Genomic DNA, 288,358 nt, shown 5'->3' with positions numbered 1-288,358 from the left:
CAAACATCCCTCAGGGCAACAGTCCAGCAACATCACTCAATAAAAAACTTGTGGGTAGATCCTTCATTAACCCAGGTAGCAGTCACAGTGCAACTCATAGCAACCATCCACTAGCCTCCAGCAGATCATTTTTGGCTCCTCCCATTTCCACCAAGAATCTCCTAGAGCCTTCTAGTACGTCTTTTTTTAACTTGTTACAGTGTCTAACTGTCTCTGCATGCTTCTAGTGCAGTGTGAGGCTCTAGTGTGCAGCCTGGGGGCTGTGGTTTGCAGTTTGTCCACCCTAAAATGGCTAATGCAATTTCCAATGAACTTTCCAGAGGCACTCTGGGTGATGTAGTTTTCTGAATGAGTGCATGCAGTAATTTACCTGTGATTTGCAGGGTATTATATACGTGAATTTTTTCTTTGTTTATATAAATTTGCACATATAATTGTCTCGCATAGCACAGCGTAAGTACACATTTATGTATGTTTTTAAAAGTTATAATGAAATTGTTTGCTAAGGTTTATGTGAAAATGTATACTCGCTTTGCAGACACTGGCAATTTATAAAATACAGTGTACAATATAGATTATGCTAAAAACATATTAATGTTTTTCACAGATCCTGATCAAATTGAGGACCAAGTACAAACATAGCATGAAATATAACTAATAATTAAAATCATAAACCCTTTTATGAGGTTGAGTATTGGACTCACTATAGATATATTAATACATTTGGATGTTATGGTATCTATGTAATGTTTATATTATGCTATTTCTAATAGACTACAAAATTACCTTTATAAACTAATCCTAACTCACTATATAACGTCACTATGACTAATAGCTATATTTCTTTATAATGGACTGAAAGTAATACTAAATTACTTAGAATAAATATTAACTAATTAATATTATAACACACTTAACACATTTAAAACTTCACTTCAGTATTGATTCTTGCAACATCTCTCATTTCCAGGCCATGCTATCGTTGGTGCACTTATAATACAGTTCGTAGCTACTTCTCACTCAGTTATATGTACATTTTATTTTTTCCAGTTATCTATTTGAATTCCATATTACTAATGATGCAGATGATATAATAAATTGTTCTATAATTCAATTTCTGCAATAAGTATTTTGAATGAATCATATACTGACTGGAGGTATATCATAGTCTCTGAAATAAACATTCATACTGATGCAGATGATATCTTGAACATATCTGTATCACAGTCTTTGAAATAAATATTTATACTGATCCATGTGTTAAATCTATATCTCCCTTTCACTTCAGGTTTATGTAATATAAGGATATGATAGTTTCTCAGGTTTACTCACAAGAACCAAGGTTTGATTATACCAATACCGCCTTTCTCACTGCTTCTTTTCCCAGAGGGTTGTTATTTTTTAAAATTATGTCTCTTCTCACAGGTGCTTTGGTTTCATAGATTATTCTCTTTACATATATTGATATCTTTACATATCAAAGATTTCTTCTGCCATAACACACTTAACGTTTCTTAACGATGAAGTTGAGCAATTTGTCAAGCTTTGAAAAGCTCTGCTTTTCAAAGCGAGGTAGCACCATGATGACATTACCTGTCATTTGCTATGGGATCCAGCTGAAGCCGCTCCGGCTATGCATAGGACTTCCTCCATTCACCAGAGCAAGCCCAGCATGTTAAATTACATCGGTGCTTCATTATGCATGGCTGTGATTTGCAGCCATGCATAACAATTGTCACCTCACTGTTTTTGTTTGTTTTTTTTGTGCTTGAGCAACATTTTAATTACACGCATATCACAAATAAGTCCTTTACAACATTTATAATACTTACTTTAATTCAAAGTAAGTTAGTACAAACAGTAACTCTGGCACTTTTTAATGTTAAGTGAATAATAAAAAAAAAGTCAGCATGTCCCAGTGTGTCACTTGACTTTGTCCATTAATTAAACCAAAAGGTAAACAGAATGTGTTATAAACCATTATAGTCTAATGCAGGCTTAGGCAACCGGTGGTGCTCCAGGTGCTGTGGGACCACAAGTCCCCGCATGTCCCTCCAAACAGAGACTGATAAGGAATGCTGGGGCTTTTATTTCCACAGCAGCCAAAACGCCACATGACGCCGACTCTGGAATAATGAACAGTCCCTTAGATTTATGGTTCCCACGGTTGCTCCAATTGACGCTGTAGTTTTCCTTAGGAAAATGTGGACAGACGGCATTAGATAATTCTATCTGCAATTAACAGAGGTTCAGTTAGTGAATGCGATGAGAGCTTCCACTACATTTCCCATGTGTTCCCGCAAACTTCGTTCTGCTACTGACCGCTGGATTTCCATTTCATTCATAATAAGCTCCACGTCTTCCCTCTTGATTGTAACTTTTGCCAGCTCCTTTTCTCTTTCTTGTTTTGCTTTTTGTTCTCTTGACCATTTGTCTCCAATAACTGACATGGCCGTCTCCAGGTTGGAGCTCTGGATCTGCTTCTCCTCTGCATAGTCCGTCACCCTCTCCAGATCTGCCGCCCCGCTGTCATGCTTGCGGGGCTTATCCGCCGGTCGCTCGCTGCAGTTCTCCTCCGTATCCAGCTCCAGTTCCACATCCCCTTCCGCAGCCATGTTTCCTATCAACACCGTACAACCATCACCTCACTGTTTTAATAAATAAACCCCATTGTGGGTGAAGTTTTATTATCATATAGGCAATGACATCTTCGCCTCCAACACCGGCAACTATAACAATATCACTGGCCCTGGGACCGTGTCTATAGGTCGCTTGTTTGCCAATTTGGGATGTCATCCGGAAGAAATTATGTCTTAGGAATAGAAAACATTTCTATTCCATCAATGTTCAGGCTGTATGCGATGTATAACTCCAAACCTGAAGCCTGGTAGCAAAATTTCCAGGGAGTGTCAAAGACTTCTTTGTCAAGGGGAAATTGGGCTTATGGAATAAAAAAACAAAAAACATATGTTTTTGCAATAACTATAATGTTCGCTATAATGTTAGAAATAAACAAACATAAGGCATTTTTTTGATAGAAGAAGAAAAAGTTATACAGTTTAAAGTAAATTTGAGTTATATTTCTCCAAAACATTTTTAGTTGACATGAATCATTTTGTTTTTCTCAATCGTTTTCCACAAGACCCAAATATCTTATTGTCTGTCCGCAACTGTCTCCCAGTCATCCGTACACTGGGTGCTGGTGTACCAGAGGCAGGTGTTAAGTCCTCAGGCTCCCAGAGGAAGTCACAATGTCATTTAATTTGTTTTTAACATCTTTGCTAGACTGCTTAAACCCTCCAGGATTTGCCGTGTTGGTGATCAGACTAGCATGAGGAGAGAAAGATGTCCCTCCTCTAGGTTGTCATGGTGCCTCTTTGCCCCTGTGAGTGACTGGTCTGCATCTAATAAGGGAAATAGTAACACATGCAATCAATGCCAGGACAATTAGCAATTTTATTTACATGTTTTTCTTACAGGACCTAATTAAGAGTTCTAGCCACCCTAGGCTAATACACCAGTTGGCTGACTTCTGAAACCTTGGAGCCCTGTATTGAAAATGGGCAAAAATTGTTAGCAAACCCTGAATGATTCAAATACAAGCACAACACTCCATTATGACCATATTAAACAACCCCCTAGTACAGACATATATAAACAATATAATATGAAAATTATTTATAATAATATACTAACATCTATCAGCCCCCATCTGTCTAATATTTAGCATTCTAGTGACCGCTGACACCATCCACGTCACTGCCACACAATAAAGAGATTGTGCCTCAAACAAGTTATTTAATCTCCTTCCCCTGCCAGCCAATTCATCCCCCCCCAGACATTTTATATCAACCCCCACCAGAAGGTATATGATCCCCTCTTCCATTTCATCACCCATCCAACAACTCATTTGCTCACCCCCCTTAGCCATTTTATCAACTGCCAGCAAGCCCATTTATTACCCCACCAGCTATTTCATTATCCTTTCCCCCAGCCAATTCATCAGTCCCCCACGGACAATTCATTAACCATTCCCCCAGCCAATTCATCACCTCCCTACCAATTCATTACCCATTTCCCCCAGCCAATTCATTATCCACCCCTTAGCCCAACCATCACCCTTGCAGCCAATTAATCACTCCCCCAGCCAATGCATTAATCATTCCCCCAGCCAATTAATCACAACCCTCCCCAGCCAACCCTCCCTAGTCAGTAACCCCCTCTTGCCAATTTATTAAGCCCCCTGCCAATTCATCAATCCCTGCAGTCAATTCATCACCCCCTCCTCCAACCATTAAGCAGTTGCCATTTAATCACTCTCCCTCTCCCCCCAGTCACACCCCCCCTCCACAGCCAATGTATCACCTCCTTACCAGAACATACCTTGCTCCCTGAGTAGAGTAATGTACTGAAACATTGTAATGGATTAAATACACCTTTTTGATACATCTACAGACTGTCTTAAATCCTTGAGTGCTGCCTCATCTGGAATCTATTTATAGTACTACCATATAAGTGAAGAGGATGATGTGCATATGTTATTTAGGAGTGCCAAGCACCTGAACACTATATATATATATATATATATATATATATATATATATATATATATATATATATTGTAACAAAAGGAGGCATTTAGCTGGCAATATGCAGAGAAAGCAGGGAAGTAGAGTAAAACATTGGCACAGTTATGTACCTAGGTGGAGATTAAACCAGGTAAAAACATATGTGTAGTTTAATATTGGTTTACTTACATGATTTAAAAGCTGCTTCCTCTCAGCAAACAGACAGGGTGGGTCTGATGGTCTAAACAGAGCCAGGGATGGGCGTTTCCTTTTTTTCGAGAAGGTGGGTGCGTCACCTGTCCATCAAGCTAGGCCTGTGGGAGGAGTGTCAGGTATAAAACCCTGCTTGATTCATTGTTCAGAGAGATCAATGCTGGGCTAGCTGGCTGATCTGGACAGAGAGCTGTACTATGTATAGTAAGCGTTGAGGGTCTCCATAATTGCTGTGCAAGTATACGGTGTCAAAACATTATTACCATCCTGACAATAAAAAAAACATAAAAAGGAAGAAGTTGTACGCGTGTGCTTCTGCAGTAGCGGGCTCTTGCCACAATATATATATATATATATATATATATATATACATATATATATATAGATGTTGTTAAAGTGTGCTAGCACTGCAAGCCCCAGGACCTAGCACCCCAGGCTGCAGCCTGATCAGCCTAATGGATGATCAGACTGTGTTTTCTTACAATGAAAATGGGTGAAAGTTACCGTAAACAGTTTGTTACACAACATACTTATGGAACATGGTGATATTGTGAAAGAATATTGTCACATTACAGTTATATAAGTAATACTTATCAATGCTGTTCCTTCTTATTATGTCAATATCTGACATAAATTGGTAATTAGCTAGGAATGCCTGTTGGTGCTCTGTTGGAGGATCTGTAAGTCCTACCCACTGGACTTCCTCTGTGTCTGTGCATGGCAAAGCTATCCTGCCGAGATGGAGCAGATCCAAAGAGGCCGTGGGTCTACCAACAGTCCACATTGAAATCCTGCCACATGTTGGAAAAAATACCATTATTTTACAGACCATGATAATCTGGTTTTAAATAAGCAATGGTGAAAGACATAGACATAGAAAGATACTATAGTTATCCTTGCATACATACTGTATTTACAGGATTGTTATTGTATGTACACAATATATATAAGTATTTACAGACATATGACTTAATCATATATGCATGTAAACATGTAAAAGAACTGCATATTTAATACGTAGTAGATTATGTATGTATAAAATAATAGATTTCATTGGCCACAATTACAGAAGAACACATAAACCTGCTACAAAGGAGCAGTCTAGAAATACGAAATGATAATGCTGGCAAACGCATAATTTTTCTTTTACATTGAAGCACTGAGAGTGTTATTTTCCTCACCCTTTTTGATTTCCTTGACACTGTGATGAATGGTGGCCACAGCGTTGACCTGTGCAGTTATTTCCTCCCAGAAGCAGAGCTTGACCCCTGCCTTAACCTGCACCTCAACCTCTTTAAATGCAAAATTGGACTTTGTGGGGTCACGGCTGGGCCAAATGCCTCTTCCTCTGGCTAAGACATTTTGGGTGTTATTTGAGACTGCTAAAGGTTGCAATTAAGCACAATTAGGTATTTGCAAAACTATAGTGCAATATGTAGTGTATGAATAGTCATGTTTGTGGGTGTAGTAAGTGTATTTTTGCGCTAATCTTTGGCGCTATTTTACTTATGCTTACGCTCACAAGCACAGCTTATTTGCCTCACTCAGCCAATCAGTATTTAGATTGTTGAAAGGCTTAATTCAGTTGCAGACATGAGGACAGCCAGGGTGGTGCTGCTCACACTGGTTATGGATGACAATTGCCACACTATTGTAATAAAATAAAAAGGCCAGCATAAGTGGGTGCTGACTCTTGCATGAGCAGTCACCATTGGTGTGATCTTCGGCCGAGGCAGTCTGATCTCTTGGTGAAGTTCTGCAGAAAAATCCTACGCATTTTAGGTATATAGTACTACAGAAATATCCGACTGATGTGTTATCTACAACACCTTACCAATGACTGAAGTTCCGGTCAGTCAGCTGCCACATGAATACAGACTATAAACGTTTTAAACGATAATTGCACGATTTAGCGTCTGGGCTGCGATATTTGTCTGTCATAACAACGTCTCAAAAGTAACATTTGCTGCCCTATATCTATAAGGGAAGGTCATAATACACAATCAAAGTGAACATATTTATTTTAAGTATAAGTGATCTCCACTTGTAATGTTACAAGTTACATAATCTAATTGGCACCATGTGATAAGTGTACGAAAAGAGTTATATACACCTTTCTACTCAATAAATAAGCACATATATCTAATGAAATAAGAGTGAATAATAGATGTGTGCAGACCTTATCTTGTATGATAAAATATATTATAATTTGGGTTGTATTTTTCACAGGACAACAGTGCACAGAGGCCTCTGAACACAGCCCCAAAAGCAGGGGAGGGCTGGCAAATTTTAGCCCAGGGGGCAAGACTCGACTCAGCAGCCTATTAGGAACATTTTAAAAGGGAAAAAAATACAGGCGGCCCTGTGACCTAGACCAAGGTAGCCCACTATGGGAACATCCCAGCCTGCCACTGCCCAAAAGGAGGAGGAGAGTCCTGGGGAAGATCAAGACCATTTGGCTGGGCCATTAGAGGCAGAGATGGCAAGGGAGGGGCCAGTTGATTCTGGGCTCACCATTGTCAGTAAAGGAGGAGGAGGAGGGGCCGCTGGAGGCTGGGAGTGTGGTGTCTGAAGGTAATAATATGTTTATTATTCTCCTGTTTGCCAACTCAATTAGTTTTGCCATAACACTGTGGGACTTAGATAATTCCATGCCGACCAAGGCAACTGGTGTGATTGCATTTCTATAGCATTCTATATGAAAAAATAACAAATGGGCAAAAAAGTACAGTATAGAAGACCCAATTTGAAAAATGATTCATATAATGTGATATAAACATTGCTAAAATGGACATGCGAGGATAATATTTACCATTCGTTGCTTGTACAGATAGAGAAGCATCAGCAACATGATTACTTGAATGAGGCTGGAACTAGATTCTTTAAAAACTGCTATAAATAATCTCTCCCAATATTTAGACCACTATGAGGACTCTATTTAAAAAAAGAACAAACCAATTTTATTTATCTAATTATATATTATTTGCTTTACAACACGTTTTCAAGAGAGTGGTTTTCTAACAAGTCATTACTGATTAATAGCAGCAATTATAAGACTGTAGCTTTCCAATAAGACTTACACCTTAGTGCAAACTTAAGATTGATAAATATTTTGTGGACAAGTGTTTTATCTATATCTGCACTTTAATAAGCACCTTTGGAATTCTGTAAGTACACTATTATACTATTAGAGTCTACATGAATAAATTAATATTGTTTAATTGGAATTAACAAAAAATTTATAATTGTTGATGGGGCTAAATGAGGATACAGATGTATTTGTATTCAGGTTTGGCTGAAGAGTGAATATGCCTGCAGGAATAATAGTGCAATTACTACTGATGTGGATTTTTGTTGTACGTGTAAAAACTTGGCACCTTTGTGTACACTTTTTTGTACACTCATTTTGCGTCCAAATATGCATCAGCCCCATGTGTTTAGTGAAATTGGTTACAGATCTTGGCACTCAAACATACAATATGCATGTCTTCAATAAGAGGTTGGTACTAATTTTAAAAGACTTCTTTACTAACGCACATAACACATTAAGTGAAGGCGTAAAAGTTAGTTTGCTTTTTGGAGAACAAAACACACTCTGCTAGTACATCCAGAAAGACAAGTGTTATGTCTGTTAACAAAAAATACAATGTGCCAACTGATAATAAGAAAAGCAATAAAAATAATTTCTTATGTGTTAACACCTGAACCTAAAATAGAAAGATCATTACAATTGTTGGGAGAAATTGAACTGCAACTTATCTTTTAAAGATACAAGCCCAACTTCTTACATGCCTAATGACTTGCTCCACATAAAATGACAAGGGTCACAAAGGGCTCATATGGGTATTAAGATTACACATTACATATGCTTTAATGCTGATAGTCCAAAAGATGATGAAAGAAAGCACACTTTCTGGCAAGTGTTAGCTCCTCATTGCTTTTGTTTTTGAAATTGTGTCTGCATCATAATACCCATAAAACTATTGTGCAGTTGCTATTTATTAGAGATGGGCGGGTCCGGTTCCCTGAGAACCGAACCCATCCGAGTACTGAGCTGAGTAGCTCGGTACTCTCCCGCCCGCCTCTGAATCCAAATCGAGGCCGAACGTCATTGTGAAGTCGTCGGATCTCGGGGCTCGGTTCTCGCGATACTTCAAGATTATAAATACACGCCTCCGCATCAATCCATCGCCATTTGACAGAGGGAGAGAGCAGGGTGTAGTTACAGGCTGATTAGAGCAGGGACAGAGAATCCAATATTCTTATTCCAATTGTTGTAACAAAAATCGCTAGAGAAGAGAGGAGGATAGAGGTTTTTTTTCTTTTCAATATTTGGCACTCCCCAGTGCTTTTGAGGTGTCCCCCCTAATTGTGCATAAATATTTCTGGCTGTCAAAATTACTTTCTGTCAGCAGTATCTACCAATTAATTTTTAGCACTCCTCAGTGCTTTTGGGGTGTCCCCCCTAATTGTGCATAAATATTTCTGGCTGTCAAAATTACTATCTGTCAGTAGTATCTACCAATTAATTTTTAGCACTCCTCAGTGCTTTTGGGGTGTCCCCCCTAATTGTGCATAAATATTTCTGGCTGTCAAAATTACTATCTGTCAGCAGTATCTTACCAAATAATTTTTTGCACTACAAGTGCTTTGGGCTGAGAATGGATTCAAAGCAGTCCACATATGAGCAGAATGAGCAACCAAGTTCTGTCACCAGTCCTGATTTTAGTGTTCCCAGTACGTCATCTGGGCAAGGCAATGTCAAACTACAGAGTGTTTCGAAATCAGTCCAAAAAACAAAAACAAATTTTTTTTTTTACTGTGTTGAAGCGAAAAAGAAGTGTTACTGAGCAAAAATTAAGTGCAGATAAAAAAAAAATTGCCAACATGCCATTCTACACACGCAGTGGCAAAGAGAGAATGAGGCCTTCACCTTTGGCTAGTAGTGGCAGATCCCAAAAAGTTACCGAGCCTACAATTGGTGCACAACTACTGTTACACATCAAAGCCGAGCTGCAAGATAACAGTAAGGCATTAGAGGATAATGTTTCCTCTGATTCACAAATGACACCAATCCCTGTGGAGAGTCCATCCAACAGTGGGATGTCTAATTGTGAGCATTCTGCGGATGTGTGCCTTAATAGCCCAAGTGTAGCCGGTGATACACAAATTGAGTATGCCGCTTTGGAATTAGAAGAGGATGAGGGGGAGATTTGTGTAGGCGACGAGGGCGCTAATGAGGATGTTGATGAGGATGAGGTTGTTTGTGTAAGTCCTGCACCAGTGGCAGCAGTTCTGGCACATGACAAGAAAAAGACCATTGTCATGCCTGGGCATAAAACAAAAAAATCCACTTCTTATGTGTGGAATTATTTCTACCCAAATCCAGACAACAATTGTATAGCCATTTGTAGTGTATGTCAAGCCACAGTCAGTCGAGGAAGGGACCTTAACCATCTTGGAACCTCGTCTATGTTACGTCATTTAACGAGAGTTCATGGCAAAGTGTTGGGAAAAGCTGAAAGTTCTTCCCAAAAAAATACAAGCACTCCATCATCAGCTAAGACCCTCCGCTCACCGACATCCGGACGACTACAAAATACACCCACCACACCATCCTCATCAATATCCTCAGTAGCGCTCAGAGTTAGCCCGGCATCCCACTTAAGGCTAGATGACTCCTGCACTATTATTGATTCCTCTGAAGAAACCGTTAGTCCCACTGCTGCTGCTGGGGGTGAATCATCATCCCAGAGGCAGGTCAAGAAAATGAGCAGTCCTACATTTCAGCAATTAACTGTGAAACAATCATTTGCGAGGGGAAGCAAATATGACAGCAGTCACCCAGTCGCCAAGCGAATCACAGACACCATGGCTGCAATGTTAGTGTTAGATCTGCGTCCAATCTCCACAATAAACGCAGCTGGTTTTTCACAGTTAATTGAGGTTTTGTGTCCGCATTACAGAATTCCATCGCGGCACCATTTCTCCCATAAAGCAATTCCACAACTATACCAAAAAGTGTGTAAAAATGTAGAGATTGCGCTGAAAAATGTCATTCTGCCCACTGTCCACTTAACCACAGATATGTGGACAGGTGGAAGTGGCCAAACCAAAGACTATATGACTGTGACAGCCCACTGGGTTGGTCATTCGCCTTCACAAGCAGGAACAGCAGCAGCATGTACACCACTACGTAACATTTGTCACAGGCAGGCTACTCTTTGTATCACCGGCTTCAATAACAGGCATACAGCTGATAATTTTTTTTACGAAAACTAAGGGATATCATTGATACATGGCTTATACCACTTGGACTCTCCCCAGGATATGTTATTTCTAATAGCGCCAACAATATTGTGCGAGCATTACAGCTGGGTGAATTCCATCACATTCCCTGTTTTGTTCACACAATAAACTTGGTGGTGCAGAGCTTCCTGAGAAATAACCGTGAGGTGCAGGAGATGCTTTCGGTGGCCCGTAAAATTTCGGGACATTTCCATCATTCTGCCACAGCATGTAGGAGATTGCAGCAGCTCCAAAAAACAATTTAACTTGCCCTGCCACCAACTTAAGCAAGAGGTCTTAACAAGGTGGAATTCCACCCTGTACATGCTTCAGAGGGTGAAAGAACAGCGCAAAGCCATCCAAGCGTTTTGCACAAGCCATGACATTGGGAAAGGAGGGGGTTTCTATTTCACTCTTGCACAGTGGGGAATCCAATCAGTCCTGTGCAAGGTGCTGAAACCATTTGAAGTTGTGACGTGTGAGGTAAGTGCAGACTCTGCTAGTTCGAGTCAAGTCATTCTTTTAATTAGACTATTGGAAAAGCAGCTTGAGAAAATGAAGGAGGAGCTGAAAGCAAGCAATTCAGCAAAGTATGTTGGCCTTGTTGATCAAGTACTTCATTCGCTTCACAATGATCCTCGAGTTATTAAGATCTTGAACTCGGATCAGTATGTTTTGGCCACTGTGCTTGATCCAAGGTTTAAGACCTACATTGAGTCTTTACTTTTAAATGACCGAGATGTGAACTTTTGCAAGGAGCTATTGCTCAGCAAGTTGGCCACTGAACTGGGCCTCAGCTTGACAACGTGTCCTCCTTCACTTTCTCAAGCTGCTGCTGCTCGTAAAAAATTTAATTTCCCAAAAAGAAGCGGTGAAGATGCAGGGGGCAGACCAGAACAATTTAACATCTGGGCTGGTTTGAAGGATTTTTCTAAAAAATGTGTCACTTTGCCCATAACTCCATCCAATACGAGTATAAACATGCAAAGGATGGTGGAGGATTACTTTCAAGAGGTAGTTGATATGGAAATGTCAGACAGTCACTTTCCTTACTGGGAAGAAAAGCAGGCCATTTGTAAACCCATGTACAAACTTGCTTTGCAATACTTAAGCTGCCCACCCTCCAGTGTGTACTCTGAATGAGTGTTCAGCACAGCAGGGAACTTAGTCAGTGATCGCCGTAGAAGCTTACTTCCCAAAAATGTGGAGAAAATGATGTTTATAAAAATGAACTACATCTTCCACGAGGAAGGCCTTCACCATCCAAGACATCCAAGCACTGACTGTTCTCTAATGGCGGATTCAAGCGGCGATGAATTGATAGTCTGTGATGATGATGTACACACTGATGAGGGTGAGGATGAAGCTGAAGATGATGATGATAACATCTTTTTAAAACTTTCTATGTAAGTGTAGGGTGCAATCTACCCCCAAAGAGGAAAGGGACTTGTGGCATTTCCATATCACGTACCGTCTTGAAAGGCTGCTGTTTGGGCAATTTATCCTTAAGGGTAGGGTGTCATAGACAGAGTGACCCCAAACTGGCTTTGTCCATTTCTCTTAATATTGTACAGTCTATAACGGCTGAATTTTTTTTGTATTTTCGACAAGTGGAGGAGGGCCTAGAGAGCCAGAAACCAAACTGGCTTTGTCCATTTCAATTAATATTGTACAGTCTATAACGGCTGAATTTTTTTTGTATTTTCGACAAGTTGAGGGGGGCCTAGAGAGCCAGAAACCAAACTGGCTTTGTCCATTTCAATTAATATTGTACAGTCTGTAAAGGCTAAATTTTTTGGATTTTTAAGCAAGTGGAGGGGGGCCTATAGAGACAGAAAGCAAACTGCCTTTTTCCATTTCTTTACATATTTAACTATAAGTGTAGCGTGTAATATACATCCAAAGACGATGGCTGCATTGCCAATATATAAAGATGGAGAGGAAAACAATCTGTTTTGTGTGTAGAATAAATGAAGGCCTACCTACCAGGAATTTTTTGGATGATTTATTACCTCTACAATTAGATTACTTATCTATGAAACAGTTGGAGCACTAAATTGGGTTATTTTAGGCCCAAAAACATTGATTTTACAACAAAATAGCAAAACAAAACCAAACAAAACCAAAACCAAAACATGCAAACACGACGGTAATCCAGATCCAAAACCGAATCCAAAACCAAAACACGGGGGTCAGTGACCATCTCTACTATTTATACACAAGTACAAAACCACCACTGCGGGGCATATAGACCTCAATTTGGTGCACAAAACAGATGCAGAACACAAATGCAGGTGCAGTAACAAAAATGCACATGTGTGGTTTGCCATGTCAGTAATCACTATCAGAATGTTACAGCGCTGTGGTAGTAGTCACATAGGGAAAAATGGCATTTCCTCCAATAATGTAAATGGTACAAATATTCATAAGTGAATAAAAAAATATACTTAAATTTGAAGATGTGAAGATCTTTTCATTCAGAATTTTCTTCCAATATTGGATGGTATAATATAAAAAATACAAAAACATAACATAGCGTAATACAGTCACAAAAGCTGAGGTTGTGTAGTAAATGTGTGGAAAGACTTTAATCCTTTCTTCTTATGTGGATCCACTCACCAGATAGAAGATATAAGTGTGCTTTAATTAGAAGTAAAAATAGATAGCATGTGATGTCTTCACCCAATCTCTTGTGTAAGTGCACTTACAAGATAGAGGAAAATAACAAGCCTGGGTTCAAGTATGCTATATATGGGGAAAACTGTGTGATTTCCTTAGGTGTGTTTAGCTGCAGTGGGATTATAGCGCTATACATCTCTTCTTGAACTTTTTATATTTGTTTAGTAATCACTATCAGTCAGCACTTAAACATGCTCTATAGCTGGTGTAAATGATACTGCTGAAAACAAGTGTTCTTGTGAGAAACCCAGGACTTGAATCAGTTGCATTTGTGTCAGAACGCCCTCGGCACACCCTTACTGAACATTTCATAAATAGGTCCACCCCTTCCCTTCCCTGTTCCTCCCCTCAAATCGTAAGCTGCAATAAGTGTGAATTTCATGCAATTGTGTTCATTGGCGTAAGTTCCGTTTCTGAGTATTTGCGGAGCAATTTTACGTAAACTCGGCACTACACTGTACAAATGAATGTACATCCAAATATGAATCACGTCAATATATGCATAAATCATACATGCACTCACTTACATAAAAGTTAATATAATAATTCCTATTTATCTCTCCTCTGTTCTCCCCTGTGCTGCCAAATCAAGATGTCAGTCTCAGGGGCGCATGCAGGAGGGGTTTCCTAGTCTCTGGAAACACCTATTCTGCCTAGTGTGCCTGACTCTTTTTTTTCCCACCTGGCGCGGGTGGAGGAAGGGGGCTCGAGCGGGGGTTCCGTGAGGGGAGGGCAGGGGGTGCCGCGAGCGCACCGGGGGGGGTGACAATCAAATCATTGGTGGTCAGTGGCAGCAACAGGCAGCCAATCGTGAGGCTGCCTGTTGCTGATTGGCCTCAGACAGGGGTATGTGTGTATTGATGTCAATGTGTGTCTGTGTTGTGTGTTGACAAGGGGGCTTGTGGCAGTGTAATGTGTGTGATGGCACAGGGGGCTTGTGGAACTGTAGTGTGTGTGTGATGGCACAGGGCTTGTGGCAATGTAATGTGTCTGTGTGATGGCACGGGGCTTGTGGCAATGTAATGTGTTTGTGATGGCACAGGGGGCTTGAGGAAATATAGTGTGTTTGTGTGATGGAAGGGGCTTGTGCAAATGTAGTGTGTGATGGCACGGGGCTTGTGGCAATGTAGTGTGTGTGTGATGGCATGGGGCTTGTGGCAATGTAGTGTGTTTGTGATGGCACAGGGGGTTTGTGGCAATGTAGTGTGTGTGTAATGGCACAGGGGGCTTGTGGCAATGTAGTATGTGTGTGATGGCACAAGAGGTTTGTGGCAATGTAATGTGTGAGGTAGATGGTGTTTAATTAACGGGTCTTATTTTGTTTGTGTGGTTATGGTGGGGCAATTTAATTTAATAGTGGGGTTGGTGCAGACTTGTTAATGTAGTGTGGGATGATTCATTTAATGTTGGGGTGGTTTGGGCGCTATTAATTAAATGTGTGGCAGAGTTTTGGAAAAAGGATTGCTATTTCTTAAAAGTAAATGCAAGTTATTTAATGTATGGTAGGAAATAGGTTTATTTGATAAATGTGATTACAATTAATGTTGGGGTTGTTTGGGGGAAATAGGTCTTTTTATTAAAGGTGAATAAAATTATTTTACAGTCGGGCTGGTTACAAGAAAGGTGCACTAATAATAAAACATGAGTTGTTTTGATTTAATATCGGACTGCATAGAGGCAGGGAGACCTACTGTGTACACTCATTGCTGGTATTTCTATATCTTATGTACCTATTCTGTTTTCAAACAGGAACCCAACATTCCAGGATACAGAAAAGCACAACTGATCTTAGGACACGAGCAGCAGCAACAAGTATTGAAAGCAGGAAGAACAGGTAGGAGAGAGCAGGACAGTCTGCCAACTGTCCTGATTCTGTTGGGGGCAGTCTTGAGTTTGGGGACTGACCCACTCAGTCAGGACTTTGTCCTGACTACAGGGACAGTTGGAAGGTATGTCCCACTTCACACTGCTCTGTTCATGAAGGGGAGCTGCATGCACCTAACAGTAGTGCACGCATCATTGCTCGTGTATTTAAAGGGGGATTGGAAGAGATGGAGAGCTACCTAGCACTGTCTAAAATTATAGCCATGCCCCCATGCATGCTGGTCACGCCCACTGGTGGTGTGCCATGGAAACCCCCCTCCTCAAATCCTGCGTTTGCCCCTGAGTCTCCATAGGCAGTGTACTAATTCTCGTGAGAGTGACCCTGCCAATAAGAGCCAGCCAATGTCAAAAACTTTCCATAGGATCTAGTTGGTGGTGATTAATGACTAGGCCGCATAACTAGCACATAGGCAGGTGTGACAAATGCTGACCAACACACAAACTATTGAGGGGTGAGAGTCAGAGAGAAACACACATGTGGAGACAGATAAGGAGACAATAGTACACATACAACATTGGATATGCACACATGGCGAGGGACAGAGGCACACATGGGGAGGGGGGCAGAGGCCCACATGAGCAGGGGAACAGAAACTTACACAGAAAGGGGGAGAGAGACACATATGGGGAGAGGGTCAGAGGCAAACATGAGCAGGGGAACAGAGACACACAGGAAGGGGGAGAGAGGCACACATGAGCAGGGGGAACAGAGGCACACATGGGGAGGGGGGCAGATACACACATGGGGAGGGACAGAGGCACACATGGGGAGGGGGCAGAGGCATATATGGGGAGGGGAGAGAGGCACACATGAGCAGGGGGCAGAAGCACACAAGGGGAGGGGGACAGATACACACATGGGGAGGGGGCAGAGGCACACGTGTGGAGGGAAGAGAGGCACACACGGAAAGTGAGAGAGAGGTACACATGAGCAGGAGGGGCAGAGGCACACATGGGGAAGTGAAAGAGGCACACATGAGGAGGGGGGCAGAGGCACACATGAGCAAGGTAACAGAGACACACACAGGAAGTTGGAGAGAGGCACACATGAGGAGGGGGGCAGAGGCACACATGGGTAGGGAGACAGAGGCATACATGAGCAGGGGGCAGAGGCCCACATGAGCAAGGTAACAGAGACACACACAGGAAGTTGGAGAGAAGCACACATGAGCAAGGGGGGCAGAGGCACACATGGGGAGGGACAGAGGCACACATTGGGAGGGGGGCAGAGGCATACATGGGGAGGGGAGAGAGGCACACATGGTAGGGGGACAGAGGCATACATGATAAGGGAACAGACAGCAGGGGAACAGAGACATATACAAATGGGGCGAGAGGCACACATGGGGAGGGGACAAAGGCACACATGGGCAAGGGGACAGATGGACACATGGGGGGGCAGAGGGCCAGATGGAATAGGGGAACAGAGGCATACATGGGCAGGAGGACAGAGGTACACATGGGGAGAGACAGAGGCACACATAGGGTGAGGGACAGAGGCACAAATACAGATGGGACAGAGGCACACATGAGCAGGGGAACAGAGACATACACGGAAATAGGGCAAGAGGCAGACATGGGGAGAGGGGCAGAGGCAAAAATGAGCAGGGGAAGAGAGACACACACAGGAAGGGGGAGCGAGGCACACATGAGCAGGAGGGGGGGGGCAGAGGCACACATGGGCAGGTGAGAGAGGCACACATGAGTGGGGAGGCAGAGAAATACATGGACAGGGTGATACAGGCAAACATGGGCAAAGGGACAGAGGCACATATGGGGACGAAACAGATACACTGTTAGGATCTTACCTGTTCCCCGCTCCGCTGCGCTGTCGGGTCTGGCAGCTTGTCATCTTCAGCGGTGAGCGCTCTCCCTGATGGCGCCGCTGCACTTCCGGATTCTCGCAGCAGGGATCATGTGACTCTGGGCGGGGAATTCAAAAACTACTTATTCCTGCTCTGACACACTATCTGTGTCAGAGCAATGTGTTTCCTGTTCCTGGCTAACAGTTCCTGTGTTCCTGACTCCTGTGAACCTGCTCCCTGTGTACTCCTTTATTCCTCCTACTCCTGTGTACCAACCTGGCTGTGACCTGACTATTCTTTGGCTTACTCCTGGCACCACGTATTGGACTGTCTTCCCTGTGTACCGACCCGGCTGTGTTATCAACTACTCTCTGGATTTCCCTCTGGCACCGTATACCTAATATCTCCTGTGTACCGACCCGGCTGTGTTATCAACTACTCTCTGGATTTCCCTCTGGCACCATATACCTGAGATCTCCTGTGTACCGACCCGGCTGTGTTCCTGGACACATCTCCTGCTACGCACTCACTAACTCCGTGCATCTACCGCTTACCGCTCCAGACCTTCAAACCCTGGAATTCACGGTTAGTGCCTGTACTTACATCACTTGTCATATTGCCTGTCTGACTATCCATCACTTAGAACCTTCTCCCTTACGTCAGTAGGCTAACCTGGGGACCGCGACCTGCGGTTCTTCGGCAGCAAAGACCACACTACCTTGCGGTGGTTTTTGGTGAAGACCGGAAGGCCGTTAGACTCCGCGCCCTAGGTAAGCCTGTGCAAATACTGACTAAGGCATTTAAATCGTAACATACACAAACCAAGGGTAAAACAAACAAATATAGATGGGAAGAAGGAGGATTGAGGAGGAAAAAGGTCAACTCAAAAGGTACCACACCTTCTAGTACTGTGCACTGTGTGGTGCCAGGGCAATTCAAAGGAAGCCACTCATAATGACTTCTGATGGGACCATGCATTACAGTAATAGGCCTGGCCAATGGAGGAAGTCAGGAGGAGGATGAGGAGTGATGCATATTCCAAATCCATGGCCCATTACAAGGAAAGTAGAGGTGGGGACGAGGCCATGTAGTGTACAGCAAAAGACTGGTGCGTCTGTAAACTAAACAACCAAATGAGGCCTATATTGCAGCATATACCTTTGCTGGTGGGTGGCCCAAGGCACTAAATATGGCTCCAGCCTCGGGAGGAATCTCTCACTCTGACTCCCAGCCCCAGCCTGTCCTTGCAGCAACCCATAGTGACCAATCAGACATTTGCTTTCATTAGGGCCCATTTACTAACATTGCATTTAGGTGCCACTTTTAGACTAAGCCCTAGCAACCAATCAAACACTTACTTTCATTGTCTAAAACTAGGTACACACTACAAAAACTTTTAACAATTTGTTATCTCTAACAATTTTACAAGCAACTGAAGTTCTGATCAGTCTGCCGATTCATGTGTACACACTCTACACGATTTACCTTCTATCTGTGCTCTTCATCTGTCATAACTATTCGCTCCTCTGTCTGATGTGGTTCAGTGTGTCGCTGGTACCATAACTCTTTTGCCTGGTGCAAGAACTGGTTCTGTGTGTCGCAGCGCCTCCGGACCCCTAGAGGAGGGAAGGGATAATCAACATCGGAGAAAGCAGAGCAGGTCAAGGGTGAGCGACAGGGAAGGAAGCAGGTTTAAAATACAAGTTTGGTCATTGTCAAGCTCTCTAAATAGGCAAACACACAATACAACAAGCACAGGTGACTGCTGCTCCAGCTCTCCGGTGGATGTGGCTGATTACATCATCACAGCGCTTGGGTCAGGTGAGACAGAGGCTTATTGGCTGGTTGAGAGCGAGTGGAGAGGTCAGGACAGATGTAACAGCTTCACGTGCGTCTGAAGGAGGACACACGGAAATGACAGCAGAGCCCCGGACACCAGTGACAGGTGAGTGCTACTCCATACTTCTACCTAATTGTTGTTTGAATTCTGCAGAGTGCATACACATTGCAGAACTGGAATGACATTGTTCCATCGTTGACCGAGATTTCCAAGTCAGTTTGGAAATGTCGATCAACGATTTTATGTGTTTTGGAGCGACAAATGTTCATCGTTCCAGGCTACACACTACTGAGATATCGGGCCAATCAGTTTATTATCATCTGATTGGCACGATATTCTGCTGAAAACACTGTAGTGTGTACCTAGCCTAACTTGCATTAGACAGCTTACTAATTGCTGATTTGATTGTTGTTGTTCAATGCCAATTTTACACCTGTTAATAAATGAGCTCTATTGTCGAAAGTATGGTGAATTCATCAGAACCAGCTTATGACATAGGTCACTGCACATTTGCATTGTTACACTTTGTTAGTAACTTGCATAAGGAATTGTGGACAGAGGCATGAAAATTATTTTTATGTCCCTCAAAACCAATTAAGCTTACATATAGATGTTTCAATCTTATTAGATCTCATCAATTAAAGATATGTAATGATGTGTTAGTTTATAATCTCCAGTGATAGCTTTAAAATCAGAAAAAGTATAATGCATTCAGAATTTACAAGGCAGTGCCCAATGGATGCAGCTGCGCTGGTCAGTGTCACCCACTGTCAAATAATTCATTTTTGCTGGTATGAAGTATAATATGGTATTGGTAGCATAAACTTTGCCTATGTTTTAGATATGATCGGGTGGGTGACATAATTCTGTCCAGAACAGGGGTGTAATAACCATGGTGCAGAAAATAACAGGCCAGATACCTAGTTCCAATAGGTGGCATAAAAACCTCTGTAGCCTCCTCACACCATATATACTATTCTTCTCGGTAAGTGTGTGCTACTTTGGGAGACAATAAGCTCTCATGTGTACATATTCTTCTTTTACATGATACCAGGGGGTAAATGTATCAAAGTCCGATTTCTTCATCTCGCGGGAGATCGGCGTCTTTGCAACTAAAATTTAAAGGGGTGATGGCTTGCAAAGGCAAGTTTGCCTTTACAAGCCATCGCCCCTTTAAATTTCAGCTGCAAAGACGCCGATCTCCCGCTAGATAAAGAAACCGGACTTTGATACATTTACCCCCACATGTTGTGATGGCCTGTACCAAGGTTCATTACTCTGTGGTGCAAAACAATGCATTTGATTGTAGTCCAGTAGCAAATTTTACAGTTGGAGCCATGAGAATTATAATTATTCCAGTGCTACATATGTACAATAGTTTATTTCTTAAATATTGATTACCTGACATGACATGAGAGACTTTATCAGAACTCCTTTAAGGGTGTAATATACACTCCAACAGGCTCCAAATATATTGTCAAAATGAGTGTTACCAACTGGGAGCAGGGTGTAAAAGGCATGGATGGCATCAGGAGTGTAGCCTAATTTGTCCTAATTTTCAAATCACAAATGTTGTCCCATTTATCATAAGGAAAACTCATTCCCATGCAGCCCTATAAATACTCAAATAAGGTCCTACTGTCAATCATCTAAAGTGCAATGTTATACTACAACTTTTTAACATCTATATATGCTAAAACTGCACAATAGTATTTGGTCTCAATAATTCTTTCTGTATATCTAAATATTTTTATTTTTAGCAATTTTCTAAAAAAACAGCAGGGGTGCCAATATGTTTTCGACACAACTGTAAATAAATTGAAGCTGTCCTGATAAAATTGATAGGCTCTGTGCTTGGTCACTTTTCATCTGGTTTAAATGCATTTTGGATGCATAAAAAGCAGATGAAAGCCACATGAAAAATAGAACATATTGTTTCTATGACATCATTAACATTTATACATTAACACTACATTGCATTGCCATTTTTCCAACTCAGTAAAGGTTTTTTTGAGGAACAATACATTCATCTTTGTGCAAATGCACCAAATTATCCAACTCATATAAACCAAGCTGTATGCCCACATTTTGTTTTTTGTAACTGTCCCTGGATAAGTTTTCTTGGTGTCCATTTGTGGGGTCAGTGGGAAATCCAATTATCACTTTAGGATCATTATTTTCATTACTTATTATTATTATGTTCAACTTTTCAGTTTTCCTCCTAAAAACACGACTCAGTTTAGCCTCAGTTTCAGATTTAATAAAAGAATGAGTGGAAATTGAGCAATTTTGTGTGTTTGGATGTTTTTATTATATTGGTGTACATGCTCCTTGAAATGCGCTACTCCATATAAAGCACACCTTGAAGGTGCATTCAATATAGGATGCACCCCCTTCAAGGAAGTGTAAAAAGTAAGTCGTTTTCCAGGGATGTAAGCCATTTTGCATGGTGAAAAATGCTCTGCAGTCACTTGCTAAACGGGAAAAATCATTTGCCCACTTCTTATCAGCCACTATCTCTGTTGGAACAGCAGCCGCTTATTTGTGTAAGAATGAGGAGGAGGCTGAATTGTAGCTTCCACTGCTAATGGTGCTCACAGAGAAGTAGATCAGGCTGGAGCACCAGTTATTTTTTGCTGGCATCCCTAGCAACACCAGTGCTAGTGCGTCATCTCTGCTACAGTATCTGCAGCTGCTGTGACTATCCAGTTTTCACACGAATGTACAAAGTATTGGCAAATAATGCTTTCTAGACCTAGGCGGAAGTCACTGTTTGGAGGCTGATGGTTAAGCGCAGTGGCCACCCCTCAACTCTGGGACAGTGTGAAGACTTCGCCACTGCTCTTGCTATAGACACTAAATCAATCTAAATCACATTGCTAGCATTGTCTCTGAGAGGTAGATACATTAGGGGCCATAGATACGGAACTTGCTGGCGCTATATAAATAAATGTTGATCATGATAGATCATCCTACACAAATAATGAAGCAGTGAAGGAGGCAGCAATTTATCAGACAGATATATATTTTTCAAAGGCTAATATGAGCTGTTTTAGTAAATGACAGGCGGGTGTACATGGTACTGCCCACACAGTTGTATCTGACAGATACAGTGATAGTCTGATAGGAGTTGAGCCTGCAGAATTTCACACTGCCAAGAGGAGGCATTGTGAAGGATCTATGCAGTACCACTTAGCAGAGGTCGTATTCTGGGGCACGTGGACAATTCCACCCTCCACCAACACCTCCAGAGGGTACACAGGATGGATTTGGGCATGGTTGGTGCACGCTTAGTGACACCTGCAGAGGTTCTCGTCTGCACTAGAATCACTATCATGTTGCAGTAGAAGCGGAGCCTCTGGCTGTAAGGAGGGTGTTTATTATAGAGATGGTCACTGACCCCCGTGTTTTGGTTTTGGATCTGGATTACCTTCGTGTTTTGGTTTTGGTTTTGTTTGGTTTGGTTTTGCTATTTTTGAAAAAAATACAATTTTTTTGGTCTAAAATAACCTAATTTAGTGCTCCACCAGTTTCTTAGAAAAGTGAGGTAATTCTAAAGCTAATAAATTATGAAAAAAAACAGTTTAATCCCTGGTAGGCCGTCCTTAATTCGAACACTTGTCTGCAAATTATACAGACAAACCTGATTGTCTACCTCCTCCATCTTTGATTATTGGCAATGTAGCCATCGTCTTTGGGTGTATATTACACCCTCCACTTGTAGTTGAAAAAAGCAGCCTGCACAGACTGTGGAACTAGAAAGTAAAATTAAATGGACCACGGTAGTTTGGTGGCTATCTTTGCTCTCCCCCACGCCCTCCACTTGTAGTTGAATATAAAAAAAGCAGCCTGCACAGACTGTGGAACTAGAAAGTAAAATTAAATGGACCACGGTAGTTTGGTGGCTATCTATGCCCCCCCCCCGCCCTCCAATTGTAGTTGAATATAAAAAAAAGCAGCCTGCACAGACTGTGGAACTAGAAATTCGAATATACAAAGAAATGGACAAAGGCAGTTTGGTATCTGTCTGCATCAGATCCCCTCTCCACTAGGAGTAAAATAGAAAACTATTCAGCCGTTATATAATCTAGAATATAAATAGAAATTGAGAAAGGCAATTTGGTATCTGTTTGCATCATAATCATCAACATCCTCATTAGCGCCCTCGTCACCTCCACAAATCTCCCCCTCATTCTCTTCTATTTCCAAAGTGGCACCCTCAATTTGTGTATCACCGGCTACACTCGGGCTGTTCAGCTACACATCAGCAGAACTGCTGAAAGGTCCCTTCTTTATGGGTACACTAACAGAATGCTCACGATTAGACATCCCACTGTTGGATGGACTCTCCACAGGGATTGGTGTCATTTGTGAATCAGAGCAAACATTATCCTCTAATGCCTTACTGTTATCGTGCAGCTCGGCTTTGACGCGTAACAGTAGTTGTGCACCAATTGTAGGCTCGGTAACTTTTTGGGATCTGTCACTAATAGACAAAGGTGAAGGCATCATTCTCTCTTTGCCACTGCGTGTGCAGAATGGCATGTTGGCAATTTTTTTTTTATCGGCACTTATCTTTTGCTCAGTAACACTTCTTTTTCGCTTCAACACAGTAGATTTTTTTTTGTTTTTGTTTTTTGGACTGATTTCGAAACACTCTGTAGTTTGACATCGCCTTGCCCAGATGACGTACTGGGAACACTAACATCAGGACTGGTGACAGAACCTGGTTGCTCATTCTGCTCATATGTGGACTGCTTTGAATCCATTCTCAGCCCAAAGCACTTGTAGTGCTAAAAATTATTTGGTAGATACTGCAGACAGATAGTAATTTTGACAGCCAGAAATATTTATGCACAATTATGGGGGACACCCCAAAAGCACTGGGGAGTGCTAAAAATTATTTGGTAGATACTGCTGACAGATAGAAATTTTGACAGCCAGAAATATTTAGGCACAATTATGGGGGACACCCCAAAAGCACTGGGGAGTGCTAAAAATCATTTGGTAGATACTGCTGACAGATAGAAATTTTGACGGCCAGAAATATTTATGCACAATAATGGGGGACACCCAAAAAGCACTTTGAGTGCCAAATATTGAAAAAAAACAAACCCCTCTATCCTCCTCTCTTCTCTAGTGATTTTTATTAGCACAATTGGAATCAGAATATTGTATTCTCTGTCCCTGCTCTAATCAGCCTGTGACTACACCCTGCTCTGTCCCGCTGTCAAATGGCGATGGATTGTTGTGGAGGCGGGTATGTATGGGTTTCAATTATCGCGAGAACCGAGCCCCGAGATCCGACGACATCACGATAACGTTCGGCCTCGATTTGGATTCCGAGCTCGGCTCGGTACTCGGGTACCCAAAGTTCGGGTGGGTTCGGTTCTCGAGGAACCGAGCCCGCCCATCTCTAGTTTATTATGAGGTTGTCAGGGCCCAAAACAAGTTTACGTAGTTTACTGTGAGTTCAGTGGGATTACTGGCTTCTGTTTTATTGATGCAGCCCCAGAGAAACACCTGGGCAGCAGGATGCAGTTATGGTGTAGGGCAAATGAACAGAATATGTTCCAGTCCCTTTCTAGTTAGATGGAAGATCATCTCATGTACTTGTAACTCACTGTTTGCTGCTTCTGTAGCGAAGGCTGTTTATGGTGAACCAAATCTGAACATGTTACTCCATACATGCGCAACACTTTCCCTGACACATTCCATCCTATAGAATATGAGGCTGAGCAGCAATGTGTTCTGCATGAATCCATTTAGCAACATTTGTTTTTGGGTTCCCATACTGGAGACTTACCATTCTCTTCAGTACACCCAGGATGACGTTAGATGAGGGACCTGTTTGCAAATTTACAGCTGCTGCTTTGACCAATTTGATTTTCCCCTTATTAAGTCCCTAACTGTACTGGACTGTTGACTTGACTGCATCAGGAGCATTGATTGCATCAATATTTGAAATATGTCAGTTTTTGGTTACAATACTAAATGAACCAGTGTAGCATGTTGTATATCTGTGGAGGGATAAGTCATGCACTACATGTCGACTAGTCCCTTATAAGAATGTTTCCTCTTATCCTGTCCTCCTGCTTAAACTATCGGTCTCTGCCATCGCCTGAGTCTCTTCACTGCTGTATGTTTTAACGCACTGCTGCCTTTCCTTTTTGTGGCAGTCCCTTTTACACAGCAGGGACCAGACAGATGTTTCAGAGTGGCCCCTGTTTCACCTCTACTCATTCCTATTTTTTTTTGTGCGTGAATGTGTGTATTTCGTAGTTTCTACATATGTTTCTAAATAAATAATCTGGGTGTTGCTATTTCATAAACATTATTGGTATGGTTTCGGAGCTTAAAAAATATAATGGGTTACTGTCTTATGATGTTTATAGTTTGGCTTGTGATTTATTTATTATTGTTTTAAAAAAAATGAAAAAAGAAACAGACTATGGGTGGAATTCAATTCCCCCTGAAGTACCGCCACGTTATAGATATTACCGTTATTAGGGTAATATTAACCCGGCTTTCTGCTGGCAGCTCAGGGAGCTGCGAGCAAAAAGCCGGCATTAGAACTACCGTAATGACGGTAATTACGCACACTATTACCTTAATATCGGTAATAGTTTTAGCGCAGCGATACTTCGGGGGGAATTGAATCCTCCCCTATGGGGGGGGGGTATTCAATTGTTGCTTTTAACGCGCTAAAACAAAAAAAACCGAGCACTCGAAAAACATTACAGTTTATACGGTAATATGCGCGTAAATACCGTTAATATGGTAGTTTACTCGCTGAATTTCAAGCTGCGAGATGAAATTTAGCGAGTAATTACCGTATTAACGCTAATACTTTTAGAGCACTCGTTTGAGAGCGTTAACGGCAACAATTGAATACCCCCCTATGTGTTACTACTTCAAGTGTGTTGAAGAGCTTGGTATAATGGAGCAGTTTTTAAGAAAGGATTTCCCAAAACTCAAAGTTCACCTAAGATATAACCGTTAGCACTGGTTTAATATGGTAAGAAATAGTATAAATATACATATGCTTATAGGTCTTTATAGAAAAGTTGGTGAACATCAAAACAGAACCATATATACTAAAAAATACATTGTGAAAATACCTCCTCATTACTTATGTGGCAAATAGGGTTATTTGCCACACCTCTCCTGCATAGGGAGAGGTAAAATCCCAAATAGTTTGCAGGTACAGGCTGCAGACAGAGTTAAATTCCCACTAAGTCTTTCCCACAGCACACAGACACACAGCTGTATGACATGGGTGTGATTGTGGTGTGTTTGTGAATAAAAGGATTGTGGGATCTGGTGGCCGGGGCTTCTGAGAGTGACAAACAGCCAGACAATAACTAGGAATTATGGGTCAACTTAGTGTGTCAGGAAGCTGTGGTATCTATAATGTGTTTGTTATGCTTTTTTATGCTAAAATGAAACAGAAACTACTTAAAAAGCCTGAGTAAGGAGTATCTTATTTGGTCATTTGTACACTTAACTATTAGTCAGAAATGGTGGCATGCCTTGTAATGTTTGGTCATACTTGTCAACTCTCCCGGAATGTCCGGGAGACTCCCGCATTTCGCGTGAGTCTCATGGACTCCCTGGAGAGTGTAGCAATCTCCCAGTGAAGTGGGCAGAATTAGGTACAAAACACTGCAAATTGGGAATCGCAGCGTTTGGCCCCGCCCCTGCAGTAAAATGACGCGTTTTGCATCATTACCAAAGTGACGTAATTTTTGGAGCACGCCCACCTTCCCCGGCAGGCTCACGGAACATACTTGCCATAAGTTGGCAAGTATGTGTTTGGTACAAATGAGATCGGGGGTGCTTCCCCAGGAGAATAAAGCTTAGATATAAGGGGGGTAGAAAAAGTCTGTTATAATGGGGGCACTGTCAAATCACCCTAGTATTACTATTAACTCTTAAAATCAAATATTTTGTTTTGTTTATTAAAATACTTATTGATTCAACTTACACATGGTTTATACGGTAGACGGCAAAATATTAAAATATATTGAAAGATTAGGGAAAAGTAAAAGAAAATGAATAGTGTAATTAAATATTGGGATTTCCACAATATATTGAGACTCCATTGGTTGATTAGACACAGAGATATCTCTCCTATCCCTTGTTCTCTCTAAATGTTATTAAATTGAATCTTTATAATTTTATGTCAAAATATGGATTCCTCAAGATGCATTTAGTTCATATCCTTGGGAGTATTGTTTAGTCATTTTAGCTCTCTAATTAACATACTGGTCATAAGTTCCACTCTATCATTGTGGTTCTGACAATAAGCACAGGATTAATCAATACATTTATTTGTCTGCTGCCATCTTAACTAATAAATGTATCAAAATAATTTTGTTTCTCCTCATAATTTATATAAATATCAATACTATGTTTCCCTCAATATGAAATAAACAGAATACCCATGCTTCTTTTACACTTATTTCTCATGTATACTGTCTCAGATTGTGTTAGTGTTAAATTTACTAATCAGACAACTAGTCATCAGAGGCATAGTCTAGGGACACATGTACTATGAGGACTAGACTTTTATTAGTAAAGAGAATATTTGTTCAGGAGCAGAAGGTTGATGACACCGATATTCATGAACCTGCTATTATAGTTCTCTTTAATATTCACAGTAGAAAGATCGAGCAGTGATATAGCTCCTCTGAGTCTCCAACTGTTATGAGGGAGAGAGCCTAAAGCTGGGTACACACTACAGAAATTTCAACCAACTTTTTATGCCGAGCGACTTTACATGCGATCGATGGTCCGATCGCTCGGTCCATGGACTGCATACACACTAGCCTTGTTTAGGACGATAAACGGAAGAGTGGACGTCCCTTTAGCGACTTTTTACAGCCATGTTGTCGTAAGCAATGATTTTAATTTCGTACACACTGCAGCGACATTTGCAGGAAATGTAACAAGATCCCAAAGACATTAGCATAAAGGGGCAGAGCTTTCGCTATAGTTAACTCCCAAAACAGCATAAAAACAGAAGGCTACACTGTCTCTTCATTCATTCCTATTTGTAAACCTACAATGGCTACAGAAGTACAAGAACAAGCAACTGCACTTTTCCTGCTTGCTGTGGCAAGAAGACTGCTGGTACGGAACCAAAGAGAAAGAAGGAGAAAGAGTAGATCTTGTTGGAGCAAAGATTGGTTCAAGAGGAGAGACATGTTCTTTCATATGCCCCTGTTACAGGAGATACGGGACAACAACCCAGATGACTTTAAGAATTTTCTTTGTATGAATGATTCAACTTTTCAGGAACTGCTTCAACTAAAAACCCCTCTCATCCAGAGGGAGAACACCCAATTAAGGCGACCCATACAGCCAGAGCAAAGACTGGTGGCAACACTAAGGGGCATATTTAACAAATCACGGTAGTGCACTATTGTGCACTTACCGTGGAATTAAAGTCCCGATGTGCCCTCCGCAAATTTATTAAAGGTGCATCGCAGCAGATATCATGGATATCTGCTGCTTTGCACTCCTGATCGTTTTTGCGAGCAGTCACCATTCAACAGAATGGTGACTGCTCTGGCCGCAATCTAACAAGTCCCGATTTTTTTTTTTTCGGGAGCTTGTCTTGATAATGTACGCCAGCTGAAGCTGGCGTACATTATCAGAATTGAAGAAATCCACTGCTGTCAGCTCTGCTCCGAAGAGCAGAGTTGGACAGCGCATGTGTGGAGGGATCACATGATCCCACCCTGTCACTCAGCGCGCTCTCTCTGCAACGATAGTTGCAACGATAGTTGCAGAGACAGAGTGGGGACTTTGTGCGCATGTGCACTGCACATGCGCAATTGAAGAAAGAAGAGGAATGAAGAGGAGATCCCGAGACAGCGCGTCCGAAGAGGGGGGTAAGTGTGATTTTTTCTATCACAGAAACAGCAGTTTTTCGGAACTGCTGTTTCTGTGTTCCCTTTTTAATAAATGTGAGAAATAGTTCAATCCTTATCCTTGTGATAAGGATTGATAACTATTTCTCACTTTTGCCGATTAATGATAAATGTGCCCCTAAGATTTTTGGCAACAGGGAGAACACTTTCAGATCTTAAATACAGCACGGCTATTTCACCTCAAGCTCTTGGCATTATAATACCTGACACCTGTGATGCTATCATTGAAGTTCTCAGTGAGCAGTATATGAAGGTTGGTGAAAAGCAATAGTATTTATTGTAAAAATAGCAGTTTATTAACATACATATTACCATATATAACATTGTAAAAATACATTTAACTTGTAACTTGCAATGCATAAATTATTTGGACCAGAGCAACAGTTTATAATTGTTGGTAGTGCAAAATTTCGCTTGTGCCCATACCAGATGTGTCCCCTGCGTAATATGGCATCCTTACTGATGCTGTTGGTGTGGATGTCATACAAGGTTGAGACATTACGCTTTGTCCACCCATGGTACCATGCTGCAACTGTGCTGTGTGAAATGTGTATGATTGTTTGTGTCTGTGGTTAGATGGGGAAATAACTGTGTCCGGCCACAAATCTTCAGCGGTTGCCCTACACATGAGGTCGCACAGCAGCCGCTCCATTTCAGCTTGTATTCGCTTGCTGCTACTTCTCATTTTGCTAGCAATTGTTGCTCCCAGGAAATCAAATGTGTCCTGTTCCTTTGTTTTTGTTATCAACGTGTTAGCGCAATCAAGCATCTTTTCTGCTAGTGCATCAGTTTCTTGTATTTCCTTTATTCTGCGTCTCTTTCGCTTCTGATTGTTTTTTGCTAGTGTATCAGCTTGGGTCGCGTCCTGGCTGTCAGCAGTTAGCTGGCTTTCAGGTGCAGTGCTAATAATTGTTGTAGCATCCTGGTCTTCAACTTCCAGCAAGAGCCCATCAGACAGTAGTGCAGGCTGAAAATGAGCAAACGAATGAGGGAATGCAATTGCATGTTCAAATGTAAACTATTTACACATCTTTATGTTTCAGTTTCCATTGACAGAGGAAGACTGGAAAGTGATAGCGGAAGACTTTGAGAGACTATGGAATTTCCCAAATTGCGGTGGTGCCATTGATGGCAAACATGTCCGAATAATGCCACCATCAAACACTGGATCTTTCTACTATAATTACAAAGGGTTTTTTAGCATTATTTTAATGGCCATAGTGGATGCGAACAATGAATTCCTATTTGTGGACATTGGAAAAAATGGAAGAGTCTCAGATGGAGATGCCTTGGAGCAAACTACCTTCCATAACAAACTACAAAACAATGCCCTAAACCTTCCGTCGCGGAGTAGCACAAAATATGGACTAAACTTTGTGTTTGTAGCAGATGACGCCTTTGCATTGCACAACAATGTTTTAAAACCGTACCCTCAAAGAAATCTGAGCATTTAAAGGCGTATATTTAATTACAGACTGTCAAGTGCTCGGCGTTTAGTTGAAAATGCTTTTGGGATTCTAAGTAACAGGTTCCGAGTTTTTCATGCTGCAATAAACCTGCGTTTGGACAAAGTCGACAAAGTAGTGATGGCCTGTTGTGTTCTGCAAGACTTTCTGCGGTGTAAAAACAATAGTGGACGTACCACTCAGGCCAATGTGGAAAGTAATGCCGAGGACATGGAGGTAGTGGGCTTGACACCATTAGAGTGTAGTAGTACATTGGCAAAATTAAATCGGTAAGCGTACCTTATGTATTTCAACGGTGGTGGTGTCTTGCCATGGCAGAATGATTGCTTATGACAACTGTTTTTATACATGTTATGTATTGTTATTGTGTTGTTGATTCTTTGAACATCAATAAATCTGTTAAATGGCAACATCATAATGTACTGTACTTACTGTGCCGCTTGCAGGTATATCATATGCTTGCTCTACCTCTGTGGATGAACTGCTGTCTGTTGACATGCTGCTAGTGGACATACGTGGTATTTCTTGGACCCTCACAAAGTGTAACAGATCAAAGTACCATAGCTTTGGCACATACATTCAGCTGCAGCTCCTGATTTTTTGGCTGCTTCAACTTTATTTAAGTCTTTTTTATACACAGTCCTAAGGTTCTGGATCTTGCTTTTTGCCCATTCAACAGTTGCTCCAGGGTGATATAGCAGACATGCTTTTACAAGCTCTTGCATCGCCATGTTTCGCATCATTCTGTTAGAATACTCTTTGGATTTGGCTTTCCACAAACATGGGTGAGCCCTATAGGTCTCAATAAAATCCTTCATTAGGTCAGAATTTCTTTCGTAAGCCATTGCGTTCTGTTTGGGTATAATAAAATATATATAATCTGTGCTGTACAATAAACCAATGCAAGTACACATGTATGCACCAATCAGAAAGAACTTACCGTATATGTGAACGAATGATCAGGTCAGAAGAATCGTAAAATCCCTTTGTATGTAACGGTCATGAACGGGTTACAGTTATAGAAAAGAAATCCATACACAAGGTTATTATACACGAATACGCATCACCCACAATGCTCTATTCTCTGTGGGCATCATCGCTGATTGGTACACAGCAGAAACGAACGCCCATGTCTGAGTGTATAAAATTATAGAGGAGCCTGTCTGGCGCCGAGGAACGTGACAAGATGGCGAATGAAGAGAAGGTGTTAGTGGGGGTTGAGGCAATGGAGACGGAGATGCAGGTGCTGGAAGGGCCAACAAATGTTGTAAAAGTTAAGGTGGGGGATGGAGATACTCAAAATGCTCAAGAAGAATTTGCTGCAGTTAAAAGAGCAAAGTCAATGAGCCCAAGAGAGATGAAGGTGATGGTAAAAGTACTGGACCAGTACGACTACGACTGTCAAAAGTAGAGATGGGCGGGCTCGGTTCCCCGAGATCCAAATCCTACCGAATTTAGCCTATCCGAGTTCTGAGCCGAGCACGCTCGGTACTCTCCCGCCCGTTCGGAATCGAAATCGAGGCTAAACGTCATTGTGACGTATTCATATTTCTGAGCTCGGTTCTCGCGAGATTTGAAAAGCATAAATACCCGCCTCCACAGCAATCCATCACAATTTGACAGAGGGAGAAAGCAGGGTTAGGTCACACTGGCTATATCAGCGCAGGGACAGAGCAATAATTGGACACATTATTGTTTCTATTCAATACCATTCTAATCTTAATATCATTTGTTACAGCAGTAAGAGGAGAAGAGAAGAGGGTTTTTGTTCAGTTTCTGGCACTCCAAGTGCTTTGGGGGTGTCCCCCATTATTTTGCATACATTTTTCTGGCTTTCAAAAGTCCTATTTGGCAGCAGTGTCCAAAAAATATATGTAGCACTCCCAAGTGCTTTTGGGTGTCCCCCATTATTTTGCATAAAATGTTCTGGCTGTCAAAAGTCCTATTTGGCAGCAGTGTCCAAAAAATATATTTAGCACTCCCAAGTGCTTTTGGGTGTCCCCCATTATTTTGCATAAAATGTTCTGGCTTTCAAAAGTCCTATTTGGCAGCACTGTCCAAAAAATATATTTAGCACTCCCAAGTGCTTTTGGGGTGTTCCCCATTATTTTGCTTTAATTTTTCTGGCTGTCAAAAGTCCTGTTTGTCAGCAGTTTATAAAAATAATATTTAGCACTGCAAGTGCTTTTGGGGTGTCTCCCATTCTTTTGCATTAATTTTTCTGGCTGTCAAAAGTCCTGTTTGTCAGCAGTTTATAAAAATAATATTTAGCACTCCAATTGCTTTTGGGGTGTCTCCCATTCTTTTGCATTAATTTTTCTGGCTGTCAAAAGTCCTGTTTGTCAGCAGTATCTAAAACAATTTGTAGCACTACAAGTGCTTTGGGCTCAGAATGGATTCAAAGCAGTCCACATATGAGCAGAATGAGCAACCAGGTTCTGTCACCAGTCCTGATGGTAGTGTTCCCAGTACGTCATCTGGGAAAGGCGATGTCAAACTACACAGTCTTTTGAAATCAGTCAAAAAAACAAACACCCCAAAAAAATTTATTGTGTTGAAGCGCAAAAGAAGTGTAACTGAGGAAACGTTAAGTGCCGATAAAAAAAAAATTGCCAACATGCCATTCTACACACGCAGTGGCAAAGAGAGAATGAGGCCTTCACCTTTCTCTATTAGTGGCAGATCAAAAAATGTTACCCAGCCTACAAGTGGTGCACAACTACTGTTACGCGTCAAAGCCGAGCTGCAAGATAACAGTAAGGCATTAGAGGATAATGTTTGCTCTGAATCACAAATGACACCAATCCCTGTGGAGAGTCCATCCAACAGTGGCATGTCTAATTGTGAGCATTCTGTTAGTGTTCCCATAAAGAAGGGGCCTTTCAGCAGTTCTGCTGATGTGTGCCTGAACAGCCCGAGTGTAGCCGGTGATACAACAAGTGAGGATGACACTTTGGAATTAGAAGAGGATGAGGGGGAGATTTGGGTAGCCGATGAGGGCGCTGATGAGGATGCGGTTGATTGTGTAAGTCCTGCGCCAGGGGCAGCAGGGTGGCACCAGTGGCAGCAGTTCTGGTACGTTAGGTTCTGGCACCAATTTGCACTTTCCAAACACAAGCAGAGATGACGCAGGTGGCAGACCACAACAGTTTGACATCTGGGCTGGTTTGAAGGATTTGACAAAAAAATGTGTGACCTTGCCCATAACGGCAACCAATTCTACTATTAACATGCAAAGGATGGTGGAGGGCCTAGCAGGGATTAAACTGTATTTTTCCTAATTTGCACTAATACGGTTTGGGTGTAATATACACCCAAAGTCAAGTGCTCAATTGCTAAGAGTCATTGATGAAGAGGAAGACAAGCAGGCTTGTCTGTAGAATTTGCAGGCAAATTCTACTGCGTTATATAGGTAACACCCAAAGAGAAGAGCTCCATTGCTAATTGTAATTGCTGAAATAGAAATAATAGGGCTGACACTCAAATCTGCAGTTACATTTTATTGTACAATAGCTCACTCAGAAACAGGAGAGGTGGCAGGATTCTGTGCTAATCTTCCTCATACAATACTAATTCATCCCACCATCATAGAAGTCTGTGTACTATGATTTAATTGCCAATAATGTCCTTCAAAATGGAATTAGTAGTTCATTTTAGGGCAGAGCTGTCACGATTTGTGGCCAATTCTTTTACAGCAGAGCAAATATTTAAATGTTGTACGGAATCATCTGCATCACCACTGGGTGTCTTGAGAAAGCATTTTTTTGTACAACAAGCAGTTGCCTGAGAAACTGAAGGAGAAGACGTCTCAACAAGATGTCGATAGGTCTTGGATCCTTGCGAAGCAAATTAAGTATTTCGTCCACAATTAAAATATAGTTAGCACATTTACTTTGTTCTATGTCACATGTTACATTTATTTAGCTCCTTGTGAAAATGTATTATTAAGGCAATCACTTGACTCAAGCTAACTGTGTCTGCACTCTCTTCACAGGTGACTACTTCGCTGGACTAAAGTACATTCCCCTCAAATGCTAGTCTTCTTGCAGCTGCTGCATTCTCCTACATGCTTTTGCAGAAAACTGAAATTGCCCCTAAATTTTTACGGACACAAACAGCATCCCTTGCATGTCATTTTTTAAAAGTTCTGTAACACCAAGTTGATTGTGTGTGCAAAACAGGAAATGTGATGGAATTCAACCCCGCTGTAATGCTTGAACAATATTTGGGTCATCATCAGAAATGACATATCCTCAGGAGAGTCCAAGCAGGATTGCCCATCTTTCAATGACATCCCTTAGTTTGTGGAACAGTTTGTCAGCTGTATGCCTCTTAGTGAAGCTGCTGATACACAAAGTAGCCTACTTCTGAAAAATGTGACGTACTTGGGTACATGCTGCTGCTGTCCCTGCTGGTGAAGGCAAATGACCAACCCAGTGACCTGTCACCGTCATATAATCTATACTTTGCCTAGTTCCGCTTGCCCACATATCTGTGGTTAAGTGTACAGTGGGTAGAATATCATTTTGTAGCCCAATGATTACATTTTTAAGAACTTTCTGGTAGAGGTGAGGAATAGCTTTTCGAGTAAAATTGGGTCGTCATGGAATTTGGTAATAGGTACAAAACACCTCAAGTAACTGTCTAAAACCAGCTGCATTAATAATGGACATTGGACGCAGATCTAATACTAGCATAGTCTGTGATCCGCTTTGTGACTGGGTGACAGATTTCATACTTGCTTCCTCTTGCAAAGGATTGTTTAACTGTAAATGATTGGTTATTGGGATATTGATGATGAAGGTGTTGGGGGGGGGGTAGATTGCAGGTGCTGGGATGTAGATGAGAGAAGGGAGGCAGATGATACTGGACTGCTTGTTGTTATTTTTTTTTAACCTAAGTTTCTGATTTTCCAAACAGCTTTCCAAGAACTCGCTGAAAAATGATGTAACATGGATGAGGATCCCAGATGGTTAAGGTCCCTACCTCTACCGAGTGTGGCTTTAAAAATGCTACAAATGGCTAGACAACCGTTGTCAGGATTTCTGTAAAAATAATTCCACACTTAAGAGGTGGATTTTTGGTCTTATTCCCAGGCATGACAATGGCCTTTTTCTTATCACTGGCAAGAATTGCAGCAATTTTTCTTTGAAAGTGTATGAAAATCATATTGTGACCTAGGAGGTGGGCAAAATTGAATTGAAATGACTGGAAATTAGTGTTAGTGAGGTTAATAATGATGTAGGTACAAAATAATACCTAAATTATATTATTTTAGGCCAAAAAAAGGTATTTTTTTTAACAAATAGCAAAACAAAACCAAACAAAACTAAAACCAAAACCAAAACACGCAATGGTGGTTTGGCAAAACCAAAACCAAAACACGACGGTAATCCAGATCCAAAACCAAAACCAAAACACGGGGGTCAGTGAGCATCTCTTGTCAAAAGCGAAAGTACAGAAAAGTTAATAATAGAAAGGAATCGATAATGCAAAAACTACTGCGATTACTGAAGGAAAACTTGGAAAGAAAAGAAATAAATTCCAAGTCCAGAAGACCGGACCTTAAAAATAAAGAGGCTAGGAGACTGGAGCGAATCCGTAGAAACATTAAAAAAAGTGAGTAGCACGTGTAGTCGTGTAGTGTTCCTGTTTGAAGGACTTTATGTATTTCATTCTACTGTCACATGAACCGATGCAAACGCATGATTATTGTTTTGTCAGAAGCAAGAATTAACGTTGACAAGGCCAGTGTAGATACCACTGATGTAATAACACCTGTTATCAAACAAGAAAAAATAAATGTGCCAGAGGGACCACAACACAAACTGATCTCGTGTAGTGTGCAAGGTAAGCACATTTCAGGTGTTGGATTAAAACTTTTATTAACTTTATTAAAGAAAAAGAAGTGTAATGGTAAAAAAAATGTTCTTTTCTTGCTTCATAAATACCATCGTCATATCCGATGAAAGTTCGGAAGAAAAAAATGTTGCCAAGCTCAACGATTATTTTAAAGAAATGAAAGGAAATATTGCCAACATCAAGAAAAAAATTAAAAACCTTGATAATACTTTTGATGACATGTATATGCTGTTTGCAACTGTTGTGCCACAAACCAGTAGCACCCTTTCAATGTAATACTATTTTTTTGTTCACGTGTCATATTGTACTATACAAATTTGATATTGTATTTTTTTTTACCAGCAATAAAACTGTTGCATTAACACTGTGTGGTTTATTCAGAGTATTTTACAAATATTAGTTAATAAAGGTTAATATGACTTTATAACTTTAATAGTTTTTAAACTTTATAAAGGTTAAATGAGAAATGATTGCCAACATAGATGCAAAGGGTAATAACACACGTGCTTTAAACACGTGTAATGGTCTGCAGCCAGACAGGTGCAATATACATCTATACAAAACACACGCCTGAGATGTGCGGATACCGCTCCACGCGGGACTGGGACAGACATCAAAAATTAACATACACACATCCCCCAGGTCGAGGAAGTATCGGAGGATTGTCGTGGATCGGTCGGAAGTTTATACACACTACACAGCGAAAACGAGATTGGAACGAAAATGTTAAACTGTACGACCAACCAAATGAGGCGACAATCGTCCATTTGGGCAGACTTTCGACCATCATGTCACTACACATACTGACCCGGCTTTTGAACAAGCGGTCGTATGTCGGCTGTTTGAGACGATTATTAGATGAAAACAGTGTAGTGTGTACCCAGATTAAGCTGTAAAGACCATTGTCTGATATCTAGTATATAGAGAACTCACTGTTTGTTTATCTAACACTATCATGTTGTTAACTATATTACTCATTGGTCTGTGAGGAGAGAGGCCGTGATTACCAAGATGCTCCCGTGGTAATATTAACAACTGATTGATACATTTCTTTTGGGGCTAAATAGAGGTGTCTAATCATCCTTAACGATAATACTTATTTGTCATTGATATTAATTATAATTACAGATGCATGTATTGCATCACTTGCATCACTGCATTTTAACCAATAGAGTTTAAAAAAACAGTGTTTTAAGACACTGCCGCCAATGTGCATTTCACCAGGGCTTCTTCAGGGTATCAACCCATCTCCTTCTACGGTATCAACCCATCTCCTTCTACGGTAAGATTTTTAAATCCACTATGGGCAATCATCAAAAAATCAATTGATTGACATCTCATTGACAGTTTGATCCGCCTATCCTCCACCTCCCATTCATTCACCACAATGGAATACAGTTATTAGATAGTAATCATTTCACTTTCATCATCACCATTTATTTATATAGCGCCACTGATTCTGCAGCGGTGTACAGAGAACTCCTTCACATCAGTCCCTGCCCCATTGGAGCTTACAGGTTAAATTCCCTAACACACACACACACACACACACACACACACACACACACACACACACACACACACACACACAGAGAGAGACTAGGGTCAATTTTAATAATTAACCTACCAGTATGTTTTTTTGGGTTTTTTTTGGAGTGTGGGAGAAAACCGGAGCACCCCGGAGGAAACCCACGCAAACACGGGGAGAACATACAAACTCCACACAGGTAAGGCCATGGTCTGGAATTGAACTCATGACCTCGGCCCTGTGAGGCACCGTGCTTTAACAAGTATCTATTTTTAAAAGTGACCATATTTTTGTGAGAGATAATTTTGTTTGATTCATTAATTTTAATAATTTTTTGGTTTTTAGATCAGGGTTGTCCATGCGGCCCAGCACGCCTGTAAATGTGGCCCAGAAGGTGTTTTGGTTCTGCCAAGGGGGCAGCGCTGTTAATGGAAAAAAAAAATCCTGCAAAAAAAAGAAAAGAAAATACTTACCTTGCGGTCACGCGGTCCCTTGTCTCCTCCGTGCGGTGCTCGCAGTGAATGTCGGGCGTGATGTCATCACGCCCAACATCCATTGCGAAGTGCAGCACAGAGGAGTCACCCGCACAAGAAGAACAATCAGCAGCACAGAATTGGAGAAAAGAAGAGAAGAGGACAGGAGAACAAGCCGATTAAAAGGTAAGTTAAGGGGGATTTTTTTTTTATTATTTCAAGGGACGCTGACCAGTGAATAAAAGTCACCTGGTCCTGGAGCATCATGGACCTTATCTCCCTGCTACATACTTCTACTTGTAATACTAATGGGGCATTATATATTATTCTCTTTGGTCCAGTATAAGTTGTTATCCCTTAACTAACATAGTGGTGTAATTAGCAAAACAGGTCACAATTTGGGGTCACAGTGGTGTATATGTCAGGTACCGCAGGCCTGGTCAGGGCACCCTGATATACAATGCCTGGCTTAAATGCACTTTATTAATATTGCATCGAAAAAATACAAAAAGTGATTATAGTATAATAACTAGAGAGGATTTTTTGAACAGGGCGATTGAAAGGTAAGTATAGGGGGATTTGAAAAAAAAGTGATATAATATATATATATATATATATATATATATATATATATATATATATATATATCACTTTTTTTCTCATATATATATATATATATATATATATATATATATTTGTCAACTATGTTTTCTATGGTTTTTTGGATGATCAGCTATCGTTATTGTTAGTGTATCTTATGTGCGGCCCAAACCAACTCGTCGTCTTCCAATGTGGCCCAGGGAAGCTAAAAGGTTGGACACCCCTGTTTTAGATCCTCTATTAAATCTCTATTTTTTCACACTTTGTTCAATAAACAGCAATACAGAACATATCCGGTGAATAAAACAGTGTAGTGTAAAAGTTGTTCTTCAATATATCTTGTCGAGAGGATTAGACACAGCAAAGTGGGTTTTTCAATAAGATTGTAAAGAGCAAGGGGATAGGAGAAAGCCAAAGAAGAGGGAGAGGTGCAAGGGGGGAGAGAAAAGAAGAGCCTAGAATCCATAGATTCTTTTCAATATTAATTGGTTTAATTTATTAAAAATTTTACTATTCAAATTCATATATCTTATTACTTATCCTTTTTATATGTATTTAATTTTTTATATATTGTGCCTGTGTATCCAATACATATTTTTGAGTACTTCTATTTTAAAAGTGTGAATAAAGGTTATGTGTGCTACATAAATTAAATTAAGTAAAAAACGCAATGAATAAACTAATTGTAGTTACCAATGAACAGGGATGAAGTGTTTAATTAAAGTGACTGACTAGTGTGTAAATATGCAATATGATAATAATAAATACATTGGGCCTGATTCATTAGTGAACATATCAGCAGATTTTGTGTATATCGTGAGGAAAAACCACACTGCGCATGCCCAGAACCGGGCAGTGAGATATGTACACAGAAGCAAGCAAAGTACTTGTGAACACGAGTGTAAGGACCACTTATGACATCCTACGTTTTTGGGAGGAAAAAGGGCGTGCAATGGGCGGACCCCATTTGGTCCGCCCATCGCAGGAAAACACCTACTCAAAGTAGGCGTTTACCTCAGGGCACGTTTGATTAATACTCTGCAGCACGCAGAAATTTAAGTAATGACCCACGTAACACTTGCACCACCTTGGGGTCATATCAATATTGGCAGCGCTGAATAAACACAGCTCTGTGACTCTCGTCATTTGATAACACAGCTGACAATATACCTGCATACACTTCTCTCATTACAAACCATTATAACAGATTTACTGATGCACATTTACAATTCTTGGGAGTTTAAAGTGGTTGTTGTGAAAGATTATATATATAGTTAGCAAATTAATTTATTTACCTGCTTTTTTTCTCTTGAGAGGCATGTCTTATTCAGTTTTTAAAAAAATATCTAAACTGTATTGAATTTTTTTAGAGCCACATTAACAATGATTCTCTATTTTAAAATGGTGTTATGTGCCTGTTGAATAGTTTTCCACATGCTCACATGCTTCATTGCTTTGTTTTTCATTGTATTATTTTTATTTTTGTGGCTTGTCTTTGTATCTCTTATCTGTAAATATTTTTTTTATTAAACTTTTTGGGTAAGATGCTTGTATCTGTGTCTGTTGTAGCTCCCCCCCAAAAATATTTTTTTTATTCCCCCCCCCTCTTCAAACAGATCAGCCTAAATGATTTTCCTTTTTTCGGGAGAGAGATTTTTTTGTGTTCTCATTTTGGCTCCCCATCCATTGTTTTTTGCCAGGTATGTTTGCTCTGTGTTCCGATTTTTAAGGTAATTATTTGACTCAATCTCTTGCAAATGTCACTATTTTAAGTCAATTAGATAAAAAAAAACAGACACTTGGTTTTGTGAATAATTATAAGTGTATTATTTTTTTCATCAAGTACACATCAGATATATTAAAAAAAAAGACATGTTACATCACTTTCTTTTTCTGTTTGCTGGCGGTTGTGTTGTTTTTTTGCCTGGCTTCTGGTCAGCCCGAGGTTGTGTCGAAGGGGCCGGAAGGTGTGCCGAAGGTTGGGCAGAAGGGTAGGCTGGAGGGTAGGCTGTTGGGTAGGCTGGAGGTTGGGCAGGAGCGTAGGCTGGAGGGTGGGCAGGAATATGGGCAGGAGGGTATGCTGGAGGGTGGGCAGCACGGTGGGCCACAGGATAGGTAGGAGGCAAAGATGTGGCAGGAGGGGAAGTAGGAGGTGCAGGAGGCAGAGATGTGGCAGGGGGGCTGGAGGCAGAGATGTGGCAAGAGGGGCAGGAGGCAGAGATGATTTGGGGTCAGATTGTTGGTTTGGCAAGGATTGAGGGCACCAGGGACATTTGTGTATAAAGGTGTGAAGTGTGATGTTGGGTCTGCAGGCTTATGAAGCGTGAAAAGAGGTTGCGGATGTCTGTGAGCATTGAGCTAATGGTTGTAAGGTTGGTGCTCAAACTGTGTTCAAAACGGGTGAGGGTAGAGCTGATCTCCCAAGTTCTAATTTTGTCATTGGTTTGGTGCAGGTGCTCGCATAAGTAAGCGAGTGTCTGATGTCGAATGACCCCTGCTTCACTCACTCTGAGGCTTCTCCATATCACTGGCAGCCTCCACCACTGTCTTATTGATGTCTTCCTCCTCCTCCTCCTCCTCCTCCTGAGCTGTAAAAATAGGAAAAAGACAAATGTATAGTTATTCCCATTCAGACCAACATGTACCCAATAGAAAGCAATGGAAGTGGCAATTATTTGTTATGTATAGAAGAAATGTATACATAAGCCATATAATATTGGTGGTGCTAGAGCTTTCTAGGCAAAACAGACAAATATCTGATACAATGTGAAAATAGTTAACATGTACCTATGGAAGTAAGAGATTGTAATAGTGGTGGGCTGCAGCATGTGTCAATATGGCCCACTCCTTGCACGCTCTCAGCATCAATACAGGCCAACACCATGATCTCCAGGGAAGTCAACGCATATTGTGAGTAGGTGCCACCGCCAGTTCTTTGGGCATGTACCCTCTGGTCCCTCAACTTATCCTTCAGTGTCCGCTTAAAGTCATGTCAGCTGTGCAAAATGAGAAAAGATAATCATGTTTGACCAAAGGCAAATGGAGAATATTTGTTATAAATTGTAGTGTATATATATATATATATATATATATATATATATATATATATATATATATATATGTGTATATATTATGTGGCACTTATGCCTCTTTGCCACAGTTTCCCTATAAGGGATCTGATAAAAACACAGCCAGACAGGGTTAAAGGTTCCCTGGGATCCTCTTTTTCGCACACACTCACACAGGTGTTCCACATGGGTCTGATTGGTTTGCTGTGATTTGTTTGTAGTGCTTGGGGCGGAGGATAAAGACAGTGTCTGTATGTGTGGGTGGGACCACCGATGCCAGTAAGTGGCCAGCTTGCAGACAAGGAAGTAATGTCTAGCCAGATGAAGGTGGTGGGGATTTTTGTGTACTTTTACTGGATATGATTGCTGAACCAGCATTAAAACATCCTGACAACTGCTAATAAAAAGTTAAATGGTTCAGTATACCTGTGTTGGATTCCTGTGAATTCTGTACTTTCTCACATTTGGTGCGTTAAGCTTTTCTTAAATGAAGATTTTACTTAAAAATACCTAAACCATGCGGAAAAAGCAGATCCGCATGGGTTAAGGCTTCATAAATAGGCCCCTTGACCTACTATACCAATCCCTGCAAGTGACCACTGCAGTTGGGGCGGTTAATGTATTTCAACAACAAACCTGTTATTGATATGTAAGTCTCTATGGTCTGTTATTGCATTAAATATTTACTCTGTTTTTACATTGGAGTATCTAAGAAGCATAGCCCGAATTCAACAGAGGAGATCTGTGTATCACTATCTAACTGGATAGAGAACACCAAAGCCATCTAAGAAGCACAGCCCAATTTAGCAGATGAGATCAATGCATTACTACCAGGCTGGATAGAAAATAAAAATGTAAGTTACAGATGTTACGCAATTTAGTACACTATATGACAATTTATTACAATGCCCTTTCTATGTTTTTTATTTTTCCTTCTATGCAATACCTAAAAAAATTTTGGGAAGAAAAAGAGGAGCTTTCTCTCAGAAACTCTCAGTTTAATTACAATTTGATTGCATGTAAACTGAACTATTGGGATTTCAAAACTATTGTCTTTGATTGGGAGGTTGTTGCAGGTGCTCTGTTTTAATTGCAGACATACCTGTCAGTCTGCTGCTTGCTGTGGAAAAGATGTTTTTTAAAACCACTTCATAACATGTAAGTTAAATCAGACTCTTTAATGTTATTTTGTCACACATATGTCCTCCACCCATATCTCTTAAATTTAGGTGAACTACTTTACAAATGTCTAACTCTGTTTGCAGAGAAAGCTGCAGATTGCCAGCTAAATACCTGTCACCTCTTTTAGAAGCCTGTGGCAAACACATCCCTTTATTACATATCCTTCCCCTTAGTGTCACCAAGTAGGGGGCACAGACTTCTCAAGGAGCACAAATTTCCATGACAGCGCATCTGCATTTTTATGCAAAATCTCCAGTCTATGTTCCACTGTGTATCTGAAAGGTTGCAGTGCTAAGAACCAGTGGATTACCTTGGCATTTACCGCAATGGTGCAGGATCCGTTTTCAAGGAGAATTATTTGCCCAAAAGATAATAGTGCAGAGCTTCTGTGGTGCATTGTATGGCAAGGCGCTCCTTTTCCATGGTTGCAACTTCCAACTTATACAAAGGATAGGATTTTCTACTCCATCTCTTGCGATAAGACTGCATCTAAAGTGACACCGGAGGCATCGGTGTGAAGGAAGAACCTCCAGGTAAAGTGGAACTGGAGAGGAACACAAGACTAAGCGAAGATCTGACCATGCAACCTTTGTAGAGTCAGACCAGGCTAATCAATCTGGACAAATTCTTTTTAGCATATCCGTGAGTGGAGCAGTTCTAGTGGTGAAATGGCTCACAAATTGCCGGTAGTAACCTACTAAGCCTAGGAAGGTTCTTAACTGCGATTTCTTTTCCGGTCTTGGACAGTTTTTGACTGTTTCCACTTTGTCTAGTTGGGATTTACTTGCCCTCACCTGACAATGTACTCCAAGTATTTGGCTTCTCTCATAGCTATGGCACAATTTTCTGGAATACCTGTTAATCCTTCAGACCTCAATAAAGACCTCTTCGACTTTAGTCAGATGTGACTTCCAGTCTGGGGTATAAATCACTATGTCATCTAAATAAGCGGTTGTATGGGGTCCTAGTAATTTTTTCATAGTCCTTTGGAAGGTGGCAGGTGCTCCATGCAACCCAAAAAGTAGGACCTTATATTGGAAGAGACAATCGTGGGTGGAAAATGCGGTCTTCGGCTTGGCTGAGGAAGTAAGGGGAACTTGCCAATACCCCTTGGTCAATTCAAGAGTAGTCAGATACTACCAACTATATTTTCTACCAGTTCATCCACATGTTGCATTGGGTAGGCATCGAACTGGGATATGCTGTTTAACCTCCTAAAGTCATTGCAGAACCTAATACTCCCATTGGGTTTCGGGACAAGCACAATGGGCTTTTCCACTCACTAGCGGATTCCTCAATCACATCCAGCTAGATCATCTTCTCAATCTTCCTTCTCTCGTCAGCTCATCTGGCTTTGCAAATGTGGTACAGTTTCTGCTTTACGACAATTGCCACTCCGCCGGAGTGGCAATGTTGTGCTCAATTACAGTAGTATCCAGGAATGGAAGAGAAGACAACCCTGTTCCGGCATATCATTTCCCCAGTCTGTTGTTTTTGTCTATCAGATAGAGTGGGCACTGTGGGAACTTCAGATTTAACAGTGACAGTACTCACTACCCGAGGAAAGGTGTTCTCATCATAACAAGGTTTAAGGAGATTGACATGGTATATTTGTTCCTCTCTTCTCCCCCCAATTGACGGACCCCTGTAATTGACAGAACTAACAGCCTCTAGGATTTCATATGGACTTGAAATCCTCCCTTTACAAGGCAGTGCCGCTTTAAATTTAAGCGCTGAAGATGCTGAACTCGCCGGAGTTGAAGAATCCGGAGGTTCATACATTTACCCCATAGTGTGGATTGCTATACATTTCTTTTAAAGTCTGAAATAGAACTTCTTGAAAGGACAATGCTGTATTCAGGATTCCTCCTGGGGTATTAGAGTCGGACTAGCCTTAATTATGTGTATACATTGGCAATCTGTATTATAATCAGTATTGCAACAAATATAAAGTTAGAGGAGATTAATCATTCAGCTCGAAATCCTCCGTAATCGGCTGATCTGATCATTACTCCACTCATCCCCATGAAGTTCACTAGTTATTGTGCACACTATATACGATAATCAAATAAATATGAGAAAATTGTATTAATACTTATGAGAGCAAATGAGAGCAAATGAATATAGGCAGGTCATGTATGTAAGACCCAGGTATTACCCCTATATCAGGTATTTTGATCAAATACTAGTTCGCTCCGTACAAGAACTATTAAGTTTTGTTCTCAGAACTCTTTACACATAGTGCTTATAATATTATGACTATGTAACGAGGTACATTATTTGTAAGGTTCATCTCATTCAGGTTGATGGGACAGATTGTAAGCGCACACAATAATTATATAGTGGTTGTAATGTATGACATTATATATCTGTTACAAGGTGTACTCTCAGTGTGGTTTGTCTCATGCGATCTCGTAAATACGCATCATGATTGTTTGATTTTATGCTTATATAGACGGACAAGTCACACTGATCACTATTATCTGTCTCATTCAATTCCTGGGAGTCGATCGTAAGAACACATTACAAAATATACTCATTTAGCGGCACATATTTTCAGTATGATCACTAGATATATGAATCATTTTCAACATGTTGCTGTTCTAGTTGATATAAGAGTCTGACAGTTCTGACTATAGGGTTAAAGCTACTATCTAGTATAAACTGGACATTAGAGAGGGACAATCAGTGAAACCAACGCGCGTTTCGCCGATATAGCTTGCCGTAAGCTGGTCACATGCAAAGTCCTGCAAAGGAAATAAAATTGGTATTGCGATCCAGTCCGAATCTTCACTGACAGGTGGGGAGAGCTTATCCGCGACATCACCAGCCAATGCTGCTTCTCTTCCCTGTGACTTTTGTGGAAGTGTTACCATGACTCCCAGGAAAGCATTCTAGTTTGGCTGTTCCCAAAGATTGAGGTTCATGTTGAGGTTTCTTAGGCAGATATTTTAAGACCGAGCTTCTCACAGTTGTATTAGTTGCCGACATGTCCGGCCAGACTTGCGTACCGAGGACCTCTTTAAACAGTGGGAAGTGTCACCCCAGAATAAGTGGATATGGCAGTTTAGGTGCTATGGCAGTTTAGGTGCTATGGCAGCCACCAATATAACTGTTTGGTTTTTAAGTGTAACCTACAGAAGTGTTCTCTTATACTCAATTGTCCAATGTACGCACAGGGCCTTCACCTTGGGCAACTGAATAGTTATGGTTTCGGGCAAGGTAGAGCTAGAAACCAATGTAAACTCACCACCAAGTTAACCCAGGCTAAGACAAAATTTTGGTTGATTAGCATTGTCACCCGAAACAAGCAAGGACCGATAGTCTCATAGTATAACAGCTTGGATAAGCAGGCCCAACATGCGCAATAGAGCAGGCCATGGGTTCCAGTAATTTAGGACACTCAGCTCGGAAGTGGCCTGGCTCTCCACATTCAAAGCACTTCACTCTAGACAGCTGTTTAATCAGCCCTCTGTCAGTAGCATATGCTTTGGTCACTTGCTATAAAACCCCAAACCTCTCTACCTCTGTGGCAAGCTCTTCATAAGTCTGTGGGTTCGATTGCAGCACCATCTTTGCGGACCACGGTCCAGTTCCTGGATGCAGTGCTCTTTCGCCAAAACTTCAATAATCCAAGTGGCGAAATCTCCTCTGGCTGTAGCTATTTTTTTTAAAAATTGGAAAGCTCAGCCAATTGTGCTCTGATCAGTTTGTCTTCATCATAGCGCCACTCGTGATAGCACTGGGCTCGGCCTGGCTCTGAAACGTCGGCCAAGGAGAGTGAGTCACGGTGGCTTAAGGCACCTCCATGGCTCGTAACAGTACCCCACTTGAGAAGGGGTCAAGGAAGCCCAACATCCTGGATCCCAGGGAACTGTTTAAAAAAATCTTTGATGGGTTTGTCTCTGGACTTTCTTGGAGTCGAGAATTCTCTCCACAACAAAATTCTGGCGCCCATCCACATTAGTTCTCTGTGGTCTTCGTGATCTGTGAGTATTGAATTTGCTAGGAGAGCCAATCGGTTTTAGAAGAGAACAATGGAACGTATTGGGAATTTTTAAGGTTGAAGGAAGTTCAAGCCTAAAGGCCACGGAAATGACCTTCTTGTTTATAGTGAATGGTCCGATGAATCTGGGCCCCAATTTCCTACAGGGCTGACTCAGCTTGATGTTCTGGGTAGAAAGCCAAACTTTGTTACCGACTTTGCAAGAGCAGGCTCTACGATGGCCATCCGATAAGGACTTGAATCTGAAAGAGGCCTGTAGCAAAGTAGAATGGTGTTAAGAGCCGTGGCTCCCCGAAGGGCCGCCGCGACTCCCGTCCGGTGGTTTCAGGCGTCCCGGCCGCCTCCATGATGACCGAGATGTCACTTCCGCCTCCTATGTCCCGGTTGCCTGGGCAACAACCGGGACGCTATAACTCCACTGCCGCAGGGCACAGCCAGCGGTTCCGGCTGGAGAAGTTGCTAACAAATGGGCATTTTTACAAATAGCTCTGAACCGTGAGGTAGTAGAAGGAATACCAGAAGCACCAGGAGACATGATAGAGGAGAGAGAATTCGCCCTGGGATGGAAACCGAGGTTGCAGAAAAACTGAGATATGCAGGTTGACGAATGAAAAGAATTGTTATAGGCAAATTCAGCCCACGGGAGTAGAGATGACCAGTTATCATGAAATTTAGAGATATACAGGCGAAGGAACTGTTCCAAGAACTGATTAGTTCACTTCGTCTGACTGTTGGATTGCGGATGATAAGCTGATGTTAAGCTAACCTTTATTCCAAGCAGGCCACAGAAAGATCTCCATAAGTGAGCGTTAAACCACGGTCAGATTCAATGTCCTCAGTTAGACCATCTAACCGAAAAATATGTTGAATGAATAATGAGTCTAGTGTTTGTGCATCAGATAGTTTAGGTAACAGTACAAAGTGGGCCATCTTACTAAAGCGATCTACGACCACCCATATGGTATTGTGACTGGATGACCATGGTAGATCAACAATGAAATCCATCGAAAGATGTGTTCATGGTTTAGCTAGAGTAGACAATGGCATCAACTGATTCGAAGAGCGGCTTTAGGAGGATTTGCTTCTGGCGCATTCTTCACAGGAAAGGACATAACTCCTGACAACTGAAGTAATTAATAGATGGACTAGAAGTAATTAATCAATTCAGAAGGCTGTACAAGTAATTAAACATGTTGCGCACGTGCCCGGCTGCCCCTGATGCTAGGATGCGGCATTTTACCACCAAAAGTGTCCCGACTGTTGCCTTAGCAATGGCAGGGCCAAGAACCGGAAGTGACGTCCCAGTCATCATGGAGTCAACCAGGACGTATTGGCCAAAGACAGTGAGTCGCAGCGGCTTGAGCCATCGCCGCGGCTCGTAACACTGTCAAAATATAATACCACTGAAATAGGAGTATTATATCCTTCTTAGCAGCATTGTAGTATAGATGGTAATATGTTCCTGAGTTAAAATAACTCTGTTTGTACTGATTGCAATAAAAATTTGCTTATGTAGATATAACAGCAGACAGCAAACAATTAGTTCATAATCCAAAAAGTCCTTGTATTGCAAGTGCTTGCAATTTCAATTTGATGCTGCCAGAGAAACAATTGTATGTACTTTAAAGATCTTGCACAATAACCATCTTATTATTGTTATCTTTTATTTACATGGCGCCCCAAACGGTCCACAGTTCCGTACACAGTGTTTAGGAGAAAATAAAGCATGGCATATAGTACAAGAAAAACAATAGTGCATAAAAAAATGCTGGGAGCAAGAAGGAGGAAGGAAGAGAGATGGGGTGTGAACTAAAGCAGTATTGGTGCAACTAGCAGAACCAGAGCTGGTAATGGAGGGGAGGGAAGGGGAGAGGAGGAGACTGAATCAGAAACCCAGATTTAAAGTATAGAAATGAACCTGGGGTTTCCGGAGCAACAGGAGGGTGACATGAGGAGGAGGACAAAAGGAATAGCGGTTCCTGCTCGTGGTTGATTCCAATCTAGGGGAAGGGGCAGACTAACAGTAAGCACCCGAAGGATTCAGGTAAGGAGACTAAATGGAGAGCGGAAATGGAAAGGACTAGAGCAGTGAGAGGAATAGAAATCTGAAGGTAGTGTAAAATAAGGGCTGGTGAAATGAGGAGAGTAGGAAGACAGAGGGTGATGTGTAAGATAGTAAGTGAGGAAGGATACGAAAAGGAGTTGAGGAGGGGAGAGGAGATGTTATACAGAGTAACGGTAGGCGATCCTGCACAGGTAGGTTTCGAGGGATCTTTTAACGATTTGCAGACTAGGGGATAGCGTTATAGAACAAGGCAGGTCAGTCCAGGAGAGATCTTGAAAGCAGGATTCAGATGTGGTAGCCATATAAGAGGTGAGATGGCGGTCATTGACTGACCATAGAGGGCGAGAGGGAGTATGATTGGAGATGAGGTTGGAAGGAAAAGGGGCTGTGGAGCTAGAAAGGGCCTTGTAGGTGAGGGAGAGGAGCTTGCAGAGGATTCTTTTTCAGAGGGGGAGCCAGTTGAGTGATTGACTGGGAGGGGAGGCAGATGTAGAGCAGCAAGTGAGGAAGATTAGTCTTGCTGCAGCATTGAGTATTGTCACAGTATCAATGAGAGACAGCTAGATCCTGGTAGTTCAGCTAGAATGGCGTGACTTCAGCTAGAGGCGTGGAGTCTAACAAGTGAAAGGTCTTCGCCAGGGATTCCCGTAAGGAAATATGGACTTCACGGCTTCCACTTGCAGGTCGCGACCCCCTAGAGAAGTTCCCAAAGAACCACAAGAGAATGAGCGAAAGATTTGACAGGTAGTAAACCACAGGAGATGTAGAAGATGTAGAGCAACTGGAGATCTGTAGCCGTTACTATTGACAACTGGAGTTTGTTGATGATCTAGGGAGTGATTACTAGAGATGATCTGCAGCGTTTCCACTTAGAAAGTGCTTAATAGTGATGATCTGCAGCGTTGCCACTTAGAAAGTAGTTAGTAATGATCATCTGCAGCGTTGCCACTTAGAAAGTGGTTAATAGTGATGATCTGCAGCGGTGTCACTTAGGAAGTGGTTAGTAGTGATGATCTGCAGCGTTGCCTCTTAGGAAGTGGTTAGCAGTGATGATCTGCAGTGTTGAAGCCCGGAGGATCAGGAACACTAAGATACAGAATAGGGAACCCACAGGAACCAGGAATGTAATAGAACAGGAGCTGCTTCCAGCACAGTAGGTAGGAACTGACTGAAAGAACCAGCCCAGACTCAAGGGTAGAAAGGCTAGATATAGGGCTGGTTCATAGGGCAGCCAATAGGAGGCAGAACAAGGGGATAAAAGATTGGTGGTTCTGCGCATGCACAGGACCGCTGACAACGGAAGGACCAGCCGACAAAGACAACGCTGGAGCGAGGTGTCAGGACAGCCGCAGCGGTTACACAGGAAAAACAGGCAGACGGGGACCGAGCGGGAGAGCAATAAGTGCGCACGCCGGGTCCCGGGGAGACGCCACTGGAGATCAGCGACAAGTATGTACTGAAGAATAGTGAGATGGGAGCTGGTGATGCCAGTAAGGAGGAGGTTGCAGTAGTCGAGGCAGGACATTATCAAAGAATTGATGAGAGTTTTGGCGGCATCAATGGAGAGAAAGGGAGGGATATGAGCTATATTGCTGAGATGTAAGCGGCAGGATTGGGTGAGGAATGGGATATGGAGGGAGAGGGAGGAGTCACGGAGAGGGGCCTTATTAGAGAGGGAAGACAATGAGTTCAGATTTGGTCATGTTAAGTTTAAGGAACCATAGGGACATCCAGAAGGAGATGGCAGAGAGACAGCCAAATACTTTATTGAGGTTGACATGGGAGAGGTCAGAAGATGAGAGATAGATTTGTGTGTCAACAGCACAGAGATGGTATTGGAGGCCTAAGGAACTGATGAGTTCACCCAGTGACGAAGTAAGCAGAGAGAAGAGCAAAGGGCCAAGGACGGAGCGCTTGAGATGCCTATGGGAGGTGGGGAAGGTGGGAAGGAGGAGCGTGAGGTAGAGACAGAGAAAGAACTGTTAGAAAGATAGGAGATGATCCAAGAGAGGACACTGTCAGAAAGGTCGATGGTGCAAAATGTGTGCAGCAGGAGTGGGTGATTGACTATATTGAAGGCTGCAGAGAGGTCCAAAAGGCTAAGCAGGGAGTAGTGGACTTTGGATTTTGCATTGAGTGAATCATTGGTAACTTTGGTCAGGGTGGTTTCAGTGGAATGGAAAGGACGGAATCCAGATTGGAGGGGTTCGAGGATGGAGTTGTCAGAGAGGTGGGTAGTGAGATAGGTGTAGACCAGGTGTTCGAGCAATTTGGATGCGAAAGGGAGGAGAGAGATGGGGCTGTAGTTGGAGAGGGAGATGGATCTTATGAATTGGAAGTATAAAACTGGCTAGCTCTTCATCTAATTAAATATATCCACTCCCAATCAACAGTCTGGTATACAAATCTCTGCTTGTTAACTCAGCAAAAGTAATAGAATTTTACACACCTTTTAGCTGAAACAGACCATAGAAAGTGATTATCCTTCTTATTGCAGTTGTATTAACAAGATGTTGTATTTCTAGTTTTTGATAGCAGTGTTTTAGCTGGCTTTAGTTCCAGTCTGCTCAAGTGTTTGTGACAGCAGGCTGCAGGAAGTGGTTCACAGTCCAAAAAACTTGTACACTGCAAACTGCTGCATTTTCAGTTCAGTACTGACGAGGATCAATACAATTTGGTTCAGGTTGCCATATAATCACCATCATAGGACTGAAAAATATACAACAGGTAGATTTAGCATCCAAATAACTATAACCTAGGTACAATACAGATATAATAATTTACACCTAGAGCTACTCAAATTATGACAAAGGATCATCAAAGGTCATAGAAAAAAGATTTCTAGGACAGGAGTATTCACTAATCAAAAATAATATAAAGTCTTGATTAGTCCATCAAGGACTAATGTCTGCATTTTGAAAATCCACAATGTTTCTGCTTCACACAAACTTCAATATATGTCTCCTTCCCTATTAGTAATCTCTATCTATTCAACCCCCAAGAGTTTTAAACCTGATTCATTCTGATTATGAAACTAAAAAAAAATGTGTGGATAAACTGTGTGTCTGTAAACCTATTAATATTACGTTTGCATTCTCTACAGCGTGTCTTTTAGAGATCTAGTGGTCCTGCCTATGTACTGCGGTCCACACGGACACTGCAACATAAAGACCACATAAACGGACTCACAATTAATAAATTGTTTAATGGGAAAGAAATGTTTTTACACCATAGACATCATAAAGATACATGTCAAACAGTACTTTTTATCGGACTTAAAATGCCCCGAAGGTTTTTGTGGTAACCAAGTATGCCTATTTTGTGATTAGCATCAATCTGTGTAAAAAAAATATGGGGCAATATGTTTTTTTAGATTTCTATTTCTCCAAAACACTACTTTTAATTTTTCTCCTAAAACTGGTTCTAACAGCGAATTTATGTTTTCATAATTCGTAATTCTTGATAATTGTTCTTTTTAGCAACAATGGCTTGATGTTAAACTTGGGGGAATCTTATTAGGATTTCTATTTTTATTTTAATTCACCATAGTACAAGACAATATAGATATCTCTGATAAGCTAAATTTCAACAACATAATACAATCTTTCTGAAAAGCAAAATCTTTTGATTTTTGTAATAGATTATTAGGATAAACACGCTGTAGGAATTCTTGACACATTTCGTCTGCTTGTGTTATAAAATCTTCTTCTTGTAACGCCCCCTGCGGGGAAAGACAGGGACAGACGCAACACAAAAGAACTTACCTTGAAAACGATGGTCACCTCCAGTCCGCTTCCGATATCCCAGCTGCGATCCAATCCCAGCAGATCCGCAGCCGCAACCCCTGTCACCTCCAACCACGTCCCTCTAAGAAAGAGACAGAGATTACGGCCGTGCCTACCATGTAAGGGCTGTCCGAGAATACGGCAATGAACAAGGACACTCTCAGTCCAAGCCCACTTGCCGCCTCTTCGCTTTGCTCTTGCCAAGACGCGGGGGACTACAGGCACTTAAGACCAAGACTAGTCCGAGGACTAATCCCGCCTCAAGCACCTCACACACCTGCCGGTGAGGGCCTAACCGAAAGGGGGAATCGAGCATGATACTCACTGGGACACTCCCACTTCCGATCCGGTTCTCCTGCACCTTCCCGACTCCTGCGGATGACAAGAACACACAGCCTCCCTCTACGCTCTCAGTGAGACTAAGATGGCACCCACAAAACTGGACTGACTACAACTGCGGCCCGACCCTAACAACACTCTAATGGTCGGCAACGCAACTACGTCAAACCACTATGACTAACTAGGTGTGGTGCACTTACGGAACTGCTCACTTACACTCTACGGGGAACACCAGCCGGTGTTCACGGATTAAACCGGAGGGCGGTTCCTAACCCCCTCACCCAGGTCTAACCAAGGAGACTGTCTCCTTACGATGGGGTCACCCACGGACCCTAAGGACTGGCTGCTTCAAGCCCGGCTGAGGCTCAGTGGAACAGCACACTAACCCGTGGGCCGACTGTCGCACGGAACAGCCGATCGAACTGAACCGCCCGACTGCCTGTACTCGGGTATCTCACACGTGTCCTTACGTCCGGAACCACAGGTCCACCTGCACGGAACCGGCCTTGGGGACCCTCAACCAGAACCACGGCCGCCCCTGGAACTGCCTCAAGGTGTGCTGCACTGCCACCAACTTGCTCAGCCACCCCCTTTGGGAACCAGTGTGACCCCGGGGACCTAAGGGACAGGAAAACTACGTGTGTTCTCCCCTGACTATGTGTATGCTGGTAACTACACTTGTCCCCACAGCACGGGTTAGCACAGAACAACACAGGAACAAGAGCCTACCTTTAATGGGGGCCTGACGTCTTGCCCCTGGACACAATTACGTAGCATACCCAAAATACTGTAATTCAACAATACCCGCTGCACAGACAGAATACACGCCCCTTGCCTAACTAACAGGGGCTTGTCCCCTTTATCACAAGTATTACGGCCTTGTGCCCCTAATTTACTTCGTACCCACGGGACTTGTGCCCGACCGTGGCCCCCGGGCCTAGTGCCCAAATTTAACGTTGAGTATACTTACCTGCTCTGCGCAGGAATCTCAACTTGCCACGCCGTCTTCTTCCTTCTCCGGGTCTTTTCCAGACCCTCCAGCCGGCGGCGCCTCTTCTCCTCTTCGGCGCGGGTCTTCTGCCTTCTCTGGTGGCAGGGGCGCTCTCAGCCCTTACAAGGGCTCCCCGCCGACGATCTCCGCTGCTCCTGTTCTTCTTCCACTCCGGACGTCCCACGACGTCCTTCTCCCTCCGCCGCCGGACTCCTTCTGACAAAATGCCACCACCCGGCGACTTATATAGTCGCAGGCGTGACGTCATTAGCAGGCACGAGCGCTGATTGGCTCGCGTCGGCGCCAATCTTTTGAATGGCCGGGCGCGAGCCGCGATTGGCTCGCGCATACGGCCGCTGATTGGCCAGCGGGGAAAGATGAGCCCTGATTGGCTCATACTTCCTCCGCGCTTGGGACCTGCAAAGAAGAAGGATGTATACTCACCGCTGGATCGCCGGACCGGTAAGTAAGATTTCTCTTCTTTCTTCACCCTCTTGCTGGGCACCAGAGCTGGGCACCTCTTCTGTCCCTCCAGGGACGCGGCGACGGCAGGCATCTTCGCCCGCTTCTCGGGCACAGCGATGGCACTCTCTACATTCTCTAGTACAATTTTGTCTCAGAACCTTCATTTGGCTCTTAGGGATGTTGTTAACCCAGGGTGTATGATGCCTACTGGTGTAATAAAGAAAATTAGTAGCATTGACCAGTTTATTATAATTATTCAATACAATCTTGTTGCCCTGAACAGAAAGTGTTACATCGAGGTAATTTACCGCCATCAAATCAAAAGTGTTTGTAAAATTGGGCTAGTACGGAACTCCCCTTCCAAATAATAAATAGGTCACCTATATAATGGCCATAGAATGCCATCTAGACTACAACGCTGCTAAGAAGGATTCAATACTTCTACTATATTGCTATTATATTTCGACTGCTCCAAGATAGATATTTACGAGTCTCAGATTTGCATGTTACTTTTACAATTATTGAATATTTATTGTAGATGTGTGTTAAGTTTTGTATGTAGTTAGGATAAAGTAAATGTGTTTTTATAGAACTATTCCCATTGTTTTTAATCTGCCATAGTGATTTTGTTAGTTTATATTATACTCTCCTAGTTGTTAGTCAGCGCTGTTTTACACTTTTGTTTTTTACTTGCTCTGAAATACTGGTGCATAAAAAAGACCCTCTGTGATAGTCTGCTGGTTGCTAAGGGGGGGGGCATCTATTCTTCATGGCTCTATTGACTAGAATTCAAAGAGACAAATATAAATGCTATATAAATATTTAAATTTACCTAACTTTGAGGAATAAGATGTACACAACCCAATTGAGCCTATTAATAATAACTAAATAAGTAAATCGAGAAGAGCATATTCAACTAAGTGTTTGATAAGGACATCTTGCTGACACCTCCATTTTGTCCTATTTACTTTCCTCCTTTATATGTTTTTTGTTTCCCTCAACACTTACATTTACTATAGAGTTACCAGACTGATTGGATTATTTCTTTCTTATTTATACCTTGGTACAGAATATGAGTCACGCATTCAAATTAGAATCATATCCTTTGTTATTGTGTCCTGTTTAGTTACAAATAGGAAAAACAACAACAAGAATTTCTACATATGTCCTTATTACTGGATATGTTCTTTATTCTATGTTGGTATCAATAAATACAGATTCAGTACTACCTGTGGAACAGGGGTGCTCCAGAGATAGTACTGCATACTCAGACTATTACATCCGTAAGTAAGATAGAGCGTGTAGTCACCAAATTCCAGCATCATACCTTACACCAGTAACAAATATATAATAATCAAGTCCTGACTAATGCATTTTCTACCATCCCAATAGCATTAAATATTTTTTTAAATCAAAATAATTGTTGAAATGCTGCTGCTGCTGCTGCACTTGTAAAGTCCAGAGCCAGCCGGGGACTGATCTGGAACATTGAAATCAAGAAACAAGAGAGAGCAAAATAGTCTAATATATTGAACCTCATTAGATGGAAAACTAATAAAATACTGCATATATTTTAAAAGTAAAAATTAATGTTTTATGTGATGTTCTCTTTTAAGTCAGGGTAATAAACAAAGATATACAAGTAAAACAAAAGAATCAGTGTCAAATAGCTGTTTAATGTTTACAACAACAGCAAAATCAAGGCAATCAGTATCAAATAACCTTATGTAATAGCAGTTACATCATCTAGCACCCTGGACGCTCAGCAGTAATAGGTGGAGCAGATATTCAACAGTTGTAAAAATGGAATCCCATGGCTGGAAACTGTGGCGATGTAGATATGTAGTTGGATGGTCACTAAAGCAAAGTAGGCTGGAGAACAGATGGAGGACAGTCTCTAGGGCTGCAAATAAATCTAATCAGGTGAGAGCTGTAATTCCTCCAGGGTTGACCTGTTTACGGCATCAGCTTGTTACATAAGCACTACAGAAGCTCAAAGGATGTTGATATTGGAGCCGTTCTGTAGCAGGAGAGAGGCAGTCACCCTGGTGATTAGAATTGGGTCCCGCACAGCGCACCAAAAAAAAGGAGTTTAAGAGGACTGCCTCAGGGGAAGCCCACCGCAGGCTTTTATGTCATGGAGCAAAGGCCCAATGAGACCAGTGCAGTTCGATGGTGAATGCACTGCTGGAGAATTGTTACGGCTAGAAGCCTAGACTTGAACTCCTCAGGGAGGGGCGAGCTGAGTGGCCTGCAGGTAGGTCGCAGAGGATCCTCATGTTCGGGTTAAGCAGTACTGATGCTCCAAATAACTCTACATTGGGCTCTAGTGAAGCATCAAACAGCATAAGATGTAGACCAACTACTTTATGAGTGAGAAATAAAGTAGTTGGTCTACAAGATGGATATGAATTATCTGAGTCCCTAGCTGGAGCACTGCAGGAATATGTCTGCTCAGTATAACAGTCATGTCACTCTCATCTTGAAAGATTTTTAATGTGCTCTCAGCATATATCAAGTCTTTTGAGTTCCACTTGTTTTTTATCCACAAATTAAAAACTGTGTAAGACACAGAGGGGTCAAATTATCAAGTTGTGGGTTTGAAAAAGTGGAGATGTTGTCTATAGCAACCAATCACATTCTAACTGTCATTTGGTAGAATGTACTAAATAAATGCTCACTAGAATCTGATTGGTTACGTTAGGTAACATCTCTACTTTTTCAAACCCGCAGCTTGATAAATTGACCCCAGAGTCTCTCCACCTCCCCTGGATACTCACAATGGTGAAATAACATTTTGAGTGTTGTTCTTAATTTTTTTTTGCAGCCTTATATACAAGAATGAGCAATATAGAATGTCACCTAAAAATATCAAATATATTAGATGTAAATTCAAATTCTCCATGTAATAGTAATTTTTTAGTGAGCATATTTTAAACAAACATCAGTCTGCAGCATGATCTTACATTTTTTGACAGATCCACTCAATGAAACTAAACTTTCCTAAGTTACTAATGTGGTGTTTTGGAGGCCACATGAGGCGCCTTTCATATTAATTTATGACTCTGCCTCTGCATTCACATTTAGCTAAACAAGTCCACCACCCTTAAGCTGTTTTTATCACTTACATTAACAGCTCATACCTTATTTAGAAAATGGTTCTGATCACAGAAAACTCACAAGACTTTACAAAGCAGTAGTGAAGAAAGCCTTTCTGAGACATGGGGCTAGTATTGTTTTTATTGAGCAAGATGAGCTTTACAAAACATACATTACATAAAAGGTGTATGCTGCTGCTTAATATAAAACAATACTTCAGGGCCTAATGTTTGGAAAAGTACATGCACATTTCTTTCTAAGTACTTCTCCAAGTCTGAGAATCCCACCTGATACAAATCAGAATGGGGAACTTGGCTGCTTCAGCTGCCTTGGGAGTTTATAAAACCCTTTGATACCCTGACGCTCTATGTTATTAATCCATGAAATTGTGATCATATCCTTTTTGCTTTCACACCTCAAGAATGATCCAACATAAATATTGACCTGACCTTTTGCTGGAATCCTTTACTGTGTGAGTCCCCATGCAACTAATGGATAATTGTGGTCTTTGTATTCTCACTAGAAAAAGTGAAAACACATCACACAAAGCCGACATGTGTAAAAGCATTCTGCTAAAAATTAGTGAGGGGAATTAAACATCAGCAAAAATGTTTAAACTAGCTAAAATCTAAAAATCCTGTAGCTACCATGTTTTATGTGTTTTATCACATAACTAAGCATCACATATGTATTAAGTCTGGTCAAACAGGAATTTCTAACAAATGTACACAAACACATTGAACTGCTTAATATACATAATAATATCAATGATCTACAACTGCCCATAGTACTATTATATATATTTTGGGAGCATAGTTTTTTACTTATTATTTTTAAGTTTATGAAGGATGATTGAAAAACACGGTACAGTCAGTACATTCTGACATTCAGGTACATCAGTGAGGAGTAACAGGACCAACCTTCACCTGCAACCCCCAGCGCCTTCCTGCTGTATTGTCAGAATTGTTTGTTATAAGTTGTAGCACTTGTTAAAATGACTGCTGATATGTTATTGCAGATTGATGTCTCTTTCTTTCAAAATGTGTTGTTTTCACATACACTGAATGTAGGAGTGATTGAGAACGGCAGCATATATGACAGGTGCTGCAGTTTTGTATAGCGAATCTAACACTTAAATTAAGGCAGGGCCTGTATTATATGCCTAATCAACAGTAACCTTAAGGACTGTTATGCTGTATATCTTCAGCTTTTTTATTGCACAGCGATTGATACATAAATGCTCCAAACATGTCATAAGATTACTGACTGACCTGCTTAGTGGCAATGTAATAGATCTTTATACTTCATATCTTTAGATGCAACAGAGATTTGAACACCGTTTTTGGTCATGGAATAAGTGAGTCATTAGTGGCTACTTATTAGAATCGTTCTTCTCAATACATTGTATATTATGGTAGCAACATAATATTTTTTTATACAAATATATTAGTGTTAGAATACTAGCTATCTCATTGACCATCATTATATATTAATTGGCTGTTAATCCCTATAGGGGTGTGAAAGAGGATATTTTTACCTGTTATTTCTGGGAATATAAACTAATTGAACTCACACATCGATATTATTAAGAGCTAGAGTTCATCTATAACTGAGAAACAGATACAAGCGACTAATAATAACAAATAGTCTTATTATTATATATAATTGAAAAAAATATATACAAATACAGTTGACAGTAATATACTGCTATTTTAAATCACATTTGCACATTTAAAGCACACTTGTTTATGTTTTTAACATCTCACTATAACCAATGCAATTAGGAAGTTGATTTATTTTATTGATTTTAATTTTTTTTTTAAAGTTTTGAATATATTTGATCAAGCTCTACATCCCAGAGTGCCCATTCAGAAACATATCCTTTTCTTTTTGTCTTTGTATATACAAATCAATGTATGTATGGGTGTACCTACAGATATATTAATGTTAGATACTCTGGATGAATCTATATCTTTAAAATTCCAGGGGATGGTTAATACCTGGTGTGGTTAGAACGTTTTTTTTATTGTTTATGACACAAATCTCTTAGCTTATTATTTTGTCAAACTGTAGTGTGCAGCAAAAGATGTGTACATCAATCCAGCTTTTGACAGGGTGTCAGAGCATGAGAGAGTCGGTAGAGCATGGTTCAAAGGCTTGAGGGCTGGCGACAATAACATGTCTATGATCTTTGTAACACCTGCATCAGAACTTATCCCGGATGGGCCATTACAAGGCAGATAAAGCCTTTTCTTAAGGAAGGGGAATGTATATTTTTTAAGGTTCTGTGTGGTACAATTATTAGTGAAGTCTATAGTACATAAAGTGTCTGTGACATTGATATATTTTATATGCTATTTATATGACAAAGGGGGAGTGACAGGCTGCACTTGGGCTCCATATTACTTTTTATTTTAAAATTATTAGAGTCTAAAGGTTCAATAGCAATTGCAAAAAAGACCAAGGACAGAGGCCACCAATGCTTTGTGTCTCTATGTAGCTCAAGGGTGAAGGAGGGGAAGGCCCACAGGAACTTGCCCATTAGGCATTTTAAAGAATCCTGAGTTATTATTTTAATCATTCCCAAAACTTAAATTCACAAAAACTAACAAAGGCCTTGGCTGTCTCTAGAGACAGCTTTACTCTTGATTCCGCATTATCATGAGGGATTTAAATATTGGTCATGAGGCGTCTGATATTAATCACGGTTGACTTGGCCATCATGAAGCTTGTTTAATCTCTGTGTGTAATAGTTTGGATAAGATCTCATGAGCTGGGCACTTTCTACCCTTTGTCTCTTGTCTGCACCGTCTCTGTCAACCCTGTATGTCATTGTATTGTTTCCATGTATTTGTTTTTTGCATGATTTGTTGTACCGACTTTCCGGCGCTGCAGAGTATTTTGGTGCTTTATAAATAAACAATGATGACAATAAACTTATTTAAACACAGAGCTAAGACTTTAGCAAGCTTTTTCTGTCCATAATAAATAAAGACAAGGGTCCATATAATATGTATTCTGTATGTTTTTTATTAGGCTTGGGAAGGTCGCAATAAGGGCTTTCAACATAGGGAGTCCTAGGGTTTCAATTCCAACAGTCTTATGAAAGATACTTAGTAGCTGTGAATACTTTCTTTAGATTTCTATGGCTATGCCAACTGATCCCAACTTTCCCTGGTGGGAATTACTTTATTTTTTCCATTATCTCTTTATGTAGAGAGCGCCAGGATGAGGGCCTAAATGGAATATTAGATGTAAGGGTCCCAAATAAAATATTAAATTGATAAATAAAAATGTACATGCCTTCCCCTAAGATAAATGTTTTTATTTCTTTTTCTATAACACACTTGGTAAATTAGCCCAGTTGGAGACAATTAGGTTCAACAGACATTTTGTCAGGAAGCTAACTTAAGATATGCAGATCACAGCCATGAATTGTCATTTATCCTGTATTTCCTATTTAGAGGAGACGGTCTAATTAGGCAGGGTAAAACAGCGTAATCCCTAGGTGTAAAGTGTAAATTAGGGAAAGCTATAGGCTGGGTGAAAACCTTGTAGACAAATGCAAGACATGAAGGCTATCTATGCAGGTATATAGAGATATGGACTTCAAAGAACATGCCTTCATATTTCATATTTTGGGATATTAGTGTGCCACTCTATATTCTGGGCCAAAAGCCACACAAGTGTTGTGAAGCATAGATATCAACTATACAGGGAATAGCAGTAGTCATGTGTCTTTTGGGATGATATGTGATATTGTGGTAATTCCATCATTATGTTATGATGGAGTTATGTTTCTGGGATATGTCTGAAAAAAGTTAAGAAAGGTCAAAGCTCTTAGAATATTTTTGGGCAAACCATAGTTGACACCCAGGGGACATTTCCACCCCCACATTAGCATCTACACTGCCCCTCTGAATACTAACCCATTTCAGTTGCTTAAAATGCCTGCTGTGAAGGGGCAGATTTTCAGACTTTTGGGAAATCAATCAACGTTGCTAAACTGTCCATCTTCCAAGCCAATTTTTCCTTGGCTCAGATTATACAATTTGTATGTAAGATTATACTCTGAAACTTTCTCCTGTTTATTTTAGTTTACATATTAAGCTGTGAGTTATGTCATCTTTTATTAATTGTTTTTATTACCTGCAAACATTGTACTTTTTGTATATTAAATCTAAAAAAATAGTAGTAGCTGTCCTTATTGCTCTAAACTAATTCAGTGTCTGTTTAGAAGAGGTTGATTGCTTGGCTGTGTTAACCCTTTAAATACCAGTGTGGGAAGTGTTAACTGTTTTAGCTGAGTACAGAGTGTGTGCAATTGGGTAATTAAGTCATAGGTTTGCTAGGGGCCTTATATGCAGCTGGTGGCAGTTGTGGAGAGGTGTGGAAACATGTACTTGTGTTGGGAAAGGGACCAGTTAAATCTGTAGCCTAAGGGATATGTGAGAGTGAGGTTGAGGCTGGAATCCTTACAGTAATCTACCAAATCACAAGTGCGCAGAGTGCCGTTTGTGACAGGTAAAGGTGGTCAGGAGCGGTTTCCTGACGAAAAAAAGTGATATATTGTGTGACTGTTTGAATATATGATTAGGGAGTAACAGAGTCGGCTGTCCCTGACAGGGAGGAAGACTTCATTACTTCCATTGTACTGACTCTCTGGTGCTGTGGAATTTTGTGGTGCCGTATAAATAAATGATGATGATGATGATAATCTTATTAAAACATACAGTATAGCTAAGACTTTAGCCAACAGTTTTGTATACATACTAATTAAAGAAATGGGTCTATATGATCAGAATTCTGTATGGTCTTTATTAGGCCACCATAAGGTATTTGAACATAGAGGGAGTCAGGGTATCCTTTTCAAATGCTTTCTGGAAGCTACTTAGCTGGGGAAATAAGTTTAATTAATACTTTTTATAGATTGCCATGAGGATCCAATTAGACTCCCCTTTATCTGTGGGGAATTACTGTATTGCTTCCATTTTCTCTCCAGAAGTCCCAATTAGGCTGAGCAGCAACTCTACAATTTAAAGTAATATTTGAAGTGGTGTGGTCAGATATTCAACTAGGGAGAAAGACCACAGATTAGGTATATGACAGCATGTCACATGTCCAGAATGGTTGGTAAATTCTCAAGATGGCATAATGGTTATTGGAGTAGGATGTCTATCCCAGATGTCATCTTTGCCAAATATCTACATACTTCTAATTGCCTTCACTAATTTGTTACATACTGACCAACTGGTCACAGACTGACCAATGTTTTTGTTTTGATAGACTCTCTCACATATTCTCTAATTTTGGGTTACCCTTGGTTAGCAGTGCATAACCCTTATATTAACTGGTCCATTGGGGAGGTAGTCCTGTGGACTAAAACGTGTATGGGTCATTGTCTCTACTTATCTGTACGTATTTCAGTTTCTGATACTAGGTTGTTACCTAGCATTTAATAGGAAATTTGCATATGTTGAGTAAGAAACCAGTAAATACTTTACTTTGCCTGTACTGTGTCTGTAATAAGACCCCAAACAATCTTCTATGGGCCAATTCATGTCCTTACCAGTAGCCAAGATGTCTTGGTCCCAACTTTTTGTCAATTTACCCCAGCAAAATGGTCCAATAAAATGGTCCAATACAATGTGGCTCATTGTGGATTGATTTAGCAAGGTATCCCATTTGTGTACCTGAATACACTGCCTTCAGCTAAGGCCTTGTCCTGCATGTTACCAAGTTGCATGCTATTCCTGAAAGTAATGTCTTGGAAAATGATTCCCATTTTATTTCTAGGTTCTGAAAGGCTTTCTCTTCTAATTTGGGAATTAGCCTCAATGGTCAACCAGTTATTAGAACAGTACGTGAGGTACTCGGAGTTACACAATAACTGGTCGGCATTCTTACCTTGGGCAGAATTTGCATATAACAACTCTCCTCACACTTGCATGGGAAATTCCCTTTTTCATTGTATGCTTAACAGCCTTAGCAGCCTGAGTTGTAAAGGAGAACAAAGAAAAAAAAAAGGAGTAACTACACCTTGGCAAATTCATTTTGCATTGGAAGGGGAGGTGAATTTAAAATGTGGGGGCAGATTTATAGTTGGGGTAGGGCATGTCCTAGATCAACTTTTAATTTCAGTGTAAAAATAAAGCTATCAAGTATTTGTGTGTTACATGGAAAAATAGCCAGTATTTAACTTATGTGCAAAATAATAAACTCATTTCCACCCCTTGAATTCTAACATGGTTTGCCCAGGAGAAAATGTACTTATTTTTTGCCTTATTCTCCTTAAGGAATAAGGCCCTAAGTCCTGTTCTTTTTCAGGGCCTTAATTCTCTGAGGTCCGTGAACTTAGAAAAAGCCTCATTACGATTAAGGTCTACTTAGAGAAATGTACAAGCCGCATTGACCCATGCTGCCTCTAGCATTGAGTATTTTTTGGACCATTACCGGAGACCTAATACATTTAAAGTAGGTGATTGGGTCTGGTTTTCAACTAAAAATACTTTTTTAAAAAATGCCTTCAAAGCATCAGGAATCGGCGGTTCTATGGAGCCGCCACATAGTAAATATATGACATCAGAGAAGCTAAGCAACTGCACCATGCCGGAAAAAGGCTATGTGATTACTGAAACGCTTTGGAAAAGCATACACATACCCAGGGCCATCTCTTCCATAGGGCACGATGGGCAGGTGCCCGGGGGCCCTGCAGCCCAGGGAGCCCGTCAGAGGCAGCTTAAAAATAAAAGTTCCTGAAAAAAAGAAGTAAATACTTACCTTGCTCTCAGCTGGCGATCCGGCTCCCTCCCTGGTCTCCTCCTCCTTCCGGCGCTCGCAGTGCATGTCGGGCATGATGTCATCACGCCCGCCCGACATCCATTGCGGAGCGCAGCACGGAGGAGGAGACCAGGGAGGGAGCCGGATCGCCAGCTGAGAGCAAGGTAAGTATTTTCTTCTTCTTTTTTTCAGGAACTTTTTTTTTTAGCTGCCTCTGACGGGCTCCCTGGGCTGCAGGGCCCATATATATAATCATTTTTTATTTTTTTTATATATATAGGGGCCCCGGTGCACTGCTTTGCCCGGGGGCCCCAAATGTTGTCAAGAGGGCCCTGCACATACCCAGTGGTCAAAGGTGAAATGTAGAAAAGGCGGTATGGAAATTTAGAAGTGACGATATGAAACATGTAATGGGAATGTAGATGAATGGAATTTGATAGTTTTGCAATGAAGGCAGTAGGCAGCGCCGGTGCTAGGGTCCTTGGCGCCCTAGGCACAGTGTGAAAATCGCCGCCCCCCCTTTAAAAATCGCTGCCCCTCCCTTTAAAAATCACTGCTGCGCTTCCCTCCCCTCAGCTCCCCTCCCCACCCCTCCCCATGTCTTTCTTTAACTTACCTGCATGAAGCTGCTCCTCTCTGCTCTGTCTTCTCCCCTCAACTCACAGACACTGTCGGGCCGTGATGATGACATCATCACAGCCTGTCACTGTCAGTGAGCGGAGGGGAGAAGACAGAGCAGAGAGGAGCAGCTTCATGCAGGTAAGATTCAATATCCCCTTCCCTCCTCTCCTCCCCGTGGATTTCCGTTTTTTTTTAATTTCGAGGCGCCCTGCAGAGCCCGGCGCCCTAGACAATTGCCTAACCTTGCCTAACGGGAGCGCCGGGCCTGGCAGTAGGAGAAGTATAAGTATGGCATATCACCGTATACGCCCCCACTTCGACCACTGCACATATCAGCAAAATGGAAGAAACCCGAAAGTCAGTCCACTGTGAAAAGCAAGAGGAAGTTGAGTATCGGCAATGGTCCTAAGATGCAAATGACTACTGTGTTCTATGTGTATATGAGAACAGTCTGATGCTGACATTTTAAAGCTTGAAAGCTGAAGTGTGCAAAGCTTTTTGGTGTGGATGTGACAGATACAAGTTTGAACTGGAGAAGAAAATCTCCTTTTGGAAACACTGTAATACTGAACTGTGGAATCTAAAATAAAGCTTTAATTACAACAGTTCATACAGAGCTGTGTTTTTAGGCTTACAAAGGACATTTATTAAGTATCAATAATTACCAACTAACCATAGAAACTAACAGTGGAAAGCATAGACATTTACATTACAGCAGGGCAAATGCTTCTTCAACTATGATGGACTGGTGATTTAGCATACCGCCTGGGCTTGCATTACAGCATTGGGTGTCAAGTGAACTGTTGGAGAGTATATAAATAATCTATTATTTTATATATGAACATAATATACGACCAGATTCAGCCACAATTGAATTGGAAGGTGACTGTGCACATGGAAATCTTCCCCCATTGCAAGCATGGTTATAAATACTTGAACAGGTTTTGAACAGTTGGTCAAATTAACATATGAAAGACTGTAGCCATTTTCTAGTCTCCGCCCACAAAGAAGAGTTTTTACTGTACGCAGAGGAATAAGCTTTCTCTTCATGCTTAGTGCTCAGACTGAGAGGACATGCTGCTTTTGCTCCTAGGTGAGCATGCAGGGAAGTGAAAAACCTCATGGGCTACAAAGGCCCTGACTAGTATGGAGTTTGAATGGCATGAAAGGTGAGTGTAGTTTGAATGACATGAAAGGTGAGTGTGAGCGTGTGTAATGTGCTGTTGAATGGAAGACGCATATGTGTAGAATACATGAGAATGAATGATTATTTGTCGTAAGTGATATGAAAGTTTGAATACAGATGGTAAATGTGATTGGAAAGATTTTGGTTTGGTATGGACAGTGTTACATAAATGCATGCCTTGTTGGGATAGATTGTTGGTTTAAATGAAAGCATTTATGTTATACATTGTCCTGTGTGGTTTTGTATTGGTTAAGCTTTGGTCATGGAAGCATTGTTGTTATATGAGATGTGTGCATGATTGTCTGTATAGATATCTCCCACCTTCCCTGTTAGACAAGAAATACTAGTGGACATTGTGTGATAACTGCTGAATAGAGAGCTATTTGTGGTGGACTGGCTAATACTGCTTGTAATGAGTAATGGGTCTGTCCTGACTTTACATTGTTAGTAAGTGAGGCCTTGTGAGCCAACATGTGTTTGTAACAAAGCATGACAAGTCAGTCATTTTGGATGGTGACTTTACATTGTAAGAAGAAGTTTCATAATGGTCTGAGATACATACACACGGTCACATGCACAAACACACACACACACACAATTACATATATATGTATATTACAGGCAATAAGTATGATATATTGCACTAAAAACTATATTTTGTGTAAAATATTGTTACGCTGTTTATTGGTCTATAATGTGATACAACACACTTTAAATGAAGTTATATCTTGCTGTGGTTATTCTTGAAGTCTGTCGATTTAAGGGAATATAAGAATGATGTTTCTTGGGTTAATTTAGAAATACTGTTGCGAGGAGTTGGTTGACAGTAATAGTCATATATATAACGGTATCAAATGGACATACATACATTTGCCAGAATATTAAGGAAATTGAAACCCATAAGGAGGTGAAAAAAACCTTTAACATGAACAATATTCTGTTCCCTAACAAGATCTCCAAGCCCAACATTACACCACAGTGGAATTGCCAGAGTCCCAATTTGTGCAGGACTAGCATTATACCCTCTTTTGTTGGCACCTTGAACAGATCACTAATATGAGGCCAAGCTCCTCTTTCGGCCATCTCCATTGCCTCCTTGGCACAAGCAGCTGCTGCCACAATTTCTGCAAGCATGGACAATAAGTATCCTGGCTTTGTGCACAGCAGCGAGCACGATGCCAAAGATAAACACTGGACATTAGCTATTCCAAGCTAGTGGATAATAACAATCTTGTACGTGCAGAACAATGGTAAACGTCTTCTCCAGAAGAGGAAGGAGGTTTGGTTATGATATATGGTGAAGGATGGTCATAGTTGTCAGTAGCTGACTGTTTTAAGATTTCCACAATGAGTAGTTCATCTTTCATGTATGTACCTTCTACTATCTTTCCTCATTCCAACCATACCACACCACTGTTAGATGTGCAAAAATGACAGTCACCAATAGCTGCTTCAATATTAGTAGCTGATAATGCTTATGCCTTACAGTATACATACACACCTCAACCACCACTAGCTACAATTGTTCCTCACGCCGCTTAGATTGTAAGATCATTTGTGCAGAGTCTCTGATTCCTTTAATTGTATGAGCTTTCTTTATATCATGATCCCCTCAGTGTACAGCAAGGTGTAATATGTTGGTACTGAATATGAGATAATTATAATATAAAAAATAGTAATAAAAAAATCCCTGCTTGCTCACTAAGCATTTTAACAACCCACTAATTCAATGGTAATTGTTGGACATTATTAACCAATTTAACTTATGTACCACTTCTATAAACATATGTGATTCCTTTTAACACTTGTAGTTTTCAGCTATTCTAAATGTTTCCTTAGATGCTCAAGATCATCCCAGGCCACACACATGAACTTTTCTCTAGTTTGTTTTTTTTTTGTCTTAAGGATGAAGTGATTTTACCCAATAATGTATCTGAGCCACAAGTAACCCCAGCTCTTTTTGCAGAATTAAAACCATTTTGGGGACCACCAGCATCAACTAGTTGGAACACCTGATGAAGGGAAGCTTAGTATTATCCAAGAATGATTTGAACATAGGATGCTCCTCCAGCACTCAGATGATCCACCATCTTTCTTGAGATGAAACTAAGAAAATTCCCTCAGTATTTTCACTTTAGCCTTAATATGTGTAATTCATCCAAGAAGTATTAACACATTCTCTTTTGTGTAGTCGGTATATAGTGCCAATCCCTTCTGCAGACGCTTATTTCTGTTTTATTAAAAGAAATATATATAGTGATATTACTAATTTTCAGTGAACTTTGTAATTAGATGTATCATTTGCATGTGATTGGATGTCATAGATTAATTTATATGATCTCAAAATCCACTTACAACATTACATGACCACTGGATATGAACATACTACTAGACAATAATATCCTTTTTTTAATGTATATACTCAGATGCAGTAAATTCCAATATAAGGACAAGTAAGAAAACACTGTACACCCATATGTATTAAGGGATGCAGAAAAAATGTTAACTAATGTTTGACTTGGTAACAAACATTAAGGAAGTTGGTGGACTGGGTTATGCATGCATGTGCTCAGTATAAATCATGGCTTATTAATCTGCAATTGCCTCATAGATTGCAAACTCTAAATATGGTCCAGCTATAGTATAGTAAGTATGCTATAAGTAAGACTGAAAAAAATCGTGAGAACTAAACTTAGGATACAAACAAGAAAAGTGATACTGTAAAGCTGTGGGTATTCGCAGGATAAGCAAAGTACCTGGCAATTGTACCCAGCATGCAGAACGATTGGTATTCCACAATGATAATTAATGATAATTATTGAAAGCAAGGGAATTTTCCTCTGTGTAATTATAAGACTGAGCCGCTGACGTAAAGGGTGTCATGGACATTCTGTAGACACATTGCAGCTAATTGAATGCCCATCAATGTGACATAATGATGCTGCATAGCTGTTAAAAAAACGTGTGCAGCTTAGCATATTTTAGAGAGGAGTCACTGTCTGTGGCTTTGCAGAATAGACAGCATGGTAATATTAAAGCACATGGGCCAAGACATGGGCCCCCTACTGCTCTAGGCCCTGTGTGGTCATCATCATCATCACCATTTATTTCTATAGCGCCACTAATTCCGCAGCGCTGTACAGAAAACTCATTCACATCAGCCCCTGCCCCATTGAGGCTTACAGTCTAAATTCCTTAACACACACACACACACACACAGATAGAGAGACAGACTAGGGTCATTTTGTTAGCAGCCAATTAACCTACCAGTATGTTTTTGGAGTGTGGGAGGAAACCGGAGCACCCGGAAGTAACCCACGCAAACACAGGGAGAACATACAAACTCCACACAGATAAGGCCATGGTTGGGATTCAAACTCATGACCCCAGCGCTGTGAGGCAGAAATGCTAACCACTGAGCCACCGTGCTGCCACCGTGCTCACCCCATTCCATCCAGGGGCTGGCTACACTGGGGGGCAGGAAGGCATATTCTCCACTTTTGGGCCATTCCGACACTGGTAGCTTAGCGAAAACCTGAAAACTTATTGTTTCTTTACATTCCAGATTGGATAACTTCTGGTTATCCCTTACCAACAACAGGGTCTGGTTGGAGTGCTTTCCATTCCACTTCCAGTTCACCAAGTGCACTGTTTGACTCAACTATCTGTAGTTTCCCTGATTATCTGTTCTTACTTAGTTCCTCAGTAAGTCTCTTTAGATTATCTTCTATACAGCATTGCCATTCTGAAATCCACTTCTTAACCACAATTATAGCATATCATTTTTTCCAAGGTAACTGAAATCTGACAGGTGATAGCTCACTCAGTAGAATTGTTCGCTTCAGAAGATATGAACTTCAGTATATCTGAATGAGTTTTTATTAGCTGTCTAATAAACTCTGCAATAGATAAGATTAATAGTCAATTTATGAATTGCAAAAAGTGTGGACCTAAACCGTTTCTTAATGTGCACAAATTCGCCTATATTTCAAGGAACACACCCCCTTGAATGTCCTTGGAAAACCTAAATGCTTTTTTAGTAAATGAGCTTTATTGTCTGTGGTTTCATTTTTGCCTCTTTAGATATATTTAATGGCACGCTCAGGGGGGTATTTAATTACATCACAAATGTTCCCCAAATGGGGCTCAGTTGAGGCTGCTAATTAAACAGGTAGCTTCTGTGACACTCCCTAGTAACACCCTGAACAAACCCCAGCATTGTACAACATATTCTGCTAAAAGTATTTAACTGTTGCAATTTTATTGCATTGGAAATGCATTTGCTACACTTCTGCTAAATAGAAATTATCAGCACAATTCACCAACAAAGTATATGATAGTATTTTTTTGCACTAATAAGTATCCCCTCTGTATAAACAGACTGCCCATTTCTATGTCACAGGCAACTTTTATGAATACAATGAAATACAATAGTTCTTTCTTCTTAAATTCCCATCACTCATCCACAGGCAGTAACTGATGCTCCGATTACCTAAAGTTTGTACTGTTCTCCCAGTGTTTGCACTGGTTTCCTCACAGAGTCCAAAAATATACTGGTACGTTAATTGACTTCTGACAAAATGATTCCTAGTGTGTGTGTTTGTGTGGAAGGGAATCTGATTGTATGGTCAAATGGTACAGGGACTGAATGATTACATATTCTATGTACAGTGCTGTCTAATATGTCTGGCACTATATAAATAATAATAATAATTATTATTATTATTATTATTATTATTATTATTACTATTACTAAAGGTATATAAACACAAATGAAAATAAAGTATGAGAGTGTACTACTGCGCTTGGCTGGTGTTAGTGCTGTGGGTGTGCGCTACAGACATGGGTTACCTCCACCTAGCAGAAAGAACAAGAACTAGTTATACTTATCTGTACGTTGCCGTGGAGCGCAGCCTGTAGTGGGTTGCTCTTGTGTAGTGTCTTGGCTGTTGTTCATAGGGTGTAGTTGGTAGAACCAGTCGATCCTTGTGTGTTGAGCTAGGGGTAAGCTGGGTGAAAATGTGAGTATAAAATACGTTCATTGGCTGCATGAATGTGAAAATAAAGACCCACAAACAATAAAGAGAGAAATATTTAATACATGCCAACACTCGATCATAGTGGAACAAAATTAATTATTATTATAGCTTTATTTTAAAGAAATGTATTATTTAGAAAAAAAAAGAAATTAATTAGGATTAAGATAGGCACATTGCACTTTTTAAGGTACTGTAACTTATTACAGCTCATGAATGTCAGTGATTTTATTATTGTCTATTTAGCTTCCAGTTACAAGCTAAACGTATTCACAGATTGCAACAATAACATTGACATGAGCCTGTTATAGTTATTTACTGCATGCATAACCCTCTCCAGGGGCGAACGCAGGGTTTAGAAGGGGGGGTTTCCGTCCCCCCGGAAAAAAAAAAATATATTGCGAGAGAGAGCTGCTGCGCATGCAGAGTAGCTCCATTTCGGCGAGTCTGAATTCTACAGCAGCCGCGGCACTGTCAAGCAGCATCCGCGGCAGTGCTGTATTATACTACAATACAGCACTGCCGCGGACGCTTCTTTGACAGCGCCGCGGCTGCTGTACAGTTCCGTTGGTTCGCGAAGGGGAGGGGTTTCTGGAGAACCAGAAACCCCCCCTGCGTGCGCCACTGCTCTCACAATCATATAAATCAAATGAGATTGGCCCTACTGCCCTCTGTCTGGAATCACTACCACTACCTATAAAATGCTACAACTTCACATTTTACAAGTGTTACAGACCCTTATAGATTCCACTTATTAAAAATAGAAAGGGGTATGTTTTAGCATAATTGGTGTGCCAAGCACCCGAGGATACAATGCAATACTATGTTCAAACAACATTAAGGTGGTCAGGGTGTCTCAAGTTTTACACTACTGTAGATCAGCCAGATTAACACAGATACTGGATTTGGGTTGGATACGATATCCCTACTGACACCCACTTTACCTCCAAAACAATCACAAAGACTGAAATATTGACCAAATTAAAAAGTACACTTACCTGAACCCCGACGGCAGACATTAGTGAAAGCATGGGTTTTTCGACTGCTGGTAAATGCGAAGAAGCTGGATGCTTGCGCTGTATTGTGATATCAGGTAAGTTACCAACGTTCGGTGCCCCAACACCTGCATCTGCACCCTAACCTACCACTTTAAATGTAGATGTCGCTGTCTTCGGTGACGTCATAATGAAGCGGCGGCATCCTGCATCTTCACATTTCTGGTAATCTCCGCCATTGGGGTTAAGGTAAGTGTACTTTTTTAATTAGCTTGTTATTTCAGTCTTCGGGGTTTTTTTTGTAGGTATAGTTGGTGTCGCTATCCCAAGCATCGGGATATCAATTACCACGACTGGATTTTAAACTTATGGTACCTTGCACTCTATGGACTTATCTAGTGGCCAATTTATGCTACCTATTTCACCTAACCATTCTCCTTTGGACTCTCCAGCTATCAGTAAAAGCGAAATACAAAGTATGTTTATAATCCTTTAAATGAAACCTTAATTCTTTATCATGCAGTACATCTCTACAGAGCACCCAACATATGATGTCTTATACTGAGATATTTAAAAATATAATCCCTTAGTTAGAGACTCATAGTTCTGTGGAACAATGAATTATGAGAATATAATGGTCATGCCCTCTAACGCATCAGCAGCAGCTATTAATATATAGCGCCGCTAATTCCGCAGAGCTATAATATTTTGTCTGAATCTGTTGGATCTTCCTTCCTACAAGACTATCAGAAATGAGAATATTTCTTAATCAGGCATGGAACTAAGGGGTCTATGCATCAAAACTACGACGAGCCATTAAAACGAAAACAGCAGTTAAATGGCTGTAGCAGAATGCATCAAGGGCTTATTGCAGGAGAAATCTACCATAACCCACTTTACATTTGTCTTTGCAGTCCCCATAGATTATTATGGGGTCCTCATAGATTAATATTAAAAATTTTGCAATGCATGAAGCTTTAATAAGGTTTGCATTGCGCAGAAAGATAAAGCCATCTCAGGATGGCGTTACTTTTATTTTCCTATGGGATTCTGCTGAAGCCTCTCTGGCTTCGCAAAATCCGTTACAGAGGAAGTGCTGTGCGCATGTGCATAGCCCTTCCTCCTTTCACCGGCAGCGCTATGCTGCCAGTAAACAGGAAAAGTGCTTCGCAGAACACGGATCACTTCGCCAGGACTCTCCGAGTAGCCCCGGCATGGTGCATTTCAGGGGTGCATAAATATGCATCGCTGTGGTTTGCAACGATGCATAATTAGTTGTATCGCATCTTTTTGATACATAGACCCCAGTATGTTGAAGACTCTAGCAGTTTGACCACTGACATATAACAGGACAAATACATTATAAACATGATACATCACAGGTGTCTTACATTTGCCAGCTTAAATAATGATTCAAACTGTTTCCATGGATGTGGTCAACTTGATAATTTTCTACATGTATAGTCAGAGGTAGAACTAGAGAGACTGGTGGCCGCCGGGGGCTGGGAGGCAGAGAGGAGGGAAATCGGCCATGCAGCAGGCCCCATTATCTCCATGGGTCCTACTGCACCAATTGTAGTTCCGCCACTGTGTATGGTGCTCTTGAACCAAGGCCATCCAGTATTGTAAGGAATTGGGAAAAACTTACTTCTGACAATTAATCTGCCTCTGAAAGCTCTTTATTTCATATTTGTCCTGCAACTCCCGGAATTGTGTGCTAGTGAAAACCACCTGTTTCCATGCATAGCTGCTAGATTACATGTTTTTGCTAGATAACGGTCCCTAGACCTACCTTGGTCAGTTCCTTATAAGACATATTAATGAAATATACCTGATGGATTACTTAGTCACTCTTGGTCAAGGTTTGTTGAAATAAAATTTAATAAAATATAGTCACCTTGGTAACATTGTAATTTTGATGCACAGCCCCATAAAACTGTTATTGAGATTATTTTTGTTATACTTTAATACAGTTAAGATCTGTAATTTACAATTTGTCCCGTAGATTGTTATATTGTATAATGTATTATTGTGTTGTATAAAATTCTACTGTCAGTAACTGTATTTGTCTTAAGCTCAAATGCAATAAAAGAGTATATGGGGCATTGACAATAATAGACAGAATTGTAAAAAGGCGAGAATAAAGCAGAACTTATCTTTTGTGTAACTGCTTTTTCTTTAACCTTGGACTCATGTATCTTCTTTTCTTTTTCTGGGGGCATGAAACATATTTGCAAATAGATATCAAGGTTAGGGTGATCTGGCCAGGCTTCTACTGACATGTTGGCTATGTGAAACAACACAACAGGCTGCAAGTGCGCTCTTGCTCTAAAGTACTACTGGAATAACAATAAAGTTTAATCAATTAAAAAACACTTGGGTGACCTCTCTTGTTTAGATTGAGAACTGCAACACTGAATACACTATATCATCATCATTGCAATAAATGAAGAGTTTAGCTGGAGCGGGAAGGCTTTGGAAGATATATTTTTTCTGTTAATGACCTATTCACCCTAACCTACTTCTTCTCTCTATCTACTATTTCTAATTTCATAATCGCTGGACTGCAGCAGACATGACTGGATAGGGGGTGGCCAGTGGGTTGAGTATGAAATGCCGACAGTGAATATGTTGGTACTTATATTGTCCACACCAAAATGGTGACAGTGTAAATGTCGGCTGTATTACCAGCGGGTCAGTCGACTGCTGACACTGCCCTTTGAATGTCCACATTGTGATTGTCTACATTACTACTGTCGACATTCACAATGTCAACATTTTAAACATGTAGAGAGAAAGAATCTGTCGATATTTCTGTGTCAACAGTAGAACTGTACACAGATTCACCTTCGGAAATATGACTAAGTCCTGTGCCAGACTCCATTTAAGTAATATATGATGTAGTAATGTATACGGTAACTTATGGAATTTCACAATTTCAATTTTAGGTTGAGTTATACTCTAATACCCTAGGGTCCCGCTCTATGTTATAGTGAATTAACCCATTGGCTTCTATTGGCACCTTCTTGCAAAGAAAGCGGTACCATAGTTTTGAAACAAACTGAGGTTTAGTCCACAGGAATACCCCATAGTCATTTTGAAGTGCCAATGAAGATTATTGCAGAAACCTTTGCTTCACAAAATTTGACATGCATTAGTGATGATTTCCAATGGAAAAATTAACTTTGTCCTGGGAATACCGGTACACATAGGAACTGTATAAATACATGTATGTATCTGCAGGGTTTCAAAGTTTCATGTGCAAAAGAATAAATGGGGTAGAACTTGGACACATCTAGGAATTAATGCAGGTTACCAGTACCAGAACTTTCAGGCTGAGATACAATTCAATGCAGGATTGCTTTAGTCCACAGGCAAATGTTAATAGATTTCAACCAGCAGGTGACTAAGAAAATAAATAAGAATTCCATACCCAACTGTTGGAAGACAGCTTTAAACATGTACACCAAAATATACACTAGGGGCACAGGGGCGCACAGAGGATCTTTCAGGGGGGGTTTCCTCCACCCCCGAAAAAAACCCCAAAAACCTAGAGAGCGGGCGCGGCAGCTCCGTTTCAGCTGCACTGTACTATACAGCAGCCGTGGCGCTGTCAAAGAAGCGTCCGTGGCGGTGCTGTATACAATACAGCACCGCCGCGGACTCTTCTTAGACAGCGCCGCGGCTGCTGTATAGTACAGTGCCGATATGTAGGGCACTTTTTTAGCGGAGGGGGGGGGGTTTCTGCGTGCACCACTGGGGCAAGCAAGATGCTGAGTGTGTGTCTTAGCCCAGGTTTGTTCTGGTCTATTCTCTTTTCAATGGCAGGGAAGGGCTTAGCCTTCCTGATGATTATAGTGCTTTTGCCCTGCATTTAGTTGTGCATGACTAATAGAGGAGGAGATAGAATCAATTTGTTATGTAAGAGAGAAGCCTACTGGATTTTAAGATTAAACCCTTTATTCCCAGGGTCTGAACGATATATTAGAACGTAATAATATTTAATGAAGATGATATATTTTGATCCTGGTCCAATTTCTCCATCTTCTTCTAACACCCCCTCTCTCATTTACAATTTTCTGGTCCTTCTTTGATAGGAATATTGAAGATTTTTTTTAAGGATAAGATAGTGTTTCTAACTCTTGTATTCATAATTTTGATAGGTATATTATATTCTATGCTTAAAGTTGCATCATTTTTCATATATGTAACATTTACTACATTTAGAAAAACCTAGATGTGATGACTTGAGACACATTGGGCCATCTCTGAAACAATGCAGGGAAAAATCTGCCAGTTCTGTGTTATAAAAATACATGAATCCTTCTGCATTATCTGCAACTGGTTTATGCCTCTGTGCTCACAATTGGTTCGTTGTCTATTAGCACTTCCTTCCAATATTCCCTGTCTTATGCCTTCAGCATTTTTATATTTACATATGCATGTATTCTGTGTAAACTCCACCTAGTGGCCAGTCTGGTATTAGCTTAACACTCAACTCTCAGGGCCTCTGTAGTATAGTTTTCAGTGCATCATGGAAATTACAGGAGGTTTCCATTTTAGATATTACATGCTAAGAAGTAAGAGGTGCAGTATATCTCTCCCCTTAGCACAGCATCAATGGTAAGATTGCTCCCTAGTTATGCACTTTTGCTATGTTTTTCATGTTTACATTACATTGCATCTGGTCATGTTGTAAATGTATTCCATTATTTCTGTATTACAGTTTTACCACTTGAATTATCGCGTTCTTAACTACTTAAATAAACAACATTAAAGTAGGAGTGGTTATGCTGTCTGTCTGATTATATTCAGGCCAAAAGAAAGTTATAGTGAGGACAGAACACCCTTCATAGAAACATATCTGACTTTGTTTAAGTTTAACTATTACAAAACATGTTGGCACAATTGTATTTAATCAGTCTGCCAGTGAACATATGAAGTCAAAGCTCTCTCTTTAATATATAAAAATGTTTACAGTGTGGTTCAAAAAATTAGAATATAATGATATCCAGTGGGATCACCACAAAAGTGAAATGCTTCAAGCATCTGCAAGAAAACACTTTTTTTTATAACAATTCTGTATGAGCCTTAAATGTGCCCAGTGATTGGTGGTGGTTTGAATTAATAACAGTACAGGGATGGTTGGCAGACAATGGCAAAAGTGAAGGGGAGAGCAATTCCAAGGGTTTGCTGGTGATATACTAAGTGCAAAGGAGGCAGGATTAATTATATTGTTAGTGCAAAGGGGGCTGTCCATATGTTCAACAAATTGATCTGAGAATGTGACCAGTGCAAGGTACTACTCAGGCAATGGAATCAATGGAAGAACCACTAAAGTATCACCAGAGCTGGAATAAGGCTCTGGGTGGGCTGGGGCACTTAAAACAGAGGCGTTATCATTTTAGATACATTTTAGACAAATACACAGGCAAAACTGTGTGCACTACTGTTAGGTGCCCGCAGCTCTGCCGTCATGAGCAGTACAGTATGAAGCGGGACATACCTCCCAACTGTCCTTGCAGTCAGGCGAAATCCTGACTAAGCTAGACAGTCACCCAAATTCGGGACTGCCCTACCAGATTCAAGACAGTTGGCAGACTGTCCTGCTCTCTCCTACCTGTTCTTGTCACTTTTACTCCCTGTGGCTGCTTGTGTATTTAGATCAGTTGCTGCTTGTCTGGATCCTGGAATCTTTGAGGCCCTATTTGGAAAAAAAATGGATACTTGAAACTTAGAAAACTCCAACCATCCCTGGCATTAAATCAATAGCACCAACATTTAATAATTAGGCCTCCCTCCAGCCCAAAATTAAAATAATACCTACATTTGATAAATAGACCTATTTCCCTCAAACCAATCCCAACATTAAATTAATAGTATTCGCATTTAAAAAATAAACCCCCATACAGCCTCAGTAATAAAGTAATATCATTTTCGTTTAAAATAACCATTTCCCACAACCATCCCTAGCATTAAATAATTAATATTCACACTAAATAGAAAGCCCTCCTCCCCAAACTCAGCCCCACATTCAATTAATAGCCTCAAACCACCCCAGCATTAAATTAAAGGTTCCATTACCCCATCTTAATAGACCACAGTATTAAATAGCCCCACCAATAAACTAAAATGCACCATCATCACCCCACAAATAAAATAACACCCATTAAATAATTAGCCCCCACCTAAACTCCACCATTAGATTAATAGCCTACCTCCCACCCATGTACTAATAAGACAGCCCCCTTCCCTTCCCTCATGTCCCACAATATATTAAGACCCCCACCCCATGGCGAGACCATGTATCGATTATCGGGGGATAAACAAGATCACAATAAAAAACACTTATCCCCTTCTGCTCATCTCCATTCTCTTTGGCCAGTTAAAGTAGGCATGGTGTCACGGGCACTAGGAGTCTTTACCCAGGGATCACCAGATGGTAGGCTTACCAGAGCAATGTAGATGGTAATAGGGTACTCTGGTAGCTGGGTGATCACGGAACATGAAATGATGGCCGATGAGATGCTCAGGAAAGTCTATGACTAGCAACACTGGTAATAATGAGGTAATGATACACAAGGAACTGTATGGACAAGGACACGTGAAGGTAGTCAGTGGTCTGCGATAGCAAGTTGTACCACTGCTATAGTGAGGAGGAATGTCCAACAGAAACAAGGAGGTGATGAGAGTCAGCGGTCTGCGGGTAGCAAGTTGTACCGCTGTCTGAGTGAAGGAATGGAATCCAAGTGGAGGTATCCAGGTAGTCAGTGGTCTGCGGTAGCAAGTTGTACCACTGCTATGTGAGAGGATAATGGAACAGATGATACCGGAAACAGGGATCAGTGGTCTGACATCAGCAAGTTGTACCACTGAATATATATGTGAGGAGGTGCACGGGGGAAGACTGCAACACAGGATATACACAGGCACCTTATACACGATCCACAGTAATATGCACAATATAGATATATATATATATAAATGACTGATCAGGTCTGCAATCTAGAAAGTCTCTTGAAGTAGTCCAGCACAATGATAACACAGTCAATGATGGCAATAGACTCAGCGGATAGCAGACTCCAGAGAGAACCAAACACAGTCCAGCAAGATATGCAATACACAGCACAGTCAATGAGAAGTATGCATACCGTGGTTCAGCAGTAGCAGTCAGATGGGATTGCAGCGGTACCTGAGCGGCTGGAGGCCGACTGGATAGGAAGTCCCTGGATAGGTGAGACAGCGGTCTAGCAGGTGCAGCGCACAGGTGAGTGGACCAACAGGGACACGAATCCACAGGAGTCAGCAACACGTGGAACTGGACTCATAGGGAACCCAGGAGAATGGAGATGATCCAGCAGAGGGTAGTAGATGAGATACAAATCCAATGCAGACAAGAGGGTAGAGACCAGTGGAACACGTGGAGGCGTGGAGAGTGGATCAGCAGGAGATGGACGATAGCGTTGACCACCGCAGCAGGACTCAGCGGCACACGGAGGTAACCAGTAGCAACCACAGGAACCAACAGCGATGGGAAACAGGAGTGCAGCGCAGGGCAGGAGCTGTTGATCACGAAGTGTAGCAGATGGTAATGAAAGCGGCAGTCTCGAGGAAGTCACAGCAAAGATGAGATGAGACTATAGTGCACGGAGGCAGCGGATAGTAATCAGCTGGCAGTCACGATGTTGAACACAGGCGAGTTGCAAGCAGGAGACTGTAGTGCACGGAGGCAGCGGATAGGAATCAGCAAACAGACTTGATGAGAAGCAGGTGAGTGAGGTAAAAGCTGGAGTGCACGGAGGCAGCGGATAGCAATGAGCAAACAGTCACATTGATATAAAATAACGTTGAAGTGGTTTAGAAGACTGTAGTGCACGGAGGCAGCGGATAGGAATCAGCAACAGTCCCAAAGATATACAATAGCGATGAAGTGGTATAGAAGACTGTAGTGCACGGAGGCAGCGGATAGGAATCAGCAAACAGTCATGATGATACAGTTGATGGTAGAAGTGGTATGGAACCACAGTAGTAGAAGTGGTTTGGAAACCACAGGAATCAGCAGCGCTGAATACACGAGTAATACAGGAACACCTTCAGAGACTCATGAGGAATGAGACTCCAAGATCAGGCAACGTGGTGGTGACCACAGGTGCTTAATATAGGGAGGTTGCCTGATCTGCCAATTAAGTTAAAGGGGTATACACTGAAGTATAGAAAAGGACTGCGCATGCGCAGACCCTCAGGATGGTGGACGACCACGGTTCCTAAATGTCCGGGAAGAGGCACTCACGGTCCGGTGAGTGACAGTACCCCCCCTTTTAAAGGTGGGCACAGAACGCCTGGAACCGGGCTTGTCCGGATTTTTGGAGTAAAACTTCTTCAAAAGGGCAGGAGCATTAAGATCTTCAGCTTTGATCCAAGAGCGCTCCTCAGGACCAAAGCCATTCCAATGAACGAGGAAGTGGAGGACTCCTCGCGAAATTTTTGCATCTAGTACCTCGGTAATCTCAAAATCCTCCTCCTGATGAACTTGAACTGGCTGCGGAGCTGAGGGAGGAGTTGAGAAACGGTTGATAATAAGAGGTTTGAGCAAGGATACATGGAAGGCATTAGAAATCCGAAGACTCTTAGGAAGAAGGAGTTTCACACATACTGGATTGATAACTTGAATGATCCTATATGGACCAATAAAACGAGGGGCGAATTTCATGGATGGAACCTTCAAACGAATATTTTTTGTGGATAACCAGACACGATCTCCAATTTTTAGTGGTGGAATAGCCCGCCTCTTCTTATCAGCGAAAGATTTATATTTGACAGATGTCTTCTTTAAACAGGTTCTGACCTGAGACCAGATATTTTTAAAGGTCTGACAAACAGTTTCCACCGCAGGAACTTGGGTGGGCGGGAGGGCAGGAAATTCCGGAAAAGACGGATGGTGACCGTAGACCACAAAGAATGGAGTTTTGGATGATGACTCATGGTACATGTTGTTATGGGCGAACTCAGCCCAAGGGAGTAACTCTACCCAGTTGTCTTGATTGGCTGATGAAAATATCCTTATAAAAGTCTCAAGATCTTGATTGACACGTTCGGTTTGTCCATTGGATTGTGGATGGTAAGAAGATGAGAGTGCTAATCGTATGCCCAAGGTTTTACAAAGGGCTCGCCAGAATCTGGACACGAATTGTACTCCTCTATCAGACACAATCTCAGATGGACATCCATGGATACGGAAGATCTCTTTAATGAAATGTTCAGCCAGGATAGACGAGGAAGGCAAACCAGACAGAGGGATGAAATGAGCCATCTTCGAAAATCTGTCCACTACCACCCAAATAGTGTTATGGTTCTTACTAGGTGGTAAGTCAGTAACGAAATCCATACTAATATGGGTCCATGGTTTGGACGGAATGGGTAGTGGTCGCAGCAACCCTGCTGGGGTTCTGCGGGAGGATTTGAATTGCGAACATAATTCACAGGAAGCAATGAACTCTTTGACGTCTCTCCTCATTGAAGGCCACCAGTAACTTCGAGAGAGGATCTCAAAAGTCTTGTGTTCACCGGCGTGTCCAGAAAAACGAGAGGCATGGAACCACGAAAGGATTTTCCTCCTTAGAGTAGGAGGCACGAGGGTCTTCCCAAATGGTAGCGTTTTGGTGGATGAAGCAGCCAGTGAGATACATTTGGGGTCTAGAATGGTATGGTTGGAAACCTCTTCTATATCAGAGGACGTAACAAAGGCTCTAGATAAGGCATCAGCTTTTTTGTTCTTGGCAGCTGGTTTGAAGGTAATTATTAATTCAAAACGGGAAAAGAAAAGAGACCATCTTGCTTGACGAGGGTTCAAGCATTGGGCAGACTGGAGATATGATAAGTTCTTATGATCCGTGAAGATCGTCACCGGATGGCGAGCTCCCTCCAACAAGTATCTCCATTCCTCTAATGCGGCTTTGATAGCCAGTAATTCCTTGTCTCCGATGGTATAATTCCTCTCTGCGGGTAGGAGACCCCGAGAATAGAAGGCACAAGGGTGGAATTTTTGCTGTTCCGAGCGTTGGGAGAGAATAGCTCCTAAGCCCACATTAGAGGCATCTACTTCTAGAAAAAAGGGGAGTGTCACATCAGGCTGACGAAGGATTGGAGCCGAAGAGAAGGACTCTTTTAATGTTTGAAAGGCTTGAATAGCCTCAGTAGACCATTGCTTAGGATTAGCCCCTTTTCGAGTCAGGGCCACAATAGGAGATGCAATGGAAGAAAAGTCTTGAATGAAGCGTCTATAGTAATTGGCAAAACCTAAAAAACGCTGGATGGCACGAAGAGTAGTTGGCTGGGGCCAATGTAGTACAGCATTTACTTTGTCAGGATCCATCTTCAGACCAACTCCGGAAACAATATACCCCAAGAATGGAATCTGGGGTAATTCGAATGAACATTTTTCTAATTTACAGAACAATGAATTTTTCCGTAGCCTGGAGAGGACTTCTGCCACATGTTGGTGGTGAGAAGGCAGGTCCTGTGAAAAAATCAATATGTCGTCCAGGTAGACGACGACACATACATATAATAAATCCCGAAAAATCTCATTGATGAAGCCCTGAAAAACAGCGGGGGCATTACATAGCCCGAAAGGCATTACCAGATATTCGTAATGCCCGTCTCTGGTGTTAAACGCTGTCTTCCATTCGTCACCGGAACGGATTCTGATTAAATTGTAGGCACCACGAAGATCCAACTTAGTAAAAATACGGGCTCCCTTGATGCGGTCAAATAGCTCAGTGATCAACGGAATGGGATACCGATTCTTGATAGTAATGGCATTGAGTCCACGAAAATCTATACAAGGGCGTAATGATCCATCCTTCTTTTTGACAAAGAAGAACCCAGCTCCAGCGGGCGAGGTGGAAGGTCGAATGAACCCACGCTGGAGGTTCTCCCGTATATATTCAGATGTAGCTTGAGTTTCAGGTAACGAGAGTGGATAGACCCGGCCCCTGGGAGGAGTCTTGCCAGGAAGAAGATCAATCGGACAATCCCAAGAACGATGAGGAGGAAGACGTTCAGACTGAGCTTTATCAAAAACATCGGTAAATGAAGCATATTGAGGAGGGAGTCCCGGTGAAATAGCTGAGATGGAAGCTTGCTGTACCTTGAGAGGAATGACTTGGGAAAGGCAATGATGGTGACATTCAGGCCCCCAAGACGTGACTTGAGGGGTGCGCCAGTCAATCTGGGGAGAGTGACACTGAAGCCATGGAAGGCCTAGGACAATCGGACTTGTCGTAACAGGGAGAATTAAAAACGATATCTCTTCATGATGCAGAGCACCAATCTGAAGGGTTACTGGAGACGTACTCTGGGTGATGAGACCGTTGATGAGACGTGATCCATCGATAGCCGTCACAGTAATGGGAGTTTTTAAGGTAATCATTGGTAGAGACCATTGATTAACTAACGATTTGGAAATAAAATTTCCTGCTGCTCCGGAATCAATCAATGCCTGTGACTCAAAGGTTTTGGTAGCAAAGGAAATAGTCACATCAAAAGCGCAGACTTTAGATTTCATAGACGATGGAGAGGACTCCAGGGACCCTAACTTCACCTCTCCAGAACTAGTTAGGGCCTGGCATTTCCCGATCTCTTAGGGCAGGAGCTGAGGACATGAGTGGAATCAGCACAATAGATACAGAGTCTATTCTTGACTCTTCGTTTCCTCTCCTCAAAAGATAACTTGGAACGTCCTATCTCCATGGGAATCACAGCGGGTGACACTGGACGAAATTGAGGGTCAGAGCGAAAAGGTGCTTTAGCAGAAGTCGTTTTCTCAGCCTCTCTTTCACGAAATCTCATATCAACACGATGGCATAGAGAGATCAAATCTTCAAGTGACGAAGGAAGCTCTTGGGTAGTCAGTGCATCTTTAATTTTATCGGAAAGCCCCTGCCAGAAGGCGGCAACTAGGGCTTCAGTGTTCCACTGAAGTTCAGAGGCTAAGATCCTAAATTGAATGACGTACTGGCCTACAGTATGAGATCCTTGTCGCAGACGGAGGATGCTGGAAGCAGCGGAGGTCACACGACCTGGTTCATCGAACACACTTCGGAATGTAGAAATGAATTTGGCACTATCTTGTAATATTGGATCGTTCCTCTCCCACAGAGGGGAGGCCCAAGCCAGGGCTTGTCCTGAAAACAAAGAGATAAGATAGGCCACTCTGGAACGATGGGTAGAAAAATTTTGAGGTTGGAGCTCAAAATGGACTGAACATTGGTTAAGGAAACCCCTACAAGTTTTGGGGTCTCCATCGTACTTTGACGGAGTAGGCAGGTGAAGCGTGGAAGCTATAGACACCTGGGATGGCAATGGGGAAACGGAGGAAAGCACAGGAGCTTCAGTAGTAGCTGTCACAGTCTGTCCAGATGTTCCTTGGGAGGTTAATGACTGATAACACTGAAGTAACAGCTGTTGGCGGGCATCCTGTTGCTCCACACGGCTAACCAGATGTTGCAGCATCTCTTTGGCGGTAGGTTCCACATCTGGGTCTGTCATGGCCTGATCTTACTGTCACGGGCACTAGGAGTCTTTACCCAGGGATCACCAGATGGTAGGCTTACCAGAGCAATGTAGATGGTAATAGGGTACTCTGGTAGCTGGGTGATCACGGAACATGAAATGATGGCCGATGAGATGCTCAGGAAAGTCTATGACTAGCAACACTGGTAATAATGAGGTAATGATACACAAGGAACTGTATGGACAAGGACACGTGAAGGTAGTCAGTGGTCTGCGATAGCAAGTTGTACCACTGCTATAGTGAGGAGGAATGTCCAACAGAAACAAGGAGGTGATGAGAGTCAGCGGTCTGCGGGTAGCAAGTTGTACCGCTGTCTGAGTGAAGGAATGGAATCCAAGTGGAGGTATCCAGGTAGTCAGTGGTCTGCGGTAGCAAGTTGTACCACTGCTATGTGAGAGGATAATGGAACAGATGATACCGGAAACAGGGATCAGTGGTCTGACATCAGCAAGTTGTACCACTGAATATATATGTGAGGAGGTGCACGGGGGAAGACTGCAACACAGGATATACACAGGCACCTTATACACGATCCACAGTAATATGCACAATATAGATATATATATATATAAATGACTGATCAGGTCTGCAATCTAGAAAGTCTCTTGAAGTAGTCCAGCACAATGATAACACAGTCAATGATGGCAATAGACTCAGCGGATAGCAGACTCCAGAGAGAACCAAACACAGTCCAGCAAGATATGCAATACACAGCACAGTCAATGAGAAGTATGCATACCGTGGTTCAGCAGTAGCAGTCAGATGGGATTGCAGCGGTACCTGAGCGGCTGGAGGCCGACTGGATAGGAAGTCCCTGGATAGGTGAGACAGCGGTCTAGCAGGTGCAGCGCACAGGTGAGTGGACCAACAGGGACACGAATCCACAGGAGTCAGCAACACGTGGAACTGGACTCATAGGGAACCCAGGAGAATGGAGATGATCCAGCAGAGGGTAGTAGATGAGATACAAATCCAATGCAGACAAGAGGGTAGAGACCAGTGGAACACGTGGAGGCGTGGAGAGTGGATCAGCAGGAGATGGACGATAGCGTTGACCACCGCAGCAGGACTCAGCGGCACACGGAGGTAACCAGTAGCAACCACAGGAACCAACAGCGATGGGAAACAGGAGTGCAGCGCAGGGCAGGAGCTGTTGATCACGAAGTGTAGCAGATGGTAATGAAAGCGGCAGTCTCGAGGAAGTCACAGCAAAGATGAGATGAGACTATAGTGCACGGAGGCAGCGGATAGTAATCAGCTGGCAGTCACGATGTTGAACACAGGCGAGTTGCAAGCAGGAGACTGTAGTGCACGGAGGCAGCGGATAGGAATCAGCAAACAGACTTGATGAGAAGCAGGTGAGTGAGGTAAAAGCTGGAGTGCACGGAGGCAGCGGATAGCAATGAGCAAACAGTCACATTGATATAAAATAACGTTGAAGTGGTTTAGAAGACTGTAGTGCACGGAGGCAGCGGATAGGAATCAGCAACAGTCCCAAAGATATACAATAGCGATGAAGTGGTATAGAAGACTGTAGTGCACGGAGGCAGCGGATAGGAATCAGCAAACAGTCATGATGATACAGTTGATGGTAGAAGTGGTATGGAACCACAGTAGTAGAAGTGGTTTGGAAACCACAGGAATCAGCAGCGCTGAATACATGAGTAATACAGGAACACCTTCAGAGACTCATGAGGAATGAGACTCCAAGATCAGGCAACGTGGTGGTGACCACAGGTGCTTAATATAGGGAGGTTGCCTGATCTGCCAATTAAGTTAAAGGGGTATACACTGAAGTATAGAAAAGGACTGCGCATGCGCAGACCCTCAGGATGGTGGACGACCACGGTTCCTAAATGTCCGGGAAGAGGCACTCACGGTCCGGTGAGTGACACATGGATTTTCACTTTCTGGAGCCTACAACTTAATCCGCATCCGAGAGGGCGATGAGTGGAAGACAGCCTTCAATACCCAAACTGGTCATCATGAGTATCTAGTGATGCTATTTGGCCTCTGCATTGCACCTGCAGTATTCCAGGAGCTGATCAATGATGTCCTACATAAATTCCTTGGATTTTTCTTTGTCGTTTATCTTGATGAAATATTTATTAACTCTCAGTCACTGGTCCAGCACCGTCAGCATGACAGGAAGGTACTTCTTATGCTCCGTTAGCAAAATCTCTATGCTAAACTTGAGAAGTGTGACTTTGAGGTCAATTCGATGTCCTTCCTAGGGTATATCATCTCTCCTAGCGGGTATTCCATGGATCCTGGCAAAGTCAAGGTAATCCTAAATTGGGTACTTCTTTCGAACCTAAAAGCCATACAAAGATTTCTAGGATTTGCAAATTATTATAGAAGGTTCATTTGCTCTTTTTCTGTCATTGTGGCGACAATCACCGCTCTCACCGCAAGGGAGCAGATCCTGATTGGCCTCCCGCAGCGGTAACATCCTTTGAAACCTTGAAATGTCGCTTCAGCTCCGATTCTCAGGCATCTTAACCCTGAGTTGCCCTTCATAGTCAAGACTAATTCTTCTGATGTAGGCGTGGGTGCGGTGTTATTTCAAAATGATGTCCATGACCATCGTCTCCACCCATGTGCTTACTTGTTTCGCAAGTTCACTTCTGCAGAAAGTAATTATGACGTCAAATGGGCCTTCGAGGAGTGGCGTCACTGGCTGGAAGGTGCCCTTCATGTTATTTCGGTTTTAACCGATTAAAAGAATCTTGCCTATATTGAGCCAGCCACAAGATTAAATTCCAGGCAAGCCAGATGGGCTCTCTTCTTCACCCATTTTAGATTTGTAATCACCTTTTGACCAGGCTCCAGAAACCTTAAGGTGGACGCTCTATCTCACAGTTTTCTTCCCATCATTCCGTCCCCTCAACAATCCTTGGTGCTTTAGCCCAAGACTTGGGTAAGACCCTCCAGCAATTTCAGCATCTGGCACCTCCAGAAACTCCTGCTAACAGACTCTTTGTCCCGGATCATGTGAAGAAGACAGTATTTTCAGAGTCTCACGACAATAAGGCTTCTGGTCACCCTGTCATTTCTGAAACCATTGAAAACTTGTTCTGTGTGGTTTGGTGGTCATCCTTACCTGCTGATGTCAGGAAATATGTCCTCTCCTGTGCTCCAAGAACAAGTCTACTCAAAGATGTTCTTCCGGTCTATTGATGCCTTTACCAGTTATTATTATTATTATTATTATTATTATCATTTTGTCACTCACCGGACCGTGAGTGCCTCTTCCCGGACATTTAGGAACCGTGGCCGTCCACCATCCTGAGGGTCTGCGCATGCGCAGCCCTTTTCTATACTTCAGTGTATACCCCTTTAACTTAATTGGCAGATCAGGCAACCTCCCTATATTAAGCACCTGTGGTCACTACCACGTTGCCTGATCTTGGAGTCTCATTCCTCATGAGTCTCTGAAGGTGTTCCTGTATTACTCGTGTATTCAGCGCTGCTGATTCCTGTGGTTTCCAAACCACTTCTACTACTGTGGTTCCATACCACTTCTACCATCAACTTTATCATCATGACTGTTTGCTGATTCCTATCCGCTGCCTCCGTGCACTACAGTCTTCTACACCACTTCAACGTTATTTTATATCAATGTGACTGTTTGCTCATTGCTATCCGCTGCCTCCGTGCACTCCAGCTTTTACCTCACTCACCTGCTTCTCATCAAGTCTGTTTGCTGATTTCTATCCGCTGCCTCTGTGCACTACAGTCTCCTGCTTGCAACTCGCCTGTGTTCAACATCGTGACTGCCAGCTGACTACTATCCGCTGCCTCTGTGCACTACAGTCTCCTGCCTGCAACTCGCCTGTGTTCAACATCGTGACTGCCAGCTGATTACTATCCGCTGCCTCCGTGCACTACACTCTCATCTCATCTTTGCTGTGACTTCCTCGAGACTGCCGCTTTTCATACCATCTGCTACACTTCGTGATCTACAGCTCCGGCCCTGCGCTGCACTCCTGTTTCCCATCGCTGTTGGTTCCTGTGGTTGCTACTGGTTACCTCCGTGTGCCGCTGAGTCCTGCCGCTGTGGTCAGCGCTATCGTCCATCTCCTGCTGATCCACTCTCCACGCCTTCACGTGTTCCACTGGCCTCTACCCTCCTGTCAGCATTGGATTGGTATCTCTTCTACTACCCTCTGCTGGATCATCTCCATTCTTCTGGGTTTCCTATGAGTCCAGTTCCACGTGTTGCTGACTCCTGTGGATTCGTGTCCCTGTCGGTCTACTCACCTGTGCGCTGCACCTGCTAGACCGCTGCTTCTCCTATCCAGGGACTTCCTATCCAGTCGGTCTCCAGCCGCTCAGGTACCGCTGCAATCCCATCTGACTGCTACTGCTGAACCACGGTATGCATACTTCTCATTGACTGTGCTGTGTATTGCATATCTTGCTGGACTGTGTTTGGTTCTCTCTGGAGTCTGCTATCCGCTGAGTCTATTGCCATCATTGACTGTGTTATCATTGTGCTGGACTACTTCAAGAGACTTTCTAGATTGCAGACCTGATCAGTCATTTACATATATATATATCTATATTGTGCATATTACTGTGGATCGTGTATAAGGTGCCTGTGTATATCCTGTGTCGCAGTCTTTCCCCGTGCACCTCCTCACATATATATTCAGTGGTACAACTTGCTGATGTCAGACCACTGATCCCTGTTTCCGGTATCACCTGTTCCATTATCCTCTCACATAGCAGTGGTACAGCTTGCTACCGCAGACCACTGACTACCTGGATACCTCCACTTGGATTCCATTCCTTCACTCAGACAGCGGTACAACTTGCTACCCGCAGACCGCTGACTCTCATCACCTCCTTGTTTCTGTTGGACATTCCTCCTCACTATAGCAGTGGTGCAACTTGCTATCGCAGACCACTGACTACCTTCACGTGTCCTTGTCCATACAGTTCCTTGTGTATCATTACCTCATTATTACCAGTGTTGCTAGTCATAGACTTTCCTGAGCATCTCATCGGCCATCATTTCATGTTCCGTGATCACCCAGCTACCAGAGTACCCTATTACCATCTACATTGCTCTGGTAAGCCTACCATCTGGTGATCCCTGGGTAAAGACTCCTAGTGCCCGTGACAGTAAGATCAGGCCATGACAGACCCAGATTCGGAACCAACAGCTATAGAGATGCTGCGGTATCTGGTTACCCGTATGGAACAACAAGATGTTCGTCAACAACAGTTGCTGCAATGTTATCAGACTTTAGTCGCCCAAGTAACTTCTGTGCCAAAGGTAGCAGCCACTGTTGATCCTTCTGTGTCGTCATCTTCTTCCCCTGTGCCATCCCAGGTGTCTACTGCTTCCACGCTACACCTGCCTACTCCGTCAAAATATGATGGAGACCCCAAAACCTGTAGGGGTTTTCTTACTCAATGCTCAGTTCATTTTGAGCTCCAACCTCAAAATTTTTCTACCCATCGTTCCAGAGTGGCCTATCTTATTTCATTGTTTTCTGGACAAGCTCTCGCATGGGCTACCCCGCTGTGGGAAAGAAACGATCCATTGTTACAGGATAGTGCCGAATTTATTTCCACGTTCCGAAGTGTATTCGATGAACCAGGTCGTGTTATTTCCGCTGCATCCAGCATTCTCCGTCTTCGCCAAGGATCTCGCACTGTGGCTCAGTACGTCATTCGATTTCGGATATTAGCCTCTGAACTTCAGTGGAACGCTGAGGCACTGATCGCCGCCTTCTGGCAGGGGCTTTCCGATAAAATTAAAAACGCACTGACCTCACAAGAAGTACCCTCCTCTTTAGAAGATTTGATCTCTCTTTGCCATCGTGTAGACATGAGGTTTCGTGAAAGAGAATCTGAGAAAACAACTTCGGTTAAAACACCTCTTCTCTCAAATCCTCAATTTCACCCAGTTTCATCTCCGGTGATACCCATGGAGATAGGTCGCTCCAAATTAACTTTAGAGGAGAGGGACCGAAGAATAAAGAATAGACTTTGTATCTATTGTGCTGATTCTACGCATATGCTCAATTCTTGTCCCAGGAAATGCCGGGCTCTAACCAATACTGGGGAGATAAGGTTAGGGTTCCTGGAGTCCTCTCCACCTTCTACGAAATTAAAAGTCTGCGCTTTTGATGTGACGATTTCCTTTGCTACCAAATCCTTTGAGTCTCAAGCACTGATTGATTCTGGAGCAGCAGGAAATTTCATTTCTAAATCCCTAGTGAATCAATGGTCCCTACCAGTGATTACTTTGAAAACACCGATTACTGTGACTGCTATAGATGGATCACGTCTCATCAATGGTCTCATCACCCAGAGTACGTCTCCAGTAACGCTTCAGATTGGTGTGCTACACCATGAAGAGATTTCGTTTTTAATTCTTCCTGTTACGACAAGTCCGATTGTCTTAGGCCTTCCGTGGCTTCAATGTCATTCTCCCCAGATTGACTGGCGCACTTCTCAAGTTACGTCTTGGGGAGCTGAATGTCATCATCGTTGTCTCTCTCAAGTGGTTTCATTCAAAAGACAGCATTCGTCTATTCCACCAGGTCCTTCTCCACAGAATCCTTCATCTACAGATCTGTGCGATAAGGTTCAGTCTGAACGCCTTTCTCCTCATCGGGCGTCCGTGACGTCATCGGACGTTGAAGATGGATCTCAGGAGTCATCTTCAAAAAGTCAAGTACTGGTGGTTCACGGTCACCATCCGTCTTTTCCGGAATTTCCTGCCCTCCCGCCCACCCAAGTTCCTGCTGTGGAGACTGCTTGTCAGACCTTTAAAAATATCTGGTCTCAGGTTAGAACCTGTTTAAAGAAGACATCTGTCAAGTATAAATCTTTCGCTGATAAGAAGAGGCGGGCTATTCCACCACTAAAAATTGGAGATCGTGTCTGGTTATCCACAAAAAATATTCGTTTGAAAGTTCCATCCATGAAATTCGCCCCTCGTTTTATTGGTCCATATAGGATCATTCAAGTTATCAATCCAGTATGTGTGAAACTCCTTCTTCCTAAGAGTCTTCGGATTTCTAATGCCTTCCATGTATCTTTGCTCAAACCTCTTATTATCAACCGTTTTTCAACTCCTCCCTCAGCTCCGCAGCCAGTTCAAGTTCATCAGGAGGAGGATTTTGAGATTACCGAGGTACTAGATGCAAAAATTTCGCGAGGAGTCCTCCACTTCCTCGTTCATTGGAAGGGCTTTGGTCCTGAGGAGCGCTCTTGGATCAAAGCTGAAGATCTTAATGCTCCTGCCCTTTTGAAGAAGTTTTACTCCAAAAATCCGGACAAGCCCGGTTCCAGGCGTTCTGTGCCCACCTTTAAAAGGGGGGGTACTGTCACTCACCGGACCGTGAGTGCCTCTTCCCGGACATTTAGGAACCGTGGCCGTCCACCATCCTGAGGGTCTGCGCATGCGCAGCCCTTTTCTATACTTCAGTGTATACCCCTTTAACTTAATTGGCAGATCAGGCAACCTCCCTATATTAAGCACCTGTGGTCACTACCACGTTGCCTGATCTTGGAGTCTCATTCCTCATGAGTCTCTGAAGGTGTTCCTGTATTACTCGTGTATTCAGCGCTGCTGATTCCTGTGGTTTCCAAACCACTTCTACTACTGTGGTTCCATACCACTTCTACCATCAACTTTATCATCATGACTGTTTGCTGATTCCTATCCGCTGCCTCCGTGCACTACAGTCTTCTACACCACTTCAACGTTATTTTATATCAATGTGACTGTTTGCTCATTGCTATCCGCTGCCTCCGTGCACTCCAGCTTTTACCTCACTCACCTGCTTCTCATCAAGTCTGTTTGCTGATTTCTATCCGCTGCCTCTGTGCACTACAGTCTCCTGCTTGCAACTCGCCTGTGTTCAACATCGTGACTGCCAGCTGACTACTATCCGCTGCCTCTGTGCACTACAGTCTCCTGCCTGCAACTCGCCTGTGTTCAACATCGTGACTGCCAGCTGATTACTATCCGCTGCCTCCGTGCACTACACTCTCATCTCATCTTTGCTGTGACTTCCTCGAGACTGCCGCTTTTCATACCATCTGCTACACTTCGTGATCTACAGCTCCGGCCCTGCGCTGCACTCCTGTTTCCCATCGCTGTTGGTTCCTGTGGTTGCTACTGGTTACCTCCGTGTGCCGCTGAGTCCTGCCGCTGTGGTCAGCGCTATCGTCCATCTCCTGCTGATCCACTCTCCACGCCTTCACGTGTTCCACTGGCCTCTACCCTCCTGTCAGCATTGGATTGGTATCTCTTCTACTACCCTCTGCTGGATCATCTCCATTCTTCTGGGTTTCCTATGAGTCCAGTTCCACGTGTTGCTGACTCCTGTGGATTCGTGTCCCTGTCGGTCTACTCACCTGTGCGCTGCACCTGCTAGACCGCTGCTTCTCCTATCCAGGGACTTCCTATCCAGTCGGTCTCCAGCCGCTCAGGTACCGCTGCAATCCCATCTGACTGCTACTGCTGAACCACGGTATGCATACTTCTCATTGACTGTGCTGTGTATTGCATATCTTGCTGGACTGTGTTTGGTTCTCTCTGGAGTCTGCTATCCGCTGAGTCTATTGCCATCATTGACTGTGTTATCATTGTGCTGGACTACTTCAAGAGACTTTCTAGATTGCAGACCTGATCAGTCATTTACATATATATATATCTATATTGTGCATATTACTGTGGATCGTGTATAAGGTGCCTGTGTATATCCTGTGTCGCAGTCTTTCCCCGTGCACCTCCTCACATATATATTCAGTGGTACAACTTGCTGATGTCAGACCACTGATCCCTGTTTCCGGTATCACCTGTTCCATTATCCTCTCACATAGCAGTGGTACAGCTTGCTACCGCAGACCACTGACTACCTGGATACCTCCACTTGGATTCCATTCCTTCACTCAGACAGCGGTACAACTTGCTACCCGCAGACCGCTGACTCTCATCACCTCCTTGTTTCTGTTGGACATTCCTCCTCACTATAGCAGTGGTGCAACTTGCTATCGCAGACCACTGACTACCTTCACGTGTCCTTGTCCATACAGTTCCTTGTGTATCATTACCTCATTATTACCAGTGTTGCTAGTCATAGACTTTCCTGAGCATCTCATCGGCCATCATTTCATGTTCCGTGATCACCCAGCTACCAGAGTACCCTATTACCATCTACATTGCTCTGGTAAGCCTACCATCTGGTGATCCCTGGGTAAAGACTCCTAGTGCCCGTGACACATTTATTTGTTAGGTGCCACAAGGTATCCGCAGCGCCGCACACAGTACTAACAGTAGACTATACAGGGTGAAACCATACAGAACAATGAACAAAAAGTACCAATACTTCAGAAACTCCGGCTAGTCATATGCAGTAAAGACGGAGCGGAAGAACAGGTGTGGAGACAGGAGGGGAGGGGGCCCTGCTCATACGTGCTTACATCCTAAGGGAGGGTAAACAGACCAGGCACAAGAGGAGCCATTTGAGGCAAGAGGAGAGAAGGGAGGACGGGCAAAGGGAGAAGATGGGGGTTAAGTAGATGGTTGGTAGGCTTTGAGGAAGAGGTGAGTTTTGAGTGCACGTTTGAAGGAGCACAGAGTAGGAGAGAGACAGATGGAACTAGGGAGGTCGTTTCAGAGAAGGGGGGCTGCACGGGAGCCCTTGTTCTTGTTAGACCTTGGTCCCATCTATCAACGGACTTTATTGTCTATTTACCACATTCTTCTGGGTATAATACTGTCTGGGTAACAGGTGACTGGTTCAGAAAGATGGCGCACTTTGTCCCTTTGTCTAAGCTTTAATGTACCCGGTCACTAGCTTTGTTATTTGTTCAACACATCTTTCACCTGCATGGCCTTCTTGTTGATGTAGTGTCCGATCGAGGCTCCCAGTTTGTAGGGTCTTTAAGGAGGTCTTTCTGTGCATTACTTGGGATTAATCTTAGCTTATCATCTGGATTCTGTTTGTCCACCAGTTGCCTTGTTCCACCCCAGACTCTGTCCAGTCTCCAGGTATCCTCCTACCACCCACACTGTGCTCACCAAATATAAGCTCTATTACTTAGAGTGAAAGGCCTGGGGGCGTCTGAGTACCTGTGAGCAATACTCACTCTACTGGAAAGGTGGCTGCTATAGGCGAAGACCTCTACTGCCTGTTCTATGAGTTTATGTTTGGGAGCCTAACACTGGTATGTAACTTGATGGGGGTTGAAAGGAATTGATAGGAGTCTGTGCGTGATGGAAGAGTCATGAGGAGTAAGGGAAATACTCTAGAAAAATTCTCAGATGTATTGGTTGCCCATACTCACCAAGTAGCTGGGGCAGAAAGTACCAAGAGTAACTGCAGCTTTGGCCTCTAGGGGCACCCTTCACAGAAACAGTGGCTGCTATTGTTATTACGATAATAATAAATTGTGAACGTCATAGAATTAGGGGGAGGGGTACCCTGAGAAGATGGGCCATTGAGAAGCTTGAGTGAGGCTTTTATTTATAACATTTATGTAATTATCAAATACCTGGATCCAGAATCTAATGCTGTACCTGTAATCACCAACTGCCCAGAGCCATAAATTAGCACTGTACCTGTAATTATCAACTGTCCAGGGGCAGAAAATAGTGCTATACCTGTAATCATCAACTGCCCAGAGCCATAAACCAGCTCTGTACCTGTAATTATCAACTGTCTAGGGGCAGCAACTAGCGCTATATCAGTAAATATCAACTGCCGAGAGCCAGGAACTAGTTCTGTAGCAGTAATTTTCAGCTGTTGGGAGCCAGGAGCTGGGGTTGTACTTGTAATCACCAACCGCTCAGAGTCAGGAACTAGTGCTGCATCTGTAATTATTAACTGCCTGGGGCAGAAACTAGCACAGTGCCTGTATTCATGACCATCTACCCCCACAAACAGTTACAATTGTTATTCCACTGCATTAAGTATCAAGTGTACCCACACCTCTTAGATTGTAAGATCGTTTAGGTAGGGCACTGTGCTTGTATATCATTTGTTTATATCATGATCCCCTCAGTATACAGTGCCGGGTAATATCTTGGCATTTTAGGAATAAAATATTTTGCTTGTGCTTATCAGCTGGTGTGCCAACTTGCACACTTTCTCATGTAAAATTACATTTGCATCCAATGTGTTGTAAGTAACCAAATTAGAAGTGATGATCAAGTCCACAATGTTATGTCTAGCTCTAATATTAAACCACAACCCATAGTTGGAACAATTTCTGTACTTGCAGGATACAGCTGTGAGAGGTTAGAGAGGAAGGCAAACTCTGAACACTGGATGCTGTGTACAGTATTGCATCAGCAGACCATGGTCAATAAACAAGAGGAGGTCAGAATCCCAGAATTCAGCATGGTCTGTAAACAAGCCATTGTAAGCAGTAGGTATTCAAACATAGAATAGATTTAGGCAGGAACAAAGCAGTGGTGATTTGAGGAGATCAGTGATAGCTGTGGGTAAATTGAGCACTGAGTATGACCAAGGTGATAACTGTCAGAGATTTACTGGCTTAACAGGAAACTTATGTGCAGGCAGGGCCTGATTATCCACTAGGCTGACCAGGCTGCAGCCTGGGGCGCTGGGTCCCGGGGGGCGCGGCGATGCGGGTATTTATTTATTTTTTTCATTCTTTTTTTTTTTCAGGGTGAGGGGGGGGGGGGTCGCCGCGGGGGGGGTGGAGGGCTCGACGATCAAAAGCATTGGTGGTCAGTGGTTAGCAACACACAGCCAATCGCCAGGCTGCCTGTTGCTGTGCAGCAGACAGGAAGCAGGACGTCTTCACTTCCTATCTGCTGATCTGAGGAGAGGAGCGACACTGGCACAACTACAGGTAAGTGAAGTGGGGAACTGCCCTGCATATCTATAGGGAGGGGGGGAACTGCCCTGCATATCTATAGGGAGCGGGGGGAACTGCCCTGCATATCTATAGGGAGGGGGGGAACTGCCCTGCATATCTATAGGGAGGGGGGGGGGAACTGCCCTGCATATCTATAGGGAGGGTGGGGGGAACTGCCCTGCATATCTATAGGGAGGGGGGGAACTGCCCTGCATATCTATAGGGAGGGGGGGGAACTGCCCTGCATATCTATAGGGAGGGGGGGAAACTGCCCTGCATATTTATAGGGAGGGGGGGAACTGCCCTGCATATCTATAGGGAGGGGGGGAACTGCCCTGCATATCTTTAGGGAGGGGGGGAACTGCCCTGCATATCTATAGGGAGGGGGGAACTGCCCTGCATATCTATAGGGAGGGGGGAAACTGCCCTGCATATCTATAGGGAGGGGGGGGGGGGGGGAACTGCCCTGCATATCTATAGTAAGGGGGGGGGAACTGCCCTGCATATCTATAGGGAGGGGGAACTACCCTGCATATCTATAGGGAGGGGGGACTACCCTGCATATCTATAGGGAGGGAGAGGGGGGACTGTCATACATATGTATAGGGAGGGAGAGGTGGACTGTCATACAAATCTATAGGGTGGGAGAGGGGGCTGCCATGAAAATCTATAGGGAGGGAGAGAGGTTGATATGTATGAAGGAGGGCAGAGGAGGGGGGCTTATATATGTGACTGGGGGAGTTTTGATGTGACGGGGGGATAGCTACAGAGTGGAGGTAAGGGAAATAGCTGCAAGGGGGATGGATGCAGGGTGGGAGGTAAAGAAAATGGCTGCAGCAGGGGTTAAGGAAAATGGCTGTGGGGGGGGTTGTGGTTAAGGAAAATGGCTGCAGGGGGTATTTAAAAAATAGAGCAGCTTTGGGGGGCAGAATCTCATGATTGTGTGGTGGTCACATGGGTGGTCTCAGCAATCACTAGAATACTAAATATTAGTGAGATGGGGCTGGTAGAGGTTTGTATTTGATTGACAACAAATATTCAGATATTGCTTATATATGCCTGTCCAATGGGGTACTTTTAGCTGGCCATAATGGAGTGTTTTGTTTTAACTAAAGGGCCTAATCATTCAGGGTTTGCATTATAATACATTTTTGCATTTTCAAAACAGGACGCCAACTTTCCAGAAGCCAGCGAGAGGATAACAAAGTTGCAAGAGAGAAGAGCAAGAACAGGTAAGAGACAATGGCACAATCTGTCTAAATTTGAATGCTGGAGAATACACCTGAACATTCATATTCGGGAGTGCTCCTATACACCTATATATTCGGAGGAGGGGGGGGGGAGGCGCTGCGGCCGTATTAGCCTGGGGCGGCCAGAACCCTTAATCAGGCCCTGTGTGCAGGAGAGGATTTAAGTGGCTGGAACTCAGAATATTAGAATCAAATGGCAAACCAGAAGCATGGTCAGATTGCTGATACAAGCTGAGGCTAGTGTAAACGCCTGCGGGGAACAGGACAGACGCACACAGAAGAACTTACTTTGGAAACGATGGTCACCTCCAGTCCGCTTCCGCTGTCCCAGCCGCTGTCCGAACCCAGCACCTCAGCAACCGTAACACTCGTCACCTTCAACCACGTCCCCCTAAGAAAGAGACAGAGATTACGGCCGTGCCTACCAGGAAAGGGCTGTCCGAGAACACAGCAATGAACAAAGACACTCTCAGTCCAAGCTCACTTGCCGCCTCCTCACTTTGCTCTTGCCAAGGCGCGGGGGACTACAGGCACTTGAGACCAGGAACAGTCCCGCCTCAAGTACCTCCTGGTGAGGGCCTAACCGAAAGGGGGAATCGAGAGTGATACTCACCCGGGACACTCCCACTTCCGATCCTGTTCTCCTACACCTCCCCGACACCTGCGGATGACAAAGAACACAGAGCCTCCCTCTGCGCTATCAGTGAGACTAAGGAGTGCACCCACAACGCTAAACTTACTACAACAGGCTACCCGACCCTAACAACGCTCTAATGGTCAGCAACGCAACTAGGTTAAACAACTAAACACTAACCAGGTGTGGTGCACTAACGGGAACTACTCACTAACGGCTACGAGGAACATCAGCCGGTGTTCACGGATTACTCCGAAGGGCAGTTCGTAACCACCTCACCCAGGTCATACCAAGGAGACTGTCTCCTTACTATGGGGTCACCCACGGACCCTAAGGACCGGCTGCACAAGGCCCGGCTGAGGCTCACTGGAACAGCACACTAACCTGGGAGTCAACTGCCGCACGGAACAGCCGATCGAAACTGAACTGCCCGACTGCCTTCACCCGGATATCGAACACGTGTCCTTGCACCCGGAACTGCCAGAGAACCTGCACGGAACTCGGGCTTGGGGACCCTCAACCAGAACCATGGGCCTCCCCTGGAACTGAATCACACTGTGCTGCATTGCCACTGACTTACTCATTCACCCCCTCTGGAAACCAGCGTGACCCCAGGGACCTACGGGACGGGAAAACTATGTGTATTCTTTCCTGACTATGTGTAAGCTGGTAACTACACTTGTCCCCACAGTACGGGTAAGTACAGTACAACAGAGGAAACAAGTGCCTACCTTTAATGGGGGCCTGACGTCTTGCACCTGAAAACAATTATGTAGCACACCAAAAATACCGTACACAAGCAATACTCGCCGCACAGACAGAATAAATACAGTAATACAGTATTTTGCACGCTACTCACGAGAGTACCCAGCTGCTAGCCAACCAGCCGGTTGCTACAGCACCCACAGGAGCCTCCGCTCTACTGTACCTCCTACTCTCAGTGTACTCACCTCACACAGGACCGTGCCTTACACTCACAAGGCTCTCACGCCTCTGACAGACCAGGGCTTTATGCCCTACACACCATGGGTCTCTCTGCCCAACTGCCTACAGAGCCTTGTGCTCTGACTATGGGCCTCAGCCCCCTCTCCACTTGGGCTCTGAGCCCACTGACTAGGGCCTTGCACCCTCCTACTCAGGCCTCCAGGCCTCTAACTAGGGCCTTGTGCCCTGCCTCCAAGGGGACACTAGCCCCTGCCTAACTATGGGCTTATAGCCCACTGCCTAGGCCCTATGGCCTCTCCTAACTATGGCCGCTGGGCCACTATCTAACTATAAGGGCCTTGTGCCCTTTTACACCTGGGGCTTTCGGCCCCCTACCTAACTAACTTGGGCCTTGTGCCCATACAACATTGCTGGGCTATTTGCCCACTACCTAACAAGGGCCTATTGCCCTGTTTCCTGGGCCTTGTGCCCCTAATGCATGCCCCCGGGTCTTGTGCCCGACCGTGGCCACGGGCCTAGTGCCCGACCTAACGTTGAGTGTACTTACCTGCTCTGCGCAGGATACTCAACTTGCCACGCCGTCTTCTGCCTTCTTTTCCGGGTCTTCCAGACCCTCCAGCCGGCGGCGCCTCTTTTCCTGTTCGGCACGGACTCCTCAGCTGCTCCGGAGGCGGGGGCACTCTTAGCTCTGACAAGGGCTCCCCGCCGCCGTCTGCGTTGGTGATAATGAGTGGCAGGGTCGCTCCTAGCCCTTACAAGGGCTCCCTGCCTCTTCCGGCGCTCTGTTGATAGATGTTCTCTTCTTATCTTGATCCACCGCTCCAGACGTCCCACGACGTCCTTATCTCTCCTCCGCCGACGGACTTCTCAGGAAATGGCGCCGGCCGGCGATTTATATACTCGCCGGTGTGGCATCATCAATAGGCGCTGCCGCGAGCGCTGATTGGCTCGCCGAGGCACCAATCTTTCAAACGGCCGGGCGCGATTGACTCGCATATACGGTCGCTGATTGACCAGCGGAGAAAAGTGAGCCCTGATTGGCTCATCCTTCCTCCGCTGCCCAGACCTGCGGGAAAGAAGCCATATTCACCGCCGCTGGATCGTTGGATCGGTAAGTAACCTTCTTCTTTCTTCACCCGCTTGTAGGGCACAGGAACCAGGGACATCTTCTGTCCCTCCAGGGACACGGCAACAGCGGGCATCTTCGCCCTCTTCCCGGGCACCGGCTCCTGGGCTCCCGGGGCCACCTTTACATTAGTATCAAGAACAAATAGCAGAAATCTAAGGACAAACCAGAGGCAAGGTAGGGTAACTGACTGAGGTAAGTATATGAAGAAACAGGTCATAAACACAGAAAAGCTTGATTGTTAGCAACGTCATTATCCTGACTCTGATTGTTTGCCAGAAGCCATCTTAACTAACAGTGGAAATTAGTGGGATAAGACACAGCTAATAGTGAATGAGCAAGAACAGTAACGTTCAGCATGCTCAAGGTGTATGATACATGTATGATACATTTCCATTTGAAAGTAACACTGAGCATGAATGACATCATTTACTTCAATAGCAACAGAAACTGACAATTTATACATTATAGGTGAAGAGTTATCAGTAGGTCCTGAAATATGAGCATGGCAGGCTGTGTTTGAAGTAACGGCAAATATTAGTTAATTTTCGTTTGGGCATGCTCAGGGTGCTTCAAGAATTTATCAATGATCCTGAAATGATTCTTCCCTTTAGTGTGATGATTTTTAGGCACCAAATGACCAGGCTTGGAATGATGTGGTGCATAGAAATGGTAAAAAGCATGGAGGCTTAGACATTGAGAGCAGGTCCTAGGATTACTACTTAAGACTGTTCCATTTACAGTTTCAGAACACCATTAGTATATCAAATGTCTTCATGACATATTCCACAGGATTTTAATGGAGCTGGACTCTTCCCCAAGCTCTTGAGGGCATATTTCATGAAAGTCTGAATTAATTGAAATCTTGTAAAAAGGTAGGAATAATAGATACATTATATAACCCAATGAAAAAAAAAGTTGTTTTTATTCAGGCTAAGGTTTTCGTAGAATTACTGCATTTCTTGCCAGTTTGTGCCTTGTACCTTCCCTGCCTGAGACTGAATTAAAGTCCAATGTATTGTCTCTTGAGTGCAATTGATAGAGATCTGTGGTAGTAGGAATTGGACATCCAAAGACTGCAAGAGACATACATGCAAATGAGAGCCACAAAGGTCAAAGAAATGACTGAACCTTGTCAACTGATGAACTGAGTTGTAGGTAACTTCAGCTGTGTACAGGAGATGAGCCCAACTGAATTACTGAGAGTTCATGAGCATCCTGTGGGGAGGAGCCACTGGCCAGTCAGTAAACGCCATTTGGCTTAGTGCAGCATAGACTCTGCACAGCTCTTTTGCGCAGACAGCTCCATCCCTTTCTGGTCCACCAGGGTGCAAGACTTTGTGGTCTGATCCAGCACACAGGAAATGTATATCAAGTGCAATGGGGTTTGCAGACAACCAGAAAGTGGGGGCTAAGAGGGGGCCTGCCAATGGTATATTTTACATGTTGCCATCTTTGCTCCCTATCATGGACTGAAAAACTGAGAGAGAAAACGAAAGAAATAATGAGGTGCACTGAAGCTCGCTAAGATGTCACCAATTCAGAGAGTGGGTTCAGAAATAACTTAAAATATAACTTTTATTTAGTCCACTAAAACAGCGAGATATATAAAATATCAAAAAATAAAACCAATGTATAATTAAAACTAACTGGATGCATGCCTAGCTATATATAATAAAGGAGAACCATGGATGGATAACCGCTATAATAAGCCTCCTTCAATTGTATATAGAGTAGTGGAGAAAAATCCTGATACAAAACCAGACAGCCTTTCTATCTGGATAATCATAAACCACCAAACTAAATGATGAGTGGCTATTGTTAATCAAGTGGAGGAACAGCACCCGGCTCAATCAAATTATGGGGGGTGTATTACTGACTACCTCAACACTGCTCCACTAACTCTGGGCTTAATTGAGCAAATTCACAAGTCCATGGGAAAAACCTCCATTCAAAATTAAAGCAATAGGCAAAAAGCATCCAGTGAAACACCGACGCGCGTTTCGCTGGATATGCTTAGTCGTGGTATTTTAAGTTATTTCTGAACCCACTCTCTGAATTGGTGACATCTTAGCGAGCTTCAGTGCACCTCATTATTTATTTTGTTTTCTCTCTCAGTTTTTCAGTATATAATATAATGAGAGGTGCACCCCAATTAGTTGGATATCACAGGTTGTTTCCTATTTTTCATTTATATATTGGGTTGATGCTTGGCACTGGTGCGATTGAAATACTTTTTCTCCTCTCCTCTATCTAGCTCATCCTAATGAACTTAATTTAAGTGATTTAACTCCTTATCATGGAGACAGACATATATATGGCTTCCTTCTAAGCTGGATCCATCTGTAAGCCTGTCATGGTAGAAATATGCCTCAGGAATTCCATAGTCATAATTGAAAACTGCACTTCTCAAATAATGTGTATTGTCTGATATGACCTAGGTCAGTTGGAACATATCACTGATGGTTTTAAATATTTTGTAAATAGATCAAAATGTCATTCATATAAATGATTGCACATTGATGAATTTGTAAAAAGGTCAAAGAAGCATGGGGAATTGCAAAGTCCAAATAGCATTACTTGATACTCAGAATGTGCACATTAGGTTCAAAAGGCAATTTTCCATTCATTGTCTTCCATGATACAAACCAGATTGTATATCCTTTGAATGTCGAGCTTGACAAAGACCACAGATGCTCAAAAAGTTCTGAAATCAGAGGCAATATTTATCAGTTTATAACCATGGTTTGATTCAAGGCTTCTACATCAATGCAGGGGCAAAACAAAGTTAATGATCCTAACATAGAAATTGAATGGTGCATGAAAGCCTACTTCAGATTTTATAAAATGTATTCATCCAGCACTCTGAGTTGTGGTTTGAGCAGACAATACATCGTAACAATATTTAGACAGTGAGGGGCCAGAGAGGCAGATGGACTCTGAAGGGTGGATGCCATGTAGAGAATAGCATCGGCATGCTGCAAATAAATAAACTAGCGGAGGTCAGGATTTCAGGATTCCGCATGGTCCGTAAACAAGCCATGGTCAGCAGCTATAATTTGGCACTAAATGCTAGAAGCTGCTCAATATAATTTCAGGAAGCTGTAGCAATATATGACGGTGATTTGCACATTGATCATGCCAAAAGTGTAAGTTTAACATTCTGAATAGAGTTTGTTCTGAGCATGCTCAAGGTAAATGAGCTGTGCTAATTGCTGTTTGGACTATTGTGGAAATGTAATTATTTACTAGTAGGAGGTTGGGGCTTGTTTTTGCACTGTTTACACTGCCAGTAAACTTAGTTTAGTAATCTTCTTTTACAATTATTTATATATTGATACTGCATAATCATTTATTGCAAGTTAAAACCTGTGCGCTTTGATTACACAGTGTGAAGTAGAGTGTCGTGAACTTGACCGATTAGCTCAATGGTTCTCCAAAGTGTAGCACACTCTCTGAAGTGCTACATGTAGTTCATAGTCACCAGGAAGTTGGAGTCAGAATGAGAAAGAATGCCTCATCGAAATGCAATCATTGCAATGAGGTGCTCCAGTGGGAAATGTCCTTTTGATATATAGTTGAGCGTCACAAGGGCAGGGGCATAACCAAGCAGTGAGATGCAAAAGCTGTTAGAATGGATCTCTTAGCTCCGTCTCCTCTAGTCATTTTCCCGGTGGTCTAGCGGACAGGAAGCGGGGCAGGTGCCTCAAATCTACATCATTCTACTGCACATGCGCAGACCAGAAGTTTATACAATTGAAGAGGATGAACAGACAGATATAGAGTACCGTTATATCTGTATAAGTTCAAAAGCCTCATACAAGTGACCGGAGGCTCCCTATTGGGAATAGGATAGCCTGAGCCCACAATAAGAATCTTGCTCGGTCGTGCAGAGTATATGTAGCATCCTGCATGCATATGTGTATCCATATAAAGAAACCTGCTGATGTATACAACCTGCCTGTTGCTGCTGCAGCATAACATCTGTGAGTACCTGCACAATTGTTTGATACAAGTTCAATAAACCAGCGCTTGGTTAAGTTTAATATGTGTGTGTGGCTTGACATCCATACCCAACAACGATAACACCGTTCATTCATCAGTCCATGTGTTCTGCTAGTAGGTATTACCAATAAAAGCCTCATATGTGGTGCAGATTATTGTGACCCCTCATTTCAATCCCTCAATGGGTAACTGTATGGTGGGCTCCAATCTGTAAGCATGTGGCTTTGGCCAGTGGTCATGCTGCAACAGAGAAAGAGAGAACCATGAATGATCACCAGCAGAATGATTTGGCAAGCTCTAGGGTGGTAATTGAGAAAGATTGCCCAGAGAGAGACTTGGCCGGAAAGGGTAACAGCCAAATGTGACAGCTCCAAGAGAGAAAAGGCTTAAGAAAGCTTGAACGGCAGAGTGCCTGAGAGGCAAGTAACTGACACTAAAGACACTGAATGAGTCACATTATGTCACACATAAGCATTTTAGGGCCCCCTACACCCTGGTGCACTTGGCAACTGCATAGGCTTTCCTAGTGGTAGCTCTGGCCTTGTATGCAATTTTCAGCACTACACAGACGGATAGAGGCTACTCATAACTTACTGCAAGTTGTATAATCTATGAGACGGAACAGAATGCTATAGCTTTGAAAATAAAAGGCCTTAAAGAGAACATAAACATTCCCGCAGCTTTTCAGGAGACAATCTAATTCAAGTAACAGTAGTTATAGTGACTGCAGGGGATTAGTATAACTACACATTTGCAAAATAATATATAACTATTTATAGGTAAACCTATGGTGCCCTCTAGTGTTTAATTTTGTATGCTGAAATAAGAATTCTAAACATACTAGGAATGAGTTGAACGGAGGGCAACTAATGATTGATACCCTCAGTGTCATGGTCATGCTATTCTATAAAGTGTCAACTCCAACAGATGAAACGAATTGAAGGGTTGCAGTCTTAATCTTCGTCTAGTGTGTCTAGAACCCTAACACCCATCATGAATCTATCTAAGATATATATGTATGTATAAATATAAATAGACTCTGATATGAGAGTGAAATTTAAAGGGAAACTGAGGACACATTGTAAGTGCTTTCCATTCTACTACCATGATGGGATCACACTTTTAAGTATTTATCTTACTATGCTATATAATGCAATGCTTTTTTTGCAGACAATCTACTGATCTTGAAAGGCAGCTGCGTGTCTATTGAGCACATTTTGTGCTGTGTGTGAGTCATCTAATGTCCTCTATGAATGGAATGCGCTGCACTGACACTCAGCCACACATCATGTGTTATTATGCTGATCAGAGAAAGTGAGCGAGATGACAGGGAGGGGACAATACAGCTGTTATATAACTTTTCATATGTCCTACAGAACCATCTCTCTCTGTACATTTATATGTATTTTGCTTTGCAATATTTATGCTTGCACAATATATATTTGTCTGTATATTGTTTTGTGTATAATATTTTATATATTTCTGAATATGATTTAGTTACTGTCTATGATAAAATTTGAATATTATGGAAAGTGTTAATAAGTATGTAAATTGTGTTAATTCTTAATAGAGATACTATGCTGTATATTATATAAAATCTGCAAAGCTAAAATTGTACCAATTTGTTTTTAGGATTTTACTATCTCTACTTACTTTCAGACCTTGCTCATTAAGGGTCATTTACGAAGGTGCAAAACATGCACAGAGCTTTTCTAGTTGTGAAAATATGCTTAAGTATCCACACAGCACATGTCCACAGCCTGCAGGGTTCTGCCTGGAATTGAGCCCGCGATCTCTGCACCTCAGCACCTGCTTCTTAGCTTCTATGTTATTGGGAAAGGTGTTGTAGTGTACCTTTCCCTGTTTTCTTGTTTTATGAATTGTCTCTCTATTAAGCCTCTGTCTTCACCGCCCTAACAAGCCCAGCTGTAGTGACTCCCCAGCAACCTTCAGGAACATTATGTAACATCTGCCACAGAGCGGAGATTAAAAATAAATATAGAAGCTGGCGATGGCTGGGACTACATATCTCAGAGTCCCCGGTGGACGTAAAGATATTGCGCAATCACACCAGAACTGACTGAGTGTGTCAGTTACAGTGTAGAGTGGAGGAATAATGGTTTTACTTGACATCAGGGTGAGAGGGAGAGGACACAGACTACCTGAGAGAGATCTGTGAGAAGACAGATATATATAATAATGAAATTGATCTACTAAAAGATGTATATATAAAAGACTTTATTTGTGGAGATCAGTGTTTATGAGAAAAAGCATCTGATGATAGAAATATATGTAAAGAGAATTATTTATGATGTCAAAGTGTCTGTGAGGAGAAACATCATTTTGAAAAAAACAACCGTCTGGGAAATTAAACAGTGAAAAATGCGGTATTGAACCCTGAAGTGAAAAGGAGATATATATTTAACACCTGCATCAGAATAGATATTTATTCCAAATACTGTGATATAGATACATTCAAGATATCACCTGCATCAGTATAAATGTTTAATTCAGATACTGTCATATAGGTCTGTGATATAGGTCCATTCAATATATTATCTGAGTCATTAAAAACACTTATTTCAGAGACTGAATTATATATCAGTTTATTATATCATCTGCATTGCTAGTGATATGGACTTCAAATACATATCGGGAGAAAATAAAATGTACATATAACTATGTGAGAAGTAGTTACCACTGGCATTATAAGTGAGGGATAATGCAAAAATCAATACTGTGAACTGTGAAGTTTTAGGTGTGTTATAATATTAATTAGTGAAATAATGAGTGTAATTTAGTAATACTTTCAGGGTATTAAAAAGTAATTTAGTGTAATGTGATATATATATATATATATATATATATATATATATATATATATATATTTATATATACATAATGATATTTCATAGTGAGTTAGGATTAGTTTATACAGGAAATGTTGTTTATTGGAAATAGCATGATATCAAAATTACATAAATAATATAACATCCAAATTTATCAGTATATTTCTAGTAAGTATAATATTCAACCTCATAAGTGTTTGTGATTTTAATTATTATTTGTTCACATCTATTTAAAATATTAATTTTCAAAATAAATATTTTATATAAAAGAACAATCTTATTGTGTGTCAGAGTTGTGCAAAGTGTATTTGGTTACAGAGCAGGGGCGCACACAGGATTGGCCCCCCCCCCCAAAAAAAACAACCCATGAGAGAGAGCTGCTGCGCATGCGCCCGTGCATGCGCAGCAGACCTGTTTCGGCAGCGCTGTCCTATACAGCAGCCGCGGCGCTGTCAAAGAAGCGTCAGCGGCGGTGCTGTATACAACACAGCACCACTGCGGACGCTTCTTTGACAGCGCGGTGGCTGCTGTATAGTATAGTGCCGCTATGGTGGCCACTTAGTTAGCGCAGGGGGGGGGTTTCTGGAGACTCAGAAACCCACCCTGCGTGCGCCACTGCAGAGGGTCCCCAAGTCGCCCCTGGTGGTCATTACATCCATGTCCATACATACCTAAAAAGACTAAAAAGACATTAGGGAGGCACTGCACAATTTATAGTATTAGACTTAGTCTGTGGCCATGTGCATTTTGTCTTGCTTTGCATGCGACTTCATTTATCCAGTTTTTGTCTTTTCCTTTCAGTTCTGTCTCTATTATGTAACTTCTCCCATTGTTCAACTTATGTCATACTTGCCAACTCTCCCGGAATGTCTGAGAGACTCCCGAAATTTGGGTCAGTCTCACGGACTCCCGGGAGAGCTGGCAAACCTCCCGCATCCCGCTATTGCCGTCCCAAAATGTCGCGATTCACAGTGAATCCCCCTCCCGCCCTCCCGCCACGCCCGCCACGCCCCTCTCCCGGAAAGAACTTGCAAAGTAGGCAAGTATGACTTATGTCTGCCTTGTTCAGTTATTGATGATAACCTTCTGTAAAAAATTCTGCCATTACGCCTTAATTCTGTATGCTATCTTTCTTATTCTGCCCCTGGATACGCTGGTTATATCACCATACACACACATACACACACATACACACACACACACACACACACACACAGTCTTGAGAGAGCTCTTTTCTTTTACCCATCATGAGATGTTTCTTGTGTGACACCTTCATAATGAGACACCTTTTTATAGGCCATCAGTTGTGGCTGAACCAGCTGGCAGGACTGCTTTCTAATTACTGATAGATTTTAACTGGTGTTTTGGCTTCCCATGCCTTTTTGCACTTCCCTTTCTTCATGTGTTTTTCCCTGTGTCATTTCACATTAATACAAAAAACTTAAATTATCGACATCTATGGTTTGATTTCTTTGCATGTGTGGATTACAAGGGCTGTTGCTGACAGCTGGTGTAAATTTCATTACAATCGCCACATTAAATATATATTTACTGAGAAAAATGTTGATGTGTTCAATACCTATTTCCCCCGCTGTATATATACACATCAATATTCCAATACATATACTCTAGTACTCCGAATAAATTTTATCTAACAGACAAATCTTACCAGTACAACTATGCTGCTTCCTAAGATTTCTTAGTCTCTACTTAAAATGACCGACCTCTTACTTTGCTTTGTTACAAGCACATGTTAACAGCATGTGCTTGCAATGGTCTAATTTACTACCAATGCAACTTTTATAGCAACAGTAACAGGCCCAGTTCTTATTAGACTAGACAGCCAGTATTAGCAATATTCTTTTAAACCTCCAGTTATACAAAATACTTCCTAGGTTCCCAAAGTATGTGCCACGGCTCCCAGGGGTGCCGTGGCACTGTCACAGGTGTGCTGTGGCCAGGAGGAGAAAAAAAAGCAAAAAACTTACCAATCCGGCGGCACCCGGGACCCAGCATCCTTCCTCCTCACTTCTCACTGAATGTCAGGCATGACGTCATCACGCCCGACATTCAGTGGCAAGCGGCAGGAGAGAGGATGCTGGGTCCCAAGCACCGCCGAACTGGTAAGACAGAAGAAAAGACAGAAGAAATAGAAGAAAGAAGGTCAAGTATGGTAAGTAAAAAAACGGAGGGGAATGGTGATAGAAAACAGCAATGGAGGGGCAAAAGAATGAAGGCGGGGGCAGAGCGAAGATGCAGAGGGGGCAGAGTGAGTGGATGCAGAGGGGGTAGTGTAAGTGGATGCAGAGGGGGCAGAGTGAGTGGATGCAGAGGGCATAGAGTGTGTGGATGCAGGGAGCACAGAGTGTGTGGATGCAGGGGCCACAGAGTGTGTGGATGCAGGAGGGCACAGGGTGTGTGGATGAAAGGGCACAGAGTGTGTGGATGCAGGGGCACAGAGTGTGTGGATGAAGGGGGCACAGAGTGTGTGGAGATGAAGGAGGGCACAGAGTGTGTGGAGATGAAGAAGGGCACAGAGCATGTGGAAATGAAGGAGGGCACAGAGTGTGTGGATGAAGGAGGGCACAGAGTGTGTGGATGAAGGAGGGCACAGAGTGTGTGGATGAAGGGGGCACAGGGTGTGTGGATGCAGGGGCACATAGTGTGTGGATGAAGGGGGCACAGAGTGTGTGGAGATGAACGAGGGCACAGAGTGTGTAGAGATAAAGGAGGGCACAGTGTGAGTTAGCTGTAAATTATTCTTTGACAAAAATATAATTGAAAAAAATAAATAAAAATATTCTTTTCCCTTTGATTTATGTGTATTATATTAAATAGCACTCTATGAACAAACAGGTTTCTTGAGCTATAAATATATCTGGTCCTCGGTGGTTCCTTTAGCGCATTATGTGAGGGTTTGATGTTAAGGGTATTATAGCTATGTGTGAGATTTTAAGGGAGTGGTCAATTCCATATGTGTAAAAGTTGCAGTGTTATGTCTATGTGAGGTTTGAGAGAATTGTGCGTTATGTGTGTGGTTTGGGTGGTGAGGGCAGCTCCCAGCAACATTCAAGCAGATTGGGGACATTGCCAAGATCGGTCAAAGTATATCCAGGGAAATCAGTCATGAATTAAATGTGTCCTGATTACTTAAACTGGAAAACCAAAGCAAGGAGGCTGCTAAAGTGCATGCAATTCAATATATTATACATTTTTAGAGAATTGTGAATGTTTCCCTTTACTAAGTGTCGAAGTCGTATAATTGGATGAACGAAAGTATATTCGTTAATATTGTTTTACCATGCGATTGCGATCAGTACACCACGTAACACGTGGCACGGCGCGATCACATGATAAAATACGCACACATACACTCGCACTCTCACATTCAGTTATTTACATATTTCATATTTATAATGGTTCCATTCCACAGTGATTTATGAGCAGATGGTATTTAGTTTATAGTTATATATATATATTAAGGTTATATGTACACTTTAGTGATATTTAAGGTTCAGGTTACAGGAAACATGTTATGTTTAGTATCATTTTAATCCCCTATTTATCTGCAGTTGTTCGGTTCATTCGCCAAAGGGATCGCACATTGCATACTCTAGTTAGCGATGTTAGGGAATAAATGTTTAAAATGTTACTGACTATGTATTGTAAATACACTAGCTTAAACTGGTTTCTGGGCGGGAAAATCGGAGTGCATCCCCTGGAGAGCTGACCCCCACCTTTGGATATTTTGGTTTGAACTGGCCTGTGACTTGCAGTACACTGGACTCTCCTGAAGCCTGGACCAATAGAAGCAAGCCACATCATCTGTATTGTTTTTTCTGTAACACTGACTGTATATAATACAGCTTTGCTGGGACCTGCTGCAGTTGTCTCTGACCACAGTCTTCTGGAGTGAAGTACTGTAGTTGGTACCAGCGAAGCGCAGCGGTATGTATGTATTTGGTATCGGCTGTACTGTATTATAATTATTTATTGAACTGCTAAAACTTTTGCTTCTGATAAATAAATTGTTTGTGCTTTGGAAACACAAGAAATCGCTTAAACAATGCTTATTGGAAAAGAATAAAATTACTTTAATATAAGTGTTACTTGAAGCCCTTTCCATTCCATTAGAAATTAGATATTATTCTTGCTTTAAACTGTGTTTCCAGTCCTTTGTACAGCAAGAGAATTTACTTTGCAGAGGTTTTATTGGGTGGGAGATGGTGTTGAGTATTGTTGTGCCGTCAGCCTTACTTGGCATGTAACATTAATGTTTTTATTTTTTTAATGTTTGAGCTGCAGGATAATTGTAAATTTAGTCTTCTTAGAAAATGTCAATAAAAATAACACATTGATCTATCAACTAGACTTTTCTTAAAAGGTCTAAAACAAGCGTTTTATAAAGTCTGATTGTACGTCTATTTTACACTTCCTATTTTTTTTTGGGGGGGGGGGGTATATTAAACTACTGACCATCAACAAAATAAATAAAGAATTACATTTCTCTCCCGAAGCAGTGAAATTGGTATGTGGTCGATGGCTAGACATTGATTTGGTCGACATTCAGAAAGTTGACAACATTAAGTCAACACTTTAAATGGTGACAATATCATTAGTTCAACAATTTGAATATAGACAGTATTATTAGGCTGACAATTGAAATGTAGACAGAATTATTAGGTCAACAATTAATATTTAGACAGTATTATTAGGTCAACAATTAATACTTAGACAGTATTATTAGGTCAACAATAAGAACGAAGACAGTATTATATGGATTAGGGATAGGGTTGGGGATAGTGGGTTATGGATAGGGTTAGTGGATTAGGTAAGGGATGTTATTGTTGACCAAATAATACTGTCTACATTTGAAATGTCGACCTAATAATACTGTCTACATTCAAATTGTTGATCTAATAATACTGTCAATGTCATTACTGTCGACTTTCCAAACTTGTCTATATTATGGTGTCGACCATGTAACTGTTAAACATATGTATCACACACATGAAATTATATCATAAAAAAGAAGTAAATAAAACAATATTTTTTTTTCAAATTAAAATAGAAACAGGTTCAGTTCAGTGATACATAGTTTGTTTTTTCCCACATTTCCCATTTTATTGTGTATGATAAGATAAGTCTGTTACTTTGTGACCTAAATGGAAGACATGAACAGGACAGATAGACAAGTAAAAAACAGACACATGTCTTAGGACTGTACTCACATGATTTAAATGCTTCTCTTTATTTTCAAATAATAATAATTATAATAATAATAATAGTAATAAATTCACATTAAGAAATATTACATATTTAACATATTTTGATATACAGCCTCCAATGTACCTTAAAAAATAACCATGTATATAGTTTTATGAGTGAAAGATCAATAATGCATATAATTGCAAACTCATTTGGAACCTAAAGATGCAGGGCAGATAAATGTTCTCTTAATTTTTTCAACTGAAACAAAATACTTTGCTGATCTGTTCTTCTGTGTCTTCTGAGTCTGGCTGACTGAAGGCAAAGCGGTGAGAAGACAATCGGGTACAAAGTTTCTGGGCAAATGCCTGCTTTGGAGGTCCAGATTTGTCTGTGTTGCTTTGCCAGGGGGAGCGAGGGGAAAAGATATAAGGGCTAACCCATGCAGATATTCAGGTGGGGGTGACATGCGCTGCAAGTGTGAGTGATTGTCACGAACGCCCAGCCTGTCCCAGATACAGAAATCTGAACAGCTGGTCATGACTGGCGTCACCTTAGTCACTTAGCAATGAATACATCTTTTCTGCCACCACAAAGGATTTATTATGGTGTCCTTATGTTCACCAAAACCACTTATTAATGTTTCCAACTTGAATCACATTGTCAGGATTTCCCAGGTATGACCACGGAGAGAGTGTAAGTGGTTATAATGACTTTATTAAGACACACAGATGACAAGGTAACTTGATTGCAGTTCAGTATACAGATGAGAAACAACAGGTAGCTTCAGCATACAGCGTGGAACTACAAGTACAATGGTTGTTGATGTGGAAGTCCAGTACACAGATAACAGCAGTGTAGACAGAAGCTGAGCACAGGGAATGCTCACAGGAGTGACCTGATGATCTGGCCCAGCCTGTTTGAAGCAGGCAGGTTTGTATAGGCCTCATGCAGCTGAAACCACTCCCAGTGATCAAGGAAAATAATCAAAGTAGCACAGTGGCCCCTTTGGTGGGCAGTGGTACTACAAGTAGAATACATAACAAATCCAATAAAGTCACTGCAGAATGCAAATCATTACACACATACACATGTAGTATGAGCCTCCCTGGGCTTCGTAAGTTCACAAAGATTCACGGAGAATACACTAGATTAAATGTATTTAGTATGAAAAATGTTAATTTACAAAAATTAATAACAAGACATACAATATGTTAAACAAATGATTTTGAGAAAATAAAATAGGAAATAAAATCAGAGTTACGACTTACTAGTTAAGACCTGATGTGTGAGGGGAAAAAATTGAGGAAAATGGGACATTTTAGTCTTGATAGACCCCTCATGAAAATGCACAATCTGATGTCTAAAATAGAATATTTTAAACCCCTTTTTCCACATAGCTCTCACCCCCACCCTTGGAGTTTAGCTGTGAAAGGACAGATTGATCTCCCAAATGTCACAGGGCTTTTCAAAGGGAGCTAGGGATGTCCTGAGATCGGCATGTTCACAAGACCTGACTTCCCACCTTTGCTCGTTCTGCTTGGCTAGCTAGATGGTTTACAACTTTGGGGCTTCAAACTCCTCCAAGATCCTATCTCTCTCTGGTCTGGCTATTTCAACAGATTAATGATACTTGCATAATTTCAAACTCATGTCATCTAGCAAAGCACACATTGAGATTACATTACAAGGTTACATACAATATACATTGTCATACATGAATTCAACAGAAAATAACAGTCAGTCATTAGATATACTACATTATCATCACAGTGATGATAATTCCTCATAGCTTCATTTTATGGGATGAACTGAGTTTCTCATTTTGTGCCTTGTTGATCTAGCGCACCTCAGCTATCAATCACAGTTCCTCCCTGCTGGCACCTGAATTAGGCCATGCCTTAGTGAGGATAAAACACAGGGGAGTGCCTGTTTGTTTTCTCCCCCAAAAATAACATATTATATGAAGTTTTTCCACTCTTTTGTCCTACTTTATTACATTTAGTGTTTCATTGGGGTGGATAAGCCCATAACCAGGCTTTCCCTTTTCACATATCCCTGCCATTACTCCAATGGGATTCTCTAAGTCAGACCCCCATTTAAGGTAGGCTTGAGTATTTCCTTGTTTATATTTTCTGTCTGTTATCTCTTGCAATACATTATGAGTGTGATTGCCTTTCTGCATATCCCTTGCTAGTGTAGAGTTAGGGTAGTGGACTATATCTAGCTGTGTTTAGTTTGGTTACTACTGAGTCAGTGTGCCTTGTTTAGTCTAGTGTGGGTGGCATACACTATCTGGGGAGATAGCCTAGTGTTGTGTGGGAGGCTGTCATGTCTCACACCTTGCAGGAGTTTGCAGTCAGGAAGAAAGACATCTATCAAGAAGAGACCGAGCAGTGTGCGGGCAAGTATTTCCCTCCTTTGTTGAATTCTCCCTTGGTCAAGCACTCACGTCCTGTAAGGTATCTGTGCAAGAGTCTTTTCCTAGGTAGGATATCATAGCCCTCTGCCCCAGGCCAGATTAAACCAATATAGCGCAGGAGGGTAGATTCAGTGCCTTTCTCCTACTACGCATTTCAAAGTCATTGTCTTAGGAATGCAGATAGTGGTGAACACAGAGAAGTTAGCAGCATATTCAGTAGTTCTTCACAGGTAAAAGAACTGAGTAAAGAGAGGGTAAAGGGGCTATGAAGACAAAAGACATGGAGTTTGGGGTGCAGATAGAATGAGGACGATTACCCCCATTTCTCCAGTATGATTCCCTCTCTTAGACCTTTTCCCAAAGTCATTCACTCTTTCTCTCTACCAGTATTCTCTCCCTCTCCTTCTGTATGTTTCCTTTATCGTTCTTCCCCAAATATGTTACCTCTCTCCTACAATATTTTCTTCACCCGCAGTTTGTTATTTCTCACAGTCGGCATTCAAATCAACTACAAATTAACTACACATACCTGTTGTGTGTTCCCACCATGAAGTTCTCTGCTGGGCTTCTCTCTCTGGTTCCTGGGTAGTTGCATTTCAATGATCTGATTGACTATAATTATTTTGTGATGCCAATCACTTATCCAATCAAAGTGATGCTATGCTGAGAGCCCTCTGCCTATTTTCTGTCTTTTCTCAACAAAGTTAACCCCCCATGACATCTCATTACATAATGACAGCCCTTCTGTCACTTGGCCATGCCATCATGCTATTGTATTATAAAATAATTGTCATACTTGAATAAAACAGACAGGCACCCTTGGGAGGAGTAAACAGAAAAACATTGATGATTATTTGCTTAATTTTCATTTCCTGGTGTTTATCCATGGCAACATACAAAAGAGTTAAGATCCCCGTCCTGCAAAACAAGATAGTCCCTCCTTCAAACAAATAAATTACACATTCTCCTTACTGTCTGTCATTCTATTTTTCTAGCATCTAATAAAAAATGGTGGAAAAAGGAGACTGCTATATATGAGCAGTGGGAAAAGAAATTTATGGTAATTGAAGAACAATTTTCCTTGTTTTAGGTGCCCATTGAAACATATCAATGGGATTTATCTAGCAATAACAAATAAAGGTCAGCTGCCCATGCAACTGGCACAAAACAATATTTCATTATTTACAGAAAATGCAAAGCCAATTGCCAAATAATGTGTACTGAATCTGTCACACTACCTTTTTTATTGCTTAATCCCTTGTATCCCACCCACTTTACATATGCTTGCGCTGTGACCTGCTCTCTCTGACATTTACTACCAAACACCAATTGGCATAGCTCCCAGTCACTTGATTGCTGTGATAGCAAATCACAGAGAAGTTTATTTAAGGTTCTTATTATAGCGATATTCCATCAAGAATGGTACCAATTGAACTGCTTATCTGTTCTGAAAAAAACATTAGCTCCTGTGGTAGAAAGCAATGATTGCCACCAGATCTTCCTCGACCTGAAGAATTTAAAGCTACCCTTATCAATCTTGTAATCCAACTGTCTAACGTTCTTAAGATCACTGCCTGTCCTTTACTTGTATCAAAAGTACTAGCCACCACAACTCCATTTTTAGCATAAAATTCTAAAAGTGGCCTGATTTATTAAGGGACATAATTGTCAATATGTGTCGTATTTTACGTTACATTTCTCTGCGTATGTCCAGAAACAGACTATACGCCAGTGAACACAAGTACATTCAATTCATCTTTGAACACAAAAGACACTTCCAACAGCCTACGATTTCATGGGCCAAACAGGGAAGGGAAGGGGCGTATGCATGTAGTCAATGTACACTAAGGGCTTGCCAAGGTCGAACACAGGCAGTATCATCTGATTCAGACACATCTCTAAAGTAAGTGTTTTCAGTCATTTTATTTGCAGCAGCTACAGAGCAGGTGTAAGTGTCGACTGATTGTGATGGTCGTAAATGTATGCTAAAACATGTTTGCAATTAAGAGCATCTGTAAAAATTTATGTACAATAGATATCTATGACATCTTGACAAATGTATTTAATTGAAAAAATAATGAAATAAAAATAAGTGTGTTGTGTCTGTCTCAACAGGGCAAGTGCCGTATAAGCAGAGCATACATACACCCGTATTCAACAAGAGACGTTTCTTCAGATCCGCTTGTACCCGAATTAGGTGCGTTTTAAATGAATCAGGCCCTGAATGTTCAAAAGGTCAAGTTCTTCAAAACTGACAGAAAATTAAATTTTAGGAAGAAGGCTTTTAACGGTGGTGGTTTGCAATTGCCCTTATTAACTGCATTACAACGGATTGTATGCCCACTGAATATAACCGAATGCCAACAGGTCTGAAACTTGGACATTGGTTGCAAACAGAAACCATCTTGTTCGGCTGACTCCAGCAATTTTAGATTTTGATTTACTGAGGCTGTATTTGATCAATATTGTTCTATGTCTGCTTTTAGCAGAATAATTACAACTTACTTTGGCACTCCCATATTCTGTATGAAGGGGAATCTAACTTTTTTTAACTCATGGATTCCAAATCATATGAGTGGAATATTTGTTTAATCCCCATGTATAGCTTCTCTCCTAAAATGGACATGGTGCCTTGACCATCCAATCATTATAGGAGTGGAACTCATGGCTTGCATGGCTAATAAGAGTGAATCACAATATCTTCCACCAATTCTTTCTGATTCTTTTTTAAGGCCTGCTCTCACAAACCATGACATTAGCAGTGCCTACTTTCACCCAGCAGCATAAAACTGCTTATATTGTGAAAACCAGTTTTTACAAAAGGTTGTCCATTAAGTGCAATTCATATATGTTTGCATCACTGGCATCCAAGCTGGGGTGCAGAAGAGGCAGGATTTGTTGGATTCCAGTGACCAATTATCATCTGCACCATTAATCAGGAAGTTAGATAAACTAAAGGACGGTAAACTGGAGAAAGATGGCTGTTACTGAATAAACTGTGACATCGGCAGAAATAATAGGCGCATCTTAGCAGCTATAAGTATCCAGATCAGTTTTTAGCATTTATGCAATGTCTGCTTCCCTATGTAGCAGATCTTAGGCTGCTCTGTCCACTTTCCTGAGTAACAAACTTTGAGCCTGCACCACATCTCCATTGGCTCCGCTTGACCTTTGTGCCAGACCTCGCATTGCAGAACTGACCTTTGCTTCTGACCAGTTTTATTAATTGACATATTTATTGGAGTAGCATTGGGATAGAGAATTATATTTCAAGGATTTGATGATGGCGTTTGCTATTATTGTTATTGCATCATAAGTGCGGGTAGAGTATGACACGTCTTGGATCAGGGTTTTTGTGGAAAGATGTATATTAGGGAGAAATTCCAAGTCTGCAACAAGCTGTACATTCCCTCTGTCCTGTGGCAACACCACCTTGAATAGAAACAAGTACTTTTCCTATTTTTTTCTATTGGCGTAACTTCTACCTGTGGCTTCCCCCCTCCTTCCCAATAGTTGAAGCATTAATGATTTAAAGACCACTCATTTCAGTCCAGAAATAATCTGCTTAGGGTGTCCACTCAGTGGTCGAAGTGGAAATTTAGAAGTAGCGATATGAAAATGTGGAAGTGGCAGTATGAAAACTGTAATGGGAATGTAAGTGAATGGAATTTGAAAGTTTTACAATGAAGGCAGTAGGAGAAGTTGCGGTATGGCATACCAGTGTATAAACCCCTATTTCAAACACTGTGTCCACTACAATATGTTGTTTACCTGGGACATAGACTGCTGACAATGCTTTCAGGTGATCCCCTGAGCAACTAATCACTGGTTCCAGGTCTTTGAGCATGGCACTTTCCATGTTTTGCAATATAGGTTATAGCCACTACATTGTCCATTTCAACTTTTCCATTTTTGCCTATATAAGAGGTGTAAAAACTACAAAGGCTTGAATGCATTTCAATTATGTGCTTTCTGCTGCAAAAATCCAGCTTCTGTAAGTCAATGTTTGCAGAACATTAAGTTGTTTTTCCTGGTCACTACTTCACGTCCTACGTCGTGTTTTTGTGGAGAAATATACTGTATTAAAATGTGCCAATCCCATTTTTTTAAGAGAGGGGGTCTGTAACCTTTTTGATTCTCTCTAGACCCTCTCATCATAAAAGGGGTACAGCAATATTCCCAGGATTGGTTTGCTGAGACAAAATGCTGGGTCAAATTTTGCTTTAACTTTTGAAATACCGTATTTCCCCATGTATAAGACGCACCTTTTCCCCCCAAATTTTAGGTCTAAAAAAAGGTGCGTCTTATACACTGCAAGCGCTACTTACCTCAATGAAGAAGTCGGAAGTCGGTGTGAGAGAGGAGTCCCCGCTGGCTGTGTTGAACAGCATGTCCCCGCTGGCTGTGTTGAACAGCGTGTCCTGCTGGCTGTGTCCCCGCTGGCTGTTTGGAACAGCGTGTCTCCACTGATTGGCAAAAGGACCTTAAGGTCCTTCAAGCGCCTCCCACAGTCTCGGAGCTGTCAGTCTTTATGTAATACATCTTTTTTTTCATTTTGGACCCCAAAATTAAGGTGCGTCTTATACATGGGTGCGTCTTATACTTGGGGAAATACGGTATATACTTCACTTTCTTCCCTGGAAGAGAAATTGATACGTTTATGGTATTGAACAAGGCTCTCAGAAATATTTATTTGTGATATGGCATTAATTGACTGTTATTGTAGAGTCACCGACACAGGATTTCTGTGCCAGAGAAGAGTTTCTTCTGTGCTAGACCTGGAAAATCATCAAGCTGATGAAAAATATTTTAAGTTAGTATGACTTTTGAAATACACTTGGTCTGATAATGATGATTGTTTAACATAAAACTGAGTAACCACTGATGTACACTTGCCAGTGGATTGTGCAGACTGGCATTCTTTAGGTCTATTGATAACATCCAGTTTCTTGTTCTGATTACACGTGCAATAGCCAATGAGTTACCTTGATATGATTTTTGAGATTATTTAAGTCTGAAACAGGTCTGAATCCTCCTGTGACTTTTGTAACTAGAAATATGCAGAAACTCCAAAATATTTTTTGATAGTTGTTTGACATATTGAAGGACTGTTGTTCAGCTTTATACAGCTGCTGGCAGAGAGGTTAGAACAAAGATATCCTAAGTAGGGAAGTACTTGAGTTTTGTTACATATCCTCTTGAGACTGAAATCACCAAATCATCTGAAATCATCTCTTTCCAAATATTATTTTACTGTAGTAATTTGGCTCCCACTGTTACTGTCTGGACAGGATCCCCATCAGAAAGACTTTGAAGTTTCTTTTCGGCAGACTGAACTCTCTCTCTTTACCATTTTTAATAAAGTCCATCTCCATGAAAAAAAAATATATTTTCTTACAGTTTTCTTTTACCAGATTTCTATTTTTTACTTTTGCAATAGCGACTTCTAGGTTTTTTTTTTCCCCAATTCTCTCCAGCAAAACTAACACTTACATTTTGTTTTGAGGATAAATCTTCAAATTATGATTTCAACCATGAAACCCCTATTGATGTGACTAGATCACTCTGGTCAAAGTTCAGACCAAATCCCCTTGATGCTACGCTCTCAAAATCTGAACTGATCTGCAAATGATCTAAGGCTGTGATAAATAGCCTTTTTTGCATGCAGCATTTAAGATGTTCTCAACATTTCTAAATGAGATCTTCAGATTTCTATCCATTATATATTTAAATTACGTTAAATCTTCTTTTAGTAAAGTAACATGCTTTGCGAACCTGATAAGTGCTGCGTCCACAACTGGAACTGAATCCCAATTCATTTCATCTGTATTTATTAGAGATGAGCGGGCTCGGATTTCGCTAATCCGAGCCCACCCGAACAGTGCGGATCCAACGGGATCCGAGCACTGTTCTGGTACTTCCGGCCGCCCAAGGAATGCAAAACGAGGCTATGACATCCAAGTCTCGCGTCGGATCTCGCGAGACTCGGATCTCATAAATGCCCCGCTCGCGGCCGCCATCTTCATTCTCCCTGTGGTTACTGAAGAGGGAGATTGATGTGCTCTGTCCTGCTGATTACTTTAGTCAAGTGGTGCTTTGTCCTGCTGAGTCCATTAGTACTTTGTCCAGTGCTCTGTCCTGCTGATTACTTTAGTCAAGTGGTGCTTTGTCCTGCTGAGTCCAGTAGTTCTTTTTCCAGTGCTCTGTCTTGCTGATTCCAGTGGTGCTTTGGCCAGTGTCTGTGCTGCTGAGTCCAGTGGTGCTTTTGTCCTGTATTTGTTTCTGATAAGTCCATAGCAATTTGTTAATTAGCCAAAAATCTTTAAAAAAATGTAAAAAAATACAAAACAAAATGCCAAATTTTTTTTTAAAAAAAAAAATATAAAAAAATAATTGAAAAAGTATAAAAAATATTATAGAGCAATATATTCTTGCAGTCCCAAAAAAGAGGAACTGCCATTTCTATTACTACATTCATTGTTTCTGTAGTTCCAAAAAAGAGGAACTGCCATTTCTATTACTACGTTCATTGTTTCTGTAGTTCCAAAAAAGAGGAACTGCCATTTCTATTACTACGTTCATTGTTTCTGTAGTTCCAAAAAAGAGTAACTGCCATTTCTATTACTACGTTCATTGTTTGTGCAGTCCAAAAAAAGAGGAACTGCCATTTATATTACTACGTTCATTGTTTCTGTAGTTCCAAAAAAGAGGAACTGCCATTTCTATTACTACGTCCATTGTTTCTGTAGTTCCAAAAAAGAGGAACTGCCATTTCTATTACTACGTTCATTGTTTGTGCAGTCCCAAAAAAGAGGAACTGCCATTTCTATTACTACGTTCATTGTTTCTGTAGTTCCAAAAAAGAGGAACTGCCATTTCTATTACTACGTTCATTGTGCAGTCCAAAAAAAGAGGAACTGCCATTTATATTACTACGTTCATTGTTTCTGTAGTTCCAAAAAAGAGGAACTGCCATTTCTATTACTACGTCCATTGTTTTTGTAGTTCCAAAAAAGAGGAACTGCCATTTCTATTACTACGTTCATTTTTTCTGTAGTTCCAAAAAAGAGGAACTGCCATTTCTATTACTACGTTCATTGTTTGTGCAGTCCCAAAAAAGAGGAACTGCCATTTCTATTACTACGTTCATTGTTTGTGCAGTCCCAAAAAAGAGGAACTGCCATGTCTATTACTACGTTCATTGTTTCTGTAGTTCCAAAAAAGAGGAACTGCCATTTCTATTACTACGTTCATTGTTTGTGCAGTCCCAAAAAAGAGGAACTGCCATTTTTATTACTACGTTCATTGTTTCTGTTGTCCCAAAGTGTGTGTGGTTTAGGGGTACGCTCTCTTGTGCTGCATATAATGGAGTACAAAAATTTGGAGGATAAAGTAGGGAAAGATCAAGACCCACTTCCTCCTAATGCTGAAGCTGCTGCCACTAGTCAAGACATTGACATAGATGCTGAAATGGCATCAACGTAGTCTGCCAAGGGCGATGCCCAATCTCATAGTATAGGGTATGTAAAATCCAAAAACCCAAAGTTCACAAAAATTAGCAAAAAAAGAAAATTAAAATCATCTGAGGAGAAACGTAAACTTGCCAATATGCCATTTATGACACGGAGTGGCAAGGAACGGCTTAGGCCCTGGCCCGTGTTCATGACTAGTGGTTCAGCTTCACCCACGGATCTAAGCACTCCTCCTCCCCCCCTCTAACAAATTTAAGAGACTTAAGCTGTCATCAACAACTAGTCCAAGTCCAGCGAGTCCAAGGGTGTTGGTGGTTGCGAAGCCTGACCTTCCCATCACTGTACGGGAAGAGGTGGCTCCTTCCACCATTTGCAGCACGCCCTCTGCATATGCTGGAAGGATCACCCACAGTCCAGTTACAGATTTGGCTAATGAAGGTGTGAATGTTGTACACCGGGAGGAGGATATTGATGTAGCTGGCGCTGAGAAGGAACTTGACGAGGAGGATGCTGATGTGGTTATCATAAATGAGCCACCAGGGGGGGAAACAGTTGTTGTCCATGGGATGAAAAAGCCCATCGTCATGCCTGGTCAGAAGACCAAAAAATCCACCTCTTCTGTCTGGAGTTATTTTTATCCCAATCCGGACAACAAATGTATGGCCATATGTAGCTTATGTGAAGCTCAAATAAGCAGGGGTAAGGATCTTGGCCACCTAGGGACATCCTCCCTTATACGTCACCTGAAGAACCTTCATAATTCAGTGTTTAGTTCAGGACCTGTGGCTAGGACCGTCAGCAGTCCAGGGACACCTAAATCCCTTGGTCCTGTTGTATCCACACCAGCAACACCCTCCTCATCAATTTCCTCCACGATCTCCATCAGAGATAGTCCTGCAGGCCATGTCACCGGCATGACTGAGTCCTCTTCAATCCGGGATTCTTCCGGAGGATCCTGCAGCGGTACGCCTACTACTGCCGCTGCTGCTGTTAGTCGGTCATCTTCCCAGAGGGGAAGATACGTAAGAACGCTACGTCTTTCACCAAACAGTTGACCATCCAAAAGTCGTTTGCCATGAAAACGAAATACGACAGTAGTCATCCTATGGCAAAGCGGTAACAGCTATGTTGGTGTTAGACGTGCGTCCGGTGTCCGCCATCTGTGCAGTGGAATTTAGACGGTTGATGGAGGTATTGTGTCCCCGGTACCAAATCCCGTCGAGATTCCACTTCACTAGGCAGTCCAGAAATATTAGTATCAGATATTAAACTATGTTCACTGTTACTGCAGTGCAGAAATATTAGTATCAGATATTAAACTACGTTCACTGTTCCTGCAGTGCAGAAATATTAGTATCAGATATTCAACTACGTTCACTGTTCTTGCAGTGCAGAAATATTAGTATCAGATATTAAACTACATTCACTGTTCCTGCTACATCAAAAAAGCATGAACCTGCCCTGCCATCAACTAAAACAAGAGGTAGTGACGTGCTTGAACTCCACCCTCTATATGCTGCAGAGGATGGAGGTGCAGCAAAATGCCATTCAACAACATCAGGGTGGGAGTGCCCAAGGACAATTCCATCTTGCACCTCTAGCAAACTCTTGCAAACTGCCATCCTGTCTGCCACTGCACTGCCACTCTTAGATGGGCCACGTGTTTGTGCCGCCCACTTGTGTAGCTTAGCTTAGACACCCAGCTACCTCGGTGCAACCTTTTGGACTAAAAACTATATTGTGAGGTGTGAGGTGTTCAGAATAGACTGGAAATTAGTGGAAATGAATGTTATTGAGGTTAATAATAGTGTAGGAGTGAAAAAAAAACCAAAATATGGATTTTAGCACTTTTTATGCTTTTTTAAAAGAAAATCAGAACCCAAAACCCAAAATCAGAACCAAAACCTTTCGTGGGGTGTTTTGGTAAAACAAATCAGAACCCAAAACCTCGAGCTAATCAGAACCCAAAACCCAAAACACCAAAAGTGGCCGGTGCACACCCTTAGTATTTATTCACCAAGTCTAGCTTTGAGGAATTGCTATTGACTAATTTAACTTTTTCAGTATAACATTTTTTATATTTCTTCAAATAAAGGACAATAATATGTAATGTCTTTAATTAAATTAAGGTAGTAAGTCTGCCACACTACAAGAATAACAGATGCACTGCCTTGCAGCAATAATTCACAAGAATATGTTCCCTCCAGCCTGTATAGGAACTCCAGAGGACACAAATTTTTAGGACTGTATGACCTTGGACTTTAGGTCATGAGAACCTGATCTGAATGCTTTTGAGGCCAGAAGAATTATAAAACTTAAGGTGGAGTGTCATCTCTTGCTTTGGAGAAGGGGAGTCTATCTTTTTAACTCATGCATCCCAATCATATGAGTTGAATATTTGGGTTGTTTTTTTTGCAAAATGACAACATGCAAATAGGTTTAATCTATTTATTTCAGTTTACATAAAATATAATGTGGTGAAGAAGCTAATTAATGTTTTCAACAAGTTAATTACATTGAGCTTAGTCTCATTCTGTTCGCATTCACATGAGAAAGTTTCCAGTATTATTTATGTAGCGTTCGCACATTGCAAAAGCTAGTTATGACTAATATTACTTTTCATACATCAAATAGCTACTCCAGAGATGTCATAAAAGAACCAGTTTATATAGATCTAGAGGAGGGAGCCCGTGGAAGGACACCTGGCCACCTCAAGGAACAATGACCAGAGGAATCAACCAATGGGGCGTTAAGATCTTGGGAGGTCATGACCCATCGACCAATGAGTGTGGACCTTATTATTGTAACTGTGTATCTATGTAATGTCGCTGCTTTTTATGACTGTACAGTACATAAAGTGTTCACCTCTGGCTTTGGAAACCAGAGCGTTCTGATAGAAACTTGTTGTTGGTGTCAAGTGCACAAGCGTATGCATGAGATACTTTGACCTGTAATTAATTTTGCAAGTAAAACTATTGTGTTTTGGAACCACAGCGATCATATCTGAGAATCTTTATTTCATATGATACATATGAACGTATCAATTCCAACATTGCTAAATGGGATTTCTATCTCTGTCTTCATTATCCTGCTTGTCTTTGCTATTTATTGTAATATAAATCCAACATTTTGGGAGGATACCTTCCGTTTATTGAGCACACCATATTGTAAGTGCACAATTGGTTTTAGAAGCCATTTTTTTACATAATGGCTATTTTAAATATATTTCATTCTGATGCTTGTGATCTATTATATTGACACATGGGGGGTACTTGGTATCGACAAGTAATGACACAGCTCACAACAATTTCGTTATACTGGTTTATGTTTCATTACTTTACATTACATGCACAACACCATACTTGCCAACTTTTGGAGATCCCGGAGGGGAGGTCATGTGACAGGTGTGGCCCCACCCCTGCTTGGAAAAGATCAAATTAACATCATGGTCTAGCAGGGGGTGGAGGTTGAAGATGCAAATCTGCATCATTAAATCCCGCCCCCACAATGTTCCAGGAGAATGCTTTTTCTTCTGGGAGTCCAAAATTCGGGAGCCTCCCGGAGATTCCGGGAGAGTAGGCAAGTATGCATTACATGCATCAAGTATGCAGCACCTGTCAGTTGTGATGGAGCAGATCACACAGACTTTGAAGTGTTTCTGAATAAATTTAATATAGGGAATCTCACTGGAATCAAAAGAGTGAACACAAATTTTAATTGTCATGAACCCAGTGTTGAATGATCAGGCTTGATCAAAAATGTCAACATGTAGAATACCTTTGAAGCTGCCTCCTCCTAAATTAGGATGAGTGATCCAGATTCATTGCTTATTATTACTAAAATGCTTGTTAATTATTACAATAAACTCCAGAATCAAAGGCACTAGACAAAGGCATGTATAATCTCTGAGGACAACCATATGCCTAACATAAACCATGAGAAAACAATGTTTACACATTTTCACTATCCTAGGAGAAACCACCTGCCATGTCCAAACCTGCTGTCAATCAGTCCTAGACACTCCTGGCTGTTTACAATTCCCCAAAGTAAAAAGAAAAAGCATTCTCACAGACATCTTCAGTCTGTATCCCTGTATCCCAGGGGTGGGCAAACCTGTCCTCAAGGGCCATATCCAGTTCATGTTTTTAGGATTTCTTTAATCATGTACAGCTGAGTTAATCTATTTGGCTGGGTCAGTAATTATCCCACCTGTTTCTACAGACAGAAATCCTAAAAACATGAACTGGATATGGCCCTTGAGGACAGGTTTGCCCACCCCTGCGGTATCCCCTTTGTTGTGAAAAATATATTAAGATCTAAACCATTATTGTATGTATATGTTAAAAATAGCTGGGTATTATAGTAAATAGTAAAAAGTAAGAAAGTAAGAAAAATAACTCTGAACAATTCTGTTAAATCATATATGTAGCAATAAAAGTATTACCTCTTCCATAATAGCTATTCTACTTGAAATGTATGTATGTGTATATATATATATATATATATATATATATATATATATATATATATATAATATTAGACAAATTAGTGGGAATAAATGAAGATATAATGTAATCAGTGAGTTCTTTAAAACTTGTTGCAAAGTTTTTTGTATATTATCCCATAATCACATTGCTGCATATAAATTTACTAATTTAATTTATCACTTGGACTAATCACTATCACTTATCAAAAAGAAAATAAGCTAAACAATCGCTAAAAGTGATTAAACCGTGATAATATCAACAGGAATAAATACTTATATTCACAGTAGGCAGCTCCCAGGTCAGATGACACCTGTTTGCAAGTGCCAAACCTACAATCCAAGACATAATTAAAAAGGAGTGCCACACATAGTGTAATTCATTCAAACAAATTACAATATAAAAATCGGTGCCAATTATGCCCATACCAAATATATGAATAATATCAGCTTATTTGTTGAGTAGATGAATATAATGTGTATACTCTAATATTCCTTCTACTTATCATCCAGAGAGTGTGTCCAATTCAGAAAGACAACTCAGAAAATTACCAAAAATAGTGTAGTACGTTCGACTAGTAAGTGATCCTGGACTATACTTTGTTCCCCACATTAACTTTATATTTAAATCATGTTACATACATTTAAAAAACATTTCCAGAATACGCACATATCTTACACAAGACTCTGCAAAAACTCTAATTCAGACACTCATCATCTCCCGCATTGACTGGGTGTAGTACGAGTAAACGATAATGTAAACACCGACAGTGTTTACTCCTCCATAATTATTCCGATAGTGACGAAAGCGACCTGTAAAAACCAACTACTTTCCTATAAACAGACAGACTGTAAATCCAATGTGAGGAGAGTGCGACACTTGTAAATTATGTAAATTGTAAGTGCAACATTGATTTTTTTTTTTTTTAAAGAAGCAACGCACGAACACATGTGATATGAATTGTATTCCTAACCCTAACCCCTAACACTAACCCTAACCCTAACCCCTAACACTAACCCTAACCCTAATCTCTAATCCTAACCCCTAACCCTAACCCTAACCCCTAACACTAACCCTAACCCTAATCTCTTATCCTAACCCCTCACCCTAACCCAAAGGTAATACTTACATGGGTCCGTGCGTTGCAGCTTTAAAATCGGAAAAGTCCCAGTCACGCTTGCAAGTGACGTAATTTGGAAGTGCTGCTCTCTCCTTACTTCGGATTTCCAGTGTGTCTGTTTCCAGGTAAGTAGTTACTTTTTACAGCTTGCTTTCTTCACTATCGTATTAATTGTGTAGGTGTAAACATTGTCAGTATTCACATTACCGTTAATACCATTACCACCGCATTGACTATTTCAATTCACTTGTTACTGGTCTTCCCCGAAAGAGACTCTCACCCCTATAATCTATTTTGCACACAGCTGCTAGATTGATATTCCTTGGAAATCGTTCTTCCTCTGCTGAACCACTCTGTCAGTCTCTACATTGGTCACTTCTTTTTAAACCGAATCCAATATAAAATACTTCTACTAACCTACAAGGCCATTAACAAAACTGCACCAACATATATCTCCTCACTTGTCTTATAATATCTCCCAACTCGACAAATCTGTTCTGCACAAGATCTGCGTCTCTCATCCACTCTCATTACATCCTCCCATTCCCGGTTACAAGACTTTTTTTTTTAGAGCCTCATCCACTCTATGGAATTCACTGCTGTCAAGAAACGGGGTGCTACTGGACTGAGAACTTTTTATTCATCACCCATTTCTCAAGGTTTAATGTACTTTTTAATCTTTGGCCCAGTCTAAGTATATACACCAGAGCATCGGTGTATTATGTGTATTATTATTTCATGTTATTAGATACATTTTGCCCTTGCTATTACCTGCAATATTGTACGTATTAGAAATAGAAAGAATATTGCCTTTTTATGTGAAAATAACAGGACAGCAGAAGTAATTTTCCTTGAGTTAGCTAATGTAATTACCATTTGTCCCAAATGCCCATTGTTATGAGGTGTGGCGTAGACCTGGTTTGTAATCAGAGCAATGTCTGAGTAGCTTGACATAACTAGCTGGCAGTCCATGATAATTAGCTAGGTCAAATGGTAATCTGAGAGGTAATTTGGTTAGAACTTCTAGATGATATGCAATGTGCCTTCACAGTAATATACTGGCTAAAACAGCATTGGGAAATGTATTGATATGTATCAATATAAATTTTATTGTATCAAAATATATCACAGACTCAGATTGTGTAATGTTGCAGATACCTTGTGTCAAATGTCTTGTTGTTTCACGCAAGCGTGAAGTGTCATTCCTTGATGTTATATTGTAACCCTTTGTTTAGTGTATTCAACCAAATAGCTAATTGAGTCAAGCCATTCCATTGTATAATAAAGGTAACAGAGACTGTATGTCTAACAGTTAAAGTGTCCCTACTATAGGGGGTAGGATTGAGACATTTGACCCTACTCCCTGTGTATATAGCGAAGAATATAGGGAGAGGAGAATGCCAAGAGAGCTATTCTAGCTTGGAGGATCCTGGTGCACAAGACATCAGCAAAAAGGATTCTGGGCAGGTATTGTAGTGCCGCTGGAGGAAACCCTACCAGGACAGGGTCTGTCTGAGCCAGTAACCCAGGCTGGGCGACCCTGAAACGGTCTAGCTAATTGGTAGTGGCAATATTGCGGGAGGATAAGACTCTGAAAGAGACTGAGATTATTATTTTGGAGTGCTGACTGCAAGATGCTGCTGGAGGATATATTCTGGTCTACCCGAGTGAGTAATTAATCCCACAGAGGGTAACTGCCATCCCAGTTAAGGGTAGTATCTTGACACCTCCCTTGCACAACAAGACTTTCCTCTGGTCTACAAACCTTCAAGCTTTCTCTGAAAACCCACCTCTTCAGGCAAGCTTGTAATATAACCAGGGCTGCCAAGAGGAATTCAGGGCCCCAGTACAACAACTTCATGGGGCCCCCTTACAGGTGTGCATGTTTGCGCCGCCGCCAAAATGGGAGTGGTAGTGGTCATACAATTAGGGGCGTGGCTATGCAGCAATTTACATTGTTCCACTAGAATCGCAACATTTCACACACTCTCCTGCTCTCTCCTACCTGTTCTTCTCACTTTCACTCCATGTGGCCGCAGGTTTCTTTAATTGCGGCTTGTCTGGGTCCTGGAATGTTAGGGGACCCTATTTGGAAAAAAATGGCTACATTTAGAAAATGACAACCAGTACCACCATTAAATCAATAGCACCCATGATTAATAATTAGGCCTTCCTCCAGCCCCAACATTAATAATAGTATTTCCATTACCCTGCAAACAAAATAGCAACCATTAATTAGCCACCATCTACCTCACACACACTTCATTGCCAAAAGCTTCCTGTGCCATCACACACACATTACTGTGCCCCTTCATCATCACCACGCTATGCCCCCTTATGATAGCACTGCGCCCTCCATGCTGCCTTTGCCCCTTTCTTCATCCCCCTGTGCCATGCTGCTTTTGTCCCCCCTTTCTTCATCCCCCTGTGTCATGCTGCCTTTGCCCCCCCTTCTTCATCCCCCTGTGTCATGCTGCCTTTGTCCCCCCTTTCTTCATACCCCTGTGTCATGCTGCCTTTGTCCCCCCTTTCTTCATCCCCCTGTGTCATGCTGCATTTGTGCCCCCTTTCTTCATCCCCCTCTTTCATGCTGCCTTTGCCCCCCCTTCCTTCAACCCCCTGTGCCTCTCTGCGTTTCTCCTCTTTCATTTACTTCTGTATTGCTTTCTTTCATCTTTATTTTCTTTTCTTCTCTTCTCTTTTCTGTCTTCATCTGTGCGCGGCTCATCACATTCATTGCAAACAGAGAGGGGAAGAGAGATGCCGCGATCATGTGAGTATTTGTATACACACATGATCGTGGCAGCGGCGGCACCGCCCCCTCCGGCTGCGCCGCCCCCTGCCGGCTGCGCAAAAGAAAAAAAAAGATTGTAAAAAATAAAATCCAGAGTGAGGGCCCCCCTGGCGGGCCCGGGTAATTAGTACCCCCCCCCCCCCTTTGGCGGCCCTGAATATAACCACCCTCTTAACCTCACTGGTTACCCTATTACCAGCCTTTAGACAATTCTCACAACACAACAACCTTCTGACACCCTGACCCACGTTGCTGTGTGACAGGATCATATAACATATGAATCACTCTTTACCTTTGCAATCTGGCTGAACCGAGATGCAATATGTAGGCTTAACCTCATGCATCCAACTCCTATTGTCCCATAGATTGTAAGCTTGTGAGCAGGGCGTTCTTACCTCTTTGTCTGTATTACTCAGTTTTGTTTATTACTGTTTGTCCCCAATTGTAAAGTGCTATAGAGTTTGCAGCCGCTATATAAATAAATGTTGATGATGATGATATGAGAATAATGGGTCTATTCATCAAAGGACAAAGTGTCCTATTGCTAACAAAGATATCTATTTTTCATGCTATTACATCACCCTATACATCCAAAGGATACCCCATACCCCATGTATTGCAAAGGTACTTTGATCACTGGAATACCTGTTCGGTTAATATTACCAGAACACAAGCTTTAAATAATCCATTATTAGCATTAGAATAAAACATATTTAAAGCAGTAATGTTTACATTTTATGAATGAATTAAAGTATTTTTAATAATCTATATAAATGTATGTAAAAAAACATTTTATATAATATAAACTATTTTATATATAATATTGTCTGTGTGTGTTTACTAGTTTTTGTTTTGTGTGTATTCTTTATTTGCATTCATTTTTTTAACTAGTGTAGCTGAAAGCCTAAATCTGTAAAAAAGCTGGTTCACGCATGTGCAGAGGTTAACATACCTGACAAAGCGTAAGTTAACTATTATTATTACTATACACCTGCTCAGTATTTTCTGGTGATAGGTTTTTTAATAAATTGGGGGATACTGTGATGGGAGGCAATGTCAACCCATAGATCCCTTAAGAATCAAGCAGAATCTGAATTAACTTGGGGAAAACTGTTATTCTCTACAATTGCTAGAAAAGTGGTTTGAGCTGAGAGCAGTTCATTGGTGAGTGACCGTCTCTACAATTTAAAATACAGGGGCTTGATTCATTACACTTTAAGAAGATGTTTTAAGTAAAAAGTATGTTGGTTATTGATGCTGTGTGTGATGTCAGAGATAGGTGACCCAACGATGATTAACGTTTCATCACATCATGATCCATGTATTAATACATTCCGGCCATGGTGGAACACTGAATCGCTGTGCCCCAATACAACTCTAGGGAGAGGAAATATTATAGTCCATCCTCTCACGGTTCCTGCTCTGCTCTTCCCATTTTGGTCTCCCTGGACATGCACTGAGATAATAGTGGCACAGGTAGTGGCAGAACTACCGCCGTTGAAGGGTGTGCAGTCCCTTCACTTCCTGGCCCACAGCCGCTGCACTCCCTGCAAGATCAGGAGACTCCCTCTGGCCAGCTTTGTATGTTGACAGCATCTATTTACAGAGCTCACCTGGAGGCAGAGCCGGATTTAGACCTCATAGGGCCCTAGGCAGGATACTGTTTTTGGGCCCCCTCCCTGAAACAATCCATAGCACTATATTTTTGCAGCCTACCATATACCCCTATAGTTACATAGAAGTAAAAGCATGTGCCGCCGCATGCCTACCATATACCCCTATAGTTAAGTAGATGTGAAAGCACGCCGCCAAAGGAGGTGGGGGTGTGGCTTGCCTCTTTGGGGGCGTACCTAACATGTGAAAAGAGCAAGGCCACCCTGCTGCAGAAAAAGGCACCCCTAAATAATTACAGAGCAGTCCCGTTTTTTTAAGTAGTTGGGTCAAAACAACCTAATAAGTATTTAAGTCAGGACAGAAATATTACATATTAATATTAAATTAAGTTGTTTGCAAAAATAATATGCATAAATCCAAGGATGTGCCCTTGTCACTTTTGTCCCTCAATCCTCACACTTGCCCATTTATTGCCGCTTTTGTCCCTTCACAATATCACCTTTGTGCCCTCTCACTGTGTCACCTCTGTGCCCCCTCACTGTGTCACCTCTGTGCCCCCTCACTGTGTCACCTCTGTGCCCCTTGACTGTGTCACCTCTGTGTCCCTTGACTGTGTCACCTCTGTGCCCCTTGACTGTGTCACCTCTGTGCCCCTTCATTATCACCTCACCCTATGTGCCTCCGTTTTACATACCTGTCTTTTTCTCTTTTGCATTCCACTTTTCTGTCTTCTGGTCTTCTTGTCTTCCTGTCTTCTTTTTTCTCCACCACGCAGCTCCTCGGTTAGTCCTCACACTGTGGCCGGAAACAGACTTAAAAAAAAAAACAGTCACGTGATCGCATGACAGGTCCCGGCAGTCTCTCCTCCTCTCTGTTTCCCCTGAATGAGGAGGAGAGACTGCCGGGACCTGTCATGCGATCACGTGACTATTTTTTTTTTTTTAAGTCTGTTTCCGTCCGCAGTCTCTTTTACTATGTCGGCGGACAGAGAGGGATTGCAGGCGGAGGGGAGCACTTCTCTGCCTTGCCTACCCCGCTCACCGCCAGTCCTGACTGGGCCCTCTGGGGACCGCTAGGCCCTAGGCAGTTGCCTAGGTTGCCTAGCGGGAAATCCGGCCCTGCCTGGAGGTACTCTAAGCTGGACACTCTCAGCAAGTGTGGATGACATCTGCTCACCAAATCTCTCCAACCCTCCTCACTGTCTGGTTCAGACTTGCCTTTCTGCTCTGCTCATACTTCTCTGTAAAACTCAGCCTTTCCTGAACTTGTTCCACTCTCTCCCAAGATGACTGCTCCCCCTTCTCTCTGGGCTGACTCCTATTTACATCCTCCCTTCTGCTGATTGGCACCTGCGGCCTAGACTGCTGGGACATGCAAATAAATCACTAAACCTGTTGGAGTCTATTGGCTGCACCCTTTTGTTGTAGCCCTGTGGCTGCACAGGTCACATTTGTATTAATCCAGTTTTTCAGAATGGCTTACTGGAGGTGTGAGCAGCTATTGGCTCGTAGAATGCTGTACTCTTCAGCCAGACCCCTTCTACAGCATGATATTAACTCTGCTTCAATATCCTCTTGCAGCCCGATATTGTACAATGGCAATGTCAACATTTTCGGAGTGATTATGTACACAGAATTTGATATTCATTTAACTGTATAGCTGTCCTGATTTAATAAGTTAACTATGTTTATAGCATTATTTATAGCACACAGGTTTCAGTATGCTTAAATAAATACAGTGACACAAAACATTAATACAAAACATAGTTTTTCATAGACACATTTCATTCTGTGCAACAGGTTTGGCTGGAAGGGGATTTTTTTTTAACATAACATTTTCACAAAATTGATTTTATGATACAGTGTAATTCAATGTGATTTAATTGGACATTTTGTAATCCAAGTATTTTCCCCCACTGGCTGCTGGTAATTGGAAAAATAACATGTTTTGTTTTGCTTTTTGTCATTTGGATTATACCAGAATTAGATTTTTAATAAAATTGTTTATGAAGGTTTAGGGGAATCTTATATTCAATTAAAATGTGTTTGAAAATTGTGTATGGTATTTTACTCTTTTTATATAATAAGCAGGGGTCTTAGGGACGAAGTTACCATGCCATTCCAGGGGTCCCAATCTTGTTGTCCTGGCCCCTACAATCCAAGTCTACCACTATTCAGACTTTAATGTGCTATATAGCACGCATACTATTTGTCTCTGCTTCTCCACCATACTTGCCAACTCTCCCGGAATGTCCGGGAGACTCCTGCATTTTGCGAGAGTCTCCTGGACTCCCGGGCGAGTGTGGCAATCTCCCGAATTCTGCCCACTTCACTAGGAAGTGCCCATTTCCTAGTGAAGTGGGCAGAATTAGGTCCCAAACGAAACGATTCCCGGTGAATCGCGGCGTTTGGCCACGCCCCAGCTGTCAAATGACGCGTTTGCGTCATTACGTCACAGGGGGCGGGTGCAAAAATGACGCTATTTTTTGCGCCCCGCCCCCTCATGCCCACCTCCAACGACAGGCTCCCAGAAGAGAGCTGAAGAAAGTTGGCAAGTATGTTCTCCACACATTGGGGCTCACTTTTATACTGCTCCCTAGTGCGCTGGGTGGACCTTTGAGGCACAATGGTGTAAAACCAAGGTTGTGTGCACAGCACATCAAGGGGTAAATGTATTAAGCATCGGTTCCTGCAGGTCGACAGATATCGGAGACTTTGCAGAGGGAATTTAAAACGGCAATGGGTTCAAGGCACAGCTTGCCTGTGACTTTCAGAAACATATTAACCCCCAGGTGTGCTTTGAAAATGCTTTGTAAATGACTCCAACTGATACCACAGTGATTAGTGATTAGCTGTTATAACTGTCAATCAAGTAAAACTATATAGTATTGGCTACTGCAGATGGACGTGGCTTATTTCTATTGGTAGTGACACATGCACAACAGAGATTTGTAGTTTACTTTGACAGCCAGGAAGGTGATGTTGTTTATCTTTTTTTTTCTATCAAGAAAGGTATTTTTGCATTTTCAAAATACATAGTTGCAGTAGGAGGGAGTTATTTTGTGATGTAGCCTCACATTACATATACCCAGGGCACACATATCTTTTGATAATAATATGGAACCTGCTCAATGTATTCAAATTTCAAATGTAAAAATAGACCCATCATTTTCATTCCCAGGCATCCAATATTGTGTGTGTTTACGGCACCCTATGTGAGTGTGTGTATGTTGTGATTAAAGTCTACATGGACATATCCCCATCTATATATTTTACAGGATGCATCTATTGCTAAACAGGCCCATGTTAGTAATAATATTGCATTGCACTGATATGGCTTGTAATATGACTTATTGCAGGTTTAACCAATGGTTGGTCTTCGCAAACATAATGTTTTCCTTTAGAAGACCCACAAGAATCCACATATAATTCCCAGAGTAACGTGAAGTAAATATAGAAATTAATTAAATCATCTGGGAGCAATGTTGCCTGTTCTATGTCATCACAGTTAAAATAAGTCTATATATTGTCCTAAAGTACATAATTCTCATTGAACTTGCATAGATTCTAAAACCCATTAAAGTATTCAAATTAATTCTTCAGATTGGCATACAAGTGCTTCCCCAAATAATGGCAACACACTCTGTCTATTGTAGGCACAGTTTGCATAAACTGAGTAATCAGTCTACTTTGCTGGTGCTAATAATAGGCAACAGAATTACACTTCCACTTAATAACTAGGCACAGCCATTGTCTTTTAAACTATAGTCATGATTGCACTGTTGATTCTGATGTGCTTGCTTTGCAGCAATATAAATTTGTGTAGTACTGTTGAAACGTGTGATGTTTCCCATCTCTAGGACACCACATTTATGGTACAATAAAACAATGAACAGTTTTACATTTACAGAGCTGAATGACAGAATGATAATGCAGGTAGCACACAAACATCAAACAGATTTAAGCTGAAACACATAGGGAGGAGGAATTTGTTATATCATAAAAATATCACAGAGGCTCTGTTGAGTCTGAGGGCAGAAGAATCAGAGACAACCCCTGGGAACAGCCGTCATGGCTGCCCTCTTATGAATGTATTCCGGTATTCCTTTTACTAGTCAAAGTTTTCATAGTTTATTTTCAAAAACAAAAGAAACAAATGTATTAATTAGAGATGGGCGGGCTCGGTTCCCCGAGAACCGAACTCACCCGAACTTCAGGTATCCGTGGCTCGGTACTCTCCCGCCGATTCGGAATTGAAAACGAGGCAAAACGTCATTGTGACGTAGTCGGATCTCGGAGCTCGGTACTCACGATGTTTCAAATGCATTAATATCCGCCTCCACAGCAGTCCAGCGCCATTTGACAGACTGAGAGAAAAGGGTTAGGTCACAGGCTGTGTTAGAGCAGGGAGAGAACAGTTATTACAGCAGTTATTACAGCAGTTCTTACAGCAGGAAGAGAGCAGTTATTAGAGCAGGAAGAGAGGAGTATAGAGGAGGCATTTTTCCAAACATTACAAACTGTTTGGGGTGTCATATTCCGTCCTAAAGAAAGTATTTTCTGCCTGCAGAAGTTGTAATATACCAGCACAATTTCTTTCTGATTTTGCACCGCAAGTGTTGGGTGTCACATATTCCCCTGTAGTAAAAATCTATTTTCTGGTGCTGAAATAATTATATACCAGCACTATATATTTCTGAGTTTGCACTACAAGTGCTTGGGGTGTGACATTTTCCCCATTGCCCAAAAATCTATTTTCTGGTGTTGAAATTATCAGCAAATCAGCAAGCAGCTGCTGGCACCAGTCCTGATGGTAGTCTTACCTGTACGTCATCTGGTCAAGCCTATGTAAAAGTACATAGTTTTTTTAAGTCAGGGAAAAAAACAAAAAACTTTTACCGTGTTGAAGAGAAAAAGAGCTGCAACTGATGAAAAGTTAACTACCGAGAATTTTTTTTTGCCAACATGCCATTCGACACACGTAGTGGCAAAGAAAGAATGAGGCATTCGCCTTTCTCTATTAGTGCGAGATCTAAAAATGTTACTGAGCCTTCTTCTTGTAAGGTCACTCATGAGCAAGCAAGATCAAGTAATTTGGAGTCCAAAAGTGGTGCACAACTACTGTTATGTGTGAAAGCCGAGCTGCAAGAAAAAAGTAAGGCATTAGAGGAAAATGTATGCTCAGAATCAGAAATGACACCAATCCCTGAGGAGAGTCCATCCAAGAGTGCTATGTGTAATCGTGACCATTTTGATAGTGTGTGTACCCATAAAGAAGGGCCTTTTCGGCATTTCTGCTGATGTGTGCCTGAACAGCCCGAGTGTAGCCGGTGATACACCAAGTGAGGATGACACTTTGGAATTAGAAGAGGATGAGGGGGAGATTTGTGTAGCCGACGAGGGTGCTGATGAGGATGAGGTTGTTTGTGTAAGTCCTGCACCAATGGCAGCAGTGTGGCACCTGTGACAGCAGTTCTGGCACGTGAGGTTCTGGCACCAAATTGCACTTTCCAAAGAGAAGCCGGGATGACGCAGGGGGCAGACCACAAGAGTTTGACATCTGGGCTGGTTTGAAAGATTTTACCAAAAAATGTGTGACTTTGCCCATAACTCCAACCAATCCTACTATTAACATGCAAAGGATGGTGGAGGATTATTTTCAGGAGTTAATTGACATGGAAATGTCAGACAGTCCCTTTCCATACTGGGGCATTTCTATTTAACGTACAGTCTTTGCAGCCTGCTGTTTTGTCAATTTCCCTATAAGTGTAGGGTGTAATCTAGACCCAAACAGAAAATCTGCTTTGGGCATTTCTATTTATGGTACAGTCTTTGCAGACTGCTTCTCTCTCTATTTAATTATAAGGGTGTAAAATATAGACAGACACCCAACTGCCTTTTTTGCTATGAATTTCAATAGCTCTTTTTAATGCGTTGTCTGCTACCCTGGATTGGTGTGTATCTGATAAAAGCACACATCCCGGGGTGGTTAGCGCTCATTGACATTTATTAGCTGTAGAATTACCTCACTTATCCAGGAAACAAGTGGAGCACTAAATTATGTTATTTTAGCCCCAAAAAATTGAATATTTTAACGAATTGCAAAACAAAAACAAAACCAAAACACGCAAGGGCGGATGTGCCAAAACCAAAACACGAAGGTAATCCTGATCCAAAACCAAAACACAGGGGTCAGTGAGCATCTCTACTGGTAACACTATGCAAGTCTCATCTGGGGGTTACTGGACAGAACATTCCCCTCTCCCTTGGACTCTTCTATATGGGGATGTAGATTAACAGGGATTTTGGGCCTGTCAGCTACCTCCTCTAAGCCGTTAGACAGCTGGCTAAGAGAATGTGGGCTTGCAAATGATACCCCTGTATCTACAGATAATTCCGGTGAATGTTCAGAACTCAGATGGAGATCTGGGTGGTGAACATTCTGATTACAAGTCACAGCAGCAATTCAAGCACTATTCCTACATGCTATTTCCTGTTGGTTATGTGTGTGTGCCTCCCCCATATTCTTTACATCAATAAACACACACCTGGAACCTCTGGCTTTACATTATGGGTCCTATTTATTACCCTTCGTTCTTTTCAGTAGAAACTTTTCAATCCTCATCGCATAGATGCGGATTGAAAAGTTTCTCATATGTATTAAAAAATCAACACAGGAACAGCCGTTCCGAAAAACGGCTGTTCCTATAAAGAGTATTGCTTACCTTTCACTGGAGTCTGCTCTTTTCCTCCCTGTGTGATGCTGCTCACCCCATTTCAATCCCTGTGTGCATGCACCGACCGGTAAACTCGGCCATGCACACAGAGATCCCTGAATGAAGGAACCTGAGGCATGTGACATGGAGGGATCATGTTATCCCTCCACACATGCGCTGTGCAGCTCTGTTCTTCGGAGCAGAGCTGTTTTCAGTGAAAGATTTCAATCATGTTAATGTACGCCAGCTTCAGATGGCGCCAGCTTCAGATGGCGTACATTAACATGATTGAAGACTTACTTTCGGTCATTGGTACATAGCGTTACTGAGCACTTCCCATACACTGTTATGGGGAGTGCTCAGTAAAATGATGAGAAATGAAAAGCAGCAGATATCCGAAAAGTGTCGGGCTGGGCATGAAGGGCCCACCGGGGGAATGCAACACTAGGGGCCCACCAGAGGGGGTGTGGTCAGCCATCATAGAGGCGGGACCAGACACTAGAGGGGAAGTGGTCAGTCCACGAAGGACAGATAGCACCTTAGTGTAGTATATAAATAATGCAGTGTGTGTATAAAGAATACACAGTCTTGACCTGCCCCTTAGATTGGGCAGAACAGTCACCAAAAATCAGGATTGTCCCACTAGACCAGGCTTGGCTAACCAGCCTGGTCATGCTTTGCCAATATATAGCAGCTTACTGCTGTAAGGGTATGCTGGGACTTGTAGTTTCACAACACCTGGAGTACCACAGGTTAGCCAAGCCTGCACTAGACTCAGAACATTTGACAGACTGTCCTACCTGTTGCTGTCACTTTTACCACCTGTGGCTGCTGGTTTCTTTATTTCGGACTTGTCTGGATCCTGGAATGTTGAGGGCCCTATTTGGAAAAAATAATGGGTACATTTAGAAACGCCAACCATCCCCGCCATTAAATTAACAGCACCCACATTTAATAATTAGGCCTCTCTCCAGCCTCAACATTAAAGTAGTAGTGCGCACATTTGATAAATAGATATATTTCCCTCCAACCAATCCCAACATTAAATTAATAGTATTCCCATTTAATAAATAAACCTTTTACTCTCCCTCCAAACAGTCCCAGCAATAAATTAATAGCATTTAAGTTTAAAACATTCATTTCCCACGACCATTCCTAACATTAAATAATTAATATTCACATTTAATCGATAGCCCTCCTCCCCACACACAGCCCCACATTCAATTATAGACCCAAACCACCTCAGCATTAAAGGTCCCATAACCCCCTCCCTATAGTGTTCTCTGTGCAGCCCCCTCTCACTATAGTTTAGCATAGGCAGCCCCCCTCACTATAGTTTAGTATAGTCAGCCCCCCTATAGTTTAGTATAGATAAGCAGCCCCCCTATGCCACACACTAGTGCCCCCAATGTTATGCCACACAGTAGTGCCCCAAATGTTATGCCACACAGTAGTGCCCCAAATGTTATGCCACACAGTAGTGCCCCAATGTTATGCCACACTGTAGTGCCCCAATGTTATGCCACACAGTAGTGCCCCAATGTTATGCCACACTGTAGTGCCCCAATGTTATGCCACGCAAGTGTCCCCAATTCACACACACACACACACACACACACACACATTATATATATATATATATATATATATATATATATATATGCATGCATCCTTTATCAAATACTTAGTTTACTACATTCAGGGGCCATTTAGATGGAGTCTGCTGTATGATTGTATGTATGCCCCGTTTCCCTCAGCCTAGGACTTCTCTGCTGTTCTGTGTTTAAAAAAAAACCCAAACAACAGGCTGGCTGGCAATGAGTCTCTTACCTGTGAAATACTCCGGCATCCTGCTCCTCTGGGCAGCCGCGACAGGAAGACAACTCCTCCTCCCCTGCTGAAGTTAAAAACACACTACCGTGCAGGTGCAGGGAGGCCAGACACGGCTCTCTGCACCTGCGCGGTAGTGTGTTTGTTACCGACACTGCTGCCGCCGACGTTGGTAAGTCAGGTGTTCCCTGCAAGCTCCGCCCTAACATCAGAGGGGGCGGAGCTGAAACGCGGCCAGGCCTATCGGTGAATAGCCCGGCTGGCCGGCAGGCCGGCAGGCCAGTCCGAGGCTGTACCCGAGATATCTGCTGCAATGCTAGAATAATACATAGTAATTTAGCGGTTAATCCCCGAAAACTGTTGTTTTCGGGAATTTACCTCTAAATTAGAGGGGGGAGAGCTTTGATAAATAGGCCCCTATACCTCTTAACTTACAGAGAAGCTCAAATTATCAGTGGATTCGTCTCATAGACCATATTTACACTGTAGTTGCTTATGCTTCATTCTCCCCAGTTATTGTATTGGTTAATTCTTATAACTGTATTTCATCTCTGTTCACTACAATGCCCATCAGACCTCCTCACATGCCCTTTACATGCCCATCAGACCTCTTTACCTGCTGCTTACATACCTCCCAGACCTCCCCAATGTAGGAGTATTCCTATATGCCTAAAAATTCATTAAGGAGTTCCTGATATATATATTTTAAATGATATGCTCAATGTCAACATAGCTCCTTATGTGCAGTAATTAGTTGATGTGCTGTATGACATTTTGCCTAGTGCTGAATATAAATGTAAACATGGGGGGCTGAGGAGTAGGGGCGATACTTGTGTATTAGCTTAGGTAGGCTGGAACCCTTAATCAGGCCCTTCACATTGGCATCAGCAGCATATGTGCCTGGTTTACTATAAGTCATCATCATCATCATCACAAGCGCGTATTTGCCCCTGTCCGATAGCAGGTACAAAACATACAACTCCTAACAGGCGTATTCATATATGTCTGCATGAGCTGTATTTGCGTGAACACATCTTCAGTGTACTCAGCATGCGTTTGCACACCCCTTCCCTCCCCCATCCCGCCTCTCCAGGTACATGTGGGTGTAGTGGGTAGCATGGTGGTTAATGGTTACTGGTTAGCTGACCCAGCTGCCTCACAGAGCTGTGGTCATGAGTTCGATTCCTGACCAGGAGTTTGTAAGTTCTTCATAGGTTTCCTCTGGGTGCTACGGTTTCCTCACACACTCCAAAAACTTACTTGACTATTTAGGTTAATAGACTGCTGACAAAATTAGCCATTTTACCCTAGCGTGTGTGCGTTAGGGAATTTAGAATGTAAGCTCCAACAGGGCAGAGACTGATGTAAATGACAAATATTCTATGTGCAGCACTGCTGAATTTGTGGGAGGCTATACTAACATGTCACCTGAGGCACTCTGAACTCTAGGCAAGCACTGAATGCAAAGGACACCTGCGGGTATAAGACACATTTTTCTGTCGCTGCTCTAATCCACAATTCACACGATCGCAAAATTGTGCACCTTGGGGTCTATGCATCAAGCATTTTTGACACTTAAAAGATGCGGAATTATGGCACTAGGTTTTCAGATTGTACTTCATTGTTAGGAAATATAAAAAGCAATGCAAAAAGATTTCCCCAAAAAATGCAAGTTGCACTGATATGAAAGAGCACTTGCACACATTGAACCACAGTTTGTAGTATGTTGCATAAGAGTATGAGAAGCGGTAGCATGTAACTGAAACACAGTGTATAATGGTTGACATGGAAACAATGATCTCTCAAAAGGAGATAATGAGGTATAGTTTGAAGAAAACTCCTCCATTCCTGATATTTTGCAGAGGTTTTTTAGAATTTTACGGAATTGCGTAATGCTCTTAAACCTCTAGTGTATTTTGGATATATTTCTTTTTTATAGAGCCAATAACCTTTACAGAAACTCATGCTTGTTTTGTATAAGTTATAGATGAGAAGACTATAGAAGGAGGTGGATGTCTTCATTTATCTATCTGTAAACGACATCCATTTAATCTGGAAATGTAACAAAATGTATTGTTGCAGGAGTTATGCCAGTGGTAATGTCAGGGTTAATCCACGGTACAGATGTTCCCCTCCCTCCCCTGGCAGAGCTCCCCCCTCCTCCCAGGAGTGGATGGCACACAGTCTGCATGTCAGCACAGCCTGTGCGCTCCGCATGCGCGCTGTCCGCACTGCAGATTAAAGGGAGAAGCAGAGTCTCTCCAGCCCGGGGCAGCGTGATCTGCAGAGACTCCACTCACATACATGGCCTCTACAGGTAGGACACCCAAACAGGAGGAAGACGAGCGAATGGTAGGAACACATGATTAATGATATTGGACGTTTGCTGAAATGGTGATCCAAAGAAACAACCAAAGGTGATGGATGATTGAGATACTCACAACGGATATTTTTATTGAATGGCATACTGTCCTTACTGTATAGTAGCCATGAGAACACACAGCCGGTGCTGCCTGCCAAGGAAAGGGTTACGGGAAAGCTTAATGTAACAGGAGCTATTGGTTTTGCAAGACTCTTGTCACGGACGAGCCAGGATATATCTGGATCTGTATGTTCTGACAGGCGAATAATAGGATCCTGTCACGGGTGGATCCTGTGCTCAGAACGGGATGAGGATGTTGCTGATGGTGGGGAAATGCATCCGAAGTGGGGGAGGGAGGGAATTGGGGAGGGGGAATGATGGATGAAGGGGGAGTTCCGAGGCTCTGACACCTTGTTTACACCCTGACCATTGCACAACCCACGCAAGCCCCTGTGGTTGCATTAACTGTTTCAATACAATAACATATTTCTTATTAGCTTCGCGCATTTAAATCAAGCCAACATTTCTTATTATCGTTCCTATCAGACTCAAAAGCAACTACCCAGCATTGCTATGCTCCATCCGCAGTCGTTTCATTGTATGACTGCAGGTGTGTGTTCCTGTACCTGTTGCCTTTAATAATCCATTGGTCTAGACATATTAACCTATTTACTAATGAATCTACTGTCCCCCAACTGTAGCCTACATATAATCTTCGATAACTTTTCCCTTGCCACAGCACTTTATAGTGGTTAAAGATACCTTTTAGTGACCGACCTCCCAAAACCCAAAATTGAATTCACACTTTATATTGACCTTGTGATATTGCCCTTTCTATAGATTTCTATGGCTAAGTTTGCTACATTTACTCTATGAAACTTTTCATTATTTTGGTGGATGTACTGTAGAAAAATTCAGTGTTCAGAGTTGTTTATTTAAAATAATATTTCATAACAAACACTAAGTGAATGGAATAAACGTTTTCGATTTTCTTATCTGATGTCATTAGTTCATAATCATACTTTTTGTAACTGGACTTGTACTTAAAAAAAAGAATCTACATTTAAATTGAAAGCGGAATAGTCCAATAATGTGTTGTACCATTGAAACAATTGTTCTGAATTTACAGAAGAGTTCTTAATTGTGTCCAGATTATTGCTAAATGCAGTGAATTTTAACAGCTTTTTAGTTCTACTTCTCATGTTTATTAGCCATGCACTAGAATTATCTAGGGGAATTATAAGGGGTGCTCACTAATTAATGGCTTAATAGTTTTGATTTGTTTTTTTGCTTCTAGATCTGTGAATGATAGTGCTTTCATAACATTCAAATACATAGAATTAATGATAATTTGTCCACATATATAATACAATACCACAAGAATTACCATACGATTTCCACTGCTTGTTAGTGATACCAGACGAGCATCACTTCTTATTACCGCCCAAGTACCACTGCTTGCTAATAACACAACAGATTAATTATTTTTTTATTGTCAGAGTGTTGTGTTTATTGACACCAGAGTAGCATTACTTGTTGTTACTGTCAGAATATCAAATGTTTGTTATTGACAGTAGAGTATTTTTATTTGTTACTATGTTTAGAATATCACTGTTTGTTACTTATACCAACAGGTTCAGTCATTTAAAATGTCCCACTTATCAAATGCTGCTGCTTGCTGCATGGCAATATGTCCGGTGTGGAACATATTTGGGTATCACGTTTGACATGTGGTGGTTAATGAACACTGACACTTGCAGTCAGAGGAAACTCAATTGATTCCAATGCGTACATTTGTGGTGAACAAGAGTGAATAGAGAATGCAGCATCAGAAACATTGTGCCACACTCTAAACACTCTCAACCACAAGTGTAAATGGTAGTGGTATGGACGCTATGGACCCAATGGGTTCCATTCCTATACCTATTTAATACTTTTATTAGTGCTAGTAAAAGCAGTAAAAGCAGTTATTTTGACGCAAGTGTGTAAGACAGATTGGATGATCTATCAACAAAGATTCCTTATGAGATCTGCTATTTGTGTGTCTTACTGACGGAATATTGTTAACTGTCAGAAAAAATTGCAGCATGTACTGTATACATGGCTTGGCAACTTATGTCATACTTACCTACTTTTTCTCTATTCTGTCTCCGGGAGATGGGCGTGACTGGAGGGCGGGAGGGGGCAAGGCAAATCGCGGGAATGTCGGTTTGTCGTGGGGGAGGGGGGGGCAGGGCCAAAATGAGGCGATTCACCCCAAATCACGTCATTTAGTGGTGGCTGCAGCAGGATGCAGGAGATTTGCTAGCTCTCCTGGGAGCCCGGCAGACTGACCCGAATTTCGGGAGTCTCCCGCACATTCCGGGAGAGTTGGCAAGTATGACTTATGTTTGATGGTCAAGCCCAACAGTTGCAGACAAGCAATATTCACCAGGAGTGCATACAACATGCATATTTAATCTGTGTTTGATTTTACATACCTGTCCCAGGGCAAACCCCATAAATCTACATTAACATTTCTGTTGGTGTAGTGTAAACTATAAAGCACAAATAACATAATCGGCATAATTAGACTCAATAATAATGTATAAATGACCTATTTAGATTATTGCATCAAGAAAAAAAAGCATTTAAAAAAAAATAAATCCTATATTTTCTTTCCCCAGAAACCTGCCATTTGAGACTGCTGGCTCAGTCTTTAGCATTATAGGCACATCCCTGTGTACTGTACACTGGTAGCAGAAGAGATGTTCTGTGTTGTGTGGACATTTAAAATGTACTGTATTCTATTGGATCTGTATTTTATACTATTGGCATGAGATATGTATTGTTCCGTTGTACTGTGTACAGAGGGCACAAGATCTCTTCTGTATGCTGTGGGTATGGTACATACTGTATACTGGTAGCAGAAGAGACATATTGTATTATGTGGGTATTTTAAGTTTTCTGTATACTGTGGACATGGGTACGTGATTGGTACTGTATACTATGTTCATGGGACTATGCTACTGTATTTATGGTGATGTGGACCTTGTACTGTGTACAGGCGCAGCAGACTTGTACTGTAGGCATTGTAGCTGTACTGTATAAGAGACAACCTGGGATGATGAAAATCAGTGAGACTTTACATACCACAGAAAAAGTGCTAATGGTTTATGCAAATTTCCTCATCCAAACTTTTTCGGAAGCCACTGTGTCTAAAATCTGCCCTGGGACCACTGCTAATTAATGTTATAGTGACATTACAGGTCTACTATTTGTTAATGATGTTGCTGAGAGATGCTTCTTTCAAAAAACATTGTTTCAGAATATATATTTGCTTATTTAAAGTACACACATATTTCAGTGTTAATCCTTTTGGTGGAGCTGTCTATGTATAACAGTCATGCTTATAAATTGACAAAGCCAGTGAGGTTACCACTCCAACCTATAATTACATACAGCCCATCCATCATACTGCACATTTAATTGCTACCTGTTTTACAGTTAGTGACACTGCTTGTTACCTGTACATAGGGTAAACCTAATTGTTATTTACACTAATGTACCATTGCAGGCAACCACTTCTTTCTACCAGTTCTACTTTGTGTCGTTGTCACCAGAATACCATTGTTTATTTCAGAGTACTGCTGTGCTATTAACACGACAGCACTAACATTACCTGGGTGTCAAAACTTGTCATATTCATTCCCTTTGTCATGTAGAGTGTCATACAGTTGCTTTTATATATAAACATCATTATATATATATATATATATATATATATATATATATATATATATATATATACATCCAGGAAACAACTTTACCAAAATGCCCAGATAGGTGACTTATCAAAATTGATGTACAGGAAAAATATTCTGCGATCAGTGGCAAATAATCAGAGGTTATCTTTTTGTTTTGTAACTAGACAAATGGCAGTCATAATCTGGGTTACTATATATATATATATATATATATATATATATATATATATATATATATATATTTGTTATATAATTTTTTATTGTCAGTTTGTTATTGTCACTGCCACAGCTTGGTTGCTTATCATTTCAACTTGTAACTTTGTCACAATGTCTGCATCTCTCTGCACTCACTTTCAAATAATTATCAAAGTGCCCCTGTACTAGCCAAAGTGTCAGAAGAAAAGTAGGAGGCTGACAGTATCAGGGTGCAAATACTAGTACAGTACATCTGATTGTGGTGTACAGTGTAGAAGTTGGGTTGTCCACATTGCAAAGCTGCTATGTTAGTGTATAGTGTGGCATGCTAACTCTATAGGTAAACCATTCATTAGTAAACAGCCAGTCAGTGTATTTGTGGTGGCATGAGATAACAATCTTCTTTAGCAGTAATTTTTATGTGATGGGTTGTCTTATCTTATATTTGGGTAAATGGATAGGTAGCAAAACGCTGTACTTTTAAAAATAACAATAGTAATTAGACAGGATGTGTTTTGATAGGTCATAGTGGTTACCCTGACCACACACAGCAATTTGGATATTCAATATGATTGTTTAAACTACATTAGTTAAAAATCACTGCATGTGCGGGTCCCAAGTCAATAACCATATCCGAGTAAACAAATGTCATTCTGGACAACTTAAAAATCCATTGAGCAGGGCACACAATTGGGACCACTTATTCCACATTGATTTTCTCAGAATATCCCAAATAGTACACTCTGATAACATTTGCCAAGTTTTACTCCTAGGTTATAATAAAGGTCACTCAAGATAAACATTTTTCATGTGAGACAAATTATGCATCATATCGGAATCTGCTCCACCCTTTCTTAGAAATACCTCCCTCGCAATTTGTTCCCATTTGTGCTTGTGGACAATTATTTTGCACTGCAACAATTTAAAAGCTGAATGCAAATTTTGGCATGTTATACTCAATATGGCATGCTAATTGTTACTATTATGGCAAGATAGAAGAGGCAGCACAATTGCCAGAGTATATAATGATTTCCGTGGACAGACTAAATTCCCTCATGTCAGAGGATGATGCAGTGGAGGTGTTTGAGGGAGGGGCGACAGATTATTGAAATCTACAGAGCTGTCCAGCAAGCACTTTAATGAGCAGGGTTCTCCCTACCATTAGTTTTCATTTCTGCATTTATATTGTCAACTTGTATTACCCCTGTTTTATGTATGTCTTGTTTTCCCAACTTTTAATTCAGAGAACTGCAAAGGAACAAGTATAGTGCCTAATGGCAAAGCAATACCCCCCTCCCGCAGGTAGATAAACGGTTTCCTGGGCTGGGGATTTGAAAGATTTGGATACAATTTAAAAACCAAGCATTGAAAATTGCATTTATCTTCTGCATATAATCCTTATTTGTTGTTTTTCTTTGTTTGTAAGTATTTGATGTTGTTAATAAAAAGTTGTTTTAAATAAAAAAAAACAGGTAGGGGTCTCAAAGTATTGAGTCATAATTCGACAGGTTGCAGCCCTAACCACATGTAGGTAGAAGTACTTATTACAGGATGCAACAGTAAGAAATGTTGTTTAGAATTTTATCCGCACAAGTTAAACAACAATTACAGCCTCATTGAAGCTGTGTTTCAATAAAAAAAGTAAAAAATAATTTAATATATATATATATATATATATATATATATGGCCATGGCCTTATCTGTGTGGCGTTTGTATGTTCCCCCTGTGTTTGCGTGGGTTTCCTCCGGTTGCTCCGGTTTCCTCCCACACTCCAAAAACATACTGGTAGGTTAATTGGCTGCTATCAAAAAAAATTGACACTAGTCTCTCCCTCTCTGTCTATCTTTCTCCCTCTCTGTCTGTCTATCTGTGTGTGAGCGTGTGTCTATATTAGGGAATTTAGAGTGTAAGCTCCAATGGGGCAGGGACTGATGTGAATGAGTTTGCTGTACAGCGCTGCGGAATTAGTGGCGCTATATTAATAAATGATGATGATATGTATATGTATATATATATATATATATATATATATATATATACATATAGTATTGATGCATGTCTCCTATAAGTACGGCAGTACAATATCATTCCATTCTAGGATCTTCCAGAATTATATACTTTTCTATTGTGAATTGAATTCTGATTAGTCAAAAAAAGTCACTAAAAGAAAACAGATCTCATTTTATACTAATACACTCAGGACGTGCTTATTTACATGTAACTCTCAATAGCGATATATAGATATATATATATATATATATATATATATATATATATATATATATTTATATATATATATATATATATATATATATATATATATGCAAATATATTTGTGCTCTCTCGGAGGCCTAGAGCAGCACAAGGTAAATAGCAGCAGACACTACTTTGTGTTTCATTTATTTACTTTTTTTTGTTTCTTTACATTTGATAGTTTTACATACTAGATACACATGTATGTAATTGAAGCCCCTGCTAATGGATAGTTAATTACAGCTTAGGCATCTGTGAATCCAAGTTTTACATAGATTGAACATCTGGTAGATGCTATATTTACATACCCAGAAATTGGACTCTGCCATTTGTCCCTAATTTCCAGTCCTAGGTTTTAAAAAATGTCTCCCTGGTAATTTATGTGCCTGAAAATGAGCCTATTTTCAGAATTGTAAAGCGCACTAAAATTCCACTTTTCTGCAAATTAGATGCAACTCATACCATCTATTTTTATTCTCCAGTATTTAGAACTTAACATCAATTCAAGATGGTTACTTAAAGTGCAAAACTTTATGATATATTGGGAATATGCCCTTTATGTGTTCCCATTGGAGAAATGGGTTAGGTCCCATACATAAATAGGCCTATAAGTCTTTCTGTGAAATATAATGTTTCTCTTTTACACTATGCCCTCCTGGAAGAAGTTGCCTACAACATTTTTTCCCAATTTATTTTCTAATAATCTCTCTAGCCAAATTTGCTCCCTAGAACCATGATGCTTGGCTGGACACTGGGAAAACATCTGGGAGGATGAAGCCATCATATCCCTCCATTGTCCAGAAAACATTCTTGTATCATGATTTGCCCAGGACCCAAACACTTCTGAATATTCAGATATGATATCAGTAAAAGCTGCCGCCTCTACCACTGTAACACCGTCTGCGTAGGCAACCACCCTCAGAGGTTTTTTTTACAGCCCCAAGACCCCCTTATCAACCATCTACCATCTAACCTGCTTATGAGAGGATCAATGGCAAATACATATAGCAGGTGGCTCAAGGGTTAATCTTGCCTCACCCCTGAGACCAACCTGAAGGATTTGCTCACTCAATATCAATCACAGGAAAGATCTTTGCCTATCCATACAAAACTTTAAACCAATCAACTCATTGTCCCGGGATGCCATATCTTACAGAATTTTATACTATAGAGAAGTGAATGTGGAACTTTGAAGTGTTCAAGGTAAAATTAAGTCAACTTTGCCCATGTTTTTGTTGTGTATCTTATGGCAGAGGGCCCACTTAGACCATAAGCAGATGTAATCTGTATGATTCTTGCTGATGAGTATTGTGGTGAATATCAATGCAGCCTCAAAGCCCTTTAAATGTATCGGTTAAATATGCATTTTGAGATCTTATTTTTAGTTTCCAGTTGTCCTACCTTTATGGAACAATCTATTTACAATAAAATGGTCATGTGAAAGTATATGCTTTATATAGTTCTTGTTGATACATAAAGCAAGTTTACTACAATGTTATTTCTTCAAAAGTCTCTGTCTGATACTAGTAAGTATTCTACTATCTGTCATGATCATTAGGCCACTGGATGACACTGTGCTTCTGGAAGAGAAGGTTTAATGTGGTAACTCCTACTGGAGAATAAGTTACTTCCAAATGTTTTATTGTATTAATCATCATTTTTATAAATAAGGCCTACTTGTATCACATTTAAATCTCTCAGATATATGTTCATCTCTGCTTCTTTTTAGGCCATACACATCAGAGATGGCATCCATAGTATAGTGTACTGCATCTATACAGTGTGTTGTGTGGTACAGTATGTTTGTGTGTGTACTGCATAGCTGCTATTGTCTGTTTGACTTCATTTTATGTCTTGTGTTTTAAGTTCACCGTTGGAAATAGAAGAGAAGAATATACGGTCGGCGCTACTAGCGCGGGTGGTGCTATGGCCATATGAGCTGCTTGAATAAGGAGTTAACCACACTTCTATTTATGACTAAAAGTAAAAGAGTTTATTCAGCGCTCCTAAATACAGTCATTTTTTTATATTTTTATTCTATGTAATGAGGTTTGTTGGATTTTTATTTTAAGGAGTATAAAAATGTTTTGTAACAATCAATATATTTTCCTTAAGCGATAGTTTGGTCATTTTGTTATTTAAATGCCCCTAGTGTGTACAAAAAATTGTGATGGAGTATGTCCAGCGTTGTGAGCCCATAGTCTGTATCTATATATAGTGTGTTCTCGTATATTGATAGAGTCCTTAGTCTCCGGTTGGAGAATTTTATGTCCCTCTCTCTTCCTCTTACGAGTTTGTGTTGAAAATCTAATTACCTTAATCAGGCATTTTCTTATGTGTCTTTTTAGGTGCTTTTTTTTCTTTCCTCTGCATTTCAATGTTTCATCTGTCTGTAGTTGCTGTTCAGCTGTCCTCATGCATGCGGGGCTTGTACAAAAGAGGATGGGAGAAGGAAAGAGGAGATACACATTGTGAAGTCTAACAAGCAATATCTTTATTGATTACTTCGAGGTTAAGCTTTCATTATGGGTAAACATGGATCAGACACCACATAAAAACCTCTGACAGGTGAAGTGAATAACATTGATTATCTTGTTATAATGGCACCTGTCAAGGAATGATATATACTAGGCAGCAAGTGAACAGTCAGTTCTTGAAGTTGATGTTTTGAAAGCAAGGAAAATGAGCAAGTGTAAGGATCTGAGCGACTTTGACAAGAACCAAATTTTGATGGCTAGATGACTGGGTCAGAGCATCTAACAGTATGCCGTAGTTAGTACATACGAAAAGTGGTCCAAGGAAGGACAACCGGTGAACCGCCAACAGGATCATGGGAGCCCAATGCTCATTGATGGGTGTGGGAAGCTAAAGCTAGCCCGTCTGGTCCAATAAAATCCCACGTGCTACTGTAGCACGAATTGCTAAAAAAGTTAATGCTTGCTATGATAGAAAGGTGTGAGAACATACAGTGCATCACAACTTGCTGTGTATGGGGCTCTGTAGCCGCAGACTAGTCAGAGTGCTCATGCTGACCCCTGTCCACTGCTGAAAGTGCCTACAGTGGGCACGTGAGGGCCAGAACTGGACCATGGAGCAATAAAAAAAGGTGGACTAGTCTAATGAATCATGTTTTCTTTTACATCATGTGGACAGCCGGGTATGTGCGCGTCATTTACCTTGCAAGCTGGTGGAGGCAGTGTGATGCTCTGGGCAATGTTCTGCTGGGAAATCTTGCGTCCTGGCATTCCTGTGTATGTTACTTTGACACTTACCTTCTACCTAAACATTGTTGTAGACCAAATACCCCCTTCATGGCATTCCCTGATGGCAGTGGCCTCTCAGCAAGGTAATGCGTCCTGCTACACTGCATAAATTGTTCAGGAATTTTTGCAGTATTTGTTTGTAGGCCATCCCAGCTGGCTTGCTAACATACCCACAGATCAGTTTACGAGAGTCAGGAGAAACTGTTCAGATTTAAATAATTAAGCCACTCCAGGCTAAGAATTACATAAACAATTCATATAAAAATCATATGACCATAAGACCATAGATGAAGCATTCGGGAAAGTGAAAAACACAGAGAGAGAAACACTCCTAGCTTACAAATCCAGGAACCAGAGAGATGAACACACTGACAACGTATACTTCATTTTAAAAAACCCTACAGCAGCAAACCCTAATCACCAAAATTGTCAAGAAACACTGGCACATTCTCCTCAAAGACACCACTCTAAATATGTTTCAAAAACTATTCCAATCGGAGCTGAAAACGAATCCAAAATGCAGCCCAAAGTACCTGAAGTATCAAACAATAAGACAGGTTGATAAGAACTGGAGGGGGAGACCTAATGTGAAAAATAAATATAGAGGTAGCAAGCTGAATTTTCAACTTAAAGACACTAACACCAAACATTCTTAATATTGACTTTGATATGAAACCAGTCTTAGGTCAAGAGAGATCTATTACATTTAATATAACTAATGTACAACGTGCAATGTAAGAAGGTGAAGGTCCAAGCCCTCACATAAGATCCCTCTCTCTATTATAGAATACCTCCACATTGAAGAGACAGAACAAGAGCTCATCACTACTATAGATCCAGTTAAATACATAATCATCTCTAAGTTAGACCCAGTTTAACTTCAGATCAACATAGTATACCATCATTATCTACACATACGAAACCTACAGTACAGAAAATGACAGGTATGTGACAGACCATAGGAACAAGAAGACACCATTGGTCTTCACCTGATGGGATTAGCCAATAAATTCAAATTACATTACTACCAGTGATTCTAGACAATAATTTTGTAAGATGCACACATATAAACCTACCTCAAACACATCATGTCGTCTCAAAATAAATAGAATCTTCACATACCACGAAATACATAATAACTATTTAATCCCTTGAGAAAGTTCAAGATACGGATGAAACGCGTTGGGGAATACATAAATACACGTTATTTTATAACACAAAGATTGACAGTAGAAACAACTGAAAAAACAAGGTAGTGTCGGCTCCCTCAAACGAGGGAAACCAAAGACTGCATAAATCATTCCAGGATCCACCATTTATGTCAGATTCAGGTCCCTCATACACAACCAGCGACTGAACACTGAACACAAGCCCTGTATGCACGAAGACGAAAAACAACAGCAACAACAGGCAGACAGAGCACTGAACGCCGACAGAAGAACTACTCAGGAAGGAGAAATAAACAGCTATAAGAATGCCTAAGAAAACGACTGATTAAGGTAATTAGATTTGTAACACAAACTCTTAAGAGGAAGATAGAGAGAGAAATAAGACTCTAACTCTCCAACCGGAGACTTGGAAATCATTATACGAGAACGAACTATATACAGAAACAGACTATGGGCTGACAACACTGGACATACTCCACCACACTTCTTTACGCTCTAGAGGCATTTAAATAACATTAAGACCAAACTGTCCCTTAAAGAAAATATATCAATTGCTACAAAAGATTTTCATACACTTTAAACTAGAAATCCAACAAAGCTCAGTATTTAGAATAAAAATATAAAAAACACGACTGTATTTAGAAGCACTGAAGAAACGCTTTTATTTTCATCACTGAAAATAATCTGTAGCTGGGACAAGCTTGTAAATTATTATTTTTTTGATTTTTTTTGTACATTCCATGGTGACTGTTTATGAAAGTAAATAACGCAGTTTATACAGTTGTCAGTTATATCTCCTAGGATGCTGATTGGCAGAACTTAATCAGGGAATTTGAAACATTTTAGGGCCTATTTACTAATTCATTGTTTTGTATTGCTGCTTATGGCAGAGATAGAAAATCACTGATCACCATGATTTATCACTATAATCTCACCAAGGCAACTGAGCGATATTCCCTCACAGATACTGGCAGAGAGTGGTAAGGCTTAACTTACTGTCTCTGGGGCATATGCCCATGCATGGCCAGGTTAGCTGGTTCTGAATGAAAAAAATGCTTTATTCAAATGAATCAAAGTCTTTTTCATTCATTATCTTCTGTTAATGCTACCCTGCTTTGCATTTGGAAGCTATCGCTGGTGAGACCTGGCGAAAATTATGTCCAGTAGAGATTACTTTTATCTCCGGCTTTAACCACTTGATAGATAGGGAGAAACCCTATCTCCGGCGATAATAACTTACCTTTTGGATGTTTAAAGTAAAATAAAAAGTCAACTTTGCTCAATGTTTGGTTGTGTATTGTAATGCAGAGGGCCCACTTTGGACAGAGGCGGTTGTTTCCTGTGATTCACTTATACTGTGATTATTTTCTTGTTGGCAAGCAGTGTTGTGAGTATCAAAGCAGCCTACGGATTTCACTAATAAAAGAAGTTAGTGTCTCCCAAAGTACACTAGTATAATCCATACTTGCAAACTATGGCAAGCTGACTTCTGGGAGCTCCGGGGGGAGGGCTCAATGAATCTCGTCATTTGGCCCTGCCCCTAAACTGTCATCACAATTTCTGGCCTATTACAGCAGGAGGCGTGGCCACAATGATGCGGGAATCGCGTCCTAAGCGCCGTCCCCGCCACTTAACTAATAAAGTGTCTAGGAACTGGAAGGATGTCCTGCACTCCTGGGATTACAGGAGGACTCCCAGAAATCTGTGAGTCTCCCGGACATTCCGGGGGAGTAGGGTAGGAAACTATGGTATAAACGCTTGCACTGAACACCAGTGAATATATATTCCAGTCTGTGCTCCCACATATTAGCCTGTGTCCCTACAATATACCAAGCTTATGCTAACTAAACATTAGTACCTAGTGATTGAAGCACTGACTACATTCTAAAAATGACTGCCACTGCCCCCATTTTGGGTAGGCCCAAGGGTGCTCTTTAACATAGTCCCATAATCCTTTTAACATTTTAAAGACTGAAGAATTAAAGGTCTTGGTAGTTGTTCCCTGGTTATCAATATGCTGCAGTATGACAAGTTTTTTTTAGCAGCCAGTTAAACCAAACCAGACAAGACATTTACATGGTGCTTTCAGTTTGAATGAAGAAATCATGATAGCTCTCAGTCACCAAACAGTTGAAAACATAAGAATGTATGTATAATACTACAAGTAATAATAACATGCTAAAAATGTTTTTGTTTTGCTTTTTTTTTAACCTTCAGTCATCACAGTATTTTATTAAACGATCCATCCATAAACATAATGAACAGATTAGATGGAGATAAGCTGGCGTTTGCTGTGCAGTATTTATATACATGTACAACAGAAGTAGGTCTATAGACTTGTGTAAATCTTTATGATAGAGCATCTGTTAGAAGTCAGAGACAGCTGTGCAGGAAGTTCGGCTGCAAATAGAGAAGAATCATTTAAATATGCAACCTCTATATAAGACAGCATTACATTTACGGATTCTTGTGCAAACTTTGTTGATACTTTTTTTGGCAATAAAGTACATTTAAGTATAATCTTTTTTTTTCGGCCTGAAGCAAAAACGATTAATCATTTATATTATGTACATCTTGCAAATATCTAAGATATTACTGACATTATCTCCTGCGTTAGTTTAGGCCTTAAAAAGGCGGAAAAAGCAGTTTCCACATAGTGTAGGGCTTCATAAATAGGCCATGTGTGCTCACTCCTGAAATCACTGTAGGGATTGGTGCTATAATATGCATTGTAGTATAGGACCATTTAACAACACTACTGCTAAAAGCGTATAAGTGTTTTCCATTTCATATAAAGAGAAATACATAAAAGACCATGGGCCTGAGTCACTAAGGAGACCAAGGCAGAAAAGAAGTAAAGTTGATCCTGGACAAACCATGCTACAATGCAAGGGGCGCAAATTAGTTTATTATTTTGCATGTAAGGAAAATACTGCTTTTTCATGTAGCACATAAATACTTAATAGCATTATTTTTACACCGAAATTTAAAGTTGATCTAGGACATGCCCTACCCCAACTATAAATCTGTCCCCACATTTTAAATTTACCTCCCCCTCCAATGCAACATGGTTTTGCCAAGGGGCAAACTTGCTCCTTTTTTATGCTTTGTTCTTCTTAATGACTCGGAGCCTATTTGTCTTAGGTACTCTGATGCACATACTGAAAGTTCAGTAGTCTACATTTGTCTTCATAGTTAAATTCTGCTCTATTTCACAAGTACAACAACCTACCTAGACATTACTTTACACCAATTGCTTAAATGCACTCAAATAGTAGAGTGTATCCAATGAGTGCATGAATCTGATAAAAAAAAATGAAGAGCCTTTTCTATTCGCAATGCTTGACTAGTATGCAGATGTGCAATTCCCCAGCACAATGTAATTGGCCTACGTCAGTGGATATGAATGCTAAATATTGAATTCTGCAGTGTTTATTATAATTAGATAAATAGATTTTGCTGCACGGTGGCACAGTTGTTAGTCATGTCAATTCCAACCAGGGGCTAGATTTACTAAGAATCGAGTTTGGTGGCGGTTTGAAACTGCCACCTATCGCTGGCGGTTTAGTGGTCCAAACTGCCGCATTTACTATAGGGCGGCTTGAGGTTTCAATTTAAAATGACTGGATAGTGGATTGAAAAAGCTAAACCGCCGGCAGTTTTGATGAAACCGCCATTAAAGCCGCCATCCAAAAGACAGCACAGGACAGTTTTAATTAGAGATGGTCACTGACCCCCGTGTTTTGGTTTTGGATTCGGTTTTGGATCTGGATTACCGTCGTGTTTTGGTTTTGGTTTTGCAAAACTGCCATTGCGTGTTTTGGTTTTGGTTTTGGTTTTGTTTTGCTATTTTTTTGGAAAATACATGTTTTTGAGCCTAAATTAACCCAATTTAGTGCTCCAACTGTTTTAGAGACAAGTAATCTAATTGTTGAGGTAGTAAATCATCCAAAAAAACTGTTTAATTCTTCGTTGGTAGGCCTATTCTACACACAAAACAGATTGTCTTCCTCTCCATCTATGCATATTGGCAATGCAGCCATCGTCTTTGAATGTATATTACACCCTACACTTATAGTTAAATATGTAAAGAAATGGAAAAAGCCAGTTTGGTTTCTGTCTCTCAAGGCCCCCCTCCACTTGTATAAAATACCAAAAAATTCAGCCATTATAGACTGTACAATATTAATTGACATGGAGAAAGCCAGTTTGGTTTCTGTCTCTCTAGGCCCCCCTCCACTTGTATAAAATACTAAAAAATTCAGCCATTATAGACTGTACAATATTAATTGACATGGAGAAAGACAGTTTGGTTTCTGTCTCTCTAGGCCCCCCTCCACTTGTATAAAATACTAATAAATTCAGCCGTTATATACTGTACAATATAAATTGAAATGGACAAAGGCAGTTTGGTATCTGTCTGCATCAGATCCTCTCTCCACTAGGAGTAAAATAGAAAACTATTCAGCCGTTATATAATCTAGAATATAAATAGAAATTGAGAAAGGCAATTTGGTATCTGTCTGCATCATAATCATCAACATCATCATTAGCGCCCTCGTCGCCTACACAAATCTCCCCCTCATCCTCTTCTAATTCCAAAGTGGCATCCTCAATTTGCGTATCACCGGCTACACTCAGGCTATTAAGGCACACATCAGCAGAATGCTCACGATTAGACATCCCACTGTTGGATGGACTCTCCACAGGGATTGTTGTCATTTGTGAATCAGAGCAAATATTCTCCTGTAATGCCTCACTGTTATCTTGCAGCTCGGCTTTGACGCGTAACAGTAGTTGTGCACCAATTGTAGGCTGGGTAACTTTTTGGGATCTGCCACTAATAGCCAAAGGTGAAGGCCTCATTCTCTCTTTGCCACTGCGTGTGTAGAATGGCATGCTTGAAATTTTTTTTTTATCGTCACTTAACTTTTGCTCAGTTACACTTCTTTTTCGCTTCAATACAGTAAATTTTTTTTGGGTTTTTGTTTTTTGCACTAATTTGAAAACACTCTGTTGTTTGACATCGCCTTGGCCAGATGACGTACTGGGAACACTAACATCAGGACTGGTGACAGAACCTGGTTGCTCATTCAGATCATATGTGGACTGCTTTGAATCCATTCTGAGCGCAAACCACTGGGGAGTGCTAAAAATTATTTAGTAGATACTGCTGACAGATATGACTTTTGACAGCCAGAAATATTAATGCACAATTAGGAAGGACACCCCAAAAGCACTAAGGAGTGCTAAAAATTATTTAGTAGATACTGCTGACAGTTATGACTTTTGACAGCCAGAAATATTAATGCACAATTAGGGAGGACACCCCAAAAGCACTGAGGAGTGCTAAAAATGATTTAGTAGATACTGCTGACAGATATGACTTTTGACAGCCAGAAATATTAATGCACAATTAAGGAGGACACCCCAAAAGCACTAAGGAGTGCTAAAAATTATTTAGTAGATACTGCTGACAGTTATGACTTTTGACAGCCAGAAATATTAATGCACAATTAGGGAGGACACCCCAAAAGCACTGAGGAGTGCTAAAAATTATTTAGTAGATACTGCTGACAGATATGACTTTTGACAGCCAGAAATATTAATGCACAATTAGGGAGGACACCCCAAAAGCACTGAGGAGTGCTAAAAATTATTTAGTAGATACTGCTGACAGTTATGACTTTTGACAGCCAGAAATATTAATGCACAATTAGGGAGGACACCCCAAAAGCACTGAGGAGTGCTAAAAATTATTTAGTAGATACTGCTGACAGATATGACTTTTGACAGCCAGAAATATTAATGCACAATTAGGGAGGACACCCCAAAAGCACTGAGGAGTGCTTAAAATTATTTAGTAGATACTGCTGACAGATATGACTTTTGACAGCCAGAAATATTAATGCACAATTAGGGAGGACACCCCAAAAGCACTGAGGAGTGCTAAAAATTATTTAGTAGATACTGCTGACAGATATGACTTTTGACAGCCAGAAATATTTATGCACAATTATGGGGGACACCCCAAAAGCGCTGGGGAGTGCCAAATATGAAGAAAAAATAATAAACCTCTATCCTCCTCTCTGCACTAGCGATTTTGGTTAGAGCAATTGCAAGAACAATATTGTATTCTCTGTCCCTGCTCTAATTAGCCTATGACTACACCCTGCTCTCTCCCTCTGTCAAATGGCGATGGATTGCTGTGGAGGCGTGTATTTATAAAGTTGAAGTATCGCGAGAACCGAGCCCCGAGATCCGACGACGTCACAATGACGTTCGGCCTCGATTTGGATTCGGAATGGGCGGGAGAGTACCGAGCTGCTCAGCTCGGTACTCGGATACCCAAAGTTCGGGTGGGTTCGGTTCTCGGAGAACCGGACCCGCCCATCTCTAGTTTTAATACCTGCTTCAGAATGGCTGGATAGCTTAAACATGCTGTTTGAACTATTTTGCCATTCAGAACATAAGAGAAGCACCATCAACATTTAAATTAGGTTGGCAAACATTATTTATTGGTTAAGGGATAAAATTAATTAAATAATAACTTATGAGGGAAAAAAAAATCATTATATTATGTAATGACAAATTGTACAATATAAACAATATAAATAATTATATCCACCATTAACAATCAGTTAATAATATTATATATTGACATTTCCCAAATAATATAATGCTATAATAGTGTCCCTTTAAAAAAACCTAAAAAAAAAAAAAAAATTCCCCATAAGTTAATATTAACTTCATTTTGTTCCTTTATCAATAAATAATTATTTTCCAAATGTTTTAAATGTCATTTGTGCTTTCTCTTCTGTTCAGAATGGCAAAATAGATCAAACAGCAGCAGTTTGATCAATCTCACATTCACAACCACTTCTTTTATTTTAGCTTTTTGGATGGCTGTTTTGCGTCAGTTTTGAAAACAGCAGCTTAGTAAATCCGGCTGTTTGTATGTTCATCATAGTTAAAATCGGGCTGGCGGTTTGTAAAGTGGTGGTTTTGAAAAATGTAATTTGTGGCCATTTTGACGTCGGTTTGGGCTTTAGTAAATCCGGGGGTTTCAAAACCGCCAGAAAAATAGCCGAAAAGCGGCTGTTTGAGCAAACCGCCCTTTAGTAAATCTAGCCCCAGGTCTTTATATGTGTGGAGTTTATATGTTCTCCCTGTGTCTGTGTGGGTTTCATCTGGATGCTCTGCTTTCCTCCCACACTCCAAAGACATACTGGTAGGTTAATTGGCTTGTGACAAAATTAACCCTAGTGTAGGGAGTATAGGTTGTTAGCTCCAATGGGGCAGGGACTGATGTAAATGATTATTGCTCAGTAGGTGTAATATGGGGCAGCACGGTGACTAAGAGGTTAGCACCTTTGCCTCACAGCACTGGGGTCATGAGTTCAATTCCCAATCATGGCTTTATCTGTGTGGAGTTTGTATGTTCTCCCCGTGTTTGCGTGGGTTTCCTCTGGGTGCTCCGGTTTCCTCCCACACTCCAAAAACAAACTGATAGGTTAATTGGCTGCTATCAAAATTGACCCTAGTCTCTCTCTATGTCTGTCTGTGTGTGTGTGTTAGGGAATTTAGAGTGTAAGCTCCAATGGGGCAGGGACTGATGTGAATGAGTTCTCTGTACAGCGCTGCGCAATTAGTGGCACTATGTAAATAAATGGTGATGATGATGATGATGATGTAATATACGAGTGGTAATATATATTATATCACAGATAATGGCTAATAGAATGTAATATGCCAGTAATATGCCTAGGTATACTTTGATGGGTCCCTTGCTTAATACCCAGGGGAGGACTGGCAAATTTTAGCCTGGGGGGCAAGACTCGACTCAGCAGTCTGTTAGCAACATTTTAAAGGAAGAAAATGCAGGTGGCCCAGTGACCCATCCCAAAGTAGCCCACTATGGTAACATTCTAATACCCCTAGCATCTGCAGGTACCTGACTCTGTTATATGGCTGGGACCTTTGCTGATCACATTTGCTGCTGTGACTCTGTTATATGGCTGGGACCTTTGCTGATCACATTTGCTGCTGTGACTCTGTTATATGGCTGGGACCTTTGCTGATCACATTTGCTGCTGTGACTCTGTTATATGGCTGGGACCTTTGCTGATCACATTTGCAGGGCTGTTAATGAAAGTTGGCTGCTGGTTGGAGGAGTGCCCAATGCTCCAGCTTTCCGAATAAAACCCCTTTAGTTAATCTAGTGACTAACTTACACTTCTTATTGAATAAGGATCAAATGATACTTGCTAAAGATTGAACTTAACACATTTTTTATCCTTATCTTATGTTGCCATGGTGCTGAAATATTGTAGATTTTACAGGTAAATGTTAGCCCTAGGCAGCATCTGTTATAGATAGATAAAAGATGATACAGAGTTACATCCTAAAATAGACTGGAAAATATTTGGCCCATCACTGCCCATACATCCCACGCGAGGCTCTAATGGGACATTGCTAATACTTGAATTCCCTCCTAGGGGGGGAATTCAATTGGCTACGTTACTGTAAAAAGTAACACGGCCTGCGCACTATTACCGTTATTACGGTTATAGTGCACTTAAATACTGTTATTACAGTAGTTTCAATTTCGGCTTTTTGCTCGCAGCTCCCAGAAAGCCGGGTTAGTATTACCGTAATAACTATAATAGTTTTTATGTGGCGATAGTTCGGGGGGAATTGAATTCCCCCCTAGGAGTCACATATTTTTAAAATAAAGAAAAGTGCATAAAATCCACCCGATACATATCAGAAAAAATACATTATACAAACACAATGTTGTAGTGAACCAAGTTAATTTATGTACCTGCCCAACACTGACATGTTCCTAGAAATTATTATTACTATTATAATCATTGTTGATTTGTAAATAATCTTACACTGTTGGGTTTTTACTTCTCAGGTAATGTAGGAAACCTATACTTCAGATCAGGCATTTAAATTTAATGAACTCTACAGCATTCTACCTAACTAAAACCAAGGAGCGCAGGTATCAGATGAAGACATAGGCCACTCTTCTTTCAGTAAATATTTTAAACCTCAATTCAAGACATATATTCAAGAATACCCTGACACATTTATTTGCGTAAGGAAATGCTAGGTACAGTAACTCAGATGCCTAACAGCCTTATTACTTGTCAGTGTATTCTTCTGTTCCACTCTGAGCCACCATTTACTCCTGGCTGGCTATATGCTATTACTTAAGACCAAGTCAGACCAGATAACAGGGAGGGAGAAACAGTTGAATGTTGCTGCTCAAAACCTAATCTTAGTTTATAAGGGGTGAGGAATGGATTGTAGAATATCCATTACACTCCCTGAGACTGACTGTAAGAGCTTAGTCATGATGAGGTTTGAACAACACAGGTGTCCGGAGCCATAACTAGAAATGTTAGTGCCTGGGGCAATAAAGAAAACAGATATCTCCTTTGCATTCAAGTTTAACCACATTTGGCAAATTAACCTAAAATATTAATTTCCCTTTGTCCCCCCCCCCCGTTCAACTTTGCACTCCCGGGTGGTCGTGCCTCTATCACAGCCCTAGTTAGGACCCTGCACCAGTTAAGTTAAATATTATTTACATAACCTGTGCAATCTCTAAGGGGCGTATTTATCAACTAGTGTAATTTACCCAAAGGACACTTACCGTGATTCAGATGCGATTTGGAGGATTCTTTAAATCTATGATTGTTGCATCCCAGCAGATATCGTGGATCCTAAATCCTTGAAGGCGAATTTAACCTAGGAGCTATATCCATCCAGAGCTGGATTAAGACCCTATGGGAGCATAGGAAATATACTGGTTTGAGCCCACTTCTAAAAAGACAAATACATAAAAACAGGTTAAGCTAATACTGGTCACTCAGTGTCCACTGGACCCTAGGCGAGTGCCTATGTTGCTTAATGGATGATCCGGCTATAGATCCATATCCCCCTAATAGAACAGTAAGGGTCTGAGTCATTAAAGAGAGCAAGGCAGAAAAAAAGTACATTTGATCATGAACAAAACCATGTTACAATGCAAAGAGTGCAAATTAGTTTATAATTTTGCACATAAAGAAAATATTGACTTTTTTGTCATGATAACATTATAGTTACACTGAATGATAACATTACAGTCGCCCTTTTCATCATATATAAAAGATAAACAGAACACACCTTGTTGCTCTACACCTACTACCAACATGAATTTATTTATGCTACAACCACCCAGAATATACAGTAAATTGCAAAAAGGGTGGCACTTTACAGATGTATTTTATATTGTGACCTTCTCACAAATAGAAAAATGATAAAATATTTCACTTTCTGACAATTCTCAAGAGCTGCTGACAACTTAATCTCATATGTACTGCTGCAGTGTGTTCAATGATAGTGGGTTGCAGAAAACACTTCATTTGAATCAATTGACAGTGGCATCGTATTTGCATAAAGGTTTTTATGTGCAATATTTCTGCAATATTTCATTCACACTCCAAATCAGTTGCAGATCCAGGGGTGTGGGGTGTTTTGGGCAGCCAAAGGATGCCTACCATCAAAAGTAAAAAAAAGGGATGGGGTCTAACCCCCTAAAAATACAATTTAGATCCGCCCCTGCTCCAAATGTACACACAAGAAGATGTACTGGGAAAAAAACTTACAAGCGTATGTTGAGTCAGATGCGTCCAACTCATAAACAGTAGTATTTTGCCAGGCATACGTCAGGTGTACAAGTGTGTATATTTGTGCCAAAATGATAGCATAGAGATGCGCCTGACAGTGTTATTAGTAAATGATAAAGTCACATTACCCTATTTGCATATATATATATATATATATATATATATATATATATATATATATGTATATATATACATATATATATATATATATATATATATATATATATATCTATAATATAAATGTCTAGTGGCGTGTGTTAGTCTGTCTGTGTGTGTGTGGAAAAAAATAAAACCAAGCTGCAGCGCCACCTGCTGGGCGGAGTTACACACTGACCTACTAAATTCTTAGTGTGTGTGGGGAAAAAAAATTCAGAAAGGGCTGAAATTTGGTATACTAAGATGTTTTTAATTTGTTAATTTAATTTGTTAATTGTTAAAAGTGTTTATAAAGATTTAAAAAAAATATATATATATTTCTTGAAGGAGAAGTGACAGTTGGGAGTGGTTGGTGGTTGCCGGGGGTGACAGTGGGGAGTGGTTGGTGGTTGAGGCCTGGGCTATGGCCCAAATGCATGACAAGAACCTTTTTAACACCTTAAGTAGCTTGATTTGACTAGAATGCATGAGTATCATGCACGGGTTAACTTGTATAATATAAATGTCTAGTGGCGTGTGTTAGTCTGTCTGTGTGTGTATGTGTGGAAAGAATAAAACCAAGCTGCAGCGCCGCCTGCTGGGCGGAGTTATACACTGACCTACTAAATTCTTAGTATGTGTGTAAAAAAAAAATCAGAAAGGGCTGAAATTTGGTATACTAAGATGTTTTTAATTTGTTAATTTAATTTGTTAATTGTTAAAAGTGTTTATAAAGATTTAAAAAATATATATATATATTTCTTGAAGGAGAAGTGACAGATGGGAGTGGTTGGTGGTTGCCGGGGGTGACAGTGGGAAATGGTTGGTGGTTGCCGGGGGTGACAGAGGGAGAGGAGTGTGATACTCAGGACCGCTGAGAGAGATCCCTGTGTCTGGATAGACATCTGGATAGATGTGGCGATGAAAATGAAGGATGAGGTGATGGAGAAGAATGATGAGGTGGTGACATGTGGACAAAACCAAGTTAAAAAAGGGCGCTTACGTCGGGAAGTAACGCTCTTCCCCTGAGGAGGCCTGGGGTATGGCCCAAATGCATGACAAGAACCTTTTTAACACCTTAAGTAGCTTGATTTGACTAGAATGCATGAGTATCATGCACGGGTTAACTTGTATGTATATATATATATATATATATATATATATATATATATATATCAATATATACACAGATAGGAGGATGAAATGGCGCCAATATAGGTAGTGTTAGCTGGTAACAATCACCCAGACAGTCAATAATTACTGATATGCAGAGTATGAATCTTAGCAAGCTGGTACAGTCATTATTCAACAGCTTCCAGAAACTCCAACTATATACCGAAATGCAGACAGAGAAAAGCAAAAGATGTAGTTGCAAAGGCACCCGTGATGTACAGTAAATAATAGGTGGCAGCGTACCAAGTAGATATAAATAAACAGCTTATCTGTGTCAGAATAATCTGAACGTAGTCTCCAAACAGCCAAGTAAATCAGGAACCGATGTGTAAACTGCTTGTGAAGATATATTATATATGGATCATCAACCACAGCAAATTCACTGCTTGCAAACTCCACTCAGCCGATATTTTAAAAAAGAAAAGAGCCATATAGTGTAGTACTTTTAAACGATTTAATCGGCATGTATCATAATAAAATCAAACTCACAATATATATATATATATATTATAAAAGCTTATCTGTAATCCTGTAGTACAAGGGATACTGCTACACAGTGTGGATATCTGGACACTCCATGAAGTGAACACCGATGGACTCCATACAAAAGTACTCAAAGGGAAAACTCTCACGGACCAGGTGGGCAGCAGAGCCTTCAATATACCAGGAATAGATAGTGGGAAACAACCTCAACGCGTTTCGTCATGTAAAGACTTCATCAGGAGGAGTATCTCCTCCTGATATATTGTGAGTTTGATTTTATTATGATACATGCCGATTAAATCGTTTAAAAGTACTACACTATATGGCTCTTTTCTTTTTTAAAATATCGGCTGAGTGGAGTTTGCAAGCAGTAAATTTGCTGTGGTTGATGATCCAGATATAATATATCTTCACAAGCAGTTTACACATCGGTTCCTGACTCACTTGGCTGTTTGGAGACTACGTTCAGATTATTCTAACACAGATAAGCTGTTTATTTATATCTACTTGGTACGCTGCCACCTATTATTTATTGTACATCACGGGTGCCTTTGCAACTACATCTTTTGCTTTTCTCTGTCTGCATTTCGGTATATAGTTGGAGTGTCTGGAAGCTGTTGAATAATGACTGTACCAGCTTGCTAAGATTCATACTCTGCATATCAGTAATTATTGACTGTCTGGGTGATTGTTACCAGCTAACACTACCTATATTGGTGCCATTTCATCCTCCTATCTGTGTATATATTGATTTATTTATTATCGGAGTACCATCCGTAATCTGGGAGGGAGGCTGCCTTATCTTATGAAGAAAGTGTTTTCCTATATTGGATATTTATTAATTTCTACTCACATATTCTGTGTTTGAGCGCCACGTTTTAATCTATCTGCTGCTATATATATATATAATAATAATTAGAGGGTTTTTGTTTAGGCAAAACAGTCCTCGCATGTTGTGGTTTTGGTTTTGGATCTGTATTTTAGAAAAATTGCTAAAATATGCTAAAATCACATAATTAAATTTTTTGGTTCCTACATTATTATTAATCTCAATAACACTAAATTCCAGTCATTTCTAGTCCATTTTGACCACCTCACAAGTCACAATATTATTTTCATCCACTTTCAGACAAAGACTGCAGTGAGCTGGCTGGATGCTAAGCGACAGAGCAACGACACAAACACACGGCAGTTCATAGCACATCTAGGAAACATTGTTACACAGCAGTGGCAGAAAAGAAAAGTGGTGCAAGATAAAATTGTCCTTGGGAACTCCCACCCACCCTTAAGATATTGAAAAGGACATGCACAGTTTAACAAACCAAGTACTGCAGCGACAAGGAGTGCCACTTTTGTGGCTGAAGTGTTTGGTTTGTTTGGGCCCCCACAAAACAAGCTACCAATAGCTTAGCCTTAGGCCCAAAAATGCTTTCAATGAACTCTACATTATTAAACCATGTCTGCTCGTGCTGCATCTTTAATCTCCTTCTCCTCTGTGGATATCACCCTCTCATCCTTGAAGAACTGCCAAACTTATGTAGACACAGGAATGGATATCACAACTGGAGTTGCATTACATCTACTTCAGACAGACTGTGATACAGAACATGTGGGGAGCATGGAATCTGTCATGTTAGATTACGCTGTATTGAACAGATATTTAAATCAATATATAGATGCAGTTGGGGATACCGTACTTAAGTTAAAATGTGACCCACGAGATGAGATCCCGGATTTAATAGAGCTTGTACACGAGAGATACACTGCGCTTCAGAACAATAATACAGAGGAGGCCCTGAGCAAGGAAGATAAAAATGTCCAGTTTAAAGAACAGTCTAAGACCTGAGAAAACAAATGGGAGTGTCACCGGCCCTTGCAGTCGAAGCTTTGGAAGATGAAGACGAGGCGATCACCATCACCCACAGCACTGCAAATTTCACTTGTCCTATAACACAGTTGGAGATGGTGAACCCAGTGAAAAACAAAGTATGTGGTCACACAAGAGAAGCAATTGAAAGGATGATTGAAAACAAACTTCAGAAGGGTAAATCCGCCAGGTGTCCACAAATTGGCTGTGATTACTCAGACATGAGTATATCGGATCTTATTCCAGACAATGCACTAAAAAGAGTCATTGACATTCACAGCAAAAAGCAAGTCATCACTGAGCTTCTAATCGGCCCCAATCACAAAATATTAAAATATAGCTAGGTACCTTTGATGTAAAGTTCAGATTACAAACACTTTGTGCAATACCGATGAAACAGCAGCAAAGTGGAAAGTTTGAGTAATACATATACATGTCTATTTATTATTATTATTATTATTATTATTATTATTATTATTATTATCCTTTATTTGTTAGGCACCACAAGGGTTCTGCATCGCCGTACACTGCACAAACAGTAGACTATACAGGGTAATAAATTACTGAACAATAAACAATAAATACCAAAACTTCAGAGGCTCCAGGCAGGCTAATGCAGTAAGGATGGAGCAGAAGAACAGGTATGGATACAGGAGGGAAGAAGGCCCTGCTCAAATGAGCTTACATCCAAAGGGAGGGTGAACAAGACTCAGGCACAAAGGGAGTCAGTTGACTTACATGGGAGAGAGAAGGGACCGGGAGGAGAGAGGGGATAAAGGGTTAGGTGGAAGGATGGTAGGCTTTAAGGAACAGGTGAGTTTTAAGTGCCCGTTTGAAGGAGCTTAGATTGGGAGAGAGATGGATGGAGCGAGGGAGGTCGTTCCAGTGAAGGGGGGCTGCACGGGAGAAGTCCTGGATTCTGGAGTGGGAAGAGGTGAACAGGGTGGAGGAGAGGCGACGGTTATTGGCCGAGCGCAGGGAGCGGGCAGGAGTATGAATGGAGAGGAGGTTAGAGATATAGGGGCAGTAGACTGGGAAGGAGCCTTGTATGTGGTGGTCAGGAGTTTGAAAAGGATTCTGTAGGGGATGGGGAGCCAGTGTAGGGCAAGGCAGAGAGGGGATGCGGAGAAGGAGCGGCGAGAGAGGACATCCATGCTTACTAGAGATGCTCAGGCTCGATTTTTTGAAAACTGAACCCACCCGAACTTAGAGGATCCGATTAGGCTCGTGAGCCGGCTTGGTACTTTTGTGGGTTTTGGATTCCATAAGTACCTCACTCCCCAAAATATCCAGCGCCATTGCTCACACAGAAACAGGGGTAGCATTGTTCTTGTCACTCTCCATTCTCCAGTGACATTGCTCAGTGCCATTGCTCACACGGCAACAGGGGTAGCAGTGTTCTTGTCACTCTCCAGTCTCCAGTGCCTTTGCTTATACAGAAACAGGAGAGGTAGCAGTGTTCTTGTCACTTGACAAAAATTGACTGGAAATTTATGTTATTGAGGTTAATAATAATGTAGGAACAAAGGGGCGTGGTCTGGCAGCCATCCTGATCGGCCACGTTTTACTGAAGCTCCTGGGGATCTTCTCATAAATTCTATTTTTATAGCCGATCCCACATATAAATATTCGATAAACAGGCTCCTTTGATCCCGAGGCACCTCCAACTTGCCCCGGAATTAGGCTCCGCTCAAATTCTTTGCCTGCAGACTGCCCGGCAACCCGGAGGCCTACCTGACACAGGGGACCGCAGCCTTAATTTAGGACCCACGAGGCAAGATTGCGTCGCTCCCCCTAATCTAAACTACCTATTGAGGCTTTCCTCTGATAGCCGAGGCAAGCTATATTGTCCGGCTTTTACCCTGGATCATTTTCCAGTGTGGACCCGGAGTGCTGCTGAGAACCGGAGCCGCAGGAAGACCTGCAACAGTAAGAGAGTGACCTACCTGATTGGCGACCCCTCCGGTGGCGCCTCGGCAGACCGCGGCTTCCTCTCGTCCCTGCGACGGCGTCCTCTGGAGCAGCTGCAGGCCGGCCACCTTGACTTCCGGTCCGCGGGGATCGACTTCCGGTCGGCGAGCGGTGAGTGCGGCTGCCGCCTGGTCCACTGTCCACCTGCTGATGCTGGCTGCCGAACTTCGACCCACTGAGGCCTGCTTCCGGTCCAGAGGCCCCGACGTCTAGCCCTGCGGGTCCCGTGGAGACCGCACTTCCGGTGGGGGCGGGGCCGCGACGGATTTGGCCAGTGCAGCTGACGGAGCCCTGCGTGGATACAGCGGAGCGGTGAGAGCTGGCAGCCCTGGCCATACATCCCAGCAACGCTGATAGGGGGCTTGAGGAAGATCTCCCCAGCACCTGATCATCAGGAGTGCTGATCATATTATTGGAGACCCTGCTTTGAAAACGAGCTTCTTCAGATCCACACACACACCCCTGCTCTAAGATCTCCACTGAAAGCTGAGGTGAGAGAAGCTGTTTGTCACTGTGGTTTCTTTTTTTGGTTTTTTTTTTACAGAGCTCGGCAAACTCTGTATCTATAGTGACTTAGTTAAAATTGTCTCAAATTCCCAGCGATACCCTGCCATCTAGTGGCAGTTTATAAAACAACATCTAAAATACTCTAATACTTCTAAATGACTGGGAGCTCATGGCTAAGAAATGGCTCTTTTTCAACAATACCTAACCCACAGTCTCATCTATTCCGCCACCAACTGCAAACAATCTAACAACCAGATGAGCTCCTAACTTGCTCGCATATAGGGGAATCCATGGTTCTTTAACTCAATAATACATGTTCGCGGACGCAAGAAAGTCAGATCTTTATAACTAATAATTGAATCCTGATATACCTCTCGCACTTACCAAAACCCCCTTTTTTAAGGAGGATAAAGGAAAAAATAAAAAATCAGTGGCTCCCAGAAAAAGACGGCGCTATGTCTCACAGAAACCAGAAAAAAAATGCACCATCAGAAGCAACTTCCTTCTTTACTCAAACTAAGAAGAAAAATGCCTCTCAAACATCTGCGTCTTCCCCATCCCACCAACTTGAGTCAGATCAAGAAGATACCAACTCATCTTCTAATACGTCTATTTCTGACGAACTGAGAAACGTCATCAAATCCACTATGCAAACGGAGGTACGAACGATTATCCAAGAAGAATTCAAAAAGGGAATGGCTGAGCTTCGCCAAGAAATAGCGGCTATTGGCTCAAGAACGGCAGATCTAGAGCAAAAAGTTGATGAGGTCTGCCACTTCCAAGAATTTGTGTCTACAGAGTTATCTGACATTCGTGCGGACATGGAATCGTTCAAAGATCAGCTGGAAGATAATGAAAACAGGAATAGGAGGAACAATCTCCGCATTCGAAATATTCCAGAGACAATAGATGGAGATCTACTACCCAAATATCTTGAGAAACTTTTCCTTCATTATCTACCAGATACCTCTGCATCGGACGTACAGACAGACCGAGCCCACAGAGCACTACGGCCGAAACCTCCACCTAACCAACCGCCTAGAGACGTCATTGTCCGGTTCCATTACTATAAATACAAAGAACAATTTGTTATGGCCACCCGGGCGACATCCTCACTTCAGTTTGATGGATCTGACCTTCAAGTTTACCAAGATCTTGCTCCCTCTACGCTGCAGAAACGACGAGATCTCGCCCCAATCACTAAGCTATTAAGAGATCACAAAATTCGATATCGATGGGGGTTTCCGTTCCACCTACTGGTCGGCCACGAAGGTCAATCTCATAAGGTTAAGACGCCAGACCAAGGAATCACCCTGCTGCGGACTCTGGGAATAGCGATACCTCCAACATTGATATCAAACACAGCGGAGATTGTGAGACCAGGGGCTCCCACGGCTTCATGGACACAAACATGAAAGACTTGGACATAAGTTTCTAACTTTTGCCGACAGAGAGTTCAGAAAACCGGTTCGTGATACCTGGAAAAGATTAGCGGCAACTCTAATAATGTTTCAGAGACATGAATGAAGGAAATTCTACTCATATTGGTTCCTGAGTTATCGTCAACAAGCAAGTAGACTTACATTGCATTCACGATACAATATTGTTATTATTTTTTGTATGTTTTCTGACTGATGTCTCTCAATGGTTGTCCAATGTTAACACTGTTCTTATTTTCTGTTAATGTTACGGTTACTGTTAGCCAAAATGACTATATAGAGTTAGCTAAACTGATAATGTTCTACATAGTAATACTTTTGTATTTATCTCTTCCTTTTAAATGTTTATAAGCTACATACATGTATATTTCTCCTCGCATATTTGCAACGACTAGGATTCCCCTTTCTCCCCGAGCAAGTGTACCCACGGCTACACAACCACCCCCCACACTCCCCAAGTACACAGGATGTACTGGTCTCGACTTTTTGAAGACATGACTTGCCAGTCAAGCTGTCTTCTCTCCCCTCACTCTACTTTCATTCCCCTACTAACCCATTTTCTCCCCTCCCTATCCTTGGCACCTCGGCCTGATATCGAGCTGCTCCTTTTATACTACCCAAAATTATCTTGGCATAAATTCTACTGGTATCAACCATGACCCTCTCGGTTCTAACTATAAATGCTAATGGTCTTAATACGCCACAAAAGCGCACTATTTTGTTCCAGTACTTGAAACGTCATTCTCCTCAGATTGTAATGTTGCAAGAGACGCATTTCCAACATATACACCCAAATCTACAATGCAAACTCTACCCCCAGGTTTATTATTCCACATCTTCCCAAAAAGTCAAGGGTACAGCTATCCTACTTCACCATACTCTTCCTTTAACAATCAATACATCCTATACAGACCCCCAAGGACGATATATTATTCTAACAGGTTCTCTCCTCTGCACACCAATTACTATAGCTACACTATATGCTCCCAACACATCACAAAACACCTTTTTTTCTCAATTTTTCTCCAGACTTTCACAAACTGGGACTGGAAGGATAATAATAGGGGGGGACTTTAATGCCATCTTAAACGTTCGATTAGACCGTTCACCTCCAACATTACGAGGTAGTCAAATAGCACGTGAAAGCCTTAAACTACAATCCTTGATCACTCAAGCTAATCTTTATGATACATGGCGAGTGCTATACTCTAATGACAGAACGTATACACATTATTCAGTACCACATGGAACTTACTCTAGATTGGATATGGTACTGGTAGATGCTCTTACGACTCGTTCCTTGAAATCGGCTACTACTACATCAGTTCCCTGGTCTGACCACTCAGCTGTGTTAGTGCGACTTGACGTTTTGCCACCCTTTGCACCATGTTATCGATGGAGGCTAAATGACCATCTATTTCTGAGAAAAGACAATGTTAATACGATACGACAAGCTATTCTTGACTTTCAAACAGACAATGCCCCAGAAGATACCACTTCTACTGTAAGATGGGAAGCTCATAAAGCGACCATCAGAGGACGCCTGATCAGTTTAGCATCTCACGAGAAAAAGCTACATCAAAAAGCAGTCACTGACTTAGAAGCCCAAATCCAAACCCTAACCAGACAGCACCAAACATATCCCAAACGTAAAACTTATTTAAAACTTCTGTCTCTGCGAGGACAACTAGGTAAACTACTAGCCTCAAAGGCGGCTAAGACCCTTCAATGGCTCCAACAGCGACACTATGAAAAAGGGGATAAAGCTGATACATTGCTCGCTCGTAGGCTTCAGAGCAAGCGGACCCGTAATCGCATAATATCCATTAAGGATCAAGCACAGCAATCACTATACGACCCACAATCTATAGCTGATAGATTCAGCACCTATTACACTTTACTATATAATCTCCCCTTGACAACAGACTCCCCAGATATTCTTCATACCCAGATACGAGACTTTCTTCAGACCTGTTCCCTCCCCCGCCTCACTGCGGCAGAGCTCTTAATTCTAAACGCTGACATCACGATAAAAGAGATCAAAGCAACCATTAAGACCCTAAGAAACTCGGCAGCTCCAGGCCCAGATGGTCTCACGGCAATCTATTATAAAAAATTTGGCTCTGATCTGGCACCTATGCTTCTCTCGCTTTTTGAAACAATTTTGAATGGTGGGCACTTTGAAAGGGACACCACCAGAGCAGACGTTATTGTTATAGCTAAAGAGGGACGCGACCCTAGTCACTGTGCAAGCTATCGACCAATTTCGCTATTAAATGTGGACCTAAAGCTATTCGCCAAACTACTAGCAAACAGACTAGCCAGAGTGATCCCCGCCTTGGTCCACCCAGATCAGGTGGGTTTTATCCCTAATCGGCAAGGAGCCGACAATACTAGACGGGCTATTGATCTAATCGAAATAGCAAACCGGGCCCGGGTCCCTGCTCTGGTGGTGTCTCTTGATGCAGAAAAGGCGTTCGACAGGGTCTCATGGCCCTTCATGAGAGCCACCTTGGGCACAATGGGGTTCAGGGGCCGTTTCCTATGTGGCCTAGCGTCTCTCTATCACAATCCCTCAGCTACGGTTATAGCCAATGGCGCCGCATCGTCTCCGTTTCACATTACAAATGGTACTCGACAGGGCTGCCCACTCTCCCCCTTGCTGTTCGCTCTCACGATGGAACCACTGGCATCGTGTATACGCAGGAACCCGACAATCTCTGGAATTCAAATGGGGACGACTAATTATAAGATATCTATGTACGCAGATGATATTCTTCTTACAGTTACCAACCCCCTTGCCTCCATCCCATCCCTTCAAAAAGAACTTGATGAGTATGGCGCAGTGTCTAACTTCAAGATCAACATGGACAAATCAGAAATTCTCCCTCTTAACCTACCTCCCCGCCTATTAGATACCCTGAAGAACCAAACAAACTTCCGATGGCAACAAGATAAACTTAAATACCTGGGAATTTACTTAACGACCCATTATAATCAGATATACGCAGCTAACTTCCCTAGGCTTTTAGACTCACTCAAACGGGATCTTGAAAAATGGGATAAGCTATATATCTCTTGGCTCGGCCGCATGGCGGTGGTAAAAATGAATCTCTTGCCACGAATTCTTTATTTGTTTCAAACCCTACCTGTTCGAGTACCCTCTCTGGCGCTACAGACCCTCCAGAAGCAAATTACTAGATTTGTTTGGGCAGGCAAACGACCCAGAGTAAGAGCCTGCACGCTCTTCCGACGAAATTCAGAAGGGGGGGTGGGCCTCCCAAACATCTCTAAATACTATAATGCTGCACACCTAACCCAGCTAGTCTTATTTCACTCTCCATCTTCCACTAGGCTCTGGGTAGACATTGAGGCTACTTTTTTGCAATTACTCTCGCCCTATACACTGCTTTGGATATCAATCAAACATAGACCACCACTCCCGTTACTCTTATCCACCACCCGTTTCTCCCTCCAGATGTGGGACTACAGTACCCGCACGTTTCAGCTAATAAAAAACCCAGAAGCTATGTTCCCACTGTGGAACAATCCAGCTTTTCCACCAGGGCAACAACACTCCTCTTTTCACCACTGGTCCCGACAAGGTCTAAGATTTATTACTGACATAGCGCCCACGCAGATATTCCCTGAATTTGCGGACTTACAACGACGATATGGCATTCCCCATGACCGTTTCTATCAATACCTTCAGTTGAGACACTTATATCAATCGCTCCCAACGCTTAAGCTTATATACCAACGTACACCTTTAGAAACTTTTTGCAGACGTAAATCCCTTCCTACTGGTCTAATATCTACTTTTTACAGTATCATGGTGGCATTTCGTCAACCTGCCAAAGATCGTTACGAGCTGAAATGGGAAGAAGACCTTGGCGTCGAGCTAGAGATAGAGGAATGGGCTAAGATTAGGTCACGAGTCGCTAAGAGCTCTATCTGTGTCCGTACCAAGGAGAACTCATATAAGCTCTTATATAGATGGTATTTGGTCCCAACCCGCTTGAAAGCCATATATCCTGACTCCTCTGGTCAATGCTGGAGACTATGTGGGCAGGAAGGCTCATTCCAACATGTTTGGTGGTCCTGTCCGAGACTTGTGGAATTCTGGCGGAAAATTCACAATTTAATTAATAGAGTCACCGCAGTAAAACTCCCCCCCTGCCCCTCATATTCACTATTGCATAGGCCTATACCGGATGTTAACAAATATACTATGGCGCTCATAGGCCATATACTTAATGCGGCTAAATGCGCAATAGCAGCAAATTGGAAACATCCAGAACCCCCATCGCTGCCTGAAATCATCAATAGAACATGGCAGACATATAGCTGTGAACACATTACAAGCATCCTCAATGACCGTCCCAATAAATTTCGTGCGATTTGGGATCCTTGGCTCGCCTCCTATGGTTCAGAACAACCAAGGCCTGATTAGAATGGAAACTATTAGATATAGAGTTAGAAGATGTGCAACATATGGTAGATACACGTAATACATCTAGATGCCAAGTCAGGTGCCCCTTTCCCTTCTCCCTCTTACCACACTAACATTGCCTCCTTTCCTCTCCCTCTTTCCTTCCCCTGCCCCTGTTCCCTGCTTTCTCTCTTTTCTTTCCCTTTCTATGTTTTTACTTTGATTGACAAAGTTCACATTGTTCTTTTCATCTGCAAGGTACTTGTTGTTTGATCAATGTAACTTAAACTTTACACTGTTTTGAAAACTGAAAAATCTCCTTAATAAAATATGTTTAAAAAAAAATAAAAAAAAATAATGTAGGAACAAAAAAAAGAGCCAAATTATGTGACTTTAGCAAAAAAAAAATAGGGATTTTAGAAAAAAAATAGGGATCCAAAACCAAAACACACGAGGGTGGTTTTGCCAAAAGTTAATCCAGATCCAAAACCAAAACCAAAACACAAGGGTCAGTGAACATCTCTAATGCTTACATTATTTCTGCAAGCAACGTTGTTCTTTGTTAATGAAACTTGTCTTTATACCGTTAAAAATAATAATAATAATCCTCCACCATTCTTTGGATGTTGATAGTATGATCAGGTCACGTTACAGCAGCAGTGTCGCAAATTTTGATCAATTCTTTTAGAGTTGACCAGACAAGATGTTAAAATGTTTTGCTGAGTCATCTGCCTCATCAATTGGTGTCTTAGGGAAGTTAAGTTTTGCAAAGCACACAGCAGTTTCTAGCACATGTAGGTAGCATTGGCACACAGAGGTAGCTGAAAGGAAAGTGGTGCAAGATGGCTTTGTCCTTGGGCCCTCCCACCCAAGGGCCCTCCCACCCACCCTTATAATGAATCTTGAAAAGGACATGCACACTTTAAACACTTCAGCGACAAGGGCTTCCACTTTCGTGGCTGAAGTGTTTGGTTTGTTTGGGCCCCCACAAAACAAGCTAACAATGTGCTTAATGCACCTAAGCTAACAGCAGGCGCATCACATTTATATTACTTCCGGTGGGGGCGGCCGGCCCTAACAGCCGTGATTGTGAGCGGCCCGGGGGGCCAATGCCCCCCTACCCCCCGGCCCAGGCCGCCCCTGTCTAATAGTGCTATTAATGAACTCTACAGTGGCAAGACATTGTCATCATCCTCAGCCTCATCCTCACCATCATCAGTATGTACATCATCCTCACACAATATTAATTCATCCCCGCTGGAATCCACCATTACCTGTACTTTGATGTAATTGCCAGGAAAGGCCTTCCTCATGGAATTTGTAGCTCATGTTAATGAAAATCATCTTTTCCACATTTTGAGGAAGTAATCTCCTTCGCCGATCACTGACAAGGTTCCCGGCTATGCTGAAAACTCTCTGAGTACACACTGAAGGGTGGGCAGCTTAAGTATTGCAAAGCAAGTTTGTACATGGGTCTCTAAATTGCATTTTTCTCCTCCCAGTATGTAAAGGCACTGTCTGACATGTCTATTTCAATGCTTTTGTTAAAATAATCCTCCACCATCCTTTGAATGTTAATAGTAGAACCAGGTGGAGTTACGGCAGAGGTATCACAGTTTTTGGTAAATTCTTTTAGAGCAGACCAGGGGGTAAATGTATGAACGTCTGTTTTTTTCAACGATTTCCGGCGAGTTGAAAAAATCGGACATTCATACATTTACCCCCAGATGTCAAAATATTTTGCTGAGTCATCTGCATCATCCCTGGATGTCTTGGGAAAGCTAAGTTTTTTCCTAGCAGCAGTAGCCTGAGAAACTGAAGGAGGAGACGCCATTGTGCCACGTACCACTAGAGCTATCAACTTGCTCACCAGGAGCTCCTTGCATCTCTTGAGATCTATGTCAGTTGGAAGCAAATAGAAGACATAGCTCTTAAACCAAGAATCAAGCACAGTCGTCAAAATGTAGTGATCCGATTTCAAGATTTTGATAACTTTTGGATCCTGGCAAAGCGAATAAAGTACTTGATCTACAAGTCCAACATATTTAGCGTAATTGCTTTGTTTCAGCTCCTCCCTCAGTTTCTCAAACTGCTTTTCCAAAAGTCTAATTAAGGGAATCACTTGACTCAATCTAGCAGTGTCTGAGCTCACTTCACAAGTGACTATTTCAAATGGTTTCAGCACCTTGCACAACACGGAAAGTATTCTCCACTACGCTTAAGTAAAATACATTCCTCCTCCTTTCCCAATGTCATGGCTTGTGGAGTAAGCGTGGATCACTTTTCGCTGTTCCTAGATCCTCAGAAGCATATACAGGGTAGAATTCCACCTTGTTACTACCTCCTTCTTCAGTTGGTGGCAGAGCAAATTAAATTGTTCTTGTAGGTGCTGCAGTCTCCTACATGCTGTTGCAGAATTCCGGAAATGTTCTGAAATTTGACATTTTACAGGCCACAGACAGCATCTCCTGCACGTCGCTGTTATTTTTCAAAACGCTCTGCACCACCAAGTTGATTGTCTGAGCAAAACAGAGAATGTGATAGAATTCACCCAGCTGTAATGCTCTCACAATATTGGTGGCATTATCAGAAAAGACATATCCTGAGAATAGTCCAAGTGGGATAAGCAATGTAGCAATAACATCCCTTAGTGTTTGTCACAGGATGGACATTAACTCTTATGTTCTGGTGTGAGATTACAATGATTGACTGTCAACAGTTGTAAAAAAGGATAATATAAATGTTTAATATAAAAGATACATTTGAAAGCAAAAGATACTCAGCTGTGGAATTCAATTTGACTGCTAAATAATGTCTTGATCTGAGGAGCCCCGTTGCTTTAATAGCACTCAGTGTAATCAGGATAATTTGTTGGACACAGCTTTCCAGACGATGTTCCAATTGAAACTACCACTATGTGGCTATCAGCTGCCTATTAAACTTCTGAATCCAGCGGCCTTCTCCCCCCAGAGACTAGTTACAACCCGTCCTGGACATATAGAAATGTCCTTGTACTAACAGGGATCATTGTATGAATGTTATCTTAAAAGATAGGAGAGGGCTTGCATAAGACACACACACACACACACACACACACACACACACACACACACGATCCTGTTAACCCTTTACATCATAGTGTTTGTAACAGATTGTCAGCTATATGCCTTTTAGTGAAGCCGGTGATACACAGAGTATGCTGCCTCTGGCAAATGTGACGTACTTGGGTACATGCTGCTGCTGTTCCTGCTGCTGAAGGCGATTGACCAATCCAGTGGGCTGTCACAGTCATACAATCTTTAGTTTGCCCACTTCCGCCTGTCCACATATCTGTGGTTAAGTGTACAGTAGGTAGAATGGCATTTTGTAGCCCAATAATTACATTTTTACGATCCTTCTGGTAAAGGTGAGGAATAGCTTTACTAGTAAAATGATGTTGTGATGGAATTTGGTAATGGGGACTCAAGACCTCAATTAACTGTATTAAACCAGTTGCATTAATACTAGATATTGGACGCAAATCTAATGCTAGCATAGACGCTATGGCGTCTGTGATCCGCTTAGCGACTAAGTGACAGCTTACATACTTGCTTTCTCTTACAAAGGATTGTTTAACAGTCAATTGTTGTAAACTACTAGTAGTCTTCTTCTTGGTCTGCTTCTGGGATGAAGATCCACCCCCAACAGCAGCAGCAGCATGGGGACTTACACTAAAGAATTCTTCTGAGGATCCTGGACAGTGGAGGAGTCATCTAGCCTTAGCAACTTGGATGCAGATGAACTCCGATCACTAGTGAGGCTATTGATGAAGACGGTGTTGTGCCTATAGCTTGCAGGTGTCAGGATCTAGGTGAGAGAAGGGAGCAAGCTAATGCTGAACTGATTGTTGTTATTTTTTTAGCATAAGTTTCTGATTTTCTCAAAAGCTTCCCATGAACTCTCTTCAAATGGCATAACATGGATGAGGTTCATAAATGGTTAAGGTGTCTATCTCTACTGACTGTGGCTTTACGCTGCAAATGGCTAGACACCTGTTGACATCCTCATTAGCGCCGTTATCAGCTACACAGATATCCCCCTCATCCTGTTGCAATTCCAAAGTGGCATCCTCCATTTGTGTATCCCCGGCTACACTTGGGCTGCTCATCCACACATCAGCAGAAATGTTGAAAGAAGGGTTCAGAAAGGTCACGCTTACACATAGCACTTATGGATAGACTCTTCTCAGGGATTTGTGTAATTTCTGAATCTGAACATAAAGTTTCTTCTGCCTTACAGTTTTTTCCAGCTCGGCTTTTACACTTAAAAGTATTTTGGCACCACTTTTTGAGTCTGAATGACAAGGTATTGCATTGTCATGACTGACCTTACAAGAAGATGCCTCACTGACAGTTGCAGAATTAGCATTCATACAGAAAGGCGAAAGCCAGATTCTTTCCTTGCCACTGTGTGTGTAGAATGTTTGCAATTTTATATTTTTCTTAGGTTAACAACAACTGTAATCAAGGTAAACTTGATTACAGTTGTTTTTTTCTTTACCAAGGTAAAAGATGTTTTTTTTATATTTTTGTTTCCCTGACTTAAAAACACTGTGCACTTTAACATATGCTTTAGCAGATGACATAGAGGACCTTATAAACATTATCTTTGATTTTAACACATATAGAGCTAGAAGCAGCAGTCTCACGAATTTCCCTCCAATCATCAGGGTCGAGGGTCTCCCCAATATCTCCTTCCCAAGCCAACTCATGGGAGTCCCTTTGCTCCAATGTAGTCAGGGAGAGTTCAGACTAAAGGGTAAATATTAGGTCGGCCGTGGATGATTGACGAAAGCATAGGTACTCAAAGGAAGTTAGTGGGCGAACAATGAGCCGGTGCTTAATTGTGTTGTGAAATTTACGGACTTGTAAATACTGGTAAAAAAAGTGTTATGGGTACCGAAAATGTTTGTTGAAGATCAGAGAATTGAGGGAAGATGTCAGTATGAGTAAAGTCATTCAAAAATCTGACACCTTGAGAATACCATGAGGAAAAACGCAGAAGGCTTGATGCCCGGGGGGACGTCTGGGGAGTTGAAAAAAGGTATGATTGACGAAGGCTGGGGAGCAAATTTCTGAGAAACTGAGTCCCAAATTGTCAAAGAATGGGAAACAATAGGATGGAGCAGAACTCGTTTTTGGCGGCGGACTCGGGGGAGACACAGAAGAGACACAGGGGACAGTAGAGCTAGAGCCTCAGCTTCAACACAAAGCCACACTCTAGGGGAGTTGGAGCAACACCACAGGACATACTGGGCAAGATGAGCGGAGAGGTAGTAACGTCTAAAATTAGGGATGACTAGACCACCATCCCGTGAGGACCTCTGCAGAACCTTTAGGCGAACTTGAGGACGTCTACCCGACCAAATAAATCGGGAGGTTGTGAATTGAAGAAACTTAAACACATAAGAAGGGACAAAAACAGGGAGGGTCTGGAACAAGTAGAGAAGTCTAGGGAGAATGTTCATTTTGACTGTGTTAATACGACCTATCCATGATATCAAACATCGGGACCATGAGTTTAGGTCGGTTTTCACTTGAGAAAGCAGGTGGGGAAAGTTAGCTTGAAAGAGTTGATTGTATCATTTAGTAATATAGACCCCAAGATATTTTATTTTTTGAAGATGCCATTTACAGTGAAAAATTTGTTCCAAACAGACCCTGTCAGGTCCAGGTATATAAAAGTCCAGAACCTCAGTCTTGTCTGCATTGATCTTATAGCCATAAAAAAACACCCATATAGGTGTCAGACAAAAGGGAGGGGAGAGAAGTGGTCGGGTTGGCCACAGTGAGTAAAACATCATCAGCATAAAGTGCCAGCTTGTGCTCCTTAGAGCCCACTTTAATACTCGAAATCCGCTGATTAGCACGAATCCTGGCAGCCAATGGTTCAATCATGAGAGCAAAAATGAGTGGAGAGAGGGGGCACCCCTGATGTGTGCCGTTTGATATTCCAAACGGAGTTGACGTGATCCCATTAGCTGATACAGTGGCCGAAGGGGATCTATATAAAACCAATAAGTCGGTTAAAAATCTACCAGAGAAGCTCATCGACTCAAGGACTCTGAGGTTTTTTCAGCATCTAAAGCCATGATCAGAGAAGGAATTTTACCTGTATGAATGGAGTGGATCAAGTCAATGGTCCTCCTGGTATTATTCGGGGCCTGTCTCCCGGGTATGAAACCGACCTGATCAAGATGAATAAGGGAATGTAGAAGCGGATTTAATCTATTGGGCAATTTTTTTGCATAAAGCTTCAGGTCAACATTAAGAAGCAATATCAGCCTATAACTGGTGCATAAGGTATGGTCCTTCCCTGGTTTTGGGATCACTACAATATTGGCCTGGGTGGTGAAAGGGTCAAAGGATGCGCCCTCTAAGATGCAGTTACATAGGGAGGTCAAATGGGGTACAAGGACCTGCGCAAACTTTTTATAATATTGAGCAGTGAAGCCGTCCGGTCCTGGGGCTGAGGAAGAATTAAGAGATTTGATGGCTGCCAGGACTTCATCTTGTATAACAACAGAGTTCAGGTGAGAAAGCTGGGCTGTGGTGAGCTTGGGGAGGGGAATATTGGCTAGGTAAGTGCTCAAGTTCTGCTCTAGGAGGTCCCCTAGAGGTGCATCAAGATTATATAGAGAGTAATAATATTCTCTAAAAATACGGAGAATAGAGGAGGGGTCATATGTAATAGGGGTCTGAGCTGTCTTGCAAAGTCTATCAATAAAACCAGATGCCCGTTTTTTTCGTAATTTCCCAGCCAGCACAGAGTCCGCTTTATTGGCCTTGTCATAGAATCGATGTTGAAGTTTTTGCATTATAGGCCTATAACAGCCTTCTAGGAGAGAAGGGTATGCAGTTGGCCTTTCAAAGAATCTATTTGTGTCAATAAGCTGGGATCAGAGCAAACCTTGTGCTGGGTGAGCAAGGCGGAAATTTGGTGTTCAAGCGAAGAAATCTCTGCTGCCGACTGCTTCTTTCTGCAGCAAATGTACTAATCAATTGTCCAAGAATGGTGGCCTTATGAGCTTCCCAAACGACTCCAGGCGCCATAGAGGGGGAGGAATTCTCTAAGAAATAATTAGTGATAGACGTGTGGATGGATAATGCGACAGAGTCATTGAAAAGAATTGAATCATTCAAGCGCCAACGCCTAGAGCGCGGAGGTTAGTAGATAAGATCTAATAAGATGTATACTCCCGCATGATCAGTCCATGAAAATGGCGTGATGCCCGCATGGGTTGTGTGGGACGTGAGCGAGTGGGAAACATGAAGCATATCAATATGGGAGTATACCTGATGAGGTGCCGAGAAGTGAGTGTAGTCCTTAGCCATTGAATTTTTGAGGCGCCAAGAGTCGTGTAGGTTGTACTGCTTAAGCAGAGAAGTTAAAATCAATGAATCTTTAAAGGAAGAAGGGTTCATTTTTGAAGAGTGAGAAGAAGATTTATCTAAGGTCAGGTCAAGAACTGCATTAAGGTCTCCGCCTACTATCAGGTCTCCTGGTGGTAATCTCTCCACATATTTAAATAGACTGGTAAAAAAGGAACTTTGTCCTTGATTAGAGACATAAACAGATATCAAAGTGATTGAGGAAGAGTGGATAGTACCAGAAACTATCAGAAAGCGGCCCTCTGGATCCGCATATGTGGAGGTATGGGAAAAAGGGACCTTGCTATGAAAGAGTATCGCAACTCCTTTTTTGTACAGTCGGCAGAGGCACTAAATGTCTGTGAAAATTGTTTACCATGGAGCTGAGTGTGAATACCTGTGAGGTGAATCTCTTGTAAAAAGACGATGTCCACCTTCTCTCTCCTGCAGGCCCCCAAGACTATGGTATGTTTGCGGGGGGAGTTAAGCCCATTTACGTTAATAGAGAGAAGTTTCAACGCCATATAAACATGGTGGATTCGGTCTCAGGATGCAAAATACGGACAAAGATAAATTGGAAGAGACAATTAGATTTACCGGTAGAACAGGGGGGAGAAGAGAGAAGACAGGGATGGAGATAGCCACAACAGGAGAAAGGAGGGAAAGAAGGAAGGAAAAGCCCAATTGGGCGAGAACCTTTAAACATGGGAACCCCAAAGGGTTCAGGAGTGCAGTGCATAAAATACATAATGTCAAGTAACAAACTAATAGGGTGCTTGGGGGTAGGCCTGGGGTTAAGGTTAGAAGATAGTCAAGACCGACGGCCAAATATAACAGTATAATATGAGCAACATAAGATACCATATGTAGAACACAACAGTGAGATAACGTTACCATGAATAACAAATATAACTAACATAACAAAGTTTAAAGTTTGAATGAAGAGCAGGAGGAAAAAGGAGCAACGAAAAGGATGGGATAAAGGGAAAGTTAAAGGGGAAAGGTAGCGAGGAAGGAAAGAGGGGGAAGACTAGGGAAGGAAGGAAAATGAGGGAGAAGAAGAAGATTGTGAAAGCGTTGAACCTTCCAGGAGCAATGGGAGAAAAGGGGTTTAAAATATATTGGAGCAAACAGCTTATAATAATGTAGGAACATTAGCATGTTATCTTCAGCAAGTTATGATAAAAACCGGAAGGGAGATAAAAAGCAGGAGGAGAGGAAAATAGAAAAGGGAAGATAGAAGGCAAAGGGGGGCAGTGAAGAAGGGAAGAAAAAAAGCAGGGGGGAAAAAGGGAGGGAAGCTTAAAATAAGACATCCAAGGGGAGAAAGAGCAAGGAAACAAGAAAACCAAAAGCTCAGATCACATGTTAAAATGAAATATGTAGCGGTGCATAAACATAAACCAGGCGAGCCAGAAGGATTATCTAAAGATATGAGTCATCGATGGTGGGCATCAACCTGTAAAAGAAAAGAGAGATAGTCCATCCCTAACAAAGGAATATGAAAAGGTGCTTTCCAGGAGAACACCATCTCAGTCATGCTGGAGTAGCATCTCTAGCTCATCGACGAGAGACCCTGGACCATTCAGAATTTGGAGGTGCTGACCGTTGGGGCTTTGGAGAACCGGAATGGGAGGGAAGTGCGGCAGGGAGGATATTCAGCTTTGCCAGTAGGTCTTGACCCTGGGTCAGAGTTTTATGATGTGAGCCATTAGCGGTAAAGACCTGTAGCTGGAAAGGGAAGCCCCAGCAGTATCTAACGTTGTGTTGCCGAAGGAGTCTAGTGATTGGTTGCAGGTCTCTGAGCTTCTGAATGGTGGAAGGCACGAGGCCTTGGAACAGCTGTATGTCCATTTCACGAAAGGCGATGGAAGAACTGTCTCCAGTAGTCATGAGGTGACTGGAGACTTTTAAGAACACTGCCAGCCCTATTATTTCTGATTCAGCGCTGAACATTGCCACCTCTCCTGTTTTTGGGTGAGCTTTGGCACAGTACAATGTGACTGGAGACTTTTAAGAACACTGCCAGCCCTATTATTTCTGTTTCAGCACTGAACACTGCCACCTCTCCTGTTTCTGAGCGAGCTATGGTATAGTACAATGTGACTGGAGACTTTTAAAAACACTGCCAGCCCTATTATTTCTGTTTCAGCACTGAACACTGGCACCTCTCCTGTTTCTGTGTGAGCTATGGCACAGTAGAATGTGACTAGAGACTCTTAAGAACACTGCTAGCCCTCCTCTTTCTCTTTTATTAATCACGCTGCCCAACTGCCCCGGAGACTGCCAACAACCCTTCTACCCCTTCTGTGTCTCTCTGTGAAATGGTGCCGGATCTCCATGGAGGGCTGTACTTATAGGATCCAAAACTCGCAAGATCTGATGACGCAACAATGACGTTTTGCCTTGTTTTCAGTTCCGAGGGAGTGTGATAGTACTGAGCGGACTCGGATCTGCGATGTTCAGGTGTACCCGGTTTTCTGAAAACTGAGCCCGAACATCTCTAATAATAATTTTATGAAGTGTTATACAGAAACAAGAGAGAATAGTGTCTTATCTGTTAGTACCGAATGTTGCATTTTCCGTATTATATGTCATTTAATACACACACACCCACATCCAATGGGAACCTTCTTTCTTGCAGTAGTCCAAATAGAAATTACAAATAAGTAATGCGAATAGACGGTGAGACTATCAGCTACAGAGGTCATTACACATCCAGAGAATCAGAAATGGCTTGATAGTGCTGAAGATGGTCATATCCTCCGGAATATACCAAAAGGGAGGTGAAGTGTAAATGGTGAGGAGAGGGGACATATAATTTTGTCCCTGCCCTCATAATACATTGATGCAAAAAAATGGTGTACACTCAAATCTTTAAATGAACCTGTATATGTATATATTCTTGTTCAGTTCCTAATGCGGCAAAAGCTTCTCTTCCTGTTGTTGCATCACAAGACTGATTTTGCAACTTTTGCACTTGACTTTACACAAGATGACATCACTTGTGAACAGACAATTCTCTCGGGTGGGTGTGCACATCTGTGCCTTTAGTCTCCATAATAATCTGCCCAGAATTTTGTAGCTGTGCCAAACCCATATACATGCAATTTATTTAATTGAGCTAGGAGCGGTGAACATAGTGCAAACTTGTACACACAGTCTAGTTTGTACAGTGTTGCAGGGACTTTTGACTTTAACATCATCTTGAAGGTGGCATTGTCAGCTAATTTGAACGAGGTACAGTTTGCACATCCTCAGCGAGATGGCACATGTACAGTGTAATCAGACATATGGCACTTGTACAGTGTAATCAGACGTATGGCACATGTACAGTGTAATCAGACGTATGGCACATCTACAGTGTAATCAGACGTATGGCACATGTACAGTGTAATTAGACAGATGGCACAGTACAAACCAATGTATTTAAAAATGTAAAAATACACAATTAAAATTATAATTGTGTTTTTCCTGGCAAAACATTTTATAGATAAATAAAAAGCATATTACATTTGAAATAAGAACAGATCCAATGTATCCTTATCTTCGTAATTTCTATTATAGCTATTGAACTGAAAAAGACGTAAACTCTATTTTATGTCTACTTATTTAAAATATATATATGTTTGAACAGGGAAGATAATGGCCCAATATATCAATGAATAGGATCAATGCAGAGTCCCAACGCAGAGGGTCAGAAATCCATAATCTCAGGTTAAAATTTGTTAAAGGTTGTCCAGATGGCCAATAAACTCCAGCGAATTCAATTAATCTAAAATACTGTGTAGTTTTAAAAATAGAAGTAGATGAACTTTACATATAATAAGGTCTTTCAATCAGGCTTTAATTAGGTATGAATCCTGACACAGAAATTAATGTGGTACACTCCAATCTGTTCTTTGTAAGTTGGGTTTATTCTGTGAAACGTGCATTTTGGAACTGGTTTTCTGGAGATTAAATTTGAAAAGCTATTAAATATATTTCACGCTATAACAGAAGCAACAAATGTTAGACAACCAGTTCCACACTTGAGTGCCTCTTCTTTATTACATATCCAATATACGCTCCCGGTACTTGAAGCAGATGCACAGGGTTCACACTAACAGCTATAAGATGGCAGATTTCCTTTTATTTAGAGCACTATGGTGAAATCATGACATGGCCAAGCTCTATATTCCCTAAGAAAACCAAATCCATATGCTGAAGTCACAGCAAGTTGATAAATTCCTGCTGCTGAACACTTTGGGGCATATGCTAAGTTGCATGTAAAAATAGTGTATTTGCACCCATATGCTGCCCTACGAATTCAGGGTTGACACTAACATTAGGCAAACCTAGGTAGTTTGATTTAAATAGACAACCCTCTACAATACAGCAATAATATTCCTTCTCATATACGAATGGAAGTATCAAAAAAAATTATTAATTGTATGATACGGCCTCGAAATGATATAATATTGGATGAGAAATAAAGAAAGTACCGTAATCAGAAGAGGCTAGCTCGTGGTGGCGACTGTTGGCTTATGTTGAGTCGGCTTTATCTCAAGATGCGTCCAACTCAAAGACAGTAGTATTTTGCCAGGCATACGTCAGGTGTACAAGTGCATATACTGATGCCTACTGATAGTATAGAGATGTGTCTGACAGTGTTATTAGTAAATGCATAAGTCACATTACCTCATTTGTACATAATATAATTATTTTATGAAGTGTTATACATAAACAAGAGAGAATAGTAAAATAACGAAAGCACCTATCAGTTTCAGCTGTGAATTCGCAATCAGAATTGGCTAGCGCGTGCTGCCGCCTGTTATCATCTGTGTGTATTTGAACCAGTCCTCAGGCACCTGCTAATTATAAGGCTTCTGACAGGCGTACATGTGCCTCTGTGCAGCACGGTGGATTAGTGGTTAGTATTTCTGCCGCATAACACTGGGGTCATAAGTTTGATTCCCGGCCATGGCCTTATCTGTGTGGAGTTCGCATGGGTTTCCTCCGGGTGCTCCGACTTCCTGCCGCACTCCAGAAACATACTAGTAGGTTAATTGGCTGCTATCAAATTGACCCTAGTCTCCCTGTCTCTGTCTGTCTGAGTGTGTATGTTAGGGAATTTAGACTGTAACCTCCAATGGGGCAGGGACTGATGTGAGTGAGTTCTCTGTATAGCGCTGTGGAATTAGTGGCGCTATATAAACAGATGATGATGATTTGTCGATCTGCTTCAGTTCACATTCATGCGAACATATCATAATTGTTATCAGTCTGCGTTTGTACTCTCCTTCTCTTACCTGTTCTGCCTCTCCAAGGGAGCACAAGTGCCAAGGCTGCATATAGAAATAGGCGTCCACTTTTTTGTGGGCATGCGCAGTGAAAATTTTCCATTAAGCAAATAAACGTACGTAGAGGTTATGCTCACTCATATAATAGGATGGAAAAAAAACATTCAGAACCAGCCACTGTGAATGAAAATACGATCTGCAAGGATTGCATTTTGGAGGAAGTGTATGATGTACATTAAGATGATAATTATTTCACGTCATTGACAGAATTATATGTTTACTGAGTATTCAAACCTTAAGCACTCAGTGATGTGGCTATCTCTCTTTTGGCAATTTTGGATGTTAGTTGATACTTGTTTATTTCTTTGCACTACTCTACTGAAATTTTACCAATCTCCAGTATAGCTCATTTCCTAAGTCCCGAGCAGCCTACAATTCTACACTGAGTGGCCACTTTACTAGGTTCTATAGGCTGGCTGAAGTGGGGGACAGGGGGGCATCTGCCCCTCGTGCCTTTCCCATAGTGGGCTACATTGGGCTGGTCCCATAGTGGACTACCTGCATTTTTTTCCCATTTAAAATGTTCCTAATAGGCTGCCGAGCCGAGTCTCATCCCTGGGTTAACATTTGCCTGTCAACTCCTGCTAGGTACATCTATTTAATATCGTGTTGTGCTCCCACTTTACATTCAAAACAGGCTAAATTTGTTGACACATGGAATCATTCAGATGTCAAAGTTTTCTGACCATTGTTATCCTCAATGTGTCCCATAGTTGTTGCAAATTAGCTTGTGGTTCAGGATATCTCAACCCATCTCATATGTGGCATTCCAACATTGCTCTTTTTTTAATATAGGGACTTTATGAGTGCCACAAAAACAGAACCAACAAATTGCACCGCTACATCAAGCCTGCATTGATGACAGTGGATCCATGAACTAATTTTTGCCACATTCTGGTCCTCCCATCATTGAGAAATAACAGAAACATCAAACCAGGAAAGGTTTTGCAATCCTCCAGTGCCAAATGTTTTTGTTTATTAGCACACTGAAATTCCATGTTTTTGTTTTTTTGATTTATAGAATGAACTCATTGTTGTCGGTTGCTGTACAACATCCATGAAAAAAGAAGGATGACATTCTATCATGCCTCTTCTAGCCCCTCTATTGTATTCACCAGTTAGCTGCACACGTTGTGTTAGCCTCCTACACTATTAAGATATCTTGGAACAAATTAGTCAAATACTTTGAAATGAAGTAAGTCCAGACTGCACACTAAAAGGACTAATACTAAACTTAAAGCTTAAATATTTTGCTTCATGCTTGGAAAGAAGGCAGTTTGATTCTACGAGTGGCACCATGAATACGAATTTGTAGAAACTTGTAGGATGGTAGCACGGTGGTTTAGTGGTTAACATTTTGCATGCAGCGGCTAAATTGATTTTCCTTACTAACCGTTTTTCCTCTGCTGAGCCACTCTGTCAGTCTCTACATTGGCTGCCTGTATTTCAACGAATCCAATATAAAATTATTCTACTAACATACAAGGCCATCAACAAAGTTGCACCGACATACATTTCCTCACTGGTCTCGAAATATCTCCCCACTCGACACCTCCGTTCTGCACAAGATCTACGTCTCTCCTCCACTCTCATCACATCCTCCGATTCTCGGTTACAGGATTTTTTCCGGGCTGCACCCACACTGTGGAATTCCCTTCCTTGCTCAGTAAGACTTTCCTCTAGTCTTCAAACCTTCAAGCGTTCACTGAAAACCCACCTCTTCAGACAAGGTTATGATATTCCTCAGCCACCATCTTAATTTCCCTAGATTACCCTATCACCATCCTCTACACAGCTAACGCAAGACAACAATATTCTGATCTACACTGCAACACACACCCCTCACTCAATACTTTTACCTTTGCGTTCTAGCTGGTCCATTGTGCAATATGATGCAGCACATGCCCTTGTGTTTCTAACTCCCATTGTCCTATAGATTGTAAGCTTGCGAGCAGGGTTCTTTACCTCTCTGTCTGTATGTATTACCCAGTATTGTTTTATCAATGTTTGTTCCCAATTGTAAAGCGCTACGGAATTTGCTGGCGCTATATAAATAAATGTTGATGATGATGATGAACATTTCTGCTTCACAACACTTGGGTCATGAGTTTGATTCCTGACATTAGCTATGTGGAGTTTGTATTTTGTCCCTGTGTTTGCGTGGGTTTCATCCAGGTGCTCTGGTTTCTTCCCACACTCCAAAATGATACTGGTAGGTTAATTGGCTGCTAGCAAAATTGACCCTAGTCTTTCTCGGTCTGTGTGTGTATGTTAGGAAATTTAGATTGTAAGCTCCAATGGGACAGGCACTCATGTGAGTGTGTTCTCTGTACAGCGCTGCGGAATTAGTGGCACAATATAAATAGCTGATGATGATGATGATGATGAAGGGTGTATTATTATCCATCATGTCATGAAACATCCAATGAACATGGATGCAACATATCCTATAATCTTATCTCTGCAGTATCAGTTAAGCTGCATTGACCAAGCGGTGATTGCTGCTTAGACCATATGTAACACAGGCATAGGGTGTAAGTTGTTTGAAATGGTGTCATTCAAAATAAATTTTAGGTATTTGATAAAGAAAGTGATGTGAAACTGTGTCTTAATATCACTGTGTTAATTGTGCTTATAGATGTGTATTATGCCGTATGAGGTGATGTGTCGCTTTACTTTATTATTATTATTATTAATATTTATTTATAAGGCGCCACAAGGCATCCGCAGCGCCGTACAGAGACAAACAAAATCACAATACAATGGGAGACAGCACAGTACAGTAAACACAGCAACTCAGTACGCTCAATGCACAGCTAGAGAGGGCGGGGAAGGGGGAGGGAGGATCCGCAAACGACGGGGCCCAAGAAGGAGGGTGCGGAAGACAGGGAGACCCCCAGGGGGGAGGAGGGAGCGAGAGTGGACGTGGGTTGGAGGACCCTCGAGGAGGAGGGCTAAGTAGCTGGAGAGCAGAGTTAGAAGTGGTGGAAACAGGAGGAGAGATGGCCCTGCTCAGAGGAGCGTACAGTCTAAGGGTACAATTTACCTATTTTTTCCTTACTATGTAAAAATTATATATGATATTAACAGGGTCGGACTGGCCATCTGGCGCTTCTGGCAAATGCCAGAAGGGCCGATGGCTGGATGGGCCGGCCCGACTCCTCCCGTCTTCTTGGTGGCGATTTTCGGGGGGGGGGGGGGGGGGTTGCGGGGGTGCCCTCACTCTTGCGCGAGGGGGTGGTCAAGAGTGTGGAAGAGCCATGGTTTGCTGGGAAAGGGGGTGAGATAGCCAGGGGGTGCTGGGAGAGGGGGTGAGAGCCAGGGGGTGCTGGGAGAGGGGGTGAGAGAGCCAAAGGGGAGGGGGGTTCTGGGAGAGGGAGTGAGAGAGCCGAGGGGGGTGCTGGAAAAGGGGGTGAAAGAGCCGAAGGGGGTGCTGGGAAAGTAGGTGAGAGAGCCAAAGGGGAAGAGGTGCTGTGAGAGGGGTGAGAGAGCCAGGGGGTGCTGGTAGAGGGGGTGAGAGGCAGGGGGTGCTGGGAGAGGGGGTGAGAGCCAGGGGGTGCTGGGAGAGTGGATGAGAGAGCCAAAGGGGGTGCTGGGAAAGGGGGTGAGAGTGCCAAAGTGGAAGGGGGTTCTGGGAGAGGGGGTGAGAGAGCCAAAGGGGAAGGGGGCACTGGGAGAGGGGGTGAGAGAGCCAAAGGGGAAGGGGGCGCTGGGAGAGGGGGTCAAAAAGCCAGGGGGAAGGGGGTTTTGAGAGAGCCAGGGTGGTAGGGGGTGCAGGAAGAGGAGTGAGAGAGTCGGGGGGTAGAGGGGGCAGGAAGACGTGTGAGAGCCAGGGGAGTAGGTGGTACAGGAAGATGTGTGAGAGCCAGCGGAGAAGGTGGTGCAGGGGGTTAAGTGAGAGGGACAAAGGAGAAGATGGTGCAGGGGCATAGGTAAAAGAAAGTGTAAAGGGAGATACATCTTAAGAATGGGAATGTCAGGGATGCAGCCATCATAAAACACAAGTAGTAATGAAGAATGGAAATGCACAGAGGGGACACAGAAGTGTTAAAAAAAATAAAAAATCAAGCCTTCATACTCCATTCACTTATATTTTCTATACCCCCACTCCTAAATTTCTGCTTCGACCACTGCCCTCTATTCCTGCTCCCGACTGCCTGTGTGAGCTAACAGCTGCTGATCCCTCCTCGCCCAGCGCGCCCAGTAGGAGAACAAAACACAGGATGCCATAATCAGGTAAGTTCATATATTTTCTCGTGTGCAATATGTTTTTAACTATCCTTTCTTGAACTGGGGGCACTACTGTGTATCCAATAATGTTTAACACTATGTATTGCTCATTATTGCGCTGTAATGTTTTTTGCATATTTATCTGTATAGAGATTTTTAATTAAGAGGAAAAAACATTGCTTGTCATAAATTTTATCTGTAATTGTGTCAATATATCTATTTTTGTTTGCATTGTAAATGATGTGGCAGCACGGTGGCTAAGTGGTTAGCACTTCTGTCTCTCAGCGCTGGGGTCATGAGTTCAATTCCCGACCAGTTTCCTCCCACACTCCAAAAACATACTAGTAGGTTAATTGGCTGCTAACAAAATAGACCCTAGTCTCTCTCTCTCTCTCTCTCTCTCTCTCTCTCTCTGTCTGTGTGTGTGTATGTTAAGGAATTTAGATTGTAAGCTCCAATTGGGCAGGGACTGATGTGAATGAGTTCTCTGTACAGCGCTGCAGAATCAGTGGCGCTATATAAACAAATGGTGATGATGATGTGATGATGATGATGATGTATTAAGCTGCTCTTGGGACTCACACTCAGTATCTGAAATGCTGTACCAATTTTTATTTGTGAATGAGTTTTTGTCTGAGCTTTACTAATGATTTGGGGGCACTACTATGGCATAATGTTATTTGGGGTCACTATTGTGGCATAATATGATTTGGAGGCACTGTTGTGACATAATATGATTTGTGGGCACTTCTGCATGACCAAATATGAATTGAGGGTAATACTATGTGGCATAATTTGACCTTGGGGCACTACGATGTGGCATAATATCAACTGGGCACACTACGGTGTGGCATCATATGAACTTCTGCCAAAGGCAAGTCTTTCATTGTTGATTATGATGGGAGCCCAAAGAAGTTGCTGTATCGGGGCCCAAAGTTCCTCTTGTCAGCCCTGCCTGTGAGTCAAGGGGGTAGACGTCTCCAGGTAAATAATCTATATGTTTCCTATCTAATCAAACTGATGAATCACATCCAATTATTTCTCACCCACCTCCTCTATCCCCCTTAATTTATATACTGTGTTATTTAAAATGAATAGAAAAGACGCATATCCAATTACTGTAGTAAAACAAAAATATTTTTCTCTGACATTTTGCTGTAGATGGAAATACTTTTAATGCGGCCGTGTGGGTTCAACTGATCATTCAATAGTTATGTTTTTTTTAGATATATGTTAGTTTTATTTCATGTGGAATGATTCATGAAAATTCTGCCATTACTATTTAATTGAGGGAAAAGGGTACCTGTTACCTATATGTGTGTGTAAGTACTATGTTCGTTGTTGCTACTTTGTGGGAGGTTTGAAAAAAGCAAAACATTGTTTCCTACAGTGGCGTCTGTATAATTAGTGGTATTGCTGTAGTATGGGATGGCGTGGTGGTGGCAATGTTGTAGTGTGTTTGGTGCTTAGTATTGCTAATAAGTAGGAGAGGGTATTGCTATAATGTGGGGGGTGACGCTGGACGCTGTAATGTGGGGGGTGATGCCGGTTGCTGTAATGTGGGGGGTGATGCTGGACGCTGTAATGTGGGGGGTAATGCTGGACGCTGTAATATGGGGGGTGATGTCGGTTGCTGTAATGTGGGGGATGATGCTGGATGCTGTAATGTGGGGGGTGATGCCGGTTGCTGTATTGTGGGGGGTGATGCCGGTTGCTGTAATGTGGGGGTGATTGATGTAGTATGAGTGTGTGTGGGGGGTTATTTATTGCTGTAATTTGGGTACCCTTAATGTATTGTCATGGTATTTATTGATGTAATTGGGATGCTAATAATGTAATGTTGAGGGTCATTAGGAGAAATAAATACCCCCCCCCCCTCCACTCACACTCATACTACATCATGTTGTACTGCGCCAGCATCAGTGTGCAACAATATAGTGCATGGAGCCCACAACACAATGGCCTGTGTGCTTTAAATGCCAGGGCTGATTTTTAGTCCCAGTCCGGCCCTGGTATCATATACTGTATAACATCAACATCATGCTGAGCTTTGAGCTGTTGATGTTAGCATTATGGGAGACATAGATAACAAAAAATTAATATTAGGAATATGCCAAGTTGCTAGGCTATCTGCTCTGCTCATTGGGAAACAATTTAATTATCCGATAATCTCATATATACCTGCTGAGTGTCAATAAGCTTATACTGATTTTGAATGCACATTACCAGAATTCTTTACTAAGCTCAATCTGGGCTGTTTCTAGGCAACCTGGCTGACAGGTTAAAAGTTGAAAATGCATTCCTCTCCTACGAATTGACTATACACCATGAAAATTGTAGGGACATGGATAAGAAAAACAATAGGTATGTCTAAAAATAGCAGAGATATCTTAGGTATACCTGGATCTGTATAATATAACGATGCACTTGTAGAAAATGTCCATCCACAAGTTTGAAACGCTTAACACAAATATTCCTCACACTCTGTAGTCACCCTGACATCCTCTTTTCCTTTTAAATTGTCCCACTAACATCCCTGCCATCCCAACTGAGTCTTTTATATTTCCATGTGACTAAAATTAATTTGAGAAACTGGACCTACCCCTCTTATTTATGGCTTGGAAGTTGCAATATAAAATAATAATGTTCCATTCAAACTATTGTACCTCTTCCAAACTCTTCCTATCCGCATGCCTACACACTATTTGCTAATATACAGTCCCAAAACTTTTGGCACTCCAGTCTCATTAAGATATGGATGTCCTCCCTGAAGGCAATGAGTGAGTTGGATGTCCGAAACCTCCATCTTTACTATACTATGCATAGTGGATTGGCACAGACATGGGAATCACAAGGCTTGAACAAGAGTTTTCCTCTCTCCCGTTCTTGTCTCTCCTCTGGTTACAAGAAAAAATTTCCGCAATACCTAAAAAAAATTATCATCTTATAACATCTGTGGTTCTGAAAGATTAGACACCTGCCAGCAATGTCTCCACAACCAATGCCGGATTATCCAATTCTGGATAATCCCTTCTCCCTGGATACTAATACAAAATATTTTCGCTACAGGTTGGTTCCAAAAGGTTTGAAAGGTCATCATTTTCTTTCCTAGAAAAGCTGGAGACCCTGATGGAAAAATTTGTTGGTCAAGCACTGGGCCAGTGGAGATACAGTCAAATCATGAATTTCATATTGTCCCTGTCTATTAAATAGGGCTATGCTGATGCATTCATGGCTTTTAGGAGGAGCAGCCATAATCTTACCCCTACAATCTATTTTGTGCGCAGTAGCTAGATTGACTTGTTTGCAAATCGCTCTTCCACTGCTGCTCCACTCTGTGAGTCTTTACATTGGTTGCCTTTTGTTTTACCGAATCCAATAAAAAATAATTCTACTAATATACAAGGCATCAACAAAACTACATCAACATACATCTCTTCACTTGTCTCAAAACATCTTAACACCTACCTTCTTCACAAGATCTGTGTCTCTCGTCCACATTCATCACCTGCTTCCATTCCCGAATACAGGGCTTTTTTCAGACTGCACCCACTTTGTGGAATTGTCTCCCTCGCACAACAAGACTTTCCACTAGCCTTCAAGCGTTCTCTGAAAACCCACCTGTTAGCTTGCTTATCATATTCCTCAGCCACTCTGTTAACCTCCCTAGGTTACCCTATTACCACCCTTTACACAGTTTACCCAAGACTTGCATGTGTTCTTACCCAAACGACCCTGTGACTCCTAATACCCACACCAACAATGCTATTGTCTGGATCACATGAGAAGTGAGGGACTGAGGTAGCAGAGCTAGGTGCCAGGGAAACTAACCTATACCCAGGGGTCGAAGTAGGGGGAGTATACGGTGGTGCTGCCACTTCTTCTACTGCCTTCATTGTAAAACTATAGAATTCCATTCACTTATATATATATTTTATATATATATATATATATATATATATATATACATATATATATATATAAAAAGTGCTGGTACGGAACTTTTGGGGTTTGGATAGAGTTAAATTAATTTTAAATGCATTTTAACATTATATTGTATAATATAAAACATATTAATTGATGCAAGGCTATCGTCCCTGTGTCCTTCACCTCTCCTGTGTCCAATTACCTTTCCTCTGTGTCCCTCCACCTCTCTCTCATGTCTCCTTAATATCTTCCATGTAACCCTTTATCTTTCTCTTATCTGTTTCCTTTCTTTGCTCTGTGTGCCCTGATCTTCATTGCAGGTATCCCCCTCTCACCCTCCCTAACTGCTCTCCCCTGTGCTTCACATCCTGCTTCTCTGCCTCCTGCTCCCTTGTTCCTTGATCCTCTCTATCTATCCCTGTTCCTGCTCCTATTATTCCCTACCACTAGTGAATCACACGTTTGCCCCTCCATCATTACACTGCATGCTCCTTCATCACACTGTGCCCCCTTCATTGCACTTCTGCCCTCTTCATTACTGTGCCATCTTAATCACACAGGTGCCCCCTGGGCCAGGTGTCAAGTGTTCTGTCAGCCATGGCTGTCTACAAGGAAGTGAACCGAAGAGGTGTCGGTACGTTATACTGTCAGTACCGCCCCACTTATAGCACTGTTTCTAGAGTGGAAAAAATGAGATCACACTCAAATAATGCAGAACAAATTAAGGATAATTTATTCCATAAATGGTAGGTGACACTTCAAGACCTGTATGGTCTCTTTTTCAAGCCTCTGTAGGAGCCACTCTGACAGTCCATGACACTCCTATGACAATGCACAGGTACATGGGAGATATGTACAGGATTAATACATTTGGACTTTATGTGAGGGCGAGTACAAGGAGTACATGGAATTAGCGAGAATTAATATGGGGACATGATAGGGAGAGAATTAATTCAGTGGGGCAATGGTATGGGAGAGAATTAATGTGGGGGTCATGATACAGGGAAACAATTCAGGGAGAATCAATACTGTAGTTGTCATGATATGTGTGACAAGGAATGGGGTATGGGGGAAAAATGACATGGGTAGGATGGGGGATATGGAATGTTTGTCAAGGGGTAGGTACCTACTCGGTGTATTATATAGTGTCACTTGGATGCTTTCTGCCTTGTATGGCGGTCACTAGAATGCTCTCTGTATTGTATAGTGTCACTTGGATGCTTTCTGTCTTGTATGGCGGTCACTAGAATGCTCTCTGTATTGTATAGCAGTCACAAGGATGCTCTGTGCATTGTATGGCTGTCACCAGGATTTGCGATGTATTATATGACAGTTACAAAGATGCTCTCTATGTTGTATGGTAATCAGTGTAATGTTCTCTGTATTGTTTGAGGGTCATAAGGAAAGTCTCTGTATTGTATAACGGTCACTAGGATGCTTTCTGTATTGTTTGTTTCTCACTAAAATGCGCTCAGTAAGCCTACCAGGCCTAACTGGTAACCCTAATTTTAGGTTATCACTCTGTCCTTCTCCCCTTTTCCCTTTCTGAATGTTAAAGTGACATACAGATCATGTTTTATCCTCCTTTTTTTTTTTAGTGTTTTGTATTACTGCGTTCTTGTTGAACATGTTTTCTTATTTATTATATCTGTACAAGTTGTCATTCTAAAATAAAAAGTTAAAAAATTAAACGTCTGCTAAAATATTCTCCAACTGGATTCATGTATCCTGTAAACTGCAACACAATGACTTTCTCTACCCAATCACCATCAAAAGTTTCCCTTGCAAGTATTAACTCTTTGAATTTATTCAAATGTGACACTTTCATTCTCTCTCCGTCCGACTCAAGCTTTGAGGGTCTTCTCCCCCTTTGAGCTATTCTCCCATAGCCATCCTCTGGGGAAAACCTTGATTTCCCAACTGTGTGGCTTATTCCTTGATTAACATGTTCCTACCCACAGTTGCCACAAACTGGAATGGGAGACAGTTTTAGGACCTCCAGATGAGAATGGGGAAGAAACAGCAAAGAGCTAAATTTTGACTAACATACAGGAAACTTTCTATAAAGTCTATTACATATGGTTCTATACACTGGATAGATGGGAAACTATGCTCCTTATCTGGTGGTTATGCCTGGTAAGTTTTCTTAGCCTTCTTCACTCTTTGTGGTGGCAGTAAGTCTAGGGTTGGAGATTTAGCTTTTAAGCTCCTGCCTAAAAATACTTCCAGGAACCCTGCATTTGGGTCAGGCTCTCCCTTGTGATCGAACATAGTACCAGAGGGAAAGTGACCAGACTTCGGGCAGCAGTCCCCAGCCTGTTGCTTCTGGATCTCTTTAAGCTAGCCTGTTGCATCCACAGAAGGCTGCTCTGCAAGACCCACATGCGGTCACTGCAAGCTGGTTGCCAGGGGGATCCATTCTGTTGTTCCCTCTTGGCCACCTCTGGACCTGAGCTGCTCCTGCAGCCCCCCTCTAGACTACCAGGAAGCGGAGGGACCTCTTGGAACACCTAGGGCTCCGGTTCCCACAGACTGGTGGACCGAAGCTCGAAGAGCACCCAGAAAGGACCCCATATTCCCCTAGAATACCAGTGAATAGGTTATAGGAACATTTCTTTATTTTATTTAAATATACATATACCTTTTATTCTACTCCTGGCGCACGGCACTGGGAGTTAACCCCTTTGGCGCTGTGTGCACACTTTAGATAGATACATTTATTAAACAAAACATTTTAAAAAAACATTTAAAAATACAAACCTTTACACGCCATGGTGCTTAGCGCCAGGGTTTCACCCCTTCAATGCTGTGGCGTCGGTTATTACTCTCCTGTTAAAAAAAATTTTTTCATTAATTAACTACAATTTAAATAATAACTTTATACATGTGGCACCTAGACCCGGTAATTTAACCCCTCCGGTGCCGGGTATTAATCCTCCTGATCCCAGAGCACATTTCAAGAACACTGGAACCGGCCAGAACATCCTAAATAGCTGGTCTTACACATCCTTGTGGCCATGGCAGGACTTCACAAAACAGTTCCTAGAATAGATGAAGGAATTTCTGCCAGCTGCAAGTGCGAGAATGTTAGCCAGCAGAGGAACCAAAATCTCACATATTGGTATAGTTCCTATATGCTATGGTTGACATGTTATATTATTTTGTTAGAACATTTTAAGCTTAGCATTTGTTAAATTATTCATGCTAATGTTTACAGGTAGTTATATTTAAATATGTGTGTTTTATATCACTGAGAGCCACCCCTACCTCCAAGAATAGGAACATAAGGCAGAATGGGTGTAGCCTCTTCCTGAGGCAAGAGCATGCCCACCACTTGTGTGGTTAATTCTGCCTACTTACCATTGTGTATGGCATAGGCACCCCTTTAAACAGATGTGGCTTGCTCTAATGGTTTGTTAACCTTGCATACTTTTTGTTGGCCCTATCTACCATCAGTTTGGTCCCATGTGAAGCTACTTTCATAATTTCTTCCAGGGCCATCATAAGTTCCTAATCCACCCCTGTATATATCCCTGATGGATGAACAGTGGCCTATATACATGATGATCCAGACTTGTATTTTTTTGTTTTTATTATATTTTTTTATTTTTCCCTTTGTCATAATATGAAGCAGAGTTTACTGAATGTCTGAAAATTATTTTACAATTTTTCTAATCTATGTAAATAAATAATAATACATTATCTTAAAGTCATGCAGGGCTTCTCCTTTGTTGGGGTCTTTTTAAAGATAGAAAAACCATGACATATTTGTGTTTGCAATTAAAAGCATTTTTTATTCCAAAAATACAGTGCTTTTATAATCAATACTAGCAGAAGTGTCCCAGTTGTTGAACGGTCTGAATATTCAGTTTCATTTAAAGAATAAATCATTGTGATATATGAGTGGGTTTTATTGCAGTGGATGTAGCTGTCTCTTCCAATTACTAGTAATAATACAGAATATAGGGCACTGTTCTACTGTTAACAACGTGATTAGTTTGTACTGTGATGGCTGATTCAAATGTGCATTTCATTTGGAATAAGATGTTACATAAATGTCACAAAGTTCCTGGTATAATGTTTGTAAATCCTCCATACTGCAATTATACAGTTTGGTCAGCATGACATGTTCACAATGCACAACCATTAGGCTAATCTATGACAAGCTAGTCAAATTGGAGAGGACATCAATGTTTCATCATGAACTATAGACCATTTAAATAAAGTCACTGTACTCACCCTGTCACATCAGAATCAGTAGCAAAATGACAAGATAAGGGAAATTACAGAAGGAATGAATGACAGCCCCAGGACAGTAGAATTGCAGTTTACCAGACACAAGTAGATTGTAAGCTTGTGAGCAGAGCCTTCTCACCTCTTTGTCTGTTTTACCCAGTTTGTTTATTAGTTTACTATGTTTGTCCCCAATTGTAAAGCGCTATGGAATATGTTGGCGCTATATAAATTATGATGATGATGATGAGGAGGAGGAGGAGGAATCAGTGGTGTATAAACAAAGAGCATTATGCATGTAGCCAGGATGGCTTTTGCTGGGAAGCCAGGACATCATGTTGCCATGGAAATGCAGGGTGAAGCAAATGTCAGACCCTGCAGTGAACCAGAGCTGGGAGGAGAGACAAGAAGGAGAAAAAAAAGCAGTGGGAGGTGCTGAGAGCCATAAGCGTGTGTGGCATTAGCACGGGAAGGAGAGTTCACTGGAAAGACAAAGTGTACAAGCAAACAGAGAGTCCTCAGAGCTAGCAAAAGAATTGTTGGATGTAGCATTGCAGAGGAAATACTTGTAGCCAGATCCCTGAAGAAAACCAGCTACAAAGCAGCCTGAAGTAGATTGCACAGCAAAGTTAGCCTATGGCATGGCATACAGGGAAATATAAAAAACAAAAAAAGTGCAATTGAATTGATAACCTGGCTGAGAATAGGTAGACTGGGCAGGGGTATGAGTTAAAAAAGAAAACTTGGGAGCCAGAAAGGGGAAAAAAGAGAGGTTGGTAGTTAACTAAAGTAGGAGGGGCCTGAGCCCAGGAGTGTGGACACAATTAGCATGACCAGTACCAGTAACAGAGGTGAAGGGCGAGGAGGAAACCGAAGCAGCTACCTAGAGTCGAAGTTGAGGAATGAAGCTGGGGTGGCGGAAGCAACAGGAAGGTGACAGGAGAAGGAGAACATACATGGGGGAAGTCGGGGGGAGGGGATTAGAAATCTGAATTTAGAGCAGAAAGGGGGACTAGAGTAGTGAGAGGACTGGGAATCTGAAGGGAAAGCAGAAAAAAGCCTGGTGAAATGAGGAAGGGAGGAAGAAAGATAGTGAGGTATCAAATGATAAGTGAGGAAGGATAAAGAAAGGGGATAAAGGAGGGGAGGGAAGAGGTTAGATAGAAGAAGGGTAGGCGATCCTGAGCAGGTTGGTTTTCAGGCTTGGGGATAGCATGATATAATGAGGTAGGTCGTTCCATAGAAGGGGGGCAAGCATGGGAGAAATCTTGAATGTGGAAGTGAGACGTGGTAGTGCTGCAACAATTCACAACTTCTGGACTTGTATGCAACATTGAATGAGCCACTGAATTAATTTAAAAAAAGCTGCTTGTTGTGAGTTCAAAGATTGAGAGCAGCACATTATCTATGTTTACTGCAGTGTATGTATATTTTAGTGTAGTGTAGTAGCTGTGGTGCAGGAAGATGGGGCAGTACTGTCAGACCAGCAACTTGCCTCTAAGACCATTTTACTGTATTGAATTGACAATTGCTAGCTGGCTGGATAATGTATCTTCTTCTATATACATAAGTCTTAAGCAGTATAGGTACCACTATTTAGATAAATGAACATGTGAGATGCTTGATCTTAGTGTTATTATTGGTAGCATTCAGGAAAAGTATGACCAGAATTTTAATATACCTTGCTTAACGAAGTTGGGGGTAAAAGTGTTACACAGCAAGATTATTGGTAATTATGGCATTTCTAATTCTGTTAGATTGCATAATCAGAACTTCTTAACAGTAGGGTATGACAACCAAATGTGTGTCATGTGTCTCCAAAACTCATCAGAGACCCTTAGTAAATCCTATTACCTGGCGTATCCTATACCACCCATAAAGAAATTTAGATTAGTTTCAAGAGGGCACTTAATGAAACACACATCTTCTTTTGCAATGTGGTTATATGTGGAAAGGTTCATTTTCCTGGCTTGTTGCCAAAATTTTTATAAATGGAAGATATCATAATCTTTCTTTCTTTAAACATGTCAGGTTGATTGTGAGCATATTGATGGTAGAACCAGCACACTCTCTTGGAAAGGTTCCATCTTCTCTTCAGTTTGTCTAATGGTATTAGTATGCGATTAGCAACAAACTTATAAACCTAGGATGGTTCATCCCCCAACCCCCATTTAAAGAAAACACACGGGTCTAAACTTGAGGGGCATTCTAGTTTGGATGCTAGTGGTGTCATTAGGGACCACCTGGAAGTCAGAGCATTGAATGTACTTCCCATGCCTTCAATGCTGCCCCAATTGTGGGTTGAGAGAGTATTTTCCTCCTCAGTCCTGGTGGCAGCCAAATAGAACCACTAAAGGTGTTTCTACTGCACATTTTCAATATCTGACCAAAGTCTATAAGACTTTTCCTTTTCCATTTCCACAGTCTTTCAAAAAAAAAGTGGCCCTCTAATAATCAGCAACAGTAGGCATCTGCATTTGAGCCTAGACAGTAATTGTAATTTTGTGTGTGAGGGTTATTTCCTCCAGGTAAAAGAGTTGAATACGAATTGAATGTTAGGGCATACTTGCCTACTTTTCAAATATGTACTCCAGGAGATCAGAGTACAGATCATGTGAGAGTGGGTAGGAGGTGGAGTGACGGCATAATTATGTCACTATAGCCCCGCCTCTACCATAAATTACAGAAATTCAAGGTATTGAATAGCAGGAGCGGGGCTTAATGACACGATTAAGCCCCACTCCCGCTATTCAATACCATGGATTTCGGTGTTATACATGGTCCGGGAGCTTTGTCTACTCGTCCGGGAGGACTCCTCGAAATTCAGGGAGTGTAGGCAAGTATGTGTTAGGGACCCATGGAATGAGTTTAACAGCTTAGGAAGTGCTTTCATATTAGATAAATTAATTTGACCTATCCATGTACAGATGAATGAGAATAAATATTTTTTATTCATTTTTATTCATGTGAAACAGGCTTCCAGCACAAGTTCAGTGCCTCAGCATGACATATGAATATTTGCCTCAGTATATGATATATGAGTTTGTTTGTTTTTTAATTTCAAGTATGTTTAAGGGATGTAAACTCATGGTTTGAGTCTTACTTGTGTTCAGTTTGAAACAAGACGATGTTCCAAATCGTTCTAATTCATTTAGAACAAATGGAAGTGAGATTTCTGGGGATGAAAACATTAAAAGCATATTATCTGTAAATAGAGAAATGTTATAATCTTAGCTAGCGATGGTAATCTCTCTAATAATTCTATTAATTCTGATTGTAGTTACCAAAGACCCCCCAAAAAAGAATGAATATTAGAGGAGAGAGGGGGCATTTATTTTTATGCATACAATTGGATAAGTGTATAGTATATTAATGGATTGTTTAAATTTGGGAGTGATGCCAATTTGCATCAATAGCTGCTGCTGCATAAATGCCAAATTTACTTGGCAGAATGACTTTTCGGCATCAAATGCATGCAGCATTTGTGGGTTTTCAGAATGATTATGGTATTCAACAAGGTTTAGTCATGCTATTTCTGGCCTCTCTCCCGGCAGTGGAACAGGTTTGGTCCGGGATTACCAAGAAGAGGAGGTGAAATTGTAGTCTATTTGGTATGAACAACTTCCAAAATAACATTGCTGTCTGACTGGATCATATAGCCCTAATAAGCACTTTTTCCCTTTGTAATTTGCCTTGACCAATATGAATTGTGTGTTATGTATTAAACTACTATTTTCTTCTACTCTATTGTAAGCTTACTAGGAGGGTGCTCTTACCTTTCTGTCTTGTTTTATTACCGTGTTTGTTCCAAATTCTAAAGTGCTGACACTATATAAATGTTAATAATAATAATAATAATAATAATAATAATAATAATAATAACAGATAGGAATTACATAACTTCAAATGAAGCAGAAAACAATCTGTTACCACAAGGAAGTCCATTAGCATTGTTACATAAGCTTGGAGGGCTCTAGATTTGCATACAAAAACCTATTCTCCCTTTACAGATACATAGCTTGGTAAGAGATTTATCACAAAAATTATCTGAATTTATTCATTACCTCTAATACCGATGTTATTTCTGGTTATTCATCAAATACATTATTTCAATGTGTACTACATAAAATATATACTAGGCCTATAATAGATGTAATGTCTCCTGATAAACAGTGCTCCCTGGCTTTTCCTAATATGTCTCTGTTTATAACATAGGAAGTATTGCTTACTTTAAATATGTCCAAATACATTAGTACATCAGGTAATTAGAAAATGATAAACAATATATTATTCTAGTTCATCGCTCATAGTGTCTTTCAGTTATAATAGTAATAATATATGAAAAAGCAACAAAAAATTACATTTCAAAAAATAGCGAAATATATTCAAAAACATTTACAGAATGCTGGAACCAATTTAGAAGGGTCATTTCATCAGCAACTTGGAGAAACCAACATTACAAAATTCTCCAAAAGTCCTTTATTCTTTAACTATTGTAAGTATTAAGGTATTTTGAAAACAGATAACAAATGTTCAAAGAGCAATGTATTATCTTTTCATATGGTCATGTTTCCTTAAAAGTTTGGGAAAATGGCTCTGTGCTAGTTTATAATTAACTATCAATATTAATTTTAAACGAAAGTCCAAATATACTCCCACACTGGTCTGGCGAAGGAGATAGCCGTATCACTGCCAGCTAGTATCATCGAGGAGCTGAGTGTCAGTCAGCTCCCCCGCCCAAAATGTATTGTTTAATTGTGGCAACATTAGATGTTGCAGCGATAGAAATTCTACCATGTTAGTGGAAGACAGGGGCGGACTGGCCATCTGGCACTTCTGGCAAATGCCAGAAGGGCCGATGGCCAGAAGGGCCGGTCCGCATGTCCGCCGAGCAGCAGCACCCTGCGCGCTGCTCGGCGGACGGAGAGTCAGTGACTGGCGACTATGTGAGTAATCACATGGGACGGCACCACGCCACAGGCGCCGTCCCATGTGATTACTGCATAGTCGGCAGTCATTGATTCTCCGTTGGCTGACCAGCGCGCAGGGTGCTGCTGCTGCTGGATGTAAAAAGGTAAGTGTCTGTGTGTGTAAGTAATAGTGTGGCAAACAGTGGGGCTGGCAAACTGGGGCAAACAAACAAACAGTGGAGGAAAAACAGTGGGGCTAACAAACAAACAAACAGTGGGGCTAACAAACAAACAGTGGGGCTAACAAACAAGCAGTGGAGGAAAAACAGTGGGGCTAACAAACAAACAAACAGTGGGGCTAACAAACAAACAGTGGGGCTAACAAACAAACAGTGGGGCTAACAAACAAACAAACAGTGGGGCTAACAAACAAACAAACAAACAGTGGGGCTAACAAACAAACAGTGGGGCTAACAAACAAACAGTGGGGCTAACAAACAAGCAGTGGAGGAAAAACAGTGGGGCTAACAAACAAACAAACAGTGGGGCTAACAAACAAACAAACAGTGGGGCTAGCAAACAAACAGTGGGGCTAACAAACAAACAAACAGTGGGGCTAACAAACAAACAGTGGGGCTAACAAACAAACAGTGGGGCTAACAAACAAGCAGTGGAGGAAAAACAGTGGGGCTAACAAACAAACAGTGGGGCTAACAAACAAACAGTGGGGCTAACAAACAAACAAACAGTGGGGCTAACAAACAAACAAACAGTGGGGCTAACAAACAAACAAACAGTGGGGCTAACAAACAAACAGTGGGGCTAACAAACAAACAGTGGAGGAAAAACAGTGGGGCTAACAAACAAACAGTGGGGCTAACAAACAAACAGTGGGGCTAACAAACAGTGGTGCTAACAAATAAACAGTGGGGCTAACAAACAGTGGAGGAAAAACAGTGGGGCTAACAACCAGACAGTGGGGCTAACAACCAGACAGTGGGGCTAACAACCAGTGGGGCTAACAGTGTGGCTGTGGGGCTAATTTTGTGCATGTGTGGCCCCATGTTGCTATAGTGTACGTGCGTGTTTGGCCATGTTCATATAGTGTGCGCGAGCGCAGTATTTTAAATATAGCATGTGTGTGCGTGCGCGCAGTATTTTAATATAATATGTGAGAGAAGGGAGGATCTTAATATAGTGTGGGAGGTAGGCTATTTAATGGTGGAGTGTAGGTGGGGGCTAATTATTTAAGGTGAGGTGAAAGAACCTTTAATTTAATGCTGGGGTGGTTTAGGGCTATCAATTGAATATGGGGCTGATTTTGGGGAGAAGGGCTATTTATTGAATGTGAATATAAATTATTTATTGTCGGGATTGGTTGTGGAAAATGGCTATATTTATTACATTTTAATGCTATTTAATTTATTGCTGGGACTGTTTGGAGGGAGGGAAATATGTCTTGAGTAAATGGGTATACTGTTAATTTTATGTTGGGGCTGGTTGGAGGGAAATTGGTCTACTTAATTAATGTGAATATTATTATTGTGGGGACTGGAGGTAGGCCTAATTATAAAACGTGAGTGCTATTGTTTTAACATTGGGGCTGGTTGGAGTTTTCTAAATCTCATGTACCCATTTTTTTTTTTCAAAATAGGGCATCCAATATTCCAGGTTCGAGACAAGAATGAACTGAGCTAAAGAAACCATCTGCTACAAGTGGTGAAAGTGACCAAGACAGGTAGGAGAGAGCAGGACAGTCTGCCAACTGTCCTGAATCTGGTAGGGCAGTCCTGAATTTGGATGACTGTCTCCCTTAGTCAGGATTTGGTCCGACTGCAAGGACAGTTGGGAGGTATGTCCCGCTTCACAACGTACTGCTTGTGAAGGCAACGCTGTGTGCTTCTAACAGTAGGGCCTGTGTATTTGTCTAAAATGTAATGTATTATTATAATGTATGTATCAATGCCCCATGTTGGCCACACCCACAACACAATGAGGTCACGCCGTGTTCAGCGCCACCGCTACGCGGCGGCACATATTTTCATTCCTGCTGGAACTGAGGTGGGCCTGTGTACCTTAAATGCCAGGGCTGATTTTTAGCCCCAGTCCGGCCCTGGTGGAAGACATACATTTTCTCTGACTCATATAACAAGTGTTACAAACATAACAACTATAAGAAATATTTATGTGTACCACTCTCTCTCTCTCTCTCTCAACCTCTCACCATGTGTATCCCCCTTTGATTATGTGTGCATAGCTCTCTCCCCTTTGTGTGTTTCCGTCCCCCCCTTTCTTCCCATTTGTTTGCCTGTTGTGTCTCTCTGTCAACCTATGAGTATTATTCTGCCCCCCTTGTAATTGTGTGTCTCTATTTCTACATTGTAGGTATATGTCCCTTTCTTTCTCCCCCATTTGTGTGTATGTCTGTCTCCTTTTGCCCTGTCATCACATCTGTGTGCCAGATGCGCACTTAGGGAAATTTTCTAGTTGCCCAAAACCCCTTCACACTCAAATCACCACAGCCTGAAATCAGAAACTGTGCAGTATGCACTGAAGCTGTCTGCGGTCCTGGAGAGTACAGTGAGAACGAAAGGGACGCATGCATGATTTCATCCCTATTAAGTGACAGGGCCTGAGGGTAACAGAGCAGAGATGGGGCTACTGAAGACACTGGGCCATATTTATCAACAGGTCCACTACTCCAGCATTAAGGAGTTTTTATGACAAATATGCTATACTAATAGTATTGGGCTTTCACTTCCAATAATGTGGCAGAAGTAAACTAAAATTTAAAAACATAGCTTAAATTTACTAAAAAAACTAAACATATTTAAATATCCTTCATTCATTAAAAAAAATGCTTTATTCAAATTAATTATTTTAAAATTATATTAATCTGTTGTCTCCATCCAGAGACGACGATTACAGAACAGGTATTGCGGCGGTACAAGTACCACCACAATGGTGTTAAACCACACTCTTGAAATCCTATGTTTGCCCCTGGTTCCCTGACTGAGTATAAGAAGCCTTCATTTTTCTTTGCCTCCTGGTCTGTTTCCCTCCTCTCCATGTGCCTTGTTGAAGTCCCCTTGGATTCTGCTTTTGATATCTGTTTCTTTTTTCCTATGTGTGAAAGCTGTTATCTCTCAATTAGTTTGAGCTGCAATGCAGATGTGCTACCTACATGTGTTAGTATTCTGTTAAATGTCAAGTTCAGCTGTATTTCCCTGTATGTGAGAGCTCTCTGCTTTCAAGTAGACTGAGCTACATTGCAGATTGGTTGTCTGCACTATTAAGGCCTGTCATGACACTCCTCATTTGCTAGTGATAGCATTTTGCTTCCAGCAGTAGCATCCTGGTTCCTGTGCTGCTTTCTGGTTCTGATCCCTGGCTACATCTGACTAAGATTCTAGTTCTGATCACTGACCAAGTCTGACTATGATTCTGGTTCTGATCCCTGGCTACGTCTGACTAAGATTCTAGTTCTGATCCCTGGCTACGTCTGACTAAGATTCTAGTTCTGATTACTGGCCAAGTCTGACTATGATTCTGGTTCTGATCCCTGGCTATGTCTGACTATGATTCTGGTTCTGATCCCTGGCTATGTCTGACTATGATTCTAGTTCTGATCACTGACCAAGGCTGACTATGATTCTGGTTCTGATCCCTGGCTATGTCTGACTATGATTCTGGTTCTGATCCCTGGCTATGTCTGACTATGATTCTGGTTCTGATCCCTGGCTATGTCTGACTAATATTCTAGTTCTGATCACTGACCAAGTCTGACTATGATTCTGGTTCTGATCCCTGGCTATGTCTGACTATGATTCTAGTTCTGATCACTGACCAAGTCTGACTATGATTCTGGTTCTGATTCCGTGCTCTGTCTGACCATTCGTGTTCCTGTTATCTGCCTAGCTGTCAAATAATAAGTGCTCCATTCCTGGCTGAGGGGGTGGCGTCTCGAGAAAGCTACAATAGCAATAACCATTTATACAACCTGTTCCGTTTGCTGAAGTCTGGTGGTACACCTCTCTACTGTTCAGATTCTCCACATCCATTTTGGAATTTTGTACTGTTTCAAGTGCTATTGTGGCCGGCTGATTCTGAGGGACTCTGGGTCTGTCTCAGAATACTTTGGATATTCTGGACTTTGTTATACACTGCTGATAAGTACACTGTGTACCACGTCTGCTTTTTTGGGTTAGTCTCCTGCTCTGATATTGGGACTTCCTGTATACTGTATTTTTGTCTGTTAGTAGCACACGTATATACCATCCGCATATGTTTCTTATCTTGATAAATCTGCATATGATTCTGGACCTGATAAATCTGCATCTGATACTATGTATATACTGTTACTTGCTGATCAATTGTGCTATACAATAAAGACTATCATTTTAAGTTACACACCTAGTAATTTCTGCTGCTATCCTAACACTCAAGCAAGACATTGCTGAATTCTTTTTGCAAAAATCTTCCCATTGTGACTCTGGCAGCAGCAATATGGTGGGTTATGGTGTGGGGTATAATCCATTTCTTGAAGAGATTATCTTGCTCTTGAGCAGATGTTTCCACAAGCAGCACTCTGTCGTAGACAATAAGTAATTAAACAACGAAACCACATCTATGTTCTATTCCATGTGTTCTTAGCATGTCAGTAAAGAGTTGCAGTTGTCATCTGTTGTTTAAAGTGGTAGCATAGAGAACCACATAGAGCAGTAAGTCCTTGTATTGAGATGGGTTATAACATGGTTCTCTGAAGGCTGCTAACAGGCTCTCTTCAATGTGATAATAGAGGATCTGGGCAATGCAATCTGTAGGTAAGGCATGGGGTATGCCCTTTGGCTTAGGAAGCTGCTGGGCTCTGTCCACCTTTGCTTATGGTTCTGATATTCCCGGAAGTAGTCCCTTAAGAAAGGGTAGAGACATAAGCAGGAAAACCTTGTAGCTGTATTGATTAAGAGATCCCTCTAATTGTGATGTTGTGTTCAGCTCCAATTTGGAGTATTTTTCATTCAGTTGCTCACAATAGGTAGAAGTGTGACTTAATCTTTAATCAGGTCTGTAGTGGTATCTTCAAGTCCAAGCAGTGTGTTCAGCCGCTGCCCTTATATTAAACTGCAACTGTAAATGTGATGTTTACTCTAAATGTGATGTTTGCATGTCAGAATGAGAGGAGACGCAGGTCTGTCAGTAACATCTTGGTCATTGTCTGGGGATAACGATTATCCCCGTGCTGTTCACCCTCATGTTCATCTATGATCATGCTGTGCTTATCTGAATAGGGTGATGACTCCATCATCTTGGCTGCAGCCAGTCTGTGCTGCTTTGACTTTTTTTTCCCTATCTGCTCCTTGTTTGTGCTGGAGGGAGATAAGAATGCAATGTACCGCACTCTGGTGCTAGTTTTAGCCCCAGTAAGACAGTAGTTTTGTTTGTTCAGTGCATAACTTATGTTGATAAGAAGAGTCTTTGTCCTACAGACCCATCACCCTTCTAACATTAATCATAAGGATTAGTCATTAAAGTAAAACATTTTATGTACATTGGTCCATGCTCAACCATGAGATACAGCCCAGCCAATCAGTCCCGTTTTAGAGGGATATATTCATGGTTGAATAAAAAAATGTAACACTATACAATGGGTTACATGTCCCATTCTCAGGTCCCTGCGGCCAATAAAATATTAACTTGAGAATAGTTTGGATACATTGTAGTTTAGAATTAATGATCTTTTAATGGCCCTGCTTGGTAAATTTCAACTTCACATTGTTCCTTTTGTGTTACTGTTGTTTGTTTATATTGTGCAATGATTCTCAAGCAAGTTCGGCTTCCCGGCTAACAGAATGTCAAATCGTACTGAGAAAAAGCTGTATAAACAGTTTTTTTTCCTCAGTGTCTTGTAGAGTATGGAGCTTATAGTGCTTAATCAGGGTTTATGTAGTAGCAGACATTGTGTCCATCTGTTGCAATCATAGTAATAACATCACGCTGATAGGATGGGAGTCATAGATATTCACACCATTGCTGATCCTTGTTGTTAAGACCACAGAATGTAGACTGCTTCAGGGGCAGGAAAACAGTGGCTCTCCAGCTGTTCTACAACTACAAATTCCAGTCTTTGCTCTCAGTTTGCATTCTGCTACAAAACTAAAACTAGACAGTGATAATTCAAAACTGTCCTTGATTTCTCCAGGAATATTTGTTTTTTAAAGAATGGTCCCTATCTTTATTTAAACTGCTGGATTTATTTTTATTTCTTGTTGGTGTTTCTAAAGTTTTTTTTCATGTGTGTTTTTTTTGTTAGTATGCTTGGACACTTTTCTCTGACTTGAATTTGGAAATTTTATAAAGAATAATTTTGTGAGCCATTCAGATTTTGTAGGTGTGATTTTATATAGAGTGTTATGTATGTCCTTTATTATGTAAAATACGCATTTCCGTTCAAAAAATGTGTGCGCATACATCCATAGGTAGATTTGGTTGCATCTTACGACTCCTTACTATTGGGGGAATGGGGGAAGAATATATGCTATATCCATATATGTTATATCACAAACACTCCTCATAACTTCACTATATGTATTACCCCATATAATTTTACTCAACCATGTATGTCTCTGGACTAGACTCCTTTAGCCATGTGGTTTGGGGAAGGATGGAAGAGGCTGGGGGGAACGGATGAGAGAGAGTGGGGGAGATTCCCACTACTGATCTGTATAGCAGGTCATTATGAAGAAAGAGTGGGCAGAAGCTTTGTGTTGGCTACTTTTGTTAGATATCTGTGGAAGGTAGTGGTCATTTGTATGTGCTTTGGATTCCAAAAACTCTGTCTAACCACTCAGTGGGTGATGAGAGATGTGTCCTCATTCCTCTGCTGGCAGTTGTCTGACCTTACAGTAAAACTGATGGGTATGCAACCCCATCTCAGTGATACCAGTGCTTGTATTCAAAGTATATGAGTGTGTTAGAAAAGATGGTCAATAGGGTAAATACCAAGCAGTTTGGAATTAATTATGGCAATGCAAATTTTACAGTCCAATCTAGCAGGTTAATACATAGTTGCCAACATTGGCAACTTGTGTCCCGGGAGGTCCGGGGGCGGGGCTCAAAGAATTGCATTGTTAGTCCCACCCCCAAAGCCATCATCACCTTGTTCTGACAATAAAACAGGGGGTGGGGCCATAATGACGCGTACATGGCGTCACTAAGCCCTGTCCCTTGTATTTAATTTGCAGAGCTGGCTGGGAATCAGGAGAATTATTGCTCTCCCGGGAGACCAACCAGGATTTTGGGAGTCTCCCGGACATTCCAGGAGAGTTGGCAAGTATGGGTTACCAAGGGGAGAGAAACAAGAGGGACACATCTATTTGTTTATATCGGTCCTCTCATTCTCACCTCTGTGAGAAAGCCTTCTACTTTTTTGACTGATAACAGGAAAATGATGATACTCCTAAATTATTTCACAGCAGATGAAGTTAAAGTACTAGGGGTAAATGTATTAAGGAGCGATTTTTGCAAATCCCTGATATTCAGCGACTTTGACAGCTAAATTTAAAACAGCAATGTGTTTTAAGGCAAAATTTGCCTTTAAACACATTGCCATTTTAAATTGAGCTGTCAAAGTCACCGAATATCAGTGATTTGCAAAAATCGCTCTTTAATACATTTACCCCCTAGAGTTGTTCAGTTAGTGTATATTTTGTTGTTTGTTTGTCTTCTTTGATGTGGCTTCATGATATCATCCTCTTCGCAAAGTAAGATGTCGTCATGTAAGGTACAATCATCTTAGGCATATTGTTCAGGTCATCTTTGTCCTGGTCCTGCCTTTCTGTGTTCCTTCCGGTCATCATTTACTACAGCTGAACAACTTCCTGATATCGATACTTAATAGGAAAGAAAAATAAATTGTTAAATTCGAGTTCTTTTACCCATCTATCATTTTCTTCATCCGGTCCACTTGTAGAGGAGTCCTTCTGATATTCTGCAGTTGTCTATTTCTTGATTCCTAATATGGTTGATGACTTCCCTTCGGATCGTGATTAATTGTATCCTCCTACCCTCTGATGGTTTGTGAGTTTACTCCAGGTGTCGCTACCATTTGCAAGTGCTGTGCTCAGAACTTCACATTATTTCAATCACTACGTGTCATTAAGAAACTCCAAACTGCCTTATGTTTTTACATTATCATAAAATCCTCTAAAGTGTTCCTATATCTTGGAAATTTCTGTTTTTTTTTATTCCCTGTCTGTATTATCAATAGCAACTTGTAGGACTCATCCATAGATGCAGTGAACTTGAAAAATTATTGCATATCTGTAAAGTTCATTTATGTTTTTAATAAATGTCCCTATGTGGCCTGAAATGTAGATGAACCTTATTAATATGCAGTAAAATGTGCTAGGATGTGGTTCATTGACTAAATATTGTTTGAAAAAAGACAGAGAACACGTGCCTATTCCATGGTATGAATGATAGTATCACAATTGTACTCTTCATAACATAACACATAGAACTCAAAATCTGCAAACCAGTAATGTTTCTTTTTGGGTACAACCACTGACGATCCCAGTGAAATCTGTCTGCACTTAGAGTTGCATGTTTCTTGATGTCTAATACCATTTGTGGGTTACCCCTTTACTCTATACAATTTATTCTGTACCTATACTTGACCATTTTTCTTCATTTATGCATACCCCTCCTAACAGTCCCTCTTCGAGCAGACCCAGAAAGTGGTTTGAGTAATGATGGCATGACTTTGGTGGATTTATATATGGTTTGGGATGATCATGGGCAGGGCTTAATTGTGTCCTAATCTTGCTTTTCACAATGTTGGCTGGTCTGTTTATGGCTTAAATTAGTTATGAAAGTGATTTGATATTGGCAGAGCCAGATTAAGACTCTGTGGTGTCCCAGGCTGACTAAGGCTCTTTCCTGCTCCGTTTGTCCCTGCAAAAAATTACTTTCCCATGGCATTTTCTGCACCTTTCCACCATACCACTTAACCTTGGCGATCTTCATATACCCATTGCTGTGCTCACAGCTTGGTCTGAGGTCCCACTTTGCAGCCACCTCAGAGAGGCAGTTGAAGGTCAGAGTTTACATTTCAGAATGAGAGGGATGTGTGCTGACGTTGTTTGGAGGAACTCGGGACACGTAGTACCAGCGTTACTGGGATGCTGGGATGTTCATTGGCTATTTTGGGATGAATTGGATTAGAAAAAATGGGTTTGGAATATCCAGCTGGTGGCAGGGCCTCCAAAGGCCCCAAGGCCCCATACGTGGCACTAGGTCGGTCAGTGGGTTATCCCGCTGTGGATATCAGGGCTGGCTTAATTACATATGTCAGTTTTGCGTATTTGCAGCTTTTTTGTCACATTGGTCGAATTATCAGTTTAGGGACCTGGTCTCCAGCAACTATTAGGTCGCAGACAAACCAAGCGCTATTGTACAAAAGTAGGTGTGTAATGGCTTTACTCTTTTGCGCTTCATTCAGCAAGCCTGTGCAGTTTTGGCACGCCCAAAAAGGCTCACTAAAGTGATAGGGTGAAAACTACTTATTGTTGTAATTAGTAAATAATGCAATGTCAAGAATAGCATTCAAAGGGCTAACACAGCCGAATAATACTTCTCTTCTTAAAAAGCTTATGAAGTTGTTAGAGTAACAAGGACAATCTTTTGTCCATCCTGCTGTAGCCCATAGCAGGGTGCCTGCTGTAGCCCATAGCAGGGTGCCTGCTGTAGCCCATAGCAGGATGCCTGCTGTAGCCCATAGCAGGATGCCTGCTGTAGCCCATAGAAGGGTGCCTGCTGTAGCCCATAGAAGGGTGCCTGCTGTAGCCCATAGCAAGGTGCTTGCTGTAGCCCATAGCAGGGTGCTTGCTGTAGCCCATAGCAGGGTGCTTGCTGTAGCCCATAGCAGGGTGCTTGCTGTAGCCCATAACAGGGTGCTTGCTGTAGCCCATAGTAGGGTGCCTGCTGTAGCCCATAGTAGGGTGCCTGCTGTAGCCCATAGCAGGGTGCCAGCTGTAGCCCATAGCAGGGTGCCAGCTGTAGCCCATAGCAGGGTGCCTGCTGTAACCCATAGCAGGATCCCTGCTGTAGCCCATAGCAGGATGCCTGCTGTAGCTGTAGCCCATAGCAGGATGCCTGCTGTAGCCCATAGCAGGATGCCTGCTGTAGCCCATAGCAGGGTGCCCGCTGAAGCCTATAGCAGGGTGCTTGCTGTAGCCCATAGCAGGGTGCTTGCTGTAGCCCATAGTAGGGTGCCTGCTGTAGCCCATAGTAGGGTGCCTGCTGTAGCCCATAGCAGGGTGCCTGCTGTAGCCCATAGCAGGGTGCCTGCTGTAGCCCATAGCAGGGTGCCTGCTGTAGCCCATAGCAGGGTGCCAGCTGTAGCCCATAGCAGGGTGCCTGCTGTAGCCCAAAGTAGGGTGCTTGCTGTAGCCCATAGCAGGGTGCCTGCTGTAGCCCATAGCGGGATGCCTGCTGTAGCCCATAGCGGGATGCCTGCTGTAGCCCATAGCAGGATGCCTGCTGTAGCCCATAGCAGGGTGCCTGCTGTAGCCCATAGCAGGGTGCCTGCTGAAGCCGATAGTAGGGTGCCTGCTGTAGCCCATAGCAGGGTGCCTGCTGTAGCCCATAGCAGGGTGCCTGCTGAAGCCGATAGTAGGGTGCCTGCTGTAGCTCTGCCTGCCCTCAATGGGTTTACATGTTAACCACCAATTTATTATTGTTAGAAGTCAAACATTTACATATATTCATATAAATATTTTTATTTTATTATTTTGTAGTTACACACTGAACATGACATGCAATAATACAATGTATTATTATAAGCACATTTTATAACATTGATAAGCATTATGTTGGGTAGACAGTGAAATAAGTTTTTGAAATGTTGTCTGTCACTGGCAAGCATGCATGTGTAACCTCTATGTCTGCAGATGGTGTAAGGCTTCAGTTCACAACATAAGCCAAATACCAGCATATTTAGCAAGAAATGCTTTGGGCTACACCCAACTCCTCTCTGCAATATACAGGAAAGCAGTCAAATATTGTTGGACTCATATTAAGTAACATAAGGGATTTGTACTTAGGGAATAAGTGTATCATAGATTAGAAATTGCTATAAAAATTGCAATTTGTGAATGTCATTGTGTAGGACTGCAAGGTTATAGTATATTTCCTTATTATGTAGCAACATGTTAGTTATAATTTACAATAGTTAAATAAGGCCAAACTACAATGTTAGTTTTACATGTGTGGTTTAAAATTAAACAAATCCTGACCCCATTGTGCACCTGTAGTATTTTATACGCCCCCTCAAATTACCAATAATTTCCCTACATAAAATTTGCACAGTTTAATACAGTAGATTGCAAACAATGCCATTATATTAACAATGTCATTATCATATGCTGCTGAATGCTAAAAGAGAAATATATATGAAATATATGTAAAAATATAAATGAACTTGGCATTAATAAATTAAAGGTTTGCTTGGTCCTATTTCTATTAACAGACCATTGTTTACAGCCAGACTTTTTCTTGTAAGAACTGGATTGCATAACACATTAGAATCTCCATACCGTACTGGTTCGATGATTAATATTTGCCAAAAATGCTTTCTTTACCAGGGCAACTTGAATCTACTCTTTTAGATAAATTATTCTTCATATTTTATTTGAAATACTAAAATTCCATTACCAATGAATTTCTGTTGTCATAGTACCATCTAGAGGACACTCGGAGTATTGGTCCATATAATGTACTCATAAAGAGTACACACAATGACAGCTGAAACTGTAAAATAATAAATCCTACAGAAAGAAGTGGTGTCGGCACATATAAAAACTGGCAGTGGTATGTTTAGGAGAACAAATCAACATGTAAGAATTTAAGAGCCATCTGTAGCATTGTTCTAGAATGTAACCAGATACTCCCTTTACTAAGTGGACTGTTTACAGCGTTCTGGGCCACTGGGTTTACCAAATTGTCAATCTGTTTGTTAAAAGTTCACCTAACAGGAGCCTTTTAAAAATGGAGATAGAATTACTTTAAGTATTTTGTTTTATTTTTTTCATATTAAGTTTAAGGTTGCATTAATGCCTGCTACAAATCGATTATCGTTTATTTATATGGTGCTACAGATTTCACAGTAACATGCAGTAAAAGTACAAGAGTCCAGTAAATAAAATATAAACACAGGTAGGGTAATAACAATACAAGAATAAAACATAAACATAGATAATGCATAAGCTCAATTAAGCGTAATAACAAGTACAGGAATGTGAGCAGCTATCATAGTAAAAACAGGATTCAAAACACAACATAGCAATAAGTGGTGCAGGCAGAAAGCATAACACCACTATAAAGTGCATCACATACCTCCCAATACTTAGAATCTAGAAATCAGGACAAAGTAGCAGCCGCTTCTGTTCCATCCCAACACCGCCCATAAATGAACATATTTAGGTAAATCCCTTTTTCGGGACCCAAATCAGGATGTCCTGCCAAAATCTGGAGTGTTGGGAGGTATGTATCATATAACTAGGGTATGAAAGGGGCAAATATGGTAGACCGACAGAAAAGACACATAGGGTGGAGAGGACCCTGCTTGTGAAAGCTTACATTCATTGTCTAAAAGATTTATCCCACTTCAAATTGTTTTTATGTTAATATAGTGATGAGCTCCATCCCCCACATAACAGAAGCATGGTTGTCCCGTGCTTGGGACTCATGTAACGCACCACTGAGAGCACAAAGTATCTCTATGGGCCCTGGTGCGTGGCATCGGGCGTACCAGTGGTAGTTCCATCACTGGTGTTTGGGGTTTCCTACATGAAGTGGGTGTTCTGCTACTACAGCCTGACTCTGCACTTCTTCTATAACTACACTGGACATTGTAACTAGGTGTTTTGGTTTTTTTTTTGCCTCAGATTCTTGCCCCTTATTCTTAAATACCAATGTTTAATAAATTGCTTTTCTTATTATTGCTTCATGGCATTATCATTAGAACTTATCCTTCACCCTCCCTGCAACACACACCAGTGTCCACATTGCCCCCTCACTATTCCACTTGCCTCCAGTTTACACTCATGAACTTTTATTTTCTTATTTATATTCACTAACCGGAACATCCTCACCTTGTGGACAGAAAATAAAAGGTCATACTTCTTACAATTCTCTTACCTATCTTTCTCTCTCTCTGTTTCTATTGACTAGTGATATATCAACTGATTTTTAATCCATTCTCTATGTGTGTTGGTTTGATCTATCGCCTCTTTTGACCACACCAACAATTTTTTGAGCGTTTATCTGCATGGCTCCCTCACTTCTTATCTTCCTACATCCCCACCATCATCATGGGTGATTTCAATCTCCCTATTGCTAATCCACGTTCCAATGCTGCTTCCAAATTACACTCTCTAACCTCCTCCCTCAGCCTTTCACAGTGGGTTAAATCATCTACTCCCTGGTATGGCCACTGCCTTGATCTTGTTTTCTCTAGACTATGCTCAGTTTCTGATTTTCCTTAACACTTTTTTCACCAGATCATCACCTGATCAGCTACATGCTCACCCCCAGTAATTTAACCTCTCTGCTGTCAAACTCTACCAATCCTCCTCAAACCCCAGAAATCTTAACTATAGTAATCTTTTTCCACCACTATCCAACCCCTTTCCTCCCTATTTTCTACATTCTCCTCCCCTTGTAGGGGAGGAGAATGTAGAAAACTCTAGCAACAGCCCTTGATCAAGTGGCTCCAGTAACTCTTTACACTCCTTGTCAACTTTGATGTCAGCCTTGACACAATAAAGCAACATGAAATCCTCAAAATCTTTCTCGCAAAACAGAATGTCACTGGCATAAATCTCTTAATGATTTCCTCCCATATACTGCTATCTACCACTCATATCGTGATGCTATGGCCATTGTAAAACAAACATACTTCCAATCTTTCATCAGGCTGTGCACAGGCTTCAAACACCAAACGATTGTCTTAGTAAAACTACCAAATGTTCTTTAATATAGATTTCCTTAGTATAGATTTAATACAGATTGATTGATTTGTTTGTTTAAAAAAACTCTACGTGTTGCGTTCATAAACATTTAATAAATAACCTGTATTGATGTTGAACAACTAAATAAATTTTTGGGCCAACCCCGGAAACACTGACAAAAATGACCATATGATTGGGAGTCTTTGTACATCTACAGTCACTTTTACAACTGTCGGAAAACAAAATACCAAACATAAGAAAAAGGGGCTCCATGTACTATTTTAGTTCTTGGTAGTGTTGGTCTTTTGTCCCCCCATGAAAATTTTCGTTCATATGCCCCTGATTCTACCTATCTAATTACTCTTTCAGAATTGGTTTCTCTGTCCACCTCTGCTCAGCTTGCTTTATAAGTTGGAGTACAACAAGGCTCAGTCCTTGGTCCTCTACTCTTCTGTATATATTCCACTTCTCTTGAAAAACTAATAAGCTCCTTTGGATTTCAGTATCATCTCTATGCGGACGATTAATCTATCCTCTCCTGGGGGTAAATGTATCAAGCTGTGGGGTTTGAAAAAGTGGAGATGTTGCCTATAGCAGTCAATCATATTTTAGTTGTCATTTTGTAGAAGGTACTAAATAAATGATAGTGTCAAATCTATTTCAGATTGTTCACCTGTAAGTGTCAGTCTATCAGTTATGAGCTCATCAGCTGGAGAGAATTAAATACACTGCATGGTTTGAGTGTACAATAAACTCTGCTTTATTAGTTACAAGTCCCTATCTATATAGCAAAAATCACGTATATCAGAAAACTACGCCCCAAAAGGTTTTAACCACACATGCTCCCTTTACACAGATGTTACTATATTCTCTCATTATCACGCAGGAAAACTTTCCAGGGGGGTTGGTTTATCTCCTGTCTGCTATGACCAAGGTTATAAGCATAGCCTTGCAAATAATGAATTACTCCTACAAAACAGGTGCATCTAATCTGTCTTTAAGCTATACAGAACAAAATGGCTATAAGGCAACAAAATGGCGTCAGCTTAGCAAAATCACATTTCTCAATAGCTAGAATCTGATTGGTTGCTATAGGCAACATCTCCACTTTTTCAAACCCGCAGCTTGATACATTTACCCTTGATACATTTAAATTTGCCTGGCAACGGGAGTTGGCATCCCGTTGCCAGGCAACATAGCGCTTCTCGCTCCTATATGTCGGTAGTCAGGTGTATCTGACTGCCGGAATCTCGCTCTTCCAATCAGGGGCCACTTACTCTCAGATAAGGCTCCTCCTTACCTCATTCTGATGCCAGAGTATTGGTTCACCAGCTCCAGCGTTCCTGTCTTCAGTTCCCTGTTCCTGCTATTTGTTTGTTTTGGTTCTGACTCATGGCTTGTTCCTGAGTATTCTCCTGTCCTGCGATTTGGAACTACTTGCTCATCTGGATTCTGACCTCTGGCTCACCTCTGACCATTCCTCTGGACCTTCCTTGTGTACCACACTATCGTTTGATATCCGACCCGGACTGCATGACCATTTCTGTTCTCTATCCACTGCACTGATAACTAACTTGGAGAACTGCGACCTGCGCACCTCACACAGCCAAGTCCATAACTCCTTGCGGGGGTCACTGGTGAATACCGGGGGTGCGTTAGACTCCATGCCTCCATGTTTAGTTGCACCAATATCAGTCAGTGACACCCACAGAGTCATTATCATGAATAGAACAATCTTTGAGGCAATGCGCCGCAGAGTGAACAATGATAATTACCACAGTCTGTGCCTGATGATACTGTGTAGAGGTGTAAGAATAGCGTACAGAGTCAGATATCAGGAAGCAGCAGACTATAAGTTGCAAGACAAGTATCAGGAGACTGCTGAATGCAGAGCCAGAATTTTCATGATGCAAGGTTAGAAGCTCACAGGACACAGATCTAGGTTCCATGAAGCTAGTGTGTAACATTATCAGTGGCAATGACTGCAGTGCAGATAAGAGCTTATAAAGTGCAACCTTCCAATCAGCACTCAGAGACACACCTGAGCTGCAAAGGAGATCTGAGTGGCAAGCAGAATGCAAAGTAGATGAAGACCTATTACTAGTTAAACTTGGTCTTTTATAATGCTACATAACTGAATTACAGGTTATTATTTGGTTATTGATAACTCTGAATTATTTAAGTTTTGATTATAACTCAAGATCAGAGAGTAACCGAATAGTGAATGTGTGATATAAAAAGGGGATTGTAATTATTGCTAGACCAGGTGGGTGTTAACGCATAAATGATTCCAAAAAAATATAAGTATTTGAAAAAGCAAAGGTTATCTTTATTCTTACAAATTGTATATGCAATGGCTTGTATTCAACATGAAACAGGCAATCTTCTCTATGTAAGACACAGGTTATATAGAAGTAACACCATCCCTTTTACATACGTCACTAATCACTTCACATACTAAAGAATATACCTCATAAGGACAAAGTTGGTTATATATATATTCTCTACAACCTCATCATAGTACATAGATTTCTATGCCTAAGCAGGTCAAAGGGCATATGTGACCTCTTACACTCTTCTCTCTATATAGCATGACAGCTGCTAACTATTTCAACATCCTATGAATAGATGCCCTATTGTGGGGTATAACATACTAAAAAGATTTTAACCCATTGAACAGAATACAGAAAATCATTTGACCATACAGATTTTATACATCAACATTGTTTTATCCAACATATATTTGTACCATAATTTATTCCATTACAGTGGGTTTGCTGTGATTAATCCTTTGTCACACATGATTCACTCATTCTCAGGTGAGTGCTGGTTGTGACACTTGCAATTAAAACTATAGTTTTGTAAAACAGAATGGCTTTAGATTTTATTCTGATTAGTAAAGGTTTTTTATTCTTAAGAAACCTAATCTCGACCCCACTTCTCTCTCGAACTATCGCCCCATATCTCTTCTCCCTTTTGCCTCCAAAATTCTTGAGAGGCTCGTCTGCAGCCGTCTCACCTCCTACCTTTCTGAATACTCCCTCCTTGATCCTCTCCAGTCTGGTTTCCGCCCCCTCCACTCCACTGAAACTGCCCTGGCTAAAGTCACCAATGACCTCCTCTCTGCAAAAGCCAGGGGCCACTTCTCCCTTCTCATCCTCCTTGACCTCTCTGCAGCCTTTGACACCGTTGACCACCCCCTCCTCCTTCACACCCTCCAGTCTTTCGGCCTCTCCGGCCCAGTCCTGTCCTGGTTCACCTCTTACCTTACTCACCGTTCCTTCTCTGTCACCACCTCTGGGTCTCTCTCCCCCCCATCCACCCTTCCAGTCGGGGTCCCTCAGGGCTCTGTTCTGGGACCCTTACTCTTCTCTCTATACACCTCCTCCCTGGGTGAACTCATCAGCTCCTTCGGCTTCAGCTACCACCTTTACGCTGACGACACTCAACTATACCTCTCCTCTCCTGATCTCTCTCCCTCCCTCCTCTCTAGGGTGTCCGCCTGCCTCTCTGCCATCTCCTCCTGGATGTCCTCTCGATTCCTCAAACTTAACCTTGCCAAAACTGAGCTCATAGTTTTTCCTCCCTCTCATACCCCATCCCCTTCTGACCTCTCCATCACTGTCGACAACACCTCTATCTCCCCTGTCCCCCAACTTCGCTGCCTTGGTGTCATCCTCGACTCCTCTCTCTCCTTTGGCCCCCACATCCTCTCTCTTGCTAAATCCTGCCGCTTCCAGCTGCGCAACATTGCTCGCATCCGGCCCTTCCTCTCCCAAGATGCCACCAAATGCCTTATCCACTCTCTGATCATCTCCCGCCTGGACTACTGCAACCTCCTCCTCACTGGCCTCCCCCACTCTCATCTCGATCCCCTTCGATCCGTCCTTAACGCTGCAGCTAGGCTTATTTTCCTCTCTCGCCGCTCCTCTTTTGTCTCCCCCCTCTACCTAGCCCTTCACTGGCTCCCATTCCCCTTCAAAATCCTCTTTAAGCTCCTCACACTCACCTACAAGGCCCTCGCCAACTACACTGCGCCCTACATCTCCACCCTCCTCTCTATTCATGCTCCATCCCGCCCTCTCCGTTCTGCCTCTGACCGTCGCCTCTCTTCCCCCCTTATAACCTCCTCCCACGCGCGTATCCAAGACTTCGCCCGCGCTGCCCCCCTCCACTGGAACAAGCTCCCTCCCTCCATCAGAACTTCCCCTAATCTGTCCAGCTTCAAACGGGCCCTAAAAACCCACCTTTTTCTTAAAGCCTTTCTGTCTCCCACTTAACTTCCTACCTTATCTTCTGCCTCTGTCCCCCTACTCTCCCTCTCTCCCCTGCATCTCTCTGTCTGTCCACCCCTCCCCTTAGATTGTACGCTCCTCTGAGCAGGGCCATCTCTCCTCCTGTTTCCACCACTTCTAACTCTGCTCTCCAGCTACTTAGCCCTCCTCCTGAAAGGTCCTCCACCCCACGTCCACTTTTGCTCCCTCCTCCCCCCTGGGGGTCTCCCTGTCTTCCGCGCCCCCCTTCTTGGGCCCCGTCGTTTTCGGATCCTCCCTCCCCCTTCCCCGCCCTCTCTAGCTGTGCATTGAGCGTACTGAGTTGCTGTGTTTACTGTACTGTGCTGTCTCCCATTGTATTGTGATTTTGTTTGTCTCTGTACGGCGCTGCGGATGCCTTGTAGCGCCTTATAAATAAATATTAATAATAATAATAATAATAAAGGTGGTAAGTGTGTTTTAAAGGCATACAATAATGCACCTATAGATATTGAAATAATTCCCAAGAATCATTTAGTCATCCTATAAATATAAGAAAGAAAGCTGAGGAGTTACATCAAAGTTATTCTTGAAGATGATTTATTTTGTTGGGTACATTATTTTAAGGTATCCTTATTTTTGTTTGTGTTCTTGTACTGATTTACTTATTTAACTATTATATTTGTTGCACAGGTAAATCCTTAACTGAGGATGCTGATCCTCCTTTTTTTTACATAAAAGGGTGATGTTTATGTACTCTAAACTTTTGGAAAGAAATCAGGAAAGTAAAAAACATGTAAATGGTTTAATGAGTATTGAAATATAAGATGATGTTAAAGCAAAAAGGCTCAAAATGGGGGAAATGATAAAGCCATACTTGCCAACTTTGGCAGCAAGATGTTCAGGAGGGTCTCCGTCCTGGGGGCGTGGTCATGCAAATTGCATTGTTAGGCCAGGACGCCGTGGTTAGCCCCGCCCCCATCCACATCACCAAAGAGGGCAGGCTGTGGTAGGTTGCACTGCTTTCCTGGGAGTCCAGGAGAACTCCCAAAAATTCGGGTGTCTCCCAGACATTCCGAGAGAGTAGGCAACTATGGATAAAGCATGGATCATGTTTTTAAGAAATAAAAGTTTAAAAATAATAAAAAACTGTGCAGTTACTTGAGATGTTCACTGACCCCCGTGTTTTGGTTTTGGATCTGGATTAACTTTGTGTTTTGGCACAACTACCCTCACGTGTTTTGGTTTCTTTCTAAAATCCCTATTTTTTTTCTAAAATCACATAATGTGGCTCTTTTTTATCCCTACATTATTATTAACCCCAATAACATTAATTTCCAATCATTTCCAATCAAATTTTGTCAAGTGACAAGAACACTGCTCCCCCTCCTGTTTCTGTATGAGCAATGGCACTGAGCAATGTCACTGGAGACTGGAGAGTGACAAGAGCACTGCTACCCCAGTTTCTGTATGAGCAATGGCACTGAGTAATGTCACTGGAGACTGGAGAGTGACAAGAACACTACTACCCCTGTTTCTGTGTGAGCAATGTCACTGAGCAATGTCACTGGAGAGTGGAGAGTGACAAGAAAACTGCTACCCCTGTTTCTTTGTGAGCAATGGCGCTGGATGTCCTGGAAGGTACTTATGTAATCCAAAACCCGCAAGATCCAACAACACAACAATGATGTTTTGCCTCGATTCAGATCCGAGGACACGCAAAAGTAACAAGCCGCCTCGTGAGCCTACTTGGGTCCCTTAAGTTCGAATGGGCTCGGTTTTCAGAAAACCGAGCCTGAGCATCTCTAGTAGTTACTGAAAGTTCCCTTTTTCTATAACAAGTCATAACTGCCAGAATGTATTAATCTTTGGGAGAAACTCAATAACCACATTCACGTATTGTTCTTTCTTCCATCTGTGTGCTGTAAGACTTCATCATTAAAATATTGCCTTTATAAATTATATGATAATAGAGACAATAAAACATATCCCAGCAATTGCTTTGATAAAATAAAGATGCCTTTTTAACTATGTACCTTGGAGTCCAGTCTTGATACTGCCATGGTCTTATTCAATGCTGCGTTGCATTTTTAATGTGTGTTTATGCAAGTATGGTGTATATGACTAGTGCCTAGCATCATGTAATAATCCTATTCTACAATCATATTTTATCAATAATCATATTGTACAATAATATTTTGAGGGTTTCATATTGTAACAATAATCATATTGTACAATAATATTCTGTTGGAATGGGTTTTAGTTTGGGAGATTTAAGGCTCTTGTAATTCTCCCCAAACACACCAGTGTAGACCTATAAAGAAATTTACATAAAGATCTTTATAGAGGTGTGTGTGTGTGTGTCAATCACTTAACAAATGTATATGCAAATGTTCCAGCAGTTTTGCAATATAGATGTATGTTATTTATATTTACACATGCTGTGCAGCTGAGTGCAAGCTCTGTTACCAGCCATGTATGTGCTCAGAAGCTCCCTGTAGTGTCCTACAAAGTCCTAAAAATTTTAATAAATAAAATTTGACACATCACGTTACTCAAACGTCTTGTGTGCAAAAGAAAAATGCTTCCAGCACTGCTACTGAAATCTCTAAATACATACTTGTGAATATTATATATACACAGGGCCATCTTAACAACATTAAGGGCCTTCGGGCAAAGCAGTGCACCGGGTCCCTATATATATATATATATATATATATATATATATATAATTTTTTCTTTTCCAAATCCCCCTTAATCGCCTTGTTCTCTGAGTCCGATCCCCTTCTCTTCTTCGTCACTGTCCTGCGCACCTCTGTGCTGCGCTCGCAGTGAATGTCGCCGGACATTCACTGCGAACGGTCAGGTGACCGCAAAAGGTAAGTTTTTTTCTTTTTTTACAGGAGTCCCCCTTGTTCGCTGGGCCCCAGGGCACCTGCCCATCGTGCACAGTCAGAAAGACGGCCCTGTATATTCAGAAACTTTTATTTAAGGGAAGACAGAGAGGATGAGAAAATTTAACAGGATAATGTCAAGGAAGGTTTTTTAAGCATGTCCTAATGATGGGTACTATGCTCCAGTGCACTTTTGTGCAGACGTTGCCCTCATCATTGCTCAACATGAGGGATATAAGGTACTAATGTTTTTAGGTTTTTAATCATTGTTTAGTATACTGTCAATCATTTATTCTGTAACTCTCTTCTTGAATTAAATGATAAAAACCACTGGTATTGTTATTTATTTGCCATTACACGTGGTGGAAAAACTCAGGTATCCTTTTACTGTCGTTTCAGTTGCCTTTTGATGTTCATCACAGTTGAGCCCAACAGAAAAAAATGCCTTTGGTTAAGCGAAACATTGAACCACGGCATTTATGCCGAGGAATAGTGCCAGATGGAGTCACCAGTGAGCTGGAGTGTGTCACCAACAGTACCCTGGCAGCCATCATCAAACAGCTGGGGAGCCTAAGTAAGTGAAGTAATATTCCATTCTAATGATAATACAGATACTGAGTAATCCACAGCATTGATTCTCCAAAGTCTGACAGACTAGGCATTTTATGTACAGGTATTTATTATAGTCTTATATTTGTTGAATATAGTTTAGGCTTATTAAAGAACTCTACCCAAAGTGTACAACTTCTAGGGAACCAGTGGCGGATCCAGGGGGGGGGGGGGGGGGCGGTTGGGGCGATCGCCCCCCCTAGCAGACACTTGCTGCCGACGGCTGCACAGAATGTGCAGGTCCGTCCAGCCGTGACAGTCAGAGCAGCCCGGGCAGCACACTGTCCCTGCCTGTCACGGCTGGACGGACCTGCACATAGTATGCAGCCGTCGGCAGCCTAAGATGTTAGAAAGGGGCGGGGCCTAAATCACCCCCCTAAATCGCCCCAGGTACACCAGTTTTCTAGATCCGTCCCTGTAGGGAACCCACCTTCTCCCATCAAGTAAAACCATTGGCTCCATGTCCAGAGCGACTTCTTTTATAGAATTGGCCATTGCAGACAAAAATATTGAATTGTTGTGCTGGTATAGTGTGTGCAACCGATTGGATGGTTGTATCTTGCACATGAGTGTTTATCATCATCATCATCACCACTTGGATTCAATACTCTAGATTGGAAGAACTGAGGAAATGTCACTGATAGGTACTTGAATAACATATGGTCTACTAATATATTTTTTCCTTTAACTCATTTAGAAATATGTATCTTGCACAGCAAGGTGTGACAATGATAATGTAGATAATATCAGTGTAATTACTGATATTGACACTTGAAGTGTCTGTGCATACTACAAATGAGAGATGGAAAGTAGGCTAAAATGCTTCCCAGTACATTGATAGAGCACAAGTAAATCAGCTTTAATATTTGCACTGCCCATGACATAGGTCGACATGCAGAGGACATCTTTGGAGAGCTGTTTAATGAAGCAAACAGTTTCTACATGCGGATGAATTCCCTACAGGAAAGAGTGGACTTACTTGTCATCAAAGTAACTCAGTTGGACTCCACTGTGGAGGAAGGTAATCAGTCATACTTTAACCTTATCATAGTTTATTATGTACTTATGTCTGGCATGATTCAGGTTGAATCACCTATACATAAAACCTATGTTTACATTGATTTATAATCATTGCAGATGTTCAGTGTCCTTGTTCATGTGAATATCACCAGGCTTCTTATCTGAAAAAGCATAGCAGATAGACAAATGCATTTTTGACATGTTAAAACTCAAGATTCTTAAAAATCATACTTGCTGACTTTTAAAACCTCCCCCGTGGGAGATCCCAGAGAGGAGGTCGGGTGACAAGTGCAGCAGGGGGCATGGTGATGACGCAATCGCGTTAATGTGCCCCCTCCCCCACCACCTATTATGAAATACCCAAATTCTCGGCATTCCATAGTGGGGGCAGGGCTTAATGGCAAAAATCACGTCATTAAGCCCAGCCTTAACCAGGACCTAAGAGGATGCCTGCTCTTCCAGGTCTCTGGGAGGACTCCCCAAAATTCTGGAACCTTCCAAAAATACCAGGAGAGTTATCAAGTATGATATAAACCATATTGGGATCATTTATGCCTTTGATATGCATTTAGATGTATTTGTCAGTGTATTTAATCTCTGTTACTTAAATGTTTCTTTGATAAAACAGGAAGTCATTATCTTGTTCAAGCCAAATACATTCGGAAATGTATGTGTAAATGCTTGCTAAAAGCATCTCACTGCATTCTACTGCATCTATAATGTGCTCCCATTAAGTTGAATGAAGTTTTGATCTATGTTGACCTCAGATGAACTGAAAAAGAATAAAAAGGATTAAAAATAGAGCACCATAGCTCATCACCAGATAAACACATATAAAACTGAAATATGTATGGTACAATAACTTTTCTTTTCACATAGATTTACATGTGCTTAACTTGAGTTTGAAACACATCTCAAATTAAGGATTTTGACTCTAATGGGTACAAAACTGTACTTATATAAAGGTTCCTGCAGGCATTTATAATTTTCCCCCATGAAAGATGAAAAATGAATTCAAACAACACTGTATAACAAACATTTATGGAATTTGTACTTATCTTCACATTGACACTGCTGAGGAAATACAGTGGAAGCCCACTTGGCTTTGCATCAGTATGCCTAGATGGCCTGCACAATGCATGTCAAGGTATATGCCTAGAAGTAAGCTTAGCTTTGCGGAGATGTAAAAAATTTCAAGAGACGTGTGAAAAACTGTAGACTTCATATCATGTCCATCCATGCTAGAACCAACCTTTTCATTTCCACTTCTTTTCCTAAAATACTACTTAGTCTAACCTCATTTATGGCTTACGTTAATCATGTCTGAAGCTTATTTTAACATTCAGAAAAGTGAACATTAAGGCATCACAGAAAATGTATAGGTTGCTACCATATCTACTCCACGTCTTAGTTGGTGTGAAAGTCAAGCCCTTTAAACGGAATGGAAAAGACTATGTGACCTTCTGAACAGCAAGGAGCGCCACTAAAATGCATTGTCTACATCCTTTTATCTCACGTGAAAATAAAATCTTGTGTTCACACAGGTCCACAAAACTAGATGAACCAATGCTCCTACTTACCAAGGAAATCCTCATTCTGCCCTAATCCTTCCGCCGGCTAGTGCAAACAATGCAGTATTGCTCCATAAACTATACGGTTTACCGTAAACCTAGACGCATATACGCGATTATAGGAGCACACCATAGGGGACTTTGCACTGTACATGATATTTTGTGCTTTGTAAATGAGGCCCTGTGTGTATCGGTGGTAGTCATTTCAGCGACTGCCACCAACCCGATACCACTTACCCCGACAGGGATTACCCGAACGTTACTTTTCCTACATACTTGTCAATCCGAATGTTTATTATAGTGATTTTGAAGAATTGCGATGAGCTCACAGGGCGGTGGCTTTAAATGACATTACTTTTAAAGCCGACAGTATTATCTGTGCTCTTAAAGGGATAATTCATTGCAAATTCATCAAAATCTCTATAATAAACATTCAACTTGACAAGTATGTTGGAAAACTCATGGTCGGGTAATCCCCGTCGGGGTAAGTAGTATTGGCTTTATCATGCTCGCTTTAACGTATCACACCCGTGTGTATAAGGGAGAGCCAATGTTCTTTCTAAACTGAACAATCTGGAAAGGAAATAGTTGAAAAGTAAATCTAATTAGAACACCACATTGAAGTGTTGCATTCACTCAATCATTCTTAGGGGTAAATATATCAAGCTGTGGGTTTGAAAAATTGGAGATGTTGCCTATAGCAACCAATCAGATTCTAGCTGTCATTTTGTAGAATGTCCTAAATAAATGATAACTAGGGGCCTGATTCATTAAGGATCTTAAATGAAGAGGTATCTTATTTCAGTCTCCTGGACAAAACCATGTTACAATGCAAGGGGTGCAAACTAGTGTTCTGTTTTGCACATAAGTTAAATACTGACTGTTTTTTCATTTAGCACACAAATACTTGATAGCTTATTTGTACACTGAAATTATTATTATTAATATTATCATTTATTTGTTGGGCGCCGCAGGGTTTTCGCAGCGCCTTACATAATACGAACAGTAGACCATACAGGGAAAAACATCACAGAACAATAAACACTAAGTACCAATGCTTCGGAAACTCCGGGCAGACATATGGAGTGAGGGCGGAGCAGAAGAGTCGGTATGAAGACAGGAGGGGAGAGGGGCCCTGCTCATACGAGCTTACATCCTAAGGGAGGGTGGACAAAACAGGCACGAAGGGAGGCAGTGATGCAATGGAGAAAAAGGGACCAGGGGAGAGGAGGGAGAACAAGCAGAGTGGATGAGGGGCTAAGTGGATGGTAGGTAGGCTTTCAGGAACAGGTGAGTTTTGAGTGCCCGTTTGAAGGAGCACAGATTGGGAGCGAGACGGATGGAGCGAGGGAGGTCATTCCAAATTGAAAGTTGATATTTGTGTGCTACATGAAAAAAACTGTCAGTATTTAACTTATGTGCAAAACAGAACACTAGTTTGCACCCCTTGCATTGTAACATGGATTTGTCCAGGAGACTGAAATAAGATACCTCTTCATTTAAGATCCTTAATGAATCAGGCCCTAGAATCTGATTGCTTGCTATAGGCAACATCTCCCCCTTTTCAAACCCGCAGCCTGATACATTTACCCCTTAGTGAATTATATTTTTAACACTACCATTTCCCGATTGTGTACCTTGGAGGGATCAGTGGGAATGTATGACAACTTTTGCTGCTGGTGGTATGTACAATTAAGTAGTCACTGAACATTAGCAACACCTTGCACGTTTTCAATACTAGTAACCATAGGAAGAATGGAGAGGCAATAATGTTCACGTGCAGGACATACAGTGATATTCTATAATATGATTTATCATACTAAATCCTTGTGTGGTCTTTTGCTGTATTACTGCGGGTATGAGTCAGTGAGAGCAGCACAGCCACTGATGTGCTTAATGAAGTGACTCTTCACAAATTCGACTGCCTGTATGTCATTAGTCTTCCTACTGCAAGTCATAACATTATTTCAAGTGTTAAATCCACTATCCATATCTTTATATTATAATGGTTATTCAATATAGAAAACATGACTGTAGAGTCTTTATTTGATTATGAGAACAGGTTGCATTTTATATAATTATTTTGATAAATAAAATAAGCTTAGCAGTACTTAGTGAAACCAGCCCTGAGAGAATATTTTTTAAATGACTGCTAAAATTAGCCTATGAGAAAACATTCTCAAGTATGTGCAAAATACTGGCATCAAATTGGCAGATGTGACATTCAATTAATTGATGCATTTCTCTGCCCTCCTCAGATAAAGTGCTCATACCCAGACCTACTTGTATGGAGCATTTGTTTCGTAAGTGCTATGTATCCTATTAATTCATTAATCAGGCCGTGTGTTCATTAGGAAATAATTAATTTGAAGATGAGTAAACTGCAGCATAGGCCATGCTGTACTAATAAAATGCCATTTTTAATGCTTTTCATACTCAGAAATAAAAGTGGCTTAATTATCTGCTCATTACAGATCATATTCCCCACACAAATCCTCTTGATTCTCACTATAAAGTGTGGGGAAGATGCAGGCATACATCCCATACCATTATTTGAAACAGTGCCTACCTTCATTCTATTTACTAGAATGCAAAAGATGAGAATGTGAGGTTTTGGAAGGATATCTTAGTAAAACTAGTTTTTTGTTAATATTTAATATACCCTGTAGGGTTGCCACCTGATGCATATAATAATATATTTTACCTGTTTGAGTAGATACCAATTATATACACTCAGTGGCCGCATTATTAATTATACATATCTAGCGCTTGCTAGGACCCCCCCATTACTGCAGAACAATCTGAATTCTTTGTGGCATTGATTCAACAAGAAGCTGGACACATTCCTTAGATTCTGGTGCATGTTGGCATGACAGCATCATGTAGTAACACCATTACACCACCATCACCAGCCTGCACATTGACACAAGGCAGAAAGGCTTAATGGATTCACGTAGTTTATGCCAAATTCTGACCCTACCATCTGCATGTCGCAGCAGATAACAAGATTCATCAAACCAGGCAACATTTTTCCAATCTTCAACTGTACAGTTTTGGTGAGTCTGTGCCGATTGTAGCCTGTTTCCTGTTCTTAGCTGCAGGAGTGGAACCCAGTCTGGTCTTCTGCTGCTGTAGCCCATCTATTTTAAGGTTCAATATGCTGTGAATTCAGGGATGCTCTTCTGCATACCACTGTTATAACTCGTGGCTATTTGAGTTACTGTCACCTCCCTGGTTTAACCAATCTTGCCATTTTCCTCTGACGTCTTTCATTAACAAGGCATTCTCACCCACTGAACTGCCGCTCACTGGATGTTTTTTTGTTTTGTGCACCATTCTCTGTAAACTTTAGAGACTGTTGTACATGAATATGGAGATCTGCAATTTCTGAGATACTCAAATCATTCATTCTGGTGAACAACAACTGAACCTGTTGACCATGTGTGTGCTTTTATGTATTGTGTTCCTACCACATGATTGGCGGATTAGATGTTTTCATTAATGAGCCAGGTGTACCCAATCAAGTGGCCTTAAAGTGTATGTGTGTGTGTATATAAATAAATTCTTAACCAGGCCTAGTGCTAGACAGCCTCATTCGTTTCTACTATAACAGAGAGACCATGAGCATAGTGTCACCTTGTCATATTGAAAACCAGCCCCACAGTGGTTGCAGGACTGATGACTCTGTGTGGGGTGGTGGTACAGAAAATAGTGCCAGAGGTTATCAGCACTATGCTGAGAAGCACTGGGTCTTTTCCTAATGCATATGGACTGCGAGAGGTGGGTTAATGAACAGTATTTTAACCCCTGGTGGAGTGGCAACTTTGCCATCCTAGTAACTCCAGTTTTGTCATCCTAGTAACTTCACAATTTTCAAATAAACTGTAAAAAAACTGTAACTAAAAGTCTAGACTCACAAAACCATTATTTACTACTTCATTAACATAAAAACAAACTCTTCTTTTATTTCTTCTTTCTTGATCCAACACAGTCCAAATGAAAAAAAACCCCCCCAGAATATTCCCCATAAATAAATACTCACCCTCAAACTACCACCAACTGATGCTACATTAATAAAGCATCAGTACTCCCCTTAATCGATCCATTCAGGAAAACACTAACGATTGTCAAGCAATTGAAGGAACCCAGACATCTGAGAGTATGCACAGGTTTGCAGAACAGGGTGGGCATATTTGTGGAGGTGCAGCACTTTGTTTGTGCAATGAGAAGCAGTTGGGTGGAGTAAAGGCATTCCTTGTGAAGTATAGAGTAGGCACAATAGTGCGCCTCAGTTATCAAACTTGTTCCTTGCCATGCATGCCCATTCCTTTTATGCATTGCCATTCCAGTTATGTTTCTTGCCACCCAGCAAAAACACATCAATTTTACATCAGCCCAGATCTGACGGAGATGGATTTTTTCTTATAGCCGTAAAAGAGAAGAACATATCCAGGCACTGTAGTAACACTTACACATATATTTGCCAACTGTAATAAAGATAGTCCCCATGCACACTATGCTGTTTAAAGTAAACCTAATAAATGGGCAGTATACTCCCCTCCCCAAATCCTCAAACAGCCCTATTGCTAGACAGCCTGGCTGGTTTATATTATACCAGGGAGATCACAATTTTGGGATCACCCTGCCATAGTGAAAACAAGCCCCAGAGTGGTCAGCATGGAAAACACTTGTGATCAATATGCTGGTGAAGGGGCAGGCTATCTAGTGCTGTGTATGGTTGAGTATTTGGGCTGGGATTTAATGTAATTTGCCCAATCCATAAATCCCATATTGTACTACAACACATTTCTAAGTATACTTTAAACAATCTAATAAAAAGCTTCTAACACACAGAAGTGACTCGTGTAAAAAAAAAGAGTCCTGGGGGTATATTTACTAAACTGCAGGTTTGAAAAAGTGGAGATGTTGCCTATTGCAACCAGTCAGATTCTAGTTATTTTTTCAGTACAATTCTAAAAAATGACAGCTAGAATCTGATTGGTTGCTATAGGCAACATCTCCACTTTTTCAAACTTGCAGTTTAGTAAATATGTCCCTTGGTTTCCCCAGGTCACATTCATTCAGTGTCATAGTGAGCAGATGCATTGGCGTTTATGCTTGTTATTTTGTTTACATTGGATTGCAAGAACAGAACAATTTCCCATTGCAATATGAAGGATAATGAAGAAAGATTATTTTATGTTACAATTAAGTAGTGAAAAAGGGAGTGTTTTATCAATATATATATATTTGAAAATTTGTGTTTAGTTTTTGTTAGAGATGAGCGCACTCGGATTTCTGAAATCCGAGCCCACGCGAACGTCACGGATCCGAGACAGATCCGGGTATTCCCACCAATTGCAAAACTGAAACCGAGGCTCTGAGTCATAATCCCGCTGTCGGATCTCGCGATACTCGGATCCTATAAATTCCCCGCTAGTCACCGCCATCTTCACTCGGGCATTGATCAGGGTAGAGGGAGGGTGTGTTAGGTGGTCCTCTGTCCTGCTATATCTTGTGCTGTTCAGTTCTGTGCTGTGCTGTGTTCTGTGTTCTGCTCAGTCCAGTGGTGCTGTGTCCTGTGCTCTGTCCTTCTGAGTTCAGTGGTGCTGCTGGGTCCTGTGCTGTGTGCTGTTCAGTCCAGTGGTGCTGTGTCCTGTGCTCTGTCCTTCTGAGTTCAGTGGTGCTGCTGGGTCCTGTGCTGTGTCCTGTTCAGTCCAGTGGTGCTGTGTCCTGTGCTCTGTCCTTCTGAGTTCAGTGGTGCTGCTGGGTCCTGTGCTGTGTCCTGTTCAGTCCAGTGGTGCTGTGTCCTGTGCTCTGTCCTTTTAAGGGCATTGTTATTTCCCCATTATTCCCAAATTATAAAAAAATTATAAAATTAAAGTAATTATAAAAAAAAAAAAAAAAAATATCCCTAAAGTATAAGTCCATTGGTACTGCTATATTACAAAGTTCTCTGATTCAGCAGTATAAGTCTAGTGGTACTGCTATATTACAAAGTTCACTGATTTTCAAGTATAAGTCCATTGGTACTGCTATATTACAAAGTTCACTCATTCTGCAGTATAAGTCCATTGGTACTGCAATATTACAAAGTTCACTGATTTTGCAGTATAAGTCCAGTGGTACTGCAATATTACAAAGTTCACACATTCTGCAGTATAAGTCCATTGGTACTGCAATATTACAAAGTTCACTGATTTTGCAGTATAAGTCCATTGGTACTGCAATATTACAAAGTTCACTCATTCTGCAGTATAAGCCCAGTGGTACTGCAATATTACAAAGTTCACTCATTCTGCAGTATAAGTCCATTGGTACTGCAATATTACAAAGTTCACTCATTCTGCAGTATAAGTCCATTGGTACTGCAATATTACAAAGTTCACTCATTCTGCAGTATAAGTCCAGTGGTACTGCAGTATTAAAAAGTTCACTCATTCTGCAGTATAAGTTCATTGGTACTGCAATATTACAAAGTTCACTGATTTTGCAGTATAAGTCCATTGTTACTGCCATATTACAAATTTCACTGATTCTGCAGTATAAGTCCAGTGGTACTGCAATATTACAAAGTTCACTGATTCAGCAGTATAAGTCCATTGTTGTTACTGCCATATTACAAATGTCACTGATTCTGCAGTATAAGTCCAGTGGTACTGCTGTATTACTCCAGTCCAGTGGTACTCTCCTGTGCCGCATATAATTTTTAAAGGCTTTGCCGAGTGTGTGTGGCTTAGGGGTACACTCTCTTGTGCTACATATAATGCAGAACAAAAATTTGGAGGATAAAGTAGGGAAAGATCAAGACCCACTTCCTCCTAATGCTGAAGCTGCTGCCACTAGTCATGACATAGACGATGAAATGCCATTAACGTCGTCTGGCAAGCCCGATGCCCAATCTCCTAGTACAGGGCATGTAAAATCCAAAAAGCCCAAGTTCAGTAAAAGTAGCAAAAAGAGAAACTTAAAATCATCTGAGGAGAAACGTAAAGTTGCCAATATGCCATTTACGACACGCAGTGGTAAGGAACAGATTAGGCCCTGGCCCGTGTTCATGACTAGTGGATCAGCTTCACCGAAGGAACTAAGCCCTCCTCCCCCCCCCCCCCTACAAAAAATTTAAGAGAGTTATGCTGTCAGCAACAACACAGCAAACAACTTTGCCTTCTAAAGAGAAATTATCACAAATCCCCAAGGCGAGTCCAAGGGTGTTGGTGGTTGCGAAGCCTGACCTTCCCATCACTGTACGGGAAGAGGTGGCTCCTTCCACCATTTGCACACCGGGAGGAGGATATTGATGTAGCTGGCGCTGAGGAGGATGTTGATGATTATGATGCAGACAGATACCAAATTGCCTTTCTCAATTTCTATTTATATTCTAGATTATATAATGGCTGAATAGTTTTCTATTTTACTCCTAGTGGAGAGGGGATCTGATGCAGACAGATACCAAACTGCCTTTGTCCATTTCTTTGTATATTTGAATTTCTAGTTCTACAGTCTATGCAGGCTGCTTTTTTTATATTCAACCACAAGTGTAGTGCGGGGGGGGCCACCAAAGTAACGTAGTCCATTTAATTTCACTTTCTAGCTCCACAGTCTGTGCAGCCTGCTTTTTTTTATCTTCAAAGTATTTACAAGCCTTGCAATCTAAATTAACAAGAAGTAGTGACGTGCTAGAACTCCACCCTCTATATGCTGCAGAGGATGGAGGAGCATCAAAAGGCCATTCAAGCCTACACAGCCACCTGCGACATAGGAAAAGGAGTGGGGGTGCGCCTGAGTCAAGCGTACTGGAGAATGATTTCCGTGTTGTGCAAGGTTCTGCAGCCATTTGAACTTGCCACACGAGAAGTCAGTTCCGACACTGCCAGCTGGTACACCATTGCGATTCCACCAAGCATGTAGCTCTTGTGGATTAAGCCCTTCCTATGCTTTGCCAGGATCCGAGGGTGGTCAGTCTTTTAAAGTCAGAGGAATACATTCTGGCCACCGTACTGGATCCTCGGTTTAAAGCGTATGTTGTGTCTCTGTTTTCGGCGGACACAAGTCTACAGCGGTGCAAAGACCTGCTGGTCAGGAGATTGTCCTCTGAAGAGGACCGTGACATGCCACCAGCTCCACCTTCATTTTCATCACTGTTTGTGCAGTTCCAAAAAAGAGGAACTGCCATTTCTATTGCTACCTTCTTTCTTTCTCTATTTAAAAAAAACCAAAAAAACTGCCATTTCTATTACTACCTTCTTTCTTTCTCTATTTAAAAAAACAAAAAACTGTCATTTCTATTACAACGTTAATTGTTTGTGCAGTCACAAAAAAGAGGAACTGCGCCCTTAACTGCTATGTTGGTTTTAGACGTCCATCCGGTGTGCGCCATCTGTGCATCGGAATTCAGACCAGTTGAGGTTTTTTTTATTATATTGTGGGGACCACTCCACTACGCAGTCCAGATACTTTTTTGGTGGAATTCAGACCAGTTGAGGGATTTTTTATTATATTGTGGGGACCACTCCACTACGCAGTCCAGATACTTGTTTGGTGGAATTCAGACCAGTTGAGGGTTTTATTATTAGATTGTGGCCCCGGTATCAAATTGGGTACCGGGGCCGCTCCACTACGCAGTCCAGATACTTATTTGGTGGAATTCAGAACAATTGGTTTTTTTTTATTATATTGTGGGGACCACTCCACTACGCAGTCCAGATACTTTTTTGGTGGAATTCAGACCAGTTGAGGTTTTTTTTATTATATTGTGGGGACCACTCCACTACGCAGTCCAGATACTTTTTTGGTGGAATTCAGACCAGTTGAGGGTTTTTTTTATATTGTGGGGACCACTCCACTACGCAGTCCAGATACTTTTTGGGTGGAATTCAGAACAATTGGTTTTTTTTTATTATATTGTGGGGACCACTCCACTACGCAGTCCAGATACTTTTTTGGTGGAATTGAGACCAGTTAAGGGGTGATATATTGTGGCCCCGGTACCAAATTGGGTACCGGGACCACTCCACTATGCAGTCCAGAAAGCTACCTCGGTGAAACGTTTTGGACTAAAAACAATATTGTGAGGTGTGAGGGTGTTCAGAATAGACTGGAAATTAGTGGAAATGATTGTTATTGAATGTTATTGAGGTTAATAATAGCGTAGGAGTGAAAGTAAGCCCAAAAACTTGATTTTGGAACTTTTTATGCTTTTTTTAAAATAAATCTGAATCCAAAACCTTAAATCCGAACCAAAACCTTTCGACAGGTGTTTTGCGAAACAAATCCGAACCCAAAACATCAAGCAAATCCGAACCCAAAACACAAAACACGAGACACCAAAAGTAGCCGGTGCACATCTCTAGTTTTTGTGCTATTTTGGTACAAGGGACAGGGGTCTTAGGGACATTGGTCCTTTATAATCGGAAGACTGGGGTGGCAAAGTTGCCACTCCTGGGTTTCCAGTCGTATCAATTAAACCAGACCCAGGGCCACAGCCCATTGAGCCAAGGTCCTGGGTGCTGGTAGTCTCTAAAAACGGTACAAGCTCCCCTTTCCCAATAGGGGCTTCAGCCCTATTCTGACCAGGCTGGTGCTGGTTCCCACTATGGCAGGAGGACTGCATGTTTTTGGGTTTATCTGTTACAGTGTGAATGGTCCAGCCTGTTTGCCCTGGCGTTGTTTCCCCTTTAGCAGACGGATCCCATGCTCATTGTCCCCATATTTGGTGGAAACCAGTCCAGAGACTAGCACTGGTGCTAGTTATGAATTTTAGGAGAGGGATCTATTAGGGGAGACTCTGCTATTTATTTCAATGGGGTTTCTAAAAGCTAAGAACCACAAACCAAAATTAATGGGGTAATGAAATGGATGAGTAATGCTCTGTGCCGCTTGCATGTGGACACATTCACAAATCCATGGGAACTTGTCCAAATCAACCACGGTCACACCGCATGTGAACTACATAAAAAAAAAAATAAGGTTTATATGCATTTTTTCATGTGGTGGGGTTCTTGACAGAAGCACAACACCAATGAGTAACCAGCCAAGACACCTGCACTGAAAAATTGTTTTTATTTAATAAATAGATCATTTTTCCAGTGGTCTTCTCTGTTAGGACCATACTGAGATGGCGTTAACAGTACAGGTACCGTGGGCGATAATTAATCCTGATGGCAATAATGGCAATAAGCTGTCTTTGCTTTAAAGGGAATTTTAATAATTAACAGTGTTTCTATTGTTTTGTTGTTTTTTTAAATAAAATTTACATTACTTATGGCATACATTGAGAGTCAAGCACTTTTTATTATCAGGAGATAATAATTTCACGTGAGTTAAAATAATACTTTTCACTCTAGTCCGATGCTTTCTATGTAGAAGTAACATAGATGCTGAAAGTCATTTTTTTGGTCTCCATAGTGTTGAAAAGGTGAAAAAGTTGAATAAAATAAGCCAAATTTTTAGTGATTGCTACAGCAATTTGTTATATAGATTCTTCATAGATTACCCCTGCTCTATACTTAACACTGAGAAATTGGTGACTGCAGTGGCTTTGACAACTAATGATTTATAGGTGTATTTGCATTTAATATATTTCATGATTAGCAAATCAAGTTCTTATAATTAAAATAGCTTTCTGCAGTCAGTGTATTGTGTTAAAATACACCAGTTGAGATTGCAATGGTTTGCCTGTGTATTTCTACACCTAGATAGCTAATAATACAATGACAAGTACAAACAACAATTATGTTTTATGCTTTTGCATTTATAATAATAATAATAATAATAATAATAATAATAATAATAAATAAACCAGTTGAGGTCACAATAAATTGTCTATATTTCTAATGTTGGATAGTTAATAATACTAATGACAAGTATAGGAAACAATTGTGTTTTGCGGCAGGCAGTGTGTTGTAGAAGAATAAAGGCTAAATCAGTTATGCAATGTTGCAGTGCTGTTCACACGGCTATGTAGAAAATGCAGTGTGCATACCAGTGTACATTAGTCTGGTTTACTAATAGTTGCAGTCACAAAGAGCATCCACAGACATTGTTACCCTTTACTATCTGTCAGGATTCCTAATATGAATTCCATGAAGCGCAGTTGTGAAATGAACAAAGTCTTTATTTGAATACAGGATACACAGGTATAACCAAATTCAGTCAATGGTTAAACAGCAAACAAAAATCCATAGGAGTAGCAAGTACATGAGTGCAGACACAGGACATTATCATCATTATCTATTTATTTATATAGCGCCACTAATTCCGCAGCGCTGCACAGAGAACTCATTCACATCAGTCCCTGCCCCATTGGAGCTTACAATCTAAATCCCCTAACATACATACACACACATAGACCGAAAGAGATTAAGGGCAATTTAATAACAGCCAATTAACCTACTAGTATGTTTTTGAAGTGTAGGAGGAAACCGGAGCACCCGGAGGGAACCCACGCAAACACTGGGAGAACATACAAACTCGACACAGATAAGACCATGGTCGGGAATTGAACTCATGACCCAAGTGCTGTGAGGCAGAAGTGCTAATCACTAAGCCACCATGCTGCTCACAGATGTATATAACTGACTGATGTGTGTAACTGACTGATGTGTGTAACTGACTGATTTGTGTAACTGACTGATGTGTATTAATAGGACAGCAGTATTACCAGGTTTAGCTTGGGAGCTGGAGATGCTGGATACCAGATACAAAGGGTAAACTGCAGATACTGATATCAGGATATACCAGGTTTAGCTCAGAACCTGGAGATGCAGGTTCTCAGGTACAATGGGTGAAGTGAAGGCACAGGACAGCAGTATTACCAGGTTTAGCTGGAGACGCAGGATACCAAGCACAATAAGATGACTGCATGCACAGGTTATCAGGATTGCCAGGTTTAGCAGATGAGCAGGAGACCAGACACAATAGAATGACTGCAGGCACAAGATGCCATGATTACCAGGTTTAGCTGCAAGGCTGGAGACACTGGATACCAAGCACAATAAGATTGTCACGGGCACTAGGAGTCTTTACCCAGGGATCACCAGGTGATAGGCTTACCAGAGCAGTATAGGTGGTAATATGGTACTCTGGTAGCAGGGTGATCACGGAACAGGAAATAGCAGATGATGAGATGCTCAGGAAAGTCTATGACTAGCAGCACTGGCAATATGGAGGTAGTAATACACGAGGAACTGTATGGACAAAGGACACGTGAAGGTAGTCAGTGGTCTGCGGTAGCAAGTTGTACCACTGCTATAGTGAGGAGGAATGTCCAACAGAAACGAGGAGGTGATGAGAGTCAGCGGTCTGCGGATAGCAAGTTGTACCGCTGTCTGAGTGAAGGAATGGAATCCAAGTGGAGGTATCCGGGGAGTCAGTGGTCTGCGTTAGCAAGTTGTACCACTGCTATGTGAGAGGATACTGGAACGGGTGAAACTGGAAACAGGGGTCAGTGGTCTGCCACTAGCAAGTTGTACCACTGAATATATATGTGAGGAGGTGCACGGGGAGAGAGTGCAACACAATATATACACGGGCACCTTGACTTTGATCCACAGTAATATGCACAATATAAATGTATAAATGACTGAACAACACTGCCAATATAGAAAGTCTCTTGAAGTAATCCAGCATGAGATAACACAGTCAATGATGGCAATAGACTCAGTAGATAGTACACTCCAGAGGAGAACCAACACAGTCCAGCAAGGTATGCAATACACAGCACAGTCAATTGGAAGTATGCATACCGTGGTTCAGGAGAAGGCAGTCAGACAGAAGTGCAGAGATACCTGAACGGCAGGAGGCCGGCAGGATGCAAAGTCCCTGGATGGGTGAAGCGGTGGTCTAGCAGGTGCAGCGCACAGGTAGGTAGACCAGCAGGGAACCCAGGAAGGCGTGGAGAGCGGATCAGCAGCAGATGGATGCGTAGCGCTGATAAGCAACAGCAGCGGGTCTCTGCGGGAACACGGAGGTAGCCAATAGCAACCAGCAGGTGCAGTAACGATGGGACACGGGAGAGCAGAGTTGAACAGGCACTGTTGATCACGGAGAATAGCGGGTAGCAATAGTGGAGGCAGACTCAAGGAAACACTGGAGCGTTGACAAGAACTGAAGACTGAAGCGCACAGAGGCAGCGGATAGGAATCAGCCAAACAGTCACGATGAAACACAGACGGGTTGCAGGTTGAAGACTGTAGTGCACGGAGGCAGCGGATAGGAATCAGCTAGCAGTCACGATGATGAAACACAGACGAGTTGCAGGTTGAAGCCTGTAGTGCACGGAGGCAGCGGATAGGAATCAGCGGGCAGTCACAATCATGAACAGGTGAGTGGATGTGAATGAAAGACTGTAGTGCACGGAGGCAGCGGATAGGCATCAGCTAACAGTCCCAATGATACAAGGTGGAGTTGAAGTGCTTAGAAGACTGTAGTGCACGGAGGCAGCGGATAGGAATCAGCTCACAGTCACGATGATACAGATGATGGTAGAAGTGGTATAGAAGACTGTAGTGCACGGAGGCAGCGGATAGGAATCAGCTCACAGTCACGATGATACAGATGATGGCAGAAGTGGCATGGGAACCACAGGAGTAGAAGTGGTTTGGAAACCACAGAGGTAGAAGTGGTTTGGAAACCACAGGAATCAGCTGGGCTGAATAACGAGGAAACACAGGAACACCTTCAGAGACTCATGGGGAATGAGACTCCAAGATCAGGCAACGTGGTGTTGACCACAGGTGCTTAATATAGGGAGGTTGCCTGATCTGCCAATTAAGTTAAAGGAACATACACTGAAGGTTTGGAAAGGGCTGCGCATGCGCAGTCCCTCAGGATAGAGGACGTCCACGGTTCCTAATAGTCCGGGAAGAAGCACTCACAGTCCGGTGAGTGACAGTACCCCCCCTTTTAAAGGTGGGCACAGAACGCCTGGAACCGGGCTTGTCCGGATTTTTGGAATAAAACTTCTTCAGAAGGGCAGGAGCATTAAGATCTTCAGCTTTGATCCATGAACGCTCTTCAGGACCAAAGCCCTTCCAATGAACGAGGAAACGGAGGACTCCTCGCGAAATTTTTGCATCCAATACCTCAGTAATCTCGAAATCCTCCTCCTGATGAACTTGAACTGGCTGCGGAGCTGAGGGAGGAGTTGAGAAACGGTTGATGATGAGAGGTTTGAGCAAGGACACATGGAAGGCATTGGAAATCCGAAGATTCTTAGGAAGAAGAAGTTTAACACATACTGGATTGATAACTTGAATGATCCTATATGGACCAATAAAACGAGGGGCGAATTTCATAGATGGAACCTTCAAACGAATATTTTTGGTAGATAACCAGACACGATCTCCAATTTTTAGTGGTGGAATAGCCCGCCTCTTCTTATCTGCGAAAGACTTATATTTGTTAGATGTCTTCTTTAAACAGGTTTTGACCTGAGACCAGATATTTTTGAAGGTCTGACAAGCAGTCTCCACAGCAGGAACTTGGGTGGGCGGGAGGGCAGGAAATTCCGGAAAAGACGGATGGTGACCGTAGACCACAAAGAATGGAGTTTTGGATGATGACTCATGGTACATGTTGTTATGGGCGAATTCAGCCCAAGGGAGCAATTCTACCCAGTTGTCTTGGTTGGCTGAAGAGAACATCCTAATAAAGGTCTCAAGATCTTGATTGACTCGTTCTGTTTGTCCGTTAGATTGCGGATGGTAAGAAGATGAGAGTGCTAATCGTATGCCCAAGGTTTTACAAAGGGACCGCCAGAATCTGGAAACGAATTGTACTCCTCTATCCGACACAATCTCAGACGGACATCCATGGATGCGGAAGATTTCTTTAATGAAATGTTCAGCCAGAGTAGACGAGGAAGGTAAACCGGACAGAGGGACGAAATGAGCCATCTTCGAAAATCTGTCTACCACTACCCAAATAGTATTGTGATTCTTACTTGGTGGCAAATCAGTAACGAAATCCATACTAATATGGGTCCAAGGCTTGGACGGAATGGGTAGTGGTCGCAGCAACCCTGCTGGAGTTCTGCGGGAGGATTTGAACTGAGAACATAAATCACAGGAAGCAACAAACTCTTTGACGTCTCTCCTCATTGAAGGCCACCAGTAACTACGAGAGAGAATCTCAAAGGTCTTGTGTTCACCGGCGTGTCCAGAAAAACGAGAGGCATGGAACCACAAAAGGATTTTCCTCCTCAGAGTAGGAGGCACAAGGGTCTTCCCAAATGGCAGCATTTTGGTGGATGAAGCAGCCAGAGAAATACATTTGGGGTCTAGAATAGCATGGTTGGGAACCTCTTCTACATCAGAGGACGTCACAAAAGCTCGAGATAGAGCGTCAGCTTTCTTGTTCTTAGCGGCTGGTTTGAAGGTTATAATTAATTCAAAACGGGAAAAGAAAAGAGACCATCTTGCTTGACGAGGGTTCAAGCATTGAGCAGATTGCAAATATGACAAGTTCTTATGATCCGTGAAGATCGTCACCGGATGGCGACCTCCTTCCAACAAGTATCTCCATTCCTGTAATGCAGCTTTGATGGCCAGCAACTCCTTGTCCCCGATAGTATAATTTTTCTCTGCGGGCAGAAGACCCCGAGAGTAGAAGGCACAAGGATGTAATTTTTGTTGCTCCGAGCGTTGGGAGAGAATAGCTCCTAAGCCCACATTAGAGGCATCTACTTCTAGGAAGAAGGGGAGTGTCACATTAGGCTGTCGCAGAATGGGAGCAGACGAGAAGGACTCTTTGAGGATTTGAAAGGCTTGGAGAGCCTCAGATGACCATTGCTTAGTATTAGCCCCTTTCCGAGTTAGGGCCACAATGGGAGATGCAATGGATGAAAAGTCTTGAATGAAGCGTCTATAGTAATTGGCAAAACCTAAAAAACGCTGGATGGCACGAAGAGTAGTTGGCTGAGGCCAATGTAGTACAGCATTTACTTTGTCTGGATCCATCTTCAGGCCAACTCCGGAAACTATATACCCCAAGAATGGAATCTGGGGTAACTCGAATGAACATTTTTCCAATTTACAGAACAACGAGTTCTTCCGTAGTCTGGAGAGGACCTCTGCCACATGTTGGTGATGAGAAGGCAGGTCCTGTGAGAAGATCAATATGTCGTCCAGGTAGACAACGACACATACATATAATAAGTCCCGAAAGATCTCATTGATGAAACCCTGGAAAACCGCGGGGGCATTACATAGCCCGAAGGGCATTACTAAATATTCGTAATGCCCATCTCTGGTGTTAAACGCGGTCTTCCATTCGTCACCGGAACGGATTCTAATTAAATTGTAGGCACCACGAAGATCCAACTTAGTAAATATCCGAGCTCCCTTGATGCGATCAAATAGCTCAGTGATCAGCGGAATGGGATACCGATTCTTGATAGTAATGGCGTTGAGTCCACGAAAATCTATACAAGGGCGTAATGATCCATCCTTCTTTTTGACGAAGAAGAACCCAGCTCCAGCGGGAGAGGTGGAAGGTCGAATGAACCCACGCTGGAGATTCTCCTGTATGTACTCAGATGTGGCTTGAGTTTCAGGTAACGAGAGAGGATAGACCCGACCCCTGGGAGGAGTCTTGCCAGGTAGAAGGTCGATCGGACAATCCCAAGAACGATGAGGAGGAAGACGTTCAGACTGAGCTTTATCAAACACATCGGCATATGAAGCATACTGAGGAGGGAGTCCCGGGGAGGAAGATGAGATGGAAGATTGCTGTACTTTAAGAGGAACTACTTGAGAGAGGCAACGATGGTGACATTCAGACCCCCAAGACGTAACTTGAGGGGTGCGCCAGTCAATCTGGGGAGAGTGACATTGAAGCCATGGAAGGCCTAAGACAATCGGACTTGTCGTAACTGGAAGAATTAAAAACGAAATTTCTTCATGGTGTAGTACACCAATCTGAAGGGTTACTGGAGACGTACTCTGGGTGATGAGACCATTGATGAGACGTGATCCATCTATAGCCGTCACAGTAATGGGTGTTTTTAAAGTGATCACTGGTAGGGACCATTGATTCACTAGTGATTTGGAAATGAAATTTCCTGCTGCTCCGGAATCAATCAATGCCTGTGACTCAAAGGATTTGGTAGCAAAGGAAATCGTAACATCGAAGGCGCAGACTTTAGATTTCATAGACAATGGAGAGGACTCCAGGGACCCTAACTTCACCTCTCCAGAACTAGTTAGGGCCTGGCATTTCCCGATCTCTTAGGGCAAGAGCTGAGCATATGCGTGGAATCAGCACAATAGATACAGAGTCTATTCTTTACTCTTCGTTTCCTTTCCTCTGAAGATAATTTGGAGCGTCCTATCTCCATAGGAATCACAGATGATGGAGCTGGACGAAATTGAGGGTTTAAACGAAGAGGTGCTTTAACAGCCGTTGTTTTCTCAGACTCTCTTTCACGAAATCTCATATCTACACGATGGCAAAGAGAGATCAAATCTTCTAGTGACGAAGGAAGCTCTTGGGTAGTCAGTGCATCTTTAATTTTATCGGAGAGCCCCTGCCAGAAGGCGGCAACTAATGCTTCAGTGTTCCACTGAAGTTCAGAGGCTAAGATCCTAAATTGAATGACATACTGTCCTACTGTATGGGAGCCTTGTCGCAAACGAAGAATGCTGGAAGCAGCGGAGGTCACACGACCTGGTTCATCGAACACACTTCGGAACGTGGAAATGAATTTGGCACTATCCTGTAGAATTGGATCGTTTCTCTCCCACAGAGGGGAGGCCCAAGCCAGGGCTTGTCCAGAAAACAATGAGATAAGATAGGCCACTCTGGAACGATGGGTAGAAAAATTTTGAGGTTGAAGTTCAAAATGGACTGAACATTGGTTAAGGAAACCTCTACAAGTTTTGGGGTCCCCGTCATATTTTGACGGAGTAGGCAGGTGTAGCGTAGGAACTGTAGACACCTGGGATGGCACTGGGGAAACGGAGGAAAGCACAGGAGCTTCAATATTAGCTGTAACGGTCTGTCCAGATGTTCCTTGGGAGGTTAAAGATTGATAACATTGAAGTAACAGCTGTTGGCGAGCATCCTGTTGCTCCACACGGCTGACCAGATGCTGCAGCATCTCTTTAGCGGTAGGTTCCGTATCTGGGTCTGTCATGGCCTGATCTTACTGTCACGGGCACTAGGAGTCTTTACCCAGGGATCACCAGGTGATAGGCTTACCAGAGCAGTATAGGTGGTAATATGGTACTCTGGTAGCAGGGTGATCACGGAACAGGAAATAGCAGATGATGAGATGCTCAGGAAAGTCTATGACTAGCAGCACTGGCAATATGGAGGTAGTAATACACGAGGAACTGTATGGACAAAGGACACGTGAAGGTAGTCAGTGGTCTGCGGTAGCAAGTTGTACCACTGCTATAGTGAGGAGGAATGTCCAACAGAAACGAGGAGGTGATGAGAGTCAGCGGTCTGCGGATAGCAAGTTGTACCGCTGTCTGAGTGAAGGAATGGAATCCAAGTGGAGGTATCCGGGGAGTCAGTGGTCTGCGTTAGCAAGTTGTACCACTGCTATGTGAGAGGATACTGGAACGGGTGAAACTGGAAACAGGGGTCAGTGGTCTGCCACTAGCAAGTTGTACCACTGAATATATATGTGAGGAGGTGCACGGGGAGAGAGTGCAACACAATATATACACGGGCACCTTGACTTTGATCCACAGTAATATGCACAATATAAATGTATAAATGACTGAACAACACTGCCAATATAGAAAGTCTCTTGAAGTAATCCAGCATGAGATAACACAGTCAATGATGGCAATAGACTCAGTAGATAGTACACTCCAGAGGAGAACCAACACAGTCCAGCAAGGTATGCAATACACAGCACAGTCAATTGGAAGTATGCATACCGTGGTTCAGGAGAAGGCAGTCAGACAGAAGTGCAGAGATACCTGAACGGCAGGAGGCCGGCAGGATGCAAAGTCCCTGGATGGGTGAAGCGGTGGTCTAGCAGGTGCAGCGCACAGGTAGGTAGACCAGCAGGGAACCCAGGAAGGCGTGGAGAGCGGATCAGCAGCAGATGGATGCGTAGCGCTGATAAGCAACAGCAGCGGGTCTCTGCGGGAACACGGAGGTAGCCAATAGCAACCAGCAGGTGCAGTAACGATGGGACACGGGAGAGCAGAGTTGAACAGGCACTGTTGATCACGGAGAATAGCGGGTAGCAATAGTGGAGGCAGACTCAAGGAAACACTGGAGCGTTGACAAGAACTGAAGACTGAAGCGCACAGAGGCAGCGGATAGGAATCAGCCAAACAGTCACGATGAAACACAGACGGGTTGCAGGTTGAAGACTGTAGTGCACGGAGGCAGCGGATAGGAATCAGCTAGCAGTCACGATGATGAAACACAGACGAGTTGCAGGTTGAAGCCTGTAGTGCACGGAGGCAGCGGATAGGAATCAGCGGGCAGTCACAATCATGAACAGGTGAGTGGATGTGAATGAAAGACTGTAGTGCACGGAGGCAGCGGATAGGCATCAGCTAACAGTCCCAATGATACAAGGTGGAGTTGAAGTGCTTAGAAGACTGTAGTGCACGGAGGCAGCGGATAGGAATCAGCTCACAGTCACGATGATACAGATGATGGTAGAAGTGGTATAGAAGACTGTAGTGCACGGAGGCAGCGGATAGGAATCAGCTCACAGTCACGATGATACAGATGATGGCAGAAGTGGCATGGGAACCACAGGAGTAGAAGTGGTTTGGAAACCACAGAGGTAGAAGTGGTTTGGAAACCACAGGAATCAGCTGGGCTGAATAACGAGGAAACACAGGAACACCTTCAGAGACTCATGGGGAATGAGACTCCAAGATCAGGCAACGTGGTGTTGACCACAGGTGCTTAATATAGGGAGGTTGCCTGATCTGCCAATTAAGTTAAAGGAACATACACTGAAGGTTTGGAAAGGGCTGCGCATGCGCAGTCCCTCAGGATAGAGGACGTCCACGGTTCCTAATAGTCCGGGAAGAAGCACTCACAGTCCGGTGAGTGACAAAGATGACTGCAGTCACAGGATACCAGGATTATCAGATTTAGCAGAGGAGCTGAGGACATAGGAAGATCCATAGGAGAATCAGAATCTGGCAAGTCAGGGTCAGAAGCTGGAAGATCCACAGCAAAGCCAGGGAGTAGACTGGAGCAAGGTCAAATGAAGCAGCAGTCTGGGTAACAAGAAACAGTGCAGGGCAAAGAAACAAGCAGAAGTCAGATACCAGGAAATAATCAGGACCAGATCACAGGGGTTTCTCAGAGAGACCAGAAGCAGAGATACATGATGAAGTGGCCCAGTTTGCTGGAACAAGCAGTCTTATAAAGGCCAGGCACAGGTGATTAGGATCCAAGTCCAATGATGAGAAGTTTACCCCTTGCAGGCAGGATCTGGAGTAGGCAAAACAGCATCCACAGAGAAGATGCTTTACAGCAGCCGGAGACAGATCGTAACAATATCCAGGAAAAATAAGACTCTGATGGGCTGTAAGCTCCTTTTTATAAGTGTAACATCCCTTTGTACTGCTAGGGCATGTATGTAACCGTGTCAATATGTCTGTGTCCTGTATATGTGTAGCCCGAACATTCTCTCTCCAACAGTAGCGCAGTGCCTCCACCTTAGTCAAATCACACCAGGGATTTTGTTGGGTAGTGTCCTGGACTAAGCAACACCGGAGGGAGACTAAGAAACCCTCTGCCCCCATTTTCTTGACCACAGGCACACACATAAAATGTAATCAAACTCAATTAAATTTAGAATTTTATATGAAAATAGACTATTATATGTGAACAATAAAATCACATAAAAGTAACAAAGAGAATACTACAACATATTGTGCATAACACCTAAAACAGATCTCTCTGATATATTATAAATTAGAGGTACCTCCATTACCACTTATATAATACTTGCTATACTAAAATATTGATATAAAGCTATATACAGGTATCTGTCTAACTGACTTAAACAATATAAAAAACAGTGGTACTTATCAGCCTCTCTCTTTCTCTCTGCTCCTCTGTTCAGATCTCTCATAGCAGTCCAGCTTATAGTGTCTCTTGTTATGGCATCTTCCTCTGTCTATACAGCGTTGATCTCTCTCATCACTGCTGTATCCCTTGTTCATTACTGTTTCCTCTCTTCTCATCCATGCTCCTTCTCCTCTTCCAACTGATGCAATCTTCCTTTCAGTCCCTCTCAGAATTCCAAAATCTGTTTTCAACTACTACTTCACCAGCTTCTCTGCCCCACTGCATGCTGGGAGATGCTGTTCTCTGCCCGCAGGGGAGGTTTATAAAACAGGTGTGCGGCCTACTCGGTCGCCAATGCTACATAAGGCTATAGCCATGTGACTTTTATTAATGCTTGCTGATGGCTCCTTCACATTCCATGTACTGAGATTGCCCTGATTTTTCCAGTTAGCTCTAAGTTTGTGGCTGATTGGAAGCAATTCACAAATTAATTTGGCACCAACAAATCGATTCACCTATCTCCACTGGTGAGAAAACATCTGCACACTGTCACAGGCAAACCACCTGGTAGACCGTATAGATGAACCGTTCTTAATATAATTCTTCAATTACATTAACATGTACACATTTGAAAGTAATTTCTAAGTAACCATTTCCCTGTATACATCTCTCTGTGTGCTTTATTTCCAGTATCACTGCAGGACATTAATATGAGAAAAGCATTCAAAAGCTCCACAGTGCAGAATCAGCAGGTGGTCTCTCGGAATTCCATCCCTAATCCAGTTATGGAGATGTATCAACGCTGTGACAAGCCTCCACCGCTCAATATCCTGACCCCTTACAGGTGATAAAGGGCATATGAAGTAATGTGGTATTTATCATACTGTTATATTTAATAAGTGTATACTATTAGTTGTACTGAACTTCAATTTATTTTATTTTAGTCTCTATGAAGTTGACATGGCACATTCAACATGCCAGATTTACACCCATCTATCTTGTGGTCACATAATCTTTGGTGCATTAATTGTAGTTCAGTTCTCTTCCGTAGTTACACCACCTTACCTTTCTACATCATGCACTATTACATTTTTTGTAATCTATTTTTACATTTAGTAGTTCTATTGTATAACCCAAATTCTTTTTCATGAATAGCAGCCCTTTAAATAGATTACTTCATACATTTGCTGTTTTTTAGGATTTCGCACTCGTTGGGGTTTTATTTGCCATTGCATTGGGAACTTCTAACTTCTGACAGACTGCATACTCATATCTTATATTAGCCTACTATAGTAAGACACAGTCAGGGTCATTTACAAACCAGTTGCAAAGGGCATTAGACCTGCAGGTTTATAGAAACTCAGTCCATTTTGAACGTAGCTTAAGTCATTATTTCAACTTCTTATGCAAATGTGACTCAAGCAAAATACATTAACACGTATACCTATGTATTTAAGAAAAAATAAATTCACTCAAAATAAAGGTATCCTGATGTCCACCTACATGCAGGATGTATGTGGGACATAAATGAGGGCCAGAGGAGCAATATATGGGGAGAAAAACATTTAAACTGGTGAGTGGGGCGGGCAAAATGTGATAGAAGGGGGGTGTTTATTTGTGCAAGACATGCGCATATGAGTTTCACCTTGAAAAAAGCAATGGTCACTTGTGTCAAATGATTAGATGGATCATGAATATGTTCCAAGTGGCATGTACGTGTATGTGTGGACCCATAAAAGTAAAATGCTCTTCAATAATAATACATTTAAAATGTGTCTCTATAAAAGTTCATAATATTAGAAGAGAAGTCACTACTGAAACAAGAGATATTAGCAATGGAAAATATGTATCTATATTTGCCTTTTCCCACTTGACAAGCACAATACTGGTGATGTCCTGTATATGCCCCCCATATAATTCTAATCCACAATTGTAGGGACGACAAGAAAGATGGTCTCCGATTCTACACAGATCCCTCTTATTTCTTCAATCTATGGAAAGAGAAGATGCTACAAGCTACTGAGGACAAAAGAAAGGAAAAGAGGCGACAGAAAGTAAGTACAAGATGATACTGCTTCCTCTGATCCCCATTTCTATATAGGCCGCAAGTTCATAGCAGATTAGTTTCAAGTGAACTGCACAATCCTACATGCTAAACTCATTTTGGTTTTCGTGTCATATGTATGTGAAGAACTATAAACTGCAAGGTAAGTATTGTCAGTAGTCCAAAGTGAGATGAACAATCACCAAGAAATTGGGTAGACTGGCGTGTTGTGGTCTCCTAATAATCATCCCGGTTATTGCTCATTGCGTCTCTTACCTTGCTGTATTTATCTTGCCTTGTTGCCATGTAAAAAGAATTGCAAAGTAAATGTTTGCTAGTATCCTTACATTAAAGATACATTGATTTATTTTGAATAGGATTAGTTAGAAGCTGGAAAAAATGCACCCAGCACATAACGTTTGCACAGATGCACCTATTTGACTCATACACAGATTCACCGCCCCATTCCACTTTTTCACAATGGCTCTGTAGAGATGCTTTACGCAACCATTTACATAATAATGGTCCTTCATAGAACTGCATATGCTGACAGGAGTAAAAATATTACTTTATATCACCACCTTAATAATTACACCTTTTCGTATTTGTTCAGAAATACTTCTCATAGCCTTATTTATGTCTTCTAAATCATGACTGTACGGGATTGTTAGGGCTGTCTTTATGTTTTTAGTGTTTTATGTTATTATATTATTATTGGTGAACATATAAATGCTTTTTACAATAGCGCATCTGGATGTTGCAAAGGTTGTCCCATTGAAAATTATACCCCTGACTCCTAGGGGTAAATGTATAAAGCTGAGAGCTTTCTGGTGGGTTTGAAAATTGGAGATGTTGCCTATAGCAACCAATCAGATTCTAGCTATCATTTTGTAGAATGTACTAAATAAATTATAGCTATAAACTCTCAGTTTGATACATTTACCCCCTGATCTATGACCCTTTTGGCACTTTGAAAATGTATACTTGGTGGAGGAAAAAGACTCTGCACTGCTCTCTAACCCAAAACTGATATAAAACGGTTATATGAACTTAGCTCACTTACAGGCCTATTTACTATAGGGGGAAAGCCTTATCCCGCTGAACATGGATGGCGATATCTGGAGACATTGCATTTTCAAAGCAGTATGGCAGCATTATTATTATCTTAAGTTACTATTTATTAAACATTTTTTTTTTTTTTAAAGTGAAACTGGGAACTCTAGTCAGGGCTCTTACTTCCACACACACATGAGCACCTGCACTGACCAATGCCTGGTGAAGTCTCCACTTGCCAATTTTCGAAGTGAATTGCAGTGATACAAGATTTTCTATGTCTGCAATAAGCAGCAATAGAAAATCATAGTTATCACGACATAATAGTAAATAGACCCTTATTTTGTTATTTTGGGTTCATTATACAAAAGTGAGTACTGTGATTTAAAGATTTCGAGTGGAAAAAAATACAGGACAGTCCATGGGAACCAGGACACATGGTGCCCTAAACCATGCCTCTCAACCGTCCCGCTGTGGGCTGGACAGTCCCGATTTGAGGGCTTTGTCCTGCCATCACTATTGGGACAGCTTCGCACTGATCATTGGAAAATTAGGGAGGTATTGCCTCTTCATTGCTGCTCTGTATGGTAGATCAGCAAAGAACAGGTGCCAGTGTGCATGGCAATGAAAGTTTTGGAGGGGAAGAGAGAATGGGGCAGCCTAGAACTTCAAAAATGGTAGGCATGCCCCCAGGGTGTGGGCATCGCCCCATCGTGATGTGGTCACACCCCATAGTGTCGTCGCTACACCCCATGTTTCGAGGCCGCCTACTCATATGTTATGCAGTAAGCCTAAACACTATATAAAAATTATTAACTTTATTGTGATCTTTCCATATAGTAAATACTTTTATTGTACACCCATTGTCTACACAGTGGAAGCAGAAATATTTTTTGCTGAAGTATTAACCATAATGCAGCCTTTAAGTAGGAACTAGTAACACCACTTAGGCATGCAACACCTCACAACATAGACAGTCATACTGAACTCATATATATGAGAATGTAACTTATAAATTCATTATCAAACTGATGACATTGCTGAGACACAAAGTGCTACACAGTAGAAGCAGGGCTGAATGGATATTTATGAGAATGCAGCTTATCTGAGGGCATCACTGAATTCTTAATTCCTAATGAATTATTGATAGGCTACATTCCTGTCAATATACATTTGGCCTATACAGTGGATGTTTCTTTCCATCCTCTTGCTAAATAAAAGAATGGTAGTCCTATGTCTGAGAGGGGGTGGGTAGTAGTGAACCCCACAGTTGTCCCCTGGACCTCCCATCAGGGTCTCCGAGAGAAGAGGTATAAAAAGTAGACCAGTAAACATTTATAAAACTTTGCTTTAGTTCCTTATTGCCAGAGATGAGCGGGCTCGGATTATCGCAATCCGAGCCCACCAGAACAGTGCGGATGCGAGGGCGATCCGAGCACTGTTCGGGTACTTCCGGCAGGGAGAAGCAGTGAAAGCGAGGCTGAGACTCAAAATTCCGCCGTCGGATCTCGCGAGACTCGGATTGTATAAATTCCCCGCTTGCCGCCGCCATCTTCAGTCGGGCTAAGATCAGGGGAGAGGGAGGTTGGGTTTTTTAGTGGTGCTGTGTCCTGTCACTCTGTCCTGCTGAGTCCAGTGGTGCTTTGTCCAGTGCTCTGTCCTGCTGAGTCCAGTGGTGCTGTGTCCTGTGCTCTGTCCTGCTGAGTCCAGTGGTGCTGTGTCCTGTGCTCTGTCCTGCTAAGTCCATTGTTCTTAAAAATATTATAAAAAAATTATAAAATAATTAAAAGAAATTTATTAAAAAATTATACAAAAATAATAAAAAAAATTACAAAAAAATTATAAAAAAAGTATAAAAAAATTTCTACTGCAATATATAAATACATTCACTGTTCCTGCAGTCCAGAAATATTAGTACTGCAATATTAAACTACGTTCACTGTTCCTGCAGTCCAGAAATATTATTACTGCAATATTTAACTACGTTCACTGTTCCTGCAGTCCAGAAATATTAGTACTGCAATATATAAATACGTTCACTGTTCCTGCAGTCCAGAAATATAAGTACTGCAATATTAAACTACGTTCACTGTTCCTGCAATCCAAAAATATTAGTACAGCAATATTAAACTACGTTCACTGTTCCTGCAGTCCAGAAATATTAGTACTGCAATATTAAACTACGTTCACTGTTCCACAGTTTTGTAGGCCCTGTGGCTGAAATGATTGGTTTGTTAAAGTGCAAATGTCCTATTTCAACAACATAAGGGTGGGTGGGAGGGCCCAGGGCCCAAGGACAATTCCATCTTGCACCTCTTTTTTTGGCATTATGTGCTCTTTGGGGCCTAGTTTTTCAAACTGCCATCCTGTCTGCCACTGCAGTGCCACTACTAGATGGGCGACGGGTTTGTGCCGCCCACTTGTGTCGCTTAGCTTAGACATCCAGCTACCTCGGTGCAACCTTTTGGCCTAAAAACAATATTGTGAGGTGTGAGGTGTTCAGAATAGACTGTAAATTAGTGGAAATGATTGTTATTGAATGCTATTGAGGTTAATAATAGCGTAGGAGTGAAAAAAAAAACAAAAAAACTGTTTTTTAGCACTTTTTATGCTTTTTTTAAAAAAAAATCAGAACCCAAAACCCTAAATCAGAACCAAAACCTTGAGTGGGGTGTTTTGGCAAAACCAATCAGAACCCAAAACCTCAAGCTAATCAGAACCCAAAACCCAAAACACTAAAAGTTGCCGGTGCACACCCCTACTTATTGCACATGTGCCCAAACAATATGTACATATATGTCTGTGTGTAGATATTTGTGTATAGCTTACACAAAAACCCCCACCGCCAAAGGGCAGTGGCCATATCATTGGAGGTGTGGCTGTGAGTCATTGGGGGCATGCCTAGGAGGTGAAAGCGTAAGGCAAGGAATAATTTAATATATCCTCATTAGAGGATACAATCATTTGGTGCCACAGGGCTCCCGTAGTCTAGGGACGGAGCTGTGTAGCACTGTTGTTACAGAAATGCCCAGCAGCTTTACTCACATATGCTGCCTGTGCCCAGCAACATTACTCACACATGCCACCTCTGCCCACATGCTTTACACACACATGCCTGGTCTGTTAAGCAGATTTACACACACATGTCCCCTCTGCCCACATGCTTTATACACACATACCCCCTCTGCAAAGCAGCTTTACTCACACATACCACCTCTGCCAGACAACTTTACACACACATGTCCCCTCTGCCCACATGCTTTATACACACATACCCCCTCTGCAAAGCAGCTTTACTCACACATACCACCTCTGCCAGACAACTTTACACACACATGCCCCCTCTGCCCACATGCTTTACACACATATACCCACTCTGCCCACATGCTTTACACACATATACCCACTCTGCCCACAGGCTTTACACACAAATATCCCATCTGCCAAGCAGCTTTACACACAAATACACCTGCTTTGCCCACATGCTTTACTCACACATACCCACCCTTTGCCCACATGCTTTACTCACACATACCCCCCTCTGCCCACATGCTTTTCTCACACATGCCCGTCTCTGCCCAGCAGCTTTAATCACACATGCCTGTCTCTGCCCAGCAGCTTTAAAAACACGTCTCCCTCTGCCCAGCAGCTTTAATCACACATGCCGCCTCCCCATCACATCACCCCTTCTTCTTACCTTTTTCTCCACTGCACAGTGCACAGGAATGGGAAGATATCCAGTAAGCCCGCCTGCACTTTGTGTCATGTGACTGCATCAGTCACATGACATGCTGATGTCATAGTGACCGGGATCTAGCCACTGCCTTATAGAGATGTATGCAGCCTGTGCGGTCCCTGCATAGACTGTCACAGCGCATACTATGCGACTGGTCAGCCTATGCAGGGGCCACATAGATTGCCTGCCCAACAACCCCAGCCCCCCCCCCTCCCCTCTCTTCCCAGGAAACACAAAAAAGAACCAGCAGGAAAAACATTTAATTAGTAAAAGAAAGAAAAAACGTTGGTAGTCTGCAGTGCGGGCCCAGGCCTCCTGGCACCTGGCATACCCTGCCCATGGTAATCAGTACCCCCCCTCAGTGTCCCTGGCCACATGCAGAAACAGGCAGTAATTTCCATACATGCAAAACAAAAATGAAATTTGAAACCTTTAGCTTAATTGACACCTAACTCCAAATTAAACACATAGTATCCTATAATCAAACCTTACAACTGTCAAGATTTCAGTGGGACAGTCCAGAATTAAGGACTCTGTCCTGCCCAGGGACATGTTTGTCCCGCGGATGGGTATGTTGAGGAAGGGAGGTATCTAATGGGCAGTCTATCGCTTTACAGCGCTAGGCAGCCCTCTCGGGGTATGGTCATGCCCTAATTGTGATGTGACCACGCCCCTGTTGTGACATTTCCACAGACCCTGTCTCGCTGCCGGGGACAAACATGTTGAGAGGTATCTATAATGGTATAGATGACAGTCCTCTTATACATTTATTTCTGAAAGTAAAGTAACATTAACCTTGGGGTTGGATAGTAATTAAATATCACCACACACAGTAAATAGCTCAGTGTGGCCAGAACTCTAGTGTGCCTTCCACTGATGCATATATGTTGTGACATGTTAATGTCTTGTCACCCAGAAATATCACGCAATGGTTTTCTCATTTTTATTTAGTCCCAGCAGGAACATTGTCTCCAGCCTCTCTTTCTGTGTGCAAGGAGCATATTTCAGAGTGAAGGGAAAGCAGTGTGTCAGTTTCAGCTAGGGGCCATTGTCTGTTCTGTGTTCTTGCTGTAATCTAGTGAAACCATATGCGTTCTAACAAAGCCTTCCATGATATGAAAAATGTCATTAGTGACGCGGTATCAGAAAGTCAGGGGAGCATTGTCATGTTTATGTGGATTTCAAAAGGTTTCTTGGCCTCCGTTATAATGTCAGCTGTACATTGTCCAGTGCGCTTACTAGGTGATTACAACATGAACGGTACATAAAATAGTGATCTCAATACTACAAAACTACATGGTATTGATTTCAAAAGCAGATGGACCCTGCATACAGCAGCCTCGATATTTGATTTCTTAAGTCTTTGAAGTCAGTCGTGTAAGTACTTGACCAATAGAACATTTATGTGTGGATTATCTATGCTTCATTCATCTCCCAGTGAATGCAGTGCTGGGCAACCAACAACAAATTACTCTATCGTTGCCCATGTGTAAGAATACTTAAGAAGTCTTATTGATGAATTGATTCTGCAATGTAGTTTTTGATGGCTCAAGACACAGGAGACAAACATATACGAGAGTAATAGTTTCCAGGCAATTGTGGATCCTTTGATCACAAACATATGTTCAACAAAGCAATTAATAGAATGTGCAATACCTTGAAAGATTCACAGACTAATCCTAGCATCCCTCCTCCTACAATTTAACCCTAATCTCTGCTAGTTATTCTTACCGGAAAAGGAGTATATGAACACCAGTGGACCAATGGGTAGGTCCACTGCAGCAGGGCAGTGGAAAGGCAACAATTTGCAGGAGCAAACAACCAACTATGTGGTGACCAATTGGCAGGGAGTAAAAGTTTCTTGGAGCAACTGCTTCTAGAGAGCAATTGTTACTAGTTATTTAAAGCAAACTGCACTTAGGAGCAATTACTTTTGAGAAATTGTCAGACAAAGTAATAAGTGTCACTAGGAAATGTCATTGGGTTTTCTTTTCTGTCTAAACTTGATGGTGAACAGTTTTATTTCTGCCAGTTTTCTTAAGACATGCAAAGGGAGTTTTTTCTGTACATATTCAGCACTAGAAGGCATAATGGACTACGTATAACTGATATATAGTGCCTGAGTGTCGCACCCACTGACGGTTTTATAAAGAATTTTAGGAGTTTTGATATTTAGGTGGAGAAACTATTCTTTTGCTGGTGTAACAGTGACATTGAGCTATTCTGTATGGCAGGTGATCTGGGCAACTCTACTTATTATAGTGGTATCACTTGATCTCTGGTGCAGTTTTCCAAATGAATAGTGTGAAACAAAGTATGTTTGGCACATAGTAAGTGTCATGTCACAAGTTAGTTTTAATCAAGCTGTTAAAAACTGTTGAAAAATGCTTTCCAGTTAATTGTTTGTTAAAATTAAAGTGGATACTTATAAAGAATTTATAATAAATAATAAATAATATACAGAATAAAGCACTGATTGATTTTACGTGTTCATGTATGTTTTCAGGAGCAGAGACAGGTGGAAGATCCCACCCGGGAGGTGAAGAAGGTGCGGAAAGCTCGGAACCGGAGACTAGAATGGAATATGATGGCGTATGATAAGGAGTTCAGGCCAGATAACAGGTTCTCACCATCTCCATATCATGTGACTTCATCCGAGGGATCACTGTCCCCTGATAATAGGCAGGTTCCATGCACAATATGTCAGCATTAAAATCACTTCAGGCTGGGAAATAGAGTACAGATTACAGGTTGATATTACAGTTTGATATTTGTCTGTTGGTTGTATATTAAAATCAAAGCTTTGTAGAAGATTTCAAATAGTTTCTTAAGTGTAAACAAGTTTTACCATATTTTATGTACTGTTTCTAAATTTATTTAGAAAGACTGTTTTTTATCATGTACAGTGCAAATGTAGTCATTATATTTGTAATTGTCAGGTTATCTAAACTACATTAAATAGCAGTTTTCATAGAGCTGTTCTTATTACAAGAAATTAGCACATTTATTTAACCCCTTTCATCCTGGGTGGGATATCAGAACATCATTAGTTTGTGTCATCTTCTTTAAATCTATTTGTAATAAGATATTTGTTTCATTCACAACTGCAGATCATATGCTTCAGATCTTGATCACTCATATCCTGCCAGCCCTAATCACCCTACTCAGCAGATCCTGGCTGCTGTCCCTCACTTGACTGCAGAGAACAAAGAGATCATCCTAATGGCCAGTCAAGCGCAAGAGCATGGCTACCGCTCATCTGCTCCGGGTAGCCGACAGAACAGTCTAAACAGGGTTCAGCCGGCTCATGTACCACAACCACCAGAGGCCATTCTCAATGGCCCACGGCCTCAGGTCCTGAAGGATTATGGGTAAGTGACACATTTGATCACGTTTAAGAAGGAACTGACAAAACTTGTTTTTATTAACTCTCTCAGTACTGCAAACAAGTTTGCTTTAGTGGTGTTGCAGTATTTGGTTTAACTTGTGTCTGTATCATCATCATCAACATTTATTTATATAGTGCCAACAGATTCCGAAGCACTTTGTATGGTTGAAGATTTAGAAGCTATTCAGAAAGAGTTAACCAGGGAATAAATAATACCGTATATAATTTATTTGTAGACTATCCATTTATGTCCCGTTCATATTTACAAATAATCAAGTACCATTCATCACTTATGTGGCATCATATACTCAGTGTAGGATCAAGTGCAATTATCCCACTTAGTTACATCTAAAAGGAAAAGTACATCAACTATACATGCATTAATAGGAAATTTACCTTATAAAATACAACATTTTCTGTTGATAATCGATGTAGTACAACTGCTCTTTGATGGTGAAATAGTCAGTAAGATTGGAAAAGATACAGGTCCCTGAAGATCAACATTTCAAAAGTCCTAATAGTACTGATCCAGAAGAAGGCGAATTTAGCCTCACGAGAGAGGGACCCAAAATAACAGTCAGATATGTTTCCGGAACAATGGCCCATATAATGTGTTAATATATAACACATAATAATGTGCTATTGGTACAGATAGCATTCCTTATAAGTAAGGCATCCAAGCAATATTTAAATTATGTTACAGAAATTGTTATCATAACCTCATGTCGTCTTTCTTCCATTCACAATTGATAATCCCTTGTCTTCTATATAGTCCTTGATGCGAAAAGTTCATTAGACAAATCTATCTATGCATATCAATTAGTTCACATCTTAGGTGCCTTTATACAGAGAAACAAAACCTAGTTTTTCTAACCTCTTTTTATCATTTAAACCTTCCATTCCCTTTATCAATAAGAATGCTGGCCTTTGAATCCTCTCAAGTTCTTCTATCATCATTATCATCATCATCATTTATTTATATAGCGCCACTAATTCTGCAGCGCTGTACAGAGAACTCTTTCACATCAGTCCCTGCCCCATTGGAGCTTACAGTATAAATTTCCTAACACATACACACAGGCAGAGATTAGGGTCAATTTTGATAGCAGCCAATTAACCTACTAGTATATTTTTTGGGGGAGTGTGGGAGGAAACAGGAGCACCTGGAGGAAACCCACACAAACACTGGGAGAGCATACAAAATCCACGCAGATAAGGCCATGGTCGGGAATTGAACTCATGACCCCAGTGCTGTGAGGCAGAACTGCTAACCACTTAGCCACCGTCCTTCTTACAGTGAGGTGCCTAAACCTGTACCCCACATTCTAGCTGTGGTCTAACTAGTGACTTGAATATTGTACATGACAAGATTTTATTTGCTTTTACAGCCACTGCCTGACACTATGTGCAGCTAATTAGTATTCTGACAACTAGCGTTCCTAGTCCTTTTCCACCTCAGTTTCCCCCTGTTGCATTCCATTTATTGTGTGAGTAGCATAGTTATTACCATGGCTTAGTTACATAACTTTTATCAAAATTAAATTGCATATGTAATTTCATGGCCCAGTTTATGATTTTATCTAAATCTTTCTTTAGTAAGTTACTATCCTGCTCTATGTTAATAACCCTACATAGCTAAGTAACATCAGTAAATTTGGACACCATACTTTTTAGGCCATTTACAAGGCAATTACAAAAAATATTGAAAGAATAGGATCCAGAACCACTAAGAACTTTAGCCCAAAGAGTGCCTTGCTAAAAGGATTAAATTGGCTTTAATATCAATGTAAAATATCTTGCTGTGTAACACTGGACCTGTAAGCTGTATTTACTATATCTTGGAAAACCCCCATTACGTTTATGGTTACTTTCAAAGCTTTTTTTCTCAACTTGTTTATCAATTTATAAAATGTAAACTTGCTTGGTTAAAACTAATTATAAAGGTAAACCAAGAATGATCACTTAAAGGGCTTAACCACTGCATCAAAATCAAGTTATTAAAAAACTTAACAAAAGGTTTTGAGTGTCTTAAATCTCCCAGGGCAACAGGTGTCCTTGAAATGTTCAAAACTATCTCTGTGCTTGCCAGCCTGAATTATTATTGTCATTTTTGGAGAAACTTGCAGCATGGTCCCTCTCCCCAATTACATTAACATTACATTACATTAACCCAAAACTGTGCTGGTGAAAGCAGGGTTGGATGTCTTTAGTAGGGTATTAATTTACTTTTGATAATAAGTTAACAGAGCAGTGGTTTTGGGGTTTTGGTTTCCATGTATATTGGACAAGGGCACCGGAAAACTGCTCTTAATTTGTTTTCTATAAAAAATAAATCAATGAAAAAATAATAATTTTATTTATATAGTCATCATCATCATCATCATTTATTTATATAGCGCCACTAATTACGCAGCGCTGTACAGAGAACTCATTCACATCAGTGTTTTTTTCCCAATAGAACTCACAGCCCTTAAATAAACAGAAATGTACCAAATTACAACTAGATACAGAGAGTTGGGCAAGAGACTGGATTGGTAATGTCTTTTTTTATTTATTTTTTTAATACTAGTTTTTATTTATATTGTTTTGGACTATGCTGAATCACTAGCATCACATGATGTGAAATTGGGTGGTATAAATGGACATTGTAGGTGGAAGTCTTCTAAGATCATACCAGAGGGGACTAAAATATTTTTTTACTCCCACCTTTCTACTAGAGGCTTCTAGCTCATACTAAACAGGTTGGGTCATTTATGGTTTTAAGAAACCTCAAAAACTGAGGCAAGTGAATTTGGAGGAGGAAGTAATGTATTTTTGGGGGACTTTTATATTTTGCTTCTAAACTTTATTTTGGAGTAAGGTGAATTAGTATCACATGTTAATTAAACAGGACAGCAGGTAGGTTAAAGTAAAAACTGTTCGTGGACTACATTATATGTCAGCTCATGATTAGGAGGTGAACATAACTGTTTTATTGAGTTTTATAGGCAAAGGGATAACATACAAAGTAACCATAAACACACGATTACAGGTAAATAGATCAAAACAATATGTCACAAATAGGAGCAAAAACAGAGTATATCCCAGTGCCGGGTTATGGGGAGACACATAGTGAGGGAAGAAGAGGAGGAGACGTTCAATAAAAAAAGGAAACAGATCTAAAAAAAAAAACTCCATGGGGAGGGGACTATCACATGTGAATAGGAAAAATCAGGTGTGGTGGGGAAGAGGGGGATAGGCCAAGGGAAGTTAAGAAGAGGAGGGGGGATCACTAAGGGCTTAAGGTAGGAGGTGAAGGAGCAGTAATATGAGGTCAAACAGTGGACAGGACAGGGTCAGCTTCATAGAAATTTGTCCATGGAGTCCACACTGCTTGAAAGGTGGAGGGACTATTAAATGAGTCATGATGCTCTCCATTCTATACGTGGACCCTATGTTTTGTATGGTAGTGGACATAGAGGGCAAGCTGGCGTTATTTCAGTGGGCTGCGATGAGACAGTTCGCTGCATTCAGAATGTGGCAGTTTAGTTTCAATATGAGACGTGGGGTATCAGGAATTGGTGTGGGTAGCAGCATGTATAGTGCAGTGTCAGGTATGCGGACATCAGTTATATATACTTTCATTTTTATCGGTAAAATGGTGAGGAGTTGTTGACTCCTTGCCAGTTACACATGGTTCCTAATTGGGGGTAAACTTCTAGGGTTCCAGCTATTTATTACTCAGACCACTGACATCTCAGGGGGGTTTAAATAGCATTTTTTTTACTCCCACTACCAGAGGGTTGCAACCCATGCTAAACAGCATAAGTGGTTTATGGGATTGGCTACTCCAATGCAATATCAGCCTAGGCTGGATAGTGCTGAGTCATCTTTGAGAACTGCAGGAGGGAGATGGATAGCACTGTGCAGGCCATCTTTGGTACAGAATAAGGCAAGAAAAGCAATAGGGCAGCACTTTTTATTTTTAATATATGTTTGCACCAGGAAGCTGCAGTAGGTTAGCTGAATTAGGTACTTAGCATCAGCAGTTTAGTTGACTTTAGTTGACCTTTTTTCATTGAATTAATGGCTTACATTTGGTCCATGGAGTGAATTTTATTTTGCTGTTAAAACCAGCAACTAACTTAAGTTATATTGGAGGTTTCTTAATCAGATAAAGTATATGTGCTGCTTTGACTTCGTTTGGGTTTTGTGGGGAGAAGGAAAAGTAGGAAAAGTGTAAAAGTTTTGCATAATTTAGACACTGTTTAGAGCTGGATGAACAGCCAAACAGGCAACAACTAGAACACATTTCATAAGTAGTATTATATTTATAAAACAAACATAATATTGTAATATTGTGTTTGTAACATAATTTTATGTGCAAGTGTACTTAAAGATGATGTTAAATAAATAAATAAATAATATAACTGTTAATAGGACATAAACGTAAAAATATTAGCTCATTTACTATAATCTTTTATAAATAAGTGCTATTGTTATATTTATTTTGACTTTTTAAGTGTGCAGCTAATTTGTATATATTTGACATCTACTTGTAACACTGTAGTACATAATTATGAAACCGATTGCTTTCTTTTATTCTGCAGGGTTATTGTTGACCTTATTGATTTCATTTGTTACATTGTAGAGAAAAATCTGCTGCTGTAATAACAGATTAATTTTCAGTTGTTTTCTTTTCAAAGATATTCATGAATAATGTGAACATTTTCTCTCCAGTCTGCTATCACCAGTGTTCTCTATAGAAGTATATAGTGGCTCAGCATAGGCATTGGGGAAGCAGAACATGGGTTTATATTTCAAAGGCATTTTTATATGGTAGACATATAACACTAAGCAGTGTCTGTGATATTGAAGAAAAAACATAAAAGGTAGTTAAAACCATACAGCAAACACAAGTACAACTTCTGATGGAAATAATAACTTAGAAATGTGATTGCAAACATTGACTTTTTAAAGGCACAAGAGTTTTCAAGAAAGTGTTTAAAGATATTTAAAACGGCTAGCTTCTATTACGTATGGGACACATTGTTTTCCTGTGCTCACCAGACTCCATATTCTGCAGTACAAGTGAAAATACATTGGTACAGTCACCTGGAAAATAGTATTCAGCACCTTGGAGAGTTCATAACAGCTTTCTAACTAAGGAGCCAATTTATCAAGGGCAAAAAGTCCTATTGCCAGAGAAAGTCATGTTTCACCCGTCATACGCTATTTGTGCTGCACTCTAGACATGAAGGGGGTTATCTTAGGTGATAACAGTAATAACCCCGCCAGTATCAAGTATTGCTGGCTCTCACCAGTCAAGACTTCCTCATGCTTTTCCACAAAGGATTCTATTTATCAAGTATATCAGGATGGCTCTCAAGAAAGAAAAGCCTGAAAAAAAAATGATTAAGTTAAAAAATCAGCATAGGTCTATTTGAAATGTATTTTTTTTTCCATTTATTTTCTGAGTTGACACAATGAGGGCTACAGAGTGATAAGTAACTCTTATAGGTGGGGATCATTTGATTTGCAGCAGTATCACTCAGTTGCCGTGGAGTTAAAATAATGTTAAATCATGATAAGTAATTTTTAGTGCTTCTTATCACCACAATAAGTGTAAGTTTAATAAATAGCCACCTAAATCTACATCAGCAAGTGTTAAACACCACAAATAGCTTCCAAATACTTGCTATACAGCCATTTAGATGACTTTAGTGACACCTTTAGAACCATCAATGTTATTCAACTATCCACTGCCAGGGAACACTATCGTACACTTGTATTTTGTCCACCTCATTCTGTATAATATTTAGTTTGGCGACAGATGTTGTCAGCGACTTTCTGTATTAAATGATTATATTAAAAAAAAGCAATTACGATTCTATATGAACAGTAATGCAATATGTTTTCTTTTATACACTGGCTACTGCAGCCAATATTTACCATTCCTAAATAGGAAATATACCAAAGGTATATTTGTTTGTGTGCCTATGCTTTAAACTATATTGCAGTGTCTTGTAATGTTTGTTATTATTTTCCTTTTCTTATTATCCTTAATTTATATAGCTCTAAGATGTATATTTACTCTTAGCCGTCCCTTCTCCAGTAGACCTTACAATGTAATTCCCTATAACAGATCAAACCCAAGGCACCAGCACAGTTAGGCAAAAACCACTGTGTTATAATAAATTGTGAAATCAAAGCTTCACTACAACCCAGCTGAAAGTATCAGTGTAACCCCCCCTTCCCCTTTTCCCTCTTAAGGTTCTGGCTGAAAACCAGAGGGGTGAGTGGGAGGAAGACTCACAAGCCGCACCCCATCTGACACTATTTAAAGGTGGTTAATTTAATTTATTTTACAGTTCTGTTTTACAGAACAGGCAAAGCCCAGGGTAAACCAGCTTCTTCAGCAGCCCCCAGGGCTCTGTCTGTGGAATGGGGAGAGTCCCCTGCACTATCATCTTTTACTAGGTGGTATTTCAGCTTCAATGTTTTCCTTTGTTTTGTTGTTTTGGGATTGTTTCTTGATCCACTGTGTATATATAAGAGCCTGGTATCACTTGATGTTTCTTGGTCCATTAAGTCCATCATATTGATTCAAGACATGGTACCTAGCGTATATAAACTGATTCCTGACTAGGGATAACTTAACTCTCTATTGTTTTGCTGTGGATATGTTTACCACATAAAACCAGGGCTGCTCCATCCATGAGTTGAGGTGACAACCTGGTCTCAGGTGGCACCATCCTACGGAAAGCAGACATGGATCTTGCTCCCTACCTGAAACTGCTGTCACAGGCAATAACTGATAACATGAAGAAGCGGGGTGACACGTATGACTGAATGTATGAGTGGAGTAGATGCAGGTAATGGAGATACATTACTATCCCTCTCCTGGCTGTACTTTACTAGCACTACTTGGCCTCATGGTCACAATACACTGATTGCAGGAAGCAGAGCAGGTGACTTGTGTCACTGAGCTCATCCTGCGATCAGCTAATGCATATTGTGGTCAGTGACTAGAGTATTAGAGGGTTGTATTACACCTGACAACCTGGACTGCACAAAGGGGAAGAATACAAGGTTATTTTAACTTCCTTAAGTCTATTATTAAACATAAAAACAAACAGCACACAATTCATTTTGTACAATTTTTATGTTTTCTAAAAATAAACATAATTGATCTTTTCAATTGATTTACTGGCAAGTAGTTTACTCAGTTTCTCCTTATTAGTTTATGTCTTAACTGGTAGTGTCTTTCCTTATACATTTTCATTTACAACTGTATCTGCATTAAAGGCAACAGATTATAAAGTTATGTAAACATCATATTAAAGAGAAGGACCATCACAATAACAATAAAAATAATCTGAGTATGAACTGTGCGTTTAATCCTCCAATGAAATAAATGATAATGGTCAATGATGGTTTTCTTTGATAGTTAAGAGGACCTGTCATTGTTTGTTCCAGAGTAGAGAGGAGCTGTAGGAAGAAGCCAACTGAGTGCAAACATGAGTCAGTCTGTGGAGTGGACGCACATCGAACTATAGCGCAGGGAGGTATTTAATGCTTTTCCACAAGCAGCAGATGCAGTGGTGCACTTGGTTCTTGTTAGGTCATATAAAATGCACATGCCACTATGTAAACATTACTTTATTTCCAAAATAACAGTAGACTTTGTCTAGACAGCTGGACTGTTTCACAACTATTACTAGACACTCTCTGTAAAAAAGGCAATATGAATATGTTAGTTGTAAATCAGATTGGGATGAAGTATTGTATCACAGAGATTGATTTTTACTTAAACTCATTTTGTTTCTTCTTGCAGTGGTCAACAGGTGCCAATGACCGAATATTTTGTGCCTCCTGCTCCTCCACCACCACCTCCTGTAATTCCCTCTGCACAAACAGCCTTTGATAGCCCAATTTCAGCTCCCAATCCTGCTGCTCCCAATGCAGCTGCCTCTATGTCCCTATCTTCATATACCCCTGCCCCTCCTCCAGCACCACCCTGTCCATATTCTGGTTCTCCTCCTCTAACTGGTCCTTCAGGACCACCAGTAGCTCCGCCACCACCTCCACCAGGCCTTCCAATCTTTTCAGCGTCACCTGCACACACAGCTTCCCCTCCCACTGTCACTGTGGAACCGAGGAAATCTCAGATTCCACTCATCCCTATGAGCGATGCCAGGAGTGATCTCCTAGCTGCAATACGTAGAGGTTAGTGAAATCTTCACTTTTATTAGGAATTTACTTTTTATATTTAGGCTTCATTATAGAACAGCAGAGAAGACCTATGTGACAAAGATAATCAGAAAAAAGGTTAACAAGGTTATATTTAATTCTGGAAATACTTCAAATTGATGGTTGTTTTGGTATTTCTAACTTTTTGCATGGACTTTTTTTGTGCAATTTTTACTTGTACACAACAATTCAAGCATAGTAGCTTTTTAGGAATAGGGTGTAAAGGTGTTAATTAATGCAATCTGCCCTTCATTTCATTTTGCACAGCAAAACTGAATGGTATGGAATCTCTATGAACAGATGCTAAGGCATTTCATACAGTGTGCATATAGTGTCAGTGTGCGTATACATGTCCCTGTTCCATCATACACCTTGGATAGACAGCATGTACTCTGCACCAGCATCTCTCAACAATGATGAGTGATCCCTATGTGATATTCTGTCCCCACTCTGTTCTTCTGTCAATAACAGAATGAAAATATGAATTCCAATGTGCACAGACTTTGTGTGTATAATATATATATATATATATATATATATATATATATATATATATATATATATATATATATCTGTTAATCTGTCTGATCCATGAAGCTTTATTAGTATTGTTAACTATAAACACAGTTACATATTCTTAAACAAACTGGTTTTCTCTGCTGTAATCCATCTGCTGTCTGGACATTGGGACTTTTGCATGCTCAAAGAAATTGAGATTTGTGGCAGAAAATCTATTCAGATTGCAGCAGCCTGAACCTTCGTCTTTGATTGGCATACGAGCAACCTCGCATGATGATTATAATAATTTTGGCCTTTGAATAGTATACATATGAAACTCTCTAACAACTGATTAAGGGGTAAAGTCTTCTGCTGTACATTCTGTCTACTGTATTTCTACTATTCCTTAGGCTGTATATAATTAGGGCTTGAGATGTGCCCATTACCATTCAGCTTTACCTGCATTCAGCTTTATAGTGAATGCAACTTCAATATTATTTAGAATAGGGATCATTACTAAGGCTAATAAAGAAGTGCACATATTGTTCATATTGAATGCTGGATTAGTGTATGACAGTTCTATCTTAGAAAATGCATGTTGCTCTTTTATGTATGAATACAAAGTGAGGGAAAAGCTATCATTCTGCACTTCAGTGGTCCTTTTGTATATTTCAGTGGTTTACTCTACCCCCTGTGGCAACATACTAGAGAACACATTTGTTAGTACAGACCAAGCACTGCTATAGTTATGTCTAGTAACACCTGACACCAAGACATTTACATCAGTCTACTTTTCAGTGTCCAGGCAGCTTCTACCATTATATGCTGTTTATGGAAGTCATTTATGAAGAACACCTGAAGTGCACAGCAAAGTCCCTTGTTTTTGCCCCAGTATGCCTGGATTGTCTGCCCAGCACACATCAAGGTGCATGCCTACTCTTCACTCTCTGGAGGTGTCACCGTAACCTAGAAGTGTGTATAGGTCTGTAGAGAGGCAGAACTATCTCCAAAGGCACACTGTGCAGAAATATAAATGTCACATTAAAGTTCAAACTTCCTACCACTTTAGAATAATTCTGCTCAGTTTAGAAACATTAAATTACGAGACAGAGGGGATATTGGGGCTGTGATCATCACTTGTGGCAATTTATTTTAAATATATACAAATAGAAACATGGACCTATAGTTCTTTTCTACCATCAAATTTTATCAGTCTTGCCTTTTTCATATGTGTGTGTTTCTTTAAATATTTTAGACCTAAGTCTAATAGCAGCCATATTTTTGTCCCATATATATCCTAAATTCTTTCACTGTATAAGTACCCACCATAACTTTTGGGACACTAGTCCATGGATCTAACACCTTTTATGTAAAATAAGTTCTTATGTTACACACCCTGCTCCAATTTGATAATATCTCTGATTGTTCTATAAATCCTAATATGTTTGTTTTTTTAAAATACTCCCTTCCTGAGCCCTAGTAATATACCTGACTGCTTCTATCATATCACTTCTCTCCATTCTCTCCTCTAAGCTGTACATGTTTATCTCTTGCAGTCTTTCCTGACCAGTCTTGTTATGCAGCTATGTACCATTTAGTAGTCCTCTTTTTTTCTGTTTTATTAATGTCTTTTTTGGATCAATGGCCTCCAGAACCGTACACAGTACTCAGGGCGAGGTCTCACCATGGACCTATATAGTGGCAATATAACCTCGCTGTACCTGCTGCTAATACCTCCTTTTACAGAACCAAGTATTTTACTGGCTAAAACAAACGTCCCTTTTCTCTGTTGCTGCTGTATTACATAACTATCCTTTCTGTATTCTGCTGTTAGATGTTCATTCATTTTACATTTTGCTTCCACACTTTAATCAGTTCCTTCTCTAAACCACTATACATTAGACATCTAGGTTATCAAGCCTTTTAGAAATCTTTTTATCATCTGCAAAAAAAAATCCATTCCTTGTAGCTCATCACTAATCTCACTAGCGAATTCATTACAACAATCTATGTCCTTCAGCCAAACCTTTATCCATTTCTTTATATGTCAGTTCCAAGAATTTTCAAATGTCAAACTAATTTATACGGTATGCTATGCCTTTCTCAAATCAAAATAAGCTATACCTACTGATCCACCCGGATCTATCACTTTAGTTCTCAAGTCAAAAAAATCTACCAGATTGGTTTCACGTGATCTCCCAGCAGCAAAACCAAGCTGTCATGGATTTTGTTATTTGCTTGAACCTCAGTAGACAACAGTTCTTCTTTTTAAAAATAGATTCCATTAATCTCCCTACTATTAATATTAATGTGAGACGCACATGTCTATAGTTATCATATTCTTCCCTACTGTCCTTTTTGTGTAGTGGAATTACATTTGCCATCAACTGGAAATTGGTTAAAAAGCTTTATTAATGGCGCTGCAAGCACTACTCATAGTTCTTTTGAAACCCTTGGATGTATACAAACTGGGCTCCTTTGTTTAGTTACTTTTAATTGTGTGTGTTCAAGTAACACCTCTTCTATAGTAAATATATGTGAGTCTACAATACAGTAGTGTTTATCTTTCTCCTATAGTGTAGGTGACACTTTTGAATTTTTAAAAGTATATGCTGAGCAAAATTAGTTACACAACTGGCTACATAATGCTGATCACAAACTGAGGGTAGACACCCTACATATGTATGTGGTTGTGTCATAGCTCTTTATTACATTGCTTGTTACAGAGTGTGGCTAGATTGCACTCTTGGGGGGTATTCAATTGTTCCTCCGGGCGCCGCCGGAACGAGCGCGTTAAAAACTATTACCGTTTATACGGTAATATTGCGCGGAATTACCGTTCATACGGTAATTTACTCGCTCAATTTCAGCTCGCTGCTCAGGTAGCTGCGAGCTGAAATTGAGCGAGTAATTACCGTATAAACGGTAATAGTTTTAACGCGCTCGTTCCGGCGGCGCCTGGAGGAACAATTGAATACCCCCCTAGAAGTGGAATATGACCCATTACAAATATAAGATGATTCTTAAAGACCATCAGCTCTGTGCTGGTGCAAAATTCAAATCTGTTTTTCAGCATGTAAGCGCCCTCCACATTGCAAGGAATTTACCCTAAAATATGACCTATATATCATTCCAATAATATTGCTCCACAAAAAGAAATTTTGTTTCTACACTGTTCTGCAAAATGAGGTGTGTCCAATCTACTTTTCATGTAACATTTTTACTCATACTTGCCAACTCTCCCGGAATGTCCAGGAGACTCCCGGATTCCGGATAGGTCTCCCGGACTCCCGGGAGAGTATGGCAGTCTCCTGCATCTGCCTACTTCCTAGTGAAGTGGGCAGAATTAGATCCAAAATGGTGCAATTCTCTGGGAATCTCGGCATTTGACCCCTGCCGCTCTCTTTAATATGATACGTTTGAGTTATTAAGTCACAGTGGCGGGACCAAAATGACGCAATTTGCTGAGCCCTGCCCCCCGCATAACCGCCTCCTCCTGGCAGCTCCCGGATGCTGACTTCAAGAAGTCGGTAAGTATGTTTTTACTATGCCCAAACTCCTTCCCTCTGCCTGATCAAACTCCTACTCCTCTGTAAACACCACCATCTTTCTCCATAATTTCATGCGCCTTGGCAGAAATATAGACAAATTTATGAAAATCCAGGTGCTTAGCAGGTCTAAAGCTCCTTTTGCTGTGTAACTGACATTTTGCTCTTCATAAATTACTTATTATAGGTGATAGTTAGAGCAAGTAATATACGTTTCCATTCACAGTCATAACTTAAAATAAGCAGGTACCAAAATAAATGTTATCATTGTGTTCAATGTATAAGACATACAGTGAAGATAACCCTACTTAAAATTTACACCCACATGTATTTTCATCTTAAAATTCACACATTTCGTCTGCACAGAGGTAGCAGCCATGTTGTAGACTAAACCTATGTACATGAGAATGGTAACTGGCAATTCAGTATCAGCCAGTTATATTATTGAGGCACTTTGTGTACTCTATCAATTCACCAAGAACCTTTGAGTTCACTCAGTCATACTGAGTTTTAAACGTGCAGACTGCATTTTCCTGAGTATTAGATCCGTCTACAAAATGGCTTCCTCTCTGTGTGCAGGCGAGAGATGCTCTTACAGCCTTTTGCAGAAACCGTCAACAGTAACAGATTACATATTTATGTGGAAATGCTGCATCTAACAAATGAACAATTCTGATACATATTGTTGCTATACAGGTATTCAGCTTCGGAAAGTTCAAGAGCAGAGAGAACAGGAAGCAAAGAAGGAGCCAGTCGGGAATGATGTCGCCACAATCTTGTCACGCAGAATCGCTGTGGAATACAGTGAGTCGGACGATGACTCGGAACTGGATGAGAATGAGTGGTCTGATTAAAGAATTATAATCTCCATGTACTGAGCTTATTCCTCATTGTACTGTTAGTGCCGATTCTCACTAGACCTTTGCAATGCATACATTATGACTTGCTGTAACTCGTTGGTGCAGCTACCAGTATCACTTAGCTCTGTCTATTCATGTTTGTGTATATTTGTATGGCTGGAAATCTCCACTTATCTAGCTGAGTCAATTTATCATCTTCTGTATGAATATGGTCAAGCAATGTGTTCTTTTACTAGTGAGCCATAGTAATGAATTGTAATATACACAAACATACATATTGCAGTCAGACTAAGGATAATTCAGCTGCACATTTTATTTTGTTCCTTTCTTTCCTGTATCTGCATGTGGTATAAGAATAAGCTGGTAAATATGAGATGAACAACAGAGACATGTTATGTGCATTAAAAGCACATGTGCCATAAATGTAGCATTTGACAGGGGTTCAGACAACTTAATATATATGTAGAGTCTATGACAAGAAAAACAATACAGTATATAGTATGGCTATTTATTTTTTACTCTGATATCTTTTCTAATACTAATATCGAATCACTGACCAAATGTTGCCATTTTCACAAGATTCACACCTCTAAAACAAGTTCTTGCTTACCCAAAATAACACCAAAATCTTGGTTCACTCTCTCATTTTGCCCCTTCTTTGGAAATTAAGAATGCTACTACCAGTTTCCTACTACATATCCTCTGTGGCTCCGTTCTGGCTCTTTGGTTTCAGGATAACCTTTATATTGCTGTCCCAAACTCCACAGTCCTATCCCACCATATAGATGTAAGTATTTACCCAAATGCACACTACACTTATATAGGAATTGTTACTTAATTCCTCTCTTATAATCCGCAGGCTTGTCTAGAGCTGCACCTCTTCTCTGGAAACTCTCCAGGGCTCATCTATTAACATCTCATTTTGTCATTTGGTGCAATATTTGTACTAAAGCATAAAAGTAAAGCAGACACTTACTTTTATTGGTTAAATTACAGTAGAGAGCTCAAAACTAATTGTGGATTAGCTGCTATGGTTCAGTTCAAATTTTTCACCTACAAATCTATTTTGTTCACCACATTAAAATGGGGGCAGAGGTGGGTGTGAGCAGTTAGGCCAATCAGAAGCTGGAATACTTTGACAGTGACTTCTGATTGGTCCTCCCAGCAAACCACCACCTCTGTACTTTTCAGCCGGTACTGACAGTAGGACCACAACACCAGATGTTACAAATTCCTATTTGCCTTCTTTTCTCCTTGTGCTTTTTCCAGAATACCTCTCACACAACCCACACTTTGGGTCCCATTTTCCATTGAAAGCAGCACACTGCTTGCTCTTTCTTTAAATGTTGACTTGAATTTAATGTCTGTATGACTTCACTGCATACAGTGGTTGCCTCCATTAATGTGTTTATTTTCTGTTCCAGTGAATTAGAAATTCTCAAATTTGCTCAATAAGAATAACAGTGGCAAATTACAGAGTTCATTATGTGGTTAAAGAAATACTGTATCTCCTTGAGCTTCAGCCACACATATAGACGGGAGGGCTGATAAATTTTAGCCCAGCGGGGCAAGACTCGACTCAGCAGCCTATTAGGGTCGGTCCCTTAGTGGACCAAGGTAGCCCACTATGGGACCTGCCCAGGGATGCCCCCTGATCCCCAGCCCAGACAGGGAGAGTGAACCCTGTATGCAGTATAAGAACAGTCTCTTTTAGTAATCAGACAATTCAGATGTTTCTGTATCACCCACTCCAGAATCTGCAGGGGCTAACTCCTCTCCCTCTCCCTCAAACAGTTGAGTTCATCTAGTCTCCTAGGAAACGATATATGAGCTGCAGCATCAAAGCTTTTGCCTGATTCCCATTTTGCATCTTGTTGACGAATCATACAGTGAAACTTTAAATAGCAAGCGCTGTGCTAGTTATTTTTATTTTCCTCATTCACATTGAACTCTCATTCCATAAATTCAGAAGATGAATATGTGTCTCATCAGATGAGCAGAGATTATCATTTTTTAACTGTTGCGGGAGCATTTCTTTTGGGTAGATGTTAATATATTTATATATGTACATAGGTAGATATGTACATTATGTTTAAATTGTTGGATTCTTCAGCTGTTTTTGAACTACTGTTCCTATGAAATTCTCCCAATCTGTCAAGTTCTGTGAAAGTGGAGATATAATAGCCAAGGAGTCCACTGGGCTGTGGGATTTAAGACCAGCTGGTGAGCCACAGATTACCACACATGAATGTAATAGACTACAGTCTATCTTAAAGTTGAGCAAGTACTCAAAAACAATACAGCACATCTAGTCTACTCTTTTATACCTGTATTGAAACCCATCCTATGTCTAGCAGGCGTCTCTAATTAATGCTTTAACATTTACAACCTCTGATTAGAGGTGCATGCATTTCTTAGGAGATCTAAACATGCCAAAAAGCATAATAGGAAATGCATATTCTGTTTCCACTGAGACTCTGCAGCAACTGTGTCTCTCACGTACATGCACTCCTTAATCGACTAGAGAAGAGCTATCTTTTTTCTGTCTTGCCTCAATTCAAATTGTGAGGGATCGTTTAATACCTCGGTTAGGAAGATGAATGCCTAGATAAAATATCGCCATCTTGTGGCTGGATAATAAATGGTACGAACTGTATATAAGATGTGAAAAATACATATGACTCTGTTACATTTAATTATAATGAAAGTCATACATTATTTGAAAGTATCAGAATTTTGCTGTGAACTTTGTATAATAATTCTGCAGTGAGCTTTGAATAGACCTAGTTTTAGGCTAAAACACAGCTTGTCTTCTGAGTCATGTATCCAGTAGGCATGTTTTACCACAACTACAGAGTTATTCCAAAACTTTATGTCTCTTACACTATATTGCACAACACTGTTGCACTTTTAGGTAATAAAATGTACATTTCCTGTCATTTTGACTCTGAAGTGCACAATACAGATATATATATAATATATGTATTTTGTGAAAATAATATTTTGAAAGTATATTGGCTAGTGTCTGGAATTGTAATGCAATGGCAAAGATTCATGGAATATAATATAAAATGTTTTATACCAAATTAGCAAGAGAGGCAGAGTATGCCCGCTACACTTTTGAACACAGTCAGATGTATCTCTTACTCAGCTCCAGGCAAGGCATTTGCATGTTGGATGGATGGGCACAATAATTTTATTTATATATATATATATATATATATATATATATATATATATATATATTTACATACATACATCAATCAGCCTCAACATTAACACCACCTGCCTACTATAGTGTAGGTCCCCCTTGTGCAGTTAAAACAGCTCTGACCAGTCAAGGCATGGACTCCATAACACCTCTGAAGGTGTCCTATAGTATCTGGCACCAAGACATTAGCAGCAGATCCTTAAAGTCTTGTACGTTGCAAGGTGGGACCTCCATGGCAATGACTTGTTTTACCAGCACATCCCACATATGATCGATCAGATTGAGATCTAAGGAATTTGGAGGCCAAGTCAACACCTTGAACACTTTGTCATGTTCCTAAAACCATTTATGATAACTTTTTACAGTGTGGCAGGACGCATTATCCTCCTGATAGAAGCCACTACCATCAGGGAATGCAGTTGCCATGAACAAATGTACTTGGTCTGCCACAATTTTTAAGTAGCTGGTACGTGTCAAAGTAACATCCACAGGAATGCCAGGACCCAAAGGTTTCCCAGCAGAACATTGCCATGAGCATCACACTGCCTCCGCCAGCTTGCCTTCTTCCCATAGTGCATCCTGGTGCCATCTCTTCCCCATGTAAATGACGCACAACACCCGGCCGTCCACATGATGTAAAAGACAACGTGATTCATCAGACCAGGCCACTTTCTTCCATTGCTCCGTGGTTTATTTCTAGTGCTCACGTGCCCATTGTAGGTGATTTCGGCAGTGGACAGGGGTCAGCATGGACACTCTGACCTGTCTGTGCCTACATACCCCATACACAGCAAGCTGCGATGCACTATGTGCTTTGACACTTTTCTATTATAGCCAGCATTAACTTTTTCAGCAATTTGTGCTATAGTAGCTCCTCTGTGGGATTGAACCAGACAGGCTAGCCCTTACTCCCCGCATGCATCAATGACCCTTGGGCGTTCATGACCCTGTCACCGATTCACTGGTTGTCCTTCTTTGGACCACTTTTGATAGACACAAACAACTACATACCAGGAACACTCCACACTGCCGTTTTGGAGATGCTCTGACCCAGTCTAGCCATCACAATTTCACCCTTGTCAAAGTCACTCTGATCCTTACTCTTGCCCATTTTTCCTGCTTCCAACACGACAAGAACTGACTGTTCACTAGCTGCCTTATATATCCCACCCCTTGACAGGTGCCATTGTAATGAGATGTTGTCAGTGGTTTTAAAGTTGTGGCTGATCGTATAGAAATAATTCACAGTGGTTGGAGTGGGATGGTATACAGTGGTATGTCATATTGCCACTTCTCCTGCTACCTTCATTATAAAACTCTCAAATTCCATTTACAAGCATCTTTCATACTATCACTTCTTTCTAAATTTCCACTTCCACCACTATATATTTATTATATATATATATATATATATATATATATATATATATAGATGTATGTCTAGCTATTGACTCAATCGTTGAGGTACATCTGTGGCTTTAGTAGCACTCTAGATAGACTCAAGCATCAATGACATTCTGTGTCCGACGGGCAAGTGCCTAATTTTTCCTAATATTCTGAACCAATAATGTGTTCAAATATTAAGCTACCACAGTGCAGTGCAACTTCTTTTTTTACAGCAAGCGAATTTGGGTTAGAAAAGTTTTGTGTTTATAGTTTCATAAAATCCTGTAATCCTGCATTTCTTGGTACAATATGAGGGATTAAATTGGATAATCACAAAATAGTCCAATTGTATGCTAAATGAGCTTAATACAATCAGGCTCTGTACCAGTACAGTCACCCACCTTATAAAATCATAAACATGTGAACAGAGTATATAGAAGGGTCACCTTCACCACTTCAGCTCTTGTTGAACTACATTTCCCAGGATGCTCATTGAGCTACTAGTTGACAAAGCATCATGGGAGAGGATGTTCTGCAACAGCTGGAGTATAGAAGGTTTACCATTCCTGAAAGAGTTACCTCAAAACAGCAAGTGGATAAAAGCCAAAGTGGGAGTCAACTCCACCAGTGAAGGGGTTAATATATTCACTGTCTGGTGGCTCTTTAAACCTGTGATCTTGGTATATATGTTGCTGCCTGTATTTATATCTTACTGTACACAGCTGTTAACTGTAAGTAAATGCTCTGTGTAGTGGACTTGTGTATGCGCACACTTGCCCAGGACACGTAAGGTATCAGTAAAAGCTTTATTGCTGTATTATTGTCCATAGGACCACCTTGAATTGCTGCTTGTTATTATATTATTTAAAGAGATTGATGTATTTGTTTTAATAACACAGAGGCAATGAGACTTGATGCATGTGTTCATTAATGACAATAAAGATATTAAGAAGGTGTGCGTGTATCTTGGTTAATAAAAATTTTATTGATTGATGGTCTGTACCATAATTATGTGACATTTAGAAATGAGCAAACATCTGCAGTTTGATTCTTGGAATGATTTTTGATCTTGGGTCAAAAGATATATTTATTTGATTGCTGATTGAAAAAGTAATTTAAAACAACATCTGAAGGGAATAAAAAGTAATTTATGATATATATGAATTACATTTATTTTGGAATTATCCACGTCATTTTTTATTAGCAGTGACATTTTAAAAGACTTTTTTTTGTAAAATCCATTTTTTGCTCAGAACATTAGCAAAGTAATTCACTAACTCTGAATAACTGAATTTCGTGAAATACTGAGTTTTGGCAAAATGCCATGATCATTTCAAAGTACAGATTTCTGTTACCTGTCTCATACGTACTGAGTGAAACACATTCAAAGCATACTTGCCTACTCTACCAGAATGTCCGAGAGACTCCTGAATTTTGGGTAGTTATCCCAAATATTCAGGAGAGCAGTCATTACTCCAGGATCAGATGCCGCAACCACATAATTCGCCACGAACGTGATGATTGCAGCTCCCGTGCGCTTGTAGCTTGATCTCCCCCTGAATCATATTTGCTAACTGTTTGGAAAATATAATTCAAGATACTGCCTGTCTGTCTCCCTCTCTGTCTGTGTGTGTGTGTGTGTGTGTGTGTGTGTGTGTGTGTGTGTGTGTGTGTGTGTGTGTGTGTGTGTGTATGTTAGGGAATTTATACTGTAAGCTCCAATGAGGCAAGGACTGATGTGAATGAGTTCTCTGTACAGCGCTGCTGAATTAGTGGCGCTATATAAATAAATGATGATGATGATGAAGATACCTGTTAAAGATGCTGTGATTTCAAAGTTCCACCGTCAGAAACTAGCGGTAAATAGTTAAGGAAGATGTTGCTTAAAAAAGATAACAAAAACATTTACATTTTAATTGTCTATTGTACAAGGAAGCATTTAGAGTTTTGACATTTAGTGCAATTTGTAATAACCAATAACTACTAAAGATTCATATGTGACATTTTAAAGAGCATCTCATGTCAGAGCAATGACTAATGTGTTATTCATGTTTCTACTGTGATTTTAGTTTTAACATTAACAGTTAAATGACCACAGTGGGCCTGATTCATGGTCGGACACAACTAACTCCCAAGTTGCATTTTAAAAAAGAGCACAGAATTTGAGTGTATTTCCAACTGAATTAAAATCTAAGTGGATCTCAAGATACGTTTCGATTTGAATCTGGCTGTTAGAATGCTCTGCCTACACAGTACTTGCCATACATAGACAGATAGAACAGAGTGCAGTGTACACACAAGCATATGTGCAATATAAGGTCACACATACTAAAAATATTACTGTATATTATAAAGTAAATGAACAACTTTTAACAGTATAATCATTATTAAAAATATGGATTTTTTTTTTACATTAAGAACTTAAAGATGCTTTTAGTATGTTCTGTACATACAATGTCTTTTTATAGTCTTTCTTACTTGTATACACAGGTTTCATGCTATCTACTGGCATGCATTCGTTTAGTTTTTAAAACAAAGACTATGCTGTGTTATCAGAGCTGGATTAAGACTTTGGGGGGCCCTGGGCACTTAATACAGGGGGTTCCTATGGTCTATGAAAAAGAGAAAGAAAAACTGTGTTATTGCTACCCTCATAGCTCTCTCATCACCCCCACCATATCTCACCTATTGCCACCTCCATACCTATATTATTGCCACCTCCGTACCTCTTCCATTGCCCCTCCAAACATCTCCCATTGCCGCCTCCATACAGCCTTTCCCTATAGCTCTTATTATAGCTCCCCACCCTATAGCTCCCACTGTAGCCCTCGCCCTATAGCCTTCATTACAGCCCCCTCCCTATAGCTATCATTACAGCCCTCTCCATATAACTTTCATTACAGCCACCTCGCTATAGCTTTCATTACAGCCCTCTCCATATAACTTTCATTACAGTCCCCCATATAGCTTTCATTACAGTCCCCCATATAGCTTTCATTACAGTCCCCCATATAGCTTTCATAACAGCTCCCTCGCTATAGCTTTCATTACAGCCCCCCCATATAGCTTTCATTACAGCTCCCTCCCTATAGCTTTCATGACAGCCCCCTCCCTATAGCTTTCATGACAGCCCCCTCCATATAGCTTTCATTACAGCCCCCTCCCTATAGCTTTCATTACAGACCACTCCATATAGCTTTCATTACAGCTCCCTCCCTATAGCTTTCATGACAGCCCTCTCCATATAGCTTTCATTACAGCTCCCTCCCTATAGCTTTCATGACAGCCCCCTCCATATAGCTTTCATTACAGCCCCCTCCCTATAGCTTTCATTACAGACCACTCCATATAGCTTTCATTACAGCTCCCTCCCTATAGCTTTCATTACATTTTTTTCTTCCTTTCTCTTGAAAGTAACAAAGAATGTCGGTAAGTCACACACAGGCTTACTGCTTTCAGAATATGTAAAGGCAGAGGGGGGATGTAGGTACTTGAAGAACCACAAGAGTCAGCAACCCCTGGCATCCAGGATTCACTGGGATCTGTAGTGCAACAGAGAAAAATGTAAATAAAAACACACACACACTGCATTAAAACAAAATGTAATTGAAATAAATACACCACAACCCTACTCTCTTTAGAGCCCTTTATTTCCTCACGAAGTATGAAGGCAGGCACCACTGGCAGCCTTATGTATCCATCTACATTTTGGCAAATTAACGGCACATTAACATTTACGACACATGACTAGCTCATACAAGATGCAAATGACCTCTTAGCAGCAGTGCAGTAATATTTATGATCATGGAATTTCCCATGGTATTAAGTGTATCATCATGCAGTGTATATATCACTCATCATCAGCATTTTGATTATAAAGGTTTTAATGTTGATTTAAAGAAAAAAACAAGACAAAGTAAAAAAACTCTCTCTAGCTCCCTCCCCTGAACAAAAGGGTGCCTGCAGCCTAGGCTGGTAGCTGCAGTTTTGGGTGGGACGTGCAATGTGAGGTCCTTCTGAAAAAGTCGCTTCCAGGATTAGGCTATGACAGACTGGGCTGGTGACACTATGAGCCTGATTCATGAAGACACCTATCTGCCGATTTTGAGCAGATCGTCTGCAAAATTACACTATGCATGCCCAGAACCGGCAGATACGGCCGTGAATACAGCCCTGTTCCATTCATTTGGCACGCAACGGACACTTACTGCAGTGTCCGAGTTAGGGGAGTGAACTGGACAGGGAAGCTGTGTTTTTTTGTAGTGAATATACAGTAGCGGTGTGCCAAATTTAAATGCATGCAGCCACATCCGAATCTAGCCCTACATCCATCAAAGTTACTTTTTTTTTGCTGCTGTATTACACCAGCTATGAGGCTAGTCTAACCCCCCCCCCCCAGCACTAGGCAAGCCAAGCCAGCCAGGGCTGGTGGCACTATAGCAGGAAAAGCCGCAGCATGGGGTCCCCCTGCTATAATGGCACACAGAACCAGTCTGGTCAGCACTGGACCAGACTGGATTTTCTAGGGTGTGGGGGCCACAAAATAATGTGTTCGTACCCCCTCTAGGCAAAGCACTACAGTTCTTCCCACACCCATGGTGGGTGGGTGTTGGGTAATGAAAGTTTAAAAAAAAAAGAAAAAAAATGTAACTCTATTTTAGTTTGTGGAACTACAGCTCCCAGACAGCCCAGGTTGCCATTAACAGTCTGAACATGCTGGTGCTTGTACAACCACAAGCACTTGGAGAACCACAAGTGCCAGCATGCCTTGACATCCAGGCTCTGCTAAGCCATGTAGTACCACAAACTAAAATTTAAATAAAACACCTGTTTTAAACCACATCATTTTAATAAAAAAACCAAAAACAAAACAAAATTACATGTAAATAAATCACACGCCTCTTTTATACCACATAACTTTATTAAAAATAGTAAAACCCCAGATATACTTATCATCTGTTTTCTTCATCTGTAATGGATCCAGTCTTGTAAGCTTTTAATCCTTAAGGCTTGAGTACATAATAAAAAGCAATACATTCCAAAGTCCTGTAGCTGTCCGAATAAAAATCACACCCAAGGTCCTGTTGCTGTCAAAAAAATTAAACCCCCAAAAATATTCCACAGGTAGTTGTAAAAAATTCTTTTTATCTTCGTTCTTGAGGAATCCAAAATATTCTTCTGGATCTGGCTTGGCAAAATAAGAAACCATGTACACGACAAGAACTTAGTTCCTCTGTGGAGGAACATACGCAGCAGTATGAAATATTGAAAGATGTGAGGTCTATTTATAAGCTAGGGGACTTTCCCATGCTGTCAGTGAGAAGTGTATCAACTGCACTTCTGTCACATGTGTACGCTGTGCTTGTAAGGAATCACGTCTGTCTGATGACTGTATATCCACATGTCTGTATTGCCATTTACCGAATAAACTGCATTTTGGTTGCAATAATCTGCTAAGGTGATTTAAAAAAAACCACAAAGACGTATGGTCCTTGCAGTCATGTGTATGATACAAAGATTTTGGTAATGGGGTGGTACTAGCTAAGGAGGAATTGGAGTCCACTTTATATTGCTCTTTTACATATACACCCTCAGTCTCCTGATTTTCTCCTTATTCACATGGACATTTTCTCACTCAATTTGCCAGCTTTCTCAAGTTCAGTGGTGCATTATGTTTTGGTCCACACTACTTAGAGCCACCAGTGAATCTTCTCATGTAGGTTTGTATTGGGTCATCTCTTCGTAAACTGGGCATACAAGAGTCAGAATGTGCATCCTTAGGGTCCTGAGCCTTCACTGGTATGAGGACTGTTTTTCTTGGTTTAAAATTACATGTCATATTGTTATATTTTAGGAGGTAAGCCAGTCACTGTGTGGACATGTGCAGATTTTGATTTGCATTAGACCAGGCAAATCAAGGAAGTGTGCTGCATGGAAGTGTGCTGCATGGACAATATAATGTTTTCTTCCAACAACTGTGCTATGTAGTTATTGTTCAGGGGGTATTGTTCTCATACAGTTAGCTTTAGATTAGAAGGCCTGTACTCATGCAACTATGACAGTCAGCAAGTAGGATGTGACTACAGCCATAAACCCTGGGGCCCCTTTGCTGCTCTGTGCCAAAGTTGGGACTTCCAGTGATTTACAGAGAGAAATTCTGCAGGACTTGAGGAAGTCTTGTGGTAATGGATAGAGAAAGTAGACAGTTGGCTGGGGGGTTGTGTTTCATCCTGCTGCTGGTGTTATATAAGTGGCATGCGCATACCCCCCATTTTCTTTGCGTACTTCTATTCGGAAGGTATTGCACCCTTTTGTTATATGTTCTAATTGAAAATATTAATTATTTATGTTTTTGTGCTTTTGTTAGCATGCTGAAGTCTATTTTGCCACAGCCTGTGTTCTAGGCAGTTTAGGGGAAGGGGCATGGTAGTTGTGTCCTGTTGTGTCCTTCATACTTAATGTCAGTAACTCACAATTGGCATTGTATAAAGTGAATATTGGGGGAGAATCTCTGGGCCCTAGCTTTTACGGCAGTCTTGTGTGTTATGTAGTTATTGTTTATGAGGCGGTTCCTCGTTGATTTGATTTTGGTTAAAAGGGGTGAGTTATTCATACACCCAACCCCTACTCCTGCAATATCTGCCTGAGTTTAGTGAATTTGAAAAACCCCTGCACAAGAGGGTGGTATTTGGTGTCCCTGGATCTGGATTTATCCTTGTTGTTATATATTAAAAAAAAAAACATTCTTATTGTTCGCACTGTTTTGTTTTCCACTCTTGAAAGGCATCTGGATTATTGCTGAAAGAGCTGCAGTATAGCATCATATGTGCACACTGACTGATATACACCTCCAGTGACATTCAGTGGATGTTTCTGTAGCTGTGGGACAATATTTTTGCACTCTAAGCATTGTATAGTTATTTTTAGACACAGGCTGACACAACACTCTGCTTTTCAAGGTAGATGCACAGGTAGTCATAATTAACTATATACCAGCCATATAATTGTAGCCAGCATGTAGCTGAACAGTATTGGCCAATATGCTGTACAGTCACCATATTTATTGCTACCTTGTAAAGACAGTAATGGTTATAGATGAAAATGCAAACAGTGCACCTCCCACAGCGCTCATGACAGTTACACTATGTTTGCATTACCGGATCCATTTTTATCAAGAAGCATATGGATCTGCAGGCCAACAGTGTATCATCTGCCAAGGGGCAACATTTTCTGGAGGTGGAGGAGCTGGGCAGATTGTGGGTGATACTTGCTGAATGTAGGCTACATGCAAAAATATGTTATGTTTTACTGAACAACATTATTTAAATTAAATATATGGGTGGAGCAGGTTTTCTCTCCCCCAAAAATTGGAGTTTCCCGGGTTCTCAGGATTTGCCAGTAATTGAAAAGTTTTGCTGTACTTCCATGGGATGTCTTTTGCACCCTTTATGCTCACTTTATATAGGAAAGCGTGTTCCTAGGTACGTTTCGATGAATGTAATAAAAGCTTGTAATATGTCATACTTGACAGTCCCAAGGGGTGGTATTAAAGTGATGGTAGAATGTCCTTTGAAGCAATTCTACCATGTATATTTCTAGTCAGACCTACCATTCCACAAAAGTAGACACATAGGGGGTCATATGGAGTTGA

The 288,358-nt window shown here is 41.4% G+C and overlaps 2 protein-coding genes and 2 long non-coding RNA genes across 7 annotated transcripts; 2 read left to right on the top strand and 2 right to left on the bottom strand.

Annotated features, from left to right (window-relative positions):
* Window positions 1-2,094: 2,094 nt before the first annotated feature.
* LOC142101611 (huntingtin-interacting protein K-like) lies at window positions 2,095-2,652 on the bottom strand. The gene has a single exon (XM_075186021.1). It carries the CDS (start codon window positions 2,613-2,615, stop codon window positions 2,250-2,252), a length of 366 nt encoding a protein of 121 aa, XP_075042122.1. The 5' UTR covers window positions 2,616-2,652; the 3' UTR covers window positions 2,095-2,249.
* A 26,822-nt stretch (window positions 2,653-29,474) lies between these two features.
* LOC142101610 (uncharacterized) lies at window positions 29,475-51,969 on the bottom strand. Of its 2 annotated transcripts, XR_012679075.1 has the most exons (4): window positions 51,915-51,969; window positions 41,932-42,140; window positions 41,652-41,732; window positions 29,475-30,182 (listed from the first exon to the last, which is right to left on the bottom strand). It is a non-coding gene; the product is annotated as an uncharacterized LOC142101610 (long non-coding RNA). The 2 variants fall into 2 exon arrangements; XR_012679074.1 differs by lacking the exon at window positions 29,475-30,182 and having other exon boundaries at window positions 41,008-41,732.
* Window positions 51,970-117,494: 65,525 nt separating this feature from the next.
* LOC142101609 (uncharacterized) lies at window positions 117,495-126,192 on the top strand. Its single transcript, XR_012679073.1, has 3 exons — window positions 117,495-117,537; window positions 117,750-117,831; window positions 125,741-126,192. It is a non-coding gene; the product is annotated as an uncharacterized LOC142101609 (long non-coding RNA).
* A 17,668-nt stretch (window positions 126,193-143,860) lies between these two features.
* On the top strand, window positions 143,861-277,705 carry LOC142100695 (actin-binding protein WASF3-like). Of its 3 annotated transcripts, none has more exons than XM_075184424.1 (9): window positions 143,861-143,980; window positions 228,945-229,119; window positions 230,041-230,175; window positions 253,442-253,595; window positions 254,688-254,805; window positions 262,091-262,266; window positions 262,695-262,955; window positions 270,789-271,180; window positions 275,947-277,705. In XM_075184424.1, the coding sequence occupies exons 2-9, from the start codon at window positions 228,987-228,989 to the stop codon at window positions 276,102-276,104; spliced, it is 1,527 nt and encodes a 508-aa protein (XP_075040525.1). In that variant the 5' UTR covers window positions 143,861-143,980; window positions 228,945-228,986; the 3' UTR covers window positions 276,105-277,705. The 3 variants fall into 3 exon arrangements, with proteins under 3 accessions (XP_075040525.1, XP_075040526.1, XP_075040524.1); XM_075184425.1 differs by having other exon boundaries at window positions 143,861-144,015; window positions 262,091-262,206; XM_075184423.1 differs by having other exon boundaries at window positions 143,861-144,015.
* Window positions 277,706-288,358: the final 10,653 nt, after the last annotated feature.

The sequence above is a fragment of the Mixophyes fleayi genome, chromosome 9 (genome assembly GCF_038048845.1).
Source record: "Mixophyes fleayi isolate aMixFle1 chromosome 9, aMixFle1.hap1, whole genome shotgun sequence".
In the NCBI taxonomy this organism is placed as follows: Eukaryota; Metazoa; Chordata; class Amphibia; order Anura; family Limnodynastidae; genus Mixophyes; species Mixophyes fleayi.
This window is presented reverse-complemented; position numbering and strand designations above follow the sequence as displayed.

What these genes read in the sequence shown, in the direction of transcription:
- LOC142101611 (XM_075186021.1), bottom strand. Translation starts at nt 2,615, where the DNA reads ATGGCTGCGGAAGGGGATGTGGAACTGGAGCTGGATACGGAGGAGAAC.
- LOC142100695 (XM_075184424.1), top strand. Translation starts at nt 228,987, where the DNA reads ATGCCTTTGGTTAAGCGAAACATTGAACCACGGCATTTATGCCGAGGA. An exon ending in AGGAAAAGAGGCGACAGAAA is followed by an intron (nt 254,806 to 262,090) that starts GTAAGTACAAGA and finishes GTATGTTTTCAG; the next exon opens with GAGCAGAGACAGGTGGAAGA. An exon ending in TCACTGTCCCCTGATAATAG is followed by an intron (nt 262,267 to 262,694) that starts GCAGGTTCCATG and finishes TCACAACTGCAG; the next exon opens with ATCATATGCTTCAGATCTTG.